The following is a 288,358-nucleotide window of genomic DNA, read 5'->3' as shown; positions in this document are numbered from 1 at the left end:
CCCCCAGTCTTCTTAATGTATACTTTTTTTATATATATATATATATATATATATATATATATATATATTTTCGTTTATAAATGTGATTAACTGAGAAAATAGCACCAAATAGATAAACCATAGTAGTTGCACTCATATGTACTAAATGGAAATAAAATAATAAAATTTGCTTCCCCCTCAGAAAAAAAGGCTATTGGTGGTCTATTCACAAAACAGTAAGGTGCTTTATCTATATATTGTGCAGGGGCAACTGCTTGCAGGGGAGACTTTCTAGAGTTGGACCTTTATAATGCATAGTGACAATAAATCAGGGAGATTATGTTTCAATGCATGGTTAACAGAGGAAACCCCCATTGTGTATGATGAAGCCCACACTAAAAATGTATAGATACATGCCTGTTTCTCATGCTTTTCACCCCTGCCACCTGCCATGGTTCAGCTGTTATTGGAGTCATCACAAAATGCTATATAGTTTAAGAAGCTAAATATAAGATGCAAGGTGATTGCTCCCTTAAAGGGAAAATCTTTCATATGCATTTCGGCTGAACACATCTCCCGCACCGAAAATAGGGGTAGACGAAGGGACAAATACATATGTGGGGATTCTGAAATTAGTGCATTACGTAAATTTAAAAGTACTTCTCATCTAGCATATGCATTAAAATACATATGGTGGAAGGAGTATCCTTTTAAATCAGGTGTAGCCAACAGGAAGCACTATAGAAAATGTAGAAAATGATGGCACGATATAATAATAATATATACCAAATGCCTATCCTTTTAAAACATTTTGTCAGATGTAGGCTGGCTTTTTTGCACGTGGGATGCATTCACACTAATGTCAACCATCAATCTTCTTGGTGCAACCATGCATTTCTTTCTGTGATCATAGTGCAGTCAGTCAACTTAGTTTCCCATGCCAATATGTTCAAGTGGTTTTTCCAAAACATAATCATTTAAAGACATCTTATTTCCATGACATAAAATGTATTCACATACAACCCCATTAAACGGTAATATAAATAATTGCTCATTACCCCAGGAGACAAAGAAAATATGTTCCATGGTCAACACAACTACAAGATATTGAATTAATCAAAACCAGAAATAGATATCTAATATAATCTAATACTTGGTTATGACTTCTTGTCTTTTGACACTGCTTGTTAATGTGATATTAGGGAGAGACTATGTGGTTATTTAACAAATCAGCGTGAAAATGTGTTGCACTGATCCACATGGAGCAGTAAGCAGTGATATTCTAACGAAATACAATTTACTTGAATGTTTGTGTTACATAAAGGTTTTTATTATAATTATTGTTGTGCCATTATTTTAGAACATGATAACCATTTTATGTCCAGTTACCGCAAAACCAGCTTTCTAATGATGAATACAAGGAGGTCTGCATAGGGTCAGAACCCCTGTTAATCACCCTACACCCTTTTGAAGCTCAGTTCACAAGGCAATGGGCTGTATTAAAGCTGCATCAGGTTTCACTGTAAAGTCTGTGTCCAAAGCAAGAGGTTATAGATAAATAAGAAGTATTAGTTGTAATGCCTCCTAGGATATCAACTATGTTCACTCTGTACATTAGACAGTAAAACATAAAATATCAAGCATGGCTTTGATGAAAATACATACTTCTAGTTTCACAAATGTATCTTCAGCCCTTCAGACCTCTGCAAGATTTTCTTAAGAGGTTGGATTGAGCCTTGTTATGTCCTGACTAGACTGAGGTCAAAGCATACGGGGAATTGGATGTCCACTAAATGACTTCAGTGGACAATAAGCTGTGTTGAACAGTAGAAATTTAGTTCAATGACCCATTTAACTACAGGAAATGGATGATTTGCGATTCAACTACCTGAGTAAACCACACATAACAAATGTGAATTCCAGACAGTGACCACTAAACCAAGCCAAATTAAAATCAATAGACATGGACTATTAAGTGATCTGGAGTACTTAAATATATAATGTGTGTACACTTACTTTATAGAGCAGATATAGCAAACATTTTTGGGCCTGAGTGTCCAATATTCTGAATGAAACCAAGTTGTAGACCTCAAAGTGCCAACACACAAGCATATACCTACACACACACATATATATATATATATATATCTGCTGGGGATAAATGCTGCAATTTGAAGAATAATCTTCAATATACTTAACCCATAGGCATCCTCAGGATTTTCCCCCCGGGGGGGGGGGGAACTATTCTCCTCACTTTTCCCCTCTCCCACCTCAATATCTCCTTATCTCATCTCAATTGCTTACTTTTGTTGGCTTGGGTTTCCTGGTGGGAGGCAAACGTTACCCATTATTGGGAAAAAATATATGACCATAGTAGTAGTAGCTAACAGACCATCATGAACCCGTGCAACATGAGAACTTTAGTTTACAGGAGTTAGGGTGGCTTCTCAGAATGTTATTGAAGGCAAAGGTAAAAAATATTTTATTGATTTAGATTTTTTTTCCTGTTCACTCACTTTACATTTTGTTCAATGATAAAAAAACTATTAACATGTCTATTTTTGAAAGCATTCTTACTTTATAGCATTTTTCAGACCTGCCTAACCATTTTACACAATTCTTTATGTATTTACGTATATAGATATATGCCAAGATAAACAGTACCTGCCAACCTGTGCAATGTATGTATGTCTAAACATCTGTGTATGTGTGTGTATCCATGTAAGTGAGTATTTGCTTGTGTGTGTGTTTATTTTTTCTGGAAGGTGAAAACAACACTGCATTACACCAGAAGTAGACACCAACATGCAGTGGCTCCAATTTGGTTTCAAGGAGAAATTGGGCCAAAAAAAGCTTGCCATGACTGCCCTATACCATTGGCTTTAGTTATTGGTTTATTATCTAACCAAATATTTTTAAAAAGCCATAAAAAAGGGTGCAAAGAACAAACTTTAACAAACAATAGTGGAATCAGTAATAACACCGCCAACAGTGATAGAGGAGGTTTAGAAAAGACCTAGAGAGGAGGTTGTTCAGAAGAATTGGTTAGCTTAAATAGACCCATAAAAATAACAAGCTTTACAATAAGATTCTATTTGGAACAATAGCTTCCTTTTGTTTGAAGGTGGAGGTCAGCGTGAGAATGCCTAGGGATAAATAATATTGAGATACTGAACAGAAGGATAGAAAGAAAGCATATATTATCTTAGGACAATAGAAGAGTTCTAATGAGTGATTATACAGACTCATAGGAGTCATTGAAACATTATAGATGTGTATTAATCATGACAATTCATGGCTTATAATTTAGAAACGATATAACCCAAATCCATACTAAAAATACACTCTAATGATCGCAGGGTATAGCAAGTGAAGAGTTAATAAGCCAATAACCTCCACCCCTCATTTTACTATTATTATTAATAATATTTTTTCCATGATAATTTCAAATTTGTGGTTGGAAGTTGAACCCATCGATACAATAGTTAACTCCTCATTGACAGATAAACCCCCCACCATCTGTCATTTGCTTTATCTCAATAATTCCATTGAGCCAGGAGTCTGCTTGTTAGATGCATAAATTAAATTAAAGTTCCCACAAACACTTTGTCTCATATTTGGCTCCTGGCCTCGTCGTCACTAATGAATCTAACATATCTGAACCACAATAATTTAAGCTTGCGAGCAGGGCCCTTTTTACCTAATGTATCAGTTTGTCTTTGTCAGTTTAATTTTGTCATATTGTTTGAATATATGTATTGTAAGAAGCGCTGCATACATTGTTGGCGCTATATCAATAAAAGACAAAAAATAATAATTATGGACCTATGTACAAAGCACAAGGTGAGAAAACGACTATCCTTTAGTAGTTGAGGGGACAGTTTACACTTATTTTGTCAGCTGAAAGTTGAATTGAGTACAAGCGGCGGTGGAGCACCCATTTTGTTGGAACAAGTAATGTACATGTATGTTAAAAATGTTAAAAGTCCATCAATGTGTGATATATTTTTTTTTTATTGTAAATGTTCAGATTTAGAAATTTATATTCGGTACATTGCCCCCCGGTCTTACCAAATGTATGTCTTTAATGTGTACCACCTTTGTATACAACCTCCTCTTAAAACACTTAGGCTTTCCAGTTTTAATCCACCTCACATCACGTAGACAGGATTTACATTTGTGCAAAGTATATAATATGACTGGTGTAGTCTTCTGGACTTATCAGAAGTTCATTCCTTTCTTCCTTTAATGGGATCATTTTTCTTTCTAGTGTATCCCTCTGTTATTTTAATTGTTGCACTCTTTCATTATTTTGTTTTCACAGTCTTACCTCTTTTTTTATCTTTGTTTCTTCTTTATAATTAAATTGTATTTTGTGATATTGACCACGTTCTTTTTTTTGTGGTCTTTCCATTTTCCATCCTCTCTTATACTCTATGCATGATGTGTGTGTGATTTCACCGCCTGCAAAACCTGTTCATTGAGTGAACTGGGCTGTAACCATGACTTGATCTTGCTGGTAATCAGCTCTATATCAATCCCCTTTGAAGCCACATCTTAGTTTGCAATATATGTTTTTCCTCACTGTGGTCAGACGCTTATTCTCACCATCATTCTGTAACAAATGTTCTCCTTTCCATCTCTAGGGCTGGCACAAAGCTGTTTTTCTACCCCATGTATTAACGGGGGCACATGTCAGGATACACCGGATGGATTTTCTTGTCACTGCCCCACACAACCACTGGCTTTCACTGGAGCAGACTGTGGAGTGGTCTATGATGCATGCACAGTATATGAATGCCCCAGAACCCACAACTGCCTCAGTACCCAAGGATATCCTCAGTACCAGTGCACCTGCAAGCCTGAACTTAACTGCTCCATTAATGCATGTGAGACTCACCCTTGTTCCCAGCCAAACTCTCAGTGTGTGGATAGTGCAGATGGCTTTCTTTGCAGTTGTAAGGATGGGTACAGTGGTCCTAACTGTGAACAAGTGGTTAGAGCATGCCCACAAAATCCTTGCCTGAATAATGGTACCTGTGTGGCAGAAGCTGGGAATTACACATGCGTATGTAAGCCTGGCTATACAGGGCAACACTGTGAGGTCGACATCAACGAATGTGCTTCAAACCCCTGCCGGAATGAAGCAATCTGTGTGGATAAAGTTAACAAGTACATCTGCTTTTGTGTACCTGGCTTCCAGGGGTACCATTGTGAAATAGACATCAATGAATGTGCATCCAAACCCTGCCTCAATAATGGCAAGTGCCTTAACATGATGGACCATTATGAGTGCGAGTGTGCAACAGGATATACAGGTGAGTCATATATATAAATTGAGGGAATCGTCAGAATCACCCTCCAAGCATTAATATCCTACCCTAAATCCTTGGCTTGCAAGATATATGACTGGACACACACACAAGCATGCTTACTCATGTTCTAAGCACTGGTAGACAGCAAGAAGCTGTGTGATGGTAATGTATGCATGGTCACTGTATGCTTAGATGTAAGATAAGGAAGTTTTACTTTGCAGAGAGGATGGTAGATAAGAGGAACAGCCTTCCAGCAGAGGTTAACACCGTGAGGGAATTTAAACATGCGTAGGATATGAATAAAGCTATCCTGAATCTAAGAAGAGACTTTGGCCCTTGGGCTGATTAAGGTCTGAGACTAGAGGAAATGGGCAGACTAGATTGCCAAATGGCCAAATTCTATGTTTCTATGTCCCATATGCAGCAGGTATTTCCGCAACTTGTGGCCTACTCCTAGTTCCTAGTAATTTTTTTATTCTTGAGATCAGCACTGAGCTCTGTCCATCCTGTTTAGGTGGAATCCTAACGTCCACAAAGTTCGTTTCTTTGGACAGAAAAAAATATTAAAGACTTTAATAAATTATGAACATTAGAATGCGATTAGAAACATCAGAAAATGGTTTTAGAAATTGTTCTTTACAATCACTTATTACATAAATAACTTTCATTATATCACAAAGTCACGTAAAAAGGCTTTAAGGCCCATCCTCTAGACACACCACCTGTAAAAAAACATCTATCTTTGGTCATCTGAAATGTGCTGTGGGCTATCTTCACCAAGATCTCTCAAACTTGAAACCAGAGACTCAATTGAATAACATGGGGCCCGAAAAGATTCTCTTTGTCTCTCGCCCTTGTGCGTCATGTGTTTCATGTTAAAGTTTATTTATTTTTAATCCAGGCCATTAATTATTTTCACCCCCAAACTGTCCTCAATCCCTCCACCAGCTCCAGCCTTGTAGATCACAGACTGGTACTAAAAGGCTGGAAATAATGGATAGTTATAAATTTGCATAGGAATTTGACGTGGATTGCTGAGGAATTTCTGTGTGATTTGTATTCATTCTTAGTTTGAAGGTCAACCTGCCATCTACTTAAAAAGCACATGGTTTCCTACAACCAGTTACGTAATTGGCTATCCAAACAACTAAAATGCATTAGTGTTTTTAGGAAAAACCGGGACAGGGATAACAGAGAAATGAGGAATGTAAAATAGAAGAGTAAAAGGTTAAGAGGCCATGCCTAATCTATCTTATAAATTGGGTATTTTATGAATGAGGAATGTATTTTACTGTTATAATGGTTATTTTAATCGCTAAAAAAAATAAAAGCCAAGGCCAAAAAAAGGCTTAGCAGTAAGTAATCTAGATGGTGGATGCAGGCCTAGCAGGGGCATAGCTAGAATATTTGGATCCAGGGCGAATCCTATATTTGAGACCCTGTATGCCGGTGTGGCACCCCTCTGATGAGTGGCACACAGGACAGATCACCCCCAAGTACGCCACTGTGTGGATGTCATCTAACATGAAATTGTATGTTTCGTGAGATATTTTGTTTTCTTTGGCAGTGTTCTTCAATGCAATTATTCAAACTAGCTCCATATTTTACTTGCCTGAACATAGGGCATTTGAATTTGGGATATAGGATTACCCCATATACCCAATACCCAGTCTGTGTATGTGGTTACCTACTCCTGGTCTAGGTAGATATGAAACAAATATACAGACTGATCCACCTACGGCGATCCTGTCCATGCGTTATTGGAAGTGATGTTGACATCCTCAATGTAGCTCTTTCGCAGGGTGTGGTTTCAAGTTGATTATGTCTCAACACAGATGGATGTCATTTAGATATTTAATATCTAAATATTATATACTGTCACATCATGCCATACAATAAATGTTCAATGCTTACCTGTGCACAATATTAGCAGCTACCACGCAGACTTACAAACTGCACAGGGAATCTGCCTAATTTCCTAGTTACTCTGTTTTGTGTCACGTGTCACTTTGATCAGAGTTTTGTGAAAAGAAGATTTATCACAACACTTGGAAGACTTGTGGAAGAGTGCAGTGAACTAATAATAGCTACAGTTCTCCAAACGCCTGCAGGAGTATTGAGATTCATAATAAAATGCTGCCATCTAATGGAAGCATTGGGTTAGTGTTGGGTGTACCTCATTTGCATTGAGGTACACCCAACACTAACCAAATGTTGTGTTGGGTGTACCTCCTCACCCTCCCTTAAAGAGGGTGCCTGATGATAATAGGAGGAATAATCAAGCAAATCCTGACAAAAGGGGATTATAGAATAATGCATATTATACTATTTTAGGAGTTCTTTAATATGCATTTTTATAATGGAAAAATAGAATTAAAATCACTTACCTTGAGTAGAAGTTGCAGCTGCACACCTCTGTCATGGTCTAATGATTCAGCAGCTAGTTGGTGGCAGGAAAAATCTCAGATTGAAATCAGTGGGAGATCTCTCCTTGCATGCACATGGGGGAATCTCAACAGACCCCGGGCTGCACATTTTCTCCTTGCCAGAGCTGGGGCTATCTGGCGGTAAGTATATCGTGCACAAGGAGATGTATTCATCTGAACAAATTCTGCAGAATCCCTCTATACATTTGCGTGGGAACGCACATATATTTAAAGGGGCTATCAGTTATCACATGTATAAAACTGCATATGATGGCCGGAGTGTCTTTTCAGATACCTTTTCCCAATGGTATACACATAAAGTATATTTTTAATAGTGACCACAACAGCACTTTCTTGGTGAATTTACTTACTTGTTATCTGGATCAAACTAGGCAACAAGCTCAGAGTGAATATATAAACTGCATTTTGCAATCTGCAGTGACATCTCAGTACTTGAATCTGAAGGGATTAATCTTGCTAAGAGTAAAGGCTGGAGATTTTTATGAATCATTGAGTGCACTGGGCTTCCCTTGCCAGGTAGAAAGGTAACACTATTTATAATACAGTGGCAAGAATCCTCAAGGTAGAAGAAGAAACTGCATTTGCAGTTAGGAACAGGGCAAGGTCAAGATACAAGCATAGGTAGCATAGGCAATATAAGTCAGAAGGTTGCGCTATGAGGCAAAAAGTGTCAGATCAGCAATATCCTGTGAGCTAAGAAAGTATATTTATTTTGCCATTTTAATCCATTATGTCCAATAAGAAATTCTTGTAAAATTACGTTTCTTCTTCCTTTGGAGGTGTCAATTGTGAAACAGAAATAGATGAATGTGCTTCCAGTCCATGTCAGAATGGTGCTCTGTGCAGAGACCACATTGGATACTTTTCCTGCGACTGTCCTGCAGGGTACGAGGGAGAGTTGTGCCAGTATGATATTGATGAGTGCCAAAGCCAGCCATGCCTGAATGGCGGAGTCTGTTTGGATGCCATAAACAGGTAAATTGAATGCTAGTGCTGCACATTCTTTTCTTTAGGGAAGGAAGTATACATTTTTGGAGATGTGCTATCTTTAATGTGATATTGTATCAGTTCATACTAAAATATTTTTTGTATACTTTTATACTATCCCAAAACAAACATCAAATTAACAGCTTCAATGGAAACAAAGTGTCCCTACCACCATGGAACCTACAGTGTATAAGAAGACAACAAACATTTTTTTCCGTAATTGCTATTTATAGGACTATTTATTTTATTGCTGTTTTTATTGCTCTTAGCGCTTTTACCTTCCTATTTTTTGTGTTTTTTTCCTATTGGTGCTTGTTTTAATATGTACAGAATGGTGAACTCCAAATTGAGGATTAGGTGATCACTGACTTTGGCTCTGAGAGACCCCACAGGGGGCCGTGATCCTCCCTGACGCAGGAAGCATCAATGTATATGTCTAAGAAGACTAGAGAAGTAGAAGTTAAAAGCATGTAACAATTTAATATACAAAATATAGCAATATCTTACATTAAAAAAACACTATGTTGCTCCAGAAGAGAGGAACAGGATAGTGCCACCAATGTGGCACCTATGTCAATGCTGTCAAAATACAAGCGCCACATATAATGCCGATTTTCACAAGGTCCCTGAGTGTGTCCTCCTCCTTGTTGTGCTTGTGTTGCACAACTAGTTGCCTGAGGAAGTCTATTGGGGCGAAACACAGTGTTTTTTAATGTGAGATATTGCTATCTTTTGTATATTAGAATTGTAGCACATTTTTAAGTTCTCCTCTGGTCTTCTCATTACATTACGTAGACATTGATGCTTCCTGCATCAGTGGTGATCACATTCTCCTGTGGGGTCTCTCAGAGCCAAAGTCAGTGAGAAGCTGGTCTGCTCACCTAAAAGTGAGTGTGTTACCAGGGAGGGGGCACTTACCTGCTTTACTATGTGTACCTTTTCTATTTTGTTCTCTACATGTGGCAATGACCAAATATTATTGAAACTTTTCAACTATTTAAACTAAGCCTATATTTAGGAAAGCCTAGTCCAAACCTGATAGTAGATCCAGTCACTCATGTCTGTCGCCTACCTTTCAGCCTTTTACATTTTTTTAGATTTTGTAAGATAATTATTTACCATGAGACTGCCATGATTAACATTTTATAATATTTTTGCCGTACATTATTTTAGTCCGTAGTATGGAGCCCAGACAGAACAAAACAGGTTCCTATCTGGTTAAGCTTTTTATAATGTACATCTGATTTGTGTTTTTTTCCTCAGGTTCCAATGTAACTGTAGTGACACTGGGTTTGTCGGAGACACGTGTGAGATTGATATTCCTGAGTGTGCGTCTAACCCCTGCCTGAACAATGCAACATGTCTGGAGGGAATCAAGAAATACAGCTGCCTCTGCTGGCCGGGTAAGGAAATGCAATCAAAACTGCGAAAAAGAATAATGAAAAGTAAACACAATGGTACTGCTACAGGGTACAACCTTGTAGCAAATGTATAGATCAGTAATTACTTAAAGCTTTTATTGTGCACTACTATGTGATCTGCTGAAAGTTATAATGGTAAGTGTGCATTCATTTTACCATTTAAAATCTCATTGTGCATGTGGAAGCGCTCATTTAGTTGTGGGTTTGCACGCACTATAGACAACATTTCCTTATAAGATCTTAGTATTTTTGACAATTACAAGCAGCTTATCTAATACAATGCATATAATTATTCTTTCAATCTCACTGTTTTGTCATATTCATTGGGCTAAATGGCTCCTGGATTATCCCCTAACACGGTAGATATGTCCATATATGTACAGCATTACAAAAATGTAAAATGACAGATCCTAACGATGTGACTTCTTTTGAATAGGATATTCTGGGGATCACTGTAATGTGGATGTGAATGAATGTGCTGAAGAGCCCTGTGAGAATGGGGCTCTGTGTCTGGAACGATCCAACCAGTCATACTATGGGTCTGAGCTGGAATTTAGGAGAGAGTTCAGCTACAGCCAAGCTGTTGGATATGTGTGCCGCTGCCAGCCAGGATTTACAGGTGAGTTGTTCATTATACCCAAACCCAGCATCCAGTGTACCATCTACAACACACAGGCATTCTTTAACAAGGGCTAACGACTACAAACTGTATAAGAACAGTACAGAGGGTTAATATTCCACCAACCATTTTCATCTTCCTGCATTGATTATAAAAATATGGTAACTTTGCTACCAGAACCATTCAAGGAAGTTTTTACTACAGTGCAAATTAAGGTGAAGAGTTTCAGTGTTGTTAACTATAATATTATCAATCTAGTACAGGTACAAGAGTAAATCACTAAATAATGTAATGATATAGGGCTCAGTACAAATGATAGATTAGGATTAGGGCAAATGTTTGCAGGAGACAAAAAAATCACATACATTGTCATAAAACCAAAAAAATGCAATATCAGATACAGCATACAGAATTGCGTTTAAAAGGTCATTTAAATAAGAAGGACTTTTCCACTAATTCTAGGTGCCATATGATGTTAATATTAGACTTGGGCAGGGGGCTCTTCGTGTTCGTCTTCGTGCTCGTCTTCGGGGAGAAAAAAATCTTCGTATTCCGCGAATATTCGCCTGTTCCTGTCTTCTCTTCGAGCGAATATTCGTGGACATTCTTCGTGTTCGGTTTTTCTTCGTTTTTGGCGGTTAAGGGGTTAATACGGGGTTAACGCGTACCGCAGCAGCTCTGGCGCCAGGAGTTTAAATGTCCGTATGAGCAACTCTATTGGTCGTCAGCAGGGGGCTCGTCTGCCAATGGTTGATGGCAGATGAGCCCCCTGCTGGCGACCAATATGGTCGCTTGTACAGACTGTTAAACTCCTGGTGCCGTAACTTACCCTGCAGATCCCAGTGCCCTCCCTGTTCTATCAGTTAAATGTCCATACGAGTGACCAATAAAGTCGCTTGTACGGACATTTAACTGATAGAATAGGGAGACCAGTGGGATCTGCCGGGTAAGTTGCAGCATTGGGGTTAACTTTTTAATTTTCATTAGGGGTTAACTTTTTTTTTTAAAGGGTTAAGGGGCCGTGCGAGTGAGCCTATTGGTCGCTTGCACGGCCCCTTAACCTACGGATTTCCGCTCCCGTTATCTAACGCAGAAATCCATAGGTTTGCTGTCAGGGGTTACAACTTACAAAGGCCGTGCGAGTGAGCCTATTGGTCACCAATTGGTTGATGCCAGAGGAGGTCCCTGTAGGCGACCAATAGGCTCATCCGCACTGCCCTGTAACCCGTGACGGCGAACCTGCGGATTTCCACTTCCGTGAACTGCCGCGATGCCGCGAAGACAAGGTAAGTTAGAAGGGGGGGAGAATGGTAGACGAAGACGAAGATGATCACGAAGATCTTCGTGGTATGTGTCTTTGTCTTCGCCTACTTTTTATCGTGTTCATTTTCATGTTCGCCCGAAGACGAATGCACAAGTCTAGTTAATATAGTCCCCACCTTTCGCAACAACTTGACCTCTAACTGATTAGGTTTAGTGGCATCACAGAAAAAAACTGCAGAGCTATTTGCAAATCTTAACATATAGAGATTTTTCTTAATATAGAGATTTTTCTTATTTTTTTTTTCATGTATATAAGTCCATGGGGCATTAGAAGGTTTATATTGGATCTGGTTCTGTTCAGTAACCAATTTATTTGTTTACAGGTGAAAACTGCTCTGTTGATATTGATGAATGTGCATCACAGCCATGTCAGAATGGGGGAACCTGTACTGACCTGATCAATGGGTTCTCGTGTCACTGCGCACCTGGATATACTGGTAGGTCAAATATACCTTTCTGCTTAATAAGTCTGTGCCATATGATGAATGACACGATATCCTACACCTGTGTTCAGCAGTTCTAAACATGGCTTTGTCTGGTGGTGCTTTGTAGAAGTATTCATGGAATCTAAATAAGTCTATTGTTTTTTGTAATTAAGGGATAAGAAAACAATATCTGTAAACCAAGATAGTTAACAGGTAACTCTCCACCTGTTATGGGAGAACATCTCCCCTGGACAACCAGCGTCGTAAAACAAATGGAGACAAGTGGAATTTGAATGATACCTTGATTGGCTAACTGAGCAAATATAGATTGCAAGCTTTCAAGACCTCTCAGGTCCCTTCATCATGCCTGAGTGCATGTGTAGGTGTTTGTATTAGCATGAATGTCTTTGTGTGTGTTAACATGAGTGTGTTAGTGTGTACATGATTGTAGCATGAGTGTGTGTGTTAAGTTACCAAGGGGTTGGCAAGGGGCTGATGGGGTCACTTGACTTGACTTGACCTACCTCTGGGCCAAAAGGTGCCAGCCCTCCCCTGATCATATCTATAACCTATTTATAACTATTCTAAAATGAAAAGGAAGAAACTACACTCAGCATGTGACATAACTGACATGATAGCTGAGATATGCATATGGGATATACCTGTAGTTAATATGCTGCAATATGAAGACGTTAAACAAGTTTAAGTAACCTTGCATGGAAATTTGCTAATAATAATTAACTAATAATATTTAATAAACATTTGGGGGATTAGCTTTGCAGAAATGCACCGATTTGAGAGGTGTTCATGGTTATTATTATCATGGTTTTTGTGGCATGTGTTAGAGGTTATGCTGTCTTGGCAAATTTTAGGATATCCTAAAAATATTTAACCTGTTTCTATGGAAAGAGAGGTTCACACATATTTAAAGGGATAGTAAATTCTTCCATTTTTTTCTAGCCAATTCCTCTAAAACTGACACTTGCATCAATCTCCCTGTATTCCAAAAATACAATGTTTTTAACTATTCATTTGGTAATTTTTAAATTGTATCTTTTTACAAGGCACACTATGTTAGCAATTTACTAATCTTCACCAACATGAGTTTGAAGATGGGGTTTGTATTCACTGGCTAGAACATGGAAGGTTAGCTGTAGTGTTCCTTTAAGCACATGATACTCTACCAGGTTAAAATTCAGATGTAAATTTCATAATAACTCTGATCAGAAGAACATTGACCAACAAACCAACGACAGTACCACTGTCCTGCCGAGGAGCAATGTAATGTTTCCATAATATATAACTATGAGTGAAGTTCATGTCACACAGTAGAGTACACGCTTTGTGAAGTATAAACCATGTAGCTGTCATGGTTGAGAAAAACTAGGCATTTCAATAATTCAATGCCAGCACTGCATGGTTCTCTTCTGAACTTTAACGTCAGCAGCTCTGGGATCTTACATCCCGCCCTAAGGCCTTTCTTTGTTGACTATTTTTTTAAGCATCACTGTTTCTGTATTTCTCCTTTCTGGTTAAAGGGTTTACTACTGAAAATTATCTATCTATCTATCTATCTATCTATCTATCTATCTATCTATCTAAATAAAAAGGAATGTAAATGCAGTCATACTTTCTTTAGCGAATTGGCGTTGCCATTTTATGAAACATATATCATCTTTATTGTGCTAATAGAACGCATCAGGCATGTAAAGGTTAAAGGGGACTTCTTGCTCCTTTCACTGCCAGGTGCAATGTGCTGCAGGTGCCTTTGCCACAAATAGATTTGGCTGCTTTACTGGAAAAAAAGACAATTAGTTGTGGGGATGTGGGAATGTGGTTGGGTCAGATGATGTGGAGGAGGCTGCCCTCTGCCTTGTTCACTGCTGTGTCAGGTTCCATCCCCCAGGTTCTCGGGAGATTAAGGAAGGTTTAGGAATGTTGTGGGAGATTGCTGCAAGCTTCTCAAGCATGGGATGGTGAATGAGCTCCAGGGCTGTGAGTCAGGCAACAAGGAGTCTAAGTAGAGCTCTTTTTATCCCTTTGCTTCCAAACAAAACTTTAATAAACTTTATCTCCTTTCCTTTTTTCTGTTTTGCATGAAATACGTGTGTACCCAATATGTATTATAGTTACCCTATACTTAAAAAAGCATAGTTAAAGCAGACAGTGGAGCGGATAGATAAAATCTTGAGAAGAGGATGAATGAGGCAGTCAGTGGGACAGCGAGAACAAAGAAAAAGGACAAAGTATCAGAGGAAGAACAATGCCATGACTGGAATGGGACAAGGGCGAGAAGAACAAACGATAAATAACAGAGGCATAGTGATAATTGAGGGAAATAAGGTTAGGAGGCAGCATCAAATATAATAAATGCAGACCGAGTGAGGCAGAACGAGGGTGCCAACAATAATTAACCATAGTTTATGGGGGAATTCACACCAGTTTGTATTAATAAATTAAAAACAAGTACCTAATTCTTTAATACAGCTACATATTAGTTGTGTATGTGTTGATGATCTGTTATCTTAGCTCAACCCACTACTCGAACATGGTGCCTGACACAGAGCAGGGCCGTATTTAAGATTATATGGGCTCTGGGCAAAGCTTTTAGCTTTATAGTGGATGGTGGACCCCCTTCTCTAGTCTCACTCATACTTGCAGCTGTCTAAATGTGATATTGAGAGGTCCCTGACACACCAGTTTTGCCACTTCTTTCCTTGATGGTGCTGTTAGTTTTGTTTATATAGGGGCATTGTGTCTGATTCAAGCACTCCATTTAAACAAGTTGCCTAATGAATTCTGTCAGGTGCTATTCACACTTAAATTCCACAGGATTGCTGGAGTAACTGAAGGATCGCCCGCTGTGTAATAACTAGTTGATGCTGGCACTGTTGCTTTAAAAGAGTGTGCAGACTGGGGTGAGCAGAAATAAGCCCTGAGTGAGCAGTATAGCCTGACAACTAAATAAAACTACTAATCTCCCCTACTTTGTCCATTAATCCCTCCCTAGTCTGCTTATTAGTTCAAATTAGGATCAGAGAAGCTTCGCACAGTAATTTAGAGAGAAATGTGCAGCAGGGTCAGTAAAAATCACACACCGTGACATCATTAAACAGTGACCTCATCATCTGTAACAAACGCACTGTGACATTCTTTAAATTCAACTTTTCATTGCCTTTTTTTCCAGCTTTAAATATTAAAAGTTATCTAAAGGCACATGCACAAAGAATATTTTTTGTACTAGGTTGAGTGAAAAATATCTTCTAATCATCTTTGGTTAGGATTTTAAAATAGCATTTAAAGTGTACAAAATGTAATAAATAAAAATCTTTCATTAAAGAACTATTGAATTTAAAAAATTACTTTTGAACCCTTTATAGAAGTTGAAGGTATGTTATCGCTGCACTGCAGCCTTTAGAATGTAGCAGAGGAAGGATTGGCAACATACAGTGTCGGGACAAGTCCCACTAAGCGGCCCAGTAATAAATTATTCCAAAACTCATTTGGTAGACTCACTCTACGCTTTCTGGTCATGTACAGCATACATACCCCAAAAATAAACTGTGAGACGAGCCAGTAAGGATCCAGTCAGACTGTAAATGCTGCCTAAAACCCTTGTTATGTCGGAAAACCACAGTGGCTACATGTGGCATTACAAGTAAAAACACAAAAATACTCGCTGACTGCTGGCTCTCCCATGGGATGTAGCCTGTACTTTTAAAGTTACAAGCTGCCTTCTCCTTGCACGCAGAATTTTCATAGGAAAATCTCTACATGGCTTCACCTGAGATCAATACGAAGGATCTTAACTCTTATTTTATGAATTAGAAATAACAGTCATCCTTACATCCTGTTTCTGTTTAAATATTATTGGAATCCCCAAAGTACTGTTGAATATACTAGTATTGTACACTATGAATAGAAGATAATAATAATCTCCATTCAACCCACCAGGAGTCATTGGTTGCCTTCAAAAGGATTTACTAAAGAAAACACTTGTACTTAAGTAAATGGACAGGGTACAAATAGAAAAGGCAAACTGGGTGAATGGGCAGGCTCTAGAGTTAATTGGCTGGGTTAATTGGGCTGGGGCTCTGGCTACCCTTGTGGGACATGCCCAGGACTGCCCACTGACAGTCGCGGTGGTCCCACTGACGTCGGTTGGTGGAACCACCAACTTGGCAGGAAACACCTCTGTTTAAATGGTAAATGGGCGGGGACTATGTTTATCACTCATCATAACTCATATTTAACTCTTATATCATTAGAGGGTGGTAGACAAATTGAACAATCTCCCAAGAGAAAGTAGAGTCTAATAGAGGAATAATGAGGGAATGCAAACATGGATGGGATAAGCATAAAGTTAAGTCCATGGACTGATTAAGATGTGAGTCTTACATCAGGAGAAAGGGGCAGACTAGGTGGGCTGAATATTGTTGTCATATTCTATGTAAATAGCAAAGCTCAGAAATGGTAAGGACTGTTTGAATTGCTTCAAAGAGATATGATAAGCATGGGAAGTTTAGATATGGCTAGGAAACTATAAAGCTGAACAGGGGCGTGCTGGGCCGGCGGCCAGCAGACGAACATTTATGGCAGCCGCAAAGTTAAAAACTAAGCGGCTGCCACCGGGACTGTCCGCCGTGCCGGTGGCGTACGTGGCGGGGGCGGTCCGCCTGGAGTGCCGCTCACTGAGGGGTGCCGGCAACTGTGGCTGTGCGCCGGGACTTGATGTCAAATCCTGGGGCACAACACTTAAGCCCCGCCCACCGTCTTCCGCGCTCTCTGCACCGGAAGGATGGGACACAGAAGAGGAAGAAGAAGAAGAAGAAGAAGAGGAAGAGGAAGAAGAAGAGGAGGAGGAAAAGTGCCAGTGCCAGAGGAAAGGTAGGAAAATATTAGTAAGTGTGTGAGAGTGCTGGGTGTTATGCTATAGTTTATGATGAATGTTTGTGAATGAGGGTTTGAGATTGCATGGAAGTGTGGGGGGATAGCATGGCATAGGGAGGCTGTCTGGGCATGATAGGAGTGTTGATTGCTGTTGAATTATTTTTTTTTGTCCAACTGTGGTGTGTTAACAATACTTTTATTAAAAGTAAATTACATACCAAAATTGGACAGAAAAATTCAATAACAGTATTAATAGATATATATGATTGCAAACAGCAATCACACGCCTATCATGCTAAGTCAGCCAGTACATGCTAGAACCTGGGCATGATAGGATTGTGATTGCTGTTAATTATATATATGTATAAATATGTATATATATATATTAATATTGTTATTGATTTATTTTTTTTGTCTAATTTTGGTGTGTTACTTTTAATAAAAAAAATGTTTTTGTTTTTGGCCAAATGAATGCAGAATTTTCAGTTTCGGTCCAGAATTTTAATTTCGGTGCATCCCTACTATGTACTAAGCCAGTCACTGAAGTGTAAGGCCTACACCACATCAATGTTTGGCTTAGTATATAGTGATAGGGGTTTTACTGCAGTATTTTCAGTGTCTGGCTAAAAGTATAGGCACACATTGACGGTGGTACAGCGTAATCCCTAAGTATATAATGTTAGCAGTTATGCTGTACCACCGTCAATGTGTGCCTCAGTATATAATGATAACAATTTTGCTGTACCCCTGTCAATGTTTGCCTAACCATAGAAACTATGCAGTTTTAAAGTGTGGGTGGGGGTGCCACATACAGGATCTGCCACAGGTGCCAAATACTCTATGTACGCCCAATGGCCATTCCTCAGCTCTTCGTCCCACGTCTTAAAAGGGGTGGGATAAAGAGCTGAGGCACGGCTATTGGGCGTCGCGGTGCGTGCACACCGGCCGCTTTAATTTCATTAGGCGCCGGTGGAGTGACTGCCGCACGACGCCCGCTTTCAATGACGCTCGCAGCCGCTTTGGTGGCGCAATGGGCCACTTGTCTAGACTTGCCCCCCAGGCCTTAGGCTGCCAGCCCTCCCCTGAAGCTGAACATGTGTGCATGAATTGCAAAAATGTCAGGGTTGGCAAAGGGGAGCTGCTCAGGTTTTTTAAGCACTCGAGTGTATAAAGTGACAGGGTCCTTAGGTGCCATTCACACTGCCTTTATCATTTGTGTGTTCCGTTTATGGATTTTTTTCCTAAAAAAAAAAATCTGTGGCTTATTCAACTCATTTGCACCTTTTCCTACTATACCCCACCTCTTCCTAGATTGTAAACTCATTTACAATAAATCAAAAACGAATTATACTATAACTGGGCTAAAGGTTGCCAGTCCAACCCCAATATAAAATATGGCAGATAAGCTGCTTATTACAAGTAAACCACTTAACAATGAACACATTGTTCCCACCATTCTCTTACCATAATTGTTTTTTTTTTCTTTTGTACACCCCTCAAAAACTATGCAAAATTATTTCCACAGAGAATATTAATAATCCACCATAAGTGTGGCTAGTAGTTAAGCAGTTAAAATGTTTCCCTGTGCCCATAGCACCCTAGAAACACATGACCGTAACTTGGCTGAGTACCACGGTTCCTTTGTGTTTTTTAGTATCAGGCTGTGCTGAGCACGGGATTAAACGCTGTCTTTTGGAAGAGACAAGCTGTGCTGTTTGCAATGTGTCTCGCTGTTCCTGGGGTGCCTTGTGTCTGCTATCTTCTGAGCTCTCTTTCAGGATGTACACCATGCAGAGCATCAGCTCAGCATGTTATTAATGCATTAGACTGCAGGAGGAAACTGATCTGTCATTTCTACCAAATATACACTCTTTATTGTAATGGAAGCCCTGAAGACAAATAGTTAAAAGGGCTGCATGACTGGGGCAGTACAGCCTGACCAAGACAGGGTTAAACTTTAAGCAGCAGGTGGTAATCAGGATGGCAGAGAGGTGAATGAGAGGTCACTGTTTTTTTGCTAAGGGTATAAATGGGCAAGACCTTAGTGAATCAGCCTCTTTCTCTCATTACCTACAGAATTTGTGTCAGACGCGCCCGCCCGTCCTGTTACTTGGTAGGTTTTTTGGGGTTCCTGTCACAGCTGTGTCCTGGCGGTGAAGGGGTGGATAAATAAAGACTCTGGCCTGGTTAATATTTTGTTTCGTTGGTAATGGGGTCACTTCAATGGCTATCCAGCAGGTGTTGGTACTTAAGTGGTTTGTACATTGGGCCCTCTGAGCTGGTGATCGGCGGCTAGGGGGTTAAAAGAACATGTGTTTTAGGGCTGGTTTGGCCGTGAGTGACAGGTTTGCCGGAGTCTTTCCCTCCATTTATGGTATGTGGGCATGTTAAAATGTACGGTTATTTATCCACTTATGTTAACTCATTTCTTGATTCATGTTAATAAAAGCTGTGGCCTTCTCAATCCAAATTAAAATTGTCCTGTGTCGTTCTTTACGGTTAATAATTACAAGGGAAGGATACTTGGACTTGCCTAAGTCATGTGATAGAACAATTCTCCCACCACTCTCACAGGAACCTACCAGTTTGTTTTATTACGCATGTAATAACATTATATATATCAGTGTTTTTATATGCATTGCTATATATTTTTTATGTATATTTAAATATTTATATGTAGTTATTATATATAATGTTTGGTGGAAACTATGCATCATAATGGGGAAGAAAACCAATTCTCCTTGAGCATAAAATACAGTGCTGTAGGTTAACATCAACAAAAATCTTTATCTGCAGACCTGGAGGCCGCCATTGTTTTCAGTCATGTGATATCTTGTGTGACACACCTGCTCAAACACCACTCTCAGCCGATTCTTTCTGGCAGTTGTAATGAATTTTGTTCATCCGTAGACTTTCATTAGTGATTTCCACCTATCCTCCTTACTTCTGGGTGATAAACACAGACTCATTATATTCATACCTGGGAACTCTCCGGGTTTGACCTGGAAATTTTCGGGTGAGCGCCGCTCCTCCAGGTCAAGACCCGAGTCCTCTGGGTGGCGGGAGCGGGGTCTTGATGTGCCCCGCTCCCCGCCCATTTTTTCTTTAAATGGGAGCGTTTCCCGCTGCCGTCAGGGGGAACTGCCCCCGACGTCAGCGGGAACTCCCATTAACGTTAGTGGGACCGGCCACCGACATCACCGGGACCGCCCATCGATGTCAGCCGGACCGCCCGCTGACGTCAGTGTGCAGTCCTGGCCACGTCCTATTATATTAAAACTAGAATTGTTTTGTAAAGAAAACAGCTCATTATTTCTGAAAAAGTATCTGATCTGATACTGTAATAAAAAGTATTGGGAGTTCCCTTTTAATGTGGTAGTTATCACTAGTTTTGGATTTGTTTCAGTGATAAGTAACGTTATGCATATTCACTGAATTCGGCAATGCATATACATATTCTTCACTTCATCTCTTTTCACCTTGGAGCTGATGAAAAACCCAGAAGTGGCCATATATATATATATAACTTTTTCTCTTTTTGGAGATCATTTTTATGGTGGTGTAGGTAATTGTACAGAGAAATAATAACAATGCATGGAGATAAATAAATAATCTGAGTCAAAACATCATTGCAGTACAAACCAGCATAGAAAGTCTACGAAACCAAATGTTTAGCATTTATTCCCAAGAAGCAAAAAAGCAAGGCTTAAGCGAACATGTTCACGTATTTTCTGTCTACATTTTTTTGTAAGTATAATGATAAACTAAATACGCTTTCATTGTTCTGTCCATTTTTATATATGTTTTTATGTTGGTGCAGTTATGGCTGGGCATTTTTGTGTAATATGTTTTGTTTTTTATTTGTGATAGAAATATTGCAGCTGAACGCCTTTCAGTGTTGTGATTTTACAGAGATCCCAAGCTTTTCATTTTAATTCGTATCCGCAGAATACCGTGCACAATGCTTTAATAATAAAGAAGTTATTACATGGGTGTTTGTAGTGGGACAGAGCAGAAAAGCATCCCATGAGTCAGCAGCGACAGAAGACAGCTGTGAGCTTGCACTGGGAACGGATTAGATATGTTGCTCAGTTCTCTTGCCGGATACAAATCCAATCTCTTTTTGCCTGACTGGCACGAGGAGGAGAGATTGTTCTGCGCTCCATGCTGCGCCCATCGCTGCCGGTCTTCTGCTTCTCTCTTCCCCAAATGCCTGTGGTCACACCATGAGCAGAATAACTGCCACAGTCATTTGGATTGCGATCTGTCTGCTCACAGGTAAATAATGTTTATTCAGAAGTCAAGCTCGTCGCTTAGCATTGAATGCCCTGATAAACTTTCCTATCTTACTGTGGGAAATGGAAGTTGTGCTGCTAGAGGACAGGGTGGCTCGGGCTTATTTTTTTATTCTCTTTTTTCTTTTTTTTTTTTTTTACTATAGTGTCTAATTATTAGGAATTTGCAAATATTGTTTTTCATTCTACCCTCAACTACCTACTTCTAAACCATATCTAAATATTTTAAGGTATAAAATGTTGCGCTTGATTTTCTTGATTACTTGTGTGTTCCTTAATACGTTGTACATTTGGTTTTGTAGTAAGTGATTTTGTTTTTCTATTTTAGATTAAGCTCAAAACCTAGATGACTTGTTTAGGCAAAACTTTGCAGTCAGGGTGGTTGATTCTTAGAATAGCTTCCCATGAGAGGTGGCAGACGCAGACTTATTAAGGAATTCTTTCTATAGACATAAGGATGCCCAGAATAAGAAGGCCAAGTGTCTAATAGGGTCTGAGTGTTTTATAACATGTCGGAAAATGACATACTTTGCTGAACATATCGTTCTTGTCGGCTGTCAAATTCTTTTGTAAATGTTGGCTATATAATTACTGCTACATGTCTGTTCAACCTGTTCATAAATAGCGCTATCGTAGCAAAGGCTTTAGGGGTTGCCATATCGAGAACAAGTGATATAAAACATATGGCTAACTGAATTTCTGTTGGCAGGTACGGTGCGATGTAAGTGTGTTTACTTTTAATAAGGGAAGTGAGATTCCTCTGCATTACTAAATGTTGTATTCTGACTCCTGAATTGTGTTGATGTAGAGATATTCTTGCTGAGAATGACAACTGTTGAGTGGTTGGCCTGTCCCACTAAATAATCATTCTTGGTGTGGGCATCCCGATTTGTAAAATCATCGGCTTTAGTTGGTTACAAGTCAAAACTGCTTATGCTGAACATAAACTATAGACCATATTTATCAGACTTGTTCATTCTAAAAAAAAAAAAAAATGAAAAATGTGAATATTTACAACATTTTTCATTATCGAGTGCGAATCAGTCAAGACAAATGAAAAAGTTTAGATAAGCTGAGAAGGAGGGGGTTAAAAAAAAAATCTTAATAAAGTTACTACTGGGAGTTGAGCGCACAACTACAGAGATCTCAATATAACAAATATTGTCTAGCTTTATTTTTTGAATCCCTAATTTCCTTTCCCACTTGTTCACCTGACCCCCCCAGCTGCAGGGAGAATGCATTATGAGCATGTCATTGCACAATAGTAGTGTTTGCGCATGTGCAGAGACCCGGCACTACAGTGCTTTTGAGCAGGATTTCACAAGAAGACCCAGAAACAAATGTATTCTTTAGAGAATAGATTCTTTTAAGTGTTCCCTAAAATAACGCAGTAACTGTTTTAAGAAATTAAATGTATTTAAGTTGACAGGATAAAAGTAAATACAAGTTATGAGGAATACATTTATGGCTTAACGTATCAAAAACGGCATCACAGTATAAGAAGTTATAAGGATAAAGAAAGATCGGTACATCTGAGGCTGGAAGTGCCGAGACTTGAGAATGTTGAGGAGGATTGCATTAGACGGACAATGGCAAGGAGTGTAGACACAGAGATATGGATTATCTAGAATGATAATGTACAGCTGGCTACTGGAAATGGGATGAATTACAGATTGGAGTTAACTATTGTCAAGGTGACACAAACAACATATAGGAGGATACCATGTGTGGCATAATATGGCAGCAGAGAATGCAAAGGGTTTGTTGTTGGCATGCATGGTATCTTAACTTCGTTCCTCTAAAGCACTTGATGGTTGCTTACCCTTCCAGCCAATTTAGACCAAGGTTTGTCTAGACATAATCTTTAGCTTTATATATCCAGAGAATGGATGGTGTGAGGTGGATAGAAATAACTAAAACTCTCGGAGAAGCAGGAGCATAAAATGATCTGGTTTTCCAGTAACGATCATCATTTAGTTATTATGTATTAAGTATTATGGAAGTTACAATCTTGGAACAGCCACCAATACCGGGCTCCAGCTACTTAGTTGCCACAATTATTCAAACCCAGTGCTCTATACATTAACCGCGCTGCTAGTTATTTATTTTAATATTTATCCTGTATGTTAGGAATAACAGGCACTCCCCCAGCTCTTGTTAAATTACCGCATTTATGGACTTCTTCCATCGCTGAGCAGATTTCATGCTGACCGAGGATCATGGGAATTGCAGTCCCACAACAACTAAAGAGATACTAGCAGGCTTCCCCTGCTTGCCTGGAGGGCTTTTGCGAATCGTGGTAAAATTCCACAGCCACACGTACATATTATTCTTCGGCTTTTTTGATTTGAGATCTGCTTCTGATTATTGCCCCCCTGTTATTATTCTATTCCAAACAAACTCCTGTTTTCATTAAAGTTGGATTAATTCTTTATTTGAACAGAGTTTACTTTTGCCGCTAGTATAGATCAGAGGGAAATAAGCATTCCCACTTGTTCGAAAATCCTCTTGACTCGGTTTTGATATGTCCTGCTGCCCGCACATCCCCCTCCATAATCTTACTTACACATCACACAGATTTGTCGCATTTCCTGGCTAGCGTGAATTTAATTTCTTGTTTTTCTGGCGCACAGATCAGTTTAAACCCCGATTCGTTTGCCACATGTCATGTTTATCGGATTATCAAGGTAATCCGCCCAAGGCACACGCGAAGCTCCTTATTACGGGACAGATTGTTTGGTAAAATATCAATAAGACGTGGAGTGAGGGATGCTTCATTAGCTGATATTTTCATAAAACAGTCTCATGGCCAATTTATTGAATCAAACCCTGGTAGGGTTTTCTTTACATGTATAATCCGATTTCATAAATGTAAACATCTGTGAGGCTTCCTGATCGAGTAAGGATCCCATAATTACTCATTACTAATGTTGAGGTCTAAAGAGGGTGCAAGCGTGTGTTCCTGGTTGGAAATGTTAATTATAAATGTCCTAAACAGATTTTTTATTAGCCTGATCAGCATCCAACCAAAAATGAGTGGGTCAGAGCTCTTTAAACCATTAATGCAGAGTCAGTTGGCTGCAGTTTATGAGGGGGGTGCATACTTTGATATTTGTAGAGCCCTAAAAGAAACCAAGAAAATAAAACCAGAATGTCAGATGTTGCTGCAAAATGAAGTGGAGATACTCTCACCCCTCCAGGAATTTAGTTTCGTTGATGAGGATGACATTCGGACTAAATCACTGATGGAGGCTTACATTTAGATGTGCTTGTATCATTTGGAGATAGCAATTTAACCCATGGACTATTTTCTAACAGGTGTTGTGAAATGTTACTGTCCCATCCCAGATGTGTGTGTGTGTGTGTGTGTGTGTATGTATTATGTATGTATATATATATATATATATATATATATATATATATACTATACATATATAATGTTGATTCATAAAAATTTGGTGCCATGCCACCCACCCAGTGTAGTGAACAACCATGAACATGCGCTGCAGACAGATAGGTAAGCTGCGCATATTTTCAGGAGTGGAGCAGAAGGGTTTTAGAAGTAGATTTTTTTTTTAATACAAAAATATGAGAGAACAAATATAGAAATATAGAAAGAAAAAACAAAAACAAAAACTGAGATGCAGAAAAGGTATGAGCTGTAGAAAGAAGCAAAATAGAAAATAGGATGATTAATGGTATAATAAAGATAGAAAATAAAGGGGGAAATAAGTCAGAAAGATAGAGGCAACAAATGCAAGAGAACCAAAAAAGAGTCAGGAAAAAAGAGATAAAAAGGGAATGCAAGAGTGGCAAAGAAAGGGGACTAAAAGGAGGGAAAGAGCATGGAGAGTATGGCTGCAAGATGAGGATAACGGGGGGTCAGGAACAGACTGAGTATTTAAATCTGCTCCGGCACTTTAAGGCCAGAAGCTGAAAAATGGCGTGCGTGTTTTTGCAGGGCAGAATCAGCATCACGAGCCACAACAGAGGTACATGGTACACACCGCTTGCCTGGTTTGCCCATTAGCCCAGTCAGGGCCTGCTCGTGGTAAACTGGGAAACGCTTTGCTGTTTGAAAGTTTGGCAGGTATGGTTCACCAAGTCTATTTACTGTATGTGACTTTGGGACCAGTGGATAGCTATATAGTTGAGAATACCTTATTTTATATTTTCACACCAGGGTGCCAAATGGATATGGATGCCAAACAAATACTTGTGGCAGGTATGCGTTTAGAAAGAAAGAATCATGAATCGTGCCTGCCGCTTTCATTTCCTCTAATGCTATTCCCGTTCCCCTGTTTATTCTTTGGTTGGCAGTGTTTATGCCTACATAACAAACTGTTTTGCTCTGCCACTTACTGAAATTAAGATATCCGCTACCTATTTTGATACAGTGGTACTTTACATTAGTAAATTACATTTTTAGTTTTTTTGTATCTCGACATATAGACACTATAGAATAATAATAACACTAATAATACTACTAATAATAAAAGAGGTGATATGAACACAAAAAACAAGGCTTTAGGAACATCTACCTTAGTTTTCTACCAAATCCAACAAGTACCCTTAGATACCTTTTAGATCCGGCATCCTCACACCAACTTGTGTGTTTGGATTGCTACCCAGTTGACATTTTTTTATAGTCAAATTATTGTTTAGTTATTTTTCCTTGAAAATGATGTTAATATTTTATCTTTAGTTACCCTTCCTGGCAAGACTTGCTGCTATAATTCCACAGAAAAAAACATTTCCGGTCACCAATAGAAGTGTACCCAAATTGTCGATGATACTTTATGATTATTTGTCAACAATTATTTTGGCCCACTGGGCCACCAATATTTCAGCTGTTTACGATGCAGAAAATAGCTGCACAGAAGAGTTTTTTTATCTGCTAAAATATGCTATAGCAGAAATGTCATGGACCCATAAACTTATTTAGGAAGGAGAAAAAATATAAACATAAAAAAAACAGTTTTAAATGCCCATATTAATATGCTAGTAATTTCACTCTAAATAAAATATTTATATGGTTTCATAAAACTACCTATAAGCAAGTTCTTTGTAATTAGCTGTTAATAGGATTTTGGTTTAAATGCTTGTTTTCTTCCCTTTTCCTTCTCAAAGTTGTATATTTAATCACTAGTTTTTATTTTTTATTTTTTTTTTAATCCTAATGTCTGTTAAGCCATGAAAGGTTTGGATTTGATTTTGGTTCAGGTGAAGAAAACTAATAAAAAAAAATAATAACCATACATTGATACTTTAGTGAATGTTTTTTGGAAAATCGACAGATCCGCTTTAAGACGACTGTATGTTTGTTTTTCTGTATATCACCCCGTTATGTTTTTGATATCGTTAACAAGAAAATTCCTTATTTACAATGTATTTCTCAAAATACAATCTATTTCTCAGTGCATTTATGGTGTAATTGTGCTTACCAAAATGAAAAAAGGGAAGATTAATTTGCTGGTTTCAACCCTCCTTAAAACTCTCCATAAAAAAATATGCAGAGCATTATGGATCTTTATTCATTCTATTAAAGGAAAATGCATAAATAAGGTTAGGTGGAATATATATATACATATATATATATATATATACACTTTACATTGTAGTAGAGTGGCATTTCTTCAATGTTGTCACATAAAAAGATATAATAAAATATTTACAAAAATGTGAGGGGTGTACTCACTTTTGTGAGATACTGTATATATAACCTATATACTCTATATACCCTATATACCATATATAAAATCAAAGAAATGTAACAAGTAACCTTGCTTTTTGCTTGTGTTTTCATAGGTGTAGGGTGCAACATTGACATTGATGAGTGTGAAATGAACCCATGTGAAAATGGGGCGAGCTGCAAGGATGGTGTTGCCGATTATTTTTGCATATGCCCAGAACCTGCCGAGGATGAAATAATGTGGGGAGGTAAAAACTGCTCTGTGAAGCTGGAAGGGTGTGAGGATCACAGCTGCAAAAACCAAGCTTTCTGCATCCCAACGTATGAAGACAATGTCCATAGTTATATCTGCCAATGTCAACATGGATTCTATGGGGAGGACTGTTCTATCCCCACAACGTTCTCCTTTACATCAAGCGGATACATTATGTATGATCTGCAAATCACTAACAGGACCAAGAGGTATGCTGAGGGCACCAAGAACCAAGTAAGCGTGCGATTCAGAACAACATTACCAGACATGATCCTTGTGTACCGTGGTAATGAAGACAACTATCTAATTCTTGAGCTCCATAATGGACTGTTACATGCTCTGTTCAGGAGAAACAGTAACTTAACTCATTTGACATTTCATGATCACAGAGTAGATGATGGTTATTGGCATAAAGCAGAGGTGTTAATAGATGATTATATGCATCTTATTATTCACAATGAAAGTTGCAGCAAAGCTCTTTGTTCCGTAACACAACCCATCAGTGCTGAGTACGATTCAGAGCTCCCAGAATCTTTAAACAAGGTCTACGTTGGGGGACTTGCTCAAGAGTCCCTGCTTAATAACAGTTTGAGTTTACAGAATTTCACTGGCTGTTTGGAGGACCTGGAGATTGACTTCAGGGTTCAGCTGCCCCAGAATTTTAAGAGTGATGCTTCATTTGAGGTGGAGATTGGGTGCAATAAAACTGAGTGGTGCCATCCCAACCCATGCCACAATGAGGGACTTTGCATTGATCTGTGGACCAACTTCAGATGTGACTGCCTCAGACCATATGAGGGTCCCACGTGTATGTACGGTAAGGATTCCTCCACCAATAGATTATGATTTATCAAGATTAGACTCCAGACATTTCCTTTCTTGTTAAATATGTGGCTCTGTTATACACATCACCAACGGATTCTCATTTAATGCGGTTAAAAAAATGTTTTTATTGTTTGGGGATTTAAAAAAAAAAAAGATAAATATTGAACTTATTTGAGTACCTAAACTTTTATCAAAGGATCCACCTAAGCAGAGAAAACTGTACAATAGCATTGATTATTGTTTTGTATGTAAGTATCATCATAAATCAGGCAATGCTTAATTAAATTTACCTTTTTATAGTTTATTTGTGTACTTTCAATTTTGTGAAATATATTCATCAGAGCAAGTTAGAAAAGTAGGGAAATGTTTTGCAAGAGGGATTTTTTAATCCTATTCACAGGGGCTACTTTAAAAATCAGATTTACAATATTCATCTGGGGTTTGCCAAGTTTACAAAGGAATTGCTTGGACTCCTTGCTAATTTACTGGAGCATTTCTGGAAGTGGCACAACCCATATAAATCGGTGGGGACAAAAACTTGTGGGAGATGGAAAGTGTTAAGATTGAGCCGGTGGTTACTCTTCCACAACCAATGAGTTGTTCCATTTTGCTCTAACATACTCCTGACCTTCTACTAGACTCTGGGATTAGGGAGCTGTATGTTTGTCTATGTATTGATGTGTATTTTGTTTGTTGTACAGTAGAGGGCTTTCCACACTTTTTCACTTCATTGGTAGCATACTTAATCTATGCCTGGCTACGTATTGAGATTTACCTGCAAGCATCTGAAATGTGTATGTTCTGCACTGATAAGATCAAACAAAACAGCTGTAAATAAACTCTCTGTGCTGATGTCAAATAAATTATCCAGCAAATGCAAATGTAGGAGCCCATAAAACAGTGGGTAAGGTTTAAAAAAATAACGTACATTGTGTCTTTATATGCCCGTCTAGAATTTTTACATTGCATTACACATCAAGGAAGAATAGTTGAATCTACGAAGGATAGATATCAGATGTGATCTATATATATAAATATATATGTGGAGAGATTATGTCGGTTCCTCTGCATTGAAAGTTCTTCTTGTTCTCTTCTTTGTTTTTGCCCAGAACACATACCAGGAACATTTTTCAGAGAAGGAACTCCAAGCTATGCCAACTTCACCGTCATTGAGAACCTAGGGTACAATTTCAGCGTCTCAGCTTTTATTAGAACACTTAAACTAGATGGCCTCTTGTTGCACATCAGTAATGGTACCATGAATTACTTCAAGGCCTACCTGCAGAATGGTTGGCTTCATATAGCATCTCCATCTGTGCCCACTCTGGTCTTCAATAAAAACATCACTGATGGCAGGAAGTACATGTTAAATATTTCTGTGAGTGAAGGACTTGTCACAATCAAACATCTGGAGGTTGAGACACAATTAGGGCGGCTGCCTTCAGTGTCCGTTGAACGAGGAGATGTCATTTACGTTGGAGGATTGCCCCCAGGATTAAATACAAATCAACAAGTTGGATACTTTAAAGGATGTCTTCAAGATGTGAGACTGAACAACCACCGCTTGGAATTCTTCAGACTTGAAATGAATAACACCGATGTGGATGGGATCTCCTATCCTGGGAATATCATTAATGTGACCCAGGATTGTGTGTCCGATAATACGTGTGAAGTGAGTATACATTAAACAAAAAATACAAACTCGTATAGTAAAACATGGTAGACTTGCGGGGTTTTCGTTTGAACCGATGTATGAGATTTGAAGATATTGGGTTTAGAAATAAGACTTTTTTTTTGGTTTTCCATATTCCAAATTTAAGTGTAATGTTTGTTGTGCAATCTCATTATCTTTCTATTTGCACATATTTTAATAATATAACGTGTACATTTTCTAGAACATTAAAAATAAAATAAGGTAAAAAATAAGCATTGTATCAAGCTCCTCTGCTAGGCTAAGTCAAGGTATCTTATGATTAAATTTAGATTGAACCTTCATTTTCCTCCTCTGAATACATCATCCAAGGGCCCTATGTACCGATACTATATATGATCTTATAGGTGCATAGAATATGACTGTTTTACCTTATGAAAAAAATGTACCGTATTTGCTCGATTATAAGACGACCCTGATTATAAGACGACCCCCCAAATCTTAATATTAATTTAGGAAAAAAAGAAAAAGCCTGAATATAAGACGACCCTATAGGAAAAAAGTTTTACCAGTAAATGTTAATTCATTTAAACACTTTTTTTAATAAAAGCTATGCTTGAGAAAAATATTTTGGTTTTATTTCCTTCTATTTTCCAACCTGTCCCCCAGTTATGCACATCTGCCCCAGAAGTGCCTTATACCCCCTATATGCCACTGTGCCCCATGATATGCCTTTTAACCCTCTAAATGCCACAGTGCCCCATAATATGCCTTTTAACCCTATATGCCACTGTGCCCCATGATATGCCTTTTAACCCTATATGCCACTCTGGCACTTAGAGGGTTAAAAGGCATATTATGGGGAAGAGTGGCATATAGGGAGGTTTAAGGCATTTCAGGAGGCAGAGTGGCATTAAAGGGGTTAAAAGGCATTTCACAGAGCACTCTGCCTCCAGAAATGCCTCAAACCCACATTTAACACTCCCCCTCCCTCCTCCAAACTTACCGGTGCTTCTGAGTTGGGGGGGCGCATAACACAGGAGGGTCCAGGTCCCCTGCATCTGAGCCCCAGGTGCTTAGTCCGGGCAGCATGTAGAGCTCCACGCGAATCGCGTAGAGCTCTAAGCACCGGGGACTCAGAAGCACCGGTACGTTGGAGGGGGCATAACACAGGAGGATGCAGGTCCCCTGCATCCTCCTGTGTTATGCCCCCCCCCCTCCAACTTACCGGTGCTTCTGAGTCCCCGGTGCTTAGTCCGGGCAGCGTTTAGAGCTCTACGCGATTGTATCGTGTAGAGCGTAGAGCTCTACACGATACAATCGCGTAGAGCTCTACACGCAGCCCGGACTAAGCACCGGGGACTCAGATGCACCGGTAAGTTGGGTCGGGGGTTAACACAGGAGGATCCAGGTCCCCTGCATCTGGGTCCCCAGTGCTTAGTCCGGGAAGCGTGTAGAGCTCTACGCGATTGTATCGCGTAGAGCTCTACACGCAGCCCGGACTAAGCACCGGGGACTCAGAAGCACCGGTAAATTGGGGGGGGGGGGGGGGATTAACACAGGAGGATCCAGGTCCTCTGCATCGCTGCGGGGGATCTGAATCTTAGTCTCATAATCAGACCTATTTGAGGTCTGATTATAAGACGACCCTGATTATAAGACGAGGGGTATTTTTCAGAGCATTTGCTCTGGAAAAAACCTCGTCTTATAATCGAGCAAATACGGTACTTTGTGAAAAGTTGGCAAAATGCCATACCAGTTAAGTCTTACCCTGTTAATATCCCTTTCCTGATCACTGAGATGTTTAAGATGGTTGCTCCTAGTGGTAAACACATAAAGTGAGTTCCTATTGCACAAATTTGCCTTTTAAAGGGACACTCCAATTAAGAAGTTTGTTGGCACTTTTATATGCATTCTTTACCAGTAAGAAACAAAAATTAAAAAATGCACTTAACTTTAAAAAAAAAGCAACAGCAGCTCCAGAGCTGTAGCCTACCACCCCTTCGCCTTCCTCATTTCCCACTGGTTTTGACTGCCTAATGCAGCCAATCGCTGGCAGCAAAGAGCTTCCTTTGGAAGGAAGACCATACCCCCCTCTGTCCTTTTTCCTTCCCTGATGTCCCTCCAGCTGTATATCCAAAAATGTAAACAGCAGGAAAAATATTTATAATTTAAATTATATTTATAAACTACATTATTTTTTTAATGCCTTGTCAATAGGTCACAAATTCAGGTAATTTCAACCGTGCTACGTAATCCCCTAAAACAAGTTTCTTTTTATGCAGTTTTTTTTTTAAGATATGTTTATTTACCATGCTAAACACCAAATGCTAAATTTTGGAAAGTTGTCAGATCCCCTATCATTTGAATGCTTTGGTATATATATATATATATATATATATATATATATATATATATATATATAAAATCTTCTATTGTTTATTATGTTTTTAGCTAGGATTTATTCTAATTGTCTTTTTTGGCTAAACAAATGCCCCTTTCTAAGCAGCAAATGGCAATCATGAGATTACTGCTCTATTAACCAAAAGGCACTGTGGCCAAAAGGCAGATTAAAACCATTAGAAAGTACATTTTGCTGAATTAAGAAGCTGGAAACAAATGATGTTTTCTTAGCATATAACAGATAATTGGATTCTGCCACAAATGCACAAGGAGGTTTGTTGTGGTCGTGGCCTGTTTTATGCAAAATTATGCTAATATTTAAATACACAATTTAGACAAAACACATCTAACAATACAACAATAAATTTGATTCAGGAATACAGTTAAATTATGTAAAGACGAATACCAACAGATGTTATGATGTATAATGATATACTTTATTAATACCTCTAGCGGTAAAAACAATATATCGAAAAAGGTTACCATAACAAAGTTACAGACAGTCAACAATTATATTCTAATAACATTGTAATAACATATGTACTTAACTTCAGAGAGTATCAGCATATCAAATGACTCCTTTGGTGTTCAGTTTCCAAAATGGCTCTAGATACCAGGATCATATAGAAGACTTTAAAGGATTCTTTCAGTAGTTGTTTCCTAATTCTTAGTTACAATACTAGGCACGTAACTAGTCCTAGCTTCTTGGCACTTAACTAGCCCAAGATGGAAGAGCAGCTTTCTATTTCATACTTTTCTCTGGCAAACTTTTACAGCTCCCTTAGCTTCTGCCATGCTGCTTCCTTCCTGTCCTTCCAGTCTCCTCTGCTCCTCCCCCTTCTTCCTGGAGTTCCTGATATCCCATTGTTCTTGGTATAGCCCACATGGCTTTTCATGTAGGTAGCCATTATCTATGGTCTTAGATAAACAATAGATGTACACATCACTCACTCTATAGTGCTACCTGGTGGTAGAGGTAATGCACTTCTTAAACAATAGAAGTATAAACAATAGAACTAATTGATATTGTAATATATGCCACAGTTAGGGGAGTGGTTTATCCAAAGGGAGATACAGATGTTGCGTCTGTGAGGTGAATCACTAATAATGGACGATGCAATCCATGTCCACAACATTCCACCTCTTGATTCACATCATATAGCAATAATACATAAATGTATCTCTCCAGAAAATAATCCCCCCACCATGGCACTCATTTCACAGATATCTTGTACAACATATAAAAAACATAACAGTTATAATAACCCTAAATGTTATTCCCAAAAGATTGCCCAACTGAATCTTTCCCTCGTGTGACACTCCTTTTGATCTTGATCGATCTTGATCCTGTCAAGACAGCAATTCCAATAAAATCCCTGGAAGTGGAACTCCATGCTCCCTGCTGCGTGAAGTGTCTTATCCTCAATAGAAAGCCAGGATCTCTTAAAAAGGACACCAATCTGCTAGAGAGAAAATAAGACACGGTGAAGCATCACACTTATCATTGCACTACAAATCATGCACAACAGTACATTTGCTGCCTTCCTGACTAAAGCCTAGTCCTCCATCTTCCTAGAACAGCATTATCCCTCGGTCATCCTTATACTACCAGGGCTGATTTGGATATCCAAATGGATTTCTAATCCAATTCAGTTCCCGGGGTTCTGAAAACAATACAACCCTCTTCCACAAAGCAAACATCAATGTTTCATTTCTTTACATCAACCCCTCATGTTTCATACTCTGACATCCTATTTTGTAGTCAGTACTTTACTAAAGAATAACGGTTGCAAACCCTTTCCCACTCTCTATCACTACTGGGGACAGTACTCGAATGAGCTCTCCTAAAAACTCTTTGCACCACTCTACCATCCTAGTAGCTTTAGGTGGTAGGCAAGGGACCACTATATGCTTAGTGGTAATTGGATAATACAAAAGTCCATATATGCAAACGTTCATCTCTTTTGGTTCTTCCTTGAATTCTTTTAACAGTCTCTTCTTGCTGGATCCACAACAAGCCACAACTCTTCTGGCAATTCAATCCACCTCTAGGTCTTCAGTCTCCACAGCTGAACTGCCTAATCTGCCCATCTTTTTTTTCTTTAGGGCTACTTTGTGCGGCCACCCTCTTCATGAGGAATCAACTACTCATTCTCTTTCTCTGAGTAAATTCACATGTTCTGTGAGCCATTTTTTAACAGGTTTGCAGCTGCAGGAGTACGGAATTACAATGTACTCTGTGACTGGCAACCTTGCTCGATGTTTCTTCTTTGTATCTTTATAATCTGCCACTGTTAATTGTTCTTGCATTATGCTCAAATATACTCAGTCCACTGTGTCTTGATGCACTACCTGTATGTATACAATTTCTTCTTCCAGGCAGAGCCAACTTGTTTGTTCACCACTGGTGCAATGAGAATTAAAGAGAGCATTCGCTTATTCAATCCCAGCCTGCCACGTGTCTGCCTGTTTACATATACATTCATCTGCATTGACTTACTCTGAACCGCAGCACTCACTAATGGTGCTGCTGCATCCACATCCAGATCGTCAGCAGTCAACCCAGAGTCATCCGACTTTTAAAACAGGCAAGACAAACGTGTTAATAGAGCTGTCAGCTGGTCGAATATCTACCTCTTTTCTGTCCTCCAGGCTGTCGGTTCTGCACATGGCAAACCGGCATGGCTGAGGAAGAAACATTTACAGGTTTTACATGTTCCCTTAAGTGGTTTTTACTAGGGACGCACGAAAACAAACACCACTCACTAATAGTTTCCGTACTGTCCCGTTTCATATGATTAACCCCTGACTTCTGACTTGCAAATTTGGAAAGAGTTAAAACACCTGCAGGCACTTCAATTGTCAAAGGGCTGTCCTGCAACACCTCTTTAGTTTCTGCCCCCCTTATCCATACCCCATTCTGTTTCCTTGCCTTATCCCTCCCCCCAGCAACCTGTTGGCACCGATCTCTAGTTGATACTGTTGCCACATTTACCACTGGGAGCACACCATCTTGTAATAATGGGGAGGTCATGGCCCTGTTAATCGTCCTGCCATCTTTATCATTAGGTAGGGGTGGCTCTTCTAAATATACATTGGTATGTATGTTTAAATGTGGAGAAGTCTTTCTCAGTGACCCACTAATACTACGAGGGTTGTAAGCAACTTTCTGTACCTGCCTAAGCCTTCTCACTACCGATTTCCACTTTTTAAACATCTCTGCAGTAGAAATACCATTTATCTCTTCTCTGGGTACACCATTCTGTAACAAGTCATGCCACATTTGCCTTCTAGTCATCCTACTCGGATTCCCATCCGACTTTTGTGCTGAAAATTGCACTCTAGCCTTTTCTGATTTATAAACCCTCTTAGTGTCCTTGGTTTCCATGTTTAACTCTTCTATCTCAGCCAATAGGGTGGTTACATGGTGTATTTTTCTATTGTTTCCCATTCCATAGAGCAGAGATAGCAGGGGAACTTTTAGATATGGCGGTGCAGTCTTTAGAAGCTTTGACCGCATGCTAGCTGTAAAATCCTCCATATCAGGGCCTTCCCAATTACCCTTGTTCAATCCTGCAACACAACCCATAATCCTTACATGATTTATGGCGTCTTTAATTGTTACCCATGGGGTCGATGGCTCAATATCTGAGTGTGATGGATAAAATTGTAATAAAGCATGGCGAACCATGTCTACCAATGAAAAGTTCCCCCTAATCTCTCTCACCCTCCGTAATGCCTGCATGAGCTGCAGATTCAGTGTCAGCTGCCCCATACTTATGGCTTCCCTTGCACTCAACAGCACACTGTCAGCTCCTCCATCCCACATGCGTAGTAACCACTCGCCCACATTTTCACCCACTTGCTGTTTATGTGTCTTAGCCAGCTCAATGAGCTCCATATGTGTGTAACTCTTTACCACTTCCTTCATCTCATCACGTGCACCATTTCTCCTTTTCTGCTGTTGTATAATGATAGGACAGGCCTGTCGTCGGTCCAGTTCATTATCATCTTCAGAAAAGGACACATAAGCATCATCGGATGACCGGAGAGTCTCTGCAGGATCCCATGTGGGATCTGCCACCATTGCTTGCACCTTACTTACAGGCTCTAGTTTTCTACATCTCTGCAACCTCCTGTGCTTGATCTTTCTTACCATTAAGTTAGTACATTTCTCTTCTAGAGCAGCCAAATGGCACGCATTACTAAGCATACATTCTTTGGTCATAACTAAAGAATCTTTGACTTCCTGCAACTCTGTCTTCAATGCTTCATTTCTCTGCACCTCACGGCTAAGGGCCTGCACAACTATCCAGCCTGTGGTGGCAGCGGCTTTCCGCTCTTTCTTGGAGTAAACTCCTAGGTCTAAACGTAATGCCTGCACACCAAGTTCAGTACCAGCATCAGGATAGACTGGAGCTGCATATTTTATGAGTTCCTCAGCAATGGCTTTCCAACTACCAAATTCTGCCCATACAGGAATTGTTCCATATTTGGATCGTTCTTGCCCTGCTACAGCTGCTTTCTGTTTGAGTGTTCTGAACATCTTTACACACTATTACAAGCGAGTTCTATGCACTAGACTCTCTACTGTAATATAGGGGTTATGCACTAGAGTTTAAACACACAAACACATGGCTTTAGAGCACTAGAGCGTAAACATACAAATCTGTAACTTTATGCGATAAATGCACAGTAAATACACGGTATTCTCATTAATAGTCTTTACTGTATCCTGCCGACTACGCCAATTGTTGTGGTCGTGGCCTGTTTTATGCAAAATTATGCTAATATTTAAATACACAATTTAGACAAAACACATCTAACAATACAACAATAAATTTGATTCAGGAATACAGTTAAATTATGTAAAGACGAATACCAACAGATGTTATGATGTATAATGATATACTTTATTAATACCTCTAGCGGTAAAAACAATATATCGAAAAAGGTTACCATAACAAAGTTACAGACAGTCAACAATTATATTCTAATAACATTGTAATAACATATGTACTTAACTTCAGAGAGTATCAGCATATCAAATGACTCCTTTGGTGTTCAGTTTCCAAAATGGCTCTAGATACCAGGATCATATAGAAGACTTTAAAGGATTCTTTCAGTAGTTGTTTCCTAATTCTTAGTTACAATACTAGGCACGTAACTAGTCCTAGCTTCTTGGCACTTAACTAGCCCAAGATGGAAGAGCAGCTTTCTATTTCATACTTTTCTCTGGCAAACTTTTACAGCTCCCTTAGCTTCTGCCATGCTGCTTCCTTCCTGTCCTTCCAGTCTCCTCTGCTCCTCCCCCTTCTTCCTGGAGTTCCTGATATCCCATTGTTCTTGGTATAGCCCACATGGCTTTTCATGTAGGTAGCCATTATCTATGGTCTTAGATAAACAATAGATGTACACATCACTCACTCTATAGTGCTACCTGGTGGTAGAGGTAATGCACTTCTTAAACAATAGAAGTATAAACAATAGAACTAATTGATATTGTAATATATGCCACAGTTAGGGGAGTGGTTTATCCAAAGGGAGATACAGATGTTGCGTCTGTGAGGTGAATCACTAATAATGGACGATGCAATCCATGTCCACAACAAGGTTGATAACCTATTTACTTCCCCACGCTTTCCTGCCCATATTTTCATCCACAATAGAAATGTAGTGATGTGTGATATGATAAGGCGGAGATCCTTCCCAGATATAAAGCTTATTAATTAATTCTGATTTATAAGGACTCTTTTGAATGCATAATACGGTATATCCAGTTTAGCAAGGTATTTTGGAATGTGACAAAAAAAATGAACAGCAACCTTTTGTATACCAATACAATAATTCATATTGATTTCTTAGATGGTGCATATTGTTTTGTGATGGCATGATTTATAAACAGGTACATATATCATATCTGTTTTGTTTCAATATGGAATGTGCACTACACCATATACATGGAATATATATTATGGCGTTATAAGGACAATAAGGGAATGGTAATGTGAGTTCTGTTAACACAGCCTAGCCCCTGCAGAAATGAAGGTGTTTGCACGGTTACATGGAATGACTTCAACTGTAGCTGTCCAGCCAACTTTACTGGGAGAACCTGCGAGGAGCCTGTGTGGTGTCAACGAAGTCCTTGCCCTTCAGAGTCCACCTGCCTGGATGTATCAGGAGGATACGTGTGTATGGAGATTTCATTATTACTGACTGTAGACCAGCTTATATTACTGTGGTTTTCTTTCTTTGAGGATTAGTGTAGGAGATCAGGGACCTTAGTTAACACCTCTTTTCATTTACGCAGCTTTTCCATAATCCTTATCTTTTTTTGCTTCCCTGGCCACAGAAAACCTTACATTCTTATACAATGAGACATGCTTCTTGTTAGTATTTACTTAAAAATGATTACGTTAAGATGAGACTTTCACGATGTTGCTCTAGTCCTGTTGCAAAGAGACTTTCATAGTCCCTTTAGATAGAGAGAGAATGTATCTCAAGATAATCTATTATAATTCTATTGTTGTATTTCCAGGTCTTTCTAATGCAACATTTGTAGAAGATGCGGTGGTATTCTCTACAAACATCTCAACAGAACAGCAGTTTACATCCGTGTCCTTGGATTTTCGAACCAGAGACAGAAATGCTGTCTTGTTGCAAGCATCAAAAAGTGTGGACTCCATAGTCATCAAAATCAAAGACGGTCGTCTACTTGTTACCCTGCAGAGTGGAAACAGCATTGAAGGCGTCCAGTTTGATGGAAAGATAGACGTCTCTGATGCCCTTTGGCACAGAGTTGTAATAACAATGAAAGATCCTTCAGAGGTGCATTCTCAGTGGGTGATACAGCTTGATAATGCCATCAACATGACTCTCCAGGGCAGTGCTGGCAGCTTGTCTTTTCTGAAGGAGAACGCATCAGTTGTATTGGCTGAAAATTACACTGGGTGTCTTGGAAAGGTAAACATTGGAGGCATTTACCTGCCATTTGCAAGCCACTCCTTTCCACAACAATTTATTAAGAGAAGTTCTGGTGCACTTGTCCTGGGGTGCAGAGGAGCTGATGTATGCAGTGAAAACCCCTGTCAACACAATGGACGGTGTCAGGATATCTTTAATGCCTTCAGCTGTGTCTGCCCGATGGGCTGGGAAGGGCTGCAGTGTGAAGTCAACATTGATGACTGCAAATCCAACCCCTGTATCCACGGCACGTGTGAAGACCTGGTGGCTAATTATCAGTGCAAGTGTTTCTTGGGATATACAGGCAGAAAATGTGAATCTGATGTGGATGACTGTGAACACCACCAGTGTCAGAATGGGGGTTCTTGTTTGGATGGTGTTAACAACTATACCTGCAAATGCACATCCAACTATGCTGGGCCTCACTGTCAGTAAGTGCAACTTTTACTAGCTTTACAGTTTGAACCATGATGTGTGTGATCTTGGATGGCCAGAGTAGTTATTCAACAACTCCCATAAACAATAACAACTGTATAGTCATAAAGAAGGTCCTCACTTCAATACATTGTAATTCCTGACCGCTGTATGACTCAACCCTCTCTAAAATCAATGTACTTTTTCACCGTTGCATTTTATATACACAGTTGTGAACTTGTATCTTGCAGGAACAATGGATTCTCTAGTTCCCTGCTTCTAAAGAGAAAAGGCACAAACCCAGCACTCCTTTCACTAACTGATTGATCCTACAGTCTAACAGCGGTTGTTTTTGAGTAACTAGTTTGTGAATGCGTTCTTAATACTCCTTATTCCTCGTTTTTCTGTAAGACTGCAGTTTGCAAATGTGCTCAGTGTTAATGTAATTCAGTGTATTTGTGACATTTGCCTTTCTATGGCCATGATGTAACTTGCAGACATTATAATTAGATTTTTTTTCACAGATGGCCTTACCCTCCCAAGCAGTGCAATAAAAATGTCACGTGTCTGAATGAGGGCATATGTAACAGTGGTGTTTGGGGAGCTAATTGTACTTGTAGACCAGGCTTTAAAGGAAGGAGGTAAGTGTCGTCGTTAAAGCAGGACTGGTTGAGCTACACTGTAGGCTCCCCAATATTAAATCTCTTTGACAATGTAGTGATAGAGTTTGCTAGAGATTTCAACATTTCAGGTCCCTGATATCACTCGAGATTGTGACGGTCCAAGCCCAGTGTGCTTCACTGTGCATTATGAAGGGCTTGCCTGACCCTGCATAATGAAAAGTAAATAGGTATATAAAGGAAACCCTCCTTGTTTTAAGCAGTGGTGAACTAGGCAGTATTTGACAGAATAGAGACATATCCACTAAACCAGGCTTTTTTTTTTTTAACTCTTTGTCTTCACTATGAATTATAAAGGATTAACCTATGTGTGTTTCTCCTGTAAGGGCTAAGCTGGCCCTACACAATGAGATATTTTATAAATGTTTCCATGTAATATATATATATATAATCACTGTATATATTGTATATGCCTCTGTTTTTCTCATTTTTTTTGTTTCTGCATCTCCCTTAGGTGTGAAGTGAATATCAATGACTGTGAGTCAAACCCGTGTCTTAATGGGGGAACCTGCCAAGATTCAGTAAACAATTTCAAGTGTATCTGTATTTCCAATTATAGTGGTGTGCGCTGTGAGGTAGGCAGCAGTCTCAGCACTGGTAAAAGTTTTAAATCGTGTGCGTTTGTAAATTAAATAAGAGAAGCTCTGAAATGTAAACGGCCTTTATAGTGCAAGTGTAGAGGGATAACAATAGGAGAAAAAAACTCGATGGCCCTGTTTTCAGTTTATGACTTCACATGTGGCACAGCATACAGTAAAAACAATGTATTGCACACAGTGATGTCACAGTTTAACGCATGTTTTCTTGGTGATATTTGCATGGTATTCAGACATCACAGTGTATGTTTACACTGTTAACACAGTTTAGGTATCGCTTTCAGATCAAACTCCTACTTCTTTCAGTACTGAACTTGCATGCTTATTTTTTAAAAATATCACTAAATTCTGAATACATGAATGTATTAACCCATTAATTAGATTTTCTCATTTTGTGAACTCTTGTTAGGTGCAACTAGCATATATGTTTCCATTAATTTCATAAATGGACAGTCATTTCTAATGGTGGAACAGATACATTTTTAGTGAAGAAAAGGACATTATTTTCCTTATCTCTATTCCAATAAGGCAGAGTTAAAGGCAGAGTTAAAATTGAACAATATTAAATGACATCGACAGAGGTAAAGACATACTGGAAGAGGGTCCTGCTTTTGTAAGCTTGAAATCATTAGGAGGTTGAGGGGGAATAACACAGAGAGGTGTGGAGAACAGATGGTTTCTCTCCAGGCTGCAGATTTAGGGTATTAGGTGGGTAGATTGTAAGATAAAATAATAAGTATGGGAGTGTCTGGCAGAATACAGTATGCAATTCTGGAGAATAGGTACAGCACAGGTAAGATCCTGGATACAGAAGTGATTGAGATTGAAAAGAGACACAAGTCATGGGTATAGTAAACAGGGCAGTTAAGAGTATTTCACGATAAAAGCAGATATATGGGGGTTTAAATTTAATTCTTGAGTATATTATGAGCATTGACACGAGAAAATAAAATACATTTCTGACGCTTTGCACATCACAACCTTTCTTCAGATAGGCAGAACAGGTAGCAAAAATTCTCTGAAAATCTCATTTCAAACCCCCAGAAAATTAAGAGCATGGTATTCGTTCAGAGATTGCCTCCCTGTACACAAACCTGTTGTGTTTGGAGTTACTAGGCTTCTGTCTACTTAATAGAGACCAAGAGATTACCATGTATTTTTCATTCACGCAACCAGGAACTTGCTGGAGCTCCAGAGGATTGTTGTCCTTTGATCTCCATGCGTTGGAGGAGATGTAATACTAAAGCTTGCCCCCTCTCCCCATATATATCACCTCTGTCATCCATAAATTGCCCTGTATATTAGTGTAGCTCAGTATTTGTAAATGCCTGCAGTTTTTTTTCTTTTCATCTCCTTATACTGAGTTTTCTTTGCTGTTGCTTTTGTTGGCCCTTTGCATGTCTATTAACACTCTTAAGTTTGCATGGTCTATGTAACACTGTGTATGTTTTGTGTACTCTTTGTGTGTCATCATTTGGATATATATACATTTGATAGATAGATAGATAGATAGATAGATAGATAGATAGATAGATGAGAAAAAAAAATCATTTGCTTGCTATGGTGATTGACTCACATGTAGATATTTGCCCTAAGACAGCTCTTTATAAACATGACCCAATGTCTAACTGATCACTGGTAGTGTATATGTTTTAATTGTTGTTTAAAGTAATGGCATGAGTCCAAATACTTTATATGCAATAGCATTAAACACTAAAACATGGAGCCCTTAGAAAAAAGTCAGCACAAGGTCATCTTGTTCAGGAAACAAGAAAAGCTGTAAAGAACAAACAGTAACAGACTGAAGAGTAAGGACACATCTTACTATTGTCAGACCCGCATCAACTCACCTTTGGATGGTGCTTTCTACTACACACTACCAAAGGACTCTTCCATAACCAACAATATAAACTCTACCTATGTGGCTCAATTCTGCTTCACAAGACTGGACTGAGTTTGGAAATTACATAAAATTCTATCGCTTTCTTCCACAAAGAACACTGAGGTTCAGAAGTGCATGTTTCTGAGCTCTTGCATGCCGTGTTTTATATGGGCTTCTCAAGCATTTCTCTAAAGGCTTCAAGATGCTGATACTCTTATATTCTTTTTGCGTTTCAATACATGTGCATGTCTTCACGGGGGATACTGTTTTTCTATTAGAGGGGGTGAGCTGCTTATGGCTTGAGATATTCAAGCTGAATGAAACTTCAGAGCTTTATGAGACGCCAGTTTGTATGTCGCATAGTGGATGTAATCAATAAATGGCGCTTGGGAGCGTAGGTTGCCTAAAATTACATATGCAAGCTACGGACAAGGGTGACAGTGACAAGAGACATATTTATCGATTGTTCTTGGCACCATTTGCTCCTTATGTTAAGGTTCATTATATATATATATATATATATATATTCCAAGGGAATGCTGAAATTTAAGTCACTTTAATGTGTAACTGTTCCATTTCACTGGATGCTTTTTAAGGGAGGTAGGTCTCACTATTTCCTATTCATTTCTTGCAGAAAGACATTGCGGTCTCTATCTTCCCCTTCCCACTCCTTGGAGTTGCTGTCCCTGTTCTATGTGGGGGGGTGCTTCTCCTTGTAATAATAATCATTTTCATGGTGCTGACAGCGAGGAAGAGGCGGCAGTCAGAAGGAACCTACAGTCCAAGCCAGCAGGAGGTTGCAGGTGCGCGTCTAGAAATGGACAGTGTCCTTAAAGTACCCCCTGAGGAGCGTTTGATATGAGCCAAGAGGACAAGTAGAAGATTCATCTCAAATTCTGATTCTGCAGTGCAAAATCAAGAAGGCCGGAAAAGGACCTTTGTAACATAATTTAAGCAGGTTGCCTCTTCTCAGGTTACCAATTTCCTGTGAAGGGAATTAAATGATATTGGAGGATTACACTGCGAAGCATCATTCTAAAGATTCCTCAGAAGTGCAATTTCTTCTCTCAAGTTCTCCTGCAAAACACAGGTCAGGATGTTGCCATGTGAAATAAATCTCACGTTTTCTTGCACTGAGATTAGACTGGATATGTGGACCCTCTTTCTTGTATATATACCGGTTCATGCAACCAGTTGATTAAATCGAAGCTAATTGTCTGTTTTCCTAAACCACATGCTCCCTCTGTCCAGTAAAACAGCCTTGATGTTCAGGATGGGAAAGGTAGAGAACCCAGCACACCCTTTTGTGTCCCGGCTACTTTCCATGTAGAAGTTCACTGATTAGGAATCTGAACCTAATGTTTAAAGAACAAGCAAACTCAGAACAAAGTCGAACACGTGGAGAAGTCAGATGAAACTCTCCTTTGGTTGCTGCGGACTGTATTGGATAGGAGTAAACAGGACAACCATATTATCCTGTGTGATGCTTTCATCGATTTTGTGCCTTAAATTCATAATGACTCTATTCTGCATGATAACTGTTTCTCCTATTATACTGAATATATGTAGCACAGCGAAACAAAACAATAAGTTACATTTGCTAAGATGTGAAAAGCTTTAGAGTTAAAATAGCTGTTATTCTACAGAGTACCATTATGTAGCAGATGACTAGGGTTTGGAGATTAAGAAGGTATTAGGCTGTTTGGTAAATCTATGTAATGCATTGCAGTTCCTATCTGCTTTTAAGGGGTCAATGAAGAAGTTGTCCAAAACACTGATTTTCTCCAGCCCTCTGACCAAAACTGCCTTAAATATCCGCCAGTCATTCACCATTGAATTAGTGCCTTTTAAAGCGTGGGTAGCCGGCTCTGGCTAACACATTGCATTACCACTGTCAATATATATATATATATATATATATATATATATATATATATATATATATATATATATATACACAGACATTTCTCCCTTCCTAGTAAGATGCGGTTACACTGGATTTATGTTACTGATGACGGGGATAGACAGGGATAGTCCACTAAGCCACAGAAGTGGATGTTTGCCTGTAAACGGCATCCGGCATTGCTATGGGTCTTCGTTTATCAACAGCAATAGTGAAAACACTGTTTTCTGCCATTTTATTGTCAAAAGCTGGTTTTACACCCTTTTGACATTGAACAGGTAAAGCACTGATAGATTATATACAATTTGTACAAATGTACTATGTGTATATAGCGCATTGCAAAAGAAAGGCAGCGGCTCTGTCCCCAAATGCCATATTAATAAACATATGCCAAAAGCAACAGCAAATGAACAAACTCAAATAATTCAAGTTGCATTTAGTATGGTCGTCTTCTTGGGTCTGTATAAGAACGCGTCCGTTTTTTTCTGTCTTTACACTGGGTACATGCATATTTATTTGTGACACTTATACAGATATGATTGTGAATCCACGTTTTGTGTTATGTTAATAGTGATTTGTGAATGCTTTGCTTTAACGTTACAGATAAACAATAACACGCCCCTACGAAAATATTTATGGAGTAAATATTGATTTAAGAAATTATTTGTGGGCAGTCCAGTTCATTTATGTCATTCATCAAAGTCACTGGAAAAAGCACCATCACCAAAGCAACTGTGTTTAACCAATCGTTTCCTTCTAGTGACATGGGACAAAAGTTATACTTACTAGAGAGAGGGAGTCCTCCAGTTCTACTGTCCTTGGTGCTAGTTTTGCTCCCCAGCCTTAATATTTCCTTCTAGATGCCCTTATTTCTCATACTTAACATCCACTGCTCCATTTTATACAGAAACCACGTTTGTCCCGTGAAAGAAAATCACCCACACTGGTTGGGTCAGCTATAGGAACAGGGATGCTGTTTATTCTGCTGGCCGTCATCACCGCTATAATGGTGACTATGCGGAAAAAGAGAGCTACACAGGGGACCTACAGTCCTAGTCGACAAGAAAAAGATGGCGCTCGAGTGGAGATGTGGAATGTGTTAAAACTGCCTCCCACGGAAAGACTCATCTGATGGTGTTAAAAAGGATTCAGCATCCTGCAACACATCTACATGTATAGGACACGTGTTTGGACAGGTTCACCATACCTGTATGGTCAAATTGTACTCAATTTTAAAATCTCCACAGAGGAGGTACGGTGTCCATGGCCCGAGAGAGCATACCAGGCTCAGTGGCTCTGAGTGAACATGCAATTGGAGAATAACTGGGGAAATCAAGACAGCCTGGACCGATAAAGAAGTCAGGTGTATTAACTGTGTAAAGCTAACAGACAGGTTGGGACTATGTGACGGCAACTATTCTTAACCATTTGTAACCGGCAACAAAAGAGAAAGTGTTTACTAGTGGCATAGATCTGTTATCATGCCTCTGTAAACCCAGTACAGACCAGGATACTCAATACAAGGATTCACAATACAAGAATGGGTTAATGCAATTAAAGCTGCCCTGTGATATTTTCCAAATTGTACATTTTACAGTTCAATGTACTAAATAAAAGATTTTTCCAGAATAAAATAATGAAAATATGTGTATGACAAACCCATCCCATATGCATTATGACTAGGAGTAGCCATCTTTACCCTCTGTTCCTAGGATGAATATTCACCCCCATTGGGTTATTTCTCTACACATAGCTAAGTGGCTGATTCCCCTCAAACAGTTGCCACAGGGACTGCATGAACATTTAAAGAGACCACTCAGCTATCAAACGCATTCAATTGCATTTGATGGTTGACTTAATGCAAAGTAACCAAACCAACTGTATGAGATACAAAAAATTGATACAGAAAGACCTGAGAGTACAGAAAGCATAATTCAGCCACTGATGGTGGGACAGACTAACCTTAACAGTGAGTTTTCGAAGAGTTCAAACAAAATCAAACAGCACAGCTGCGTGAGAATTACTATCCGGGACATCTACAAAGTCTAGGCGAGAAGAAAAGATATGACAAAGGATCCATACAACTTACATAATAGAGTATTTATCAATACTGCAGCATAGTAGATGCCGAGTTATCGTTTGTCATATCAGCATTACATGTTACTATGGGGCGCACCTATAACTATAAAGCTTTTTGCTCATTTGTTGCTAAATACCCCCATACATAATGAGACATTATTTCAATATTAATAACCCTGTTGAAAATACCTTCAGTTTGTTTTAAAATGGATTTAACAAAATGGGTATAACAAAAATCGGACAATATAAATTTATTTTTCTGCATTCCTTAAAGTTATCTATCTAAGAATCCCATATATTTTTGCACCTATGGCATACTTTTGCAGCAGCTTGTATACGTTTCAAAGAAATGATGTGTTAAGATTGTTTTGAATGAACCCAATTAACGTAGTTCTGTGTTAATGATTATCATCATTAATAAAACCAGGCAAAATATTATAAATTGTATGAACTTTGAGAACTCATAACAGCATATGAAGGAGGCAATAGTAACCATATATTTTATTAGAAATATAGACAACACATCTAATTATAGGATCCACCACACTTCTAGAAATGTTTATTTTATGAAAAGTATTTCTCCAAAAACTATTTTGTTGATTATTCCGAAAGGATGTTTTGTGTAACTAGGAAGATGGCAAATACATGATGGTTGTTTCCTTTTTGTGTTCCTATTATAGGGTTTCTTTTTTTTAATTTTTTTTTTTATTTTAAATATTTATTTTATTACAGGAAAAAGATATGCATTCGATTAACAATAATTGCACATAACACATATCATCATACATATTACAATACAATGATTATCCCAATATACATTCAAATGCAAAGAATGAAAAAAAGAAAAAGAATAAAAAAAAAACAAAACAAGAAAGCAGGGTGTTTCCTTACAACTTTTAGGATGCTTGGAAATTAGTCAGTTTTGTGTAACTAGAAATGTTTATTTTATGAAAAGTATTTCTCCAAAAACTATTTTGTTGATTATTCCAACAGTATGTTTTGTGTAACTAGGAAGATGGCAAATACATGATGGTTGTTTCCTTTTTGTGTTCCTATTATAGGGTTTCTATTGAATCTCTTTCTGTAAATGCGTTACATTACTGGACAATGCACACAGAGTGCGAGCTAAAACAGCCATAGCGTACAGTGCTGCGCTAACTATACATTTACTCAAGGCACAGCTGATGTGAGAGCAGAACAACGTTAATGTGGGACACAAAACCCAGAACATTTACAAATACTAATGATTACTGGAATTATAGATGCTTTCCAGTGTTGGATTGAGTTATGGCTTTATTTCAGATATGACAATAACGCTACGTTAAGGTCCATCTTAAATATGACACGAAGCATGGCCAATTTGACATTTTACACAGATCACCAGTTAAAATACAAAACGTCCACAAGGCATTAGCTGTCATCTTCTCCAGAATTGATGTGGGGATAATGACATTTTTCATACATGGATTTCTCAGGGCGCAAGGATCCTCCCAAGAGGATTACTATGTATCCATATCTTTTAGCTCTGTAAAGCTATGTTGATATAAACTGAAATCAGATAGCTGTAATGTATAGCAGGTTAACGTAAGTGCCTTAACCGTAGACTTACATGAATGTCACAGCGTCACTTAAAACACAGCTTTAGAAATGCTCACTGTACATTAGTCACCCTGAGAAGGTAAACCTGCATTCCCGTGGCCATTATGTATTGATGTATATGTTAGATCAGCCACTTACCTAAGGTTTAAAAGAGAAAATGGTCCCTCATCGTTCCGATACATTCCAAGTTCGGTGAGCACCTAACAAACCAGCCGTATTAAAACAGTTATTTAGGAAAACCACTTACCCCAGAGGGGCAGCTCCCTCCCACAAGTCTACGGAATTTCATGAGTATCAGCTAAAAGATTAACTAACAGGTATGGGGAGACGTCACTCAGTGCCTGTCCATTATTGAATGGTGTGCTGTATCTTTTGTTAACCATGATCAGATGAAAACACTGAAAAACATGGGTGCGAGCATATGGTAATTATCACAAAATTATTTTATTGACCTGTATGTTTAGATTATTTATGTGTAAATAAAATATTTTCCTATATAAGGCTGGTGTGCTTCATTCCGTTCACTTACAGAGGCGGCAAAACCATAGAAATATAAATGGAGATTAGATACAGTGTCCTCAGAGGCGTATCTACTGAAAATAGCGCCTATGGCAAGCACTGAAATTGCGCCCCTGTCCAAATATCTAAAACCCATTTACTAGCCCCTGCTGCCTATATATATATATATATATATATATATATATATATATATATATATATATATATATATATATATATATATATATATATATATATATATATATATATATATTAGTCCCTGCTGCCGATAACACACAAACCCAGATCAATTGAAATTCACTTGTGATCTCAGCACTGAAGGTATATATCAAATAAACAGAATCAGACATACAAGTCCTGTATTTGCAGGTATTCAATAATAATATATGAAACGTAGCATCGCAGGTATAGATCAACTGAATAAGACATATTAACCCTGTATTTGCAGGTACACATAAATAATGTATGGAAACATAGCATAGCAGATATGGATCTACAGAATAACACAAAAACCCAGCTTTGCAGGTAAAGATCAATTGGACTTCACATAAAAACACGGCATTAAAGGTATATTTAAAACCCCCTAAATTACAGGCATAGATCACAGGTTGCACACCCCAAAGCCAGCCCTGGCGTCAACACTGCCCACATAGAACCTGACCAGCGCCCAGATTACACACATAAAATTTGCAATCTTTGTCCCCAAATAGCCCAGCACAAGTCAACTTTGTCCCCAAACAGTCCGGCCAGTGCCATCTTTGTCCCATATACACCCTGCCTGTGCCATCTTGGTCCCCAAGGCTCAAACCTCCTGCTAGTGCCATCTTTGCCCTTCCACAATTATACATCTATGATCAGGCCCGGACTGGGACAAAAAATAGGCCCGGGCATTTAAGCCTGAGCAGCCCATATTTATTTATTTATTTATTTATTTATTTATTATTAAAGCCCACCCTTCATGTACCATCTTTGCATTTAATGATTCACACAAATCATTAACACATTCATTAATGCAGTCTCACAAATCATTCACACAATTCATCCTCACATGAATTCATTAATTGTCATACGCATTTACACAATTCATCCACACATTTATTCATTCATTCTCATACGCATTCACACTACCTCCTCTCTTCATCTTATCTGCCCCTTTTCACTATGTAACCCCCTTCCCCACTTCTCAATATGTACCACCTCTATCTATCCCCTCTCCCCCTATCTAACCCCCCTCTGCCTCTTCTCACTGCACCCCCCTCCCTCACCCTACTTACCTTGTTGCCGGAACAAGCAGCAACTGCGACCGCACCTGTGGCAGGGGAGGATTGACTTAGGGGCTGATGGAGCTGCAGCTCCAGGCCCCCACCTTAAAATAAGCCCAGTCAGGACCGGACTGACTGGTCCTCTATGGCCGCATTAACGCAGAGCCCCTTAAGCCCGCCGCAACTACCCCCTCCTAACTATCTACCCTCTCCCTCTTTGAAGTTCACTTACCTTTCAGGAGTCCTGCGGTGGGGGTGCAAGGCCTCTGCCTCCCAGCTCTGCCACTGTATGGAACAGTATAGAGTGATGGGAGTTATGATGTACTTTTAGAGCATAATTAGATCATGAAAAAGACATTGGAAATGGTACAGCATAACACCCATCACTCTCACACACTTACCAATCCACACACCTACCAATCCACACACCTACCAATCCACACGTATACACCAATCCACACGTATACACCAATCCACACATATATATATATATACCAATCCACACATATATATACACCAATCCACACATATACATACACCAATCCACACATATACATACACCAATCCACACATATACATACACCAATCCACACATATACATACACCAATCCACACATATACATACACCAATCCACACATATACACCAATCCACACATATACACCAATCCACACATATACACCAATCCACACATATACACTAATCCACACACATACCAATCCACACACATACCAATCCACACATATACCAATCCACACGTATACACCAATCCACACGTATACACCAATCCACACGTATACACCAATCCACACGTATATACCAATCCACACGTATATACCAATCCACACATATATATATATATACCAATCCACACATATATATATATATATATACCAATCCACACATATATATATATATATACCAATCCACACATATATATACACCAATCCACACATATATATATACACCAATCCACACATATACACCAATCCACACATATACACCAATCCACACATATACACTAATCCACACATATATACCAATCCACACATATACCAATCCACACACATATATACCAATCCACACATATATATACCAATCCACACATATATATACCAATCCACACACATATACACCAATCCACACATATACACCAATCCACACATATATACTAATCCACACACATACCAATCCACACATATACCAATCCACACACATATATACCAATCCACACATATATACCAATACACACATACACCAATCCACACATATATACCAATCCACACATATATACTAAGCCACACATATACCAATCTACTCTCACTGAATGTTTTCCTACCTTTCCTTTTTTTCTCCTTACAGCTCCTTTTCCTCCTCTTCTTCAGTTCTTCTGTCTTCTCTGTCTTCTTCCGGGTCAGAGGGCACGAACAGCGGTGGGCGTGGCTTCAGTGTTGTGCACCGGGATCTGACAACAAATCCCGGCGCACAGCAGCTGTTGCCGCGCGAATCACAAGGGAGCGGTATCGGAGGTCTTTAGCAGACCTCCGGCTCCCTTGAGTGATTTTAAGCCGGGTTGAACCCGGCTTAAAATCACTCAAGGGAACCGGAGGTCTGTTAAAGACCTCCGATACCGCTCCCTTGCGAGCCTGCTCCTCCAGCGGCGGACATTACTGTCCGTCTCTGGAGGGGTGCCGGGTGCCGCAAGTTGGCACCCCCTGATGAGCGGCACCCGGTGCGGACCGCCCCCCGCCGCCGCCCCCTGGAGTGTGGCGCCCTGTGCGGTCGCACACCCCAAAGGCCGGCCCTGCTCTAAGGGGCCGGGAAGCCCCCACCATGGCCGGCCTTAGGGGTCTGCGGCCGCACAGGGTTTAAATTAAAACATCGGGTTTTTGCGGCGGTTAATGCGGCCGTAGGTAGGGTAGGGGCCTGGAGCTGCAGCTCCATCAGCCCCTAAGTCAATGCGGCCTTGCCGTGGTCCGGCCCACCGGGCAAATGCCCGGTGTGCCCGATGGCCAGTCCGGGCCTGTCTATGATACACAAACACTTTTACAGTCACTCACTAATTTACACTTTAATTCAGACAACTCATCCACACATTAACTCATGCTCTCCCGCATTCACTCAATGCATCCACACATTAATGCACACTCTTTACTTATATCTACCCCCTCTCCCTTATCACTTTTTAACCCCCTCCATCCCTTATCACTTTTTAACTCCCTCCCTCCCTCATCACTTTTTAACTCCCTCCCTCATCACTTTTTAACCCTCTCCCTCATCACTTTTTAACCCCCTCCCTCCCTCATCACTTTTTAACTCCCTGCCTCATCACTTTTTAACTCCCTCCCTCCCTCATCACTTTTTAACTCCCTCCCTCCCTTATCACTTTTTAACCTCTCTCTCCCCCCCCTTCTCTCTCACCTTGAAGTCCAGCGACGGGAGGACGATGCTTCTGTCTTCCTGCACCGCTCGCTGGTGCCCGCTGCTTCACTGATGAGCGCCGTAATATGACGTCATATTTCGGCGCCCAGCAGTGAAGCAGCGGGCACCAGCGAGCGGCCTTTAAACGCTGTCTTTTTTTTTTTGATGCGGGGGAGAACGAGGGGCGCCGAGCGGTTGCTAGGCGCCCCTCTCTCTCCTCCGCATCAGTGTTTAAAAGCCGCTCGCTGGTGCCGGTATTTCATGCAGAGCGCCGCAATATGCCGGCATATTGCGGCGCTCTGCATGAAATGCCGGCACCGGGACGGGGGTAGAGGGCTCGTGGAGGAGAATGAGGGGCGCCCAGCGGTTGCTAGGCGCCCCTCTCTCTCCTCCGCATAAAAAAAAAATAAAAAAAAATGCCGGTAAGCGGCATTTAAAAGCCGCTCACCGGCGCCCCCCTTGAGATGGCGCCCATGGCACGTGCCATGGCTGCCATACCCTATATACGCCTCTGAACTGTGTCCTATGTTATAGTTAACAGTTCAGCCTGGAGCAGAACTCTATTCAGATGTTGAGTTTTGGAGTGAGGCTAATGCTTAAATTAAAAATGTAATGCAACAGAACAAATAGTTTTACGATATGTTGTTTTTAGCATGATGAAGGTTGTATAGCCTTTGGTTTGGCTTACAGTCACATAATAAAGAAGAGAGAAAGGATGTGGGGCTCATTCTGTGCAGACATATTAAGAGGCAGCTTCTTGAATACAGTTACCTGTGCAGTGATGCCATGGTATACAATGCATTACAAGTATTATTAGGAAAATGTAAGATAAAATAGACTTGAGCGCCGGCAGAAAGGTTGTTCTTTTTTGGGGGGGGGGGGTCTTTGTTTTTCGATTAAATTTGTCTGCCTCAGTCTTTTTTGCCCACAAAATTTGTCCAACATTTTCGTTTTCAGAAATCCCATTCATCTGTACGGATTGCCATGGAAACAAGAAATAAACACGTTTGAGACATGCTGTTTGGGGGGCAAATATGGCACAGCAAAGCTATTTGGGGGCACAGAAAAGATGATTGGGGCAAAGATGGCACAGACAAGCTGGGGCACTGACAAACTGGGGGCAAATATGGAACAGGCAGGCTGCTTGGGGAGCTAAGATGGCATGGGCAGTCTAGTTGCAAAGACAGCACTGGGAAGCTTTTTGGGGGTACAGATGGCACAGGTATTTTGGGGGAAAGGTGGCACTGTGGGACATGTTGCTTGTGAAGTGAGGAGGCCCCAGATAGGTTTCTAGTTGCGCCTCTGTATTAAATTGTTTGAGATAATGAAAATTATTGTTAAATATTGTATGAATATGAAGGGTGCATGCTAAGGGAAAATTATTAATATAATGGGGAAATAAAGGATGGGTTTAGAAATGATGAGGAGTTATGTCAGGGAGCATGGAAATGGAGGGGGGTGATTGTGGCGCAATATGGTGTGATAATGGAGGAGGATGGGAATGATAGGGGGAGGAATAGGAATATTGTGGTTGAGGGATAATGAATGTGGTTGGCTATTAGAAGTAATGAAGATGTTGGGGGTATGATGGTGGTCAGGGGCAGCTCTACACTAACACATACTGTACATACATACATACAGCCACTCTAACACCATAAACATATATGCATATACACATACCCACTAACATCTTACACACACTGTTACAACATAAAATTACACATACATACACACACAGCCACTCTAATACTATATACTTGCATATACGTACACACATACCACTACCATCATGCACTTACACGTAGAAACATAAAAAGATGCACGCATACTCCAACATCATACACTTACACATGCATATATTTATACATACAGACGTTCACTGACTCTGATAATCTCTGCAGTTTACATGCATCCCCCTCACTCAGCCTTCCTCTCGCATTTTTAGCTCTAATTTTTTTAGGCCTAAACTCTGAAAAACAGCCCCAGACTATTATTCCTAATCCACCAAAAAGAGTGTTTGTGATGATGTAGGTTAGTGAGAAACAGACTTTATGGGTCCAACGATTAGCAGCGTAAAGGAGGGAAAAGCCATTTCTGAGCAAGCCAAAGGGTCAATATAGGCAGCGCATGGTTGTGAACAAATGGGGAAGTTCTGGTCAAAAAAGAATTCAGTTTGAGAATAGTAGGACAGGAATTTTTTTTTTATAGGATGTGTTTGAAATGGTTGTGCTTGCATAAAGGCATAGCCTAGATACACACAGCAAATACTTCAAAGCAGAGAAAGGGAAAGAACGTGACAGCAAGGAGTGGATGCCAAGGACATGAAATGGGTAAAGATGTGACAATCTGTGTCGGAACAAACAGCACTCTCAACAATTCTATAAGAAGCCATTTAGCTGGCAGGATGAACATTACAATAGAAAATATCTTAATCCCAGATCATATGAAGAATGATACGCTTCACTTGTCAACACAAAGTTTGGGGTTTAACTTGAATTAGTTTAGTGTTGGTGCATTCTAGGTGCTCCACTGCAAAAAGGCAAGCAAAGCATTCCAGCTGCACTATCCAACATTTATTAAGCTTTGAATTTGCCATTTTGCTTGAAAGTGTCATATAATGTGATTCAAAATCATCTCCATTCAACATCAATTCTGTAAACAGTAACCACTCCAAGCTGTTACTGAATCATTTCAAAGTTTTTAATTATAATTATTATTATTTGGACAGCGCATGTGTAAGAATCTGATTAACACAGCTAATTAATTCACAACCAAAATGCCCTAAATTGGCACTGGTAATTTACTTGATTCTGAAAACTGAATCGTAATAAAAAATGTGTTGTTTACTACAACACAGCTCCAGGTAGATAAGTACCTGAAGGATTACTTGCTGGTTGCGGCATTTTATGATCTCCTGCTGGACAGGCTCTCAGTTTATACATATATACATTTGATGGCAAACAAGGTCAAGGAAATTAACAGTATGCATTAATTTATTGACCAACACATGTAAACTACCAGCAATTATTATGTTAATTAGTTAATAAACTCTTAATGACTTCAGCCTTTTCTCATTAGAACTGGTCATGCAGTGAGGAAGAACTGAAGTTCACGACCATTCACTGATTGCCATACGCCAATCAGACATCCTAAGTATCATTTAATTATGGAGGTGGAGGACATAGTGTTATATTATTTTACATAAAAGACATACATACATACAAAAAATATATATTCTTTTGCTTTTTTCAGAGTGGAAAAAATGGCAGTTTTATTAATGCAGAAATGCAAAATGATATTCTGCAATATGCATCATATTTATAATGATGAAAACAAACAAGAAGAATAAAAATGGAAACGGTAAGAGTCTAGGGAAGGGTTTATATACCACAAGAAAAACAACTATTTATTGGTGTGAATGGTGAAAGGTGGCTCACCAACCTGCGTATGGGTTGTAATTTCCGAACATATTTAGCAAAGGCCAGTAAGGCTGATGGGATAACCAGTGGCTACAGATGTTGTGAGTGAGGGTGTGTATAACGCCTGTAACATGCTGTGTGTATAACATGTAAAGGTGTGATCAGCCTTTTAATTAAAGAACAAAAAATGTAATCAAGTGAGAGCCTCCTTCCTACATAGAATGCAAGAAAATATAGAATGCTAACATACCAGAGCTTTGTACTGGCTGCCATTGTATTCAATGAGGCAGGTTGGGTAAAATTCTAGTTTGTGTGTATTCCTATATGATGTAATCCATCACTCCCCAGTCAAGGTGTAGCTGATACTTGCTTCCCATTGTAGCATATATTTCCACATAACTTAAAACAGTAAGGAAAAAACAAGTAATAGGCTATATGGACAAAAGTATTGGGACACATCTCTTAATGATTTAATTCAGGTTTCAATCAGACCCATTGCCACAAGTGCATAAAATCAAGCACCTAGGCATGAAGTCGGCATTTACAAACATTTGTTAAAAACGTGTGATTTTGGTCAGGTGTCCCAGTACTTCAGTCCATATAGTTTATACAGTGAATATTCCTACTGGTGGCCTGGGGTAGTATGGGTAGAGCCTCTTAGAAGATGTGAAGTCCAAAAGGCAGTCTCACACACACAGACAGAGGCAGTCACACATAAATAAGTAAAGTCTACTGTAAAAAAAGGCACTTTGAACTACTTCAAGCTGTTTAGCATATATATATACACATATATATATACGCAGTATTTGCTCAATTATAAGATGACCCTGCTTAAAAGACGACCCCCCAAAATTTGAAAAGCCTAAATATAAGATTATCCTATAGGAAAAAAGTTAATAAATTCACATGTAAACTTTTTTCATATTTAATAAGAACCATGATTGGAAAAAAACAGATTTTTTGGTTTAAATGCCTTATACCCTGTGACAAACCCTATAGCATGAGGGCCATACATGTCACTTTTAGGGGTCCTAAGCACAGTCCTCTAGGGCAATCAGAGTCAGGAACAGCAGTTTTGAACAAAACAGCACTTTATTTTAACCGCTTAAACCCCAAAAACCAAATCATAAAAAGAAAACCTAGCTCCCAATCAGAGCCCTCTCTAACTTAACTATGCTGGTCCAGACCGACCAGCCTAATCACCCACTACCTCAACCTCCCAGCCAGACCCAGCTACGCCAGGCTCTGGAAAACCTCCCCCAGACAGCACACAAAATGTCCAGGCAGGTATTGCCTCACTTGGCTCAGGGATGGTCTTCTTGTTCAGGGCCTCTCCTTGCCCTGGGAGCACAGGGAAACTTCCTCTTCCCCCAACAGTCTCCCTGAGTATCAGGCTCCAGGGGTTTTTTAATGTCCAGCACCTGTGCCTGATGCCAGCCCCATAGGAATCCCGTACTGGATCCTACAGACTTCTAGCCTCCTGGAAAAGCCGGCATGGATATTCCACAGAATGGGGAACGGAGCATTGGCCCACCCTGCTCTCTACTTGCTCCACCCCAGGGACCCATATGTATAATCTGCATAGCACTGTACTCAGATGCCATGCTAATCATCTCCCTGGGGTTCACCATCTCACAACCCCCTATATGCCACTCTGCCTCCAGATATGCCTTATACCCCCTATATGCCACTCTGCCTCTCTAATAAGCCACTCTGCCCCCAGATATGCATTATAACCACCTATTTACCACTCTCCCCCAGATATGCCTCTCTGCTCCCCTGATATGGCACTCTGCCTCCTGATATACTTTATGCCGCTTGATATGCCACTCTGCCCCCTTGATATGCTTTATGCCCCCCCAGATATGACACTCTTCTCCCCTAGATATAAAACTCTGTCCCTAGATATGCCACTATGCCCCCTGATATGCCACTCTGCCCCCATAGACATGCTTTTTGCCCCCTGCCTCCTGATAAGCCACTCTGCCTCCTGATATGCTTTATGCCCCCCTAGATATGCCACTCTGACCCCCCCAACTTACCAATGCACCCCTAGACTCCCTGGTGCCTAGTGGGGGCAGCCGGTGGACGTCTGCGTGATGACAACTTCTGCTGCTGCTCATCACATCCGCCGGGGCTTCAATGCCGGCGCTCCGTTATAGAAGCCTCGGCAGTAGAAATTCCCCAGCTGCCAGAGAGCTGCTGCTGTCACTTCCGCCGGGGCTTCTATGGTGGAGCACCGGAAGGTCATGTAAGGCCGCCGCTCCTTCATAGAAGCCCTGGCGGAAGTGCCGGCAGCAGCAGTTGTATGCATTGCATCCACTGGCTGCCAGAGAGGGGGATCCAGGTCCCCTGCAGCGCTGCGGGAATCTGGATCCTATCCCTGCTGTTTGCCCGCAGCAGGGCTACATGAAAAAGAAAAGAATAATAACTGCCTGGCGCCCGGAACTGCATGTCCCGGGCGTTGGGCGATATGAATTACGATAAACCCCGATTATGGGCTGCACCCGAAAAAATGCGGCCTATATTAGGGTAATTAAGAAACGGTTCGGAGGACTCTACATTTTTAAGGAAACGGTTCGCATGAACCGGTAAGAACCGGCTGAATCCCACCACTGCCTCTAATGTGCGCCACCGAAAATTCTAAAACACTACAAACCAATTGCTGCCACTGTTTCTTTAGGGAAGGCAAATAAGAAGTGGATACCTCGTAAAGTTGCCATCTATACCAAGTATATAAGAGTGCCAAGTAAAAGTCCAGTCTACCTTGTTGAATGTATTCTCTGTATCAGGTGTCTGACAAGAATCAAGAATGTGCATTCACCTCAAATTGAGATTATGTCTCACACTATTTTTTTAAATCTACCCATAGTACCTGTAAATGCTCAACTTGCTAGTAGTGGCCCTTTGTGTATTGGTAATATGTATTCATTCATATACCATTTTACCCCCTTTCAGTGACAGAGGAATAAACACCACATTATATTGAACTAGTAATTTCAAATACTGCTTTTTGGCAAGACTCAAAGACTTTTTCAGTTGTATGTCGATTCTAAATATACCGGCACTCATAATGAACACCTAGAGCTGCTGGAAGCTGGCTTTTTTTAATAAGTTATTAATGAAAGGTAATGCTGTGCGATTGCCCTTTGCCATCCAGGGACTATGAAAGCACAGAAACTATGTTTTTAATTAGCTTACAATTTATTTTACGTATCCTTGTAGCTTTCCCAAGAAATGGAGTGTGGCAGATTAGCAGATACACTGCCCTTAAAGCTATTTTACACATAGCATGAGCTTGATCTCTTCCATCTGCTTGTCTGACCATGGTCACCATTGTTTTTGCTACCTGTTGTGACTTGCATGTTTTTTTTTGTTATTCCTACAGGCATGCTGAAAACAGATGCTTTCTCACTGCAGGAAGGAAATTATCTTTAAATTAATAAACGTCATATGTGTGCTACTTCTTCCACTTTTTTTTCTCGAATTTATAGAGGTACCATCATGTCACTAAAATTCACATTGGTTTACAAATACTTTTGGATAAATGGTGTAACATATTATCATGCTGAATATAAATGGTATCTGACATTACAATTTTTTCGGAGGTTGGATATTGGTATATTTATAGCTATGAAGAGGAACAAAGAGGGAAAAAAAGAGAACTATAAGTCGCTAAGAGCCTGAATGTGTCAAGGAGTGTGATGGGTCAGCAGGACCAATCCAGGGGGAGTAAGACCGCAATGATGGTCATAAAAGACATCCCATATGTCCCAAACACAGTTGAACTGAAGCGTGTTTGTTGCCCTATGTGACATATATTCGGAAGTTCTTGTAGTAGTAAGGGAGTATAGAAAAACATGTATAGTAGGGGGTAAGGTATTTTTCCATCTTCTAGCGATACATGTTTTGGCCACCAGCTAGGAATTCTGTTGGGTCCTATTTAGGGCTTTTCATAATCGATTAGTTGGTCGATTATTTTTTTCGATTAATCAGATAAAAAAAGAATATGCAAATTTTTAGTTTATTCAAAATAATTTAATGAACAAGCTGGGTGTTAAAAACAAATAGCAGAATAAAAAAAAAATTACATTGTGTAATTTCTCTAATTGCCTTCTTATTTTAGAACTCAAACACAATATTTCTCAAACTAAAAAAGTTTTACTAGTAAATATTAATTCACATGTAAACTATTTTTTCACATTTAATAAAAACTGTGACTGAGAAAAATGCAGTTTTTATTTGCCAATCTGACCCCAGGCTTGCCACTCTGCTATGCCTTATACCCCCAGATATGTCACTTTGCCCCTCAGACCAATGTATCCCCAGACTTGCCTCCCATGCTCCAGACTCCCTGATGTCTAGTGGGGGCAGCCGGTGGGCAGCCGTCTGCGCGATGCGTGTAGACAACCTCTGCTGCTGCCTGGCACTTCCCCTGGGGCTTCTATGACGGAGCACCTGAAGGTCAACTATTCAACTATTCAATAATAAAAATCTTTGACAATGATTGTCATTATTATCGTCTTTATGAGATGCACTGTGTGTAGTTGATCAGCAGAGGTAGTAATGAATTCAGCCTTGATGCTAAGAGTTTCGCATATAGTTTAGTGTCAGTGTTCAGCAACAAGATAAGACGATAGTTAGAACACTGCATTGGTGATTTTCCGGACTTGGGGATTGCCGGGTCAGCACCAGGAGATCACAAGAGCCAAATCGGAACCCAAAATCAAGGACAAGACAAGCCGAAGGGTAGAGCAGGTATATAAAGGCAGGGCTAATATCAAGATAACATAGTTCAGCTGTTCCAAATAAATGGGTGATCCTAAGAGGGAAGGGTGGCCACTAGTTTGTCAGCCCAAAAGACTTGTTTTAGCCACATTTATGCCACTTTGGAGCCAGAGATTTTAAATGAATATTCCTTTTTGGTAGAGAATAAGCCCTTTCCTAGGAAGACGAGAAACACAGAATTTGATGGTAGATAAGAATCCAATAGCCCATCTGCTCTGCCCATTGCCTCTGGTGTAAAGACCGTGCTGTACATTTGAATTCTCTCAATGCATTAACCTCAGCCATGTCTGCTGAAACTATGTTTCACTTAGCTACCACTCTCTTAGGGAAAGAAGTTAACCTTATTTATAGTTAATCAAAAGGTCTTAAAAGGTTCAGGAGTGTTTATTTTACCGTGCCGAAATACAGTTATACCTATTTTGGTTGGCTGATCCTAATGAACATTGGGAGCTAAAAGTTGTGTGTTTTTATTTACTTTAACAAATTTGGTAATATTGTTGTTACGTATTCACACACACCACAGATCTAACGTGGGAAAATGAAGCCTTGCAAGCATGTCATATCATTGAGACACACAACTCTTATAATGAATAAACTATAGGCAGCAAATGTTTGTTGAACATATTTATTTCCTGTAATTTTTTCAACATGAAAAGTGTAATTTCACGGCATTGTAAAGTGCAACTATTTCACCGAGCTTCAAAAGAACATGATTTTTTTTTTTTTTTTTTACACACAGCATAAAAAGGTATAAATGATAGAAAAATACTTTTCTGTGAGACTGCTAACACCTTTATCACTGACATGTGCATGCACATCAACTGTACAAAGAAAATACGTGTTTAACCTCTTACACTGCTTTGACCTGGTTGCGATGTTGTAATGCTAATCCCTTAGCAGCGAGAGACAGATTATTTTAAAAAAAACGGAAATCTGAAACATGCGCATTGGTTTTCTTTTGTATACTTTTCCTGTTGCTAAAACTAGCAAATATTAAGAAAATAATAATAATAAAGAATGCTTAATTGTTTTTTTCTTGATTGCCGGGTGTGCAAATCATTGCTCTTGTATTAGAACAGTTACAATTCCATTAATGACCTTAAAATGAGTCTCCAGCAAATAAAATGGTCTAAGTAACTCAGCATGTTGCAAACTATATCTCATTAATGCAGCAATAAAATAATATAGTGCATCATTTCCATTGTGATCTAATCACCTTATAACACATAAAACAATGTGAAATCCAGTATTCTTTATCTAATCAGTATATATAACACGTTATTTTTTCCCTATAACATAAATTTAGGTTTTGAAGTGACAAACAAAAGCACTACCTGGGCATTGTGCAGTTATGTCACAAATCTTGTAACAGCAAATCCAGCCTTTACGTATATAATATTGAACAATACTTTTCTCGCATCATAGCTGCCATCGTTGAGACGTAGGATGATCACATTGGGGGAGACTGGAACAATCCAACTCTCGGGTATCACAATGCATTATTAGTGGCAAACCCCAGTGAGCTTCACCTGCAGGAGAGGCAGAGCTTGCCCTGTATCATGCATAGTTAAACTAGTGAGATGACTAAATTTAATGCATAATAAATCTTTCACTCTATCTTTGCATTGGCCCTCGCATTCAAAGGTTGCTGGTGTTTACCCTTAATAATAAAGCATAGTGAAATCAGGTGTTCAACTCTCCTTTTGAATGCTTTCTTTGGTAAATACGCCTCTTTCAGTTACTATAGTGTGTAGCCTGCAGATCTCTGTGTAACTACAATGAAATCGGTATTAGGCATAATGTAACTTGCAGTTTGAATCCACATTCACGCATCCATACACAGCTCTTACGTGCTTTCATGATTTATATGATGGATTCCAAGGTTTCTAAGACCATGCTAAACTGTCAGCAACACTCAAGGAATACACCCTTTCCTGTTTGCCTTTTGCAAGTTCATATAAAATATGGAAGATTCTATCACTGTCCTTCCACACAATGCGTGGTATTGTTACTAACTAACAGACAAGTGCATATTTATTTCCCCAAGAGCTGCTGGAAGTTGAGGAGCACCAGAGAAGCCCGTGTTGCACCAAAAGCATATTTTCCTTAATGGACATTTATTTTACTTGACAGACACAGGATGTTTAGGAATAAATGTTACTAGGGGGTTCTTGATGGGCTAAAAAGTTGAGAAACCCTGATAGAACTGGTCCCTCTGTTTTTTTTAATAAAATGTACTAATTCTCCGACATAGGCATTGTTGTGACAATCTTATTAGGAAGATGGACACAGGAAAAACACAATTTTCTGTGCAAGGCTCTATAAAAATGTGTTATTAAACGATTACAGTGGCTATTTAAACCGCAGGGCTAAAGAGAAAAGGTTTTGGACAGGTTCTGCCAGAAATGTGGCCTCTGTCAGCAGACACAAGCATCCAGGCCATGTAAAGCATTCTTTTCATATTTTTCAAGTGAAATCTGATCTTCCTTCTTCATTACATTCAATATTGCCATACACTCAAAAATGTCCTAATATGACATTGAAATGTCATACCAAATGATGTAAGCAGCTTAAAATACATTGTTTAAAAAAAAAAAAGAAAGAGGTGCATATATATATATAATAAAATACACTTAGATTCCAAAGATATGTTCTAGAGCAAGATCATGATTCAGAACTAGATAGGATACAGTACTTTGCCCAAAGAGGTACAGGCATCTCAAGAAATCACCAGCAGACTGATTTTAAGAAATCACTTTTTCGAGATAGTTTGAGACGTATTGGGTTGTGCTAAGAATTAATTGATGGTCAGCTATAGCACTATAGCCTTAAAATGTACACAAAAATAGGCAGACTATCAGTGAAGGCTAATCTTTGGCACCCAAGCTGCTATGGACTGCGGTTAACCATGATACTCTGGTAGGCATCTGGATGGTTGGGTATTGTGGAAATAAAGTCTACACTGTTTATTTTTAGGCCATTCATCTTAAACCTGCAGCCAATATTAAGAAGATATGGATAAGCGGATACATTACTTTGGCCTCTGGTATGTCAATGAATCACCTATGCAAAATTCAACTCATTTTGTATGATTAACTGCTTAGTTGAAGAATCACATTTGTCCAGATCATCAGTGCTGGTTGAATAATTACTACTTAAATTCACAAAACAGATAATACTCTATACACTTTCCATTGGGTTCAGGTAAAAAAAATGTAACTGGTAAACATGACGTACACCTACCCACAGATAATACTGCAGTCATTTCTAGATGACCTCCAAGCTCACAACACATCAATTCAGTGTGTAAATACAACAGATTTACTAACACAATATAGTGTGTGTTTTGTGTAGACTTCCTAATGTGCCTGAGCTAACTAAAGTGTAACATGCAGAGTATATCTGTACAGTGCAGAGTACACTGTAAACCCTTACAGACAGGGGGCACGCTTCTCTTATCGTTTGGTGTGTCTACCCGGGTTGGATTTCCTAAACCATTATTGTTTTACATATGAGCTGAGAGGGTAGTGCTCTGATCAGACTTTGTCCAGACTGCACCATGCTGTTCCCATCACAAAACTCTTTTTTGAGGCACATATATTGCAGCTGTAGAGATAAATGGATAAATAATATTCTACGTGTAATATACGGTTGCTACCTCCACAGGAGCCACATGTGTTTTCCAGAACCAAGAAACCCTCCAAAAGGATGACAAACTGCACTTTTCTTCTTGTCAAAACAACTTAATTCAACAATGTGCCACGTTACAGGACATTGGGCAGTGAAACCGATTTTACTAACTATGGGAACTCAATGGTCCAGTCTATTGGTTGTCACGACACATACTGGCCCAGTGAGATGCTTGTACATAGATAGATTTCTGCTTACTTTAATTTGAAGTGGTAAGTTAATCCATCCATCATTGCATGTGCCTGTAAATACTAAAGCGAGGTACGCATCACCATTGCAGAACAATAGAAAGCTGTGATGAATATTGTAGATTGTGATAAGTGTGATTTTTTTTTGTTACTACATATGAAATCTTTGCTAAACAAGCACTGTATGTAAAAGTAGATACCGCCTGGACAGGCTAACACTAAAATGCCTACCTAGGCTGCCCAAACGTCTAAGGTCTAGATAGTTATAAATCAATTCACATTTTGAAAATTAGGACGCAAACTAAACAAGAGCTTCCTGTGTATACAATACTTCTCCAAACAAATAACATGGGATATTATATTTGTGATATCAAAGCCTTTAATAGCAAACGTTAGTCTTAAGTATAGGAGCAAATGCTTGCTACCATGGTTGTTTCACGTCAATTGCTTAGGTTTCTTTAAAGCGAGATTTTCTGCTTCTCCGCATGTGACTCTTACTCAAACGTCTCCCACCGTTTCCGTAGTTGTTCAACTTTACCAGTTGCTGGCGCTACCTCGTGTTTGGTTTTGCTGATCAAATCATCAAATGGATCTCTGGTTTGTCCTGGCTTCACAGGGAGCAGAATAGGATCTGACACTTTAGAAGGTCTTGGGGGGATGGCTGGAAACTCCTTTGACTTGCCCTCCTGGGCTTTGAAAGGGGGATGTATCATAGGTAAAGTTCTATGTCCTGCAGTGACGCCAACAACAGGTGGAAAATGTGGCTGTGTTTCAGCTGTGTTGTGACCCTGCTTTATTAAAGAATTGATATTGGAGGTTGATGGTACTTGGCCAAATGGGCTCCTTCCGGGTATCATTGAAGAGTGAGGTCTCTGACCATGATAAAATCTCTGTGTTGAGAGTAAGGTATTTGGACCAAGTACAGGGCCTACTGTTGGATTGAACGTTCCCCTTGGGCCGCCCATCACAGGGATAGGCTGTTCTGTTGGTATTGACTGGGCAAATGGGTTAAGGGGATGTAGAAACGAGGGCTGTGGCTTGGTGAATCCCAGCCGATTTGTAAATGCTGCAGAAGCAAAATCATTTTGTAAAGTAGTATAAGGTTGAGTGCTTGAGCTGTGAGGGTCTTCAGAGCTCTGTACACCACTGCCTACAGGAGGATGGCTACCACTTTGCCAGTCTCCTGTTTTTAAAGGATCCAAGAGGCTCAAAAGATCTTCATTCACTCCAACCTCGGCAGACACTTTAACTGGCAGCAGCATTCCTGAAGAACTAGAGTTGGAATGCTGAAGATGTGCCTCCTCCAGCGACTGATCCCCAAAAGGTGCTGAAATACTTTGCAAAGTGAAATCACTGCTCTCCCTTGTTGGTGGTTTGCTTGCTTCATTAAGTGGTGGAACACTCTGTTGCTTAGCAGATCTGGGTGCTGGGGGAGGTGGGACGATGCCCAGCTCAGGGGTCTTTCTTCCATGTGGCCGTGGAATTGTGATGGTGTTCTGTGTGCTGCAGCATGTTCCCTCTTGTTCTACAAAACCCAAAGGACTCTCTCGATGTGACAGAGTTGCCATGCTCTCAGGGAGGGTTAATTGTCTTTCTGGTGAAACTTGGTGATATTTTGTGGGGATTGCCATATCATCATGCCCCAAGCTCCAAAGCTTGTTGTATGGATGGTTATATTTAATTGTGGGGACAATGCGACTTCTTTCATGGATACTAAGATCCATTCGCTGTAAAAATGTACAGAAATAATTCATTTTTGAGTAACCCATTACCAATAATTGTCAAGTCATTAATCACAAACCAAATCTAAGTGGTTAACAAAGTGCACACTAAGTGTTGTTGGTTTATATTGAATAACCAGTAGGTTGTGCTATAGTTGATGTATAAAATATAACACTATCACAGATAAGGATTACTAAAGACGCCATGTGCGTTTTATAGTTTGGGTAACACCAGCATGTATTTTTGCCAGGTTACCACTACAAGAACAATGAAATAAAAAAAAAAAAAACATAATAATTGCAAATCATCACCAGTTTCTCTAAGTCGTAGCTTAAAACTGATAATGTGGGTTTTAGCCTTAAATATAACTTGTGTATGATCAGGGCCCATTGCATATTTTTGCCCAAAAAGGATCTTGCATGGTTGTCTAATATTACGGACCAATACCTGGTAATCAAAGCTGAAGTTGTCGTCATTGTCTTCTTTTGGAGTCCGAAGATCTTCCAGACTTTTGGCTTGGATCAGCTGCTGTGGTTGCGAATCAACCTCTAAATTACTAAAGATGTCCTCTAGAAGACTGACATGAGTAAGATGTGTACTAGGTGGCTCCTGGCCAGTCGCCGACTCACTCTCTGGACTGATCAACTCATCTCCATCAGCATCAGATTCTTTTAAAGTTCGGTACTGTTGAGGCCTGAGAAACAAAATAAATTGACCAGATATTTTTAAAACTGATGCCAGATTATACCGACAAGTAATGTGTATAATAAAATGAAAGTGTAAAACGAATGAAAGCATAATATAAGAACAAACTCTATCCTGGAGGTACTTTGCAGAGTAGGAAAGGTCTTGGCATGAAGTGTATTATTTATATTTCACACATTTGTGTTTGTTCTACATGTTAAGACAGTGAAAGAAAAGGCTGAGGGTAGAGACCATTCAAAGGGAGCAGAGAAGATAAAGTTTTCAGAGAAGGCAGAGACAGGGTCCTCCTCCTGCAGGAATTCATCATCAGAGGAATCTTCTGAGAGGAAAACAGTATAGTGGCGTGTGGGCTTCACAACGCTAAAGAGACAGAAGAACAGAAGAAATAAAAGTTAGTTGACCTGTAGCTCAAAAATCTCCACACTGCTTAATGAAATACAGAAGCCTTATGACCAGATGCTGGAAAATAAAGAGATTACATAGGTACAATTATATTAGATCTTCTCTGCTGATTTCCAGGATGTACGTAAAATTCAAACTAATTTCAATCTCCATAACAAACATTCAAGCTGCATTGGGGAAGAGCTGTAGTAAGTTTATCAGGATCCCTGTAAGGTCCAAAATTTTTTTTTCTGCATGCTACTTGTGTTGGTCTAAATTGTCAAAATAATGAAACTGTTACATTCAAAAGAGCAGTTCATCCAGTGTCAATGTCATTTTATTACAGTGATTATATAGATGCATCACATTAAACACCAAAGAAAATACTCCTGCTGTAATGGAAGAGAACCCCTTTTGCTCAGTATGCACATTATGTAGATGGCTGTAGATATTCTGGCTACTTTCATTGAAAAGTGACAATCTGTGTTTAAATAATCTGTGTAAGTCACGGGCTACTGTGCAGCTGTATCGTAGAACAGTGACATCTTATTTATGTTGATCAGGAAAGTTTGGGGCAGAAATAAAACATACGGAGCTCTACCAACTCTTCTACAGCACGGTGAAACAAATGAGACAGTTCTATAAACTAAGGCGTAATATGTCAAACACACATCATCATTGATCGCGATCACTGCCCATAATGCATTGCTGAGGCTCCTCAAGCAGTCTCAGTGTTAGCTGTCCTTGTGTTAACACCTGCTTGTGACACCAGTGACAGCTTGCTTCGTTTTAAATACCATGTCAGACACACATCCCTGTACAGCCGCGGGAAGTGTGGAGGCTGTGCGCATTATTACAACGGCATGGGTTTATTTTTAATGAGGACGGTATGCATGGTGAGAACGCACGGACATGCCTGCCTCACATCAGCGTGGCCAGAACCAAGAAATGCTGACAAATGTAGATATTTCAAATTTAATTGACACTTAAATAAGCTTGAGATTAAACATGGGAGGGAGGATAGAAGAAAGAAAATAATGTAATTTTATGATATTTTATGGAATGAATATTTTTAACCTGGGACCACAAATGTTGCATTATGTCGAACACACACTTCAGGACAGACAGGAGTATGTTAATTTAAATACATGGGTCATCAAAACATCTGCCTACCAATCGAATATACTGCACAAAGAACTTGATCATTTACTGGTACCTACAATATATAGCCAAAGCTTTACACTAAGTCATCTGTATTGTAACACAGAAACATAGATTTCTATGGATATAGATATTTAACGGCAGATAAGAACCATTCCGCTTAACTTTAGGCTGTCCATTTTGTAGAAACCTTGGTCTTGTATTCAGAATAGCCTAAGCATGCTTAAATTCCCTTACTGGATGTAATGCATTGTATCTACAACGACACACCTCTAACAAGGTTATCTGAATGACATGAAGAAATGTTTCCTTTTGAAACATTTGTGTACGAAAGTATATACTATGTAACTTTATATTACAAATCCTTACATTTTATTACCAGGATCTATTGGATCTATTTGGATTAATGGAACCAATAATAGGAAAATTGCAAAGACTTAAAGACTATTCAGGCTTGGGTGCTCCAAGAAGGCACACAGACACACAGCTTCCAGCCAAGATGTCATTGTAGGATCCAAATAACCCAAGTATAGTTTTACGCCTCCTACTATAATCATCAGTTAACATTGCTTAAGCAGCACAGTAAGAATAGGAAATTAAATATAAAATGTTATTTTCTATAACTGAAGTCCTTGTACACCAAGATTTAGATAAGAGGATGGTCATCTGGACAATGGTAAATTGATTTTAAGACTCTGTGCTAGATTGGACACTGATCCAGTTAACTTGTTTTTTGTATTCCTTCCTGCATAGGTGTTCCCTACGTCGAGCTTTACCACCTGCTCCTCATATTGTAAGTTAAGGAGCTGTCAATCAGATGCCCTCTCACACATGATGAGGAACCCTCTCAGGACCACTATTACACCTTTCTTTGAGGGTGACAAATCTGATGTGAAACACAGGAACTATCCATTGCAGGGGGTTTTCTGAACCTTTGAAAGATAGAAGCGTGTTAGAACATGCCAGTGGATTCCCAAATGGAGTGTAATTACATTGCTAGTTCACCATGTTGTTTGGTACCCTGTGTCAGTGCATTTATCCATTCTCAATATCATAACCAAATATGACATAAATTGGTTATTGACTGATTTATATATGTGAGCACAATTTAAAAACCTGGCACTTTTTGGAGGATGAGGTGATCTGATGACACTGGAAATGATTGTTATTGACAAATTATCTCCAGTTCAGAGGAATATGTGGCCAGTATTAATAATAATAATAATAATATAAGGTCTGCTCACTTTTAATGGGAGAAAAAAATGGTTTCCTTCATAGCTTGTAGTTAAAAAAAAAAAAAATACAAAAAAAAAAAAAGTTTGTAAGAATATTTTAGATCAACAATGATAAAATAACATTCTAAAAATCATGTCACTGGTGAGAAACCATTCTCATTTATCAACCCTTCTTAGCAATTTGTGTCAGGCATAACTTAATTAGCACTAGAAGATAATGTAGGTCTTGTACAGCAGTGTAGATTGCAAACTGAAACTCTCACCACAAGGGGGCAGTAGAGCTTCATGCAGTGAAGCAGATTTCAAATCCCCTTTGCATTAAAACCATGATTACCAGTCACTATTAAGAGATTAAGCCTAACAAAAGAATATGCAGATTCTATTCTTTGTGCTGAGTGTTAGTTACTTTCAGGTTACATTGTGATCATAGAATCAAATGGGCATGGTAATGTGACAACTTGAAAACAAGAGTAAAAATACACATTATTAATACAAAGGTCTCCTCTACCTTGCTTCACTGAGCAGCAAGGAAAGCAGGAGAAGATAAATAGAGGACCAGACAGAGTATGGACAAGTTATAAAAAAGACACTGAGCCAGATAAGGTAACTCATCTGTTGCTGTATGCCGCCCTCTCTTACACTATAGGGGCAACTAACACAGGGTATTAGACACTGGCATTTCATAGCTTGGGTATTTCTTAATGTTGTGTATTTTTTATATGTTTCTTCTTAAGTAAATATCGTTGGCACGCATATAACTTGTCATTAGGAGACAATCGGCATGTGTTGTGAGATCTATTCAGTAAAGGGGTCTGCAGGATTCATAACTCCGTTATCACTATTCATTATAAATGTCAAACTGCAGTAAGCATCTCCTGAGATTACCCTTTGTAATGCATAAATGCAAAATCCCCCACACTGCCTTAATATTATGAACGTCCAAACCAGACCATCCTGCAGGTGAAGCACACTGGGGTTTGCCTCGGCATATTTGAACTATTATAAATCAGAATACTTTATCTTTGTATATCTTGAAGCCATGACGTTTAAAGAAGATACTAGAATTAATGTTCACATCTCTCAATAAACCGAACGTATATTCACTTTTGTAACAGTTTCCTTTTCCCCTCTTTTCCCAGCATTCTGTCCCTTATTCTGCTATCATGTGAAACTTGCGAGAGCAGGATATGGCCTGCTGACTTGTATACTCATTTTATAGTAAGCTATAGTTTATAGCATATTGTATCCTGGTATAATGGAACACCTTGCTTTATATTCTGATAATAAATCCGAGACTATGGGATCCTGTTTTAAGTTCTGATACTGTAAGGGAGAAAGGAAGTACTGGCCTATAACGAATATGCCCTAATACAATGGGAAGAGATTCAGGTGTGCTACACTTTATCCTAATACAACGGCAATCATCCAAAAGAGTACACAACCTGTTATACTGTATTCTTATGTCAGGGTAATCAGCAGACTTGGGCCCCAGCTAACTCTTCGTGCAATAGAGTCGCTCGTACAGACCTTTACCTCTTGGAGCGCAGAGACCATGGTCTCCCCAGGCCAAGTTCCCCCGTCAGGAGGCCCCTGCAATCCACCAATAGATACGCTTGCACGGCCCTTTAACTACTGACGGGGAACTTGGTCTGTCTCCCCGCTCCAGTTTAAGGCCTATAATCGGGCCATTACGGTATATTGATTTATACAGTTCCGTAGTACTGTACAATGGGTATGGTCGATTATCTCATATTTTCACATTCAATTAAGAGGAATGGTCTAGTTACCCACACTACAAAGAGACAAAGGATAAAGATCTGAAGTTTTCAGATCACTGTATGATCACGGCCAACAATCTTTCACCTTCACACAGTCTACAAGGAGGCTGTCTATCATTCTATTACATCAGGAAATATGGGCAGACTATATTGGCCAAATGGTTCTTATCTGCTGTCAGATTCTATGTTGACATATTATAGTTTTCTACCTTGCTTAGTTAGTGACCCAGGTTCTCCTTGTTTTTGTACACTCTTTTGCACTGCAATAGTATGGTTAATCAGCACCTCATATTAGCCTGTGTAGTGTTATCATCCACTGTGATGAGCCTGTGACCTACAGCTTTAGACCTTCCTGCGGCAGAAGCTCCCTAGGATTTGCCTTTTATGACGTATAGTAATATCAGGGAGTTAAAACGTTCAAGCCTCCTGCAGACTACCTCTTTAGTTAAGAGACCCCATAATACATTTCAGGTCACCACTCTTAATGACAAAGAATTTATAAACACAGAATGTAAACAAAAAAGGGCAATTACAATGACCTGCACAGTGTGACATTGTTTAGTTCAGAACATATTGAAAATCCATATCATTAACAGCGTTTCATAAACCTTATCTTCCAATATTATGTCTGATTGCAGAAGTGTACTGTGATCTTACAGAAATCAGTGACGGGGGGGGGGATCTCTGGCCTGTTGTATCATTATAGGTTAGAGGAGGCTTTTACCAATTGTATTGTGATAATGGAGAAGTAAGTTGGAAGAGATTGTTGCATGCCTTATTGTACGGTGATTTGTACACAGTAAGTGCTCCAGGCTCTGGTTTGCTTCATTGTATTGTAACATTACACTTACAAAGGTTGGTTAATTTGTTGTTATTTCACGTATGGTGTATGGTGAAATTGCTGTAACCAGTAAGGTGAAGTTCCGGTCTGATATTTGTTTCAACAACATTAACTAGAAATATCAGGATTTTTTAATACAAAATCTGTTGACTATGAAAAGGAATGCACTGTGACTTCATAAAGGAAAGCTGGCAGATAGAATTCTACTTACTGGTCGGGGCTGGAGATGGAGGTTCTATGACCGTCTACGACTGTGTTATTTTTGGGACGTCGAGCGACCTGAGGCCTGGGGGGACGAACCTGTAATAAGAAGATTAGCGTGGTGTTAGCGGTTACCTGTTTCTGTGACCTGTTCCAGAGATTAAAGACCAAACATTTGAATCCATTTTCACCGAACATACATTTAATTGAATCTATTTGCTGCAGGTAATTTTCTCTGAATATTCACGTATACAATGCCGTTTCATTTCAAAGCAGCCGCCATGCTGTCATTGCCCATAAGGCACTGCTTCAAGAAGGTATATTTCATAGAAGGTATAGAATGCATTTAAAGTATCTTATTAGGCATTCTTCATTAATGTGACAGTAAGGGACATCATATTGTCAATTTAAATGCTGTATTGTATGCTTTTATAGCACCTAATACTGGAACTACAAAAAAAACAGCATTAACAACTGTTTCATCTACGCCAACCATATGGTATTGGAGATTTATTCTCACAGAAGTGATATATTTTAAAAAGTACAGGCATATGGGGGTTTGCATCCTCATATTCTGTGTCTGTCTGCACACATGAGCTTTCTTTTTAGCTGTAATTGTGTGATTGTGATGGTTTCAGGGCCCTTAATATCTAGTTTAGTGTTAATATCCACTCTACTTTTAGTCTTCAAACATCTGGTATTAATAACCGTGACAAATGGAAATTAGATCAATTTTAAACAACTCTTGGGCTGGGGAAATGACAGCTAAGTGGCCCCTGCCCCCCCCCCATATATATATATACACACAAACTCGAGTGGAATCTAGTTGCACACAAACACTCCACCCAATGCAACATCCACATGCATGCATATATCTCCTTACCTTGTCTGGTGCCTGCCTTTAACCCCACTTGCCCTGATACTAGCGCTCTGTCACCCCACTGAGCTCCTGCCTCCCAGCGTGCAATGGCAAAATTTGCACCAGCCCTGTTGGAAGGATTTGGATTGGCCCGGAGGGCAAATTGCTCTGCAATTTGTAAATCGCGAGTAGTAAGATTAAATAGAAACTCTGTTTATATATTTTACTAATTTTGTCATTGTGATTTCTGAGCGCAGAGTCACTTATATTATCTGTAAATTAATATTTAATATCAGGTTTCTAAAGCGTTTCTGATGATGATGGTGGAAGTACTGCCCTAAGCTATTTCAATATTACTGGATTCAGTCCATCTAACGCCACGGATTTCCTTCGGTTCTGACAGATCTTTCACGTTTCGATTTTGAGTGATATACACTGTTTTCTGTTACCAGTTACAACTTTGAGCCTCTGGGTTAAAATGCTAGAAGACACAATGCAGTATCAGAGAACTTCAATAAATGCAATGGACGTTAAAACAGAGGAGGAGGAGGTACAAGAGGTGCAAATGGCATCTATACAACAGGAATGTAGGTCCCTACTCAAGGACTTCACGGTCCTAACAGTAAGAAATAACTCAGAATCCGAAAGAGGGGCAATTGGAGATCTAATGTGTGCATATATTGTCAGCCGTGTTTCCACCATGTGCTGCTTTCAATGTATTTTTATTCCTTTAGCTCGATTTTCAAGGTGCTCAGAGTAGGTAATACATTGTGACATTATTATACGACCTGCAATGATCCAGTAGTTTTTTGTATTGCTATGTTTGAAGATCATACAAAACACACTGAACAGCAGAATATTGCTATACATACAATATCAATACCTAATCACAAAGCCAACATTTTTGCATGTGATTTAGAAACCCGTCTAGTATGCCAGTTTTTCCTAATGTAAATACTCTAACATTAATCACTACTTGGTCTGGTCAAAGATTCAGGATAGCCATTTGCCTATCTGAAGGATTTTTAAAGTTCCATATTGTATTAAATATATATATATATATATATATATATATATATATATATATATATATATATATATCAAAATATGCTTCCTACATACAACCAGTCAGGTGGCTTCATTTCTTAACACATCATTTTGAAAGGTAGAACAGTAAGAAGACCTTGGTGTTCAAATACTGATATTCGTAAACAATAGAGTGTTACATATTGTTGAGGATAATTGTAATGAACTCCTGCCAAAAAGTTTAACATGAGGTCTTGGCACCTGATTTGCTAGAAAGCAAAAATAAATGATGGCTGGTATCATATGAGGAGCTTTCTAAAGACTAAAGCACTGAAACTAATAGCGGCTCTGTTAATTATCTCAGCGATGCGATACATTTCAGGTCTGTTTGTCTAAAAGAGGCCACACAACAAGTGCATTACGCACAAGATTAAAACATTTCCTTTTTTAGGCACAAAACAGCATTACCAGCAAAACACAGAAATACTTCAAGCGTTACTCAAACGATAAGATGCGTAGACTTAATAAGAAAAAATGATTAATTATTGTGAATTCTCGCCACAGATATTAGCCGATCGTGCACAGTTCTGCACTAATTAAAGAATGGGGCGCTTTTATTGCTTTTTTGCACTGCTGATGTCAGTTTCCTTTAAATGGTTCTGTGACATGTTTACACATCTCTCAAGCTGCCAGTGTTTTTCATTATTCTCTAAATGAAAAAAAAATCTTCTCAATGCATAAAGTGAGATTTATCCTATTTAATTTCTCTGGGCTTAATCCAAAGTTTACTGGTTAAGTCTGCACTTGAAATGCATTACTACTGCTCTATAGTGTAAGATTTCAAAGAGACATCCAGAAGTAGAATATGTTATATGGCTGGATTTTAACGGCTTTTAACACTAAAAAACATCCTATGCCTACATATTACTTTGAATCCAGAAGTCTTTCCTACCACTAACTGTGTATGCCATAGAATGGATGGCAAACATTAACAATTTAGCTGGGCAAGTTAAGTCTATTATCTTTAGTCCATCTTGCAGGCATCGTACATTCTAGTTTTACAATTCTAAAGTTGATGGATTTAAACAGACAATCTAGTTCTTACCCCCTTGTAAATGTATGGAGGGATTCAGAAGAATACCCTCACCATGTGTTTGCAGCTGGTTGACCACATCTACTGCTTCCCACTGGACACACGCAAAATAATCACCGCCAACAATCGGCAGGACGTCCAGGAAGTCCAACTAGATCCCTGCTCGCATTCGTAAAACAGGCACCTACTCTGCTGAGTGTAATACTGTAACATAATTACCAATACTGCTGAATGCCCAGACCTTCTTCAATCAAGTAAAACTGAGACACATTCAGTTTTTCCCCAGGAACGCTTAATTTTCATTTGATACAAAATCATGCTGAATAAGTGTTTCTTATTTTTAAGTATCTAAACCTTCAAGGGAAAGAATAAAACGAATGACATGCTAAGGTTTGTTGCAAAACATACTAGAGAGTGCAATTAATCTTTTGCAACAGTCCCTTTTAACGCACCACCTTATTATGAAATATTGAAATATTGCACCTAGGGCCACTGTAATGCACACAGGGGACAAAACTTCAGGACTTTCTATTCTTGTTCTAGGGGAGAGAGGGCTGTTTCCAGATCATCAGTCTGGAACCCAACAGCTGCTTAAAACCTGACACTACTGATGGGACACGATCAGCAGTCTCACACTACTCACATTACTTAGGACCCTTGCAAAACACAAGTTCTGACTGTAACAGAGCAAGCAATGATAAAGGTTAATCCGTAGACATGTCCATGCATCTGAAGCACGCAATATCTTTAACACACAATATTTTTGAGACCCCAGCTGATATGTTTAAAATCCAGATCAAAGTTAGGTCACTGGCTAAAAAAAGTTACAGTCAGGTCAAGACATTCAACTTGAGCTGTACTTTCTCAATGAAGATGCACTGTCATCGTGGAACCGTACAGTAATCAGTATCACTCATAAGTAGCAAGTTCCACATGTCCTGAAATTAATAGAACAATGTTTGACACACAATTTAATGTAGGCACACCTAACAATAATGTTATTATTATGGTTAGTAGAGTTAAGAGGGACAAGCACACAGAACACTTTCTAAAGCATTTTAAGATATATTACATTACATTTTATGTACAGAGAGGACGCAGATTCCAAGCACTATTACAATATGGGGTATGTGAAAATTACCTATAACATTAAATTAAAATGTCATGGGGCAAACAACATAAACACAAGTTAAGACATCCTGTTACAGGAGAAGGGGGCCCTTGCAAATCTTTTAACTTTAGGATATCTGTGTTCATTGATGTTAGTAAGAACTCTCGCATTACTGTGTTACCCTTGTCTAATTTCTCGTTGCCATGCTCCTCCATCTAATGCTTTGATAGACAGAAAAGTGGAGAAATGATGTGGAGGAAAGTCAGACAATGCCCAACAACATGAAGTTTAATGCTCACACTGGTATACACGTGGTGGGTTTCACATACATACATGCTGTTTAATCCAATTTGTAGATAAAATTACTAATGCTCATTAGACAAACTAAACTGTAAGATAAAGGGCTCCATAATGTTAAATAAGTGTAAGGTTTAAAAACCTAGCGATGTACACTGGCCTAGGGTGGCAGGTCCTGGGTATGGCAGTTCTTCTTGTTGGTGCTCTCCTGCTCAATGAAGTACAAGGCAGATCACTATGAACGTGTGTGCCTCGCTGGCACAGCCTCCATACCACACAATACTTGGTACCTTGTGTCCTTCTGAGGCAGAGAAATCGAATAGGACATCATACCCTTCTGCTTGGTAGGGAGAATAGAGGAGGTGGCGGTAGATGCTGGGGAGCCCTGGGTCAGTTAAAAAGGGAAAACCACTAATAGGAAGCTGGGTTGATGGTTTATGGTTAGTGGCCAGATGGTTAAGTGACAGCAATGTAAACAAATAGACCGGGAATCAGGTCTATTACAATTACAACTAACTATGACAAAACCTTGTTTCAAACCTAGCCATGCTGCCGTAAGTACTATTACCAAGAAAAAACAGAATAGGGAAGGGAGCAGAAGAGAAACAAGGTTATAAAGCAGGGACATTAAAAACCAGGCACTCTGTGAATGTCAATCTATTATCAGCTTGTTTATTGCCAGCCAGCCAACCAATAATAACAGCGTCTGGCTGAACAACACAGTATACCTTCCAGCTCTCCTTGTTTGGGAGGGACAGTCCTTCTTTTCTCTTTGAATGGTGGCTCTGCAGCCATAAAAGTCAAAATAATTTTTATAGAAACAGAAGGAAATGGATTTGTAAATTAATTTGTCTAAATATAGTGTTCTTTTTTCTATTACAATGCTCAGTCCCAAAGTCCCATAAGAAGTCTTGTTCCCAAGTTTTCTTACCAATTCCACTTAAACAAGTCTCTTTGGCCATTTGATCCACTGACCTGAGGCCAAGTACATCATGATCTGGCAGGAAGAACGACAACTGAGAAAATAGCCAAGCTTTTCTCTGCATCTCCTGTCATTACAGCCAAACACTGAAGGTAATGCTGAAAGGTGTTGCAAGCGCGGTGTATGAGAGGCGCAATGCCTAAAAAGCTCACTTGCAGCCGTTATACATTCCTCAGTCTTGGATGTTTGATACCCACAATTTGGTTGAGGGTTGGTTAATTTTGTCAGATGCTTTTATTACACGAAAAAATTCCAACAAATATTTATACACAAAATGCATCATTTTATATGGCTTGTTTGTGCACAATTCCTTTCACAGATCTGTCACATTTCATGTAATTATTTATTAATTAATTAAAATTCTGTTTATTCATCGCTGCTACTGCAGTTCTGGGTATTTTCCAGTTTTTGCTCCTGTGACATCTCTGTGAATCCCCCACTGTGTTGAATTAGACACCTCTGTGCTGGGTTTCATGTACGCTCTAAGCATTGACACATACAAAAAGGAAAACATTTAGACTTAAAGGGAAACTCCAACCAAATTGGTTTCAAAATATTGTGCGGTTTTCTACTTTTTACTCAACAATGCTTTAGACCATTAATTATTAGTTATTTTTTATGCCCTATAGCAAACTCTTTTTGGCAAGCAAAAAGATTATCTCAGTCTTAATGATCCAGTCTGACAATCTGGGGTTAATCAGTTAATGGGAGAGTTGACAGAGGAGTTGTGTTCCGGCTTCTTGACTTCACTATACATTATGATCTACCAGCTCTTGCGAGCTTCTGCTGCAGGAAGAGCTTGGCTTGACCCGGCATAATGTGTAGTTAAATCCATGAGTCTCCTCACCCATTGACATTCACACTGCAAAGTCACCCAAAATAAAATGATAAAATATTTTTCTCTGCTACACTCAATTACTGTATACAGCACTGTACTCAGTGCCATTTTATAAATTAGATTGGGCTCATCAATCATATATATGCAAAGCACGCATTGAAATTAACCCTATACACGACTCCATCCATCACACTGTGTGAAACAACTTAAACTGAAGTATTAACTCTGTTTAAAGTATTTCCCACGTTGCAAAACCCAACAGCAAAGGTCTGATACACATTGGTGTTATTCTGATTAAGCCGAGGGCAGCAGGTCCAGGAGGGCAGCAACCCCTGTGCGACTTCACTAAGTGCTGAATAGTTCTTAAGGCTCACTTGGGAAGATCTATGATCTCTCTTGAAACCTGCCCATTTATCCTGCCAAGGTCTTTGCAGTCCTCCATCATCTCAGCTTACACTAATGTGGAGCACAGGAATATCCTGGTACACTGCAGAAAGAAGCAGGGAAGAACCCCCTTGCCATGGTTGGCCCGATGGGTGACTGGGTGTGCTGCTTTGGATCAGACCTAGGGCAGCAACCAACATAAATACAACTGTTGATATAGGTCACCTTCTGTAAGTCTGATAGCGGGTGCTGGGTGGAGGAAAATAGTTAGAACCAAATACGAATAAGGACAGTGTTCTGCTCACACTTGAGCAGAAGACGAATACGGTTCAAACTAGTGTGTAGCCTCATCATAAAATAAACTGGATATATATGATTGATGTGTCAGCCGTGCAACATTAATTCATCAAATGAAGGACAACATGGTGACGTGTGGATCTTTTTTTTCCGGTCCACACACCCCAGGTACCCATAACAGGCAGAGCTCCTTCCATATAATGGAGTGACTAGTGAACAATGTTGAAAGTTTATGAGGCCTGCTAGGTAATGAAGGGGAGAGGGGCTGGGGCAATAGAGTTTATGTATAAAGAACGATTCCATTGCAGAAAAATCTCTCTTTCAGACGATTCATGTTAGTTAGAGGCAGCATTCAACAAACAAAGGCAATTACTTTCTGTTTAATAAACACAGTTGTAGTGCAACAGACCCTTATACACAATCCCAACCCTACAAACCAGTGTAAATGTTTAAAGATGCTTAGTATTAAAGTTTAGGGTGTAAGATAAACATCAGCGGGTGACAGCTGAATAATACATGGAGAAAAATCTGCATAAGGATGCAGAATTACGGAAACATATTTTAATTGTGACAGATCCCTTATTCTTGCACCCTCTAGGATATTTTACCATCATATGTAAAAATTTCAACCTAAACCCCGTTATAATTTTCAGAAATGACCGAAAAGGGTTATGTTTTAACGATTCAACCCACATTAACATATTTAACTAATGTCATTGTCTGAGACAAGTTCTAAGGTGTGTATCCGGCACATGTTCTTCACAGCCTGTGCCATCACTGACAGCCCACACATTCCTATACGATATCCCCCCACATAAAACAGAATCTGCAAGAATATTTTCACTTTGAAGATTTGGCGATTGACACGTTCAGAATTTTAAATTTTCTGCCCTGTTGGGACACTTTTGATTCACGTATCTCTACCTGCAGCGGATTCACATATATGACAGACCGCATGCAGCAAATCCTTACTTTGCAGCTTGAGATATAAAGACAACATGCAGAGTTAGCCAATAAGTGACTCAAAGAGCCATAGTTTTATCTTTTAGTCAGATCAAAAATCTAGAACTATGAGCAAAAATGAGTTGGAAAAACTTGCATTTTCTCCCCAGAAAGAAAGACAAATTTACACATGCAGACAGATCTACATATAAGTAGCAGGTAGCTACTCACCCTTGCTCAAGAGAGCAATCAATTTATAGTTGGTTTAATAGATTGCAGGATTTGGATAATTGCAAATCAAGCCATATTGGTTTTATTTAATTTCTCTAGACCTTGGAGGATTGGCTATGGGCAATCCAGTAATGGCAGTAACGCCAGTAGTAGCAACAGCAACGTGCCAACATTTAGGAACCCATCAGGTACAGGGTGAAAGCTGATATGGTTTATAAATACTATGTTTACAAGGGGAGAAGTCAGTAAAATAAATGGCTATACTATTGAGCTTCAGATACACAGTAAAAAAAACAAAAAAACAACTTGATGGGTTTTAAGGCAGCTTTATAAATAGGGTCTCTATGAAGCACCCCATTCATAAGACATATCATCTTAAACTGAATTCAATTGTACCTTTTGTGTAATGATATATTCTTTCCCCAAAGTGTCTCCCTGCACAGAAGAACATTCTGTACCTGCCCTGCTGATGTTAAGATAATATATACTAATTAATATTAGTCAAAATGTACTCCTGTTTGCAATATCGGCAGATAAAACCTGCATTTAATCGTAGTGCTGTGAGTAACAAAATTATTTTCAGAATCATAATTTCATCTCTAAAGAGTTGTAATATCTCCGGGTGACCCGAGTTTTCAGCAGACCTCGGCTCCATAAGAATGACATACAGTTCCGTTATCTAGTCTTTGGCTAGTTGGTGAGTAGCTATTTAATAAACACAGAGTAACATAGCAAAGAAAACACTGCACATTAATCTAACAATCCCAGTGATCAGAACGTCACTCAGACATGATACCAAACAAGACAGATTGTGCCTAGATATACCAAGCAGAGAGAAATGCAAGTTTCATGGGAAGAGTTTTAAGACGTCAGGTTTTAGAAATCAAATTTCATTTTTGCTCTTGCATTAAGAGACAGCCTAAACTAAAAAGGTTTATTAGACTACTGAAAGCGAGTCAGGCAAAGTTAATAGAGTGAGGAGTGCAGACTCGCATCTACTCACGGGTACAGTGGCGCGTCGGATCCTTGGAGGAGGAGGTCGAGGTGGTGGGATCTTTTCCTGCTGTATTAAAGTGGAAACTGACATATCAGTCAATAGTCAATACCAAAAACACACTATAACATACCGTCTTACATTTATTTCTGCAGCCCATGGGAGCTCAAATAGCTCCAAAATGTTTGCATTTCATCCATCTGTTGTAACATGGGGACCTGTGTGAATGGATTGGTATGTTACATGAAGTACATGTTCAGAAATGTAATCCTACTATCCATTATCACCATAAAAACCCGCACCGAACTGGTCCTACTTGTGATCATGAGCAATGGTAAAAAAATAAAATACAAACTATAGGGAAGCACACAACCCGAAAAGCACAAAAGGCATACACATTCAAGTTCCCTGGTTGCTGCTAGAACAACGACCAACAAGTACACAAAACAAAGCAGAACACCTGAGGCATACATTTTGTGAATGGCCATATATTGCTTAGCCCCCCACAACATCAAAGTCTCCCATGTTTTTTATGGCTATTTTGCTTATCAAGGAGCTAAATCAGTGGGACAGCATTTTTTACCCAAGTGAGAGTCTCCAACAATTGAAAGCATTCTTTGGCCACAATTAACGAGGCACCTGTGTGGGGCTCCTCAACCCTGAGGTTTGGTCAAAACTTGCAAATATGCATATCACAAAAAATAAAAGTAAATAAATCTGCTATGGGACTGAGACGTCTAAGGTTAATCATATTGCTACATAATATCAGGTGGTTAGTGTTTTCTTTATGAGAAGAATGACTATTTGTTCTCACGCAGGCTCCAATATGCTAGAAGTCCCCTTCCATAAAATGCGGGTGGGATTTGGCATTATTATTGCACACTCACCGCTGCTTTAGCATAATGATCAACATGTTTCTATAATGTGAAACACTTTTAAATAAATCATGATAAAAAAATAAATCATAACAAACTACAATAAATAACAGAACTATCAATACATTCTATTTTTGGATTTATCGTAACCTGTCATTAGGCTACTTTTCTGCCCTTGTTTAAGCAGACTTTGGATTGTGCCTTAAAGTATTCATTATTAAGACCCTTCTAGTTTTTCTCACATGGACTAGCGTTTACTATTTGCTTGATGATACATATTGATACACCCATTCAAAATAATATCATGTTTTGGTCATTCATTGAGTTGCGTTGCTATATCCCAATGAAGATGACTAAAATGGTCCAGGTATTATGAACTATCTGATAAGCTATTTTTACCTTAATATTGTCACAAAACCTGTCTCAGGTTTGAAAGCAATGTTTCCTCCAAAGCAGAGGCCACAATGCAACTTTTTTTTGCTGCCTTTGGCATAAACGTTTGTCAATGCCTTTGTCCTTGGCACAGGTCGGTCATCATCAGTGAGTGGAAAGCTGAAGATTTTTATTGTTAACCAATTTATTAGAAGATACGTGTCAAAATCACTGCAAATTGGCAGTGAAGCTGTTAATCTCTCTCTCTGTGGTATCATCTAAACATGGAGGTGGAAGCATTGGGATGACGCCAGCCTAGAAATCTGTGTCTGGCATGGGAAACTTTGGAACGTTTCACTCATCCCACTTTGAGCTAGGAGACAAAAACATGATCATATGGTTTCTATCACAGGTTTTGAAATGTGCAGAGACAGAAGAGTGGGACGCTCTTCCTCCCGATACAGGATGCTCACAGATGTGCCAGACAGTAAGAGACACACTGACTACAGACCGTACCTGGACACTCTGCGTGGCAAATTAAACAAAAAATGTACTTATGTACTGTTCTCAAATCAAAAGATATACGTACACTAAAAGGTAGATCGCTTTTTATTTGATTTGTACTATTTCCAGACCCGTCGCTTTTACCACTTTTAGAATAGCTCAATTTATTCATGAAAACTAGATATAGTGTGTTCATAATACTAAACAATAAAACATACTGCAGGGAAGCTAACATGTAACAAAAGTAGCATACCACATCAATTTTAAATTCTGAGGCTAGCACCCATCTTCTCGTATCAGCAAATACTGCCCAGACCCATCTGCAATCAGTAACTTCACAATAAGGGAGGAACAACCTAATGGGGGGGTAAGTATGTATAATTATTGTAGGGAGGTTAATTGAAAGCCACCTTCAAATTTAACGACGAAGTACCAAGAGACATCTCAGTCGGTCTTCCAGGCAAAACTCACTGAAGTTGGGCCCTTCACTATAGATTTGTGAGTTGAACTATTTAATCTAGCCTCATCTCCAAGCGAATAAACTCCATATCAGTGTAATAGTTAGCTTTAACAAATGGGTAGAATAAGACTAAGATTAACAGATTTTAGAGGGGGTTTCTAGGGATGACTGACATCAAAGAAATGATAAACTCAAGTGGCAAATAAATCCAGGAAAGGAACTCAAAATAAAATGAAGTGCCAGGGTGTAATCTATTAAATCCACATCAGTGGAGTGTAACCGATAGGCCAAAGCTAAAATAGCAATAGTAAAAAGACATAACAGACATATAAAGAAGAAACCTTTTCCTGAGAAAAGCGTTACAGTTTTCAGTTGACGTTGGCATTCAGTGAGAATGCTGTGAAGATAAACATGCGTTATCGTTTTGCTGGATGCTGACCACTTGGAGCTCAAAGGCTCGTTTTAATTGCAAATATCAGCAACGTTGAGATTTACCTATCCCACATATGTCCTTCAGCTACTCCAAGGACACGAGATAGCCCTGAGAAGTAATGTTTCAAACACAGATAATCCTTGCCTTAAGCCAATTTTTCCAATAGAAAGTTTTCATGCGCTCTCTACGGGCTGAACATAAGCTCGTCCATAGCCAGGGCAGGATCCCCTGTGGGATGAAAAGGCTGCAGCATATTCTGAAAATGAAACATGCAAATCTGATAAGCTCGGGATCATTCATGCAAGCTAGCTTCCATTTAACCCTTTCACTGCCTCCAAATAAGATACACTGTAGGCTTTTTTCAGAGTCTATTCAGTTCCCTCTATTATTGCCATCATTAAATTTAATTCTAATTTCTTTCCATTCATTGTCTTTATTTTTTCCTTTCATTTCTTTCCATTCCTTCACTCATTTGTTTTCTCTCGTCACATCAGTAATTAGCTTTTTAAAAATCTTCATTTGACTTAATCATCCAAACTGTCTGATTCTGCATCAAAAGCACTTTGTATAGCCCGTGGCTACATTGGTTCTATAGGTTAAATACCAGGAAGGGGTGGCAGTGATACAGCAAATGCCGACGCTGCCCTTTTATGTAGATGTTCTTCAAAAAATGTAAAAGTTTGAAGTGATGAGTTTTGCCCCTTCCGATCTTTTAGATCTACGATAACGCATCCTATAGTTGCTGCAATTTGGAGAAAGCAAATATTATTTACAAAAGAAGCATCTGATTTGCAGTTAATTTGTTGATGCAGCAAAACACGTTGTTTCTGAAAGGTCAAAAGGGGAACTCATGCTGAAAAATCATCTTAATTAGTGCTCATATATGAACGGTTACACAAAGTGGGAGGGAACGGTCAGACAATGAAATAAATAAAATATTTTTTTGAGGATCAGTTTATAGAGCTATCTCTGTATGAGACTGAAAAGCAGAGGGTTCTGAATCCATTTAGTATGAGCTGACACATACCCTAAATATATTATTATCCTGGCTTTCTTGGAGATAGTAGAAGACTTCTGACGGTTCTACCAAAGAGCAAATAAATGTTTTACTGTGCAAAAAATTATTTTTTACATTTGGTAAACTGGTTTTAATGGGGTCTGCAGATTATTGTAGATGACCAAGGAACTTGCAAGGTGGCAAACAGTGGGGTACACATGAGTGGAAAGATACTGGGGTACAGGAGAATGGATGAGAAAGGGGAAACGAGACAGACTGGAACAATGAAAGAGAGCAAGAAAACAGACTAAAGAAAGGGCAACAACTACAAAAAGGGGATGGGCGCAATGGAGTTAAGGAAAAGGAGAGAGAGGGAAAGTACTGAAGGGAGATGGAAGAGTAGAGTGAAAGTGGAGCGGGGAAACTGCTGCTTATAGTTAAAAGTGAATCTATGCATATACAGTAGAAGGGTTATTCACAAAACAATGACTATACCCGGGAACACTCCAGTTTTGCCATGGGCACTCTGGGTATGGCATCTAAACTGCCTGACGGCTCCATAATGCTATACAAAAACAGAGATGGGTGTGACTTGCACAGTGTGTTACTAAAACAATTCCATCAAACTTGATCAACTTAAATCAGATATGTCAAGAACACGCAGTCCATCTTAAGAAAATAATTCAAGTGCTACCATAAACTTAACACATAGTACAAGTCTAATCACTCGTAATTAAAACATCATTTATGGTTGTCAGTGCTAAATGTATGCAAAGGTTACTTTCTTCCTCTGGGAAAGATCTTTCTAAGTAGGCATTTACCAGAGTGTTTTGCTGGAAATCCAACCCATATTAATTATATTAGCTGCCTCCTAATAGTAACATAAAAAGTACTGCAGAAAGTACTTCATAATGGGGTCTAATTGTATAAAGAAAGGTGATCTGTCCATAATAAAGCATTTCCTTTTTTACTACGTTATAGCACTGCAAATAAGGAAAAACATACCCACGATGCATTGTTTACTCTGCGACATGTAACAGAGCCTAAGGGGTCAGCACAAACGTTATACCTACTGCTACAATCCTATAAAACAACTATTCCTTCCACATGTTTAAAGCAAACTATCTTGTTAAGAACCCGCGGGACTGAACCAGCTTACAGTCCATCGAAAAATTTCACAGTACAGCATGTAGCATTTTCACACCAGCGAAAACAGAAAAACTAAATGTTTTTGTATGTGTGAAATAGCAGTTGGTGCCCAAGAGACTTTTAGGCTCTCTTCCTAATGGTTAATTCTCATTAATAGCTTTTTTTTTATTTTTTTACAGAAAATATTCAAAACAGATGCCTTTGCAGCATATTAAAGGTGTGACTTCACCCACATTCTTATCTGTTCTTCAAAATAATACAGAACAGATAATGGCATTAAGCCAAAAAGCTACAAAAAATCATTTGAGAGAAGCTTTGGAGGTGTCAAAGCATCCAGTAAAATCTAGCTACGCATAGACAACCTTTCGCCTAAATAGTTTACATTTATTGACAATCAATCATGAGGTTAGTTATACACTATAATATTTAGTGTCAGTACCCTGGCGTATTTACAATAACTGCACAACGAATATGCAAGAGCATCATCATTCAAAGTAGCAAGGTATCCACAAAGATTTCTGTGAAATCACGCTTGAATGGATAGTTGGAACGAAGACTCTTACATGATAAATTAACCAACAATTTGTATATCCTTCAGAAAAAAGATAAGAAAGTACAACATTTTTACTTGGTGCACGATGAACCCTTTCAATGGCTGCTATGATAAGAGCACTCTTCCTACTTTACACCAGAATAACTGAATAACTAAGCACATCGAAAGGTAGAGAGGGCACTGATCAATTGAGCTTCCAACCTAGAAGATACATAACCACTAACCTCAGAGTGACAATGGCACGCAACCAGTACAGAGATCAAAGTACACGATTTCTGTAGAAATAATGTTTTCTTCATAAAAGCTGAATTAATATGCAATCAAAGTTGCAAATTGCTGCTAAATAAGGTAAAGTCTGTGCTCATAGAGATGAGCTTGTATACAGGCAACGTCAGTATACAAAGATCAATTAGAAGGAAGAAGCCAAAAAGGCAAAGCATCTACTCTAGGTCGGATACGGGTTTCAAAGAATCGGACTAAACTGGTATCAGGTACCATTTATCAAGATGATGGTCTCAAAGCGGAATCTAAATAAAATGCTGCCAACAACCATACACATAAAACCTTGATAATATAAAACTCTGTGATGGCTAGTGACTGAACAGCGCAAGACACTCTATTCTCACATTTTCAAGGGGTTTCTCTTACTTTAACCATTTACTCTACATGTTGCTCATATCTATTTGGCAATGAAAGGTCTGTGATCATCTGTCCTCAATAGTATTCTGGAAATAAAGAAATAAATTAGTAATTGGTGAAAGGAAAGGCACAATTTAAGTCTCACTATCATCAATACCAATGTTCAAAAAAAGTTTCTAGTGGAGGGTTAGAGATAGAGCAAAGATATGGGCCATATTAGTCTCTACACTGCCTTATTACTGGTCATAAACTATAGTAACCCCTTTAAATATAAGGAGCTTTTTTGTCATTTTTATCTTTGATTTCCCTTTTCCATGTTTAGTGTATCCACAAATTATACATTGTTAAGGACAGATGGGGCTTTCTTTTTTACCATTTTTTGTATACGCTGTCATTTACTATGAATTAAACATAAAAAACAGCAAAAAAAATAGAGAAAATGTTTGCAATTTTACTCAGGTCCCACTGATAAAAAAGCCCTGATTTATGTTCAACAATAATACAAGAATTATACACCACATGGATAGGTTTTTTACTTTATAAGGGAAGAATGCTCCATTACATGCTACACTTTTTATGTAAAAAAGGTTGAAGGTTTTTTTAAGGCATATTTGTAGTGGGAGGGGCACAAGTTGGTCGGGCACCTATTTTTCCAATTTCTTCCATTTATTTATTTTTTACTGGAGATGCAGTATTTCTTGGGAAACTCTTTCTCCCATTTCTCCAATCTTTTGGATGGCCATTGCTACTGATTACTTAGTGATCAGCAAGTAGGACTTCTGATTACATAGTGAAAGAGTAGGGCTTCTTTGCCCTACATTGCTGGTTGCAGTACCTGTGATAAACATGCATGAAGAGCTCATCAGCGCATTCAGAAGGGTCTGGACAGACCCTCTGGGAACCTTTTTTGTATGTGATATGGAAGTTTGGGCATTTTATTGTTCATTAAACCTTTTTTCTGCACTGAAACTTACTCTCACAGTTTGGAGGCTACATACTTTGAGACCAGTAATTGAACACTCTCCCCAAAGAGTTTTGAACCATACATATGATATCTATCATTTTACCATCAAAACTGCATTGATCTCTTTCCACTCAGTGTATCATGATCTTATGCCCCTTAATCAGTCAGAAGGGGGCACTTTTGTGTAAAGGGGTGTATTTGCATAATTGACTAAGATATATTTAGAAGAACAATGTAACTTAATATTGTATTCCTATTTCGTATAGGGCTGCAGGACACTACACCAAGAACATTCTAAGCTGTTTGTTTCTAGCCCTAAAATATTGTGTAGATTATCAATATTTCATAATTAGAACTCAAGTGTACAGCACACCCACATAACTCACAAAAACCTGTAACATCAACATAGAATTAACAGCCAATATCATTTAAAGCTTGCACTGAAAATGCTATTGAACAACACAAGGAACAATTCTTTTCTCATTAAAAGGGTAAGATAATTATTTTTGTCATTTGTTCCACACAGTTTCACCTACCTTCTTTCCTTCCATCCCCCTTCACTGAATAACATTATAAAACATTAACATACATACATTACAAAGACACCTAAAATGGGGGGTTTGTGTAGAATACATAACAAAAACAATGAAAATGTGATTCATTTCTAAATCTTCTGAAGGAAGATTTCTCTATAAAGAATTAAGGTGTAAATCTAAAACACGATCTCACAGCAAACATAAAATAAATACGTGTGTTTTTTGTAGCATCATAATTGGTTCCTTTGTCATTTTGCTCATGTTCTTTGCATGTATGGGTCAACATGGTAATATCATATGGGAGAAGAGCAATCCATTGTCAATTTTGTTTTGCTTCATAATTTAATTGTATGCTCTAGATCAGAAGTTTTTCAGCTACTGTTTTCATAATACAACTAACTCTCTTGTACTCTAGTCATTTGTATAGCCCCAATGTTTCAGGTGCCCCAACCTTTGTTGGTGACATGGATATAGGTGGTGTGAAAGGGTTCACAATTAGTCCAGGGACAGGACACCTACCTTTCCTCCTTGCAAAGCATTGAAGCAGAACATTGCATCAGTGTGTGTCACAGACCATGTGGGAGCTATGATTGAGGTCTGTGCTACAAAAGCTCAAAGCTCAATCGATTTCATTGCTCATTGGTTCGGTCACTGGAGATCCACTGACTTCATTAACTAGCCCATGATCACAAGTGGGACAGCCTGGTAGCAGAGTGCCTGAAAATCAGGATCATGGAGGTTGTAGTTCATCAGTGGGCTACCTATGGTTTACATATACACTTTGTGACGTTTCCTTCAAGGTGGCAGGGAATAAGCATCGAGAATTACACTGAGTATTCATCAGTCTTTGTGAAGTTTTCACACCAGCAAATTAGCAATTTATACTCAGTGTGACACTGGATTGGCAAGCAAATATAGATCGTTCGGAGCAATTGGCTGCATTATCTGTTAATCACAGACAACTGACTGCATTCAATTTTAATCACAGTTAGATTTAAGTGTGTTTGGAAAGCAGAAAAATTTATTTTGTAGAGAAGAATGGTGTATATATATATATATATATATATATATACATACATACATATAAATACATCTACATAATATCACTGATAGAACATGGAAATGGCAAATATTTTTCAATTCAATCTATAAATGAATACAGAGAGAGTAGGTATGATATGATGCGCACCACAATAATTATACTATCTGATTTCTATACAGAAAAAAGGAAAAACAACACAGCTACAAATAAGGGGGCTACAAAGCATTTAAGACACCAGCATATTGATAAAAGGACATGAATACTGACAGTCATCGCTGCACTCTGAAAAAGCCGAATCACAGGCGAAACGCGTCAGTATGCATACGAAATTACATAAACCAACCAACAAGCATTAGCTGTTCGGTTGATGTACACAGGGACAGTTTGCATCGTTCACGCTACCACCTGAGAGACTGCTTCTGGGATGACGAACTACACAATACGTAAATCGAACTATTCTTTATAGACTATCTTTCTATATATTTTTTCCCCCGTACATGTATTTATTCATTAAACATAGATTTTTCATGCTAACAAAGGGCTGAGCACAGAGGACCAAGGATGCAAAGTTCTCATTGTGTAAGTGCACCAGTTGTGGAGATCTGAGAAATCTTGCTTGTATCAGTCTGATTGAGCAGTTCTGCATTGCAGAGTCTGATTGCCCAACAGTAAAAGCTGTACCCTGAAGGACTATTGCCCCCACCCTAGGCCTGCCCTGCCCAAAAACGCCACTGGTAAATGTATACATGGCTGGTGATCATTTTTTAGATTTCTGCTACGGGAGTTGACTTTCTTACTAGTGAGTTTACTTTTAGTGTACGATTAGCTATTTCAGGAGAAGTCTGAATTGTGGACGGCTCACTGAAGCAACACCATTGTCCCTAAAGAATAACATTCTGGTAAATCAGGAGCTCTGTTGACGTAGACAGATATCTGCCTGTTAAGAGGTTAACTGTAAATCTCATTACAGGAAAGAAACAAAATGTATTTCTTCACACACAGAATGATCTCAGTCAAGGAGCATGCAACAATATAATTCTCCACGATTTTACCCAGGAAAAAATCAGGAAGCTTTATCTGATGCAGAGCGACCCAACTGTGAAGATGGTTTGGTGCCATGTACTCTCAGCTGTTAATTTGTCCTGGCATTTGTGCTTTGACTACCTGTCAGATTTATCTGCCTCTTACACTCGTGACAATAAAGATGACGTTCCTTCTTGACATACAGAGCAGCAAAGGAGCGCTGCAAACACTACACTGGGAAACGGTGAGACAGAATTCATTTCCAGTCCCATGCGACAGTTTAAAGGTACATGTGTGATTATATGACATGTACTGCAAACAATCAGGTGTCAGGATTAAGACAGAAGGTTATTTCTATAAACCCAATCTTCTCAAACACAAAACAATATCATGCCATGTATGCCGCTCTAAAAGTGATACATCCGTTCTGATCCTGGACAAAGCTATAAAATTGCATTATAAGTCTTCACATAGATCCATAAATATAACCTGTCACATTGTACCGATAAACACTGCAAATTTAAAGCATATCTCTTAATTTCCCTAATTCCCCATTTGACAGTTCCCTGCAATAAAACGATGCAATGGTTTTTACACATTAAAGTAAGCATTATAAATGAATTAATTACAACTTATGTGTATACCATAGAAGCAGACACTTTCACTTCTTGTAATTAGGATCAATTAGTTGACACATTTTGATAAGCTTATATATGATTACAGGTTACTACTGTAAGCGCAATCCCCCTCCCTGAAACATTTACAGCACTTTGAAAAGATATTTGCCCCTTCTTGATTTGTCACACTTTTATGTTTCAGATCATCAAATCCATTTTAATTTTAGACAAAGATAATCTGAGTAAACACAAAATGCAGTTTGTAAAAGATGATTTCATGTGAAAAACGAATTGCCCCATATTATTAAATTAACCAGTTAACCAAATTTAATTGATAATCGGGTTCAATTTCACCAGACACACCTAGGCATGATTACTGCCAGCCCTTTGATTTTAAACATCAATTAAATAGAATCTGTCTTGCAAATTGAAGCAGGCTACAGGTCTCAAAAAGCAGCAAGTGATGCCACGATATAAAGAAATTGATCAAAGAACAGATGACATCTATCAGTCTGGAAAGGGTTACAAAGCCTTAGGCTCTGGGGTTCCAGCGAAATATGGTAAGAGACATTGCCTACAAATGGAGAACCTTCCCAGGACTGGACAGCCTACCAAAATTCCTCCGAACGCACAAAAGTCCAACTTTTTGGTAGACATGGGTCTCGTTACATAGTTAGATAGGCTGAAAAAAGACATGCGTCCATCAAGTTCAGCCTTTCCCATATCTGTTTATTTCTTGCTGTTGATCCAACTTCTGGCTTTACATTACATCACTCCATACCAAGACAAACACTGTGGTGGTGGTAATGTGATGATCTAGGGCTGCCTTGCTGATTCAGGATCTGGGAGACTTTCTATAATTCATGGAACCATGAATTTTGCTCCAAAAAATCTCAAAGGAGAATGTCTGCCATCAGTTTGCGACCTAAATCTCACAAGCAAGTTCACCTCTGAAAGGCTCAAAAAAACCATAATGGAAGTTTTGGAGTGGCCTTGTCAAAGTCCTGACATGAATTACCGTATGTCATGTCACCGTATGTTATAAGACAACCCCCCAAAATCTGAAGGAAAAAAAGAAAAAGCCTCAATATTAGACTATAGCAGCTGAGGTTACCAGACAGGAGGATCCAGGTTCCCTGCAGCGCTGTGGGGGATCTGGATCTTAGTCTCATAGTCAGACCTCATTTGAGGTCTGATTACAAGACGACCATTTGCTCTGAAAAAACCTTGTCTTATAATCGAGCAAATACGGTAAATTAAGATGCTGTGTCATGACCTTAAAAAAGCAGTTCATGCTCGAAAACCCTCCAGTGTTGCAGAATGAAAACAATTCTGCCAAGAAGAGTGGCCAGAGTTATTGCAAATGTTTGATTGCAGTAGTTGCCACCAAGGGAGACACAACCGGTTATAAGGTTTAGGGGGTAATTACTTTCTCACGTGGGTGATATAGATATAGATAAAACAATATTTGAAAGGCTGCATTTTGTGTTTACACGCATTGTCTTTGTCTTATGTTAAAATTTATTTGAGGATCTCAAACATTTAAGTGCGACGAATAAGCAAAAATAGAAATAATCGGAAAGGGGGAAATACTTTTTCACAGCACTGTATATATTTGGAAACTAGGTGCAGGATGTTCAAGCTGTCACTGTGGAAGAAGCCAGAGCTTTCATATTAAGATATTACAATATTCACGTGTAAAACTAATTGCAGACACTTGGTGCATGAGGCCAGTGTAAAACTACGTGCTTGGTACTGTCTACTAGAAGCAATTATCTTACTGAACTACCTTTTAGCATACAGCTTGAAGACTTTTTGTTGTTGACTCAAGGTGAATGCTACACAAATATGAAAATGTTTTCCCCATTAAAAAAAACCAGAGGATCTACTTAACAGACATAGGAAAAAGATACTAAAAACTAACTGACTTTCATTTGAGAATATGGGTATTATGTATTATTTTATTTATTGCTATTTCACAGGGCTGGTTTTAGGATAATGGGGGGGAAACCTGTGTTACTTGAAATCCCAATAAACCTTTGTCTTTCTCCTGCCAGAAATGAACAAGGATGGGTGGAGATTCAAGAAGGATCGGCTCTCCAATTTGCTTAAACTGCGCTGGGCTACCCGTGTAATGTGTGCGACAGGGCTGACATGTCATAGCAAGAGGCCAGGAGGGAGCACAAGCGACATTTTTAACTCAGGGTACCAAACACGCTTGTAATGATCAGCCCTGCTGGATGTGTGTCTGCCATGGCTAGTCCTCAGTCCCAGGGACAAGAACACAGGCAGCACTTTGCTCTGTCCTATTAGGTACTTCTCACGGCCTAACGAAGAGAGCAACCGCCGGGAAATCTGGCTGTCAAATCAAATCCTCCAGGGCAGCTCCTATGCACAGCAGCAGCACCTCATTTATACAGCAGAGGTGTATTAATACAAAGATGGTGAGCACCAGGGAGTTGCTGTTGGTCATTTCTATTGCAAAGCAGGCCCAGCACTGCATGTCACTCACTAATCACACTGCTTATGGATTCGTGCAGCTGTTGTTCTAACACAAATAATAAAGGGCACATGAGGGGAAAAGAAACTCTGGCCAGCACTCCCCACGGTGCTGTGGGCTTTTAAAGTGCTGAAACAAACAAAAAATACACACAATATGTTGCCTCCACAAAACAGCCCCCCGTGTTTCCATGTGTCATGGAAATTTAGCATCAGCACAATGAATGCAAATATGGATTACAGCACTGCATAAAGAATGGATTTTACTTGATAAGAAGATTCATCCTGGAACAGCACAGAGTTACTGATCTTAATGTGCGCAGAACATTGTTTTGTTAAATTAATTGCTATATGTATTCTAATGGTCAGCAGTGATTCTCTAGCACCCTCCCATGCTGTAACCATCGCGCTCATTAATCCTGGGCAGTAACTTTAACGGTGGATCTCTCTCGTCACTAATGGTAACCATATTTACTTTATACCATGCCAGCTGATTCCATAGCTCTTATACAATATGGGAGAATGTTACTGATAATCTTCACACTCCCTATTGTAATAGGAAATCTACTGGCACTTAATAAATGTAATGGAGTATTTAAAACCAGCTGGAGGGGAAAAAACATTTACTACAACAAATCTTATGTTTATGGGGCTAGAAAAACCATGTGTGAGGGGTTCCTACAACTGATTATAAAATGGAAGACATACAGTGGCAAGAAAAAGAAGATGAACCATTTGAAATTACCAAATACATTTGTATGATGTGATCTTTACCTAAGTTACAATAATGAATAAAGTCAATATCACACAATTATTGTATTGGTTTTGTTCATATTGAACATATCATACAATCATTCACACTGTGGGTTGGAAAACGTAAGTGAACCATAGCAAATCTGGAGTCCAATGAATGAAATGGGATTGGAGGAGTGTTTTTTACTTTGTAACAATTTCCAGCTTTAAATTTCTGATTTATTTTTTTTTTGTGAGATATGGTTCACATCAGCAGATGCTTCTTGAGAATAGCAAACTCAAAATATGAGTTGTTTTGTCAAAGTGGCTCTAAGTCTACTCTTACATTTAGATGACAATTTCAAAAGTCTCTTATTATGTATGTACATAAAAGTAAATGGAGCTCTGATAAAGATATTGCACATTGAGGACTGCCCTCTTTAATGAGATGCTAGTAGAACGTAAGTAAAAGATCATACCTGGGGACTCTATGGGTTCCTCTTTCTGTAGTGTCTTTTTTCTCCTCTGTCCACTTCACTCCCACTGACCCTTTCCCTCCTCACAGACTGTTTGTCACTTGCCCCATCCCTATGCATGGCTAGCCGTGCCACTTCACAAAGCCACGGGAGCTCCAGATAGCCCACCCCAGGAGGTTCCCAGGTATGTAATTAATACACAAAGATGACTGCAGTTAAGAGAACTGTTTTGAGTCTTCTTACTTGGTCCGCAATTTCTTTTTAGTGGCCGTGCAGTGAATATACTTTGTCTATTTTTAACTGTGCTGGTTTTATATAATAATAATTTCAGCACACTTACCGTATTTGCTCTTATAAGACGACCCCCCAAAACCTGAATATTAATTTAGGAAAAAAAGAAAAAGCCTGAAGACGATCCTATAGGAAAAAAGTTTTACTAGTAAATGTTAATTCCTAAAAACTATTTCTTTAAATAAAAGCTATGAAAAATATTTCTTTTGATTTCCTTTTATTTTCCAACCTGCCCCCCCGTTATCAAGCAAAGGCTTGCCACTCTGCCCCAGAAATGCCTTATACCCCCTATATGCCACTGTGCCCCATGATATGCCTTTTAACCCTCTAAATGCCACTGTGCCCCATGATATGCCTTTTGACCCCCTATGTGCCACTCTGCCTCCAGAAATGCCTTATACCCCTATATGCCACTCTGGCATTTAGGGGGTTAAAAGGCATATTATGGGGCAGAGTAGCATATAGGGAGGTATAAGGCATTTCAGGAGGCAGAGTGGTGTATAGAGGGTTAAAAGGCATTTCTGGAGGCAGAGTGGCATTAAGGGAGTTAAAAAAGGCATTTCATAGAGCACTCTGCCTACAGAAATGCCTTATGCCCCCCATTTAACCCCCCCCCAAAAAACCCCAAAACTTACCGGTGCTTCTGATTCCCGGTGTGTTGTCCGGGCAGCAGGTAGACGTCTACGCGAATCGCGTAGACAACTTCCGCTGCAGCCGGAAGGAGGTGCGGGTTAGCAGCGGGGGTTGCAGCGTAGACGTCTACACGCTGCCCTGGCTACACTCCAGGGACTCAGAAGCACCGGTAAGTTGGGGGGGGGGGGTGACAGGAGAATCCAGGTCCCCTGCAGCGCTGCGGGGGATCTGGATCTTAGTCTCATAGTCAGACCTGTTTGAGATCTGATTATAAGACGACCCCGTCTTATAATGGAGCAAATACGGTATTTGTTCTGCTTTTTTTTTTTTACTTTACAATGTGCTACCATCCATCATATAAAAATTAGGTCAGCAAGTCAAACAATACCTGGTGCTCCTGTTTCAGAAGGCTGCACCTCTAGCGTTGGGAGACATAGCTCCTCACTAAAGTTCCTAAAGCTGATATCATGGTGATAGCAAGCAGCGTACAACATGTGATGTAGCAGCCAAGGGCAGGCAATGAGGGAATTTTTCTATTAGATACTTAAGCGGTAAGGAAAGAAAGCATTACTACAATATGATGCACAGAAGCAAGAATTAGGATTTACTGTAACCTGGACTGTTATAGCTCCTCTTTAACTGACCTATTCCCAAGCTTCTTCAGATAGGAAAATGTTAATATGGATTTTAGAACCAGAATAGAAGCAAGAGGAATTTAAAAAAGCAACAACTTGCATCCTGTGAACGCTGCATTTCTAATTAAAGGAATCTAGAGTTACTTGTGAACGTGTGTGTCTCACTTTTTTTTTTGTTTGTTTTTTTCGGGTGGCAGTTTACATCCTGCTTACTGATCTCTGTGCTGCAAATTTACAATTCTCCTTTGGCGAGTTAATTTCTTCAAACACCGCAGACAAGAATATTAAAATTACTTGCAGTACTTTGTAAAATATAAACTGTGTGCCAACAAGCATATTGGATAAATAAACTGTGTTAGCCCAGAAGAAAGGGCAGAAATAAATTCCAGGCCTGTCTTAAGGGTGCATGGACAGAGCTATATTATCCCCATTTGATATTTCCACCAGGCATGCAGATACACAGCTATACAGTGATTGACAAAAAAGCAATAATGATAGACACACAGCCGCCTAGTGATAAATATAACATTTACACTGTGGGACACACACAGGTGTGTATTAGCGTATACCACTCCAGAAGTGCTATACACATACAGACATATGTATAGTGTAGCAAGAAAAAATAAATTAAGCCTTTGGAATTACCTGTTTTTCTGCATTAATAAAAATCATAAAATATGATCTGATCTACATCTAAGTCACAAGTATAAAAAAGAAAAAATGTGCTTAAGCTAATAAAACACTAACACGACCATTTAACATTCACAGTGCTAGTGGAAAAAGCCAGTGAACCATTTAATAACTGGCCAAATCTCCTTTGGCAGCAGTAACCTCAAAGTGTTTCCGATCAGACCTGCACAACGTTCAGGAGGAATGTTAGTCCATTCTTCCATACATAACTGATTACGCTCAGCCATATTCCTACAATGTCTGGTGTAAACAGATCTCTTGAGGTCATTCCACAACATCTCTAATGGGTTAAGGTGTGGGCTCTGACTGGGCCACTCCAAAAGGCACATTTTCTATTTTTTAAGCCATTCTATAGTAGATTTACTTCAATATTTGTGGTCATTGCCGTCCTACACCACTGAGCTTCAGCTGGTGGACAGCCAACACGACATTATCATGGAAAATATCTACTGTAGATAATCTTGAGAACTCATTCTCCCCTTGATTATGGCATGCTGTCCATGCCCTTAGGCAGTAAAGCAGCCCCAAATAATGATGCTCCCTCCTCCAATACTTCACCACTGGGATGATGTTTTCATGTGGTGCCTTTTTCACACCATACATAGTTCTACATGTTCTTCATGAACAATTCAACTTTAGTTTTTTCAGTCCACATAAGATTTTCCTGATAGCGTTGTGGTGTGTCAATGTGCTCTTTGGCAAACTTCAAGCAAACAGCAAAGTTAAATTGCAGAGCACCAACTTCCTCTGTGGTGTCCTTTCTGTTGCTGTTACTCTAGGGTTCTTTTTTCACAATTCTGCGTTGTGCCCTTGGACTCATCTTGGCTGCGTGCCCACTTCTAAGGAAAGAAGCCACAGTACTAAATTGTCTACAGTTATAAACAAATTATCTAACTGTGGGCTAATGAATATGGGAAACTTTGTAACCCTTTTCCAGCTTTATGCAAATCAATAATTCTTGATTGTAGGTCTTCTGAGATTTCTTTTTTGTGAGACATGGTTCGCATCAGCAGATGCTTCTTGAGAATAGCTTTTTTAAATTTTATATATCAAAGTAGCTCTAATACACACCTCCAATCCAGTTTCATTGAGACATGGTTCGCATCAGCAGATGCTTCTTGAGAATAGCTTTTTTTTTTATTTTATATATCAAAGTAGCTCTAATACACACCTCCAATCCAGTTTCATTGATGGGGCTCAGGTTTGCTAACTCCAGACTCCAATTACCTTTTGTTGAAGTGAGTAGCCAGGGGTGGGAAGGTGAGAGAGGGAGAGAGAGAGGGGGGGGGAGAGAGAGAGGGGGGGGAGAGAGAGAGGGGGGGGAGAGAGAGGGGGGGAGAGAGAGAGGGGGGGGGAGAGAGAGAGAGGGGGAGAGAGAGAGAGAGGGGGGGGAGAGAGCGAGAGGGGGAGAGAGAGAGAGAGAGAGAGAGAGAGAGAGTGTGTAGAGCTCCATAAAGAGATCAGGTAACCTCATGTTCTAGTCTTATAGTGAATTGGGAAAATATGAGAACTCTGTGCTTCCTCATGCCCTGCAAACCAAACCCAATACATTATTTGGGAAAGTCTAAGACTTATACACGGACACATACACAAGCTATGAAACTTATCCATGGTAATATTGCAACATCACAACCCAAGACAGAGAGTGTTAACTACTGTACAAATGCCTGCCATCATTAAGTCACAAATTCTGCACAATTGAAAAAGTATTACCTAGATGAGTTCTTTGTAACTGGAGACACAAAACAGAAATGGGTGAATCATTATAGCATGCTCTTTAGTAAATCCACACCTAGGAATGTACAGAACTTGTGCGCCCTCTGGTGGACCGCCAGGGAATTCTAAATACAATCACAAACTAAGGCACAGTGCCATAAAGTCTTCCACTGGACACCATGCAGATATATAAACTGTAACATTTATACTACTACAAATTACAATACATCTACACAAACAGATTAATATATACTATATATAAAGTCTACGATGTACAGACAGATGACTGATACCATGTCACACATTGATGTTTGTGGGGGTTAAAAAGTGGGAAAAGCTACAGCTCTATTGCGCAATACGAAACTGCTTGTATCAGGCATGAACAACAGAAATTTAGCATGCTGTGTGCCACTAGCAACAGTTCCATGTCCAGGCCTTGTCTCTAGGGGTTATACCTCAGCCAACATGCATGCAGCCCAGCCTTCCCAATAATTCATGCAATTCTTATGCAATTAGTGGCCCACCAAGAACTGATAAACTGCTAGTATGTAATTTGCATTCTATTATTTGTTATATGAGCTTGTGTGTAGATTAAGGTCCTACCTTATTGGGTCTGAGGATGCCTAGTGAGCTATCCTCTAAAAAGGGTCAGGATGGATCTTTAAATATAATAGTCATATCAAATCCACAATGCTGTTTCGGACTGAATCCCTTAATATGAATTTAAACATACTGACACTCCAAACCCAAAATATATAAGTCTCTGTGTGTATATAAATATATATATATATATACTTATATATATAGATCTATATAGACCAAGTTAATAGATTTGGCTGTAACAGCTGTAGCTGATATGAACACACTGCTGTGAGTTATCATACACAACTTGTTACAGCCAGCTGTGTGCTACAGCCTGTCTGACACTGAGATTTTCATAAGGCACTGTTACAGTCAGAATTTTACAAGGAAATGAGGCTGAGATACTGAAATACAAAGCTAAAATTATACAGCTAAGATAAAAACATGCCATATCGGATAATGAGCAATATAAAGATATTTTACAGTAAACGTCATATTTCTTTACCCTCTCTGTTTGAAACCTGATCCGCTGAAGGAAATGTCTATCAAAATCTATTAAACTATTTGCTATTGTAAAAGGATCTTTTAGAACATTTCCTCTTCAATCAATCAAGAATTGAAACCTAAGCTCTAATTTTCCCACAGATCAATCAATTAGGTGGTTGCTGAAGTGGCACAGCCCCGGGGCTATTTAATATAAAGCTTTGCTTCTCGCTGTGAGCGCTGGATACCGGCTCAGTGATGGGAGCAGAGAGCAGTGGAAAAGGCATGCTATTCAAGCAGCACTAACACACATTTAGAATGGGAGAAATATTAGAAGACGCTTTCGATTTAAAAAAACCAGCCTCCTTTACTGTTTTGACTGTGAAAGGATGACATTAAGGGAAGTGTAGTGAACAAAGCTTCATACGCTGCTTAGGGCTAAGTTGAGAGTACTTCCATTTGGCTTAAAATCACAATTTAAACAAATATTTACATGCATATTCTCCAGGATAAAACAACTGCTGCTGGTCTGTCAATGCCCAGCATTACCTCTATGTCCCGCTGTTGTGACAGAAGGATTAATGGGGTTAATTGGTAATGGGACTGAGGAACTGTGATAATTTTATCAATGGCATCCACATTAGTATATAAATATATACGTGCTGAACTTACTAGAATGTTATGGTACCATACGTTGTCTTATGAGCATACATTTTTGTAAGCTGCACAAAAAATGGCTGTAAAGGAATGCACTGTACGTTGATGAAGTCCACATATTGAGATATAAAAGACTTGGCAAACAAGCATGCATTCGTTTGTAACATTAAGTAAAATCCGACCTTTCGCACTAAACCTTTGAAGTGAATTTGTCGCTTTCCCAAATCATATGTTGTATTTGATATTAACATTAATTCTTGGTAAATGTATGATCATTCATTTCAATGAAGTTATTCCTCAGCTTGGGTTGAATTTGATTGTATTGATTACAGTACATATCTTGTGCCAGACTTTAACCCTTTAAATCTGGATCTGGCCAGAGTGTCAAAGGGGAGCAGAAGTGTCTCCTGTCTGCTTTGCTTTACGAAGCAGTTCACAAAGCGCTCTCTTTATGCAGAGAGGACTCTCCTACTCTTCTGACAAAGTTGGACAGCTTTTTCTACACATTCATCCCTTTCTTCAGTTTTGTTTATGCCTGTGAACCTCCTACAAAGCTATTTTGATGTTTTTCCCATTTGTGGAGGTGTCAGTGGTCTTGGCATCTTAAGTCTAACAGCAAACTTGATGAAGTAAGAGACTAATTTTTACAATTCTTCGAGCAAAACTGTTAGAGCTTTATACAGTACACATGCTTAGGACAGTCTCTCCTTAATATAAGACGAGATCAATGACCAAATAAGGTTTGAGATTGTTATATTGATATTTTTATTATTGATAGCGGGGAGAAATGGACTGTATCTATTATTCTATTCTATTTGTACATGTTTCTCAGTCTCGTTTTGGCACAGATGACCAATAAGAATGTTCATATATAGGACATGTCTTGAATCTTACTTTCTAATATATGGTTAGGTATTCATATGATGGGTACCTTAGAAAGTTCAGATCACTACGAAAGAAAGAAGATTTTGCACCATGGCAACACATTCAGGTGCTTTATTTTTGTTGTGGAAGAACGCATACTAAAATACCGTATTATTTTATAGAAGGGGGTTGGCAACACTACACTGTCCCTTTAAAATGGGTCAATGATTATTGGGCATTTAAGTCATATTTTTACTTTCAAGGATGAGTGACGCAAACAATGTTTGCTATGTTTTACCAATAAAGCCATCTCCAGTCCTGTTAGGGAAGCATGTTAGATAGGCTATAGTGTAAGCTAAAGATGTCCAAGAAGTTCTACTGTTTTTCAAAGAAACAATGACTAGATATGAGAGAGGCTGTGGGGATTTGAAATTTCCAGCAAATATTTTTTTTTTTAAGAACTCTATTTCATTTACTATCTAACATGAAATTTGTGTGTGGCTGTTGCTAGTTTTACCCATAGCCATCTGCAACTGAACGGGGTAAACACCAAGTTCACTCTTCTAGCACTGAAAGGGTAAATCTTTTTAAAAACATGTCCAGTTAAATGCTTAACACTGTTAATATTCCAAAAGGTTCTATTGAAGATCTTTACTCAAATATATAGACCATACATATATAGAAAGCCAACTATAGAATAAGGAGTATGAAATGTGTTACGTTTACTCTTGGTGCCGTGCCTTTCTCTAGGGTTTACCCAGTGCATGTTCAGTCCTCAAACACTGAGTTGTGCGTTTTCTGTGTTTTGGTTTTTTTGGAGCGGTTTGGTATCAGCACTATGATATCTGCAAATGCCTGGTGTTAAGCTCTTCGGAAACTGTTATCATGCAATAGGATATTTAAACATCTGGTACTTGTTTCAAAGAACTCAATTGCCCAATTGTGTAGTACCTGCTCCTACCTGCCATGCCCACTCGATTATATGTGACACAAGTCAATATAATGTTTTTTGTGCCCTACAGCTCTTTGGCCCTACTTTGGCTACTTGTTTCCAGAGTTTTCCTCAGTCTGGTGATTTATGGACTGATAATACTGGTTGCTAACCTTTGCCTACCTCAACTTCTCCTCCAGCATTGTGCCACATACTACATATTGTGAGGGGCTACTTCACCCAGTTCCACTTCTGAGACCACTGCCCTGCCTGTTGAGTTAGTTTATGTGCTCCAGTAAGTCTGGGATCCTGATCAGGAGCATACTCAGTTCCTTGCTTAGATATATTTTTTTACTGCTCATCAGTGGATAGTACAAGTCAAATGCTAACCTGCTAAGGCTTTTTAAAACCACTGACACCGCTGGAACTGGTAAGGTACATGCCAGTTGGTGAAGGTAGACCAGTAAGAAGTATCAGTGTGGCCACTTCTGCAGAATTTGTCCCGAGGGATTTGCCTATTTGTCTGCTCCAGCTATTTTATATGCAGGAGATGCGTTTGGACATCTTACTGAATGTGATACATTTGCTGCTAGTCAGCCCAAGTGCAGGCTCGACAAATGCTACGTGGAAAGTGCACCCCTTCCAGCGAGTTTGCATGAAGAACACGTGTTTGGCTAAACACATTTCCATGCATTTGATATACTTAACCACTGTCATGGAGAAAGTTGTGGGGAGGGGGATGTTCACACTCCTGTACGCATGTGCAGAAAGTGCTCCTATTTCTTTGAATGCAAGAGCTTCCCTGCAACTGATAGCTGCTTCAAGTATCCTATCAGTGGCAAGAATCGTTTAGCCAAGGAAGATGGGCAGCAGCTGTAGAGCTGTAGCTTCTACATTAAGTGTTTCCCATTTTTCGAGAATTAATATCAAAGTACTCACACAATAAATATGTTAGCAGGTCTATCAGCGGTATTAAATGTTCCATTTGTTGTTTGCAATTCCTAAAAGACTGAAACATGCTACTTTAATTGTGTGCTTTGGAAGGGCACCTCAGTTGCATCTACAACTCTTAATGGTCTATGATTTTATGTTAAAAATTTATATTATAAGTTGTTTTAACACGTAAAACAATGTAAAAACGTAAAAAACGTTAAGTTTGCGTAGCCCAATTATGCGTCTGTTGAACGCGGATTTTCATCGGGCTTCTTCCTCTGTTCACTTTTATTCCGGCACAGTGGCTGGCCATTATTATTGTTCTTTGTGGGGTGACTCACAGAGGATGGTGAAGGGGGGCGAGGTAAGAAACATGACAAAGAAAGATCTCTGCATCTTCTGCTTCCCTCTGTGACCTCTGTCAAGCTTGCAGGCCTTCATAATCCTGCCACCATTGTGCAAGATCAAAATAACAAAGGAACAGTCTCCCATTATGAATAATTCTGTCTGGACAAAGTCTCCCATATTTTGAAACATTTCTCTCTGCAGTAGTGGTCTCACCTCTCACAACCTTCCAGCAGTGGAACCCAGCGTATCATTAAGTACAAAGCTGTGTACATGTCACATTGTCCTCCATCCTCTTTCTCTTTTCCAATTCAATGCTGATTTATGGACACATTTTTTTATTTTATTTTCCACACACTTTAGGGCTTAATTAAAAACTACAATAACTGAAATGTGATTTTTTTGAAGTACAACAATCTTATCTTTTTCTGTAACCATTACGCTGCCAAAACATGTTGAAACACAAGTATTCATTCTACATTATCTTCCTATATTCTATCTGAATACACAGCTCAAGGTAGCAATAAAAATAAAGACACAAAGTATAGAGGCTTCTTCACACAGCACTAAAAAAAGGGGATTTATCTGCCTGTGTGTTCATCCATTGGCATTACTACCACAGGTACAGCACCCCACCGAAGGACCATCCCTCACGTGACCTGGAGAAAAGGCAGAGGAGGTTCTCCTTTAATATACAACTCTATGACATGCCACCTTGTGTGCGGTGCTCTAGAACATGACATCATATACTGGTGTTCCAGAGGAACAGAAATATCTGCACAATCGCACAAAATTCATATCCAATGTCAATGAACAATCACTTCAACTTTTGTTAGTAAAAGAAAAAACGTTAACCATACCATGGTTACGCAAAGTTTACCCTGAAAAAATGAACATATATATAAATATACCAGTAAATGTATATCAGACCTATTAATAGTGCCCTTTAAATTGTTGATTTTACATATATTTATTTTTTGGATGTGTGTTTACATATTTGCATAGTACGTTAATTCAAACGTCAGTATTTGAAGCAGTACAAAGCTATTTGTCAGAAGTATAGTTCAGAAGGTGAGCTATGCACCAATACCTCCGCATTGCATAAAACCAGATTTACTACAATGACAGTGTTTTAACAGATAATGTTGTATGTTCAAGTGGAACTATCACATAAGAGCATGATTCTGACCTTCCAGTATTCTTAAACACATGATTTTAAAAGGCGGCCAGTTGGGAGCTCTAAACTTGGTCAGATATACAAAATAGTCATATAAAAAGTTACTTTTTTAAAGTTAAGTGAATGCATTTTTAAGCCCAAATTTGAACTGATCCTGTGCTTTCTTTACTTAAATAATTACACAAACTATTTTACCAAGCATTAAAAAACAGCATTTCTCAATGAGTATATTTATTATAATTCAGAGGAAGCATTCTTCTTGGATAGAACCATGTGAAGGTATGTGTTGTCAAGCTCACGGAGGCTGAAAATCTAAGCAGAGAGACTGCCGATAGTTTTGAACCCCAAGTCCCCATCCCCCCATCTAGTTAACCTGTCAAATAATGAAGCAGCAACCAGGACGAGGACAGCTAGCTGCCGGCACACTTACAGAAAAGCTGATTAAAAATGTTCAAGCAACAGCAGCCTGCAGACCTTTCCAGAGAAAACAAATAGAGAGTATGCAAATGTGTTTGTCACTCTGACAGCGCGTCTCAATTAAGGCATCTTACTGCTGTTGCTGGATTCAGAAGCTGCAGTCATACAGCCAGGAAAACTGCATTAGTGATACACAGGGCTTGACCTTAATCCGCATGCATGCATTTAAAAAAAATCTGTCTCTTCTACATAAACTAGCATAATGCCAGGAGATATGTAAAACAAGTGATAAAAGGAGCTCAGGACATGTCCAAGCTGCCGATTCGCACGGCTTTTGCATCTTTTAATTGCTTCCTGATTCACATGCGTAGCTACGTTTTCTGACTTTGAACACCACTGTGGCTAACAATGACATTAAAGATCATGTGTTGTCCAAATTGTCTTATGGCACTTAGAATGGTAGCATTTTAGCTCACGGTTGCCAGAGGATCTAATAATACTCTGGTGTAGGGGTGGTGACATGTTCTGAGTATACATTTCCTTTGATCAGCGTTGAAGTAAAAAAAAATAAATAAAAAAAAAAAAAAGATAATATATGTTTGTCCTGCTCCTAGCATACTTTTTGTTACATTTTAATAAGGAAAGTATAAAACAAAATAAGCAAGGATGAAAGTAAAAAAAAAAAAAAATAATAATAATAATAAAAAAATATATATATATAGACAAACATACAATCTTCACACGGCAAAGGCACTGGCAGATAAAGTAAGATAACTAATGCTTGTGATAAACTGCAGGAGAAAGTGTTTGAAATAACAGAATCAGGATTTTATTTTTGCCAGGTGAGGAAAAGTACAGAATGAAGAAGAATGAACTGCAATCTCTAAGACTTTCTAGAGAAAACTGGAATGATCTATTTTATGAATTTGTCGTTTGTATGTAGATGTTAACAATATCCTATGTTCTGCTGAGTATATTTTATTTATATTATATATTTATATTTTATATTGCTATTTTATTAATAAAATGTAATCCAAAAAATCACACAATCACTAAAGCTATTTAATGTTTGTGTAGAATGGAAGATATGGAAATAGTTTGTAAACTACATCATAAAAAGCTTATTTTACAAATAAAACTATATATATATTACAAACACAAAAAACACAAGTATATGTGCCCAAACTGGCATTTGTTTCAAACATGAAGTCATCCTACAATATTACAAGCCCGAATGTGATGTCTAAATAAATCATTTATGTGTGCTAATTATTAGGTTACAAAAATGGTAGTATGGTTTAACTAATTTAGACCACATAATCTACTTTTTTAAAAAACTAAAAATTAATCATTGTCTGAAGGATATTTGTGTGGTACAATTGCATTCATATTTCTTTAGGCTAAACCTCTGTATTTTAGCTAGATTTACAATGAGTGGCTCAGATTTTTCCACAGTCACTCTTGATTTCAATATCTCTGTAGAGTGTTTTGGCTATTAATACAACCATCTGCGCAATCTCAAAAACATTTTACCAAAGTGGACCTTGAGTTGACATTAAAAGTCACATTTGCAGCTACGTTTTGATCCGCTACATTACATGTTTTATTAACTGAAATATTGTATGGTGTAGGATTGATTACTAAACTGTGGGGGGGGACTCACTAAATCATCATCATACCTGCCCAAAATGCATTGTGATAGGCCGCCTTTCCTCTCGGCTCTTTGGGTCTTTCTTTTCTGCAGATGGTGATGGTGACATCCTAGGAAGAGGCTCTTCTGAGACTGTACATCCATTTTCAGCCATATCCTGGATGGAAAAAATATGGGGTAAAACACATTAAATAACATTTGTCAGGATGTCTAATTAAGTTGTAGATATATCAGAATCATCTGCCTTACCGACATACGGTACATACCTTCATGAACCTACATACTGACTAGTATAGAAGTGACTGCACCTTCTACATGCCAGTTTATAATTTTCTCAATTATGATTAGTTAAAAAGTATAAACAAAGGAATGTACTGACAGATCAGCAATAAAGGACTCTGGATGATACTCTAAGTTTTGTTGACCAGCTGGCTGCAAGATTTCAATGTGACCACCTCTTAACCCCTAAAGGTGGCTCAGCAACATCTTCTGAGTACAGTGATACCACCCATGCATCGGTTTGTCAGGTTGTCTGGGGGGCTAGTAGGCCACATTTAGGAGGTGCACATTTTTGGAATTTTGACATGTGGTCATCCTACCCTCATGTGTTATTTGGAACAGCTATGAAGGTGCCCAATTCAATTTACCCCATGAAAACGTAGGTTTTTTAAACAATACAACCCAGCTGTTACAGCAACACTGCTTTCTAAACCCAATTAACTCCATGACGTGCTAGGTAATGGACTTTTATGCTCAGTGGCACTGGCAAATACAAGATTTATCCTCTGATAGCCTAACATCCTAAATTTATCCGATGATAGCCGAACATCCTAAATTATACTGACCACCTTAACAACAGTTACAGACTCTCCCAAACCTAAAAGTTGGGTTTACACTTTAATTGTGAAATATATTCACCTGACATTGTCATCACTTAAAAATTACAGATCGAGCTGCAGAAAACAGCTAAAATATACAAGACTGACCCTCAACTTACCCTGAACTAAGGTTTACATGACACTGTGGTGTGTAAAGGCCATCTCAAGCATGACAGCAGTAACAAAACTGACAGAGAGTAGCTTGGCTCCCTCCATAAGATTAATCTCTTAAGTATTAACCGAAACTGACATTCTTAGTCTGCCTTTTTTTCTAATAATGAAACTGGGGGGTTGAAATTGTTACTCACACAGCAACAGTATTAAACTGCTCCCACATTTTGAAAACAATTTTCAGAATAGACCATACACAATTCCAACATGGGCATCAAACTTCAAAATGTACACATTTTCATTAATTTTATATGCATCTTTATACAACCTCTGATTTGCAAATTGTGATTTCAAGGAATACATTTTTACATAAATTGTATCTGGTGTTCCAGCAAACCTTTTATGTTATAAGACAGAGGGAATTGTGAAGCATGAACAGGATGATTACTTCTTTGTCTGCTATATCTCTTTCTTGTTATCTCACATTAGCGGGATGACATGATGCATGGATTCAGTGCACAAGATTCGGTGCCTCCCATTTCTGACCTCGGAGACATAATCAAGAGCCCGCTTGCCCCCATCCTGCTCTTGGTTTGGGTTTGAATTGCAAATGTAAAAAAAGGTCATGACCTCCAATGAAGTTGCACACAGAAGAACAGGTTCTGTTTAATACGGTGCTGGGGACAGAATGTCCCCAACTCAGTTTCAATAGTCATTGTTACTTGCTCTTGTAAGATTCCATTGAACAGATAAAAGTAGGCAAAATGTATTCTTGGAAAATTGATACAATGTCATACCTCAACTATACTTCAGAATCTGTTACCACCACCCTAAAGTAATTGTAACGATAACAAACTCTGAGAAAAAGTGACATCAGCGCTAACAAAGTTTTAATGAATAATAAAGATGGTGCTTTTACACTAACAAGTTCTTTTTCGTGTTGGATTTGCCACAGAATGTGTTGGTAATAAGTCACAAAACTACACTTTTGTACAGTGGTTCAAGCACATGTAATGGACTGAAACAATCCTGGTGTAAACTGCAAAATTCTAAGCACTAAAAATAAATAACTTTTTTATGGAACATTTATTGCAATGTTCTCTATATCTAGCCACTGCGCCCTTAATATATATATGCCCCATGTTATGGAAACTTATTTTTACTGCAACAAGTTTCATAAGAGATTAATTCCTTCCTGCTAGATTTAAATAACCATAAATATGAAACAGACATCTTAGTGGGTTCTATAGAAGAGATCTTTCACCAAGCTTGACCTAATGAGAACATAAGGCTGGGTGACTTTCTATTCGGTGCGTATTAGCAATAAATACATATTAAAGTACCTTCTGCTTCAAGCGGTTTTTCACCTCCTTAATTCCCATTTTCGCATGATCTTTAGCCTGTGGGGGATAAAGGGACAGGTTAGCATATTGCTTCTATGTTTTACATTTTGTGCGCTTGAAATGCATGTGCATAATAAACCAAACTACGTTACTAAAGGAAACTGCAATCCATGTGGCTGGCAAGTTTGCAGGGGAATAAAGTAGATTCTTCATACCAATAAACCAATTTTAGATGTTGATTCCTTCAGACAAAAGTCAGTAGGATAGCCATGGGAGAAAAGTGTGGATGGCAAGTGGAAGACTTATTTTAGTAGTTCCATGGATTTCATGATAATGCTGCATTCATTTAATTGTCATTACCATCCACAGTACTTGAAGTGACACCTGGCATTACAAATATAATCCAGGAAGGTCAAAAATCTGTAATTTTATACCAACAATATTTGTATTTGTTAGACTAGCAATGTATAACACATACACTTGACATTCATTTAATACCATAAAACTAAGCAAACAACAAGATAATACACTTACAAACTTGTAGACATTCTTCATGGCTGGATTGGCTCTAGTCTTCATAGTATTAATGATAGCCCCGCTTCCTTTCTGTTTCAAGGAACAAAAAACAGATCAGGGAGAAAATGTAGGCTTTAAACAGCTCCTATGCTTTGTTTCTCTATGTTGCTCTTTTGTCTATGTGACTAAATGCAGTATTGTATGAAAACCATTCCAATGAAATATTTAATGTAATGGTACCCCCCACATTATTATACGTATATACAGAGGAATCACTTTCAGGGTGTATTTTATTAGATATATAGAGGGGATAACAGAAATGTACCATAGAACAAATCCAATAGAGAACTGCAATATAACCCAAACATTGCTCACCTTTACTGTTGAAAGCCACTGATGATAGAGTTTATCACTGCCTGTATAGTAAAATATTAAAATGTCAAATCGCTGTAAAGTTTATAATGATACAAAAATAATTAAAGTGCATAATATGTCACATGAATATTTATACATGAATATAACACGATGTGCACTTTTTTATTTCAATTTTAAAAAGGTCTCATTTAAAGTTTTATATCAACGTAAATCCATCATGCGCCGTACTGCAATTGCATGTAAACATAGCCTAATGTGGCCTTTAATTGCATTGGTGATCCCGGAGCTGCAATGCATAGTGACGTCATTTCCATGATAATAGACCCTAAAATCGAAATGGTCAATCAACATGGGTTACCATTGTGCCTACCTGCATATTCACCCATATTAATCTCTTCTTCAAACACATCACTGAATCCATTTCCTGTATTTAACAAGTCGAGACGTCCATCTATAAACTAAAATAAAGACGGGTCAAAATACAGTCTTGTATATCAATCCTCCTATTTTGAGTTCAAGCATTTAAAACAGGATACCTGTTTAAAGAGCTGAAGCTGTATTGCGTTCTGTAAGAATGGCCGCATACTGCTGGAGCGATGGGAAACAAAGGTGTCCTCACAAAACGTGATCGGCTCCTCCTGCATTGACAAAAAAAGATAAAGGCTATATCAAAAGATTACCCTCATCCCAATCTATAAATCCTCTCAAAAGGGATGTGCCTACATATGCTGCTGTGAAAAATTCATTTGTGGAAAAGGGATAGATTAAAATTCAGAACTTCTGGAATATTTGACGAATGTTCTCTAAAGTAACTTCAAGAACATCTAGAACTGTAACTGATATAATTGTCATAACTTTAAGTGTGGCAGCTCCCTTAACAATTTCACATTTGTCGTCTTTACGTGACCTACATTTATCAAGTTAGGTATTGCTTACAAAATCAAAAACCCAACATGATAGTGAAAGCACTTTCTGAACAAAATTTAAAGTGGATCACCTGAAGTGAACAAAAATGCACAAGAATAACATTGAATACTCATTGAATAAATAAAAGTAATAGCCAACTGATTCACAGCCCTCTAAAATTATAGATTTAAATGGCTCCTTCCTCTGAGATGTGGAAAGCACTTAAGCTTTAGGTCCCCATAAGAGTTTCATAAAAATGCACCCTAAAAGGATAAAGGATCATATAGTAGTGGAAGCATCACATCAGTGACATTACTGCTTGGTTCTTGTATGTTAATTTATTTTCCAGATAAAAACACTCAGTCCTACTTGTGCTACACTTATAAATGTTTTATGAATGCCATTTTTTCTTATTCTGTGATATACCTAGTGCTCGGGGAGTAGTTGTTATTGACAAAACTGATATGAAAATGCCTGCATATATTATAATAATTTACAGCAATAGATGCTCTTCCTATGGGGGATGCTGAAAAAGGTCACATATATTTCAAAGGTTCAATAAATGGAGTAAATGCCACATGGACTTAATAACTTAATTTACACTTGTTTGGGGAATGGATATCCCTAATATATAAATAAATGCATATATATCATACATAAACATACACCCCATGCAGATTTAAGTGTAGGACACTCAAAAGCGAGTATGGATATGTGCTCCTCGGGCACCCTCGAGAGAGGTCATTACTTTCTGGGAGTGACATGCATGGCACTGCAACATTAAGTAAAAAAAATCCTGGATAGCATGTTTTTTATAATTATAAGTTCTAACTATTATTATGATAGGTGCATCCAACAAAATTCACAAATGCTAGCAGAGAAAAATAGTATTTATAAGACTAACTTAATAATGTTATTAAAAAAAATTGTAAGTCAAAGGCAAAATTATGAGCAAAGGAAAGTTCCACAAGAACCACTACCACCCAATGCTATATTTTGTTGTTTATGTCCATGCACAGCAAGGACATAAAATAGACATATGACTTTATTCCACCCATAGGACCCTTGAAATACATGCGCTTAATTGGAATACTAACCATGAACATCAGCAATAGTGAAGCAGCTGTTCTGTTCAAATATTACATGATATTGTTTTTTTGTTCTTTTTTCCCCAATTTCCAAGAAATTTCAAGAAAGGGCTGAGTTAAAAAAGTACAAATAGAGTGGTTCCCAGAAACTTTTACTTTTTTCAGCTGCTTATGTTGCAAATCCACATGGGTTGTATATTGTGTGTTATTTAGTTTATATTTCTGAGTAGTATTTGATGATCTCATTAGTCCTAGCATATATTTCTGGGCTTTAGAGATTCTAACTAATGTAAGGTGAAGAGCTTTTATTTTCAACCTCCTTTGGCTTGCTTTATTGGACCTCGTTAAAAAGTTGTTACAGCTTCCTGATGTTTTCGAGAATCTGTACAGTAGTCAAATGAAAGGCCTGTACAGCAACTTATTTCAGGCACAGCAGGGAAAACGATAGCATGCTTTGGCTGAATGGGAGTGAAACGCAAATTAGTGAGCTGGAAGAAGGCATGAGGCATCGATATTGTGAGATTAAATTGATTGGTTTAGTAAGAACAAAATATCAACAAGAAAAGTTTTGCAGTTGTGGAAATCTATTGTTTCAAAATAAAGAAGCAATAAATGTGAAAGCTCTGCTCTTCAGACCCACATCATTGGGATGACAACTAAAGAAACTTTGGAAAGTCCTTCGGTCTACAGCAGGACCTCGGAAATACTAGACAATATGTTTTCTCTCACACCTCAAAATGATTCAGCAAACCTTGTAATAGTAATATTTATCTTAAAGGAACCATAAAAAACTGGCTTAAATTCTTGCCTACAGTCTTCTCACTGTTCTGGTCAGCAGAGTAGATTGTTCACAGTACAGGTGCCAGCAGCATCCATAACGCGCTAGGTTTTTTTTATGCCGCCTTTAAGATAAAGTCTGTGCAAACATAACTTGTAATACACATAAGGTTTCCTTAATTTTCTTCTGGGATGGAAAAAATATTTCCTGCCGCTTTAGTGCAAAACTCAAATGTTTTTGCCAATCGTGAAAGCTACTAGAAAGCTTGTAGCAACATGGAAGTTATTAGCTTTGTAAAGTCACACACGCTAAAAGTAACGGCCATCTCTTCACACGTTAAGGCTTGACAACACGGCTTGTAAGACTTTTAACCCCTTAATGACAAAGTGAAAATGCATTGTTTTCAATGGGTTTAGGGACCGCCCATTGTCGTTAAGGGGTTAAATAATAACCATCTGGTGTGGATTTTAATTTTGTGCCTACCAATATACAGGACTGCCATTAAGTAGAAACATTATTGACATTTTAACTATACATATTTAATGCTGATGCAGCACTTCTTTAGGAGCAGGTGTGAAAGTCACAGAGCTATTGTGGCCTGCATGAGAATCCAACACGTTATGTTCATGTTTTCTAGAAAGAGAAACCTTAAGAGATTGTGGATCTATGACATTCTGTCAAATTTTTGGGTTGTTTGTGACCATCAAGGACTGTATTGGTCAGTTCATTCTTAAAAGTAATATGATTATTTAAAGTTGTACTGAATGGTTCCAACAGTCTTCCACCAGCAGATGTTGGCACAATGTCATAGAAAAAAACATTTGTACTAAAAGATACTAGACGCAGGGGAGCAATGTAGGTTTCTAATAAAGAGCTGCCCTAATGAAAGCTGAGAGAGATGCAGGATTTACGAGAGGAAAATGAAAACAAGGAATGTGTAAATGAATGCCAAAACAAACGGCTGTAAAATGCTTCTAACGATGAGTGAGAGAAGGCAAAGAAGCCCACCCATCACTAGTTCCAGTTAGTTAAAATTCACTGTCCTTTTTGAATTTCACCTGATATGATATGGGAAGGCTATACAGTATATGATGGCAGGAAGTTTGTTTGAATTGAATAATTCCCTTTGCTACAACATAGTAGCATATACATATATTACTGGGGACCTGGGCAAAATGCAGTTTTAGAGATATTCAGAATTATGTTGTATGCTTCTATATTCTGTGATTTTATACCGTTATCAGCTTGTGTAGAACATAATTTTGATGTCTTCTATCGTTATTTCATGTTTATTTATTGTGCAATATTACATGAAAAACAATGCATTATTACATGAAAAACAATGCATTTTTAACTTAAAGAGAACGTGCATATGAATGGTATGGTGTTATTTTTGCAAGCTAGTTTCCGAACAGGAGATGTGTTCAGCTGTGTCACTTCCAGTCTGCTCCAGCTCTGGCTTGGGGGACTTGATTGGGACCCCTTGTGCTCATGTGTGGAAAGTGCACCAATTAATTTCAGAGGGGCCGTTTTCTTGCAACTGATTGGCTGCTTTAAGCAGTGGCAAGCAATGTTGAACTAAAGAGGAGGAGGGCAGCTACAAGCTGGCAATAAGTGGCAAGAATCATCGGACCACGGAGGAGGAGGCATTTACCTCAGGTAAGCACTTTTTTATGTTTTGGAAGGAAGCCAGCAAAAGTATTAAAAAAACAGTTGGGGTGTCACATAAATCAATACACAAAGGGGGTGTATGGCTGGGGGCAATACACTTGGGTATATTAACCAGTACAAAAGGGGGCATTAAAACAAAAGGAAGGGGGGCTGGCTGAGGACATCACATAAATCAATACACGAGGGTGTGGGGGGCACAAATACACATGGGGAAATATACAGGGGTGTGGGGGGAATACATTTAAACTAAAGTTGCAAGGGGGGAAACACACAAACAAACCAGTGTGGGAAGCATTTTTTATGCTTTGTGTAGATTAACCTGTACTGATGCGGGTGTTGGTGTGGCAGAGCCTGTCCTACTGTGTCTGTTTGGGTGTCGATGTGGCAGAGCCTGTCCTGGTGTGTGTGTGTTTGGGTGTCGGTGTGGCAGAGCCTGTCCTACTGTGTCTGTTTGGGGGTTCGATGTGGCAGAGCCTGTCCTGGTGTGTGTGTGTTTGGGTGTCGGTGTGGCAGAGCCTGTCCATGTGTGTGTGTGTGTGTTTGGGTGTCGGTGTGGCAGAGCCTGTCCTGGTATGTGTGTGTTTGGTGTGTTGGTGTGGCAAAGCCTGTGCTGGTGTGTGTGTTTGGGGGTCGGTGTGGCAGAGCCTGTCCTGGTGTGTGTGTGTGTGTGTGTGTTTGGGGGTCGGTGTGGCACAACCTGTCCTGGTGTGTATTTAGTCATCTGTTTCCTGGCACTTTACTTACTGTAGAGATTAATTGAACTAGTTATTTTTTACTTATCCAGAGATAAAATTCCCCTCTGAATTTGTAGTCACTTCAGAGGACAAGACTTTCTAGGTACATAATCAGTGAGAGGAAATTAAAGGATTTGTGTTATTTACTCTATTTCAATCTGCATATTTTATTAAAAAGGATTAGTGGCACTAAATTGTGGCTTCAGGCATCCCATGTATGATGACTTTTTTTCAGTGTACTGATGAACTCCCAATACCATTACATTACATCAATATGCGTTAGAAAATCAGGAAAAGATGGGCATAGATGGTGGGTTGATTCGGTGGCGCAACAGACCACTTGACTAGACTTGCCCCCAGGCCTTAGGCTGCCAGCCCTCCCCTAGGTACAACAAAAAGTCACCACCTGCCACTGCCTGCTATACAATCAATTACTTCGCGGGCTTGTCGAGACTGTCCGACTACTGTAAAACTTATGTGCGCATCGCATTGCGGAGTGGACGCAGCGCTGCATGGGTAGGCTGTGTCTTCAATAAAGTTTTCCACACTGTTTTTTTCTTTTTGGTGGCAGCCGCGAGGAAAGAAGACAGGCAGCCAGGGAAGGAGCAGCTTTACTTTACAAGTTTTATATTTAAACACAGCCAGGTATGGAGTGCTGTGGAGTATTATAAATAATAATAAATATATCAATAATAATAATGAAATAATAAATATATTAATAATAATAATGGAAGTAAAATGCACAATAAATGTAATGCACTTGAATCAAACCCAAAACATCCCACCCTCGGTCCGTGGAAAAATTGTCTTCCCCAAAACCGGTCCCTGGTGCTAAAAAGGTTGGGGACCGGTGCTCTAGAGTATAGAGTAGTAAAGTAGATTGAGGTGAGCCAGCAGAGTCTGAGTGAGAATTTGAGTGACCCAAGAACCCAGGCTAGGGACATAATTGGTGTGTGTCTATGTGCAGACACACTGTGGGGATTAGCATGTGACAATTATATATATATAAACCAGGAGAAGAAAGGTGAAGCAACAGTGGTCATCTGTATCCTTTGTGTGTTCATAGGGGGAACAAGGATATACATTTTATATATGACATATACATAATGCACACTTTAAAAATATTTTTTAACACACTGAATTAAAAAGATAATTTTAATACCTAAATTGATTTCTCTACTGGAAAAATAGATATATAAAAGAAAGAAAAAGTGAAATCTCCCACATTTTCTGTCATTATGAAATGCTAGAGGGGGACTGCGGGCTGCATTGGAAACACTGATTTTCTCTTCATAAAATCCTTTCTGTACTCTTGCCATAAATGTGGAACAAGCAAAAGATTTGATCATGAAAATCGATTTTTCAGGAGCAGAGGTAGCGCCATCATGTAAGAAGATTAGGGAGCTGTGTAGCCCTCTCAGGAGTTTAAGGGAGTCCTTCAGAGGATGGGGAAGAAGTGATGTATTACTGTCTTTAATTGTGCTTTGTGATGTATAATTGTTTTTTTTTGTTGTTGTTGTTGCATGTTGTTACAAGACTACACTACTTTCCATACTTTGTATATAATGATACTAAAGGAATACAAACCATTGATTTTAAAAAGGGGATATTTTTTCGACACAGTGTCTTAAAAACCTAGAGACAGATGCCCCTCTGCACCGAGGACCAATTTAGGAACCTGAAGCATGCGGAGAGTCAGCAGAATTGCGAGAACAATTTATAGAAACCCATAAGTAGAAATCAAATACAACAGGTGCAGCCTTTGTTTAGTTGAAAATGATAAAGTGTGAGCCTACCATATAATATGCATAAATATTAATGATATAATATTTCGTTTTCTACATGTATCATATAATAACCATTCCTTGGATAAATCACATCTGAGAAAGTGGCAACAAACTTCTTACGACTGCAAATCCCACACAACCTCAGGGGTCACTATTTTTTGGAGGCATATTCTTTGCCAAATTCATATCCCAAAATCACAAAAGAAAAATACACCCAAGAAAGAGAATACGCAATCACTTAACCCACTCAGTGCTGAAATGAAATCCTCAAAGAGGTAAATGGTGCTTTCATCTGGTCTCTTGTGTGCTTTCATAAGCAGTCTGATGCATCAGACAAAAGGCGGAGAAACAAAATCCACTATTTGTGTACTTCCACATCAAATATTACTTTTTTTTCTATAACTGAAAGGTTATTTTCTTGTACATGCTGGCTTTGGTGTAACCATTTTTTCAGATCTTTCAGACTATTATCGCTTTTCAGATTTAATCCCCTACTGAAGTGCATAAAATTAGCACTCTTTTTAGTTCAGATCGTGGCTCTCTGCCCTTTAATCCATTTTGTGGCTCCCTACCCTGTGTTCTCTCTGTCTGCAATCTGACCCTTTTCTCACCCATTCACCCAGTTTTCACACTTACACATCCACCATGGTTTTTTCCTTCACCTCCCTTCCATGCATAATCCACACATTTCCATTTTTAGCTTAATTGTATCATTTTTGTACTTCCTGGCATTTTATTTTTTTTAAGAGGTGGTGTATTCAGGCTTACTATAGTTAAGATATTCCTTGCAACATCCGCCCCCATCTTATACCATCAGTCTGATCGCTGTAAAAATCAGTAAACAATTTAAAAAAGACGAACATTAGCCTTTGTTTTCTGAGATCTAAATAATATATGACATTTGAAAGAAATTATAAATAGGAAGCAGTACAATATGTTTTAAAAACTACCTATGGTTGTCAAACGAAATCGTCAATGTGGGTAAAATCAAGATTATACTTTCCTCATTTTAATCTAATTTAAATTTATTTCCCCCCTCATCCAATCTTATTTTACCACCTAATTTGTAAATTTACCTTGAACTAACCAGGTTTCCCACAACTTAACATAAAAGTAATAGGGTTAATATTCCTGCCTCTATATGGTCAAAGAAATAGTATATCATATTAACATGAATCTGGTTGAACGAATCAGTTGTTACTTTGGCTCAAGTCTGTGGCCCCATGCCAGAACGCATTGTGTAATCAGCATTATGTGCTATACGTTGCACCAAGCATAAACAGCCTGGGAATGTAATTTATAACAAACACCTTTGTATAGGGGAATCAAACACAATCAATTAGCAATTTTACTCTCTAGGAATCCAAACCAATAGATACTGTGAGTATCCAATGCAGTGAAGCAAAATTGCATCCAGGGAACCTAACTTATTGTGTTTTGAAGCTAAATTTAGCACCAAATGATGTTGTGATGCTGGAACCAAAACCCAATTAAGAGCTGTATATGACCCAATAAGTACCAGAAAGCTACCCACATTTACATGTGAATTAATATTTACTAATAAAACTTTTTTTTCTTATAGAGTAGTCTTATATTCAGGCTTTTTCTTTTTTTTCTAAATTAATATTCAAATTCTGGTCATCTTATAATCAAGCAAATATGGTAATCTAAGTAGAAGATAAGTAACCTCATGCTTTGTAAATCTTTCTAATAAGAAGGTGTTTAATCAGTAATGAAGAACATCTTTTTTGTGATTTCATGATCAGTATTTTTTATTTTTTTTTATATCTGAGCAAAATCCGGTGGAAATAAAAATACTGTCAAAAAACTTGTATTTGGGAGATTGTACTCTAGCCACTAAACCGTGCCATAATGAAAACTGTTTTTATTTTATTTTTTATTTTTTCGTTTATATAACTCCGCTGCATTTTGCAGAGCTGTACAATTAGTAACAGGCTACAAAAAGCATGATATAACAGAACCAATATAGTGATCAACATTTTTAACTGTATCTCAATCTTTCGTCGTCATAAACCAGAAGGCAAAACATAACGCAGTAGCAGTCCGCGTCATGAACCGCTGAATGGGCCAAACATAAATTTATTGAGCACACCATAGAGGCACACAGGTTTATTTACAATGTTCACATGCTGTAATACCCTAGAACAGTAACACGTGGAATTTGAATCTATCATGAAGTCTTGTGTTTTTAAATCATTTTCACCAGCAGTGGGATTTCAAACTGTTAAATGTTACTTACAATTACTTACAATGTACAAATAAGCTGGTTCTAAAAATAACTATGTTACTCCTAATTTAATTCTGAACCTGTATGTCATGCACAAAGGCATCTACTTGGTTTTACATACAAGGACAAACAGACACAGCCGTGACTGTGTCCTGTTGTCAATAAAAAAACTTTTTTTTACTAGTATCACTTTAAAAATGAATTTTCAAAAAGATTGTGCTGCGCAGCATCCTTAATACAATACATGGCAGGATATGAGTGCTGGGGGATGATCTCTCTTGTAACTGGCCCATTGTACAGTGGGACACCGGGTGACTTGATCGCCCAACAGGGCAACCTGCCCCCCAATTTTGTAACAGGGGTAATGCTAGGCCTTGGCAACCTAGGCCAGGATAGGTGACTGGGTATAACCACTTAAAATAACTCGTTTTTTTCTCTGGGAAGTTCTGAAAAAAGCACAGTGGTCTTTTACGACACTTGCAATGGCAAGCAGCTGGCTTCATAGCTTATACATGACTGCACATTTATTTCCTGCATTCCCATGTTTTTTAATCTTTATTTAGTTACTATTTCATAACACTGTTAATTTATATAGTAAAATATATTTTCCTAAAAGCATTATTTGCAAAACTGAGTTTTTAATTGTTTTGGGGTTTTTTTTTAACAAAAACGTAATTTTATTATTAATAAAATATTTGAATGGAACAGAATATTTTAACTACAGGTTTGTTAACAAATAGATCAAATATGTATTGGCTTAAAGTAGAATGCATATGATATGCTAGGTGCTCCTGTTCTGATAGTCAGAAATATATATATATATAGACTGAGTCTCTGCGTGCGTGAGACAGTTGCATTTTTAGAAGAGGTGTCTAATTAGACAACACGTGAAAACCAGCATCTGGCTCTGTGCTCGACATTCACACCGCACCTCCAGTTGTCGTGGAGACCATCACATGACCAGCTCGGAGCTGAAACTCTGGGGTTTAGGTCCAGATGCACTCTTAACATAATCTGACAGAGACCAGATGGGCAGCTTGTTTGTAGGGCCAGAAAATGCCAAGTTCACTGCCCTCCAGAGCACAGTGCCCTTGCCCATCATTTCCATGCTTGTCTTCCCTAACAATACTGCGCCTTGTCTCCGGAGGGCCCTGTGTGAAGCTGGGGGCTGCTTCCCATCACAAACCTCAGAATATTACAATGGTTCATGATTCTGTTATACTAACTAACCTCTTCCCTTGGGGTATTCCACTATTAACCCCAACCATGCTTTTTTAATAAGTTTCATGGATCAAATATATTTTGCTTAAGTCCGTCAGCCATTTCATTAACAGGAAGTGCCTTGATGGGCCCATTTGTAATAAATGACTTAACTTTCTGTAAAGGGTATTGCAGGTAACAGCAGACACTACTCACCGTACAGACATCTGCCGGAAGATTTGTGCCATTTCATCATAACCATATACAAGTATAGCAATGTACAGCGATGTATACTCACTTGTGTTATATATTTCGAGCTATATTTTTACTGCTAAAAACAAACAGTTTCCCCTTCTCATTTTAATTAGCCTTCATTGCCTCTGATAATAGACGCAGTAGGCATCGATGAGGCCCTCATACAGAAAATCTATGGTATTTGCTTGATTATAAGACAAGCCTTTTTTTTCTTTTTAGAAAAAAATAATCTGAAAAACCAATCTCGCCTAATAACCGAGGCTGCCTTTTATTCAAACGTCAGATCCGCAGCACCGCCGACTAATCCTAGGGGCTTGTCACTCACACTCTCTCATGGTCTCATTCACTTTCTCTCACACACTCTCTCAATGTCTCCCTATCGTCTCTGCCAGCCACTTCCGCGTCCCTGTCTCCTATTCCACAACTCTGCTCCTTCTCTTGCCTCTTCTTGTTCTTCTCTCTTATTTCTTCATCTGCTTCTCCTCAGTATCAGGGAATAAGGCAGGGAGACAGGGGCACGCAAACGGTCGGTGGAGACGGTAGGAAGACATTGACAGACAGCATGAGAGTGTGTGAATGAGAGTTTTACAGAGAGAGAGTCAATGAGCGTTATATATATAGAGAGAGAGAGTGTGTGAATGAGTGTTATATATATAGAGAGAGTGAATGAGAGTGTTATAGAGAGACAGAGTGAATGTGAGAGAGTGTTATAGAGAGTGTTATAGCGAGAGAAGTTGGGGTTTTTTTTTCCTCTCGCTGGCCTGACTGCATGTGAAAGGATGACTTAAGAGTAGTGTGAAAACCTTACATACATCTCAAATTCATTCCCATGACACACATAAGAGTTTTAGACCAAATGTATTATGCCAGGTCTTGCTACTTTATGTTAGGTATTCACTGTTCTTTGTGAATGTTAAAACTTGGCACAAGAGATTTTTCCTGTATTATATAGCTAATTAGACCAGGATGCATAGTCACTAAATTAAAAGTGAGTTGAAAATTACAGTTCTATGATCATGATACTGAAAGTACCCCTGATATCTGGACAGTATGATGGCAATATGCAGCAACTTTATATTTTGCTTATTTTGTATGTGGGCAGGTGTTTTTAATATACAAAATGATACTTATTAATTATTGATTTACTGTAACTGCACGCATCACAGATAAGTCTTTGGTATTCAGTGGTAAGTCAAAGGAAATATCTATTTATTGAACAGATGAACCTCCGATACTGGCTTTCTAAGCAAATGGTACATGATCTAGGGATTGAGTGCTTCATAAAATAGGAAATCCAATTTTGCATATAAGAGTTTTGCAATTAAATGTTTTTTTGTACTACATTAACATCATGTTAGACAAATGTTATTTTTGTTATTGTGCTTTACTGTGAGATTTTAAGATCACATTTAAGGTAACATGCACAAAAGAGGAGAGGTCTCACAGGGCTTTCAAGGAGTTAAGATCTTCTAACACTGCCATTGTAAACAAGGCTAGTTTCAGCTCAGCATCTCTCAGGCAACAGGAGTCATAAGGATTTGCAGGTTTGAGACATTAATTAATGGTTTCAGAAGACTCTACCTGAGTGAGGTATTTCTGCTCTATATTCTAAGAAGAGAGCCCTCTCTATGGAGAGCAGGAGAGCTCATTAATGAGGCTAATTAGGTGTAAAGGGGGTAGATTCTGGCATCAGCTGTGTCTTGTAGGAGCTAATCATTAAACTCAGTAATCTCCTACATATAACAGCCACTGAGAGGCTCCTGGGCGATGTTGCTGAGAATTTCTTGAGCACCTGAGTGCTGAAACAAATCACAAAATTCCCTTAAAGCTGCAGTGGCTCTAAGTCAGCATTTAGTAAAGAGGCCAAGAACGAGAGTCAATTTCAAGACTAGAAATCAGAGTAAGCAGCCTAAAGAGCAAAAGTATATAACTTTTCTGTTCCCTTCTAACACAGTACACAAGCCCAACCCTGGCTCATTAGAAGTATTACATACAACGAGGTAAAAAAACTGTAAACAGATTTACTTACAACTCTTATAACTTGTGTGGATGATGGGAATTGCCCTAATACATCAGAATAACACACAAGAAGAACATTTAATAAACATATAAAAGCACTATGGACCTGTCAAGCTAAAACAAAAGACTTAAGTTAACAGCGTAGCAAAAATCACCATGTTCTCTGTAGCATTTCTTACATAATTTGGTGGGCTACATATTGAAGTCTTCTCCTTAGAGGGAAGTTTAAACTTTATCCCTAACCTTGGCATTTAACATATCAGGCAAAAGCCTCAGATGTAAATATATATATATTTCCAGGGTACTGAATAAGCCTTTCAGCAGTAGGTTAATTAAATGAGGGAATTAACCCCTTAACGTCCATTGGCGGGTCAGGCACGTCATGCAAAACGGTCACTTAATGACCTATGACGTGCCTGACACGTCATGAGACTTAAACAAGCTCAACGATCACTTTCTAAGCTTAAACGGTGTAATGCCTCGATGTCGAGGCATTCGGCAAACCTGAGATCGGCATTATGGGCCATGTCTGGCCCCTCCCCGGGGCGTCAACATCTGCCATACATTGTATGGTGGCGGACGCCCATTTTAAAAGCGGTGTCGCTGGAATGCCTCGATCAGGAGGCATTTAGCGACACCAAACACTTACCCCAGGACGGGCTGTGACCACTCCGGAGAGCAGTCACAGCCGCCACTGCCAGTGATCTTCGCCATCCGCAAGATGGCGGCCGCCCGGTAAAAAAAATAATAGTTGAAAAAGTTCACTAGATGTTCTCCAGACCCTCTAGAGAACTCTGGCTCCACTTGCAGGTTGAATACAGGTACTGCATTCAACCATGCAAGTCAATGGAGCCCAGCTTTCTAATCACTATGTGATTAGTAAAATATAAAAAAAAATAAAAAATAAAAAAAAGGAAAAAAAGAAAAAGCTTAAAAAAAACATGATTATTATGCATCAGAGGAACTATCCAGTTCCAGCAAAATGTAAAAAGTCCCAAAAGAATAAAATAAATAAAAGTTTATTATTTATGAGCAAGTGCTAAAATTAGCGCTGTATCTTCCCAAAAATCCTGACATGGAAAAATTTAAATAAAAGTATTTCAAATACCCAAGGGGTGTCTAATTTAAAAAAATGAATGGTTTGATGGGGTAAATTGGAGTAGCCGGGCTCAAAGATAGGGCATAGGCACAAACTGACCGAAATAGGGGGGGGAAAAGCGCACTTCCAAAATGTGGCATTTTAACCCCAAACACAAGACAAACCCATACATGTGACTGTACTCGGGAGATGTTCCTGAACACATATTAGGGTGTTGTTTGATAGTGATGTATACCTGGAGCTATACATTTATACCCAAAGTACAATTTGTGTGAAAAAAATACCAAAAAAATACTACCACAAAGTGTGGCAAACGCTGGTGGTAGAATCTGATGCATGGAAAGGGTTAAATACTACCATTTTAAGTACCTTGGGGTGTCTAGTTTTCCAAAATATATGGTTTGATGGGGTAAATTGTAGTGGCTGGGCTCAAAGATAGAGCATAGGCACAGACTGACCAAAATAGGGAAAAAGCGCACTTCCCAAATGTGGCCTTTTAACCCCAAACAGCAGTCAAACCCATGCATGGGTGGTATCACTGTACTCGAGAGATGTTGTTGAACACATATTAGCGTGTTGTTTGATAGTGATGTATACCCAAAGTACAATTTGTGTAAAAAAAATACCAAAAAAATACTACCACAAAGTGTGGCAAAGGCTGGTGGTAGAATCTCATGCATGGAGAGGGTTAAAATACTAGCATTTGAAATACCTTGGGGTGTCTAGTTTTCAAAAATATATGGTATGATGGGGTAGATTGAATTAGACGGCTTCAAAGATGGTCCTATTAGGACATGGGGGCAGAATGACCAGATCTAAAAGTTCCAAGTTAAAAAATTTGCACTTCCTAAATGTGGCGTTTTACCTCCCAAACAACCCGACAAACCCATGCATTCTGACTGTACTCGGGAGATGTTGCTAAACACATATTGGGGTGTTGTTTGAAAGTGATGTATACCAGGAGCTGTAAATCCATACCTGAAGAGCAATTTTAGCGATACAAAACACAAAATAAATTACTATCACAAAGTTTGACAAAGACTGGTGGTAGAATTAGTGCATGGAAAGAGTTAAAATCCTAGCATTTGAAATACCTTGGGGTGTCTAGTTTTAAAAAATATATGATTTGATGGGGTAAATTGCATTGGCTGGCTTCAAAGATACCTGAAATGGCACATGGGAAGAATTACCAGATTTGGGAAAAATGGTTTTGAAATAGCAAAACGCTACTTGTACTTAATGCTCCATAACATGCAGAAAAAAGCAAAAAAACATAAAAACATTGGGTATTTCTAAACTCAGTACAAATAGTAGCATATATTTAGTAGGTTTTTTCATTAGCTTTTTTGGATGAGTAAAAGATTTTTGGGGTAAAAGTCAGAAAATGTGGGGGGGGGTTTAAATTTTTTTTTTATGGGAAATTAGATAATATGATTAAAACAATGGAATCTGAAGAAAGCCCTTCTTGTCCTGAAAAAAACACATATAATTTGTGTGGGTTCACTAAACGAGTGAGGAGAAAATTACATCTAAACACGAACACCGCAAAAGTGTTAAAACAGCCTCGGTCCCAATGGCACAAAAGCTAAAACACAGCCTGGCCCTTAAGGGGTTAAAGCATGCATTTACTAGAGCCGAGGCCATCCTGAACATAACCCAAAGTGGCCAACAATTAAGCAAGATGTAATGTCTTATGAGATATACAAAATATGAGCAAACTAGATTTATCAAATTGTTTTTACCCATCTTCAAATGTAGTGTTTCTATGTGTTTGAGCACTGCTCTGTGTTTTTGTTTTGTTAGAAAAGGTAAGATGGAAAAAAGAAAGGGAACAAAATATATAACTGTTGAGAAGCTCTAACAAAGTTGCTCCTGTCTCTGAAACTCACATATATCTGGTCCTATGGAATTTCAGTACAATATACTAACTTCCTTGTAGCCACAATTCTACAACAAAGACAAAATCCTAATTCCATATAGATCCTTACACCAGCTCACCCAGTCGCTGCATATATATATTGCTACTTAAAACTGCCCTATAGCTCCATATACCTTTTCTGAAATGTTATATAAAATAATGCAAGTCTTTGATAACCTTTCACCCCTATCTCTCCATAAAACAATGTTTCCTATAAACTACGTGGTATGTTATTAAGCCTCACACTTTTCATGGCAATGTGGGCCCTATAACTTTCTAGGAAACCCCTTTCCTTACTGATCTCAGTGCCCCATATGTCAATATCCCAAGGTTTTCTTCCCCACTGCCAAAGTCCAAATATTCTTCCCCTCCTTCCATCTCTGTCAGGGACAAAGGGTAGCTGCTGGGACTATATGGAATGGCTGGAAACCAACAACAGCCCTTGTTGCCCTGCCTTAAAGATGGCCCTATTTTCTTTTCTTTTGATAGGGACGTTTTATGTAGAGAAGGCGATTATGATGTTTCACAAACACATCCTTAAGTGCTGATCCACCAGCTAATAAGCTGTTTGGTAGACTAATGGGTATCCTAATGTTCACTCACCCCCTGTTATACTACAGTACACCTAGACATAAGTCATACAATATATTATGTAAAAGCTTCTGGCAATGTATGAGCTGTGGCTGCGCTAAATTGTTGGAGCTAATTAGTGCCTGCAGGACAAAACACCAGCCATTCTCAGTTGACGCCAGCACCGTTTATGTGCCAGGAAATGGCACATTTTCTCTCAGGAGGTGGCTTTGTACAGACGAAAATGGTTACACTGTCTACAAATATGATTTCTGAGAACTTATTTAGCTTCTGGTGTCTGAGGTTAACACATAGCCCATAAAGCACAATACGCAGACACAGGACTAGAATAAGCGGTGTTATAATTGTTTACTTATAAAGAACCATATCCTACTGATGATATCAAGACATTGATTTCACAATTTGCAAAGTTCAATGTAGTTTGGTTTGTGGGGATACAAAGTGCCTAATTTTGCGCCTTTTTTTTTAAACGCACATTGGAGTCCGTTTTGCATGGACCTAAGTAATTTTCTCTGTCACACAAAAGCGACACAGGAACCTTAAAAAAAATAAAAAAAAGGATCACACGGGATATTCCATTGATCGAGTTTCTGGTGGACTTAATTTTTAACGCTTGTATATGCACTTTGTGCATGGACTAACAGTGAGTGCTATAATTGCTTTCACTGAAGATATTGCACCATTTTCAGTTTTGTTTTTTTAGATTGTATATGAAGATTTATTAAAGGAATTTTTACAACATACTTTGATGGGCCTGAAGCATCCTATCCGTTTGTGAGTGCAATCACATCATCACTTATTTAATTTGAATTTATACTCTTTACGCTATATTTGTTTGTTTTTTCCCTTACATGTACCTGCGCCCCAAGCATTTGCTCATTTGTATTTTTACACCCTGAGGAAGAGTGTCTTTTGGGCTGCTGCGGTCAGTAGGGATGTATCACATAATTTTATTATTTTATTATTTTAATTTAAAACACTGAGAACACGAGAATTAGGCACATTACACTTTTCTACAGCATTATGCACCTTTTTATAATGAATACTGCAAAAGAGAAGCGAAGAGAAGTCAGGGAAGTCCTGGTGGATGCTTCCAATGGATCGCTGCATTTTATAAACACTACAAATACTAATCAGTTATACTGGATACGATATTAATCACTGCTGTCCCAATATGTTTTTGGTAGCATAATTCAAAGTTACATTCTTAAACAGCTATGGGCCACAGGAAAGAACTTGTGCTCTACGAGAGACCCCCGACATCTAGATGTATGTACAGTTTAGGTCCTGCATGTTCATTAACTCCTCAGGAAAAGTTAAAACATATGTATTGAGAGAACAATGACATTCAATAACAAGTTTAAATCCGTTCAACAAGATATCAGAATGTTTGTAGACGAGGTCCTTGTTTGTAGATAAAGGCCCTCAAGTGTCACAGGCTATAAAGCAGGTTATGGAGTTTTCTTTTAAAAAAAAAACATGAAAAGGAAAGAAAAACCTTCTAGACTTGTCTAGGTTTGGGGCAGAGCTGCCGGAGTTCCTGAGAATAGACCCCCTTTAGTGTTTCAGACAAGTGCTCTATTGTTCTTTATCAGTGTACAAGACTCATTCGAGTAATTAGCTGTCAAAGAGGGCCCTGAAAGCAGCTTAATGCTGTCCGCTCCAATCATTTTAATGAAATGCAATTCACTCAGATGTCCTGGATGCATATCTGTAATTGCATTAAGTAAAGAGGCTGGGGACATCAGGATCAAACTTCAGTCTCTGAACACTGTGCTACGATCAAACGCGTTAATCCATTAGTTTTTCACGACCTGACAGCCAATTAATAGTACAGCATTTCAGATATCATGGAAAGAGCTGATAGTCCTGACATTTTTTTATTATTATTGCTAATATTATTTAGTGTCGAGGAAAAAAATGTTTGTTTTAAAAGGTGACACCATTGTTTGCTAGAGAATGTGTGCGATTTCTTTAATGCCATGCAGCTTTTGGTGTCAACTGGTGACACTTTAACCCCATTTCCATTATTAAAGAAAGAAGGAGGGCTTTTTAATAAATACATATGGATTTCAGTCCACTGTGTGCTGTCCCAACGGATAGTATAAGGGTTAATGTCTATGAACGTGATCCCAAACAAGAGTTTTAATTTTTCTTTTCTGCTGTAACTTGTCTTGAGTATTGCAGAATTACATAATTCATAATGCTGTTGCTTGTTACATATACCTTAACTGAGATAATGTTTGCTATTCCACTGTAACCGAATATATCCAATTCCAGCACATTTGCCTTCTCTACAATAAATATGAGCATTTGATTCCAATCCGGGAGATATAGCACTTTCAGTTTCCATGGGAAAGTTGTACTTGTATTCTCAAAAAAGAGAAAAGCCGGCAAGGAGAGATGCGAGAATCCAGAAGAAAAAAAGTAGGAGGAGGTGCGCGACAGACACTGCCAACAGACATAAGAGTAGTCAGCAATAAGGGGAAACTATGGATTAGAACAAAACTTTAAAGTGCAATTGTTATGGAAATACCGCCTTAAGTATAACAACGAGAGGGCTTCTTCCACTCACATGTTCTGGGTACATGTGATGCCCAAACTTGTTAAGGTTGTTTTCCAAGTATAGAAATAAAACAACGTGGAGAGAAAATAAAGTCATTAAGGTTTTTGGGCTTTTCAGAAAAAGATGTAAAGTTGCATAAACGCATGGAGATTAAAGGAAGCGTAAACATGATAGGTTGGGATACTATCAAGTAGATTTGTTGGAGATATTTAGCTATGTAACATACAGACTCCTCCTTCAACGACAAAATATTCTAACAGAAAATGTCTATAACAGGACTGCACAACTCCAGTTCTTGAGGGCCACAAACAGGGTATAATTTGGTTGTGTATCCCTGCTTGAACTAAAAAATTAATTAAATTACAGTTTAAGAATACCCAAAGTTCCTTGAAGACTAGAGCTGTGTAGCCCTTGACTACAAATAGGCAAGGAGAGTTAAAAAAACCAACAAAAAAACCCCACATGTATGTGTTACGTTTAACCCCTTAACGACCAATGTGTCACGTCATTGTCATTAAGCTTAGAAAGCGATCCAAGCTTATTTTCTCACTATAGTCTTTAATGAGTCAGATCTCATTAACGACTGTACCAAAAATATCGTAATATCTTACTTAACATATTAATATGCTTTTTACATCTTTGCATACTATCTACATTATATTGACATTTTAAATCATTGTTTAGCTACAAACAATTTTTTTTTTTTTAAATCTGAATGATTGTGTTGCATTTCCGAAGTATTGCTGAAGTTGCAAAAAAGAAGAAGGTGCTGAGAACCGAGATGTACACCTGCTGAGAGCGCTAGGGCATTAAGGATAAACAGATATACATGAATGGACATGGATTAATAGCACACAAAAAAACCACATTTTGTTAGTGAACAGAAATGCTGATATTTTTGCATGGGAAAAACCCACTATTTTAAATAAGGTGTTGGGTGTGCAAGTAATTATACCATAATACCTGCTAGATATCTATAGATCTCAAGGTCCTTACATTCACATGACCTAATATCAAATCAATTACTTGCTAGTTTGGGGCTTTTTCACATCAAAACATAGTTAAGGATGCCGTTATGGCAAAACTGTTCCAAGTAATGAGACAATACCTCTAGATCCCTTATACCTTGCTTCCATTGACTGCATGTAAAGTATTCAACAGTAATACTTTTTTGTATCAGATAAATCTCCTTTGAGTTGAAATGCATGTATAATGGGCAAATTGGCTTATTTATTTTAATGTTTTATTTTAACATTTCCAACGAAAAAAAAAACAACGGGAGGAAAAGTGAACACAAAACGAAAAAAGAAAAGAAAAAAGAGAGCAGCACTCCCTTGTTTGTTTTTGATGACAAAACAGCTAATCAAATTCTCAAACCCCAGAAAAAGGATTAAGTGGCAGCAAATTCAGCTGAGTTTAGTTTGCCATTTTAGTTTATGGGAATTAATTCTGCACTTCCTCCCGTCTCTCCTCACAAAGATTTCCAATTATAAAAGTACATCTTAACCTAATTATGAAATACACTTTGATAAAGCAGGGGAGCGAGCGGCATGGTCAACCTATGGGAACATGCCCCCTGGATAAGAGGATACACACAGATTTCAGGTCAGTGGTGACTTTGAGATTTGATAAAATTTAATTAGACTTGGGCACAGTAAATGATGCCAGGAGTGTGGACTTTGTAGCTAAGAGGCACTTCTACTGTATTTACTATTTAATGACTGAATCTGCTTTCTTTGGTCACTTAGAGAACACTTATTTGGGCATAATCATGCAGATTCTACAGTTAGTATTTGTACTGAATGCATCTGACCCTAAAACATATTTGGGAATCTGCTTACTAAATAAATACAACCTCTGTATAAAAACTATAGGTACTATAAAGTCCTTGGAGTTTTACCATTGCCCTTACTTTAGCATCTATGTCACAAGTTTCTATGACTTTGATATATGCAGGGTGCAGTCTGGATTTTGAAGAATTCACAGAGATTGTATACATTTTTGTGTTATTTTTAAAATACTGCTTGTCGATATGTAGATAGATGCAATGAGGTTTTATAAGTTATATGCTCTTATGTGGTTCAAAATTAACAAATGATGTCCACTGTACAAAACACAGCAGCCAAAATAAAATACACCTTTGCCAAGACACAGAGTCACTTTTGGATTTCTTAATCATGGTTACATGCGCTCTCTCATTTGCATAGCCTTGTATATCCTTGTTTTAGACACAGCCTTTGGGTTTAGCACAGGGTTGGAAGAACGTGAGCCTGTCCCACCTATGTGAAAACTATTTTTATATCAGGTAAGGAATCAAAAAGAGAAATACCTTGTGACCTTGTGTGCATGTCTCAGTCTTAGACATGTCCATATTGGCATAAGTGCATTTTATTTAATTCTCTGGGTTTTATATAAGCATGCAATCAAAAGACAAAGTGCAAACTGTTTTATGTTATTTATTATTCCACACTTGTGTGTTTTTTGTGCAAAATGAAATAACACCTGGTGGTGGCAACTTTTTAAAATTAATTTTTTTATAAATCCTAAATACATAATCTACTTTTTAATGTGGTACAGGATCCAATGGTTCCTCTTACAGGGAATAATAATTTTATACTTTTATTAATTATATTTTGGAGTAGCAAATTCATTTTACATATTCCCACTGTATTTGTACCGTTTTTATTTTTCAATAAATCAAATACCAATTTGTTTCTGTAGGAACGACTACTGGAAATATTTGCTTGCTAGTTGGATATACTCATATCCTTATTTTTTGTTGACTTTCAAAAGCATCAAAATAGCTCAGAGTTAAAACATCAATTTATGGACGCCTAAATTCTCGGTATACCACCATCACTTGGGAGGATTACAAAAACCACAAACCCACAGGACCTTGTTAAACCAATCGTTTCCTATCCTGCCGTTAGATCACATCATAAGTACACCTGATAGTCTTATGCTTAAGCTCCCAAGAGTACAGGTAACAAGTCATTAACTGACAAACCTTAACTGGACTCTCCCCTCGCACACAGACAGATGGGCCAACGGAAGCCAACATAATCACCTTGATAATCCCTACAAATTGCTTCAGAGATCAGCTGGTCCAGATTCATGTTACTTCAATAATTACAGAGATCAGACAGGTGTCAATGGATCAAATTTAACCTAAAAAATCTTGAGGTGTAAGTCACCTTTTTAAATTTTAGAATACATTTTTTTTTTTTACACCGGTCATCTATACCATTGTGTATTAATTTCTAAAAAAATTAAATTCTAATCTGTTAATGAGTCTCTTTCCCACTGTAAAATTCCTAATAGTTAAGCCCATGGTAAAGATCGGAACTTATTTTTTGTTTTTGATGAAGAAGTGATTTAAAGGCCACTGCTCTCCAATGAAGGCCTCTCATCTTTTGACTAGTAAGGTAGGATGTTCCCGGTTCAGCTGGTGTAGAAGCTGTTCTATTACATAATGGTGTTAGCGTGATATACTGGTCATTTTAAGTTTGTCTGGTCTTGCTTTGGATGAAAAGTATTTGTTTCTCAAATCCCTATAGTGTGCGTTGTACTACTCCCTTGGAAATATTAAAGATAACTGGATTTTTGGACCTGGGAAAGTTTTCAGCTCTAAATAGAACAGCTTGTCCTCATATTGGTTCACTATCCTCCCTTTCACATGATTACAAAGTGTGCGCCAAGGTATTTTCAAAGGCCCAACATGAGCACTGGTACACGTACAAGCAGGACAATACCAACAGAATTTATATCAGGCATAATTGTTAAAAGGCAAATACAACTCAAATGTGTGCTGGGATGTCTCTCCTTTAAAGTGTGACATCCTTTGTATTTCTTCACAGCAGCTTAGAAAATTCACAAGCAAATGGCCTGTGAAGATGATATTCATATGAATGGAAACTTCACATAAAAATTTAACACAAATTAAAAAAAAACTGATTTGTGTCGGTGTTAAATAATGTACACATGAATAATAAGTATCAACTGATTAGAATATTTTACTACTTTATAATAAATGAGCAAATAAAACCAGTTGGTGATGGCAGACTCTGACTTTTGAACCCTAATATATATATATGTGTGTGTGTGTCTTTTAGTGAGAATCTAAAGCCATAAGCATATTGTATTAGTCTTACAAAACATTGTACTGCATGTCTCTGTCGCATCGCTACAAACACTTTCTCTCGTAACACTTACTAAGCCAATATTCTGCTTGAAAATTAATAGGACTTATTTCTTTCTGTGTTTCAAAAACAATGGACAGCAGTGAAGCCCATGGCACAGCTTAGAAAAACATCATTCTACTTAATGAGGTATTAAAAAAGTATAATCTTTCATTAACTTAACTGAACTCCCTTTAAGGCAACAATATGCTCCCTCTCTGTTAGGACAAAGAGGGATAAAAAAAAATCTGTATTTTAATTGGGGTTAGCCACAAGGCTAGTTGGCTTCAAATGCTTTGTTTACCAACTTCATGGATAAAACAATGACAATGATAATCATGACAATAATAATATGATAAAAGAAGTTGACTGTAGAAACTAAATTCTCAAAAAATAAAACAAAATAATTCCACAATTTACTACAGCCGTATTATAAAACTCTTGTTAATTACCAAATAAAAAATGGAAAAAAACTTCCACCATAGAAAATGTACTGAATAAAAAAATGGGAATAAGCAATTTTATTAAAAAACCCCTTGTATTATATTTATATTATATATATATTATTATATATTATATTACTTTGGATCATTTGTGTGTATATTATCTCACCTACATAGTAAAGTCTTTGGGATTAGGGGATTTTTCAATTGGTCTTTTCACTATGAGGTCCTATATAATCAATGCATATTCCTTATATTGATATGCAACATTTCTGGCTAGACTGGACTTCATTTTTCACGTAGGATGCCTGCTAACAAGACTGGATTTCAAGCAGATTACTTAGCTGTAACACATAACAGTTACTCACTAGGCAAGCCAAACATTTCTCCAAGAAATGTAACAGACAGTAATATCACATATCACCTTGTACAGGACGCATTGTTCTGACCACTGATGGATCTTTCATGGCTGTGCTTTGGTTGTATGGGATATCTGCCACGTTTCAGAATAAAGCTAAAGCACAAACCCAATCCAGTCTAACCCCAGTGGCTGAGGAAGCTTCTCCATTAACACTCTTGTGAAAAACATTCATAACTATTCATAGCTTTTCATTGTTAGTTGGCAGTTAGAACTATGAACAACAAGAAATACAAGGGCTGTAGGATGACCCATGACAGCTTGATGGGAGCAAAACCCACTTAAACATCACTCTTCCGTTTCCAAAATTCAAACAGTTCGACATTACAGCATGCATGACAAAAGGGAGACGAAGACTAACAAAAGCTTTGAAGAAAAGCCCTATAAAGTGATTTTGTGTATCATTTTGGAATCCATACATACTATGAGATCAGCCTCTGCTCTCCAAAGTTAGGGGCCACATCTAACAGTCCTCATCTCAACTTTGTCTTCAGGGGATAAGCAAATATCACACTTTTTAGCCAGATTTTGTGCTATAATATATTTGTGATATATAACACTTCAAATAGAAGCTGGGATATCAAAATAGCAAAGTTGCTTTCATAAATTTTATCAACACAGAAGATCATTTTCCAATCCTGTTTTAAAGTATGCCAGTAAATTAGGTGAACATGAAAGATATCAGGAAGCATGATAGTATATTGTACCGGACACTGATTCTGTAGAGGAAGGCTATGAAGGAAGAGGGGATCTAAAGACAACCTAACATATGGGAAAAATAAAAACGTGCACTTCTTAAAGGCTGTTTAGTTTCTATTAACCAATTCCCTATCTTATATTCATAATAAAGGCTATACATCCTTGAGAATATACCAAAACACAAATGCTTGACTATACAATTTCATACCTCACCAGGGGCATAACTAGAAACCACAGGGCCCTGGTGCGAAAAATTTCCACGGGCCCCCCAACTTCAACAGCTGGTCTGTGCCATCATTGCCCCCACACAAATGGCCTGTGCTTTCTTTTCCCCTTACCCCCTTTCAACATATGTAAACACACTTACACACTTACTCACACTCACTAACACACACACACCATCTCACCCCACTTACACACAACAGTCCTGGTTTCTGCAGGATAGTCCCGATTTCCAGGCACTATCCCCCTGTCCAGGTTAGCAGCCCAAATGTCTCCCTTTTGCAAGCTGCCCTTCCACTTCAGGGGACCCCCTTCCCACATCTTGCTGCACCCCAATATACAGGTGTCTTGATTTCAAATGTTTAGGGGTTCTCAAAGTTAAATAAAATTTTGATTAAGCTTTATCTAAAGACAGTCCATCCTCATCATACAGACATGACCAATGTGAATGTTACAGCAAGTGAGCAGCATTCACACCTTACACAATTTTGTGTCATGTTGGGGAAAAAATAGTAGACAACCTATTATTAAACATCTAGATTGTATTAAACAAAAAAATATATATTTAAGCTTCAGTTTGGTTTTTTTAATAGGCATTGACTGATACTCTTTTCTCAGTAGGGCACTGTTGTACATCTGTTCACATATTGACCAAAATAATTATAATTGTTGTCCACCTCAACATTTTAAAAACAGACTGGAGCCCAAATACAATGCTGAATCTATTTCCAATTCAAAAGTGTTAATCCCACTGCTCTCAACACCTAGGTGACTGGTATATCGTACGATCAATCCAGTGAAACCTAAAGTCTGCGTATACATTTAATGTATGCTAAATGTTAATATTAATATTAGTTCATATATACAAGATTTAGTTTAAATGTATTTATTGAAAACAGTATTTATAAAATTGTGCATACTAATGTACTAGACCTATTCCTATTTGCTGGCAGGAATGGCTTAAGTATTATTAAGAAAATAGTCATGAAGACATCAAAATCTAGGACTACATGGGAGTATATATATATATATATATATATATATATATATATATATATATATATATATATATATATATATATATATATACACACACTTACTGGTCCCTTTATTAGGTGCACCTTGCTAGTACCGGGTAGGACCCCCTTCTGCTGCCTTAATTCTTCGTGCCATACTTTCTGTAAGGTGCTGGAAACATTCCTCAGAGATTTTGGTCCACACAGACATGATGGCATCACGCGGTTGCTGCAGATTTGTCCGCTGCACGTCCATGATGCTAATCTCCCGGATCCCAAAGGTGATCTATTAGATCTGGTAACTGTGGAAGCCATTGGAGTACAGTGAACTCTTTGTCATGTTCAAGAAACCAGTTTGAGATGATGTGAGCTTTGTGACATGGTGCATTATCCTGCTGGAAGTAGCCAACAGAAGATGGGTACACTGTGGTCATAAAGGGATGGACATGGTCAGCAACAATCCTCAGGTAGGCTGTCGCATTTAATGGATGCTCAATTTGTACTAAGGGGCCCAAAGTGTTCCAAGAAAATGTCCCCCACACCATTACACCACCACCAGCAGCCTGAACAGTCTTGATACAAGGCAGGATGGATCCATGCTTTCATGTTGTTTACGCCAAAGTCTGACTCTGCCATCTGAAGACTCGCAAGACTCATCAGACCAGGCAACGTTCTTCCAGTCTTCCATTGTCCAATTTAGGTGAGCCTGTGCGAATTGTTTCCAGTTTCCTGTTCTTAGCTGACAGTAGTGGCACCCGGTGTGGTCTTCTGCTGCTGTAACCCATCTGCTTCAAGGTTCGACGAGTTGTGCATTCAGAGATGGCATTCTGCATACCTTGGTTGCAACGAGTGGTTATTTGAGCTACTGTTGCCTTTCTGTCATCTCGAACCAGTCTGCCCATTCTCCTCTGGACCATCTTCTGTAAACCCTAGAGGTGGCTATGCGTGGAAATCCCAGTAGATAAGCATTTTCTGAAATACTTAGACCAGCCCATCTGCCACCAACAACCATGCCATGTTCAAAGTCACTTAAATTCCCTTTCTTGTCTTGACCATATCTACATGCCTAAATACATTGAGTTGCTGCCATGTGATTAGCTATTTGTGTTAACAAGCAATTAACCGGGTGTACCTAATAAAGTGGCCAGTGTGTGTGTGTATATAGATAGATAGATAGATAGATAGATAGGACACCCCCCCACACACATGTGTGTATATAAAGTACATGGGTACAACAGGATAATAATAATAGATGGACATACAAAAAATTAGGCAACAAAGACTGGCAACTTTTACATCTCATAATGAGAAAAAAATCCAATCCCTCGGTCTGGCCTTGCCTTTAGTGTATCAAATGTTGTCAACGGATTTGATTTCCAGACCTTTTGTGCTAGCTCCTGAAATTCCCTTTGAGAATTGTTATTTTTGCTATGTTTGGATTGCTGAATAGGGGATGATGCTCTAAATAATGTCATATTTAACATATTTGGCATAAAGACTGTCAATGTTTAGATATGAGGGACAGTTCCTGGATATAAGTATGGGATTGTCCTTGATAACATCATTTGACATCAAATAAGTTGATGTGTTTGTGTGTGCAGTTTCCTCATGAATACAGCAGTCCTTTCCTCATAGTTTGATTGTTATGTGTCTGTTGCTTCTTGGAGACTGAAGCGCTTTTATCGTTTAAATGTTTAGGTTACACGTTCTTTTCTTTTGACTTTCATTCTCCATGGAATATTTACTACAGGGAGATTCAACCAATGCTCAAAAATAGATATGCGACAGTCTTGTTGAGGAAAGCTTTGAGGCATTGACGTGTATAAAACACAGCTGACATCTCTCTTACATTTTAATGTGCTAGAAAGAGGCTAAAGGACATGCTTGTTTACTGAAATAATAATCAGCCAAGATACTAAAACAAGATCCGAGCACGTATTTAGTAGTAATACCTGCTAGAAGCGCATTATTAGCAAGAGATCAAGGTCACAGCCCTGAATACTGTACCTGCAATTCAATGTCAGCCCTAAGAAACATCGCTGGATAAAAGTGTTTATTGAAAGGAAATTAAAAGCAATATTATATGGGCTCATTGAACAAAAACTGAACGCAGATTTATTTTACAAATTTATTCATGAGCTCTTAGGCTGTTCCACGAACACTACTGCTATGCATTTCAGAGGTTCATGGAACAAAAGCTGAACAAAATGAGCATTTAGCCACAAACTCTTGCCTCCCCACAAACCCCCTCAAAATACCAATACAGTCAAGCGTACAGTCAATATTGTAGCATTGATGTAGTAATTAATATCAAAAAAGCCTGGACAGCATAAACTGCATACTGCATCTATGTCTTCTCTTCAAATTGAAAACACAATGAATTCAAAATCTTCTCATCAACACATCAGAGCTGGACAAACACACCCTCAGCGGACTTTGCCAAAAATAAGCGCTACTCACTTAAAATCCCATAGGAACTACACATTTTTCTTTAAGGGTTGCATACAGTGCTGTATACAGTAATGTAGATCATCACTGACAAAAAAAAAATAGTTTTTTCCCCCCATTTTGTTCCAATAAACTTCCTTTATCTACAGACCTGGAGAGTGTCACTGGTGCCAGTCGCGATATTTTGAGTGACTTTCTCAGCACAATCAAGACACTTACTTGATTCATTATGGCAGAGGTAGTGAAGCCTGTACCTCCACACATTGATTAGTCAATGCCTGTCTCTGGAGGAATAAGACTTAGTCCTTCTATTGTTTATCACAAGACAGTATTATAAAAAGTCAGGGTGTTCATCTAGTAGATTGGGCTAAGGTAACAGCTAGAACAAATACACTCATCACATTATGTACAAACATATATTTTAGAAAAGTCAGCTTTGCCAGTTCTGTCCCTGAACGAATGGCGAAGTGAAAGAGTTAAAACCTCAACTGTCCTGCCAATAAACCTTCAAAATCAAGCACAATGTAAACTGTATCTTGGTGCGCGTTTATTAAAATAAGATAAACGCAGTACCTAAGTTATAGCGCACGGTGATCCACTGATGTCGATAAAAAGCAGTGACAAGTACAGAATTTTTATGTAATACATATATATAAATACATATATATACAAACACATGCAAAGAGCGCGTACGCCAAGCATGTATCTGATTTTTCACTTTAATATTCCTTCAAATGGCAGAATTTTGGAAAATAAATTAACACCCACAAACATAAGCCAACAATTCTTACATCCAAATGAAAGTATCAAGGACATGAGAATAACAAGCCTCAAAGGAAAATGCAGGACAAGGAAAGATAAATAAATATATCTATTACATGAGAGCTCAAACTAATGACACAATATGATGTATTAAAGTCAGGATTTAATTGGGGAATGGTACTTTGCCTCATTATGACACACAAAAAAAAAATGTCAGTTTGCATATGTATTTTTTGTGCTAATACATCATGCAGGAGGTCTGCAGAGAATAATCACACATTCTATCGAGCCTATCAATCAGCAGGCTCCCAGACTTCTAACACCTACTCCCTCATATATGTGTCTTTGTTTCCACTGCCTTTTTCCAGCTCAATTTGCATTACATTTGCCTAGCACTGTTTCATGTCTTGTACTTCCTATAAAAATATCATTGCTGATAATTAAAGTTTATAAAAAATAAAGGTATGCCATTTTTTTCTAAAAACTTTAATATATAAAAACAATATCTTTATAACTTCTGAGTACATGGACATACTACCCTGAAACTTAACATTCTTATTTTGCATTAAGCTTAACATGAAAATGTCTGAATATAATCAAAACTATAAAATCAATAATATATACTCATGTGATGTCATCATATAACACCTGAGTGGTAGAGATTGTAAAAAACTGAATAAATATAACCAAGACGTCACATGTAATATAGAGAAACGGTAGTTTATTTCATTTTACATTTCTGTAGAATATGATGGGGATACATACAGTCCTGTGAAAAAGTATTAAGCCCCTTAATGCAACTTAAATTATGTTTTGATGTATTAAAGTAAAATACTTACGTGGCCCTATTTGAGTAATCGTCCCCTTAGTTACTAAGGCAATAACACCAGTCAGACCCAGGCATGAAGACTGTCAGCCCTGTTGAATCTAAACATTGATTAAAAAAAACCCTTCCTGATTTCTTCTATTTTTGCCTATTTGTCACATTTAACTATTCCAGATCATCCAAGTAATGTTAATATGAAACAAAGACAATGTGAGTAAACACAAAATGCAGCTTCTAAATGATCGCTACATTTATTGAAGGTAAAGAGTTCATCAAAACCTATATATAACCAGGTAAGGTTAGGCTGCTTTTACACATGAAATCATCATTTATAAAACGGCATTTTGTATTTTCTGAGATTGTTGTGCTCTAATTTTAACCCTTTCCACACTAAGGTTTTTTAGTTCCCTATACACTGTACATTTTTGTCATTTTACCATATGTTGGTTTAAGCAAGATACCCCTTTTTGTGTTGTATGTATCCACACAAATTATATGCCTTTTTTCCCCAGATCATTTTAAACAATAGAAGCCTGTTAAAATAAGACTTTTTTTTTTTATTTATAAACCTTGTTTCTCACTCTCTTCCTTGCACTGATAGCACTTGCATTGCTGATCTCATTTTGTGTGATAAGCCAGCAGGGGGTGCTCTGCTGAGTCTCTCCTGTCCTCCAGTGACTCCAGGGAATGGCGATCGCGCTTTTCTTATTTAACATTGTACTGGCGCTTGCTACACATAATCGGAGGGCAGGAGGCCATAGATGCTGGCAATAAACAGCCTTAACTACTGTGCACCGGCAGGAAGACGCCCTGCCACTGTGGAAAAAGCAGGACTTACAGATACGTCATAAAGGTAATCTTGTAATGTCTTATTGTGGAACTGTACATCTATAGGGTAATGAAGGAGTTAAAACTAGTTTGATGATCTGAAACACTTCAGTGTGACAAATATGCAGGAAGGGGTAAATACTTTTTCACAGCACTGTAGCTTTGTTATTTTAGCTCAATCTACTCAAAACACACTCAGACTCCTTATTCTACTGCCTGGTCGAAAATAGAATGACTCAATGGTAATCGCCCAGCCTAACACCTTGACTAATGAAAGTCTACGGAAGAACAGACTTCATTAGCATTGTCATGAAGTATTAGCTCAATGTGGTGTTGCAGCAGAGAAAGTCACTCAAGATATAACATGACTGAAAACAATGGAAGTCTGCAGGAAAACCAAATTTTTGTCAATGCCAATCTATACTGATGTATACAGCTTTATTTACCCATGGTTTGTATATTATGCAGGTGAACGCTCAGGCATGATGGTGAATATACCTTTCCTTGTGTTTTCCTGAAGGCCATAAAGATGGAGAGAGCTTTGATATTATGCGTAAAGATACTATTTTGTTTAACCCCTTAAGGACAATGGGCAGTCCCTATACACATTGAAAACAATGTATTTCGAGCCCGTACATGTACGGGCTTTGTCATTAAGGGGTTAATACATACCTATAACTAAGTCCACAAGTAGATACAATACTGGAGGACATTTGACTTAATTTAAAAATAGTTTTAGAGTCTGCTTTACAGGCATTATATCACAATAGCATAATTGTTTTATGCCTGTTTTTCATCTTTCAATTCAAGCTAATGCACCTAAACCATATTAGAAGTGTAGGATTATCTGGTGTTGTTGTAATATAACATAACAAACATAACAAAACTGGTGCATAAAACATACACTATAAAGAACATTTTACAGACCGGTAGAGACGAGGGACAAATGACAAGATATTAAAAGGTACCATGAATCTATAAGAAAAAAAACAAATATCCTTGCACATAATGAGTCAGTAAAAAAAGCCCATTTGTTCTCATTTGGTTCGTGGGGAATCAGTGTATTGCTGCTAACACTGTGGAGGTAGAAAACGAGACTAATGAGCTTTGGCTGTTGGGATGACAGAGAGCAGAAACTGGATGCCTTGTAGAGAATTTTTACACTGGATCACTTACAGCGGCATCCTGGGCAGTGACACTGTGACACTGTGAACTACAGGGAACCTTCGTTTGTATGCTTGGTACCAGAAATCTGCCATCACATTATAGTCATAAGATCTAGAAGAAGCCATGTTCTGTAAAGAGAACAGTAAGCACATGGAATAGAATGACACACAAAACACCATAAGGGAAGCATTCTTCAATCCAAGGAACACATACAAAGGGGAGGCTTTACCTGCAAAACAGGTATCACTGTTCTGTGGTGTGACATGCATAAATTACCTCCATCGGTCAAATGACCTTGAAGCGGTGAGCAGGGAATCTAGCATCTACCAACACTTTACACTGCTAAAATGAGATGCCTGTTTGAATTATGCCTGTATTATGTGGACACCGGTGGTCAGATGTGTGCATGTCCAACCGAGTTCATTGAGCCCATCTCTAAATACTATTGCAGCGATAGCAGCTGGTGCAATACAGTTTGAAAGTAATTAGGTGTCCATTCCTATAATGATTTTGTAAAATAACAATGGCCAGCATGTGACTGATACAGTGCTTGCAAAAGTATTCACCACCCTTGGCACTTTTCCTATTTTGTTGCATTACAATCTGGAATTAAAATAGATTTTTATTTGTATGTCATGTAATGGGCATAAACCAAATAGGTGAAGTGAAATGAAGAAAATAACTTACAAAAAAAAACCAATTATCTTCAGAAGTCACAGAATTAATTAGTCCACCTCTGTGCAATGTGTCACATGATCTGTCACATGATCTCAGTATATATACACCTGTTCTGAACGGCCCCAGAGTCTGCAACAGCACTGAGCAAGGGGCACCACCAAGCAAGAATCACCATGAAGACCAAGAAGCTCTTCAAACAGGTCAGGGGAAAAAATTTGAAGAAAAATAAAGGTTAGGTTATAAAAGAATATCTAAAACGTTGAATATCCCACGGAGCACCATTAAATCCATTATAAAAAAAAAAAAAGAAAAAGCACCACTACAACCCTGCCAAGAGAGGGCCATTCGTCAAAACTCACGGACCAGGCCAGGAGGGGCATTAATCAGAGAGGCAACAAGGAGACCAAAGATAACTCTGAAGGGGCTGCAAAACCTCCACAGCAGAGACTGGAGTACCAGTCCTTCACAGGGCTGGGCATGTTTTGTCAATATGCACTCACCGGGCCCATGCCCATATACATCAGATATATAAATCAGTTCATTTTCCCTCATTACATTATCATACGGTTTATATGAGATATACATGCAGATTGGTGTCAGACTCTCTATTTTAAAGTGTGTGTCAATAGTCAGGCACTTCATGTACATCCATCTTTGTGAATACATTTTAAGGATAATGTAGAAAGCATCCTACTATAATCCAAGTCCCCAATGCTGAATGTGGGTTTGGCACCATAAGGTCCAGTCCTTCTTAGAATTTCCCAAATGTTAAGCTGTTGTATCAGTTTCAGTGATCTTCCCCAGATACAGTGTTTCTAGTCGGTTTGAAGTAGAAGCTATAAATGGTCTTCATCAGCAAGGTATAAAGACCTTTCAGTTCAATGAAGTTAGTCGAGAGGGTAGACAAATATCTGCCCATTCACTGACTACAGACACACTGCTGTTAAATAATGTTATTTTCTAACTTATATATACTTTATATAAGTAGACCAAGAAAGCTTTAATATTAATTTGGTATGTTAATGATGGATGTTGTTCATGTGGCATCAGTATGTGTGCAGAGAGTACAAAGCATAAAGAAGAGAAGCACACTCTTGCACTGCTTGACCATTTTTCCTCCTTTTCTAAGATTAACCCCTTAAGGACAATGGGTGGTCCCTAAACCCATTGAAAACAATGCATTTTGAGCCCATACATGTACGGGCTTTGTCATTAAGGGGTTAACATTGGATGTCCATATTATGTACCAAGATCAGCAGGACAGGGTATTGCAAGGATAAAATATAACCAAGTCCTATTCCCAAGGTAAAGAGAACACAGCTGAGGCTAAAACAAGTTCATATCAAATGTCATTTCAGAATAAGACGTGGCTAACCTGGAAGTTACTGTAAGCAAGGAAATTAACCACTTAATTCTATACCAATGCTACATTTGCGCAAGAAATTGATTACCAAAATGAATCATGCGCATTTGCCCCAAGTGTGGATATTGATTGTGAGCATCTAAGAATCATTGGGGTACAACAGTTTAGCTACAAAATAAGGTTGGAACAATATCTAACTTAACTGTATATACCTCTTTCTGAAAGGAAAAAAGGACATTCCGTGCCATAAACTACCATAACTACATGTTCAGTCCACAAAGTGTTCAATACTTCAGAGCATTTTTTAGAGCTAAAAGTGTGCCTAGATATAGATATGGGTAATTATACTTCATACATTGTATTCCCAAGCAAAAGAAAAAAAAAAACTGCAGAAATCCAAAAGCATATCTAGAAGTTCTACGTTCTTTAGTCACCGTCCAGAAACCATCATCAATTAACATTTGTACCTAACCAAATGTTCCTAGAACAAAATTACATTTATATATATATATATATATATATATTTAAACCAACTTCAGAGAGGAGCGCCTCGAAAAAAAAAAAAGAGTACTACTGTAACCACTAGATGCCACTCTTGGAGAGAAGATAAAGGAATGCCAACTATATAGAGGATATACTCGTCTTTGTATTTTGCTTTCAACTATTTATAAAACAATAATACTTTTGAAACAGCTATGCAATTAACATTTATCCATTTTGCTGCTTAAACATTCAGAGAAATTTCCATTTTCCTATTTACAAATGGGTCAACACACAAAAAAATAATTTAATCTCAACATGCATAACATTTTCTCCTATAAAAAGTATCATAAAATTGTAGCCTCCTACTCAAAATAATCAACAGAATAAGAGTCATGTTTAATAAGTAATTTTAAATCTGTTATATAATTTAAAGATAAACTAAGGGTTACATTAACCAAGCAAAAAAAATAAAAAAATAAATATATATATATATATATATATATATATATATATATATAACTATTTTACATCAATATTTAAATAATGCAATAATATTTAAAAAAATATTTGGCACAAAAAAATTACGTCTTTTCTTTAAAATGAAAACTAAACTGATTAAAGTAAATATAACATTTTGTATAGGAAACTAAAAAAATAAATCTGTGTTTAATGCATTATACAAAACAACATAACAGCGGCATATTGGATCTGTGTGTGTGTGTGTGTATATAAACTAAAACACAAAATGCAGTTTTTTCTTGTATAAAAGAAAAAAAGCTTTTAAAACCTGGCCCTATGTTAAATATGGCCCTATGTGAAAAAGTAATAGACCCCACAGAACTAATTCAAACAATTACTGCCAGCCCTGTTAAATCTAAACATCAATTAAAATGAACCTGCCTTGGAAAATGAAGGAGGCTATAAGGTCTCAAAAAGCATGCCATGATGCCACCATCTAAAGAAATTCAAGAACAGGTGAGAAACAAGGTCACTGACATCCATCTGTCTGGAAGGGGTTGCAAAGCCATTTCTAAGGCTCTGGGGTTCCAGCGAACCATGATATCTACAAATAGAAAGCTTGGAACAGTGAAGAACCTCTCTAGGAGTGGCCGGCTTGCCAAAATTCCTCCAAGAATGCATCCAGGAGGTCACAAAAGAACCCAGACTAACATGCAAAAAACTTTCCTCAGTTAAGGTCGGTTTTCATGATTCCACAATAAGAAAGAGACTGCAAAAATGGCATCCAAGGGAGATTTGCAGAAATCCACTGCTGACCAAAAAAGAGCACAAAGGCTCATCTCACATTTGCCAAAAACATCGTGACGACCCCCATGACTTTTGGGATAATATTCTGTGGATTTATAGGTCAAAAGGGAGATTGTCATACGTGCTAGTATTTTAGTATGTTTATTAAATTATATAGTATTACATTATTTCATATACAATTTTAGATTTTATTATATATTATTATACATGCACCAAGCACATTTAAAGTTATATGTGAGACATGTAGACTAATGCCACAAACTGACGATGATGAAATCTGCAAAAAATGTTAAAAAGTGTAGTGGGAGTTACTAAATACAATTCTAAATGATTATTTCATCATTTGAGCATGGTTTACTTAGAGATTTTATTACAAAAATAGAAACAGAGGTTATATATATATATATATATATATATATATATATATATATATATATATATATATATATATATATAAGAACTACCATTGCTATCCTGTGTTTTTAGTACAAGTGCACAAAAAAATCCTGATTGGAGTCCTTTCTCCAGAGGCCTATCCCTTACCAGCCTAGACTGGCCATCCTAAACTTAATCTTCCCTGACAGACCCAGTTAAGATGAGCTCTAACAAACCTCCACCAGACCTACTGGATAGTCAAAACCTGGCATGGACTTTTCAGATGAGATGGGGAATGCAGCACTGGCCCACCCAGGTCTGCAATTGCTCCACCACACAAACCTACATTTATGATTTATACAGCTCCTAGGCCCAAAATCCAAACATAAAATGTCGCTGGTGCTTACAATGTTTATGTTTATATACATATATATATATATATATATATATATATATATATATATATATATATATATATATATTGCGTAGGGTTACAAATTCATGATGTTTGTGTTTCAGACTGATTTAATACATTTTAAGAATGGAGAGAAAAATGGAACATGAGATTCAGTATTGATAAATATACAATAAATCATTTTTATGGTAAAAGTACACATGCTAATCAGAAGCTAAGGTGGAAAATAAACACTTTACAAAGATCTGGGGTACTATGGACCCCAAACTAAGTAATCACGTGTAATGTCAAGAAGCAGTTGCAAAGGCTAATAAATTACTAGCATCTTTTAAAATGCTATCAATGTAAGATCTAAAACTGTGATTACATTTCTATACAAAGCATTAGTTAGGCTTCATTTAAAATATGTTTGCTTGAACTAGAAAGAACACAAGGAAGACCTACAAGATTAAAAACAGCAATAGGAGATTTTAGCTACAAGGATTTCTTCCCTGTAAGAAAGAGTTGACCAAGGGGGTCTCTTTACACAATGTACTAATAAATGTAACATCTGTATGAGGCCTATGAAAACGGGAAATTGTCACCCCAGAGACCGAGCAGATAACAAGAGACCATTTCATTAGAATTAGATTAGTCATGGTTCCACAGAAGTCTATTTTCACTGTAAGGACTCAAAAGCTTTGGAATTCACTACCTATGGAAATGTAAGATTAGATTGCTGTTTGCAAGAAACGGTAAATAGTGATACATGTAGTAATTTACAAAGTGTTGATCCAGGGATTAGTTAGACTGACCTTGGAGCCATGAAGAAATGTTCCTCCCTTATAAGCAAAAATCAACATGCAGCTAAACTGATCTGGATTAATTATATTAGGGCTATCGTAGAAACACTGATTTTGATCGACATGTCTTTTTCAGTCCTATTATGTAATGTTCCTTCTTTGTAAAACCAACTAAAGGTCTAGATAAAATAAGGCCAAGGAGGTAAAAAGAACCTGTGTGTATCAGATTCCTACTGAAACCCAATAAGATGTTTGCACAAGACATGAATACAATTTGCTCTTTGGCTTCATCACTTCAAGAATAAAACAAGAACATAAATGGCTAGGTTACTATTGCGAGACTCACTCTTCTATTTTTGAACAATATTTACTAATGGTTCAAGGATAGAAAAAACTACAAAACTCACAACTTGCTGTATCTTGTCTCAGACAACACAACATTTAAGTGATTTCTGCTCCAGTTACCTTTCCTAAAGTCCTAAGGTACAACAAAGTCAGTAGACTGATAGAAACAACCTGCAAAGTGTTAATAATATAGATTTTTGAAGGCATGCAGTAAAGAGCGTATCCATCGCACCCATTAATTCCAATGTCATCAGAAGAAAAGTATGTGATGCAGGGTCATATATACATTTTGCATGGGTCATATATACAAAAGCATGGATTTGTAGAATCTATGGTATATTAATGTTTCATTACTCAAGGAATATATATTCTATAAATTATGTTAAGAGACATGAGTGACTTTTAAAGTCTTAAACCCCCAAGTATTAAATTATGGAATGAGATGAAAATTCTTTTAAGCAAAAAGGATAAACAAAATGCCCCAGATGCATTCAGTGTGCAACGTTCCATAGGGTCCAACTTCAAACAATACAGACTGAAGGCAGTTCTCAGTTTGCACTTGGACATCCTGTACAGCATCCATGATATCCATGACCATACCAGGGCTGAATATATCATGTCATGGGCGTCTTCATGTTATGGTTAATTTTCTATTTTGTGAAATATACATATACGCTTCTCTTTAACCCCTTAAGGACCAGGCTGTGTTTTACCTTTTGTACCATTGGGACCGAGGCTGTTTTAACACTTTTGCGGTGTTTGTGTTTAGATGTAATTTTCTCTTCACTCATTTAGTGAACCCACACAAATTATATGTTGTTTTTTTCAGGACAAGAAGGGCTTTCTTCAGATACCATTGTTGTAATCATATTATCTAATTTCCCATAAAAAAAATAATAAAATATGATGAAAAATGTAAAAAAACCCCACATTTTCTGACTTTTACCCCAAAAATCTTTTACTCATCCAAAAAAGCTAATGAAAAAACCTACTAAATATATTCTACTATTTGTCCTGAGTTTAGAAATACCCAATGTTTTTATGTTTTTTTGCTTTTTTCTGCACGTTATGGAGCATTAAGTACAGGTAGCGTTTTGTTAATTCAAAACCATTTTTTCCAAATCTGGTAATTCTTCCCCCCATGTGCCATTTCGGGTATCTTTGAAGCCGGCCAATGCAATTTACCCCATCAAATCATATATTTTGGAAAACTAGACACCCTAAGGTATTTCAAATGCTAGTATTTTAACCCTTTCCATGCATGAGATTCTACCACCAGCCTTTGCCACACTTTGTGTTAGCATTTTTTTGGTATTTTTTTTTACACAAATTGTACTTTGGGTATACATTTATAGCTCCAGGTATACGTCACTATCAAACAACACCCTAATATGTGTTCAATAACATCTCCCGAGTTCAGTGATACCCCACATGTATGGGTTTGTCTGGTGTTTGAGGTTAAAATGCCACATTTTGGAAGTGCGCTTTTTTCCCCCCCATTTCGGTCAGTCTGTGCCTATGCCCTATCTTTGAGCCCGGCCACTCCAATTTACCCCATCAAACCATTCATTGTTTTAAATTAGACACCCCTTGGGTATTTGAAATGCTTTTATTTAAATTTTTCCACGTCAGGATTTTTGGGAAGATACAGCGCTAATTTTAGCACTTGCTCATAATAATAAACTTTATTTTTTTATTTTATTTATTTTACTCTTTTTGGACTTTTTTTTTTTACATTTTGCTGGAACTGGATAGTTCCTCTAAAGCATAATAATTTTTAAATGTTACCATGTTTTTTTTAAGCTTTTTCTTTTTTTCCTTTTTTTTTTTTAATTTTTTTATTTATTTTTAAATATTTTACTAATCACATAGTGATTAGAAAGCTGGGCTCCATTGACTTGTATGGTTGAATGCAGTACCTGTATTCAACCTGCAAGTGGAGCCAGAGTTCTCTAGAGGGTCTGGAGACTGTCTAGCGAACTTTTTCAACTTTATTATTTTTTTTCATCTTGCGGATGGTGAAGACTGCGTGCAGCTGCGGCTGTGACCGCTCTCCGGAGCGGTCACAGTCCATCAAGAGGTAAGTGTTTGGTGTCGCTGGATGCCTCCTGATCGAGGCATTCCAGCGACACCATTGATGTTTAGGAGGTGATCGTTGATCGCCTCCTAAACGCTTTTAAAACGGGCGTCCGCCGCCATACAGTGTATGGCGGCTGTTGACGCCCCGGGGAGGGGCCAGACATGGCCCATCATGCCGATCTCGGTGTTGCTGAATGCCTCGACATCGAGGCATTACAGCAACACCGTTTAAGCTTAGAAAGTGATCATTGATCACTTTCTAAGCTTGTTTAAGTCTGATGACGTGTCAGGCACGTCATAGGTCGTTAAGTGACCGTTTTGCATGACGTGCCTGACCCGGCAATGGACGTTAAGGGGTTAAGCATACAGTACAGAGCTGTATACAGTAATGTAGTTTAGCATCAAAACAAAATGTTTTTATCATATTTTGTTCCAATAAACTATTTGTCTGCAGACCTGGATACTGCCATAGTTGTCAGTCATGTGATATTTGGAAGGACTTTCTATGCTCAAAGATAACGCTGAGATGGTTCTATGATGGGCTAAGATAACATAACATAACTAGGACACATACAAATGATCCACATACAGCTATCTGTAAAACATTGGACATTCACATGTAATGTCACTGTTAACTCTATTCTCCAGTCACTGTAATTTTACTATGAAATCTTATGGGGCTCTATAAATAAAATGTAATGTGCCAAACTGATATTTACAGCTACTGGTTAAGATTTAAAGGTTTGTCATGTCCATACCCTAAACAGCTCCAAGCAGACACCTAGGCTACAGGATGGCTGACCTTCTGAAAGAGTTATGCATAATGAGCAAGCTCTGGGCATTCTTGTGCCTGTATTTCTCTGTTGGGATAAAGCATTTGTCTCTATGCTTCTAGTGGGTCCTTGGCATAGATCTGTGCCAGGGAGCTTGCTTTCACTTCGTGCCCACCGGCTGTACTCTAATGCTAAATACATTCTGGCTCCAGACCTTGAATAACATCTCACAGATGCCAACAACCTGTTTTTCCGAATACAAATTAAGCCTGAGTGGCAGAAAGTATCTTTTTCTACTCGACTGTTTTTAATACGCGTTTGCAATGCTAGAAAGCCAAAAAAGTAGAATCTGCATCTAGTCATATTCCATATACATAAGTATGTGTGTGCACACGCATATACACTGCTCAAAATAATAAAAGGGAACGCTTAAACAACACAATGTATCTCGAAGTCAATCACACTTCTGTGAAATCACACTGTCCACTCAGGAAGCAAAACCGATGGACAATCAATTTCACATGCTGTTGTGCAAATGGAACAGACAACAGGTGGAAATTATAGGCAATTAGCAAGACACCTCCAATAAAGGAGTGGTTCTGCAGGTGGTGACCACAGACCACTTCTCAGTTCCTATGCTTCCTGACTGATGTTTTGGTCACTTTTGAATGCTGGCGGTGCTTTCACTCTAGTGGTAGCATGAGACGGAGTCTACAACCCACACAAGTGGCTCAGGTAGTGCAGCTCATCCAGGGTGGCACATCAATGCGAGCTGGGGCAAGAAGGTTTGCTGTGTCTGTCAGCGTAGTGTCCAGAGCATGGAGGCGCTACCAGGAGACAGGCCAGTACATCAGGAGACGTGGAGGAGGCCATAGGAGGGCAACAACCCAGCAGCAGGACCGCTACCTCCGCCTTTGTGCAAGGAGGAGCAGGAGGAGCACTGCCAGAGCCCTGCAAAATGACCTCCAGGAGGCCACAAATGTGCACGTGTCCACTCAAACGGTGAGAAACAGACTCCATGAGGGTGGTATGAGGGCCCGACGTCCACAGGTGAGGGTTGTGCTTACAGCCCAACACCGTGCAGGACGTTTGGCATTTGCCAGTGAACACCAGGATTGGCATATTCGCCACTGGCGCCCTGTGCTCTTCACGGATGAAAGCAGGTTCACACTGAGCACATGTGACAGACGGGACAGAGTCTGGAGACGCCGTGGAGAACAAGTATTGAGACCCCTGACCATGACACCGATAGGGACTTTTATGACATTGCATTCTAAATACATAGACATTAATATGTAGTGACCCCCCCCCTTGCAGCTATAACAGCTTCCACTCTTCTGAAATCCTTTCCACAATATTTTGGATAGTTTCTGTGGGGGTTTTTGCCCATTCTTCCAGGAGATCATTTGTAAGGGCAGTCACCGGTGTTGGATGAGAAGGCCTGGCTCACAATCTCTGTTCCAGTTCATTCCAAAGCTGTTTAATGGGGTTGAGATACAGGCTCTGTGTGGGCCAGACAAGTTTTCCACCCCAAACTCATCCTACCATGTCTTTATGGACCTTGCTTAGTGAACTGGGGCACAGTCATGCTGGAATAGAAAAGACTTTCCTCAAACTGTTCCAGCAAAGTTATAGTATAGTACAAAATGTATTGGTAAGCTGGAGCATTAAGATTTCCCTTCACTGGAAGGGTCCTAGTTCAACCACTGAAAACACTGAAACTTTACAATTGGCACAATGTAGTCAGGCAGGTAACATTTACTTTATGTAGTCTTCCGCTTTGTGGCTAAGCTGTTGCTGATCCTGAACCCTTTCCAATAATACCACTTACAGTTGAATATCTAGGAGGGATTACATTTCACAAACTGATTTATTGCAAAGGTGGCATCCTATCACATTACCACACTTGAATTCACTGAGCTCTTCATAACGACCCATGGGAAGTAAAACCAGCCCTGGAAATAATTTAATACCAGCACCGTATTTCATGGCACCATTTGTGGTCACAATACACATGTCTAGATCTGGCATCAATATTTTTTGTTTACAATAAAGAGAAACTATGCATTTAAAAATTATATTTCAAAAACAAATTACTCATTAAAACACGTAGTTCCTAATATCACTATGGCTCATGGCATCATGTATTGGGTTGAAAACAACTGAAAGAGCCCCGTATAGTTTGTATAATGAGAAAAAAACATCCTAATATGAAACTAGTCATTTTCAAATTTGTTTAAATAAATTACTGAAAAAGTTATTTAAACAAGAGAAATAATTTTCACAGCAGGTGTTAAACATTGCAAATAAACTTGCAGTTCTCCTAAAACAATTTAGAGCTAAAAATGTAAGGCTGAGGGAGGGGATGTGTGTGAGCTGCATGGATTATCTGAACGTGTAGCTGTGTGTGCATGTACGTTCAAGTGTATGGTATAAGCATGTGTGTGCGTGTGTGTGTGTGTGTGTGTGTGTGTATATAAGTGTCTGATGTTATAGTACTGTGTAAGTATATGTAAGCGTATGGTGTTAGAGTGGCTAATAGTCAGTATGTATCTGTAATTGTATGTTTATGTGTATGTTGTATTAGCACATGTATGCATGTATGCATGAAAATTGCCCTGCTGACTTCACAAGCAAATTATCCCACAGTGCCACCTTTGTACCCAAGCATTTGTCCGTGCCACCTTTGCACCCAAAACAGCTTGTCTGTGCTACCTTTGCCCCCAAAGCAGCTTGTCTGTGCCATCTTTGCAAACAAGCAGCTTGCCCGTGCCTTCATAGCCCCAAACATGTCAGGGCCATCTATGCCACAAACAGCTTGTCAGTACCCCCAAAACTGTCTGTGCCATCTTTGCTAAACAGCTTGGCAGTCCCCCTTAACAGCCTACCCCACAAACACCTACACAAACACACATTCACGCTCGCATACACATTAATGTTAACACACAATCATACATACATTCACATGTACTCATCATTGTTTTAAGTAATTTGAAAGTATACATGTCTTGTGATTATATTTTGCAAGAAAGATAACCTTTATGGGTTCTTCTATGTATTCTTAATGTTGTTTTTAGTTTTTTTTTTACATAGGTGTGTCTGTTCACTTAATTGTGGGTGTGTTTATCCACTTATGGGATGGTGTTTTTTGTATAAATTGGCATTTGTGTTGCCAATGGTCCTGATGAAGGCTCTCTGTAGGAGACCGAAATATCGATATGACCTAAACTAATAATGTCTATGGTCGAGGATCAAGTAAATGTATGGATTAGTGGGCAAGTAAATTTATGGATTAGAGTGTGCCTAACATTCTTGGGACATATATATATATATATATATATATATATATATACACACACACACTGTACATATATATATATATATATATATATACACTGTAATTTAAGCACTGTCTTGGAACACAGGAAATTGAGAGAGAAAGAGAGAGAGTTGTTGCGCTAAATAGCTTTCTATACTTTGCACCTTAAACAAGATGTTTGACATTCACCTGCTCTGTGCTGGAGTGCAAGCGTCAGCAGCTATTGAAGTAATTGCTTAAATTACTAAATGTTTATAGAGTATTCTGTGCAAATGTCTCCAATAGTTGTTGAAATCTAAAAACTAAACTACTATGTATGCACAGATAATGAAATAATGGCTCTTACAATTACAAGTTTTGAGATGTGTATCCTAGGTTACAAAATAAAGTGATTTGGAACACCGCTGTATACACATTTGTTAAAAAAGTAAAGTTAAAGATGGCGTGTGCCACTTTTGGAGTGATACAATCACAAACATATAACATGTTTTTCTTGTGTAGGTTTTCTTAAGGAATGTGTAAAATGATTATTAGATTTGTGCAGAGCTGAGTTTGACTTTGGTGATGATCAGCTTTTGTTTGATACAGTACCATCAAATACTACAAATACTACACATTGGAGAGTAACTAATTTGGCAGCTTTCACAGAGAATGAGAAGTACAGAAACGCTTGTCTTTCTCTGTTAATCTGTTTGCATTATTCTGGCCTCTTGGAGTACTTCTGCAAAAGGACCCACGGCATGCCCTCCACAGGAGCCAACCTCTCTGTATTCCTCAGGACAGGGTGTGCGTAGAAGTGCTTCATGAGGCATGGATAACTCAGTGGATGGCAGGGAGAAGTGGACCAAGAATTAAGACAGAAGAAGAGAAGAACAAGAAGAGGCGAACAAGAAGAGGCATGGTCTCCAACATCTGTTATATCTGTATGTGTCTGTTTTGTATATGTTAACTTCACATGTTTAAAGTGTACAGCGCTGCAGAATATGATGGTATTCATTAAATACAGAATAAAAATATATTAACGTAATATATAATTTTGCAGAAACACATTACATACATCCATTCTCACAGATCTGGCTGCTGTTCTGCTGCTGCGACATATATAACATGTTTGTTGTGCCCGTTCTCCCTCTCCCATATTGTGTACATATAATAATGAATTTAAAACATTGTGGATTCAATGAAGAATGTACCTGGCATTTTATAATTTTCATTAAACAGAGTTTGGGCACCTGCAAGTTGGTAATTAGATACTGCACACCATCTTCAGTGATCCAGAAAGAGATGTTGTAATTACCGTATTGGCTCGACTATAGGCCGCACCCGAATATAGGCCCCACCCTAGAAGTTAGGTGCTTTTGTAAAGAAAAAAATTTCTGCCCCCCTATTGCTGCCACTCTATCCCCCCCGAGATATGCTGCCACTCTATCCCCCCCCCCAAGATATGCTGCCACTCTATCCACCCCCCCGCCAGACTTACCCGTGCAGACTCCACGGGGTCTTGAGGGGCCGGCGGGGGACATCTACGCATAACGCGTATTCAACTTCCGGTGCCTTCAGGGAATCTTCAACAATCAAGGAATCAATCTTCAAGGAAGATTGTTAACGTACATCGCGCAGACGTTCACCGGCTGTGGCGATGCGAGCATAAACAACCTCCGCTGCCGGCACGTCTGCACGATGTGCTTTAACAATCTCCCTTGCCGGGACTCCCCCAGTGGGAATTCCCGGCAAGGGAGATTGTTAAAGCACATTGTGCAGACGTGCTGGCAGCGGAGGCTGTTTAAGCGTATCGCCGCTGTCGTTGAACGTCTGCGCGATGCGCTTATACAACCTCCCATGCCGGCACTCCCCCCCCCCTTGGAAAGTGCCGGCAGGGGAGGCTGTCTGAGCGTATCGGAGAGTAGGATGCAGGTCCCCTGCACCTCAGCGGGGGGTTTTGTATCCTAACCCTGCTGCCTGCCCGGCGCCCAGAACTGCATGTCCCGGGCGTCGGGCGCTAGACCCCGAATATAGGCCGCACCCCCGCTTTAAAAACTTAAAGTGGGGGAAAAAAGTGTGGCCTATATTCGGGCAAATACGGTATTTTACAGGAAAAGTACTATTAGTAACTTTAGTATATTACACCAATAGTTCTTCTAAATAAATTATATTACAATGATTTTGCATTATGGTGGAACTGTGTCAACCAACTTCAAACCAACTGTCTGCACTAGTATAAGCAGCAGTTAAAGGGAAAAAAAAGGCTAAAATCTGCAGCTTATTTAGCACAGAGTCGTCACAAGTAGGGGAAAGAAGAAATATTCTATCCATATATGTAACAGAGGAATACAGTACAGACAATATCTCAGTATATTATTTTTCAGACACAGCTTTAAATATGTAGAGCTTCACACATTATGCCATTTCAGACCTAACAGTCAAACTAGCTGCTCTGGAAGAACATTTCTTCTCTGCGGAAATGCCAGCGTTATTCTCTTAACTATTGTGTTTTACACATAAGTCATTGAATAATCTCCCCATTTGCTACATGAGAATAACTGAAATGTTCAACAACACTAGGCTAAAAGTTTGAATTCTTAATAATAATATAGTATGGTAACTAGCAGTGTTGCAGTAGGTGCTGCTCATCCGGCCATATCTCATTATACCTCATGGTGCATCCTAACAGATGGCACTGAATTATTCTCAATGCATTTAAAAAATATAATAATATAAAATATAATAAGTTTCAAAGATGTTTTCTTTAAGCACACAACTCTGAAATATTAAGTTCTTCAGTTGTTATGGGTAAAATTATTTTCTGCATCACCTGAGCATCATCTCAAGAACTACATTTTTTCCAGAGTGTCGAGTATCAAGTCCAATTGTATGCAAGAAAGAAAAAAACCAAAAAACATTTTACTCACTGGCTCAATCTTTAGTGCACTTCTGTAGCTCCCAAACAAAGATGCCTGAGCCTTCAGGAAAGCTCGTGCCACTCCATCGCCGGTAGTTGTGGACATTTTTCGGAGTCGATTCTTTAATGCGGATACCTGAAATGTTAACCATTTGCATTAAGCTCACTTCATCAAATGTAAAAACATATTCTTTGATAACCTGATTTACCCGAGTCACTAGATTATGGATAAGAACTCCTGACCCCAACCATTCTAGTTTTCTAATTTAGCACCAACCTTCTTTTAAAATACATTTTACAAGGTGCTTTACATAGATGCTTCAGGTATGCACAACTACATGAAGCAGGACTGCACCCTTTAGCTTGTCTGATTTCAGTTTTGGTCCCTGGGTTGAGTAAGTCCTTGCAATACACTTTGAAACAGTTGTTACCTAAAATAATTACCATTAGGTCCTGCGTGCGCAAAAAAAGCAAAAAATGGAGAAGAAGCATACTGGACAAATGAATTAAAACAAGATGCTATTTGTGTAGGATGGAGTTGAGTAATCGGTACTCTAACTACTTTGCTTAAAACAAACTTTAATATATAGAGTAATCATATGACTCGAGTTCTTGTCTGAGGAACACTCTATGCATATTTTTAAAGAAAGCTTTCTGTTGCTGTGTAATTGCTTTTTGAAGAAAAAGTGAAAGAAAAAGATGTGTGTATAGTTTACACATTTATTTATAACAGTTGTTTTACAGTTTATACTATAATAAAGCCGAGATACAAAAAAAGGCAGCTGTATTAGACATACAGTAACAGTACTAATTTAAATATAACGATCAGGGTACAAGAGGTATGCATACGGAAAGGAGGCCACTGCCCTGTACAGCTGACAGTTTAGTTGGTAGAGAGAGAGTGAGGATGTACAAATACAACCAGGAGGAGGCGGAATGTACAATTAACAAGTGTTCTGATGTATATTAAATTAAGGTTTCTATGTTGGAAAATGGGTGTTTCTTTAGTTTGCATTTTAAAATTGTGGAACAGCTGATATAGGGAGTTCCAGAGGTGGGAAACAGCAGGGAGAAAGCCCAAGATGGATCAGTATATGTAAAATTGCAAAGAGAGACAGCCACAATGCATGAGGCATAGAGGGCATGAAGTTATATGGCAGGATGAGAGCTAAAGAGCCTTGAAGGTTATCCACTGCTAGGAAGCCAGATTTTATTGTAGGCATAAATGGCATTCTAAAGTATTCAGATGGCTGAAATTATTGGAATTTTAATAAAAAGACAGGAGGCGAGTATTTACCAACCTTCCCTCCCCTGGTTTGGATGTGGGTTTTGTCTGCATGTGGGCTGTCTTCGGCCTGCGGTTTATATATTGCCTTATTATGGTTGGTTGTCAGTGTGTCTCTGTTTTCTTTACTAGTTGCCTCAGCAAGTTCTTCATTGAGTTTGAGGTCATTTCATGATCCAGTTTGCCAGAGTTTCGTTCAGATGGGCTTGTGTTCCTGGTTGGCATCCTGTTCCAGTGGTGCTGTCGGTTTGCGTTCGGAAAGAGGAAGATGAGGGGGATGTTGGGGTTTATATACTCCTATGCTGTTCTGTGATTGCGGTTCTCACAATTTTTTTTAACATTTTTTTTGCTGCTAGTCAGTGAGAGTAAAGGAAGTAATGCAAATACTTGCCTCCTGTTTTTTTTAAATTCCAATTATTCTGACATCAAGGCTAGAAAAATGTCTAATTGTAAGGCATACAACATATTTTTTTGGATGAAAGTGAGGGTGTGGGGAGATAGATTTGGGTTGACATCAAGATGAGTTAAGGCCAAAGAAGTGTGCAGGTTGCCCAAGGGAAAGGGTCAACAATTTCTCTCCATGTTACAGTGATCTATCAATCTCATGGCCCTACTCCCCAATTCTTTTATCACTTTGCTGCATGACTCTCCAACTTTCTTTCCTCCAACATGCCTACATTAATCTTAGGGGACTAACTACTTTTGCTCTCCTCCTCCTTCGCACTCTCACAATGGACTACCTCCCCCATGCACCATGATGGTCATCAAATTGACCTAGTGTTCTCTCACCTTTGTTCGACACCTTAGTTTTCCAACTCTCTCTTATTATTTTATTATTATTATTTATTGTTTTATCTAGCGCCATCAAATTCTGTAATGCTGTACAATCGGTAGACAGGACAAAACAAGTAGTATGTTACATAATTTGACTTACAGAGACAACAGGTGAGGAGGGCGCTGCTCAAACGAGTTTACAATCTAGAGGGATTTAGGGTGTATTTACACAATAGGTAAAAGTGCCGTTGTTAGGGATGGACCAGCCACACTAGTAAAAGTATTGCAGGAGAGGGATTAGGAAAGGTGAGCTAACACTCTGCAGCTTACAGATACACTCTGGCCACTTCTCTTAAGTATCTCCACCTCCTCCTGCCCTGATGCACCTACAGCTCAGTATAACCATACACTAGCCTTAGTCCTAGATAGATATGGTTGCTCCTGTAACTCTGCACCTCGTCCATAGCATGCCACACAGATCTGTCTCCTCCAAAGTTGTTCACGTACTGCTGAGCTTTTGTGGAGGAAGGCTTGTTCACTACAGCCTTCAAATCCCCGCACCTTCACATCCCTTACCATCCCATGCTACCTCAACCCTAACAAACAAAATCTCTCTTTTTCCTCCGGTGTATTCCCATCCAAACATGCCGTCCTATCCTAAAGAAAAGTTACATTGATCCCACATCAAACTATGGTCCACTTTCCCTTCTCCCTTTAGCATCAAAACTGCTGGAACAATCAACTTGTAAATTTAAATATTTTCCTCAGTTCAAACTCTACCCAAGGGTAGATGGGTAGATAGTACGTATCTATACACACCCTCTGCAATCTGATTTTCATCCACACCATTCAACCGTGACCACACTCACTAAAATTACTAATGATCTCCTAGCAGCAAAAACAAAAGGCCACTTCTCACTACTCATGGACCTCTCTGCAGCCTTTGACACGGTTGACCACCCTCTCTTCCTACAAACCCTCCATGCTCATGGCATCCATGACACAGCTCTTCCTTGGCTCAAACCTTACCTCTCTGTTCATACTTTTAGTATCAAACCTTTGATCACAGAGATTCACACCATCAGGATAACGCAAGATATTTTGTCAGTTAATTCACTGTTCAGTCATAATTAATTTAAGCCATTAAGGGAATTTGGATTTATTTCCACCCAAAATGGTTTGAAATATCAGTTAAAAGCATTTCATATCAGATATTCAAAGCAGTCTATAACCATTAGTTTCAAAAGGAATATACAGAAAATTAAGGCATGTTAACTTCTGCTACATACAGCAAAACACAGTATTGTAATTATGTAGTAATACAAACATAAGAATATCACGAAAAGAAAAACTGCACTGTTTTAATATGTTAGCTTTGTCTAACTTGGTGAAATGTCTGTGCACTGTTATGCTACGCAACTGTTCGAAAGCCACACCAGTCAGAAATACAACACAGGACGGTAATCAGATATGCCGTGTAGAATATTTAGAAATACCTTGTATTTAATTACATTGAGAGAAAGACAAGGAAAACTCGTATTCAAGATGTAATCCTCATTACAGCCTTTTTAAATGACCAAGGAAACAAATGCCGAGTGTTCAGACATGCATAACTAAAGTTATGATGATTTTTAATAATTAAAATCACCACTATCAGCACATAAAACTCTGAGTTGAAAATAACAATATCAATAGTGGCACCATGACATTTCCATCCTTTGAAATACATCAACTAAGCCACTTTCCTTTGGGCTCTTCAAAGCCCCAGTTCTACCACCTGTGTATTATTAGGCACTTAACCTTCGAGGCCTCTCTCTTTCATTGTCGAGGTATGTAATTACTCCATATTCACAAAGCTACACTCTTCCGGGGGAATGTATACAACTCTTAATGATCTAATTACCATTTACACAAAAGGTGAATGCTTACTCATTGAAACTGAGCAAATATCAACTGGACACCTCCTCACACATGCAAATTTAAAACCACTGGTGCGTTAAGATCCATTTTCAGATTTCTATATTTGTGAAGGTAATTTTTCGTTTGTGTCTGTACAATTCCATTGTTTTAAATAAAATTACTACTTTAATATGTACTTGATGGTCTATTTCAATGATGTTAATGAGAAAAAATTAGCATTATTTTGAGTATAGATTCTTATACACATTTAAAATGTAAAACAAATGTGAGACAAAGAGTCCTGATTTGTCAGGAACTGCTGCTTATTGCAATCAAGGCTTGATTCATTGTGCCATGGATCCTCCATTATACACTCCCTGGCCACTTTATTAGGTACATCTTGTTAGTACCGGGTTGGACCCCCTTTTGCCTTCAGAACGGCCTTCATTCTTCGTGCCATACTTTCTACAAGGTGCTGGAAACATTGCTTAGAGATTTTGGTCTATATGGACACAATGGCATCATGCAGTTGCTGCAGATTTGTCAGCTGCACATCCATGATGCAAATCCCCCGTTCCACCGCATCCCAAAGGTGCTCTATTGGATTGAGATCTGGTGACTGTGGAGGCCATTGGAGTACAGCGAACTCATTGTAATGTTCAAGAAACCAGTTTGACATGATGTGAGCTTTGTCATATGCTGCATTATCCTGCTGGAAAATCCCAGTAGATCAGCAGTTTCTGAAACACTCAGACCAGCCCGTCTGCCACCAACAACCATGCCATGCTCAAAGTCACTTTCTTCCCCATTCTGATGCTCAGTTTGAACTTCAGCAAGTTTGAGCACATCTACATGCCTAAATGCACTGAGTCGCTGCCATGTGATTGGCTGATTAGCTATTTGTGTTAACAAGCAACTGAATAGGTGTGTCTAATAAAGTGGCCAGTGAGTGTATATGCTAAAAACAAACATTGATCGATGCATAATCTTCAAACAGGGCATTGGAGTCTGCAGGCATTACAGGTAAGAACGTCTGATTAATTTTCTAACCACCTCCAGTCACAGAAAATAATTAGTCCCTATAAAAAGGTTGCATGAATTTCAACAGTTAACTATTGCATACTTCACTGCATGATTTTACTATAATATCTTTACTACATATCTTAGAGGGAACAATTTTAGTTTTAAGAATAACTATTTTACACTGTACAACGACCATGACCAATGCAAAATCCACCCTTTTCACATAATTTGTGAAATCTCCTATTTTAGGTAATACTCCTACATATATATTTAGATTATGCTAAGGATTTAAACAGAGATAAAACCAAAAAAAAGCTCTCTGGTTCAAAGATATGGATTATATTAAGAAAAAATGGACACAAAGCAGTAGCTCTCCAAATATTTTCCTTAATGCTTAATAAATATAATTGCTGTTAAAAAAAATAATAACTGGGTGCATGTGCATTGTATACTGCACATGTGAACAGGGAGAGATGGAATATTTATATTAAACATGTATGTACTTTTACATTTTGACTAAGTGGAACAGCAACACTGTTAAAATCACACCTCTTTCTCCCTTTTAACACATTTCCTTCCAATCCCTAAATCGCTAAAGTCTGCATCTGACACCTTCAAGTAGTGTGCTTTACGGTGTTAATCCCCTTACCACTCATCAACACTAGCCGCCACCTGCAGTGGGCCTGTCCTATCTACAGCCTCGGCTCCCTTTTCTCCCCTACTACTTATGTTATTGGCTGTAATGACTGTTTATGGACCAAAATCAATATAGTTGGCTGTCAGACAAAATAAAACCACAGTTTTACAGACAGATTGCTGCCCGGCCAAATTCTTAAAGCAGGGTTCACAGGTTTGCTTTGTACTTGATTACAAAACAAACTTTTTATGCTAGGCATGGTATTTTGCATTTTTTTGGCTCATTTGTGGTAAGGTTCTGAAATCAAGTGAAAAAATTTCAACTAAATACGTTTGTCTCGGTCTTACCCTGTCAATATATTATTACATGACTAATGGTAGAATCCTGCACCAAATTCTCTGTGGGGCTCCCGATAAGCACTGGGTCTAAAATGCAACAGCACAGCCAGACATTCAGCTTGGCATCGTGGGATCTGACCCCTCCAGAAGCAGATGAAGAGCCGAAGGTTGACTGTCAATGTTGCAAATGATTAAACAAATACTGCAATTTTTTTTTTACTCTTCAAACTCACATTTTGTATACTTTAAAGAGTTCTTAAACTTTTGTTTATATGCAAGGTAGCTTCTTGAATACTTTTCAGATTTATCTTCCCTCACTACACTTTTCAAGTTATTTTGGCAAACCATCCCTTTAAAATACAACAAGAGATGCATACTCTAAAAGCATATCAATTCAGATTTTGAGGGGCTGCTGAAATGACCGACATGTACATACTACAAAGGAAGGAATCAGTGCACACCCAGCAAATACTTTTTAAAATCCCCTGCCACATAAATATTAGGGAATCTGTCACACTATGTGGCCATATGCTGATTAGCCCAACACTCGGCGAGTCCTATCTAATCTTAACAGAATAATTGCTTTTAAACAGGATTTGCTTGCCGTGTGCTGATTCTTTGCTTTTTTGTCAACCATTCACATTGTTGGTATCATTGTGACAGCTTTACTCTGATGCAGTATATACTTATAGCATCCCTTGTGAAAACGTGAGACATGATTATTATGGTATCATCTCATTTATAGGATAGCATGTAAACTGTATTAGAACACATTAACACAACATGAAGACAAGACACAAAAGTGAGGGTAACTCAGCTCTAAATAATATCTGCATAAGACCTACGTTTTTACATTGGCTAACAAAGCCCTAACAAGGAAAATCCACATGAACATTCTACTGGTTTCTTTACTGAGACCTCTGGAATTCGGATTTACCGCATTTGCTCGAACATAAGACAAGGTTCTTTTCATGTGACACTCTGAAAAAATTTATATATTTTAAAGGTCATCTTATAATCCGGTCTGACTATAACACTAAAATCCAGATCCCCTGCAGCGCTGCAGGGGACCCGGATCCCCCTCTTTGGCAGCCGGTGAACGTCTGCGCAATGCGTGCAGACAACCGCCATTGCTGCCCCACACTTCCACCACGGCTTCTATGCCAGAGCGCCGGCGTGACATAACCTTTGGATGCTCAGTCATAAAAGCCCCCCAGACATCCACCAGATGCCCCCACTAAACACCAGGGAGTCTGGAGCACTGGGGAAGTCTGGGGATGCATTGGTAAGTCTGAGGTGGCAGAGTGGCATATAGGGGGTAGAAGGCATATCTAGCGGGCAGAGTGGAAAGCTTGGGGGCAGATGTGCATAATTGGGGGGTCAGGTTGACAAATAAAAAGAAAAAAATCATAGTTTTTATTATATATGAAAAAATTGTTTACATGAATATTAATATTTAATAGAAAAACCTTTTCTTATAGGGTAGTCTTATATTCAGGCTTTTACTTTTTTTCCTAAATTAATATTCAAATTGGGGGGGTCATCTTATAATCGAGCAAAATACAGTATAGGTCTTTACAATGAAGATCCCTATGACTGCAAACATATTTTTTTCTTTTTTTTTGCTTTAAATGTCAGAAAAAGGGTTATATTTTATTTGAATAATACAAAGTCAAATAGAAAAGAAGAATGCTTCACCTCTATACACTAACTGTCTTGGAAAAACATTGCTTCTGATCACAAACTTATATTAATTTGTTAGAAAATGCTGTTTCAGCACCTCCCTACAAATGCAATTAGTAAAACTAATTATTATTTCAACAGTGCAAGGAGTCTTTAATTAACAGGTCTAAATCCATCTACACTAAGATTCTAAGGCCATATCAGGAGCCAACAAGATTGTGTGGGCATAAATATAAAATACACAAAGCAAACAAAGTACCATCTATTATTCAGCTTCCGATTCGGTTAATTCCAAAAGCGTGCGCTAAAAACGCTTTTAGTCTCACTGGGAGAAAAGGCGATATATAAATACTAGTTATATATATATAAGATAACCTTTAAGACACTTAAATAAGCCTAAACAATAGTAAACAGGATCACAGTTTACGAATCAAGAAAATCAGTGAGATTTAGAATATTACCAAGAAGCTATTGTAAATGTTGAGATTGTATACATTTTATTTCTATAGCATGAGTATTCTTCATACATACTGTTATGAACACATTGAAAGAAACATTTTAATGTCTCTGACAGCACAACTTAGGAGTGTGAGTACATTAATATGCATTCATTAAAAATTAAAACGTATAAATAATAGCAGTTAAGAAGCAGGAAGAAGCTGCAGCTATCCGCCTCCTCTATTCTTGCCACTGATTTGCTGCTTGAAATTAGCGTCTCATTAGACTTAATGCAACATTCACCAAGCCAGCGCTGGAGTGGACTTTTGGTAGATATATCCCATGCAAGGAGCATGGAAATCAGCTGGTGGTTGGGAAGCTTGAGGAACTTCCCTGTGAATTTGAAAAAGGGAAAACCACAAATTTAAAGGGACCTCCCAGCCATCATATGCATTAAAGTGCATATGATTTGTTGCAGTGTCCCATTAATAATATGAGGTGCTAAGTGAGGAATGAGGATAATGACCATGGTTCTTAGATGAGATTTTTGAAACTGCAATGTTTTTATTTTTCCTCAACAGATTAGAAAACCATCTGTATCTGATTTTAAACAGGAAGTCTTCTTTGTAATGTAAGTTAATTTTGACAAAAGATGGTTTTACAACAAATTGTTCCGATAAACTTCTTTTGTCTACAGACCTGGAGGAGGCCGTTGTCAGTCAAGGGATATTTTGGATGACTTTCCCTGCTCAACAGTGGCTTAACTACAGGGGTCGCAACTGTGACAGGGCTTATTCATTTGTTCCTGTCTCCTCGTGCTCCTTCAAAATTGTTCAGAAAGGGCTCTTCTGACACGACCGGGCCGGTCCAGGTCGGAAGTGCCCTTTTTAAACAATTTTGAACTGTCCCCGGGAGACATGAACGCAGCGGGGTGCGGTTACATCACATGACCCTGCAATCACACTAGGCTGGTAAGAAGGTGCAGGTGGGAGGTGTATATGTTTGGAACTATGTAAGCATGAATGCCTGTGTATAAGTGTATGTGAGCATGAATGTCTATGTATGAGAATATGCGATCATGGATGTCCATGTATAAGTATGTGAGCATGAATGTATTTGTAAGGGTATGTAAAATGTCTGACCATGGATGTCTATGTATAAGTGCCTGAGCATGAATGTCTAAGTATAAGTGCCTGAGCATGAATGTCTGTGTATACGTGTGTTTGCGCATGAATGTCTGATTCTACATACCGTATTTGCTCGATTATAAGACGAGGTTTTTTTCAGAGCAAATGCTCTGAAAAATACCCCTCGTCTTCTAATCGGGGTCGTCTTCTAATCAGACCTCAAACAGAGGTCTGATTATGAGACTAAGATCCAGTTCCCCCGCACCGCTGCAGGGGACCTGGATCCTCCTGTCCCCCCCCCCATTTAACACCCCCCCACACACACTTACCAGTGCTTCCTGCTGTACTGCCGGGGCAGCGGGTTGACGTCTACGCGATCCGCATACACAACGTCCGCTGCAGCCGGAAGGAGGTGTGGCTAGCAGCGGGGGTTGTCTGCGTCCATCGCGCATACCTTCCCCAAATGTCAGAGATCAGAGTTCACTGCGGGGAATTCTGATCTCTGACAGCCGGGGAAGGTATGCGCGACGGACGCAGACAAACCCCCGCTGCCAACTCCACCTCCTTCCGGCTGCAGCGGAAGGAGACGTCAACCCGCTGCACCGGCAATACAGCAGGAAATTGGAAGCACCGGTAAGTGTATGCGTGCGCGTGTGCGTGTTAAATGGGGGCATAGGGCATTTCTGGAATGCCTTATACCACTATATGCCACTCTGGCACTTAGGGGGTTACAAGGCATATTATGGGGCAGAGTGGCATATAGGGAGGTATAAGGCATTTCAGGAGGCAGAGTGGCGTTAAGGGGGCATTTAATAGAGCACTCTGCCTCCTGAAATGCCTTATACCTCCCTATATGCCACTCTGCCCCATAATATGCCTTGTAACCCCCTAAATGCCAGAGTGGCATATAGGGGTATAAGGCATTTCTGGAGGCAGAGTGGCAGATAGGGGGTCAAAAGGAATACCATGGGGCACAGTGGCATATAGAGGGTTAAAAGGCATATCATGGGCCACAGTGCCATATTGGTGTGGCAAGCCTGGGGGCACATGTGCGTAACTGGGGGACAGGTTGGAAAAAAATATTTTTCTCAATCATAGCTTTTATTTTTTTTCCAAAACTGTTTATTCAAGCACAGCGTATACATTAGTAAAACATTTGAGTTCAACATGAAGTAAATGTATCGACAGTCCAGAATGGATAGATCTGATAACAGTAAAGGTAAAGTCACATCTAATTGGTGTCGCATTGGAGTTACAGAGTATGCGGGGTCAACCCAGCCAAGGCATCATATCATGTATACAAAGAATGCGCAGTGAACTCAAATCTGCAGCATAACTCATTGTAGAGATAAGACTATACACTTTTTTTTTGTGTTTTTGAGAAAATAACAAAAATTAACAAAGACAAGAAATGAAATGAAAAATAACAGTAAACGAAAGAGACCGAGACCAGGAGAAGTATATGCAAGTACCACGCTTCGTCCGACCAAGGGGCCAAGCAACAAAAGCCATTGTATCGCATGTAGATTATGATTCACAACATAGCGATGGAAGACAAGACATATACACCATTAGTTAGGTAGAGGTTAATGCCCGCGAACAAAACCATACAGTATGCTGAAAGACCATAGTAACTTGACGTTGCAGTTTTGATGGCAGGGTGAGTATGTACGGTTCCCACATCTCATAAAATTTCTCACCACGTCCCTCTTTATCGCGTAGGACCATAGTCCATTCCAGAAACATGGCAATCATAGCTTTTATTAAAAAAAATAGTTTACATGAATTAACATTTACTGGTAAAACTTTTTTCCTTTAGGGTCGTCTTATATTCAGGCTTTTTCTTTTTTTCCTAAGTTAATATTCAGATTTTGGGGGGTTGTCTTATAATCAGGGTCATCTTATAATCGAGCAAATGCGGTATATTATTGAGAATTTAATTTATTGAGATTTAACACTGCAAGAGTTGGTTACATGTAAAAGATCCATCTATAATTATTCTAAACCAACCGGTTTTTGGAAGTCTTGCAAAAGATTTCCATAGGAAAATTTAAGCTGAGATTTCTCCATCAATTAGTGGGATTGTTTTGGAAATATTTGGTTTAATCATTAAGTTCATGGAAGCTGAGAGAAAGAAAAAACATTTGACTGATTGGCCTTGATAGCATCTTATTAAACTAAAAATTTTTAATTCTGACAAAGCCAATGCGAACTGTGCTAAAAAAAATTAAAGGAACAGGGTGGTAAATAGATGTATTTGAGCTCAATAGCTAAAATGCAAACACAAGTTTATAAAGGGTGCATTACTAAGTTGAATTTAGAATGAACTGGAATCGCTGCATTATACAGAGTGAGGAGCGTAAAGATAAGATTTCAGCAATAAATGCATAATGTGAACAACAGAGTGAGTCAGAACATTGCTGGAGGCTTGAGGAAAGGTATGGAACAATATAAATGTGCCATAACTAAACATGTATTAATGGGCATAAAAGAAACATCAATGTTAACCCTTACATGGTGGGCACATGACGTCCATATGAGGGTGAACTTACTAAAGTAAAATTATTTATCAGAATCCTCTGCTAACATCTTTTTCGTTTGATTTGGCATCTTTTGTTTCTTGCGAACCAACAATATATGCTTCATGGGGGCACCTGTTTGTTTTCTTAGCATGCGCCACAGGATTTTAACACACACAGTGATATTATCTTAAGCATGTAACAAATCACTTAGTCTGTTTTGTGTTAAAATTGATTACAAAGTGTTATGTGTCATGGCAGTTTTTTCCCTGTGTTTTCTATAGAAATTAATTTGACTAACGACAACAAATTAAGTTTTATTCAAACCTGCAGTTATATGTCAAGTTTTAAAAGTAAGGCTGCACTATTTAACTTTCAGATAGGGAGGACTGTGTAGCATTTCCAAGGTTCAGCTCGTGTCAAGACGGTTTAAAACAATGATACAAAACTAGGGGCAGACAAGTTAAAGCACTTACAAGATAAATACACTAGGGAACCCTCTAAATGAAGTGGTCCAGAGACTATTTAAATATTAACCCTGTACCAATCCATCACAAAGGTTCTTTTCAGTGACAATGCAGTGTAACCTGTATTCAAGAAGGGATTTCAACTGCGATATAGCAGTGATAAAAGCCCCAACTTGGTTGCTCACACATAGTTAAATTAGAGTGGAATATATTAGTTGTATCAAGTTAGCTTCAGACAGGTGGACCATCCAACTCACATGAAAGTTGATAATAAATCTCTGATTGAATCATTGTTATTCCAGCTACATATAAGTTATGTTGTATTGTGGATCTCTAATACAGAGCTATAAGCCATTGTTGTTGTGTAGTGTTCAAACACTAAAAGGAGGGTGGAATAGCGGGTGGTAGAACACACAGCACAGGTATGAAAGCAGCTACTATGGTGATAGCAATGTAATTACTAAACTGGAGTCAATAAAGTAGATTTACACAGTTGTTGCTGTTTTGCAAAATGCAATGATTCATAAAAACTGGCTATTGAATCTATTTCTATTAATGTTCAAAAGTCCATAAAAGATGAACTAGAAGTGGGTTGATAGCTAAAGAATGCATTTAACAAAAATACTGAAACTTAGCGCATCTGTAACTAACCTAACTCCACAACATATTCAGATCCATCGTAAAAATATAATTTAATCAGGTCAAAGGAGGCTCCATGGATTTACTGTATATCCATCACACTGTAATATCCTAATATATATTTGTTTATACCAGTATAATAATGTACATCATAATTGTGAAAACGGTCATTAAAAAATAGTCTCAATTATTTCACCAAGTCCAGTCACTTATAATTCACTTAATTTATTCACTTGTTTTGTTGAAGAAAAAAAAAGTAAAAAAAAAGCCCAAAGTAAAAAGGCCACTAGCCAATGATATATTTGCCATTAAAATAATGAAGCACAATTCACACTTTGCTGGGAAGACAAATCTAATACAGATGGAGTTAAACTGAACAGAAAAATTTAAGAAGCAAAAGCATTGTTGTTTACTTTTAGACATCATCATTAAGTAGGTAACCAAATTGCATTTAGACATCCTAAAAAGGACAGCTCATTACACGGTTATACTATTGAAATAAATACATTTCTTTTGTGTCTACGGCTGTTAGCCACTGGACGTACAGAAGATAATTTCTAACCAAACAGCTAATATACATAAAGCGTGGCCCGGAAAGTGTAGTTTTAAGGAAATTCTGGCAGTTTGGGATTAAAAGGTCACATTTAAACTATCACCATATTTCAAAACGCAATCTGTGCATTGCAGCATAATGAAATGGTTCACTAAAGGTGCGAGTGAAAATACTTTTAATTAGGTCCAAAGCTTTTCAGTTGTCAGCATGAATAAACCAAGATACATTTTCTTGCAAACACTACAAAATAAGAAAAAAAAAATGAAAAAAGAGGCAACCTTTAAAATAAACGAGATTTACAAATCAGAAACATGAGAAGAAGCTCTCATTTTTCATTGCAGATGTTCTCTTACAGAATATAACATATCAGCAAATCTAGCTGCTCTGTTCACACACATAAAAAACAGGCTTCACCTTACAGAGCGTTAACCAGATTAAAAAAAAACATTAAACAGCTAAACGAAAGAATGATTATTATTTCCAACGAACCTTTCTTTCCCCAAGTTATTATCTACCTGCATGTTGTCAAGTGACGCAGCAGTGAATTTTGTTGCTTTCAGCAGGAATGAGTTAATTATTATTTTGCTGGTAAAGAGGACTCAGTAAAGCATGAAATATTTAATGTGAAGGGAAAATATATGCAAAACTTAAGTTATGCATAATTAGGTGTGTGTGCTGAGTGTTGCCTTGTGCCTATTATAGACGATCAACAGGTTTTTTCCAGAAAGAGGCTAATTAAAACAAAATGTCCTGCCTTGGAGGTAGAAAAGGGATTTAGGGGTAACATTAAGATATGTTGGGGTTTTTATTTCTTCACATAAATAGCTGTAAGTGCATAGAACAGACTTCCAGCAGTGATACCATTTTCAGGTAGGAGAATGATATGATATGATATGATATGATATATCTTCAGCTGGTTCTTATAAACTGGTTCTAATTGACCTATTTATAAAGTACCCAGACACGGCTGGCTCTATTTACGCTTGGGAACAGGTATCTCTGAAATATTCTCTGATACATTTTCCAAACTCCTTTTGGCCCTACTCTTAGAATATTTTGTTAATGTTTCCAATCACATGATTTTGCAACCCTACATGACAGCTTGAACCACATCACCTATTATTCTCCCTTGGGACAACTTCCCTCTGGAAGTTTTATTTGAAAATGATCTTCTAGCTTGTTCATCCAGTTCTAGTGTAATTTAATGGCAAGACAATCTACAAATGGTTCTAGATCATAGGAATTATTTTAATTTGGAGAACTTTTTAAACAATGTGTTTAAATCATAAATAGAAGGACATCAAAACTCACAGTTTTGGTATTATACTCCCTACCAGATATTCAGCATGCTCATTTTCTCATTGGTGATGAAAACAATACCAACTAATAACAACTAATACATTTCACACTAGCTACTAATAATAATAACCAGGGTTCCCATATATTTGTACATGTAGGGACTTTCAAAATCTGTAACCTTTGGTAGGAAGAGTTGATTCGGTTGAGCTTATAGCTACGGTATCCCTTTGAGCTCAACTATTCCAGCATGCCCCAGTGCACAGTCATGCTGAAATAAGAAAGAGCCCTCTCAAACTGTTCCCAGTGGGAAGCATGGCATTGTCCAAGATGTCTTGGTATGCTGAAGCATTAAGATTTTACTGCACTGGGCCTAGCCCAAACCCTAATTTCAATCATTAAGAGGTGTATCCCAATACTTTTGTCCATATAATGGTGCATAAAGTAAGGTCCATAAGGACATGGATGAATACGTTTGGTGTGGAAGAACCTGTCTGGCCCACACAGAGCCCTGGCCTTAACTCCATTGAACACCTTTTGGGATGGACAGGAATGGAAATTGCGAGCCAGGCTTTCTCATCCAACGTCAGTGCCCGACTTCACAAATGCTTTACTGAATAGACAGAAATCCCCACAGAAACACTCCAAAATCTTGTCTTCCCAGCAGAGTGGTGGCTGCTATAGCTAAAAGGGGGGCCAACTCCATATTAACGCCCATAAAACGGGACGTGCTACAACTCCATATAAGTGATGGTTAGGTCTCCACATACTTTTGGTCCTATATTATGTTTGTTATTATTATTATTAATAATATTATTACCTTTTATTTATTAAGCATCAACAAATTACACCACACCGTGCAATTTGAATGGGGTAGTTAGCACATATATATCATACATTAAAACACACACACACACAACAGGAGTTGAGAACTTTATAGAAATATATTTGATAAACCAGCTGAAAAAAAGTGAAAAAAAAGAGACATAACATCCTGAAACATTACAACTCTTATGTATACTTCACTTGAAATACAAAAAAAGTTCTGGTTATAAGAAATTATTTATTCAATCAATACATCGAACAGAAACTGCATTTAATCAGCCAGTTGCAGCTGTATTGCTCCGATATCTACAAGTCCAAAGTGCCTTAAAGGTAAAATGTGGCATTTTTTAGTAGTCCAGAGAAATACTCGCAAGACATCGGCACTAATAAAAAGGAACACTTACTGTTATAAAAGTAAAGTCATAGTAAATAATGGAAGGAAGGAAGTCTCTTAAACATTTATTACATTCCAAAGCCTGAAGTTTCCTTCTGGTTTATGGTGGAATATCTTGTGATGTTGTACAGTGTGCATGCTATACATTCTTTAATGAAGGCCTATAAAACCTAATAAAAACCACAATTGTTGACAAATTATATAAACATACAAGGTATGGGGAGGGTGGTTTATGAATTACAGTCTCGGCAGACACTAGCCCAAGGCTAGAAGACTGTAGCTAATGTTAACGTCTTCTCTACCAGTAACATAATATATTGTTTCATTGGCATGAAACAAAAGATTATATAATAACTTTATTAAATTAATATGAAACAGATGAAGCTTGATAATAAACATAATTAGGATAAAACGCTGGTCTGGATAAAGATTGTTTTAAGATGTTTCTTATATAGTATGATAAATATGTTTAACTGATATTGCCAAATGTGATAATGGAGTTTGCCATTCTCAGATTTTATCATTAAATAATGGTGCAACAAAAGGCAGGAATAAAAAAAAACAAATTTCAGACCATTATGACAATGAGACAAGGACACAATTATTCAATTTCCCATGAAGAAGATATCATAAAGGTAAAATGCAAAGGATGCTTTGTTAAATAATTCCACTGTGTTACCCAGACTTCTAGCACCCAAATACTTTAGTGTGCAACAAAGAATCTGCAAAAGAGAAGAATTTTAGGCTATAACTAAATTCTAACTAATCCTAGTAAGACAGAACACGGTTAATTTGGGAGATGGTCAAGCTGCGATCCAGAAACTACTGGTATTATTGTATAGTTTTTTAATCTGTTGATACTATTTTCATGTTTATTTTACAACAGAGTGCAACATGACTTTACCACAGATATAACCAGACTTGTGGCTCCTGATAGCATAACAGAACAACCAAACAGAATCAAAATCATCTGAAGGTCTTAATTTAATAAAGAGAGATAAGATATTACTGTCTATAACTACAGTATTAGAACTGAGCAGGAAGAAAGATATCCATTGCCAAAAGCATTTATGTGCAGCATCTATACAGAACCTTACACTGCTTCAATAAAGCTATCAGAACAGAGCTCATCTTTCAGATCACAGCCTCTCCATTACTTGGGCCTTTAACTTGAAAATTGAACATATTGTCTCCCTATAAATTACCCATTTAACTTAAGCCCTTGAGTAACTTGTGAACTTGTGATCCTCACAACAACCAGCTTGTCTTTCATTTCCTTTTTTACTTTTTTATTGCCCCAAAAGAGGATTATTGGTGTAAGAGTGGATTCCTTGAAGGGCCTGTTACTGACACCACATCTGTTTTTGGGAGGTGAGCACCCGTCACTGTCTGCTTCTGTTTATTCAGCCTAACACATACTTAATGGTGACCTAGGAAGCGGAAGGTGCTCTGAACACAGAGTGAGTGGTGAATATGACAAAGAAGCTCCAAAAAACCCTAACATCTGATCTAACCCTACATCATACTATATAAAAGATTTTTCAAGAACTTAGCAAGAACAAGAACAATTCTTTTTCATTCATCAACCCCTTCATGACAATGGCTGATTTTATTTTTTGTACCCTTTGTGACAATGGCTGTTTTAGCATTTCTGCGGTGCTCGTGTTTAGCTGTAATTTTCTTCTTTCCATTAACCGAACCGAAAGGCATTTTAATAATATGACTCCCGGCCCGGTCACAACAGGGTTAATTAGTTAAGTATATGTCTTGTGACTTAGGTGTCAATATGTACAGACCACTGTACTGAATAGATAAGGAAACACCCAAGCTCATAAGAACCAAATGGCGAAGGACCTCTGTTAAGGGTGCGTGGCCAACATCATAAGATGGAGGGCTAGCCTGTGTCACAGAACAGAAGCCACCTAGAGATACCACCATGACCTAAAGACACTTGTCCCAGGAGGATTCTGGAAAGTCCCCACGAGGGCTATAAAAACCTAAGGCCACAACCACAAAAACTTTGAAACCTCGCCTGTGGTGTTTGCAAGAATGTGCACGAGCAGCCCAGGACGGAGCCAGGGATCCTTGCGTCCAAGACAAGTGGCTCTTCAAAAAGACTGTTCTGAGGGGATTCTCAGTCCCTGCTGAGTTGCGAGTTAATCAGCCAGAGGAGTGATAACTGTATTGACATTTAACACTATAGCACTGATTGCTGTGATATTGATTGATTGCTTAAGTCCTTTTACACACTCATATAAGTTTACACACATAACTATTTTCTATCTGCTGTAGTAAGAGTTCTATATTAAAGTTTTGCTTGATCAAATTGCTGTCATTCCGTATCCTCATTGATTGGGCAAAACACTGAACCCATACAAGTTAGATTTTTTTTCTCAGGACAAGAAGGGCAAGAAGTCTACTATTTTAGAAATACCCAATTTTTATGGTTTTTTGCTTTCTTCTGCAATAATGCATAGTGCAATAATTACTAGTAGCATTTGCTATTTCAAAACCATTTTTTCCAAATCAGGAATTTCAGGTGTGAATTACAGCTCCTGGTATGTCATTGTCAAACAACACCCCAATATGTGTTCAGCAACATCTCCTGAGTACAGTGATAGGTTTGTTTTGTTGTTTGGGGGATAAAAGGTCACATTTGGGAGGTGCCCTTTTTTTTTTTTACATTTTACCTACGCGTTATTTGTCACATCTTTGAAACCAGCCAATTCAATTTACCCCATGAAACCATATATTATTGAAAACTTGGCACCCGAGGTTATTTCAACTACTGGTATTTTAACTTTTCATGGCAGGATTTTTTGTAAAGATATAGTGCCAATTTTAGGATATGTTCATAAAATTGTTGTTTGGGGGATAAAAAGTCACATTTGGGAGGCGCACTTTTTTTTTTCCATTTTACCATGTGGTCAAATATTGACAAAGGCTGGTAGTAGAATTAGTGCCTGGAGAATTAGTGCCTGGAAATACCAGTATTTGAAATACCTCAGGGTATATGGTTTGATGTGGTAAATTGAATTGGCCAGCTTTATAGATCTATTTTTCAAAAATATATGGTTTGATGGGTAAATTGAACTGACTGGCTTAAAAGATATCCCAAATAGCACATGGGGGTAAACAGTTTTGGGGAAAAAATGGTTTTGAAATTGCAATATGCTACTTGTACTTATTGCTGTTTAACTTGCAAAAAAAGATAAAAACATCGGATATTTCTAAACTCAGGACAAATAGTAGAATCTTTTAAGCATTATCTTTTCATTAGCTTTTGTAGATTTTTCAAATAATTTTTCTTCAATTTTTTTCAAATAAAACAAGTTTTTTTTTATTTTAAATTACAATATTTTATATATATATATTTTTAGTAAATTACCGTATTTGCTCGATTATAAGACGAGGTTTTTTTCAGAGCAAATGCTCTGAAAAATACCCCTCGTCTTATAATCGGGGTTGTCTTAAAATCAGACCTCAAATAGGTCTGACTATGAGACGACTAAGATCCAGATCCCCCGCACCTGCAGGGGACCTGGATCCTCCTGTCTCCCCCCACTTACCGGTACTTCTGAGTCCCCGGTGTGTAGCTGGGGCAGCATGTAGATGTCTACGCGATTCGCGTAGACAACTTCCGCTGCAGCAGGAAGGAGGTGTGGCTAGCAGCAGGGGTTGTCTGCGTCCATCGCGCAGACCTTCCCCGGCTGTCAGAGATCAGAGTTCCCCGCACCGGTGCGGACGCAGACAACCCCCGCTGCTAGCCACGCCTCCTTCCGGCTGCAGCGTAAGTGCGTGGGATCTACACGCTGCCCCGGCTACATGACAGGGAAGTCAGAAGAGAAGCACCGGTAAGTTGGGGGGGGGCCGGGGGAGTGTTAAATGGGGGGCATAAGGCATTTCTGGAGGCAGAGTGCTCTGTGAAATGCCTTTTAACCCCCTTAATGCCACTCTGCCTCCAGAAATGCCCTTTTAACCCTCTATACGCCACTCTGCCTCCTGAATGCCTTAAACCTCCCTATATGCCACTCTTTCCCATAATATGCTTTTTAACCCTCTAAATGCCAGAGTGGCATATAGGGGTATAATGCATTTCTGGAGGCAGAGTGGCACATAGGGGGTCAAAAGGCATATCATGGGGCACAGTGGCATATAGGGTTAAAAGGCATATCATGGGGCACAGTGGCATATAGGGGGTATAAGGCATTTCTGGGGCAGATGTGCATAACTGGGGGGCAGGTTGGAAAATAGAAGGAAATAAAACCAAAATATTTTTCTCAATCATAAATTTTATTATAAAAAAAATAGTTTAGATGAATTAACATTTACTTTTTTCCTATAGGGTCGTCTTATATTCAGGCTTTTTCTTTTTTTCCTAAATTAATATTTAGATTTGGGGGGTCGTCTTATAATCAGGGTCGTCTTATAATCGAGCAAATACGGTAGATATGCTCAAAATAATGGTCTAGAGAAAGCCCTTCCTGTCCTGAAAAAGAAAATATAACTTGTGTGGGTTAAGTAAATGAAAGAAAATTACAGCTAAACACAAGCACAACAGAAATGTTAAAACAGCCATCGCCTGGTCCTTAAGGGGTTAAAAGACCCTCAAGTGAAACAGACCACAGCTACCACAACAGCTTAAAGAATGTAACATGGAAATAACCAGAAAAAAAGTAGAGCAAAATGTCTCCACAACAGTGACACACTCATACTTTACATAAAAACTCAATATTTTAGGTAAATGAACAAGTATCTTTTTTATTTCTGCATAAAAGCCCAATAACCCTTTTGACAGCCAACATGCTATAATACATTAATTTCTTACTATATATATCAGCATTCATATTGATTGACCAAGCACTACTATAGAAAATTATTATCCAGTGAAGCTCCTTGTCAATAATGCATGGATGGCAAATTTCTAGGGGAACTGAGATTATTTTAAAATAAATCTTATCACAGTGTCAGAATTAAATCAGGAGGTATAGTTTACATTAGCATCTTGCATGTTCAATTAAAAAGCTGCACATTTATTGAACCACTTCTAGTCCACAAAAACATGAGAGGGGCTATCATGGAAATATGTATAATACATAAAACCAAAAAACAAAGGTGCATCTCAAAGGAAGGAGGTCATAGTTAAAAAAAAACAAACTTGTGGGTCAGGGATGAATGGTGGATGGTGGACTTAGAGGAAGAAGGATAAGTGCTTTCCAGTAGACAAAGTAAAGGTTAATACATTCAGGCGATTTAAGTATGAATGAGAGAGGCAAACGTATGAACATAAGATATGGCCAAATAGGTGTTAGAACTAGGAAAATCTTGAAATGCATACTAGATAGAACAAATGCCTCTTGTCTGTTTTCATATATTTGTCTAATTAAACTACAGGCTGCCGTTATTTAAACATGCTGTTAAACATAGGACAAATTCTTTAGGGTTTTTTTTTCCCCCCAATCCATAATGAGCTTTCATTAAAAACCTAAAGGCTGGTATTTCACTTGAAAGTGATTGGAAAAGGACTTTTGGCCCATACATTCAGTAATCCAGTTAAAGGTTTAGTGGGAAATGTAGCTGTTAAGACTGTCTATTTGGTAAATACAAGATTAAATGTCACCTTTGCTTTGGATAGCTTTATTCTGCTATGTTAACGCCCTTGTGTTTTTTTTCTCTCAAAAAGGACAATATGTTGAAAGGTCTAAATGCCTAGTAAAAACATTGCTTCCTCCGCTATATGTTCTAATAGTCAAATACAATGGCTCTTAGACTAATAGTCTATGTTTACAAAAACATTTTTAAAACAATGAACATTAACCCCTTAAGGAAAATGGGCGGTCCGTAAACCCATTAAAACAATGCATTTTGAGCCCGTACATGTACGGGCTTTGTCATTAAGGGGTTAAAGCAATGGGAATAGGTAAGAAAGACAGAAATATGTAGCCCTGATAATAAATCAGATACACAAACATGTGCCTATGATTTTTCTCCATAGAGGGCAATCGCTTCCTTTCGTAAATCAAATTAAAGCTGTAGACAGTTATTCCATTATCCTGTGACTGGGACGTTTCCCCAGAGGTGTAACAAGAACTGTTCTTCACAGGGGGTTACACAAACCTTCCTAGACCTCTGGCCCTTCTAACAGAACAGCGCATAACTAACAGGTTATAAGGCACTGAACGGCACCTCTGTTAAAAGGTTTTGTTATCTTGGGAAACTGTCATTCTAGGGAAAGCACAGCTGGAAACAGTTCAAGTAAATTTACAGTAACACCACCGACAATAATAGATAGATGATAGAGAGAATAAAATCAGTATCAGACTTAAACTGTAGGCTCATATTTATCTTAATGCGGCTTTTTTTTGTCTAGTTCAAAACATGGCAGTGTCGTGGGTGTTGTGCTAACTATAGTCAGTGTATAATGTGTTTAGAGAAACATGTGTATACTTGTAAAGGTTTATGCTATATTTTCAAATTGCTAAATTTAACCATAGATTTATATGTTATGGGGGAAAAAATTATATTTGCTATATTTCTCCCCAAAGGCCAATGAATTTTCATAGGCCTTCTATACATTTTCTCCACAGCTAAGCTTTTCTTTGTAGAGCGTGATGTATACAACAAGGACCACAAACAGGTCAGGAATCCTTGCCTGAATCTAAGTAGTTTAACTCTTTTTAACTTAGATGCCTGTACTCAAGCTATGATATCCAAACACTGTGGTGTGTCTGTGGCCCTGGAGTCATGCACTCTGAGATAGAGGTTGGCTAACTACAGAGATTCTAGCAGGGAAAAGGTTAATAACTAAAAAGACACTATGAAAACATCTATTACACGATCAAAGTTTGCTTGGATGTCTGTCCTATACAAAATAAATCTTATTTAGATGAGAAGAATAGAGTCATACTCTGTAGCGCTGGATTTGCGGTATACTCTGCCTTTCAAGTCAGGGAGAGTTAAATAAATGTAAGTAATGAGCAAATGTCTTTGCTAAAGGATAAATTAATCTGGAACAACAGATGATGAGTCAGAATAAAAACAGCAAACTACCGCCCTCAAAGTGTGTTACAGATCAAAGAGCTTGGTTACCTTCACCAGTCTGTATATTCTGGAGCCCATGTTCTCGGTCTTTGATCTATTAATTAAGAGTACTTCAGTAGCAGGTGGCATCGATACAATCACAAGCAAAACTGTTCCAACTTTGTCTTACCAAATAAAAAGCATTTAACCAACAACATCATTCATCCCATTAGCTGGAGTACATTAGGAGTTGAATAGAGTACCTGCCTGCACAGAGCACAATAAAGAGGCATAGGACATAGGAGTATGATTGATACTGAGTTATTCTACACAATTTGCCTGGGAAATTGGGCGATAATAAAAGGACACTGAAGAAAAAGAACTTTGCTGTTACAAGGGATGCTAGTGCTACTTACATATGGCTTTATGGAAAAGCTTTACATATATATACATATATATATATATATATATATATATATATATATTTATTTTTTGTTAAGCAATATAAATATGTATATAATACATAAAAAATGTAACATCAGAGTAAGATTTTATCTACATCCCTAACTGATTTTTTTCTTTATCTGTATGATCTTTAATTCTATGTATTTTTCCGTAAGAATGATTAGACCTCACCATGGTTCTTGCTTTAATATACTATTCATAGTATAGGAAATGAGACATCAGGGATGAGACAGAAGATATATACTATGTCAATTATTTTTATGAGGCAACAATGTGATAACCCATGGGACAAAAATATTCAATTTATAATACTGACCACTTCGCTGGGCAGGTTCTGTAGGTCATCAAATGGCGTTTCAAGGGTATTAGTGTCCACATTCAAAACCACAACATCTTCCAGGTTCATTATTTTCACTTTCTGAAAACAGCAAGTAAGCAATGGTTATAAGGGTACATACAATCATGGTAGTGCAAGAATGGCCAACAGATGCAGATCTTCTAATTCTAACAATGAGATAGAGTGAAGTCATACTCACAAATGAACGTCCAAGTCTAAATCATAAACACCATGTATAATAATAGAGGTATTTTCCATTGCCAAGACCTATAGCTTCCATAACTGTCCAACACAGAATGTACTTTTATTATGAGCTTTTCTGGCCATAAAACTTTCCAGAATTAATTCCATATTAGTAATACCTGACTTTATATTAAGTGATATAAATTTTGTAGGTTTAGAAACATTTTTTTTTTATTTGGTTCAAAGTAAAGAAATAATAAATTCCATAAGCTTTGCTGCATAAGATCCATTGTAGGCATTTCTTAACTAGTCCAGTATGTCATTTATTCGATTCAAAATAAATTCATGAAAAGCAAGTGCACATGAGTAACAAAGCCCTTGCATCTCTTGTCTAATGAAAATAACTGGTATGATGTCTTTGGGAAAAACATGATCTATAGTCATTTTTGTTGTGGTCACTTAATTTTACTGTATATTTTTTTGTGTGTTGTGGGGGAATGTTGTTCACACATGTCCAGCATCTGAACACTGCTGCCAAATCACTAGTGATAATGCTCTGAATTGTGCAAAAAGTAATTTTAAACTTTGAGTAAGGTTACACTCTACAGATCTTTTGTACTGTGTATCCAAAGCAGGGAATTAAAAAGACCACTCTGGTAAAGAACATTTGTGAGGTCAGGCACAGATGTTGGACGAGAAGGGCTGGCTTACAATCGTCATTCCAATTCATCCCAAAGGTGTTCAGTGTACCATGTCCTTATGTACCTTTCTATGCACACAAAGGCACAGTCATGTTGGAACAGGAAAGGACCTTCCCCAAATTGATGCCACAAAGTTGGCACCATACAATTGTCTAAAGTCTCTTTGTATGCTGCAGCATACGTTACCCTTCAGTGGAAGTAAGGGGCCCAAAAAAGCCTGAACCCTGAAAAACAACCCTAGATCATTTCCCCCCTCCACTATATTTTACAGTAGGCACTATGCATCCGCCAAATTCAGATTCATCGACCAGATTACCAGTCAGAGAAACTGATTCATCACTCCACAGAACACATTTCCACTTCTCAAAAGTCCAGTAGCAGTGTGCTTTACACCACTTCAGCTGACGTTTGGCACTGCAAAGTGATCTTCGGCTTGTGTGCAGCGGTTCCACCATGGAAACCCAATGATGAGGCTCCAGACACACAGCGCTTGTGAAGATGTTACTTTCATAAGCAGTCTGGAACTATGTAGTGAGTGACGCAATAGTGATTCTTATTGAAAAATATTGGAAGGGGCCATCTTCTTAACTTGCCTGTTTTTATAACAATAGATTTTAGTTATGGAAAAGTTAATTGCTCTTGTGCTTCATATGGTCGATATCGTTTTCTTAAGAGATTAGATTTGCAAATTAACTCCCCTCCCTTTCAGTTACCCCCATTTGCTCTTGGTTACTATATATTTTTTTTGCAAACCTGGATTGTCAACAGGCATTTCTACTATGCTGTTAATGTGTACTCAGAACCAGGTTAATATATGTACTGTTGTAAAAGAAACAAAAAATAACGTCATAAAATGCAGTATTTCTAGTCACAGGCTTTTCAAACCCTGCTACATAAAAACTATAATTCTAAATAGGTGAATACATTTCATATTGATAGGTGAAACTAAATCATTGTAAAGTAGTTTTCTGCTTAAGAATAAACATGTAAAAACACATTTATTATTTTGCATGTATGTTATGAAGATTAATAACGCATAAAGTACTATTTACATATTAACATTTTAATGGCTCCATTGCTCTTAATATCTAACCATAAAGAAATCTGTTATGGAACAAAGCCTTAAACTCCAAAATTGTGACAATAGCCTATATGAATCAAAAAAGTACAGAGGGAATTGTCTGACTTGTATATGAATAAGTACATTTTATCCAGATGTCCCTGAGAGGAACTTGAAGAAAAAAATGTGCAAATTGCCAGGAAGGCTTCAATTACTGAGCTAGCTTTTGTGAAATACGGGCAACTAAAGTCTCCACATTCATGGGAGAACTGAAACAAAATGCAACCATCTGCCCTCCCTCCACAATTCAAGCGACATTCAAGCGTTTAAAAGTGTGTGTCATTTAAATAGCTAGTTTATAAATGACTATGACTTGTAGTAATAAGTAGTGTGTGTGTGTATATCTCACCAACACAATTTATCAAATTCGTCTCGGTCTGGCATTTAACGTTGAAGATTATATAATTCTAACACACGGATTCAGAAAACAAAAAGCCCTCAAACTTTTTTTCCCCCCTTAAATAATATTTTTACAGTTGGGTACAGTTGGAGAAAGTCTTGACTTAATTTCATCTCAAGGAAAAAGAAAGAATTATTTAAAATGTGATTACAAAATTAAATAAAAATATGATTGTATTCCTTTGCTCACAGTGACTTGTTCTTCCCATGATTTTATCATTAACATAACTCATAGAATGTGGATCTTAACTAACAATAAATTATTTTCTAAACATCTTAATGTTGACTGCACTCCACGAGGCACATTTGACTATTTCAGAAGCAGGGAAAGGAGAGAACAGTCACAAGTAGTAGATGCATTACTCAGATCCACTATTCCCCAATGTACAGGTTAAATGGAACAATCCTTTAATCTTGAGGAAGCAAGAGGTAAGTGATACTAAATTCACTGTCTCACTGGGAAACTCTTGAGAAAAACTTAAAACCAACACACAGATTCCAAAAGACCTTGATGGTGTTGCTAAAGCATCTCAAATTGCACATGTTGCCTTGAAATATCTATTTATCTAGAGAGAGAGTTTGTAAAGGGGCCTCAGCTTCCAAATGCACGTTAATTCAGCAAAGTCTAACAGATCTAAAGCAAATACTTCCTCCTGGCCAATTTAACAGAAACAAATTCAGTTGATCTTTATGATCCATAACTCAATGTGTTCGGCACTTCCCACTCCAGATATCCCACCAAGTAAGTTTAGTAGTTACCATTTCACAAATGAATTGAGAGATAATGCTGATGAACCAATGAAATGTTTTCCACAGCTATGCAACTAAAGAGTAAATATCTCTTAAGGTTAGTATTTGATGTAGATTTTATATAGGTCTCTGAAAAATCTAGGCTCCAGAACAAAGAAAAGGGATTATAACAATGTACACATGCTCCTGTTTTCTATTTCATTGTAATCTTTGATTAACCTTAGCCATGAGAGTGTTGCTTCATAGAAATAAAACGGCTTGGGGGTGATCCTTTGCTTTAGTTAAGTTAATAAGTAATAGGTAACTGTACTGCAGGTAACTGCTCCTTTAATTACTGTGAGGAGTAAACACCAGCAAGAACAGTAAAGTTGCTATTTTTGTAAAGCTTTCTAATATCAGAGAGTTAGAACATTCCACATCTATAAATTCCTAGATTAGCAATTACACTGTAAAACACTAGAAAATGAGCTGTGTTTTACCATATTGAGAAATTTGTTCTAAATACATAAAATTTCATATACTATCCAGTATGCCCCTTTTACTTACCGTCTGACATTATCTGCAACATAAGGTTCCGATAAACCCTCTGACATACTAACTGCTAGGAAATCCCAGGGACTTGATTCAGTTTGCTCTAGTACACAATATCTGAGCAGGTAAAAAGGAAACAGCCCAGCAATACTTGGCATGAACCTATGAACACTTACTTTAAAGGGGTATTTTAGGTAGATCATTCACCTTCACCTTGCATATCTAAGTTAACATATGTAATCCATCCACTCTATGTATATACCCACCTCATTTCCTATTATTTAAAAATGGATAATTACCTCCCCCAATTAGGCCATCCTCATCTTATTGTTAAGTAATTCTCCCTCTTCTGTGGTAGCTGATTTGTTTTGAATAAGTAGAGGCAGAAGGTAGTTTTAAATAAATGAATTTAGGTATATTATATGATGGCGCCAATTTGCCTTTAAACCCAATTACTAGTGGGAAATGTAAATGAAAAAAAACCATCAGCTTTAATACTAAAAATAAAATATTAGCATTTAATCGAAGAGTCACTCATACACGTGACATCGGCAATCACACAACATACAGTTTTGTTTTGCAGGTCCACAACCTGCTTCTCACTGCATCAAATCAGATCACAGGTGGGGTTTGTGGCCTTCGTATAATCTAGAAGCTGAATCTGTTTTCTAAATTGTATTCACCTTTGTTAAGCAGCTGTTTTTCAACAATTATTATCCTTATTAATGAGTAGACAGCAGGGTAACTTTCCATAAAGAATGCAACGGGTCCGGTCTTTCACTAAGCCAATTGTGCCAGTGTTTGTCACTGTTTAGCTTGCTGTATTATACAAGCAAGTATGTATAACCCATACAACCTAGGGTCAGGGAAAATGCTACCCGTCAGCATGCCCCTAAAAGAAATTTGGTCCTCAACCTAAAGGGATTTTAGTGAAATTCAGCACTAGTAGACAGCAACATGGACTGCTACCCACAATCCTTTAAAATACATTTTTAATTTTTATTGAGGAAGATGGTATTGGCTATTTTTTGTATGATTTTTTTGTACCTCCAGATCCTCCAAAACACTAAAAACAATCTTGTAAAAGAATACAAAGCTCATCTGAAATCAGTAATGAATGCCAATGTTTTCTCCTGGGACTTGAAAGTACAGAGGTGTGCAAAAAAAAAAAAAAAAGGTTGTTTACCGCAGGGTGAATACACAAAAATATACTGCATTTAAAAAGAAAAACTTTTAAAAAATAGCAAAATATTATGATCAGAGCCAGTTTTGGCTGAGCGTAACATCAATGTGTTTGGCAGAAGCAGGAAAAGCTAGCATATAAAATTTTATTATTTCATTGGCAGGCTGAAAGTGGGGAAGACTTAATGAAATCCCTCTTAGATTTACAATCTGAAAAAGCGATTGAACAGACAGATGTGGTTAAGCCTGATCTGGCCTCTGACCTTCCCACCCTTTGATCCAAGCACAGCAGGTGGGCTGTTGTTTCCCCCCTCTGTGAATCTTCCGCTGGCTCCCCAAACTTCATTTGCACTCAGCGCAGGTGACTGAGATTCTTATCTTAAGCAGCTGCCCCAATCTGAGTGATACATAAGGAATGCGAGGACATAGATTTCCTAATGTGAAGACCAAAAAATGTCACAGTCATCGCTACAATAAACTCTTTCAAAACAGGAACGGCCCTTTTGCAGACAAAATCCCGCTGTCCCTTTTTTGTCTCCTATTTCTTTTAGAAAAGCATGTTTGCTGGATTTGGGTGTATCAGTGTCCTTTACCCCAAAATGCCACAATAGTGTGTACAGAACCGTCATAAAATTGACTCACAATAAATAAAATTAGATTATTTTTTCTGAATGCCTTCAGTAACCAGTAACCTGTTCCCATCAATAAGTTATAAAATCACATACAATTATTGGTTTAGCCTTACCCTAAGTCCTGCCTCTAATCACATGCCCTAGGGATTGTTGGGATGTATGACATTGTTTTGAAGGGAGTGAGTAAAAAAAACAATTAAAAAACAGGGGGTAGGCATATATTTTGCAACAATAATAGATTGCTGTTATAGATTTTTACTTAAAGACTATGTATTTGAGTCATAAGAGTACATCACTTTTTTAATACCTATTTTGCAATGACGAGATCTATAGAGCTCAATACAGCTGGCTCAGGCTCGTGTAACACTATTCTGCGCTCAAAAGTTGTTCAAATAAGGGGGCTGATGTAACCATCGTTAAAAAAATTAAAAAGTGGCATACTTTGTATCCTTGTGTGCGTGCCTCAGTCTGAGCCATGTCATTATTATTTTGCTCATTTTCCCGCAGGCCATAAAATGGACAGACTAGCTGACCAGAACTGTTCTCATGGTCTAACTCAAGCAGTATTTTGAAGAAAAATATTTTAATGAACTTCTGAGATCTGCATTACTCAAACACTGTCTGATGTAAGTCTGTGGATATTAGGTATTATATTTAAAAAAAATATGCAATATACAGTCCTTACACAATGTGTTGCTAATCAATAAGGTAAAATGGATACAGTTCTGAAAATCTCATTCTTTATTGATAGTTTTTGACACAGTGGTTTGCTAAATAACGAATAACAGGGTGCTTCTGGTTTTTTCAACAAGCGTTCTGTAAAATTAATTTAAAAAGGTAGAGGTAGAAACAGAAGATAATTAATTATCAAGTGGTAGAATCCATGATGACCAAAAAATATGTCCAATTAAAGAAAATGTAATGTAAACAACTGCTTATTTATATAAATTTAACACAACATGTGAAATTTGCCATTTTTGTGATACTCCATTTACAAAGTGTTGGAAAGACAGGAATCTAAATTAATCATGTATTACTTACAAGAAATGCTCTTACATAATCTAATATGTAAAAAGGCTGTTCATAGGTCTTACTTAGATAAAGCCTATATCAGGTAAAATGTATCCAGATAAAATGTGAGTCTTGTGCACTATTAACGATATCGGAGGATTGATAAATAAAGGCAGTGCTTTTTTAATGGGATCAAAGAAGTAATGCGGAAACATATTCTGATCTGTAACAAATACTACAATCTGCTGTGGCATAGTACTCTCTTTGGAACATACCAGTTAACACCTGGATATATTAATTATGTAGAATTATGCCAATTTGTATGACACAGGCAGGACACTGCATAGGTCAAATAAAAAGCAACCCAATATGCTTCTACATTATGACAATGGCACTCTACGTTTATCTTATAACTGCTACTACCAGGGAGGCGATTAGGTTTCTAGTGCTAAACCATGCATTTTTTAAATTAACATACAGAAAATGCATTGGTCCAAGATACATTAAATTTAATAATACAATTTTGGCAACTGCCATAATTTCTGAAAACTATGAACCTCTACTGAAAATATTTGTTCTTTTATTACTATATAATAATAATTGCAGTACAGCCTTCTAACTAATGCTCCCTTTTGATTTCTGAGTATTGAGGAAAGTACATTTGGACATTTTTCAAATATACATTATTCATAGCCATGTTGAAGGAAATCTGTAGCTGTACTTGTCTAACAGTAAGGAATCAATAACCACAAGTTACAGAATCTAGACAGAACATATTTGAAGAAAAACAAAGAACAAATTACCAGCGCTCAAATCCAAACCTGCAAATAAATACATTAAATAAATATGAGGCTGTAGTACTGTATTTTAGCCAAAGCACAAAAGTTAAGATGCCAAGTCAAGGCACCCCCATGGGGGGGGGGGGCAAACACGTGTTACCTAGCTAATAGAAAATGGCTGGACTTACAGACCAGGCAAATACCTGTGTCAAAAATTAAGACAAGCAAAAACAGTGCTACTCAGCGTAAACATTTTTTGTGACCAAGTGATTATATGTGATCAGAAATGAGATACACAAAATCAGCAACTTAGCTAGCTTAAAAGGGCTGAACTTCTAGTCCAAAAGAATATGTTTGATAACAAGGAAAAAAATATATGCCTCATCCGTTATTGACAGAGTTGAAACAAAAAAAATAGGTTTACTGTATATTCTGCAACTTACATCTTTTAGCTTGTCAAGGACAGCACAGTATACACTTAATACTATAGTTTACAGCCTAAATGCAATATTTTGCATGTATTAACACTAAAATGCAGCTGCCACACTCTTTTCCCATTCAACTATTTTAGGATCCAACATTTTTTTGTGAGCTTTAAAAGAAGTTGGGATACAAAATTAAAACAATGATATATAATGTCTGCTTTTAATTCCAATTTACGGGGTTATTGGTGAAATTTAACCAGTTATCAAAGGAGAAGAGGTTAGCAGCTCTTAAATATGTGCAAATACATACTTAAATAGACAAGAGTCTGTTACACTTTGACCAAAGCACACACGTTATGTCATGGCACCTGATGGGAACTCTGCTACAAGTGGGTTTTATATGCTTATTTGAAGCTATATTTACTGGAATGATTCCAAATTATTATCCTTGTATTTGTCTACAGTGTTTGAACTAACTCTAAAAACGATAGCACCAGAAGACACATAAGGAAGGGCCACATATAAATTTAAAACAAAGGTATGATCATTTTATATCATAATTCATTTACTACCATTTCAGAATGCAGCGCTGAGACGTCTCCCAACACTGCTGTAGAGGGTTCTGAGACCCCATAACCGAGCTACTTAGGTAAACAAGCCTGAATCTACTAATAAAAAGGTAAGAAGAGTAAACTTCTGTCAGATGAAGCATCTGCTGTTGGGGGACGTCATTGGGGAAGTGTGATTTTGGGGAAGCTCAGGTAGAAATCATATCAAGGGGGCGGGGCTCACAGCAGAGTTCCTCGTGACAGGGAGAAGATCGTCACGTCGGAGGAGAGCAGGAAAAAAAGAAAAGCAAAAATAAGTATTTTTTTTTTTAAAAGCTACAGCTCACAGAGATAAAAATTAAGGAAGCACAATATGTAGAGTTGGGTGTACTTTAGTGTACTTTAAAATGTATGTATTTTGTATATGATACAAAGATCTACAACAAAGTAGATAATTCTTGGTAGAACAAACCAATTGGTTAAGGATTTAAAGAAATAAAAAAATGGAGCAGCCAAAACAAGTGACAAAATTAGACAACAGAAAAGGGTGGCGTGCTGCAGCATCTCCTAACATACGTGAGGGGTTTTTTTGTTTGTTGTTTTTTTACAACCAACAAAATAATTTCTCACTGGTGGCGATGCATGGGGCACTGAAGTTTTGTTAGAATATATGAATGTTAGAGGGAGGTATGGGAGATACCATTTAATTTGATGAGATCTACAGAAACCTCTCACTGGTGACCCCAAATCACCTTTGCCCCGACATTTCATTTAGGGAGGGGTGTTTAAGAGTTCATCTGAGGGCAAGGTTCTGAGTTCAGAGATGCACTTTGGAAGCATGGTTTTTTTTCCCCACAAGAAAGAAGAATTGTTCATGGGAGCCATAATCAATTAAGCATTCAGCATGGCAGTAAGTTAATACAAATATCTACTTTATTTTGATACATGTATTATTCTCTAACCCTTGGGTCCAAAGATTAGCACTTGATCATCTTGGATATGGTGACAACATACTGCTTCCATTCAACAAACTTCTAAGTCACATTGCTTTTGCACAAAGCTATCACAAAGGAAAAATGTTTTTTTCTAACGTTGGTTAATGTCCAATTCAAAAGCTGACCAGAATGGTCTAAAGATATGTCCATATTTCATTGGCTACCTTATTTGCATAGGCCTGCTACATAGCTTTGAAAATATCACAGGGCCTGTAGGGACTGATTACATGTATTTTTGACTTGTATAGCTAAATTGCAGTGCAGTTTAAGAATCACAGGCTGAAATCGGCAGAAAAGGACACAATGAAAAATACATACAGAAGAAATGCTATTTTCTTTAAAAGCAATGTGTGCTTTAACCTTCTGCTTAAGCATATTCAGAGCTTAATATTTCATAGGCAGCAAAGCACTTTGAAATGGTCTCAAGATTTTATTTACTGTAATGTTCTGTTACTTTGTTATGACAGGTTCCTAACATTCTATGTGTCGGTGTACATGCTTCAAGAAGATTAACTATAGAGAAAAACATGATACACCCCCATGAGTTTTAAAACCAGACTATGCATGGAATGCAGTCTTGATCCTGAGTCAGAAAATAGGACTAGACAGCTACCTGACAGCAGATGGTGATGTGGGTATTGATTAATCCTTTTTGTGACCAATCTGATTTTTCATGTTTCATCTATGCTTAGACAGTGCTGACTTACACATGTGTGTGGCCATAAATATTTATATATTATCAATCAAAGCATTGAGAGTGATTATATCCAAAGCCAAAATTTGAGCCTATACTTCACAAGAGGTAGTATAAGTATACTTATATAAGCACAAGGGAATCGGTCAGATAAATACTCCTGACCATGCGTGATATAGGAGTCAACAACAATTTAAAATATTTGACCACTGAACTGGCAAATATGAAAATGAAATCTTTCAATTAAAGGCCTTTCCCAATATGAATGTGACTACATAGCAACTAAATTGCATATGGGTCCTGTTGATGTTACATGGGGTATATGGCATGGACATCATTTTTTCTCTTAATCTCTTTGCTTGCATGTCCCCTACTAACCATTGCTTATACTGTGACTGGGGAGTCCAGCTCCAGGCATGACGTACATCAAATACACCAGGATTTTAAGGATCCTGTAAACACACTGCTCAGTACGAGACAATAGTAATAATTGTATAACCCCATTTCTTCAGAGATTTTCTTCAGGAACAGTAAATCATTATAATAAACGCACTTTATAGTAAAATGTATAAATGGTGCAAACATGCTACTTAATCAAAATAAGTAAAGTCTTACTTTACTCACCGTTTCTGCATACCCAGCAGTGGTACCATTACTATATAGAATGCATAACGTGGCTCTCTACCCTGTGAGCATTTTAAGTGTGTACCACTATACAGAAAAGTCCTAAAAACTACCTTTTATCATCACACTTAGCAAAACATTCAATGTCCACAGCTGTGGAAGGTAAGTACCATTTGTGTGATGTATTGTAACATCATTACAATAGTATTCTCACTACTCAACATCATGAGCTACGCTACCTTGCGTGTTTTGTGAATAAGGATAGTCAGACCACAGACATTTAAGCTTTATTTTAAACATCTTTTCTGTGTTCCTAGGAATCAATACGTATTTGATATCGCTATAGTGCAGGGGCGTCCAACCTGCGGCCCTCCAGCTGCTGCAGGACTACATCTCCCATAATGCTGTGGCTGATAGGGGAGTATGGGAGATGTAGTCCTGCCACAGCTGGAGGGCCGCAGGTTGGACAGCCCTGCTATAGTGGGTTGTTTCAAACCCCTTCTACTGTCATTTTAAATAAATGTGTTTTGGGGAAAATCTGGAACCTCGAACTCGTAATCAGACCCAAACTCGTGTTTTGTGTAGTGATATATGATTTGGATATGATGTGTTTTTAATAATTTTGCCAGTATAGATGAAAAGTGTTACAGTGTTAAAACTTTAAAATCTCCCTCCAGTATCTCTATGCCGGCACATGAGAAGCTTTGAAATTAAGGGGTTGCAATGAAAACCTGATAATAAAAACACTTGTCAAGGTTCCTATTCTGATTTGCAGGAACATCAGTAAAAATAATATAGTTTGGTAACCCCCACAGTAAAGACCTGTCTCCAACATAATGTAAAGCAACTTTAGATTAACTTTGGACACCAATACCAAGCGATTTATAGTCTATTTATTTTTAATGGAAATATATATTTTTTATATCAGTACTTGCACTGAAATTGAGAACATTAAAATGTTTTGGACTTGTAAAACCATCAGAAAGTGCAACACGGCTGGCTGGGAAAAGAAGCCGATGATCTGTTATATAGTTCCCTTATTTAAGTATGCTAGTTCAGCCGAGAGCTGACAGACACAAAGCTTTTAACATCTGAGAACACAATACCAAGTAAACTATTGTAATTGTGTGACTGAGGTTTCCCTTTCTCCACACATAACTCTGCAAATTAGACTTTATTTACCAGTAAATGGCAGATCAAATAGCTCATTGAGATTTTTTATATATAAAAAAGGAGAAAGTAAATTTATCTAAGAGCTAAATTGGATGCTCTCTGATGTACAAAAATATGTCTATAAAAGCATACAGAGAGGACATGCACACTTTCTTCTTTGTAATCCATACACAAACAATTACTTGGGGGAAAAATGTCCATTTGCAAACCTAAGCAACATGAGTGAACAGTCTTCAAAGTGATTAGTAGAAGAGGTTTTTAGCATGGTAGCTAGGTATGGAACAAAATATCCTGTAGCTGTCTTTTATAATCTGTGTTTATGCTCTAACACATATTTCTATTTTTTTGTGTTATGGTAACTTGTTTAAAAAAAAAAAAAAAAAAACCTTTTATAAATAGAAAAACCTTAAAGCATTACTTTTCGTTGCTGTTTTATAATCTGTATCAGTTTGAGACTGCATTGATTTGTGCACAATTTATTCACTACAGCACTAATATTTAGAAAAATCTGTGGCTTTGTTCAGGTGGCCATATAGCACCTTTCAGTGGCAGTGTATTAAACATGTCGGCAGCTTGACAGAACGGTAGCATCCAATTCAGAACTCGTCATAGCTAAGGAATGAGCCTTCTTGGGCTGATGGACGCATTTCAGAAACAATTCTGTAATATCTGAGCTGCATGAGAATTAAAGGTAGATGAAACCGATTTAAACTCACTGATTTATAAGGGGTCAACACCTGCGTCTTCTGCAAGCGTTCCCCACTAAATGCATATTTACTTCTTCAAATAAATCTTATCATTTGAACTATGCATTATGTAAGGCAACACAAGAAACTGGACTTCAGTTCACTCTGCTGCAAATATGTTTAGTTGTACAAACTAAAAAAAAGATTACAGAACACTTCAAATACAACTTCTATGAACACTTTGACATCATTATTATAAGTGTGAAATACTTTCAATGCAGGTATCATAGCTTGGATGTACTGAGTTTCCGAGAAGCAGCCGAGAAAGGAGCAGGAGAAGCCAGGCCTACCCTACCACCACCCATGTCTGGATATAGTCATCCGCTGGAACACCACCCTGAACATGATGGAGCGGATCCTACAGAAGCAGCAGGCTCTTCACTCCATGTCCTCTGAGAAGAGCAATGGGTGTCCAACCCATTGGGGCAGATGGTGGAGGTCCTGAAGCCATTTAGAGATGGGGCCAAGGACTTTAGCCAGAGCACTGCTGCGTTGGGCAAATTCATCCCCTTACTTACCTACCTTGAACAACACATGCATGACTTACAAAGAGAGTTTTTTCCTGGTGAAAGATTATAAATGGAGGTTGGGAAGCTGAAAGGTGGCATGCAAGCCATCATGGACACCCTAGAGTACATGTTGGCCTGAGTGACCCAAGGGTTAAGGGCAAGTGGGAATAACATCCTTGTGCATGAGATGCAACACAAAAGGGCATGCTAAGCAGAGAGGTGCAGAAGTTGGAAATGGGAATTCGGAGCAGCAGGGGCCCTTCATACTTTGTTGGGTGCTAGTACCACCCAATCAATTGCTTCCACATCCACCCACGAGGGTTTTCTCTGTGACAGCTAACATACTCGCCGTGCACAGGTCTAGTTATTATTACCCAATTGATGGTACTCATTTATCAAACCTCGGAAAGCTGAAGAGCAAAGTTGACCCTGCAGTTTAAACAAGTTCTGCGGTCAGGGCATTTACCAACTGAGCTTTTTCACCAGCACTTTTATAGAAGAAGGCAAGTTCTGCTAGACACTAATCTGCCTTTTCAGCGAGATGGCATGTATATCCTTATCCTACTATTCATACAATGTACTGGTGGCAATGTTAAGTTGCACACAGGCTTTGTAGCCAGATGCTAATAAACACCAGGGCACCAATTACGACCCAAACCAATTACAATCCAACAATACACTTCATTATAATATGTTAAAGTTCATTTATTATGTAGCTGGGCACTAACAAAATGAACATTTTCCTTTATTGACTATTACTTTAAATCTACCAAATATATGCGCAAATAATGCATAGTTAAATGTTTGCTGCACGTTCACAAACAGCAGGGAGTGGATGCAAATTGGGTCACTTTTGCACACCTTCCAAATTAGCTAATTCACAGTGTTCACGGATTTGAAACTTCAAACTATAGTCTGATCTTATTGTAAATCTCATAGAGCAAAGTACCCTTGATAGATACAGAGGGAAGAAACCTTACTTACTAAAACAAATATATACACCCAAGAGCAGAAAATTTCAGCCCATCTAGTCTGCCCATTGTTTCTGATGTAACCCCTATCGGTCTTTGGTCAGGACCTATAGTAAGAAAAGCTTTATGTCTATCCTATACCATAGCTGAAGTTAGCTTTCACATTAATAAATATATTTAAAAACAAAATTGGACATATAATAATAAAATAGCCAGGAATATCGTTGCTACTGACAATACAGTACAGTAAGGACAATAAAGGTATAGAATTCACTGCTAAGGGAGGTGGTGTTATCAAACACATGAGATGGCTGGTACCTAGATGAAGGGGTCTAGATATTTTTTTTTTAGAAAGGCATGACATACAGGGCCATAAATAGAATAACATCAATATTTTAAAGCTTCTCGATCCAAGGAGAAATCAGATTGCCTTCTGGAGTCAAGAAGAAATTTCCCCCCTGATTCGATTCAGAATTCAAAGTATCTTAATTAGTGAGGTTTGCCTTCTTTTGGATTAAAAGTAGAAAGGTTAGGTAGACGTGTTGAACTTGATGAATTTAGGGTTCTTTTCAACCTTATTTACTATGTAACGTGGTATGCACTGCATTCATGCCTCTGTAAAAAGCAGGATGCTTAGACTGTTTGAAGTGTATCCTGGTTGACATTTACCAACAAAATCATGTGAATCTTTGTATGCTCTAGGCGACATCAAACAAATAATTAAATAAAACTCCGTGTCTGTAATGCAAGATTCAGAAATGTCTTTTTTCACGGTTGCACCCTTTATAATGCCTACACAGAGGTCCCAAGTCTCCCGGATATGCAATTGTTTCTCCAGTCTCCCTGATGCATGCTCTCTCTCAATGTCTCCATACCAATGTCTCCGCCGAGTGCTTCCGTTTCTCTGACTCCTATTCAGCAGCGCCGCCTCTTCTTGTTCTTCTTTCTTCGTCCATTCCCCTATATCATCTCCGTTAACCAGGCCTCCTGGAGTGCTTCCTCAAAAGGGAGGAGCCTCTGTGCACAAAGGGGGCGCACAGCGGCACCAAATTCCACACCCCCCTACCAATCCCCCTAAAGCCCATTTTCCGATCTTGGGACCTCTGCCTACATAACATATACAAATGCCTCTTAACCCCTTCGAGACAAAGGCTGATTTTACTTTTTGTACCCTTTGTGACAATGGCCTTTTTAACATTTCTGCGCTGCTTGTGTTTAGCTGTAATTTTCTTCTTTCCCGTTTACTGAACCCACACACATTAGATATTGTTTTTTTCAGGACAAGAAGGGCTTTCTTTAGATGACATTGTTTTGATTGTATCATATTATTTACTATTAAAAAAATTATAAAATATGGTGAAAAATTTAGAAAAAAATGACTGTTTCTAACTTTTAGTTGAAAAATCTTTTACTCATCTATAAAAGGTAATGAAAAAACCTGCTAAATAGATTCTACTATTTGTCCTGAGTTTAGAAATACCCAATGTTTTTATGTTTTTTTGCTTTTTTCTACCCATTATGGGGCAATAAGTACAGGTAGCGTTTTGCTATTTCAAAGCCATTTTTTCCAAATCTGGTAATTCTTCCCCCCATGTGCCATTTCGGGTATCTTTGAACCCGGCCAATGCAATTTACCCCATCAAGTCATATATTTTTGAAAACTAGACAGCCCAGGGTATTCCAAATGCTAGTATTTTAACTCTTTCCATGCACCATATCTACCACCAGTCTTTGTCAAACTTTATGGTAGTCATTTTTTTGCATTTGTTTTGTCATACACATTTTACTTCAGGTATGAATTAAAATGTTCTAGTTTATGTCACTATCACAAAACACCCCAATATGTGTTCAGCAACATCTCCTGAGCGCAGCGATACCCCACATGAATGATTTTGCCTGGCTGTTTGGGGGCAAAAGGGCCACATTTGGGGCATGCGCATTTTTCAATGTTGAACTTTGGCATTTGGGGATCCACTGCCCATGCCCTATTTGGTACATCTTTGAGCCGAGCCATTTTAGTGTGCCCAATAAACCCATATATTTTTGAAAACTAGACACCCCAGGGTATTTCAAATGCTAGTATTTTAACTCTTTCCATGCACCATATCTACCACCAGTCTTTGTCAAACTTTGTGGTAGTCATTTTTTTGCATTTGGTTTTCCACACACATTTTAATTCAGGTATGAATTAAAATGTTCTCGTATATGTCACTATCACAAAACACCCCAATATGTGTTCAGCAACATCTCCTGAGTACAGCGATACCTCACATGAATGATTTTGCCTGGCTGTTTTGGGGCAAAAGGGCCACATTTGGGGCATGCGCTTTTTTCAATGTTGAACTTTGGCATTTGGGATCCACTGCCCATGCCCTATTTGGTACATCTTTGAGCCAGGCCATTTCAGTGTGCCCAACAAAACCATATATTTTTCAAAACTAGACACCACAGGGTATTTTAAATGCTGGTATTTTAACTCTTTGCATGCACATATTTTACCACCAGCATTTTTTCAAAGTTTGCAGTAATATTTTTGTGTGTGTATTTTTCCCACACACACCTACTTTATGTATGAATTTACAGCTCCTGGTATATGCCGCTGTCACACGACACCCCATAATGTGTTCAGCAACATCTCCTGAGTGCAGTGATATCCCACATGCATGGGTGTGTCATTTTTTGGGGGAACTAAAAGGCCACATTTGGTACGTGTGCATTTTTCTAATTGGAAATTAGATGTGTGGCCATCCTTCCCCCCGTGTTAATTGGGACGTTGTTGAACCTGGCCCATTCAATTTACCCCATCAAATCATACATTTTTTAAAAGTAGACACCCCACGGGCATTTAATATGCCAGTATTTTAACTCTTTCCATGCGAGAATTGTTTTAAGCTAATATGCTAATTTTAGGACTTGCTCACAAAAATATATTTTTTATATATATATATATTTTTTTTTTATTATTATTTTTTTTAAAAAATTTAACATTTTTTTTCAACTTGGAGGTTCCCCTGATAGTGACATCAGTGGGAAATGATTTTTACATTTTACTGTTTTTTACTATTTTTTTCTAATTATTATTAATTTTATTTTATTTTTTAATTTATTTTTACTAATCACACTGTGATTAGAAAGCTGGGCTCCATTGACTTGCATGGTGAATGCAGTACCTGTATTCAACCTGCAAGTGGAGCCAAAGTTCTCTAGATGGTCTGGACCATCTAGCGAACTTTTAAAATTTGTGGTTCCTGTTACAGGACGGCGGCCATCTTCCTTGATGGCGAAGATTGCCGGCAGCTGCGGCTGTGACCGCTCTCCGGAGCGGTCACAGCCCATCAAAAGGTTAGTGTTTGGTGTCGCTGGATGCCTCCTGATCGAGGCATTCCAGCGACACCATTTAAGTTTAGGAGGCGATCGTCGATCGCCTCCTAAACGCTTTTAAAACGGGCGTCCGCCGCCATACAAAGTATGGCGGATGTTGACGCCCCGTGGAGGGGCCAGAGATGGCCCCTTCGTGCCGATCGCGGCGTTGCTGAATGCCTCGAGGTCGAGGCATTCAGCAACGCTTTTTGGGTGCAGAAAGCGATAGTAGATCGCTTTCTGCACCCGTTTAAAGACGTGCCGGTCCTGGCACGTCAATTGTCGTAAAGCACATGCTTTTCCGTGCCGTGCCAGGACCGGCAATTGTCATTAAGGGGTTAAAGATGAAATAAAAAATATGATTAGGTTCTGCATTAATTAGGCCTGATGACTTTTCAGCGTATTTACACACCTTATATACTATTTATGAATGCCCTGCCCAGAAAACGTGAACGTGCAGTGGAGAATTCAACTTGTAGTTAAGAGATACAATATGGAGTGAGGGCAGATATCTTAATCCTTTGTGTGTTTACAACAGCAATCGAGTTGTGTGTTTTTTTGTTGTTTTTTTAAATAGTAGGGAGGAGCGGCAAATGGAGAGTGCAAGATCTTCATAATGAGCAGAATAATTCTTATCTGTGCAGAAATTTCATTGGCCTTTATTAACTCATAAATAGCAGACGGCTTTTTGAGGAATGGATGCTGTGGCAACCTGCTGTGATCAAACACAGGAAATAATCAAGCCATGCTTCTGCAGTGCACGTAAACGGAGCCACGTCTTGGTCCTAATATCTGACAGGGAGCAAGCAGAGTACGCTCCAGGCTTTTCATCAAATTCCCAGAGATGCAGAACAAGTAATATAATCTGGCTTTAGTGACAGAGCTAGTGTGCTGCTGACGGATTAGCTCCCAAATTATAAAGGAATAGCACAATACTTTCTCTACACTAATCAGTTGTGTCAGTTTCAGTATGCCTAACACCATAAAAATAAAATAATGACTTCTGCCACGTATCGGCTGGTATAGCTTACCTCTGTCTGTGAATCTGCGCATCTGTGCCGCAGAGTGCATAGGGAATGGTTTATAATGCACGTTTAACAGATTAAAAAAAAAATAGGTCTGGCAATGAAAAGAAAAGGTTAGTCCTTCTCAGCACCTTCCATACAGAAGGATCGAATACCTCAAGTCTGCATAGCTGTTTGACACCAAGAATGAACGTTATAACATTGCTGTGGAATATTTCCCACGGAGAAATCAAAGAGTAAACATTACAAGCTGGTTGCATATTCAAAATATCTGTTCAGGTCTTAAAACAAATATTAACATACTTAGGAAACTTTTAGGAAGATAGTGAAGATCTTTTAATGGAACAGTTCTGATGTTGTTTTTCCAAAAAAGAAACCTACCTCCATTAGGCTTGAGTGTATTCCTATGAGGTAGGGCATGGGAGCACTGTTGGGAAACAAGAGAGACAAAAAGTGCATCAGCATTAAGCATAATAAATCCAAATCCTGCTTTGTTGGAAAAGCTAAAAATGGATTTATATGCAACAAACGGGAGTTTCAACATACCAACATCATCTTAGCAAAAATCACGTTAAAAAGAACCCTCCTCCCATCTGTCTATTTGTTTTGCTCTATGCACCTGAAAAACTGAACTGTTAGCAAAATGGCATTCAAGCAATGCATAGTAGTTATAAAGGTAAAATACATAACCTTCAATATATAATACATAAAACCAAAAGGGGTATAGTCATTAAACTTGGAATTCCAGTGTCAGTTTAACATATGAAAGTCAGTGAGATGACCTGAGAAATGTCCCGACATTAATTATGTATTATCAGCTGAGCACTTATTACAGAAGAAAGGTGCTATAACGTCATAAGCATAAGTTGATGAACTGAAAAATTCAACTCTTCTGCAAACTCCTGATTTAGTGAACAGTGTGTTTATTAAATTATCAGTATGCAGATGAGTTGAACGTTTGAAGCTATATTTTTTTTAAATCAACTCCATAAGGCTTTATCACCTTAAATGCAACATGTCAATATTTATATCATGTTACACAAAACATTAATTTAATCACAGACAAAACAGTTTATACTGGCTATATAGCAATTTAGAGTTCTTAAAACTGGAAAAATCTCTCTGCACACAATTAGTTCCCTTTTAACACAATTAAACATAAAATTAAATATAGTATATCATGTCAATGGGGATTTTCCACATGTGTAAAGTGATTGTGTTGATATTACATTATTACAGTATTACTGTATAATTTCACACTCTTCGCTCAATCGGTCAACTGAAGTCCCTATGACCAAGGCTCCTCAAACCCTGGTCATAGGGTGCCGGGTCGCCATGGTGACCAGAAATCACTCCCTGGCACCCAGGGCCAGCCTGCTTTGTTTCAGAGCTCAGCACAGGTAAATGGAATGGGACTTATCTTCCAAAGCTCTGAATTACTGGGAAGTATCCATCTTCACCAGGTCTACATGCTCATTGTGCTAGCTCTTATTTCATGTAGCCAAATCGTTCCCCTTACAAAGTCATGGTGACTCCGCTGGGGTTTCTTTATTCATTTTTATTGCTGTGTTTATATTGTTTGACTATTTATAAACATTTTTATTCATTTATTTTTGAAGAGGTGAAAACACTGTTCCTCTAGCTCTTCACTTTGATCCTCTCCCCAGCTTAACTAAATATGATTAGAAACAGGACTCTATCGTTGCTGGATGCAATAGTGGTGAGCAATCTTGGGGGTCATCAGAGGTCACAGAAGGGTATTGATAGACCCTCTTGGAACTATTTTATTTTAATCGTTGTTTCCGTCGGCAGAGGACGCCTGAAAGGAAGTTTGAGTATTCTCTATTATTTACCTCAGGCTATCTAATGACAGTTTGATCTCCAGTTTCCCGGAGGGGAAATGTCCTTGCTGCCGCAAAAACCATTGGAAACATAGTCAGATTCTACATTTCTATAAGTTTCCGTAAATCGAAAAAAAGCAAGATTTAAAATAACACTACTAATTATTATTCAGATGTATGCATTTCGCTGCCACCAAACTTCACAGCCAATGTCTTCATATACTTGGAAAAATGTCCAGAATGGGAAGGTCTTGACAGTTGTCATTTCTGGCAGATATCTCTTAAACAGAAGGGGCAACATTTTTACAACATTGACAATGGGTCTCCTGCAATTAAAGAGTTTGTTAGAATTTTTTTTTGATAGGATGGCTTTCATTAGCTATTTCTTTTCCAACAGTATCACCACATCTTCCCGGAGAGCAAACACTTCCCCCAAGACCTTAAGGTCATCTCATAGTGGGACTGGTGCAAGAAAACTTCAAAGGAACATAATTTAACCACGTTAACCAACAATAAGGAAACAATTTAAATCTAATGCAATATTCTCTCTGGCTTGAAATGTCAAGAGAACCGAAAACCATCCAAAAACAGTACTAGCACTTTTCGATATATATTTTGCTTTCCGCATACCTTTGGATCAGATTAATAAGTCAATAACACTGCAGAAAAATAATGCTTTAGGATACAGCCTATTTAAGGTGCGATCTCCCAACTTTCAGAAGCTTTTATAGAAATGTTTTAACCAATATATTTTTAACACATTTATATTTATTAAAAAAAACAAAAACACAACATTTAATACCATTGTAAGGATACATAGTGAAGTTGTGTGACACAAGATGACAAAGACGGTCAAATCCAATTCTTGTCCTGGTGTTATCGCCCTTCTTTTTATCCCATTCTTAGACACAATGCAGAGTTAAAGTGGAAATGTATCATTGGTAAGTGCCACAATGACATAACACATTAGATTGTAATTTTTTGTTTTTTATAAGACACTTGTTTCATGATTTGTTCCATGATTGTAAGGCTAAGTTTCAGCCCAAAAATTCTTAAAGTTAACTATTTCTGCTTTTTTTTTTTTTGTTCTAAATAATGATTAAACAAATCTGTTCCTAATTAACAAGTTTTGGTTGCATGGCTGCTTTAGTGGTAGAAAATAATAGAACCACAAAAGTCTTCAGAAAAGAAATGCCTGAACTGATGGAACTTGGGGGTGTTCGAAAAAGCAAGGATACAGGACAGAATCCAACTACCTATTAATCTGTCCAAAGCACAGGCTGTCACATAGAATCTAAAAACTAAAATCTGAGAAATTTAATTAACAGTACCATGTCCATCTTTATGTGATCTGCAGCTAATCAAGAGATGGACAGGAAAGAATAATGTGTTTAATTAGAATGTCACAAGTGGTGAAATCAGCTGTTGACAAATGAGATTCTGTATTCCATGAAAACTAAAACTCAGAACTGAAGGTTTTAAGATAGATATTTCTGATAAAGAGGACTGCGTTTACATTTAGTGCTGTATATTCAATTTGGCTGAACTTGATCATTTCTACATTGACCTTTACAAGGAAAAATACAGTAGCTAGCATCAGCTGTAACTCGCGACATGAAGTACACATTCAAACAGGGCACACATTCATAAATAAAAACACGTGAATTGTTGCAAACTTTTAAATCTGGGTTCCTAAATGCACTAAACAAAAACAAATTATATTATAAAATATATATATAAATATATATATTTATTTTTTTATATTTATATACACATATTTACACTCTGGTAGCTCACGAGCCACTGACAGCACAGGAACCGTTACAAGCATGCATTACCACAGGTCTCCAGACTTCTGATCAGGGTTATGACACAGGACTTGAATTTATGAAGTCACATCTGAAAGTATGATGCTTATCCAGCCTGTAACGTAACTCTTACACCCTGTGCTGCAATCCCTAGCCTGCTGATCTGTATTACTGACTGCAGCCTGGGTACTTCTGCTTGCAGCCAGTGTGTGCAGATGACCTATTTCTGAACTCACCTCCAATTAATTTGTTTTTAGTGAGTAGATGCCAGTATCTCCATAAAGAAAACATTTCATAGCTATTCCATACAGCACTGGGCAAAACTTTTAGGCAGGTGTGGAAAAAAATTATTTATCATTCAACAAAATTTAAAGTGAGTGAACAGAAGAAAAAAACTAAATCAAATCAATATTTGGTGTGACCGCCTTTTGCCTTTAAAACAACATCCATTCTTCTAGGTTCAAAAAGTCATGGATTTTGTAGGCATATAGATGATGTATGATTAAACAATCATTAACTGAAACAGAAAGAGCTGTGCAGGAGTAATAAAACTGGGTGAGGGACAACCACGTTTACTTACAAGATGAGGATGATGATGTTTAATGTCAAATGTCACACACTATGGCAAAACTGAGCAGAGCAACAAGCCACAAGGTAGTTATACTGCATCAGCAAGGTCTCTCACAAGCAGACATTTCAAGGCAGACAGGGGTTTTCAGATGTTCTGTTCAAGCCCTTTTGAAGAACCATGAAGAAATGAGCAATGTTGAGGATGTAGACACAGTGGCCAACCAAGGAAACAGCATCATGCTTATTTCCCTTCACAATGAAAAGATAGCAGCAGTGCCATTAATGATACCCTGGCACATCCATCTACTGCCCAGAGAAGCCCAGTCAGAAATGGTCTTTATGGAAGACATGGGGTTAAAAGAGCCATACCTCCAATGTGGAAACAAGACCAACTATTCAGGAAAACACAAGAACCGGGGTGATATCAGGTGATCTGGACTCATGAGTCAAAATCCGAGATATTAAGCTATAGCAGAAGGCAGTTTATTCACTTAAGGGCTGGAGAGTGATACAAGAATGTGTGTTTTCAGGTAACAGTAAAGGGTCATTGGAAGTTTGGGGCAGCATTTCTGCAAACAAGGTTGGGGATTTGGTCAGAATTGTCTCCACAATACTATGAACTACAGGGATCATCCATCATACATTGCCATCGGAGAGGCATCTGATTGGACCCACATTTATTCTGTAACATGACAATGAAGTCAAACATACAACATAACTAATTAACAACTATCTTTAGTGTAAAGAGGAACAGGGAGTCCTGGAAGCTATGGTATGGCCCCCACAGAGCCCTGATCTGAACATCGAATCTGTCTGGGAATACACTTTGAGAGAAACCAACGAGGCTGCCTAAATCCACAGAAGAATTGTGTTTAGTTCTCCAAGATGTCTGGAAAAAAAAAGTCTGTTTTCCAGAAAAAAGGATGGTCGCACCAAATACAGATTTGATTTAGACATTTCTTCTGTTCAGCATTTATTTTATACCTGCCTACCTGTCTGTGCATGTACATTATATATATATATATATATATATATATATACATATATATATATATATATATACATATATATATATATATATATATATATATATATATACACAATGCTTCCGTCGTTTCACTGTCAGATGACAGCAGGCTATGATGAATTCTGCTAAAAGTGTTAATTATTGCGAACCATGGGATACACAGGTGAGACTTAAAAATATGTAATGGAAATTCCTTTTATTATTATTTAATGAATGATTCGAAGTAGGGGTGAGGAACACTTTTTTCACAGGAAGAAAAAAAAATCCAAGAAAAGTACAGGAGTTATACATTTTGCACAATAGAAGAATATGATGCTTTTCTCAGGTCCCTGACCCCAAAAGTGACCCACAAAGACTCGGTACATCTCCGAGACACGGCGCCCTGAAAACACCCAACAAATGTGAGAGATTCTATTCATTTCAATAAAAGCGGACATGAAACAGATGAAGAGCCGCATTTTAAAGAAACGTGAAATAGGTTTTTAAAATAGATCAGAGGCCCAGAGAAGCCATGCAAAGCTTGGGAGAAATCCGGCGAGGGCACCAAGGAAACCAGAGTGTATGGAACCGTTCACAATGCTCTTGTGTCAGAAACGTATTCTTCACCCATGTATCAGAAGGAAGGATCTGAATACAGTGTCATGGCTGTTTAATTCTTGCCGTTCCCTTTGACAGATTATATAACAATACAAGCTATACATTTCTTGTAAAGTAGAAAGAAACATCTACAGGTTTTTGTAAAAAGAATCTACATTGGCCATACAAATTACACGATCAGTGAACATTACGGAGAGTATTATACTATATGTGTGCGATGGTTCCAAAACATCTGAACCAACCTAATGCATTAATAAGTTACTGTAATGTGAACAATTTTTCTGAGGTTTTTTTTTTTAATTTTATTTTTTTTACACAATGCAGTACATTGTAATGATCAAAAAATTACTACCAAAGTTTGAGCTAGAAATTTTGTCTCTGAAATCGTCTTCCACTCTAATGGAATAAACCCCGTTATCTGGCCGACTCCTTAAATTCAAACATATCAATGTTTTCCCTTTTTCTCCAGGAACCACTGTAAAAGATCTATTTACTAACTCAAACCTCTCAATGAAAACAAATTGAGGTAAATTTCATTATGAAGCAGAACTTGACATCTGCGAAATATCTGTGAAAGTTCTGGGAAGATCTACATGTCTCAATCTGTGCTTCCTGGCATTGAATAGGTTAAGCCAGTTTTATCTTTAAATTACAACTTGTTCAGCGCTGTGTTTGTGTTTATGCATACTTAGTGGAGACATTAAAAAGAAAGAAACTAATTCTAAGCAGACCCACAAAGTCCATGGGTCAAACAGTACTTTTTAAGGAGAAATAGCAAATGATAGCTTCAGATGTTGAAGCTAACATAGGCCCTAAAGGAAATATATTGGCAGCTGTAGAACAAGAATTTTATATTCTTGAAACCGTGTGGCATTTCTTCAACCACCAATATTAAAGAAAAATTACAGATAAGAATCTATGCTAATAACTATCACATCTATTCTAAGCCCATCTACCTAGTAGCAAAAAACCTTAGAAGCTGCGATGGATGTCAAGCCAGCAGGGATAACTAGCATTTTAAGTGAAGTGCTAGGAGCCTGAAACATTTAAATTTGAAGGAGGTTTGTTCCCCCATGGATGATTTAAATGTTAAGTACATCCCCGAGTCGCAGATACACAAAATGGAACCTGAAAACTATTATCTCCGGTCGAAATGAACCTTCAATTTACTTACTGCACAGGAAGGGCAGATTCACTTCATTTTCACTGCCAGCAGGTTATCCTTTCTCTGTATAATAGGCTTCGCATGTGTAATTAACACATAAAGGCTGCTGCTGCCAGCTTTGCTTCAGGTGCATGCTGGTAGGAGTTTTCAGGACAACGGTGTGGGCTGCAATAGCTTTTTACATGGGGATTGAAGATTAGCTATTCATTGACTGCCTGACAAAGACATGTTAAGAGGGGCGAAGGCCAGGCCCTGCTGTTGGGAGCACAGGTGTGGACAAAGCAAATATGTGGGTCATGTGGCCCACAAAATAACGAAATGGATAGTTGGGACGGCATCAATAGACTCCGACAGACTGTGTTTTATCGAGTGTGTTTGAAGAAGGAAACAGCTACACCAAATCGCTAGTAAAAAAAAGTATGATTTTGAAACCTGCAATTATCAGGATGGCTCTAATTGTGCTTTTAAAAAAACAACTGATTATCTTTTTCAGGGCTTGATCTTTAATTAGGTTGTAATCGCACACATGGTAATTATCTGATACATCTATTTAACACCAATTTATTTACCATTCATTTAGTTGCGGTACTCAGTGGTACTCATTTTGTGTTTGACTGCGAGAGAGAGAAGTGAAGGAGCTGCAGGAAGAGGAGGGTTGTTTGCTCCGCAAGACACTTAGCTGTAACAAGGCCATTTTACAACAAGTATCATGTCTTTTACCAAATCTAGAAGAGTTAAATACTTGAGAATATACACCGTGCACCTCTAAGCTTATTTGGTTTTGTTTGAGACCACACCATGCCAATCTAGTATGCTGTTCTCTCAGACTGACGCACCCAAGGATTTGTCTTGTTAAACACATAACTCCTCCTGCAGCTCACGGAAAGAATCCGTCGAGGCTATGGATACTAAAGTCTACATTACATAGTTTGCATCAGTTTTCTAGAAACATAAACAAACATGCAAGTTATGAGTTAAAACATGCAGAGATGACATGATAGAAGATAAAATAATACAGAAGAGCTAAGAATCCCATAGAGCAGCTGTACATGTACTAAGTAAAAGTAAATATAATATGCAACACTGTTAAAATTAAGCTAAACAAGTAGTAGTAATTAACAAACCCTTCTCAATGGTTCTCAGCAGTATCCCTTTCCTTGTAAGAAGAATATATTTTGCTTTATAGGGCCAGAGACCTCAATTTGACATTACATCTGATGAAACCTTAGAGGTCTTAAAAAGCTTACCTAATATCTATCAACAAAAAACACAATGTACATTTTTTTTTTTTGCTTATTCACATTCATAACGTTGATATTCTATTAACAATCATTTGCAATAATACTTTCATAATAAATTACTTAGTTAGCTATCAAGGGGTCACAGTCGTGTAAAAATGCCTGAAAACACGTTTTTTACCATTATGGTAAGGTGTCTATAGAATGAGAATACAACATATTTATGATAAAATGAAAAGGAGTTAAGCGATTTCTGGTGGACCTGACACACACACACGGTAATGCTAGAGAACTAAAGTTCATTGAATGACTAACAACTTTCATTGTATTCCCCACAGTACTTCATTCATAAGACACTTCTATTTAGAAAAAATATATATATATATATTTTAGCGATTTTTCATTTCCTCACATTGCCCTTTCCACCACACCCAATGATACATGACATGAAGCAAAACCTGTGGCTGTGTTGACACTGTCACCTGATAATTTTGTTAAAAACATCTTAGGCAAAGAGCATAATTTTTTTCATACTTTTAAATGCCTAGTCTGTTCAGATGACACGTATGTGCTTTTTTCATTATCCTACTACTATGTCAAAAATATTTCTATACACAGCCTTGAGTGGCAGCCCTTCGTGAGAACATTTGTAACCAATCTGTTGTATTATATTCAAGAGAATAGAACTTTATTATTTAAAGACAGATGCTGACTTGAAAAGAACCCAGTATTTTAGTACTTAGTATTTTAGAGTACATAATGTGTATGTAATGTGTACATGATACTGTTATGTTAGAGATTTTTACTTCATTTCTTTGATACACTCTGTATTATATTCTACTTTTTTTTAACTGAGAAGGCAACCGGGCATTTATCTTTAACAAGTACATTATTGCAGTAATTTACTGTATGCAAATCAGCCTTATTTTACAAATAAGACAGGGAAGTTTACGTTAAATGCCTCACCCACCTTAGGCAGCCGCTAGCAGCAAAAACGGCCATACAACACAACTAGTCAGTTTATAACTAGAAGCCACAGACCGGTTATAAAGCTTGTTTAACGTGGAGAACCTCAATGGCTTATTGAATTGCCTTACTGATTTATTACCGTTTTGTTTTCGTCTCACACCCTGAAATAATAACTGAACTTTACAAAACTATTACTATTCTGTCATAAATTGCTACAGTCCTACAACTGATTATCTACTCTCACCCTCAAACATTAAAAAGGACAGTCCAGCCATCATGTACAATTTAGACAGCTGAAGGGCCCCTTTAAATTCGCTTTGTAGGCTTTAAAACTAGCTACAGCTTGAGCTTGTTTTTCATAATTCGTAACTGTTTCGGAGACTATCTAATGGTTACAGGCACCCACCTGCTTCCACCAAAAAAAGAAGGAAAAAATCACGGTATACACATACGGTGTATTTCTATTACATATACAGTGACAAGAAAAGTGAGTTAATCCTTTGGAATTTCCAGCATTTATGTATAAATTAGTCTTAACATATGATATGATCCCCATCCAAGTTACAATAATGAACACATACAATCTTTTTTAACTAATAACACAAATTATTGTATTGTTCTTGTCCATAATGAAGACATAATTAAAACATTCACAGTTTAGGTTGAAAAAAGTTGGTGACCCCTAGGCTAATCACCTCAACAAAAGCTAACTGTAGTCAGGAGTTAGCAAACCTGCAGTCCAATCAATGAAACAAGATTGCAGGTGTGTTTTAGAGCTACTTTGACATAAAAAATCTACTCAAACATTATGAGTTTGCTTTTTTCAAGAAGCATCTGCTAATGTAAATCATACCTCACAAAAAATAAATTTCAGAAGACCTACAATCAAGAATTATTGATTTGCATAAAGCTGGAAAGGGTTACAAAGTAATCTCAAAGAGTTTACAAATGCATTAGTCCATAGCTAGACAAACTGTTTCTAAATGGTAACTATTAAGTACCGTGGCTAGCCTCTCTGTGGACGCCGAGCCAAGATGATTCCAAGGGCATAACGAAGAATGCTCAATGAAGTAAAAAGGAGCCCTAGAGTAATAGCTAAAGGCTTGACTGAATCATTGGAACTGGTTAACATTTCTGTTGATGAGTCTACCATATGCAAAACAAGCATGGGGTCCATGGCAGGACACGGCAGAAGAAGCTGCTGCTTTGTGGGTCGTAACGCTGCAGGATGATGACCAGAAACATTGAAGTAAATCTACTAGTTTAACTATAATATGCCTTTTGAAGGGGCCAGTCAGAGCCCAGACCTTAATCCAATAAAGATGCTGTGGAATGACTTCAAGAGAGCGATTAGTTGATCAGATCACATTTTGTGAACAGTTGCAATAAACCAGGCAATTCCAAAAAGTTAACTTACTTTGTCTATATGATGCTTTATTACACCGTTTAATTTACTGCACTAAACTGTTAGATACAGAACGTGAAAGATCTGCTCCAAAAGGGACGAATAAGGAAACTTAAGAACTAGGGATGCACCGATATATATCGGTGGCCGAAATACATAAGCCGAAAAGGGCATTATCGGCAAAATGCTGGAAAAAAAAAAATGTCCGAAAATAATCGTCCGCAGGGGCTGGGCTGCTAACTTGTTTGTTGCTCTCACAGTGTGCGAGCATGGTCTCTTGTACCGGGCAGGAAAAGCAGGAACTCAGCGGAGTCATGTGAATGCACATCAATGACTCTGCCCCCTTCCTTCTTCCCCAGGGGGCGGGGCTAGAGAAGTTGCTCGCACAGCCGGGACCCTGCAGTTGTCTGCGAGTGAGAGATCTGCAGTTCAGGTAAGGGGGTGGGGTAGGATGTATGAGCAAGTATGCGTGATTAAGGGAATGAATGAATATATGAATGTTTGTAAATGAGTGTGTGTTAGCATGGATTGCGTAAGTGTGGGAGGATAGCATGGCATAGGGAGCCTGTAATCACACTGCTATCGTGCCCAGGTTCATTGCTGTTGGTCCAATTTTGGTGTGTCAACCACACTTTTATTAAAAGTAACCCACCAGAATTGGACAGAAAAAACAACAATATATATATATATATATATATATATATATATATATAAAATTAACAGCAATCACACTCCTATCATGCCAAGTCAGCCAGTACATGCTGGAATCTGGGTATGCCTGGGCATGATAGGAGTTAATCATATATATATTAATATTAATGTTATTGATTTTTTTGTCTAATTTTGGTGGGTTACTTACTTTTAATAAAAGTGTGGCTATTAAAAAAAAAAAAAAAAAAAAAAGGTTGGGGGTTATTTTTGGTTTTAAGTGAATCCTGAAATTTCGGTTTTGCTCCCGAATTTTCATTTCGGTGCATCCCTATTAAGAACTAGACACAGGAAGTGTAACATTAATTCCATTTAAAATCATTGAAGGGATAATGTAGGTTACCGAAGATGATGGTTTATTGCAACAAAAGCATCAGTTACCAGTTATGTAAAATGTTGGTAGACATATAACACAATATAAACTGACACGGAGGGGTTTTACATTACGGTGTATAAAGTATTTATAATTGGAGTCAGTTTAAATTATAGAGCTATGGTGGCTGGTTGCAGGTTCACATGACTGATTCTATTAACTCCTTGACTTACAGGGTGACCATTATAAGGTCTTCCCGCATCAGCTGCGTTACAAAATATATACTAAAAATAGTTACCGTCTTGCATTTGTCTTGAAACATAGATTTCTGGGGTATTTCTCAGTAGGTGCATACATCCTATAAAACAAGCACTGGGTAACTATGCCTACTGAAATACCCTTCTTGAGTGCTTATTTAATAATTGTGGAAGTTATTTGACTGAACTGCCCAAATGACACTCGGGTCCAGAAAATTAAAAGGGGGGGGGGGCTGAGAACTTGAATGCATCTCCAGATTGTAAGCAGGGACCTCTTTACCTAATATATCTGTTCATCTTAGTTTGTCAATACTAGTTTTGTCATACACTTTGAATATATATATATATTAATATAAAAATATAAAAAAATATATATATATTGGCAACAGGGTCTAATATTTATATATATTGGCAGCAGAGGCTAATATTAAAGAATTGAAAACTAACTGCCAGTTCCACTGTTATTTTGAAATCATATTTCAATCATGGTCTTTACTTCAAAGAGATAAGTACATATTATGTAGTTAAAAATGCATGTCTAACTCGTGTGTGTATATATATATATATATATATATATATATATATATATATATATATATATATATAGATATATATAAATATATATCTATATATAGATATATATATATATATTAGGGCTGCAACTAATGATTATTTTAATAATCGATTAGTTGGCCGATTATTTTTTCGATTAATCGATTAATCAGATAAAAAAATGCAATTTTTTAAAATTTTAAATAATGTAATAAAAAACGTACAATTTACACTTTCATCTCTTTATTGGAATGGCCTCTCTCTATTCACGTTCTTATTTTACTGACATAATAATAAAAGCTACAAGAACCCAAACACAGTGTTCCTTAAACTAGGTTTTAATACAAAGTTATTAGTAAATATTAATATATAAGCCTTGTTTATATTTTCTTTTATTTACCAAACTGCCCCTAGTTATGCACATCTGACCCCCAGCTTGCCACTCTGCCCCCATATATACCTTATACCTCTTATATGCCAGATTCCACTGTGCCCCCTGATATGCCTTATACTCCTTATATGCCAGTGATATGCAACTGAGCCCCCTGATATACCTTTTACCCCCAGATATGTTTTATGCCCCCCTGATATGCCTAATATCGATATGCTTTATACCCCTATATGCCCTGAAATTCATAATACCCCCCCATACACCACTATAACTCACCCATACACCAATCTGACTCCTCCCCCTCCCATACACCACTCTGGCTCCCCCCCTCCCATACACCACTTTGGCTCCTCCCCTCCCATACATCACTCTGGCTCCTCCCGCTCCCATACATCACTTTGCCTCCTCCCCCTCCCATACTCCACTCTGCCTCCTCCCCCCTCCCATACGCCACTCTGCCTCCTGTCAGCAACGGAGGTTCACAAGACACCATGGAGCCGGGTAGAGAGGCAGAGGGGCGTATAGGAGGGGGAGGAGCCAGAGTGGTGTATGGGGAGGGTGGCTCCCATACACCCCTCTGACTCCTCCCCCCTCCCATACATCGCTCTGCCTCTCTACCCGGCTCCGTTGCTGACAGGCACTTTCACTGCAGCTTCATAGAAGCCTCAGCGTAAGTGAAGGGCAGTAACGGAGGCTGTCTGTGCGATGCAGACCCCCACCGGCTGACAGAGAGGATGATGACGTTACTGCCCTACACTTACGCTGAGGCTTCTATGAAGCTGCAGTGAAAGTGCCTGTCAGCAACGGAGGTTCACAAAGTGCCAGGGAGTCGGGAGAGAGGCAGAGCAGTGTATGGGAGGGGGAGGAGTCAGAGGGGTGTATGGGAGGGGGGAGAGAGACGGAAGTGAAAGACCGGCCGACAGCGAGGGGAATCCAGGTCCCTTGCAGCGTTGCGGGGGATCTGGATTCTAGTGTTATAATATATATATATAATTTTATAATTGCCCCCCCCGCCTACTTTGGTCCCTGTCCCCCCATGAGCCCCCTAAATATGAAAGCTGGAGACGCCACTGTCATGAATAGGTGTGCTTTAAACCCTATTATGATGGCATGGAACTTCACGTCTTCAGTAGTTGCGTGCACATTCATGCACAGTACTACCCAATGCTTTTCAGTGCAGAGGACTGCCTCGGAGTCTCATGAGATTACGAGTGAATGCAAGACTCCTTATATGTATGGAAGATTTTTGGTGATAAGGATTTATTTTAACCCCTTAAGGAAAATGGCTTGTGTACAATACAGGGTTTAGCCATTTTCATGTTATTACTATTACTGCAAATACTGCGTACCCACATAAATTATATATTGTTCATTTAAGCACAAGTAGGGCTTACTTTTGAGAAGCAATGCACAATTTACAGAGATCTACTCTGGGGTCTTTTAGGGCGCAAGGGATCTTTGTTAGCACTGGGGATGCCCCCCCTCCCTATAGAGACAGCAACTAAATCCTGTTTAATACTATATGCCCTGTTTCTTCCAAAAGCACCGGTCTGAGTTCAAATTGGAGCTGGCCTCAGCAGTGTGACCTAGCGATAGTATTGAGGCAGCTTAGGCTCCGTGAACCTGCAGGGGGGGTGTATGTGTTACTGCTTATGTGTGTTTATGTGTAAGTGTGTGTGTTAGTTTGGGTGTAGGGGGGCTTACCTTTACATACCCCCTGTGCTGTCATATATATATATATGTTCTTCATTGTAGTAACTGCCTGACACTAAATTGGCAGTATTTTTATACTGAAGATATTTTCTGTACAGAGCAAACTAGTTAAACCAGGCTATGAGAAGCAACATCTTAGCCACAATTTATAAGCTAAAAGGGACTGAAGAACTTGCAGGATGAAATAAATATTTCTTGTATGAAATCTCTCCCATTTGTTATGCTGGAAACTAAAGCCAAAATGATAATGCTGGCATCTACTGCCTTGAGAATTTGCAATTACTGGACTGACACTCAACTGGGCAAACTGGCAAGTTTATTAAATATCATGTGCAGTCTGTGAATGCATCCCAAGGGAAGCTTGAGGCATCCATGTCGGACACTGATGAATGAGTGTTTAGATCTGTGTGGCGGAGTGGTAATCACTCTCTATTAGTTCAGAGGTAACTCAAGGCTCAGGATGGCAGCAGAAGCTAGGAAATCATTAAGGGTTTTGGATGCTGTAAAATCATGTAACTGTATTGCACCAATCCTAGTGTACTCTGCATAAGCAGACATAATATATAGTGTCCGTCTTAAATGTAGATTCAAGTATACACAGAGAACTTTTACTGTTAATCACACCATAAGCTTCAATGAAAAAACGGTTGGACATCCCATACCCTCTCATGTGTTACGATTCAAATGTAACTTGAAACATCTTCAGCTATCAAATACAGAGGGAATAAATAGGGCTGTGGTGGAATGCCTGTCCACAGCGATGCAAAGCTGGAAATTCAAGGTTTAAACTGATCAATACCATGCAGAACCCGAGTGTGGGTGAACCAGGGAGGAACATCTCCTTTTCATAACTCTGCAAAGCTGGAAGGGAACTGCCAAGTATAACTTCTCCATGCTGAGGGAAGATGAGTGCCGGTACAAGCTAAATTGTACTGATGTAACAGATACTTGATTTGTGAGCAATTTATAAAAGTTACCTGGTGTAGCCTAAGGGATGTATCAATTGTATCATCTAGGAGTCTACAGATGCGAATAAGATGGAAGAACAATCTTTTACTATGTTGCACTAGAACGGGTTTTTTTTTATTGCTCTCATATACTGAGAATTATCCTTACATCTCCGACATGGTGATTAACATATATATAACATCCCCTGGCAGAGTGTAAAACGCAATACGAAATAACTTTATGCCAGGCAGTAACAGGTTAAAGAGTGTTGTCTTATGGAAGGTACCGGCAACTGCTGTTATAAACAAACGGTAAAAAGCGCTGATTACTCGAAGCAAACATCTGCTGATCGAGCCATTTTTGTTGGGGTTTTTTTTAATTTTATTTAAAGAGGGACTATCACGTACAAGGTCTTATTAAAATGGCATTTTTTTAAACCTGGTTTATTTAGGGCCATCTTGCCTTAGTAAAGCAAATTTCAATGCAAGCTGTGGCAAAATCTGCCTCATTCATTTACTCTCGTGAACTGTCTTCTCATCTAGTTCTTTTTAAAAAACAACAACAAGATGCAAATAAACAGGCAACACGACAGAACAGGGAGATCATTGTTCCTAGTTGTTAACACATAAGGTGGGTTTCTGATATATATTGCGGATTTTAAAATATACAGAATTATACAATGTAGGACTAAGAAAGTGACAGACTCTCTTTAAGTTGGATTTCACTGGGGGGGGGGGTCCAACAGAATATAACATCCAGCACTTATACACTGAAAGCAACATGTGTTATAATATCCACCCTGAATCTACTAAAACTCGGGGCATCAGAACGTACGTACGTATAAAATATAGACGAATCACCACTATAAAAATAATGCATTTCTGTTCATTAGGAGCTCATGTGAAACAAAATAGTAAATGTGCACACACTCCGAACAAATGCATCTGAATTTCAAAAGGAAACTGAATAGAAATATAAGGAAAATTACTGGGGATTAAGTAATAAAACTAAAGGGAAAAAGTAATTGGGTTTCCAAGCAAACATTTTTATCTCATGCAGCATCATTAGTGTGAACCTTAAAAGCACAAATAGAGCAGTGGGAGAACCTTGCACTGTTTCCCACACAACCCACTGAGAAGCTTCCTTAGTACTTAATTATAAAACGTGAAGAGGCATCCGCTCGCGCAGGACAGAGCGCAGTGCGGACTCTCTGACTACAGACTAAGGAGCCACAGGCTCAATAATTCCTGCAGCGTCTGTTTGGCTTAAGTGTCGCGTCTCTGTTACATCTTTGCAATTTTCTTTACCAATTAAACTCATTAAATGCACACACAATTACACGCACTGCTCACCAAAAACTCACACAACTTAGTCATTTTAAGGATCCATACAACTCTCACATATTACAATTACTTCAAAAGTAAACCCCTACCCAACCATGAGGTGCCATGAACTCTGTTTGAAAAATGGTAAGCCCAAAAAACTGTTAGTCTATAAGAAAACTTCATTCTTTTGACATAAGCAGTCCTTGTGTGTCTACAGTCAGGCTTTACCTGGGAATTGCAGATAAAAAGATAGGTAGGAAAATAAAGTAGAGAAATTCTAGCAAAAATGAATAGCGATGTTTTATATTCATTCGTAATACTTAACACTATGTAATGATTTTTAAAGGTGATATGACTATAAGAAACAATACTAATGATAGAGTCCTTTTTTCAGTATTTTACTAAGATGATGGTTACATAGTTATATAGGCTGAAAAAAGACATGCGTCCATCAAGTTCAGCCTTTCCTATATCTGTTAATTTGTTGCTGTTGTTTCAAAAGAATGAGATGATGAATGAATGAGAAGAGCAGCCCAACTCACCAGCAGTAGTCCAGTAGGTGTGGAGGAAGAACTGGAATGTAAACGTGTTGCCAATACATTGGAAACAGCATTGCAGATGATCCGTGAATGCATGCAGTCAGCTGTAGGGTTACACAAAATAAAATATTACTAAGTTTATTATAATAAAGAGGCAGAAATGAAAACCCACACATTACTGAACTATATTCCACAAACATATAAATGCTTTCACTCAATATCACATGAAGTGAAAAATGTTTAATAGTGATAATTGGCCTGCAAAATAAATGCCACCCTTTAAACATATTTATACAAAGGGGTTCACAGATATGTTTTTCACCAAACTTCAATCAAGGCTGGTCTAACACGAGGTGTCAGCTAAAGTGCAAAACTGCCACCAGGCTGCCTCTTGTGCAAGAATAAGCCGTACTGGCTGGTTTCACAAGATCGCCTCTTCTCACATATCCTACCTGTGTAGCAGGGTTTACCACCAATCACACATGTAACTAAATCTTTCAACTGGCCAAGATCTCAAACTGTGTTTTAACCCCTTAAGGACCGGGCTCATTTTTCGTTTTGTACCCTGTGGGACCGAGGCTGTTTTAATACTTTTGTGGTGCTTGTGTTCAGCTGTAATTTTCTCCTCACCCATTTAGTGAACCCACATAAGTTATATATTGGTTTTTTCAGGACAAGATGGGCTTTTTTCAGATACCATTATTTTGATCGTATCATCTTATTTACTATAAAAAAAATAAAAAAAACATGGTGAAAAATTGAAAAAAAACACATTTTATGACTTTTATTTGAAAAATCTTTTACTCACCTAAAAAAGCAAGTAAAAAAACTAGCTAAATAGATTCTACTACTTGTCCTGAGTTTAGAAATATCCAATGTTTTTATGTTTTTTTGCTGTTTTTTGTAAGTTATAGGGCAATAAGTACAAGCAGCATTTTATGATTTCCAAATCTTTTTTACAAATCTGGTCATTCTGCCTCCATCTCCTCTTTGGAACATCTTTGAAGCCGGTTAACTCAATTTAACCCATTCAAACCATATATTTTTGAAAACTAGACACCCCAGGGTATTCCAAATGCTGTTATTTTAACCCTTTCCATGCACCAATTATACAACTACACTTTGTAATAGTAATTTTTTTTTATTTTTTTTCACACAAATTGTACTTTAGTTATAGATATACAGGTCCTGGTATATGCCACTGTCAAACACCCCAACGTGTGTTCAGGAACATCTCCTGAGTGCAGTGATACCCGACATGCATGGATTTGTCGTGTTGTTTGAGATTTAAAATGCCACATTTGGGAAGTGCTTTTATTTTAACTCTTTGTTGAGATTTTTGAGAAATTTTAGCACTTGCTCAAAATAATAAACTATTTTTTTATTTTAGTTTTTTAATACTTTTTTTTTTTTTTATATTTTTTTTACACATTTTGCTGGATGGTTCATCTAGTGACATCACTGCATAATTATTTTTAAATGTTAGCACTTTTAAATTTTTTTTCCATATTTTTTTTTTTTTTGAATATTTTACTAATCACATTGTGATTAGAAAGCTGGGCTCCATTGACTTGCATGGTTGAATGCAGTACCTGTATTCAACCTGCAAGTGGAGCCAGAGGTCTCTAGACCATCTAGCAAACTTTAAAGACTTGTTTGTTTCTTTTACAGGGCGGCCGCCATCTTGTTGATGGCGAAGAACACCGGCAGCTGCGGCTGTGACCGCTCTCCGGAGCGGTCACAGCCCACCCAGAGGTAAGTGTTTGGTGTCGCTGGATGCCTCCTGATCGAGGCATTCCAGCGACACCATTTAAGTTTAGGAGGCGATCGTTGATCGCCTCCTAAACGCTTTTAAAACGGACGTCCGGACGTACAATGTATGGCGGCTGTTGACGCCTCGGGGAGGGGCCAGACATGGCCCCCGATGCCGATCTCGGCGTTACTGAATGCCTCGACATTACAGTAACGCCGTTTAAGCGAAGAAAGTGATCGTTGATCACTTTCTAAGCTTATTTTACTTTTTGATGGTTCAGGACCGTCAAAGGTCATTTAGTGACCTTCATGTCATGACGGTCCTGAACCGGCAAAGGTCGCGAAGGGGTTAAAAGAAATGTGTCCTGAAATGGAATCAGAGTATTATCTGCACATTTAAATGTACTGTAGCACATTCATAAAATTGTGTTCAAATACTTTTTGTTTAGGTTCTTAGCTAATCACATGATCTTTTTAGTCTACTATAAATATATTCTATAGAGGTCAATAATAATAGCCATATATACAGTCAGCCACATATATTGTATGAATGTGTATATACGCATGCACATACTCAGCATTGACCTCAGCAGCTCTGTCCTAGTTTAGGTTCCCACCGCTGCTATCCTAGATTGTTCCTTTCAAATCCACCTTGAACGTTCTGCACCATGCAAGTATTAGAGTCTCAAAATCCACATATGCAACCCTGACACACACACACACATATATATATATATATATATATATATATATACATACACATATATATATTTACACATATATATACATAAGTGTCCACTAAAAGTAAACTAAAATAATTCAAGTTTAAGTACAAAACTATGTTTTACACAAAGTTGTATCCATACATTACTGCACAAAATCTTAGGCTTAATGTAAAAGGTAAATACTTAACATTTGCATTTAATTCCCATACCTAATGAAATATCCTTTTTGTACTGAATCAGACCTCTTGGATTAGCAATGCTGGAACAACACAATGCACGGATAAAAACTTTGAGAATAAACAATACGAGGATCAAAAACACTGCTCAATCACGTCAACCATCTTCAAACCTGTCAAGAATGGAAGGTAGGGGAACCTAAGGCGCAACTACTGGGGATCTCACATGCGTTAGCAGAGAAACTCTAATAGAATGCTAGATTTCTCTCAGATTTCTTGTATGGCTCTGAAGTATAATTTAATCGGATGTAACATCATCATCTTTGTACTCCCTTCCATCAAGATAAAGCAAACAATAGCTCTGAAAAAGTATTAAAGGGAGCCAGTTTTTTTTATCCCGCTGGAAAACTAATTCATGACATCAGTTTCAGGAAGGGTGCGTTGCTTGCCTGATTTTCTTGCATCTCTGATGGATCAGTAAAATGACAAATTAAGCAAACAGTTTATGTCTGTGTGTTTACTTGCTCACAATAGAAGAAGCTGGGACTGTGCTGGCTTGGGAAGCTTCCAGTTACAAGGTCTTGCCTTCTGCTGAGCACAGTTTGAGTTAAAATAACGCAGCTTGTTCTTCCTGATGGAACACGCAGAGCTTGGTGCACATGCTCCGTCACTGGCATCTTACCAGCACTTACAGCCTCTTGCATACAATCTTTGTGTACAATACAGTCTTGGGGACCTATTTATCACAACAGGGGCAAAACATCTATTTAGTTTATTTGGACAACAATAGATTTTTGGAGGACCACTTTGACAAGATAAGCAGGTGGTAAGACATGACTATATTTTGAATGCTAGGTAGTGGATGATAAACCAAGGAATAATGAATAGATAAAACAACAATTTTTATAAATCACATGGTTCAGCCAGGCTGTTTGAAAGACAGAAGTATTTCTAAAGTACCTTTGTTAAATGGTGACGTAAGACTTTTAAACAAAGAATAAAAATAACCAGAATGTGGGTGCAAAGATCTGGTTACCCAAGTAGCCAGATGTGATAACACTGTACACATATGATTTCCTTCATCTATTAAAGAAACTATTCAACTTTCACAAACATTAACTGCACTCTCTAGTATACTAAACAAAGCTAAATGAGTGACAGTTTCTATGGGAACAATGTATCGTTTCTGCTTTTGTGTAAGGCAGTTTTTAAAGGTGGAACGGCCCATTATTTTCTGAGGGGAAGGGGTGGATCTAGATTCAGGATGAAAAGAAATGTAAATCCAGATTGTACACTATCCATTTTTTACCAGTACTAGCACCTTCTCTATGTTTTTATACCAAAACCATCCATGAGGAACTCTTTTGTGTTGTATAGCGAACAGTGAACACTGTGGGGAAGCACAGATTAAACATACAGCACTACAGCGTACAGCTTGGTCCAGATGTTTCTTCTCAGATAAGGACCACTTGACCCATCAAACATCTCAATCCTGACTGCTGTACAACCTCACACTACTGCTTTTGACGTGCCTACGTTTAGGGTTTTCACTAGGAGGCTGCTTGGTGTTTCTGCTTACAATAAGCACACAATACGCATTTGGAGCCAGATCACTCTATAGAGGGGGAAAAAAATACGACTAAATTCCTCTTTAATCTTCCTGCTCTACAAACGGGCAAAATCTGCAAAATTACAGGTTTCTTAATAATCAGTCATTTGTAGATTTAAAGCCCTAAGACACTATTCATTTTTCATTCAGCCAGATGACATATTGTTTGGTGTTTAAGACACAACATTCAAAACATTATGAATGGATTCTGCCAAAAGTTGTCTGTGTGAGTCAACTTGAAAAGCATTAATTACCTCGCTGAATAGAGGTTAGATTCCTCTGCTGCAGGAAGCACTAGGAATCACGTAGCTACACGACATACCGAGATTAAATGTAACAAGGAGGTAAACAGTAGCTTCTCATGTAACCCTTACATACAGAGGACTTCTCTAGTCTTGTAACATGTATGTTTCATGTATTATAATCTTTTTTTTTCATTCTCCTTAAACATGTTTGTTTTGTTTCTCTTCAAGAGATGTGACGTTTACACTGCTTATATTTTAAAATAAGGTTAGCGGACATGATGGAGGCTTGAATTCAGGCTGCCATCAATTGTTTTTTGGATAGACAATAGAAAGATCAGAGATACGGAATGAACCTTCCCTTGCACCGTTCTCTGACTGATATAAATGCAGATTTCGCTGCTCCTTTCATCTGCGTTTCATAGGAGAACAATATATACAGCAGAGATGTCTCATTCACTTCAAAATGTAAAAGGTGAGATGACAGGTATCATCGGTGCTGTACAAAAGATGTTCAAAGATTTCAAGATTGAAAATAACACATAATAATATCAGTTCGCCATCCTACTAAAGCAGTAACTTAGGTGTGGACTTATATTACAATAGAAATACTTGCTATTGACAAATCTCCAATAATTTATGTACATTCTCAACAACAAGAGGAAGCTTTACAGGAATGATAATGTTTGAAAATGAAACCACCTTTTCCCATCTCTGCTTACCTCTTAAACTAGAAACAAAAGGGGAAAAAGTACACTAAACTATAAAGCCATGTTTGTTAAAACAAAGCCAGTGCTGTTCAGATGCTAAGTTTCGATCAATCAATAATTGGTTGCTATGGGATGTTTTATTGTGATTTTTTTTTCAAATATATTGTTTTGCAATTAGATCCAAACAATGAGGTCAGATTCAATAGACAGTTAGGCCAACACTGAAGTGTTTGACTTGTGGGAACAGCCAAGTTTGCCCTCCACACTCCGCAGTTAATGTGAGAATATACCTTTTATCAGTAGCAAAATGATTTGGGGGTTTTCAAGGGTAAATAAGACAAAATAGCTAGTGTGAGGGCTTACAGGAACAGTGAACATGTTTTATTAATTGTCCTTTAATCAGAATACAGTACCTTAAAATGAAACTTTATGTTCAGTATTTGTATCAGTAATCAAAAAGTAAAAAATATCAACTAAAATGAAAATCCTTATATTTCAGCATTTCTATTAAGGTTTATGACAGATGACTGAGTTAGCTCAAGAAAACTCCAAGATGAAATGTTTCACTAAAATCTTTCAAAGGGGATCTTGCCAGGGTTACCCTCATGCTGACGAGTGCCACTGAAATGCATAGAGCTTTTCCTTAAGTTGAGCTTGAGTGTCTATGCCCAGTGCAATCAACAGGGGCTAAACTTATGACAACTCACACGAGCCAGCAGCAAAATGTTATTTATTTTATGTCATTGAGAGTATGTGGGATGCAGAAATCACGACGGATTCAGGTGTTAAAAGAATGTGACTTAAGGCCATTTTCATAAAGCGGTCTAGAAGTTGGATTCCTTCTAAATTACTGAATTCAGCCAAATGACTGCTAGTGAGAAATCACTGCAGAGTAGTGAACTTCATATTAGCTAATCTAGAGAACATGAGCTTGACTTAAGTTTACACCTTGGTATATTTTTTTTTTCTAAGACACGAAGTCTATTAGAAAGTGTGGATGCTGAGTTTCTAAGGTAAAGGATAGAAATTAAAGCAAGTTCTCGCTGTGCTGATGAAACTAGATCTCCACCAGAACAGCAACCCTTCCAGACAGTTTTGTTTGATAAGATGGGAGCTTAATGCCACTTAGGATCCATCAAGCATCTGACAGATAAAAGATGCTGAAGACCCAAAAGTGCTATTTCCTTCAAAATGGTAGCACATCAATAACATAAAAAATCCAGCTTTATTCTGTTCAAAGTTCAGAGCTCTGCATTTCAAGATTTACCAGTCGATAAGATCGTGAGTTTCCATCTCCGGGAAAAGGAGTGATTTCTTGTTCTTTGAGCTGTTAATGTGTATTGACTGTTTTCCTTTTTGGATGGCAGAACAGAGGCTGATTAACTAAAACATGCTTTTATTCTGATATGAAGCACTAAATACTTGACTAGGTTTCACAAATTGAAACCTGTTTCCCTGCTTGAATTTCTCGTCCTGTTCGCTTGGATCAAGGGTCATACATTTGTGATGTACTTGGTAGGAAACATTGATTTCTTCCTTTAAATTCATTGGTATAGAACACATAACCATCTATACGTCTTATGTATGTAAATGCCAAGAGTAGGCATTTCAAATATGGCAGATCTATAAAAAAAATCTCCAACCATTTCATAGATACAATACAGAACAACAAAACAATAAAATACGGTTGTAGAAATGTAGAGCATTTTGAAAAACAGCGTATTTTCAGTTTTATAGGGAAACAGGCCAACAGGTGCTTTTATATATATATCTGCTGCTATTATATTCAAAACAATAATGAGCGTAGTGGTTTGGATGGTCCACTAATTTCACGTTAATTTTTCCTATCACATTGCCTAGCCAGGAACACGAAGACAAGCACTATGAAACAGACACAGTATGGCGATTATTTGCCAAATATACAAAGGTGTTCGGGAAGCTAACCCACTGAGTTGACTTGGGATGTCAAGAAGATCAGTAAAGTATTGCCTGACTGAGTAATAGAGTAGCAGCTCCTCCACTTAGATGCAGGTGGTGGAGAGACAAGAAAAAATAAGTATATTCCAATGCTTGCTGTAAAACACATTGGAGTCCATGCAAAAATGAATCGCAATATGCATTTCACTGGGATGGGGTCTGAGTGGGGAAGCAGTTTCCATTTTCTGAAAAGGTAAGAAGGCCAGTTCCTGTAACTGCATGGGAAAGCGAACTCCTGGCAGAACACATGATCATGATATAAATAGATTTGCTATCATATTGGTATATATATATAGATATATATAGATATATATATATATATATATATATATATATATAACGATACCAAATTTAACATTATTCTAAACCATGGGAAGGAGTGACTGGTATTTTGTTAATATTTCATTCACATCCAGGGTACTGGACGCCAGCTGGAATAATTGTTAATTATGTGTTAATTTGCTATCTCCCTGTATCCATAATGTTCCAATAAATTATATTAAATTATGTTATACTGCTTGCTCCTACATGACTGAGAATGTGGTACGGGACATTCGCACATCTCAGTACAGGGGGTAGAACTATGATTATCAAGAACATCCACTTTGCAAGTATGGCTTTTGTTCAGTTAATGTACCACACAGATAACACCAAACACTCCTCTCAGACTAATCTCCAGCCATGACCCAGGGTAGCATACTTAGAAAAACGATTTCTCAGAGATTTATCTGCGCGCTGCCATATTTATCAGCAGACACACGCTGAAACACAAGTAGTCTCTCAATGGGCAAATATCCCTGTAAAAAAAGCTAAGTCCAGAAATCACATATACATGGCTAATAATCCGTTTCTAAAACCATATTTATTTAGAAAACGACTCTGTTTTCTTTTATGTTTAGACTCATCTACCTTTACAACAGACACAGCCGAGATTCAACTGTGTACTGGATCTGATTTACCCCGCATGTAAATAGCTAAAACAACTTAGGTTGTTCAAATCTATCAAGACATTTATGATCTAGTCAGCTCTCCAAATAAATATTGTCCTCTATATAATACAATCATGTTGGTCTGTTTAACAAGCTCATTATCACACCTCTTAGTTTCTCCTTCTAGATTTTAGCATTTTAATTGAGTTTTGATTTTCACTTATCATTTTTAGTAAGGACTTTTAATATTCAGTCATCTTTGCCGAAGGTACATGGGGCATTAGACTGCCCTTTACTAAAAAAATTAAAATCCACTGTCTCTGCAGACACCGGGCTTAGCGCTCTCTAAAGTTTTACCACTTTACCCATTTCCTCCATCACGCAGCTATACGAACATCCATCAATTTACTAATAGTGTCCAAACTCACTCACACTCGGTCCATCAAGATTCTCTATCAGCTTACCTCTCACCCACTTATTTTTGTCAATTAGCCTCACTTAATCACTTGGAGGGGCCAGATAAACACACAAACCCATTTGTTATTATGTTTGTACTTTGTTAAATTTAAAGCAGATCTGTCACGTTTCCCAAATCCTACATTTGACGGTTCTGTACAGCAAATAAACCTATACTATGGGGTTCACGTATTAAAATAAGCAATATATACTTTTTAAAATACTTCCTAATATTTGTGACATGGGGAAGTGTATGTTTAGTCCCCGTTCTTAGGGTTATCCATTTCCCATCATATTATCTCTTATCTTTTGTTACCAACAGTTGCCATCTAAGTTGCTTGTAGTTGTTGGTTGTTATGAGAGGAATGATAAGAAGGGACACAACCTTAAGATGGACAATCGATTAGATTAAGCTGGTTTTGCCACAGGATTCCGGTGATCTCAGATGAGAGTATACCTTTAAGAATATTTAGTAGTTTAGTGTTTACTAAAACAATACACAGCTTTCACTGCTCAAAACGAATGGTGTTAAGAGCTCTTAGCAATGTAGGAAATGGAGACCAATTATTATGGGCCTCAAATGTACATTGTGGCAGGTGTTACGTAATGACTGCGTTAGAGGCTATATGTAGTGATCATTATTTCCTAAACAATCGGTAGGTCAAAGGAGGGGCATTTTATCTGACCACCCTACATATTCATTATGAAAGTTTCCTTTATGAGAAGAGTGAGCTGGAACAATGTGCAGTTAAATATTTGCAGAACTCTTGCTGAGTAAATTATGCATAGCACAGGGACAGCCCGTCATTTTCCCGAGTGGGACTCCCATTAATTTAATCAGAATGTGGCACACAAAAAAACAGGAACACCGAGGGGCGGTGGGCTGCTGCTTCTCCTAAAGGTACTTTTTCCCTCCAGGTACATAACGCACTTTTAAATACATACATAAAGTATAATTGTCACATGTAATAAACTTACCGTGCTGAGTTTGCTGCAACAAATGAGGATCCTGCGTTCATACAACATACTGGCATACAGGTGCAGCATATTATTCACATCTACGGCCACAAAGTATTCTGTCAGGTTTCTCTGTGGGACAATAAGTCATACAATTATTTGACACTCATTTACACGGACAGTCATATCGAATGTAATTGTAGTGCAGCTGCAGTCATATCAATAGAAGAATGCAACAAGGTTTACTGCAGAAATGAAAGTACGTGCAATTGGCGTTCTCTAAAACTATTTGCTCTCCTTGCTTCCAAATATGTTCCCTTATTTACTTAACCATTTCTCCCATGTATCTGCCTATCAATATTGTCCGGTTTGTCCTTCTCTCTATTCTTGATGTCCCTTAACCTCTCCCACTCCTCAACCCTTCGCTCCCACTTGTTACTCCTTAACCCTTCCCTTTAACCTTTCACATTCCTGCTTCATTTCCAAACAATATATCTGTTGCTTATATAATTTATAACAGATTGTATATTTTACAAGGGCTAGGGACGGAGGCTTGCTCTGCGGCTTCACTAGCTGGCACAGATCTGCACCCCCATGCGTACCTGATGATCCCAACAAGTCAGAGATGTGGGGGTATACATTAAATATTTAAATACATTAAATATAAGAATGTGATTTAGACTAAGGCTTTCTTTTTTCATATGAGAGATACTAATATGGAGCAGCTGTCTTCCAAAAACCTCTAAGATCACTAGGTCACTACACACCTAGTGACAAAAATCGTCCCTTTCTTTTCTTCAGTGGAATGAATAGCAATATCAATAATACATATAAAAAATAATAGCAGATGTAGTACTAGACAGGCATGAAGGCATCACAAAGGCACTGGGCATCATTTTTTTTAAGGTAAGGCATCCAAACATCACCAAGATGATAGCAACAGAGAGTGTAAGATACATAACACCAAGAAGACAAGACGTTTATGGCATGTTTCACTGATAACGTCCCGCCATCTGCTATCAATCTTTAGCAGACTGCACGCTATTTTGGCACACAAAGGGTTACAGGCAGACTTGTATTCTCAAGGGAATGGGGACCAGGATACCTGCTTCTGGCAGGGTTGTGTAAAGTCTTCTATAAACACCACATTTACTGCAGACTATAAAAGAGCAAGAGTCTGATGTTAAAGAGGTGTTTCACTTGGACGGAGAACGCAGAGCGCTTGTTCCAGATAAAGGCCAAACTCTATCCTTTCTCACTTCATAGTCCTTAAAAAAACTTCCAGGTGCGATGACGTTTTATGGAAATATAAGAGAATGTAATTGAGCTTTCTGAAACATATTTATGGCAAGTGTTAAAATCCAGAAGAATGCTTGCATATCCACGTGTATGTATAAGCCCAGAGAGTTATATGTGTGTAAATGTGTGCATACTTATACGCTACCCTCAATAAGCATATAGAGTTTCACAAGAACTGGTTAACTGCAAAAACAGTATCAAAAGATTTGGCACAAGAATAACCAGTGGATGACAATAAAAAAACAAACAAAAAAAAACCCATGATATCAAGTGAATCGAATAGCACATAAGCATAAGTACACATACATGTAAACGATTAAACATCAATGAAGTGTTCTGCAAGATGACCAGAGGTGGCGCTATCACATTAGTAGATTAAGCAGCTGCCTAGGTCCTCTGTTCGTGTGAGGGTCGCAGTCAGGGGATGTGGGAGGGTTGAGACAAAGATTTATGAAACCTTATACCGCTATGATGTCATAAAAATTTTAAAATGATTATCAATAGCATTGCATTACTTAGTGTTTCCGAATTACTCTTTATGTCGTTTGTGGTATATAGTTGGGGTCCCCCTAAACTTTTTTGTTTAGGTTCCCTGATGATTAAAACTATGTTTTTTATTCTTTTGAATCTTGGATTTATTTTATAGGACAATTTAAAAACAAGATGTCTATTAACATCTTAGAAACACGAGGGAGTTCTTTAGAAATAGTGGTGAATGCAGAGCAGATCACAGGAAACACAGGGTTATGAAGTGTGTGTCTGGTGTCGTCATAACAAACACTTCGGAGCTCCTTGAGTTAACGTGATATTATTGCTTCTTTCTAGAGGTAATCGTTCCCATTTTCCAATCATAAAAGTAATAACCCAAAAGCTCTCCTTGTAAAACCTAAAGACTGGAAAATATAGACATAACTTGGTTCATATGATCATTTAATCTCCAATGAGCTGCAGAAGTGAAGTTGATGCTGATTGCCGGCTCGAGATTTTTTTTATTGCCTGGAGACAACTTATAGTAATTATAACGGGTTGTACAGGTTTCATACATTCGGCTCTGCTGTCAGTCTGGCAATTAAAAGGTTAATGGTGGCACACATCAGCAGCCACCGAACCCTGTTCCTAAACTCTACCTAACAAACACACTGACTATGGGAATTTTGTACTTAAATAATTCATTTGTTCGATACGATGTAATGGGAGAAAATATTGAAACACGCAGGTTTGTCCATTTCTTGACATTATATGCAATGATTTGTTACCAACCTCAAACTAATAATTTTCAAGACATACAGAAGGCACTAAATGTACAAATAAAACCTGTTAAACTTTAAGGATTAGGAGTTTTATGAGTGAGTGGCATCTGGGGTAGATCTGAATTTCAAAACAGCGAGGGAAATGGATAAAACATTACTTCAATGGGGAACTTTTTTGTCACTCAATCCTACGCTGAATTAGAAATGTGGTGTTTGTGATAGGGAGAAACATTCAGTGTGTTTTGCAAAAAGCACTCCAGCAATCCAGAGGAAAAGCTTTCCAAAAATCACCACTAACAGAAGCCTGTTAATTATGATGCCGGCTAATGTTGTTGTAGTGTGATTACTGCATGCAGAACCATTAGGCGGGAGAAATAAAACACACTTACACCACTGCTGAAAACACTTAAACCACCTTAAAATGTAGTAATTATTTAAACGGTTTGATTTTATGCTGCACGCTGCAGGTCAGCTATCACAAACCCATTAATATTTATGACAGGTTATCGCCTGTATTTATCTACATTAAAACGCCTACATGAATGCTAATATGTACGTGACACAAAGAAAAAAAATACCTCATGTACCTTATATAGAACATGGGGAGAAACTCAAATATATTGTGTGTGAGCGTATATATATATATGTGTATATATAGCTTTTTTTATTATTATTGGGACTTGCAAATATTTTAGTAAAGGCCTCAAACGTCAATCTTTATACGCACATCAATAAATGTATTTTAATAAAAATTGATGATATGTAACTGGTATATAACACGATGTTTAGACTCTTTTGTGATTCTTTATCTGTTAAGGGAGAAAAAAGATACCACTGTGTAAATGTGTGGCCTTTTTAATCAGGAATAACCCAGAATTCAGATTACTGAGGCAGAACCCCCAGAAATGCATATTCACAATACAAGGGATAAGATATATGTACATTAGAAATTGATAAATATCAAATGTAAGGAAAAATTGTCAGGCACATCTTAAAAATGTGTCGCGCTAACGGCGTCCGGGGACTGTGTATAAGGAATATGAAACGATTTATCAGGTGGGCAAAATAATGATTTATTAAAGAAATAATATAATTTAATTAATTAAATCTTAATCAATGCGCAGGTATATTATATACATAAACAATAGAGAAACGCTGTTGTTAAGGTTAAACAGAGGAGAAGTCTACACAGAACCACCCTAAACTCAATGTTCTCAGTTATTTGCGACTTGCAAGCCGGAGCAGCCATTATCTATTTGGGATGCCAGGCAAAAAGAGCCCCTTATCTTGGTTATGAAGATAAATGGAGGCCTTGAGCAACTGACCTTTCCAATCTTGAAGTTCTTCTAAATAAATACATAAACTATGCAGATCAAGTCGCCATGTGATCAAATCCAAGGCAACAAAATCATACTCACATTCTCTGGTATACTGGGCAGTTCTCGAGGATCAGGCACTGTGAAGTATGAATGCTGAAGAGAGAGGGGGAAAAAAAAACAACAGGAAAATGTTTTGGTTAGTAGAAAGAAAAAAGTATTCTGAAAGGAGACTGCAAAGGGGACGTGTTTGAGCGAAGTAAAAAGAAAAGCATGAAGCAGACAGAGGAGAGAGCCAAATAAAGGATGAGCTCTCTGACCACAAACACTTTTCAAAGACATCACACACATGAAAGGAAAAGGAAACTTTTCTTTGCCTTGCTGGCTTATAAAATATATGTGCAGCGAGATCGCAAGCCAGATTCATCCACCAAGACACATTGCAAATCCTGTTGCACTGCGACATCACTTGACTTTATGAGAGCATCTGTAAAGTGATAGCACACGCAAAATATCATAGACTTGAGTGGCAAGACATCCCACATTTCTTTCCAAACCAACATTAACCGTAAAAAAAATAATAATCTGGTATGCATGTTTTTTAGTCTCTGAATTGTGAAATTTTGGATACATTTATTATTTCAGTTCAAATTTTATAAAATCAGATGAAGCAACACACAGACATTATATATATATATAGCACGCAAATAAAGTTGATGCATTCAGCGGGTCTTCTTTTTATAAAGTTTATTGGCTTAGTGAAGGTCCAACTTTTCGGCTCCCAATTAGCCTTTCTCCTTGAGAGCCAAAACGTTGGACCTTCACTAAGCCAATAAACTTTATAAAAAGAAGACCCGCTGAGTGCATCAACTTTGCATGCTGTATACACTTTTTGGATTGTTAGCACCCGGGCATATTACAACTGAGTGCGTTACAAATTATATATTTTGTTTATATATATATATATATAAGACAATTTACATTTTAAAAAACCAAATAATTAACCTACATTCCTTTCCTATATTTTTGTATATAGTCATAATGTTAAAGAAGCATAAGCAAATATCTTTTATAATAAATCTCATCTTATGTTAGTGAGCATAACTACTATAAGTCTACAAAAAACAATTATTTTAAGGCTAGAGGAGAAAAACAATACAAATGTGGAAAAGATAATTCCGTCAAGAAAAGGCATGATGCAAGCATAACCTCCAGCAATTGCTTTTCTTGGATTGACAGGTAGCAATGGGATTTAGAGATGACATTGCGTCACACACAAAAAATATTGGATACAGTTTACAGGGAAGGAAAGTGGCAGGTCTATGCCCCCAGTAATGCTGAGACTCTGAATAGCTAATGTGCCGGAAGAGACCCAAAGTAGAATAGTCCTTGAGCGGCATCTTTGATATCTTATCTTCTGCCTGACTGCTTGTGTAACACTGGAGGCTGTAATGTCTGTCAGCATGTCTGCAAACCACTGGTCTAGAGAGAAGCCAAGGTATGCCAGCAGACCAGCGGGCAGAAAGACAACTAGTCCTGCAGGTCACAGAGAGCATCAGGATATTCCTGCGACACAGGACCATGATGCTCACTGCCAGCTGGTGACTTCTCAACAGCAAACAACTGCAACCTGTCAACTGAATGCACACAAGGGACTGATGCACATAAACTGTTCTGGGCTTATAACAACACAGGCAAATCTACAGCGACAACCAGGAAAGTTCTTTGATCCTATGGATTTTTTCATGTGGCATTATGCCAGTCAACAAACAGATATGCTTAAAAAGTTTTACTTTCACTAATGAGTGAATTTTTTATTTTTTTGCGTGCAGAAAATAGGATTAGCTATTTCTGCTTCCTACCAACTTAAGAAGTTGTGTTCGCCAAGTTTCTTCCTTTCTTTCCTAATAGTGTCCCCTGTTCCTTAACCAACTGTCTACCAGAAATGTAAAATTATCAGGCTCTATTGCCAAACGTTTTCTGATGAAGTGAAGCCACATCCCTCCTGGAGTAGAGGAGAAGGATCCTGTACCAACCCTTTAGTCAAACATAGTTCCTTTGAGATATCTGAGTGGTCAGAAGCAAACAATGAAAGTTCTTTCACAATGCACAGTGAGAACATAAACCGCATCAGAACACGCAAGTTCGAAACCCCCCACCTCTGCCTTTGCACTAGTAGCTGATAAAGCAAAAAAAGTGATAATAAGAACATTGACCACAACAACATCTTCAATGCTGATAAGAGTCCTAGGAAAGAAAGCAACTAATGGAAGACCAGTTCCACAACAGACTTCAACCTCTCTTTAGAACCATGGGAGATAGTGAAAGAGCTGTTCTGGTGTGCATTTTAACTCCTGTTGCTCTTGTTATACGGCAGTGCTTTTTTTTCAAAGCTTGTTAGGTTTGTTCTGGAGCTGCTGACTCTTTGACAATGTATCTCCCATGGGGTGGGTAGAGGGCAAATGGTTGGGTTATAGTTAGTATGTCTCATATTCTCACCAGGCTCAGATGGACTGAGGTTCCAGGCTCTGGAATCGGAAGTCTATAAAGAGTGTCGAGAAGTTCATTGCGCTGGTTATCCTACAAAAGATGGATGGCAATAAATATGTTAATTAATCATAAATCATACATTATTTTCAAAACATTTTGTTACTATGTCCCACCAGTATGGATTGATAACATATCAATAATATGCATGTTTCACCAAATGACAAAGTACTTGCCCTGCCCCAAATGGACTAAAAGCATGCCCTATACGATTTTGTCACAAGCTTGTAAACTTTCACACCTTGTACCTTCACTACTTTTACCGAAACGATGAAACAGCCCAACGCTCTCAGTTTGTTTCATTAGATCATTCTGTTTATGTATCACGTGCTCACATGAAGTACGCTGCTAAAATACTGTCACACAGGAGTAAAAGCTAGTATAGTGCGGGGAAAAAGTAGCGCAAGTCAATACAAAAAAAAACATTATCGCATTTCTTTGGCTTACAGTACTTTGGTTGTAACAAAGTACATATGACATGGAGAAAGCCGTCCAACCAGATCTCTGAGGGCCCACTACTAGAGTTCTACAATTATTTTAATTAACATGTAATTAATCAGTTAAGGTTCTGAATTATTTGAATCAAAGTAGGCTGATTAACTGCATGTTAATTAAAGAAATCTAAAACGCTGCCAGGGCCAAGAGCTCTCAAAGGGTTGGTCGGAATGCTGAGCTAATTCTAGGCTAATGGCTCATAAAATCTTGCTCACATTAATAAATACAAAGTATCTCCTCTTTATATATGTATTATATATATATATATATATATATTTGGAAACAGTTTTTTTATGTGGGTTCTTCTAATACTACCAAAAACAAACCAGTTTCCCTGTTTTTTTTATAAAACACATTGCTTTCTAATTATCTTCTGCAACATAGTTTCACAGCCAGCTATTGTTGGTCCATGGTATCCTGTATTAACAAACCAAGTTCTAGAACAATACTAACCCTTAAGAGGACTAGTACCCAACAAAGAAATCTTTTTGTAAGAGCCCCATAGCTCCTAGTGAGGTCACGGAGAGGCAAATAAAAAAAAAAAAAAACTTGCAGAAATACCTGGCTCTTCGAGGAATATTCCGCCAAAATGTTAAGGAGTTTGTAAAATACTTCAAACCATGGGAGGTAGCTGGAGACAAACAGACAGACAGAAGAACAATTAATCTTACTGTTAATATAGGTATCTAGAAAAGCACTCAACATTCTTCACATGCATGCTGTCAGAGAACAACCTTAGCGTGCTTCCAGGGTATCACATGCGAAAGCGGTGAAATTTAACTAAACATACAAGGAAAGCACAACTGAACAACAGCCCGGTTTCATCCTTTGGAAGAGAATAATATAACTGAAAGCAAAATGACTTGCACTGCGTGGTACCATGTGAAACATTTAGGAAATCATTCTAAAATGAACAATTAATATCTTCTGGCATGGTTTCTTTACAGGGGGGGGGTATAGGTAGAATTAGAAGACCGTATGTGAGTAAATTTTAAATACATACAAAAAAGCTACCAAAAATAAATGACAATACAGCACTTTCATCTGCTTTAAGTAATTATGTGGCATAGCAAAAAGTCAACACATTTTCCCCTTTGGTAAACCGCGTACATAGATCTATTTGTAAGAAAATACGATACTTTTCCTTTGATGTAGATTTAAGATGTAAAGCACACAAAAATAATAAACCTTTTTTCTGCTGCTTTCTCTCCGCATAGTATGTTGCATATTACAAAGTGTTACTTTTTCACATGGAATCCACCCAAAGTGTGAAATAGCCAGAGAGGCGCCCTGTGGCCCCACTCACTCACTCACCGATCCAAAGTACAAAGAGTGGATTCTCTGATAGAGCCGGATAGGTTTGAAAGCATTTACATGATAGGACTTTGTTCTGCCAACTGTAAGGCGATCCATGCCCCCATGGTTAGTAACTGTGCAGCTTGCAGTAATAAATGAAGTGAGATGTAATTTACGTGACAGATGAGTGAGCGGCACTAATGTATGTCTAAAGCCTGCGAGTACTACTGTAAAATTTAAGTAGCTTATCAAAATATACTGATAAGCAACTTAACTTTTCATGTTATATGACAGCATTATCACTTCTGCTAATACATTTCAATCAGTCGGAGCTGCCGCTCACTGGATATTACGAGAGTGGAAAACGATTACCAGTTTAAACAACGTTGATGTAGCGGGACTGTGTAAACAATCGGAGGGGATTAGGCTGCAGAAAGGTCCTTTTCCTATAAACAAACTTCCCGGGATTGAAGCCACTGAAAGAGCACCGAGAAATCTTCCCTGTAAAAAGAACTCTGAGAGGGAGATTAAGGACCTTTTTGTAAACAGAGGGATTACACGACCCTTATCAGTGGAAGCTCCTTCTAGTTAGCAGAAAAGTGAGAGAACAAGGGCCAGTGTGCAGAAAAGAAAACGAGTACTTCTCAGAGCCTGGAAAATGTCTTCAAACATATTTCTCCAGTCGGCAAAAGTAGATTTTAATTGTTCCGCTAGGTTTTGGACTTTTTTAAGTCCTCTATTCTTCTATAGCCTATTGCTTATTATTGAATCATTATTCACATTTTACATTCATGGAACTGAGAATTTCTTTTCGCGTTGAACGTTAAGATTTAAAACAGTTATATTTTTTAACAAATGGAGAGGCTGAATTTTCTCACGCAAAGATCATTTTCATAACGGTTTAAAGTGACTAGTAAGAACTACACATTCAACAGATCAACAGAACACGGAGATTACATTATATAACCAAAACAAATTCTATATCATATATATATATAAATATATGTGAATACATATATAACGTATATACCTTATATACAGTATATATTGTATATTCTGATGAAGATTAAGAGGGGACATAACTTTCCAGAAACCCAGAGAGGAAGGGAGATCAGTGTGCCTCAGTCTTGCCAACCTTCCAAGACAGATACACGGCCGCTATGTTTATCTTTTGAAAAGGAGTGGGGTACGGCTCTCTTGTCACTGTTCCAGAATTGAATTTTTTTGTTTACATAACTCTGACTATCTTTTTAGAGAAAAAAATTACATTTTATTATCTTTACCATTACCATAAACTTTTAGTCATGTTTTATATTAACAAATCCAAAATCATTTTTGGTTCAGTTTAGAAGATGTTTGAATTATTTTATATCTAAACCCATTGTTGTTTTTAACAACTAATAATCTTGCTCTTTCTACACTGCTCTAATATGTTCTGCTTTATGTTTGAAATGAGTGCAATGATTTGTCTCGTTTCAGCGTATTCAGGCCATGGTTTTAAAATTGTCTGTTTTTTTTCTTAACCATTAGCCAGAAATGTCAGGTTTACTTTAATGTGAAAACGTTGGCTCCTATGAGCTCCTGCTCCTGCTTATCAACGTATTATATATCCGCGCACATTTATTTGCATAAATAAAATATATTCTTTTAAACATCTTACATTGGTTACATAAATAACCAAGATCACATAAAAAGTATTGGTAAAGCCTCGTGACACATACTATAGACGGCTGGATAAATGGATGGCTGAATAGATAGATAGATAGATAGATAGATAGATAGATAGATAGATAAATAGATAGATAGATGCAATATACTATCAGTGGCCAGGGGGCATTTCATCATTAGTGTTTGCATGGAGGAGCACACACTGCATAGTCGAGGGCAGTTTATGTAATCCACATGCAGTGTAGATGTGTTGCTGGGATCCGGGGAAGCATTAATCCTGGCTATTCACTGAATATATTGCACACTCCATGTCTCCGCGCAGCCTGCCAAGTGTTGGGAGTGCGGCGCAGTGCTCAGGTTAGGTCTAATGATGGCACTGTTGAGGTGCGTCAGGCAAAGTTCCCAATACCAGAATTTGCACCGCATCCAACAGTAAGGAAAGGACTGGGTTTAATGCCGTCTCATTAACCTCCCGATGACCAGAATTGTCTATGCTAAGAAATATACTAAAGTGGAATATTCAACGAGAAATACAAAAAAAAAACCCCGAGGCTGAAGTAAAGTATGTTTTAAAACATGCTGTTTCCTATAATCCATGTTTTTTCTTATCTATGTACTGATAAATGAGATATCTGCAGAAAACTAGAACCTGAATCAAATAACCTACAGTAAGACGCTCTGCAGTTATTTTCTTCCAAAATCGTTACGTGGACGTTCCTTGGGTTTTTCTGTGAGTTACAATCTCCAATTGCACCCTGCAAGTTGACTTCATTTAAACAATAAAACAGTACGTACGTCAACAGCAGCCAAATTCTGTGTCCGGACGCCAGTGTCCCATTCATGGGGGAAATATCTTATAAAGTAGTTTACGTGGGTCAAAACATAATAGTCTAACGTCATCACTACTCCAACTTGATTTGAATAATCATGTAATCTGTGGATCCTGTACGTGTATATAATATATCTATATACACATATATACCTAAAATATTACACATCAGCATTATAATGTTCTCCAGTTATAGTTTATGTTAAATTACGTATGACAGGGTCTGTTGAAGTCCTGGAAACTGTTGTTATTCTGTGAATTACAAAAAAGATAAGTGCTTTGCAGACAGGGCACTCCTCTGCCGATGTCATTGTAAAAGTATGCAAGTTTTATCACTTCTGAATGACGAACTTTCAGTAAAAGGCGAGCAGACCTTGAGCCTGTTTTTAAAACCAAAAACACTCTGTACCTCTTCCAACATTAGCCGCTCCGCTAGTAGCCCCGCTGGGCAATTTATAGCTTATGACTAGCATATATTTAATTTGTAACCAAAAACTTCCCCTTCCTGTTAGCTACCTTAGAACTTCTGATTAACTCTTGTTTTTACAGGTCAGAGGTTAAGCAAAGGAAGGGAAGGAGTGAATGCTGAGAATGGCCAGAGCCAAATCTCCCTGTGCCCTGTGCAAGAAACATTAAAAAATAAGCAATAGGCTAAAGACCGCTCAAGACAGTCGAAGTTCAAAGGATCAGGGCAACATAAATCATCCCAGCAAAAAGTAAACAGCCAAGGGAGCCCGGCAGCCCGCCTTACACTGTGATCTGCTTGGCTCCTAGTAATAGCAATCAGACTTTCTAATGGAAAATTACACCTTTACGGTTAAAGAATCAAAAAAATAATAAAAACTGCATAAAAGACAGAAAGGGTAGTAGATATGTGGAATGACCTTCCAGTGGAAGTAGTCCAGGAGAACATTGTAAAGGAAAGCTAAGGAGATTTTTGTGACAGATATTTTTAAGTGGCAAAAGAGCAAAATCAAAATGGTAGTAGCACAAACACCAATCTAAACATAAACATCAATCTAGCTATGAAACAAACAAATAATTACATTTGTTTGTAGTTTCTATCTTACAGGAATGTGAGAATAAAAACGTTATACCTCAAGAACATGCATGTACAATATACGGCTTTTTGTCAAGTAGATGCAACAAGTGTGCTACCCAATTATCAACTTCTATATGTAAAAGGGGTTGTTTTTTTTTTAGGACTGCCTGTTAATTCTTTACATATGATCCTTCACTTGGCCTGGAACTGCTCCAAACATGTGCTTTGTGCCTATACAGATTTTTAGAAGAAGAAAAATAGGGAAGAGGGGAAACCAATGATAGCAGCCATGGAAGAAGGTGTCCACCGTCTAACACAGAGACTAAGAATTTCAGCCAGTAGTGGCCACAGGGCATATTCATTACCTGTAAGCTCTTCAAAGTATTTTACCATAAGTCCGACATAAAGAATATGAAACAGCCATATATTTATTTTCTTTGACAATATACATTTTCTGTTTGTTCGAAGCATTCAAATGTTTTGTTTCCGGGGTCAGGTGGTCTAAACTAAACTCCTTTACTTTATTCCCCCATTCAACCCATTTAGGACTCACACCCTAGTCCATCCAATTGACTTCTAGCCATTCTAAGCAGGAAGTCATCTTCACCTTCGTCTAACTGGTTTATTAATAATGGTACAATATGCTGCAGCCAACTCCTATCATGACAACACTAGCCGTATCTCAAGAAAAACTTAAAGAAGTAATTTAGATTGTCAATTAAAGCTACATATAGCTTAAAACTGGAAGGGAATGGACACAAAATTATACAAAGAAAATACAGGACTACATAAAGCAGCTGTTGGTGTGTCATAATGGGCCAACATGGCACATGCTAAATCATACAGAGTGACAGAATAGTTTGAGTGAATATCCAGCATGGTAGCCAAAGCGGACATCGTGTCTTAAAGAAGAGGCATTGAGGCTCAGACCACCCATTGAGTGGGGTTTCTAGGAATGACACACAGGCATTTGTGTTTAACTGCTAGTTGTACAATGTCTCCATCCCCAAACATAACTGTTATTAAATTGACAGTTTAAGACACCTGAAAGATATTTTCATGGCATAAATGGCCACATAAGACTCCAAAAACATTTAAACTGTATCCCATTTACCCCTGGTAGCATGCGGCATGGATTGCATAAGCAATCTACATGAACCCCTGACAAGTAGAAGACGGCTGCATTCCCTTTAATTTTGACAAACTCATAAATGTCAACTCAGAGAGCTGATCAGAACAGTCTGATATAATGTACAACGCAAAGAAAATGTAGGAACGCAACACACGTAAGCTCATTAAAACCCTGAAACCTACGAATGCCAAGTATTAACACTTTGACGCTGGAATGGTAACACACACCTCATTACTAACACCCACACAAGCATAGAAACTCAAATATCAACACACAACTTTTCACACACAAATGTTGGAGTTGACGTTGAAATATACTAATTTAAACACTGGTAAATACAAACAGAGGTAAAAAAAAGGCAACTGACACATCTGCACACAACAAAATATACCAGGATCTTCTGGACTACTACATACCCAAAGGCAACGGTGGAAAACTGATAAACTTACCCAAAGAAGTACAAATGAGAGGCTTCAATTGACAACCTTTCAGTAATTCATAACATTTCAATGTTTCAACTCGTCAAATAGTAACAGTAACCAAATCGTTCAAATATAACACAAGCTATGGGTAGGTTTCATAAGCAATTTTAGTTCTCATTTCGGTGGATGCTCTTCTTGTCCTACCATTTATTGGAAATCATGAACCAAAGCACAGCCAAACACGGCTAACCAGGAGTTGGTGCTCATTGTGGGCCAACATATCGCTTAAAGTAGAGGATATGAAAGTGTTTGCTGTCAGTTTCTCAGCTTATTAATGTTCTGACTCTCTGAGGCATGGCCTCTGAAGTGTGTGGCTCTTCTACGTCTCATTCGCCATGCCCCTCTGAGACTTGGAGATTTACTCCAATATGTACATTAAAACCAACATAAAAACTCTGAAACGCTACCATAACCCACCAAAATGAAAAGGCATAAGAATATAACTTGTCCTTAGGCATAGAGACCCCAAACACATGCCAGCATGCAGATGGAAGTGTGCACCAAGCCGACCTGGAAGGTGATTTATATAGCTGTCCTGATAGAGGTGAGTGTACCAATGATACCTCACTCTCCCTCTGAACAGGGCTGTCAGCATTTTTATATATTTTTAATAATATTTAGACTCTCTCAAAGATGGAAACTTTATTTCAAAGAGGGAATTAAAGCATAGAATAAAAAAACAGGACATAAATGTGTCAGCAGCCTTTTTTTCCAGCTGCTTGTCAATGAATGAGTCTTTCAAGCTGAAACGCCAAATAATTCCATATGCTTTTCTGGCTCGGTTTTGCTGTGTGTTATTGTTCTAAGTGAAATAATTGAACGAGACTTAAACCTTGAGGATTTAGTATGTTATAATAGTGTAAAAGATTGCAGCAGTAATGAGAAATATAAAATCTGTCATTACACAAACATACAGGAGCTAACGATTTATCTTTAATAAAAGCTTCAGCTTAACTTTTATTGGCAGCACTATTTTATAAATAAACTAATTTTTCACAGAGTCGCTTTTTCACAGAAGCTGCAGACAATTAAATGGATAAGCAAAAAAAAAAAATCACTAAACGGAGCAGTAATGTTTGTTGGCGGAAGCAAAGAAACCTGACAACTGTCAACTGTATAACACAATCACTACTATATTTAAACATTAGCATTTGCAGCAATGTCAAAATATATATATATTTTTGGTGCATCCATAAAATAGAAATTGGGATACAGTGGAAGGATTTCTGTTGTTTCAAAGATAATTTTCTATATAGCCACTGATGACAAAAATACTACATTCCTGAAGTCTTGAATGTATGTAGCACCAACTCATTCTGAATCGCTACATACCACATGGCACAAGACACATATGCCAGGATCGTGTTCACAAAAGCTTACAATCTAGTAGGAAGGAATACAATATTGCTGTATTATAGTTCTATTACCAGTGGTTATGGAATATATTTTCAAAACAAACGTCTTCCTTTTATATCGTTGTTCTTCAATATTTTGGTGTAATTCTTCAGCATTATTGGGAAACAGTATTTATAATCAGCTAATTGTAAGTGATTCAGATAACCTCCCATTGATTGTAATTGTTTTATTGTCTAGAATTTAGCTAACATTTAGAAAATGGCTTTGGGGTGATTTAGCCTATTATTGGATGCCCTTTTTCTGTGACAAACTGAATATTGTTGTTGCTGACATTTGATGATGCAGCTGCACTTTAATTTGGATTAAAGGTATTGGTATTAAGTCGTCCAGTTTGTGAGTCAAAAGTCTTTTCACATACAATTAAGGCTATGCATAACTGAAGGTTCTGTTCATTGTATGAAGCTGTGTGTTTTGAAAACTGTTTGTGTTCTAAAACTGTCTTGAAAAACCATTGTTTGTGACAGTAGATGAAGTAAGCCAATCATGGACTGGATACCACACGACGTTAACAGCCAGGAAGAAAACCAAAGACAAGGTCTGACTGGCTGCTTCTCAACAGCAGCAGGAAGAACAGAACTTAACACATTGAACACATGCAGATGAGGTCTGCATCCACTCTAACAACAGCCGATGATGATGATGACGATAACGATATATATATGCTTGGCGGAGAGGCAGTGCCAGTATACTACTCGTACGCCACTGACATCGCCTTCTGCAGGACTCGCATAACAAAAAGTGTTCAGGGTTCACTCAATATCTTTTGAGTGCTGACATTCTCAACAAATCTGGAAATGTTTAAAGAGACGCAACACTTACCCTGCTTAACCAGGCATTTCATTATTACACATCTGTCAAGCATTCACTGATTCTGCCTCTGCCATACCATGCCAATTGAGTTGGAGACCACTGATCTACCTTGCGTGTGTATATGAATAAATATATATATATATATATATATATATATATATATATATATATATATACACACACACACACATATATATAATATATATATTAACACATACTGTACATATTCATAGGTTTTGGGTGAGGTGGTTTGGCTTTCAAGAACATAAGCTGAGCATGTCAATAAGATCAATAACATAATTATGTGAACAAAACGTAGTTTAAGTATTTGGGATCTCATTAGAATGCATTCATTTACACATTGTTGATATTTGTACCGCATATTGGAACACTAGTAGCTGTCTCACATAATAAAATGTAGGTAGCTGTTGAAAATATCTGTGTTTTCATACTGAAATTATTTTTTGAGAATAGTAATTTATGGAACATTTCCCACATAAGACCCGCAGGTCAAGCTAGTACTTTATGTAACCACAGTAAGTTGGAGCATTTTAACGCGTTCTCCGCTATAGGATATAGGATAGTTGTTCCATACAGTTTATGTAATTATCCAGTAACATATATCATGATCTATTACCCGCATAAGCACTATTTGGTAAACACGGGCCACCACTTTGCCACAGTTCAGCTAGTTATACGCATTATAAAACAGGCATCACATGCCTACACTCTAATTAAAACTTAGCTTGCTAACGAGTCAGCTACCTTCATTGGTACTGAAGGCTAAGGATGTAGGGGGTAAGAACAGGGCATAAAATATGCCAAACCTGATTGCTACTGAGAGCAGATGTTTCATTTCTAGTTATGAAGGAATCCTAATGAATTGGGGAGCTTTATAATAAATAGATATTTTTTCCTTTGAAATGCTGAGATCCACCATTAGAAGCCCTTTTGATATATTTTTTAAAAAGCTCATTAGACTGAGGATATGATGTATGCTGTAGTAAATCACTGTGGCTATCTCTGCCGTACCAAGCACTCAAGGTCAGGTATGCAAAAGAGATGGGCACAGAAGCCACTCCTGCAAGATCTTGCAAAAAAAGAAAAGTTAAGAGTGACTTCCAGATGTAAAGACCTTGAAAGAAGAATGCCGGGGTGTCATGGCCATCGCCGTACCAAGGTGTGTTTGGGTTCATGGACACAAACTTGTAGCTATTTACTTGTCTTAATGAACAGAATAAAGAAAATGTGTGCATAATATTACACCTAAACACTATTTAAGGTGCTTTAAATGGAATGTATATTGTTGATACAGAATCTATTTTAATGACTGAATTCACTTGTTTGTTGTAGCTGCAACAGTAGAATTGAAATGTACCTAGGACAGACAATGGCTTGTTCTAAAATAGAATGGTGCCAATGAGCAAATATGGCTTTTTATGACAGAAGAATGGGCAGACTCCATGGGCCAAAAGTTTCTTATCGGCTGTCAAAATCTCAATTTCTTTTGTTAATGGGAACAGATGCTCAGAAGAAAGGAAATATGAAGTGAAGACATACGGGCATGTTGTTGCAATATTTTATTTACAATATGCTTTAACTGGAGCTTCAGACGTCTCTGGGATGAATGCATAACATTAAATTTAGCATTCGTTTTTAATTTAGTAAATCTAGGATACAAAATATGAACTTTTGCATACATTAGTAAAAGAAGTAGAATGCAGAAACTCTTGCCCATCCTGACAGAATAAGCAAATGTTGCGAAGAAAAAGACACATTTTTAACACAAAGCAACATTATTTTGTTTGCTTAAAAATGGCCTGGCAACAGATAAATACTGAAGTCTTTGGACCCAGTTGAACAACAGAATACTTGGTGTACATACGCCGATCAGCCATAACATTAGGAGCACTGACAGGTGAAGTGAAGAACACGGATAATCTTGTTATCATGGCGCCTGTCAGTGGGTGGGATATATTAGGCAGCAAAACATTTGTCCACAAAGTTAATGTGTTAGATGCAGGAAAAATGGGCAAGAGTAAGGATCATCAAATTGTGATGGGTCAGACCATTTCCAAAACAGCAGCTCTTGTGCGGTCTGCAGCGTTCAGTACCTATAAAAAGTGGTCCAAGGAAGTAAAAGCGGTGAATCGGCAACAGGGTCATGGGCGGCCAACGCTCATTGTGCAACCTGAGTGGTCAGATCCAGCAGACGAGCTCATGTAGCTCAAATTGCTGAAAAAGTTAATGCTGGTTCTAATAAAAAAAAGGTGTCAGAACACACAGTGCATTGTAGTTTGTTGCCCATGCTGACCCCGGTCCACTGCCGACAGCACCTATAATGGGCAAGTGAGCATAAGAACTGGACCTCAGACCAATGGAAGAAGGTGGTCTGGTTTGATGAATAATGTTTTTTTTAACATCACTTGGATGGTCGGGTACGTGTGCTTCTCTCACCTGAAGAACACATGGTACCAGGATGCATCCATGGAGGCCCCACCTCGCATTTTACAAAACTTAAAGGATCTGCTGCTAACCTTTTGGTGCCAGATACCACAGCACACCTTCAGAGGTCTAGTGGAGTCCATGCCTCGACAAGTCAGGGCTGTTTTGGCAAAAAAAAAAAAGGAACTACACAATATTGGGCAAGTGGTCATGATGTTATGGCTGATCGGTGTATGTAAGAAATTCCCCGTATTGTTTTTTTATGTCAGGTTATGATTGAGAGATTTTAACAGCTACCAAATAAGTGTATAATTAAACACTCAGCACAGTTTTACAAAGTATGTAAAGTGTGTTAACCTTCATTAACAGGTATGTTCTGTGGGGAGACAAAATCCTGAATATGCAATCAGGTTAAGAGGACCAGTGTGAAGAATGTTAACAGTTTGCGAGGAACAGAGCAGAGGTCTTAAAAAAAAAAAAAAAAAAGATTGCTTCTGCATTTTGTTCCTTATTTATAGTATTAAATGTTTATCTATTGTTCTTAAGCTTTCTCAAACTACACAAAATACTTTGGCCTTTGAAGGGTCATTACCTATTCCTGCTAAACCTTAACTATAAAATATACAAAACTGCCTACCTTGGACAGTAAAAAAAAGTAAGAGAGATTTCTACCAGATGCAAAAACCTTGACAGATAAATGCCGGGTGCCACGACCATCGCTGTACCAAGGTGTATCACTGGTTCATGGACACAACCCTGTATCTATTTCCTTGTCATCAGCAACAGAATAAAGAAAATGTGCGGATAATATGACCCAAAAACACTATTGAACATGTTTTGATTTAATAATTTATGTTACTAATTGCACAAGACAACATAGTTCGGATTTTGTACCACCAATGATTTTCCATTTAACATCCTGCATAAGTTTCTTGCCAATGAACTTTTATAATGTGTTGTAAGGTAATAGAGAATAAGTAGCACTCCTGTATACATGTTCTTTTTATTGAACTCACTGGTATCTCTGAAGTGCACAATACGTTGTTTAGATTCATTTTAATTGCCTTTATGTAAATGTAAAATATGTTTTTGAGTTCTGCTAAATTGTTTTATGAATGTTGTATTATATATGCGATATATGGCAGTGGAAAAAAATTTGCCATTACAAGGCAAAAAATTTTTTTAAGGAGAAACTATTTTAATACAAAATAAAAAGTAATACTCAGTGTTCACTACAAAGACTTGAAACGGAGATCTATCATAAAAATCAAAATTACGGATAACATTCAGAGAATATGCCCCAAAACCTTAAAGTCATTACGTATGCACGTCTCATTAAACTACTATTATTATCAAAACATTCTTTTGTTGTTTAGCACTTCTCTCAGCTGGGCTCTTAGACATTTCAAATATTTCTTCTGATTACATATATTCAATCAAAATATTCAGAAAAACTGCACGTCATCTAACTCCCTTTTGTTTCTACATCAAGTTTCAGTTCTATGCTGTGTTATTGTGGCACAAAACCCGGGCCCGCAGAGGGCGTTGTGCTGCAGCGCTGACCATATAGCTTCTTCTACAGGTAAGCGATAAAAGGTTGTTGGTGGGGCTACACTGGAGCATTGAAGTCCCCAATACTAAACATATCACCTCACTGTTCACACTCACTGTACATTATGTATACTTTGTTTCTGGTGCCACTGAATTAGAATGAGTTCTTTTCTAGTTAACAGCAGAAAAAACTCAAAAGCTAAATGTGTGTTTAGGCAAGAAACAATGCTGCCTCTAGCATTACAGTACATCTCATGTGGGACCCTATCATAAAGTTTGTCTGTCAACTAAAAAGTAAGGGTGTTTGTATATTATTATTATTCTTTATTTCTAAAGCGCCGACAGATTCCGCAGCGCTGTACAAGGTAGAAAGGTTACAGATAATGTCAGGTACAATACAACAATTGACATACAGACACAAGAGGAATGAGGGACCCTGTTCCTGAAGGAACTTACAATATCAGTCTTGGGTGGCATTTAAAAACTTTCAGTGATGTTTAATACAATTTGTATTTTTGGAAATAGTCTAACTCTACTTTTATAGTTAACCGCATTAATATTTATTGTTATTAACAGCCTGAAGCTAAAATCATGGGCATATACTTAGTTTAAAAACAGATGCAAGGTGCATGTGAAAAACTGTGGGTTTGTTATAATAGATAGATGTTTATTAATAGAGGTAATTTCAGCAGTGTTTGCTGTGAATACCAATGCATAAATAGGGAAATTCCTTAATTGTGAATTTGCAATAATACATAATTGCTAGTTCATATAGCAAGGGAAAGGGTAAATGCAGTGTAAGTATTGTGGTCAAGCATTGGTGTGAATGCCAGTCACACTACCTCTTGTTTAAATCAGACCCTAGCACACACCAACTTTCAAGACACAAATGGTTTTGAATCCCTCTTGAATATATTTAGGAAATCCTGATCAAAAGAAATGCAAGCTATGAACGTTCTTCTTGTGTTTAGAATATAACAAGCACCGGTGATTGTTTTAACCTCTTAATCACAAAGCACTGCAGACAGACTGGCAATGGATGTGTTAAAGGTTCAATCAGAAGCGTTCTGCATCCATAACCAGCTGCTGACATTTCCACACCCCCATATCTCACTCACTGTGCAGCATTCAAACACCACATGCTCTTCAATGCCTGCTTAATTTCCTTAAAAGATTGCAAAAAAGGCTTTTAAAAGAATCCTTCCCCGGCAGCTATTTAACTGCGCTCAGAAGGGAGGAGATGTATAAAAAGGCATCGCTATAGGAGATAGAAAGGGAGCAATTTTTTTTAGTACCAAAGGGGAAAAATAAATAAAAATAAAATATAAAATGTTTTAATCATGCATAGATTTCAGTGCTGGCAGTTTATATGTCTTGCTATTTAAAGGCCTCTTGTTAAGCTTATTTGGAAACTGCCTTTATTTTAACCTGAATATACTAGGTTGTTCAAGACATGTATAGGGTACACCCTTGTTACTGTAATACGTGATGTGCCCAAGCAACATGAAAACATTGAGATAAAAGGCGCATATTAAAATATTTCTTTAATCCACCTATAATGGATAATTAAATTATAACAGTAAACCATTATTTTCATATATTATACATGAATAAAAGGCATTTATGGTAGTTCACAAGGCTACTTTAAGTGTTTCAGTTATTACATTTATTATAACAATTATTATTAGAATTTGCTTCTGTAATTGGCATAGGTGGCAGGCATTCTATTAGGTTAAATTTGAATAATAATTTATTGTGCTAGGACACATTATAGCTGGCAGTAGGATGGATGAGGATTATAGGATTTGATGTTTCACAAAAGTTGAAGTGCTTGAGTTAACTGTGTTCTATATGTGATCTAGAATAATCCAGATAACTATTATGCATACAAAATGCTACATTTTAGCTTTCCAAAACCTAAGAAAATACAGAGTAAAAGGTGCATTATACATAAAAGGATATAAATCCAAAATAGTATGTAGTATGCAAAACAAAAAAATACATACTGCTATGTATATATGCAACGTGTACTTTATACAGGGTAATTACTACAATAGGTGGGCACACAAGGTTAACAAAATGGCACTTTCAATGTCACATACAGTTAAACATTTTAATTAGAATTCCTACCATCTTAGCAGTCAACTAAGCCTACATTCACTTACAAAAAGGAAGACATTTCATGTATAGATGTAATCCAACTCATTCCTTATTAAAATAATATGTATAATAATATAAATAAATTATGGGGTCACTTAGAAATTTCTTTTTTTCTGTGACTGCGTTTAGCTGTATTTTTCTTTTCTCTCATTTAACGTACCCACGCATATCATACATTTTTTTTTAGAAGACAAGAAGGGCTGTCTTTAGATACTATTATTTTCATAATATTATCTAACTTACTATAAAAATATTTACGGTGAAAAATGTAAAAAACAAATACATTCAGACTTCTATTTGAGAAATGTTTTACTCATATACAAAAGCCAATAGAAAAATCTGCTACATAAATTCTAAAATTTGTCCTAAATTTAGAAATTCACAATGTTTTATGTTTTTTCCCCAATTTATATGGCAATAAGCTTGTGTATTGTGTAAGTGTATTGCTATTTCAAAAAATTTTTTCCAAATCTGGTAATATAGTACTCATGTCCTATTTGGGATATTTTTGAGGGCTAATTCAATTTGTTCCCTTAGACCCTTTTTTTTTTAAACTAGAAACTCCCGGGTATTTCATATGGTTGTATTGTAACACTGTCCATGACTTCATTCTACCACCAGCCTTTGTCAAGGTTTGTGGTAGAAATTTGTGTAAAGATATTTTACAAAAAAATATTTTAACTCATTCATTCACCCATTGCTGTATTTTGAGACAAAAAAAGTTTGTACATTATAAACATATGCAATATACAATATAGGTGTGTATTAATATCTATATTAAGGCTGCATTATATTCTACAACACATCCTACATGTTGTAGTTCCAGTAGTCTGTGCTTCTCTGAATATGACTTCACCCACTCCAACTCCGTACATATCTTACTATGATCCCTCTGCACAATATATCATGTACCCACCTTCACCTTGTTATTCCCTAATAACTTACATGTAGGCAATATTTCTCGTATAAGAAATATAACAGCTTTGCAAATCACATCTGACTGATTACGGCAGGCACTATATTTCCACTGCAAAGAATATCAGTGACTGTGATTAAAGGTGCAGTGCCTATTGCTCTAGCATGTCATGTAATAACAATAATACAGATTTTTCATTTAGTGACACATCTCTTAATTATTGAATTCAGGAGTTTCAATCAGACCCATTGCCACAGGTTTTTGCCCATTCATCCAGTAGAGTATTTATGAGGCTTGGCTAGCAATCTTCGTTCTAGTTCATCCCAAAGGTGTTTGATTGTGGTTGATGTCTTTATGGACCTTGCTTTGTGCATTAGGGCACAGTCATGTTGGAATAGAATAGGGCCTTCCCCAAACCGATCCCACAAAGTTGGAAGCATAGCATTGTCCAAAATGTCTTTGTATGGTTGAGCATTAGGCTTTCCCTTCAATGGAAGTAAGGGGCCCAACCCCCCAAAAAAACATACCATTATCCCTCCTCCACCAACATTTACAGTTGGCACAATGCAGTTAGGCAGGTAATGTTCTCCTGGCATCCGCCAAACCCAGACAATTAGAGATGTGAGGCTTGCATGCAGCTGCTCAGCCATGGAAACCCATTCCATGAAGCTCCCGTCGCACAGTGTTTGTGCCTGATATTAATGCCAGTAGAAGTTTGGAACTCTTCAGCTACAGAATGATCAGAGAGATAGTAACTTTTACGCACCATGCGCCTCAGCACTCTGTGACCCTGCTCTGCAACCTTATGTGGTCTTCCGCTTCTTCACTGCTGTTCCTAAGCACTTCTACTTTCCAATAATACCACTTACAGTTGACCGTGGTATATCTAGCAGGGATGAAATATCTAGAAGGCAGTATCCTATCATAGTACCAAGCTTGCATTCACTGAGATCTTCAGAACAACCTATTTTTGTCACAAATGTTTGTAAAGGCAGACTACATGGCTCAGTGCTTGATTTTACACACCTGTGGCAATGGGTCTGATTGAAACACCTGAATTCAATAACTAAAAGGTATGTCCAAATACTTTTTTCTTTACAGTGTATATATTTATTTATAGAGTATTTGCCCTACTGGTCTGTAATGTATTGTAGAATTTAAAGAATTTCCTGAAAAAATAATAGCAATACAAATATGACACAGTTAATAAGATTCTACGCTCTGAGAAATAATAATGAGTATGTTCCAGTGACATACTCAGTTATATGACTCAGATATTGGGTACACTAAATGATTAGTTTATATAGTTACTAACATGTAACTGCAAGTGATTAATACTAATAGTCTCAGTATATGATCTCTACTATGAGAATACGCTGCGAGTTTGGCATATGTACACTGCACACAAAAATTAAATGTCATATAAACCTAAAGGTTTAATGCACAGGAGCTGTATTGATAGCTGTCCATTCCCTGTAACGCTACATTTCAACATCAACAAAAAGATGGATTAAACAACATAATGTCTCACCTCCTGTATGGTTTGCAGTAGGCAGACTCCCTACATTAGATCTAATGGGAGCTAAGAGTGGGGTCACATGAAAAACATTCAGCTTTAGAGCAGACCAAAAATCTATAAAATAAGTAATTTACTAGTAAAAGTTCTCTTGCTGGAACATTATGTGGCATCATTTTCAGCATTAGTGAAATAAAGGATCAAGAAAAGCTGTTTGCTTGAGAGCAAAGAAATGCTGTCATTCTGAGTGCATCAATACGAGGCCCGCAGAGCTCCTACTTGGTAGCTCAGCCCTCTTAAATAATGAATTGTTAAGAGCCCCTTATTATGAGATTTCCATTAAAAACAAGTGACAAAAAGCTTTACGTTCACATATGTGAAATACAGACTAACAAGTGCAAGAATAAATGGGAAAGTCTGATACTGCAATCACTGGCTCTGACAAGAGGCCCTCACCTTCCTGACTTCAGAAATAATACAGACAGCATGTATTGTATGGTAATCTTAGACCATTGTTACCAGACTGCTATTCATCATCTTTTGTGGCAGATTCTAGAACACCATTAACACCTGGGCTTTTTTCCTTCCACTTTAGCTACCATAAATAAGATGCTGTATCCTGCAATGAGCCGATTTTTGTTTTTGGGGGGAGGGGATAACACTTGCACTGCTTACACCGGTTGGGGTTCTACTCAAACTATTCTCAAAGTTAATTTAGTAATAAAATAAACAAAATTAGAAGCTAGGATTTGGGACCTAAAGGTTATTGTGACTAAGCATAAAATCATAAATTTAAAACACAGAATCAACTCAAAGGTCAGGAGAAAGGTATAAGCAGGTGGATTATCTCAAAAAGATTTAAAGGTGAGCAGATAATGTAATAAAGCATACGGAAAAGCAAGAAGAATGCTAGATTGAACAGAAGTGATCAATGGTAAAAGCTCATTTAAAATACTTTGTCCAGTTCTGGGGGCCCCTCTCATTTATGATTGTTTTATGGTGTATCATAGCGAAGTAGATTAATAATTATATATATATATATATATATATATATATATGTCCTGATGAAAGTCAGCAATGACTGAAACGTCGACTTGACTTTGAATAAAGAGAAGTTGTTACCTTGAAGACCTGGAGTGGTGACCATCCTTTGAGAGTGCTTTGTATGGAAACTGCTGGTTACTAGCACCAGGCTTGGAATATTTGGAATGGTGTGCAATGGACTTTGTGAGTAAATTATATATATATATATATATATATATATATATATATATACACACACACACACTGTATTGGCCTGATTATAGGCTGCACCCTTATAGTTTGGTGCTATTTTAAAGAAAAATGTATTTTTAAAGAAAAACTAAACAGTGGAATGGTATTTTAACATTTTTGGCATCTATTATGCAGTTAGTCCTGTTTTTGACAGGACATGTTATATACAAAGAGAAATTTGGAAAACCAATAGCCATTTCAACCCCTTCAGGACCGACTTTTTTTTTTTTTATATTTAAATTCCGTGCTGGTGATTCGCTTCAAAGCGATCACGTGCACGGAATTGAGGGGGAGTGGCTGGTACAGATCACTGGGGACACCCAGCGGTCTGTAGCAGCCGCCCCTCGCGATCCCAGCGTTCATAGCGACGCTGGATCGCGCATCATCAATGACGTACCTGGTACGTCCCGGTCTGCCGGTGACCTTTGACCAGTAAGTACCAGGTACGTCCCGGTCTTGAAGGGGTTAAGGTCCCCCCTCAATTCATAATGCACCTTATTTATAGATATGCTACTCTGCCACCCAGATATGCCTTATAGCCCCTATATGCCACTGCCAACCAGATATGTCATATACCCCCTATATGCCACTCTGCCCCCCAACTGTTTAGTTTTAAGTTTCCAAGCAAACTAAATGTAAAAAAACAATAGTTTTGAAACAGGATTGCACACCTTATGTTACATGGCCTATAACACATATTTCCAAAATCAGTACTTTTCCCTGAATTGTTACATTTTGGTGTTATTGTCTGTCAACTTAACTAATTTACTTTGGATTTACATACAATAATATTTTTCTATTTCTTAATAAATTAAATTACTCATATTAAATGTTAAATATGGAATCAAACCACAACTTTATCTCTCCATATGGGTACACCATTCACAGAAAAGGGGAATAATTGTAACACATAGCGGCAATGCCAAATAGTACAAAAGTACAAAAAAAAAACCTGATTGTGAAGGGGTTAAAAAAAGACAGACTAGATGGATCAATATGCTCTTGCACACCCTCACAGACCTATATATCTATGGTGTTCACAAGGAAAACTAGTGTAGAATACATTCATTTATTCTCACAGTCCTAATATTATATTGAGAGACCTGGGATACAGCTGATTCATCATAAAGCATTATTCTCAGAACAATAATCAAGGTTAAAAGCACTTCTAAGCTTAATATTAGCTAAAAGTTGCCTTCCTATATGAATTACAAGTGAATTACAATACAGTACCAGCACTGCCTCTGGAAAACTCCTAGATCATCAATGTGTGGAATGCAGAGAGCACTCAAGTATTGTATCTTCATTCTTCATAGATTAAAAAAAAAAATATATAACCTCAAAATATTAAGTAGCATCTGAACTACAAGCACGGTGGGCTAACGTTAATCACCTGTGATACACGTGGCATAAGCATTGCATTATGGGATATATCGCTGGTATGGTTCCAAAGAGTCTCACTTGAAAGAAATGTTATTGCGTGTTTTAGACACATCATTTTGGAGTTTGGAAAAGAAGCTTGTAAAAAAACAAAAACATTCTTCCTTTTGTGTTTTATTGATTCCGAGGTAAAATGTTTTTACTGTCAATACAATAGTATCTCTTATTGATCTAAAGACAGCTCGCCGAGTTACTGAGCGAATAACTTCTCTTAATGAGTACAATGTATTTTATAACTCTTATATCCATTGATATAACTTTATGAAAGTCAAACTACACTACACAACATGTTAAGCAAAAATAGTAATCACTACAAACACTATTTACAATAATTGAGTTATTACTAATAATGTGAATAATATTAATGGTGACATATTAGCAAAATAAGGCATCATAAAACTAAACTATAAATAACTATAATATATATATACAAAAAATACTATTGGAAGTTGTTCAAAGTACAGAAAACTTGCCACTTCTGTAATACACAGGAAAATGTTTAGAAGTATCTAGGGACAAAATCACTGCAAGCTAATCAAAAAGCGAAGGCAGGAATAATGTTCTGGAAGCAACACGTAGTGTCTGCAAGTCCATCAAAGCAAAACCAAGCCCAAGTGTCATCAGGACATCACTGCAACGTATCATGGAAATGGATAGTCTGTGAAGCTGCTTGTGTTTCTGTCTAAAGAAAACCCAAGGGTTAAATCACCGCAGCGAGAGGGGAAATGTCTTTTACTGCAAGTCCTAGAACAATGTTTCAAAGCAGTTTCCCATCACACTCCTCATAACTCAAACCTCAACTCAGGTCTGTCATTGCAGAGCAGATGGAAAATATTAAGGTAAAAGGGCCGACTGGATGGGTCAGCCTTCCGTCTCTGCCAAAAGGCCTCATGCTAACTACAAGCAGATTTGCAGGCGGCCTTTCTGCTCTGTTACAATCTGAGATCTGGCACATCCTTTGCCCCGACTACCAGCAGGAGGGCAGGAGGCCAGCTGAGCACGGCTACTGTGCCAAACAGACTGTGCAAGGCCTTCCTGCTTGAATGCTTCTACAGAAAGACCGAAAGTCCATGGCCCCTTTTGTAAACAACTCCTTGTACTTCAGGCTGCAACTGTGCCAAACCATCCTGAAGGGTCAGCGTCAAAAGGTGGCACAACTTAATCCCTCAACAAGCGAGGAGGGAGCAGAGTGGGTCTGAAGAGTTCAAGAAAGGGAGGTATAACCACTGGACGTCAAGATGGCTTCACTTGCTATGTGCTCAACAACAAGCTAAAACTGAGAGGTAAGCATTTTTAGCATTGCTGGCACCCTCTCTGATGCCACTCTCCGACAGCAATCAGCAGCATGGGAGCAGAAGAATAAAATGCATATTAACAGTGAAAAACGATTCTAAACTGGCCATTCCTGTTAAATTGTATGCATTTGCAGCTAGGGACCATATGGTAACCTGGGGTTTCTCTGTTGTTAAGTGCATTGGTTTGCCTTACAGAAAATGTACATGAAGTTTGTTTTTAACTAACAATTCAAAAACGTGAAGACTTACAGATGCTTTTTCAAAAATATAATTATGTTAGAAGCAGTATTAAGAAAGAAGGAAAACATTTAGTATAACTTGCAGGCAGCAATCCAAGGATCCCAGAATTCATCGTGATATTGGTATTCTCAGCACCACCAGAACCTCTTTTTATTAGAAAGAAAATCACAGCTATTGAAGAATGCCAGGCATACCGATGTGTTAAATTCACACATAAACAATGTTTCTGGATTTCAGGATTTCACCCGTGCCGTACCCCTTCTGTGGAATTCCGTTCATCGTTTCGACAGGTACTCCCTCGTACGCAACTTTCAAAAGCTTTCTGAAAACCCACCTTTTTTGGGAAGTGTACATCCTTTCCTCCTAACACTCTCAGCCATCATCCTAATCACGCCATCCGAACGATCAACAACCTCTCCTATTGTTTCACTTCCCCATCAACCACAGACTAGATTATAAGCCTGCAAGAGCTGGGCCCTCTTCTCCTTTTGCACCAGTTTGTCATTGTGTGTGACTTTAAATTATCCCACTGTAACAGCGCTACGGAAACTGCTGGCGCTATATAAATAATTGTCATGTAATGTTATATATCTGGATCTCTATACCACTTTTTACATAGAACTGAGTATTATGTAAACATAAGTCATTTCAATTTCATAACAATTTCACAAAAATATCAAGTTTGAAATAAACAGGTAAAAACATTCATTGACTTGTCTAACATAAAAAAACAATAAAAAGTGAGATAGTTTAAATAGTAATTAAATTAAAAAATTAATACTTTGAGGCATTTGTAGATTTGTAGTATATGACAATTACAACACATTTTTATTCAGGCATCTCCATATCAATTGCAATATTTGCACATTTTAAATGTGTGTGTGTGTGTGATGACAGAGGAAACGATTTTCTTTTCTAAAAGCATCCAAGAAGAGGACCATCTTTACTACGTTGCAAACACAAAGCAGAGCAGTAATTTTATCATGTGCTAAGTAGCAGCCGGCTTCCCTCCAGTAAGCCAGTGAAGCTTTATTGAGAGGATGCTAAATGTTTCTATACCAAGTAATCCATATATATAGTTTTACAAAGAGCCACAGAAAGTTAGTAGCTGAACACTACTGTTTCAGCACCTCATTTTAACTTACAGAACAAGAGAGAGCTGACAAGGAGGGCAACTGCGCCCTGAGCTACTTTAATTTCAGGATTTTGTGCAACTTCCTGAAGTCTTTTCACATCTTTTACTTGCAATTCTACATACAATTAGAGTGTCTGGGGTAAAGGCTGCATTTACATCATAGATGGATCCTTTCTAGACTTTTTTTTTTTTATAGTTTGTTGAACATGTCAACAACAGAACCCACCTTACCATATAGAGAAAAAAAGACACTAATCTGTAGGGGGCATATCCCACAGCCCACTAACTGTACAGGACACTGGAGAGACAGGGACTCCTGGGTACCTCTGCAGACTGACCATAAGCAGGTGAGTTAAAAAGCAGCTGGGTAAATTAGGATTACAGAATATCTTGTTTTATTTCACATGCAAAATATTAATGCAGTATTTATTAAATGTTATGTACTAATATATGCATATTTACAAAAGGGAGATACAAATCTGCTGCATGCCACAGTTACTATTGGTCATATAAATATGGGAGATGATATGTTTGGGTTTTGTACACAGGAGTTGTACAAAATCATGTATATGTCATCATATATGATATGTATATGTCATCATATATGATATGATATGTATATGTCATCATTGAAACTCCCTGGAGCCTCACAATCAAGGAGACTGAAGATGGCAAGGAGAGGCCGTGAAGAAAGGGCAAGGCTTGGAGCTAGGCTTTATTTTTATAATTTGTTTTTGCAAATAAATGTCACAGTTTACTACAATATTACTGTTTCTGAGACTTATCATATATATACACACACATACAGTGATGTATCTTGGCTAAGCAGCACCCCAGCTACCCACCAATTAAGAATTATATGAAAGGGTACAAAGTAAAGTCATATTTTGATGTCTGCAAAGCAATGTCTGGCAGAGATCATATCAGTAGCTATCATTTATCATTCACTTAATTTCATTCTTAGTTTCTTCTGCATGTATATTTACACAATTAAGAAAATTCCGAATATCGAAATAATGAAATGTGGTGAACTAAAATTATTATACAATTATTCAATGCATGTTACCTAATTCCTGCAGACATATACCTTATATTCTCATACAACTTTTAAATATCACCTTACAAGCCACATTTGGGGTTTGTAGGGTTTGGTAAGTGGTCTTTTTGTTGCTGACTTGACCATTGTGTTGGTTGCCATGGTGATGCAACCACTTCTAGATGGTTTTAGGCAGGTATGAAAAATGCTGTAAATTATTGAAATTCTTTCCAAAATAGACATTAATGGTTTAACTTTTATTGTTTAAAAAATGCAAAGTATGTGAACAGAAGAAAAATCTAAAAGAAATCAAATATTTGGCGTGACTACCCAAGGTACACTTGCACAATTCAGGCATTTTGTAGGCATATAGATTGGTGCATAATTAAGCAATTATACCAAATGGGTGCTAATGATCATCAATTTAATACATAGGTTGAAACACAACCATAAACGGAAATAGCCGTGTAGAAGGAATAAAACTGGACGAAGAACAGCCAAACTCAACAAGGTCAGATTGCTGAAGATAGTATAATGTTAAAAGTCATAAACCACGGCAAGGCTGAGCACAGCAACAAGGCATATGGTAGTTATACTGTATCAAGGTTTCTCCCAATTTGAAGGCAGACAGAGGTTTCCAGATGTTCTGTCCAAGCTCTTTTGAAAAAGCACAAACGGGCAATGTAGATGCAGTTGTCAGCCAAGGAAACCTAGTGGAGCAGATGAAAGACACATCATGCTTACTTCCCTTTGCAATTTTCAGTCCAGCAGGCCACCAGCTAAGAACTGGCAGAAAACAGTGGGATCCTGGTACACTCATCTACTGTTCGGAGGAGTCTGGTCAGAAGTGGTCTTCATGGATGACTTGCAGCCAAAATGCCATACCTCTGACATGGAAACAAGGCAAAGGCAGCAAATACTCTGGATTGATGAGTCAAATTTTTTGGCAGTAGCAGAAGACAGCTTGTTCACCGAAGGGCTGGTAACAGTTAAACATGGTGGTGATTCCTTGACTGTTCGGGGCTGCATTTCTGCAAATGGAGTTGGGGATTTAGTCAGAATTAACGGTCCCCTTAATGCTGAGAAATGCAGGCAGATACTTATCCGTCACGCAATACAATCGGGGAGGAATCTGATTGGCCCCAAATGTATTCTGCAGCATGACAACTGCCCCAAATATACAGCCAAAGTCATTAAGAACTATCTTCAGTGTAAAGAGGAACAAGGAGTCCTGGAAGTGATGGTATGGCTCCCACATAGCTGGTTAGTTCTTCAAGATGTTTTGAACAATCTACCTGCCAAGTTCCTTAAAAAACTGTGTGCAAGTGTACCTAGAAGAATTGATGCTGTTTTGAAGGCAAAGGGAGGTCACACCAGAAAACTGATTTAGATTTTTCTTCTGTTCACTCGCTTTGTATTTTGTAAGATCATTAAAATAAACTATTAACACGTTTGTTTTTTAAGGCATTCTTATGTTACAGTATTTTTTCTTTCCTACCTAAATCCTTTGCACAGTAGTGTGTGTACAGAGCCGGCCTTAGGTGTTCTGGCGCCCTGTGCGGACTACTCCTCTGGCGGCCCCCCATCCCAAAAAAAAGAAAGGAATAAAAACTTGTAACAAAACTCCCCCTTCTCACTATCTATCCCCCTGTATCACTATCTACCACCTCTGCCCCTTCTCACTGACCCCCCCCCCTGCCCCTTCCCCTTACTTACCTTGTTGAGTCCAGCGGTGGGAGCGGGAGGCATCCGTCTTCCCGTGGTGCGCGCTTCACAGCTGAGCGCCGGAATACTCTGGCGCTCAGCATAAAACGCGGCACCGCGATGGAGTCATGGAGAGTGAGGGGGGGCGACAAGCGGTTGCTGAAAACTTCACAAGCGACCACTCGGCGCCCCTGCCCGGGACATAAATGAAAACATTGTTTTTTTTTTCATTGTTTTAACTTTATTTAACATCCTCCATGTTAAATAAAGTTAAAAAAAAACTTTATTTAACATGGAGGATGTTAAATAAAGTAAAAAAAAAACAAAACAAAAAAACCCCCGATGTTTTAATTTAGGTGCAGAGGGTGGCGGCAGTGGACCCCGCGGCGGCGGCTTCGGACCCCGTGGCGGCGCCCCCTGGAGTGTGGGGCCCAAAGGCCGGCCCTGTGTGTGTGTATATATATAAATATCCACTTTGCACTAATATAAAACCTTAGAAGCAGCAGTGAAAACGCCTTAATTTTCCAAAAACAATGATCTTGAATAACAGGATGTTTACAAAAAATAAGAGATTGTAAAACTTATGCTTCGTAAGTAAAAAAAAGAAATATAAGGAATTGGATTTCATTATTTAACACAAACTCTAACAAAATATAATATTTATTCAGAATGTCTCGATCTTAATCTCTAATATCTGTAGAACCTAATAGTTTGTTAAGTATTGTTAAAGCCTTGTCTCTACCTGCTTTATGCATGTTGCCTAATTTAACCCTTTATGGATGAAAATGACAGGACACTGTTTTTAAGAGGGTAAGGAAATGCTTTTATAAAAGCCACATATCTTCCATTCCCACTAGACTATGGGGAAAATGATTGTGTGTATGTTTTATTTCTGGCAGATGGAACTGGTTAAACACAAGAACGTTTTGAAAGTTAAAGGTATCACAATTACTGTGTGTTAAGGTTCTTCAGTGTGCACACAAACACTGGTACTCAGGTCCTTAAGCTGCTTCTCTTCTATGCATCAATGCCCTGCCAGTTGGCAACCCCAAGCCAGGAAGCTGTCAGTGTCAATTGAGCTGAGGCTATGTGGTTCTCACTGGTGAAGGGGCGTCCTCTGTTTCAAAAGCATGGGAAAAAAGGCTCTGTACTCCTTCCATAGGAGCTGGCGACTTCCACTGACTGCCGTTCGAAAGAACTGTGAATCGGCTTTAACAAAGGCTTTCTGTGGCTGAGTTCTGGCTAGGACCCATGTCAACAGATTCCAAGGTCGCAGGTCACACTAACTAACATCTATTCCCAGCAGAGCCTGCTCTCAGAGCAGGCTGGAAGTAGTACAAATTTGGAATTTTTGTCTAATCCCCCGAGATATTCCTGATCCTTCCACATGTTTCTGCTCAATTAGAAACAATTCTCACTTTGCACCACGTGAGAGGCCTCATCGGACACTGTGTTCAATGAAAAGAAAGTATCCTATCAGCCAGAAGCAGAGCGGTACACAGTCAATTATGTTTTGTCTGTGTTTGCAAAAAATAAGTGTACATATACATGTATGTAGAATTTAGACAGAATATTATGTACATAGATTATATGTATACATAGTTAACAATCTCAACGTATAACAGTATGACTGATGCATACAGCTTAATAATGTAGCTTTCAAAAGTATTGGTATAAGAAGATTACAATGTGTGATGAATCAAAGTATATCATTTGGGGCTTCCATTAATTCCCAGGGTCACATTTATAGTTTGCTTGAGAAATGCTCCACAGACCTTCATAGGTTTACATGCCAGAAGCATGTTGAGTACTCCTACTGCTGTTGATACCTCAATGTTCATGTTCTCATGCAAACAGACCCTGCATGCAGCAGAGCCAGTGCTGGAGCCGACTGGAGGCGACTACATCACATGCAAGGAGATGCAGTTGGCATCTTCTGCAGGGCATTTAGCTAGGGGTGGGGAAAGGGGCAAAACCATCATAAAAGTGCTTATGATGGCTGAAGTGTCCCTTTAAGTATTAACATAAGATGATCTACTATTTTGTAGGTGAGAGCCATGAGCTGCGTGCAAAGGTCTGTTTGGAACCCAGTGTGTGTCTGTGTAAATGCTTCCTATTGATTTCAACAGAAGCCATTTCCTGCTGCTAATTGGCTGTTTAAGCTGTCTATCAGTGACATGAATATTCCAACTGATTATCTTTTATTTATATAGAGCCAACTATTCACGCAGCTTTTCATACAATACATATATTCAAGGGGTATGACCAGACTAGAATTGACAGACTATGACAAACCGATACATTAGGAGGAGAAAGCCCTGCTTGCAAGCTTACAATCTTGAGGGAATGGGGTGACAAACATTAGACACAGAGAAAGGGTGAGAGGTAGTGTGGGGTGGTATCAGTGACAGGGAAGTTCTAGCAACTAAGCTTTCATGCTTCTCTAAAGAAGTGAGTTTTGAGATGTTTCTTAAATGTTGGAAGGGAGGTTGAAAGCTGAAAGTTCTGTGGAAGTAGGTATGGGGCAGCATGAGTGCAGTCTTGTAGACAGGAAAAGGAAGTGGTGATACGTGAGGAGGAGAGCCTTCGTCCATGGAAAAAACAAAGATTGAGTAGGGGAGTATTTGTTTATGAAGGCAGAAATGTATAGATGAGCAGTGTCATGGAGGGCCTTATATGTTAAAAAGGATTTCAAACTTCATTCTTAAGGTAATAAGGAGCCAGTGGAGGATTTCACAGAGTGGGGAAGCAGAAGAAGAGCGGTGTGCGAGGAAGATAAGCCTAACAGCAGCATCTAGAGTAGACCGCAGAGGAGAGAGTCGAGACAGTAGAATGCCAACCAGAAGAGTGTTGCAATCGTCAAGATGGGAAATGATAAGGGAATGAACAAGAGTTTTTGTGAATTCTTGGGTGAGGAACGGGCGGATGAGAGAGATGTTTTTTTTAGATGTAAGCGGCTGGATCTGGCCAGAGACTGAATGTGAGGGATGAAGGAGAGAAATCAGGAGAAGACAGGTAGATTTGGGTATCATTGCATATAGATGATACTGGAGGCCAAATTAGTTGATTAGTTTGCCAAGAGATGAAGTATAAAGAGAGAACAGCCATGGACTGATCCTTGGGGGACGCCAACCGAAAGTGGAAGAGGTAATGATCTTGCCAGGGAAGCTGACAGAGAAGGAACAATTAGACAGATATAAGGAGATCCAGGAGAGAGCTGTATCTCAAAAGCCTGTAGAAGAAACCGTGTGAAGAAGAAGAAGGTGGTGATTGACCATATTAAAAGCAGCAGAGAGATTTCATAGGAATGACCTTACGGCCACTAAATGACAGTTTAGGCAGCCAGATTTTTCACCCTTGCTGTAAATTCTTTACCAGGTGTTTTAATTTATTTTTGTTTTGGAAAATTGCATATTGAATTACTCAGAGTATTGTCATGTTCAAAATTACTGTTTATATTGCACCTATCATAACTGTTCATAAGATATACAATTCTGATAAGGGTGACATTCCAACATAGTATTAGAATTTGTGTTGTATATATATGGAAAATAACATTACCAATTGATTTGAAATGTGTTGTATTACTGACTCTTCATTTGTTCTTAGTCGTCACTATAATAATGTCAAATGGCAACACATCGAAGGCATTTGCTTAACACGAATACAGTGTAACCTGTCTGAATTGGTATCTGAAAAGCATTCTCACATAAAGATATTGTAAAGTAAATTGCAAGTGATTCACTGTCCCTGTCCCACAGTTACCTGAGCAGAAGTTCTTATTGAAATTCAGAGGCTGGTTCTGGTTGGGTTCTGTCATTAAACGCAGGCCAAAAAGTAGCAGAAAGGTTTATAAGCATCAGGTGCATTTTATCCTTGTGTCTACATTCAGGATTTAATTTTTCCCAGCCAGGATCAAGGAAAAGGGAAGGTCCAACTATATCTACAGAGTGCTTGTCACTTGACAAGAGACTTGTCATTCTCCACCCACATGGTAAATGCCACAAAAGAAACAAGAGCATTGGATACAATCTGTTCATTTTTGTGTTTAGGTGTATAGCAATTATTCCACCTTTGGGATCTTCGACTATTGTTACTTTTCAGGCATTTCAGTAAAGTTACACATTAATGGTTTTGGTTTACCAAAGTACTAAGAACCGTATTTTCCGGCGTATAAGACGACTGGGCGTATAAGACGACCCCCAACTTTTCCAGTTAAAATATAGAGTTTGGGCTATACTCGCCGTATAAGACTACCCCTCTACCCAGTATACAACAACCAGCCAATAACGGCAAGCGATGTACCTTACCGGTGATTGGCTGGTTGTTGTATACAAAGCCTGCTTGGATTGGGTGGGTCAGCTCTCCCTAACATATGCATGTCCACACACACACATGTATAGACATACACTTCCTTCACACACCCCTTCCTTTACACACATATACACGTACACACCAGCTTACAAACACATATACACATACACTGCCCATACACAGACATATACATACATACACTGCCCTCACACACAAACATATATATATATATATATATATATATATATATATATATATACACACACATACTAACATACGCCTGTCCATACATACACATTTATACACTGCCCTCACCACATTTTATATATATATATATATATATATATATACACACACCAGCTTACAAACACACAAATATCTACACTGCTCTTACACACACCTGACCATACACATACACTGACCATCTCACACCAACATATATACACATACACTGCACTTACACCCCTTTCTCCCCATCTCTTACCTTTCTCATCTTCTATCTTCCATCCAGTTGAGGAAACGTGAGGTCTGTCCTTTCAGACCTCTGCTTTACTGCTCCCTCATAGCCGGCGCGTACTGATTAGGGAGTACGGAAGCCGAAGTCTGAAGTGCCAGACCTCGAGCTCCCTAATGTCAGGCGCCCACTGATCAGGGATAGTTGGGGAGATCACGATCTTGCATCTACCTCGGCGCGGCCCTGAAGACCGGCCCAGGGGAGGTGGCTTCTCCGCTCGCCCCTCCCCTAGAGATTCGTGATTCTCCAGTCCGGCTTAGTAATTTTCAGTACCCGGCGTATAAGACGACCCGCGACTTTTGATTAGATTTTCACGGGTTAAAAAGTCGTGTTATACGCCGGAAAATATAGTAACTGAACTAGCAAAAGGTAGCACTGGTGTGGGAGCATCAGGACAAGAGCCAAGAGAGAATACAGTTTTGCCAGTGCTACAACACGACCATCCTTTGTTGCCTATGCTTATAAACAGAGCAAAGAAGGCTAGACTGCCCAGTATATCACATACTAAAACGGGTGGTAAGTGAATAACTGCACAGGCAATCTTGTGCCCCCTGTTTGTAGACGGAAAAATATTTAATTGTGATAATAATGTCACCTCTACGCTTCATAATGCAATTAAAGTATTAAGCATTGATTAATCCAGAGTTTATTTTTTTTTACAAAAGGTCAACAACTTATAAAGTTACAGACATAGCTTTACAAAATCTTTGTTCAACACAACCGGTGATTTCCTTGGCAGCTCTTAAATCTTTTTAAACAATTTTTGCAGTATCAGCAAATACAAGTAATTACTTCTTCTTTAATCTTTACTGCAACAAAAAAGGCTTGATTAAAAAGAAAGGCTCACTCGCGAATATGCTCCCTAATTTCTATAGTATTTCAGAGAAAAATATATCCGAAACGGAAGACAAAGCCCTCTGGATTCTGCAGTTAATGAGATACAATCGTGTTCACCTCTCACTTATGTTTACAGCTAAATCCTGATGAGTTGTAAATATAGTTTCCTCTTTTTTTCAAGAATCTAAGATAGCGATGAATAGTTCAGCGTCTTATAAGGCATTGGGAGGTAAATGCTCCATAGTCAATGTATATGAGCAGAGATATGAGCACATCCATACTCGTAGCCAATGACTTGCTGATCTGTGCTAGTATCAGCTGCATCAGGGAAGCCAGCATGGTCACTGTAATAACCCGTACAGGTTATGTAATAACTATGTGCACAGGGTCATGTAACATACATGATCCCACGGTAGAATCACGGCAGCTCCCGGCTCCTGTGTTGTGTGGCTGCCATCTACATGAAATTAGTTGAGCCCCGCATTAAAACACAGATGGCTTCAAAACAGGAAGGAATCCGTATAAAGAGGTAAAATAAATAGGTCTTTGAATCACGGCAGAATTTGCTAACAACTTTTTAGATATGTTCATTTTTTTTAGATATATAGACACATATCGGGAGGATTAAGCATCACACACGTGCAACTGATATTAATTAATGGAGAACAAGGGGTCTTTTTAAAAAGAAGGGGGGTTGGAGGGGCAAGTAGGGGATGGACGAATGGTCATTGAACATGGGGAGTTGGGGTAGAGACTGAAGGCGGGAGGGGATGATTTTTTTTCTCTTTAGGAATACACACTAATAGGGACTCTTACCGCACAATGAAAATAAGGTAAAAATTAACATCTTTATAACATGTAACAGTCATCAATCTATTAAGGTTCTAAATCACCTATCCCTTAAATTCTCATGAGATGTTAACTTTTTAATAAATCAACAACTCAAAGATCCCATGCAACAATGCACTAGTTTGCCGAGCCAAATGATTTTCCAAATGTTTTCATGGCTTAAAGATACATTTTATCTAATCATGTACCCGATAGAAGTATCAAAACGTTTCTATCCGATAGAAATGAGACGGAAGAGCACCAAGATGCATATTTAAAATCAGATTAGTATATGTCAGGGGCATCCAACATGCGGCCCGCAAGACCTCGAGATGTGGCCCGCGGAAGATCGGCAGCCAGGGCACCCGATCTTACGCGGGCCGCACCTCGAGCCCTGCTACTTACCTGTGGGAGGGTCTGCTGTACTGCATAGAGGAAGCGGAACCTAGCAGAGTTCACGTGACATCACATGACTCTGCTCCAGTCCTGCTTCCTCTGTTCAGTACCAGAGAACGCAGAGGGAGGCCGCGCCCTCTGCTGAAGTCTGTGAGCGGCATCGAGGAGCTGCAGTGCAGGTAAGGGGGTGGGGAGGGTGTTTGAATGAGTATGCGTGATTGAGGGAATGAATCTGTGAATGAATGAGTATATGAATGAATGAGTGTGTGTGTGATAGCATGGATGTGTAAGTGTTGGAACCTAGGCATGATGGGACTGTGATTGCTGTTAGCAATCACACTCCTATCATGCCAAGTCAGCCAGTACATGCTGAAACCTAGCTAGCTGCCCCCTTGTGTATTGATGCTGCCAGCAGTATGGGGTCTGCACATCACTTACAGCCACCCTGTACCAGCATGTACTGGCTGACTTGGCATGATAGGAGTGTGATTGCTAACAGCAATCACAGTCCCATCATGCCTAGGTTCCAGCATTTACTGGTTGCCTGGGTATGATAGGAGTGTGATTGCTGTTAGCAATCACACTCCTATCATGCCAAGTCATATTGCTATTTTTTTTGGTCCAATTGTGGTGTGTTACCTACTTTTATTAAAAATGTGAGTTTTTATTATTATTTTTAAAGGTGGGGGGTCATTTTCGGTTTTGGCTAAGTGAACCGTGAATGTTTTGGTCCAGAATTTTAATTTTGGTGCATCCCTAGAATAAATAGAAGTATTTCATTTTTAATTATCCTGAATTTGCAGTCACAAACCTTTCTAGGCCCAGAAATCAGTAAGAGGAAAAGTAAAGGTTTTGTGTCATTTACTTTATTTTAATCTGCATATTTTATTAAAGGTCATATTTTCTCACAGTAAAAAATGAGTGCGGCCCTCACACGTATACAATTCTGATGAAGTGGCCCACTGCAGAAAAAACTTGGACACCCCTGGTATATGTGATTTAGATGGCAGCCCCACAGTGTGTGTCTGGTATCTCCCCATTCCCTCTGCATAAGGAAAATGGATATAGCCGTATTGGTCTAAGAGAAGATAGAGAGAGTCTTTATACATATTCTCAATAACATATAACTAAAGTCACATATGCTTTTAGGACCTCAAAGGTCTCTTTCTTGGATGGAACCATCTGAGGAAGAGACCTCTGAGGACCAGAAAGGTTATGTGACTTTATATATAATATTAATTTTTACGTCACCCCAACAAACAACTTCAACTAAAGACTATTTCCCCTAAGAAAGTGTAGATGGAGTTAACACTGCATTTGACTCACTTGGCTCGAGTAATAATATATATCATCGATATATCTGCCACAAGCTTCCTGTGTGCATAATGCATCCAACAGTTCTGCTGTGACCCTCATATTTTCTTACACATGAGATTGTGTACCACCACAGCCCTGCATCCTCGCACTGACAAGCAGTTCAAGGTTCTGTAAACCTTCATGACAACTCACAAACTGCAGCAGCCTCACATCCCTCCAAAACCAGGATCTTCTTCAACTTAAATATACAAACTTTTGCTATGAGATAAGTTCTGACAGCCGCAGATAAAGACACTCGCAGCTGAGACAGTTCTGGCTACTTCCTCCACACGTCACAAACTATACAGAGTTATGGTCAAGAGAGGGGTTTAGGATTGGCGACAAATGAAAAGGGCAAATCGGTCTGAAAACAATACAGGATGTGAGTTATCACAGCTACATACCATATGTGCATGACAGGACATTAAGGGCACAAGGCAAAATAAAAGTAAAATGACCAGAATAAAAAGTGCATACAATACTTATAGTTATATAAGTCAAAGATGAACAATCAAGTTCAACCTGTTGATCCAGAAGAAAGGATCAGTATTGCCTATGCTAAAATTAAGCTGTAGGAAAGCAGACATTCTTTTTTTGAGATTAGTATATATATATATATATATATATATATATATATATATATATATATATATATATATATATATATATATATATATACTAAATCAACCAAAACCAGTTTCTAAGTCCATGATGGCTTAATTATACACTGGAACTCAAGTGAAGGGCTTTAAAAGCAAGAGTCGGAGTCAGGATTTTAAAATGAATCCTGAAGCACACAGCGATGGGTGTAGAAGATAAGTCTTGCACCAGCATTCATGGTGGATTGTAGAGGAGTGAGATGGGTTAGAGGGTTAGACCAGCTAATGCTTTGTTGCAACGGTCAAGGCGGGATGAAATGAGGCCATGGACAAGAGCCTTGGTGTAATCTTGTGTTAGGAAGGAACAAATGCGGGCAATGTTTTTAAGATAGACACAGCAGTTATTTGAGACAGACTGAATGTGGTGGAAAATGAGAGGTCAGAATCAAGGGTGACACCAAGGCAGTGAGCGTGAGGGGACTTTAAGGGAAATTGAGGAAGGACTAATGTATGTTTTTATTAGTCTCTTATTTCTTCATTGCTTATGTGCTCCTACCACTCCATATTCTTGATCTCTATGACCTCTAATCTTTCATTTAGTCTCAATTTCAGGTCATAATTGTGAATCAGTTAAACCCACACAGCAATAAAACCAAGAGAGTTGCTAAAGCAGCATCACACCATGACAATAAATAAAATGTAGCACTGCACATATTGACATGTCCCACACAGACAAACCTTACCTTAAGATACAAAAGCAGCTTTTAGCTCCTGAAGATAACCGACAGAAGCCAAATCTCTGTTTGCTGTCAATGTCAGTCAGCACAAATGTAAAGTTCTGCCCAACTTGGCTGGCCGAGAGACTGAAAATTACAGGAAAAAGTTATGTAAAAATGCATTTTACTCAATGCTTCCTTAACAAGGGGACACATCAAAGTGAATCAATACACGTTGTATTACAGATCTTAAATGCTACAACAGGTATTCTAGCAGCACTTCTGTGAGTAAATAAGAAATTAAGTGCAAAGAAGTCATATATAGAAGCAGTATTAAAGCGTAAAGGTTATTAAAACACGACATGAGTATGATTTCAAGGGCACATGAAAACTGACATCCATAAATCACACTCTCCAAATTTTAAGGAAATATATAGATTAAGTTATGTTTGTATATGAAGTTTTCTGTTTAAAAGCATTTAACGTATAAATCAACACTGTAAGCTGTATGGGAACCCACAATGGACTGCTATTAATTGCTACATGTGGTGCAATCAATGAAATGCAGTAAAGCATTCATCATTATGTTCCCCCCAACCCAGCCACATAGGAAATTTCCAATAAGGATATAATTTTAACTAGATAAGGACTAGCAAGTTTGCTACCCCAAAGTATGAAGTATGGTTAGCATACATTGATCGGACCTTAAAGAGAAACTTCCACCACTTTTTATTGCTAGTATCAAAATTAAAAATATGAAAAATGGTTCTAGTTCTTTCATAATATAATGTTTTCAGTCCACTGTAAAAAAAAAATAAAATAAAAAAAAAAAGGCTCAGAGTTACCCAGCTGGACACGCTAATGAAAGTCTTTGGAGGAAAGGAAAACAAAAGCTTTAGTGCTATGTGGATAGATCTCCAAGTAAGCTTGAGGTGGTACACATAGTGGTTACAGAGTTATATATTTGACCTGTAGTCTTAAATGCACATTTCAGCCATGCACTTCAAGCCATTTAAAGGGGCGATTTAGTAATCATATGATACCCAAGCGGTCTCTTTATATTTCCTTGTTGTTCTGCAGAACCTCCTCAGATGTATTTGCCCCTTTGCCCATCACCCAGACATGATACACATACCGCCGGTCGGATTCAGGACTGGCTGGGGGAACGATAAGTGCACACAAGCAGAACGTGCTCCCAGTTATTGCCTGCCACTTTCTACCTGCTTCAATGTAAGTACTTTATTTTATTTTTGGGGATAGAACAGTAACAATGCCAGAAGTAATCATTCAACACAGATCCAAATTTTTTTTTAATTTACTACTGAATACGTACACTGTGAATTCTGTTATTTGGATTTTTACATTTAAATTTCCCTCGTACTTTCCTTATATTGTAAATAATCCTTTTCTACACGACTATTATAAATCATCTGAGGCTATCTTTGTAGATCTTTTTAACATGGGATTTTCCTTATTTATTAAAATGGTTACAGTTTAGCTCTTAGGGGCCTAAAAATGGCACCTCAAAATGTTTCTAGGCACCTAAAATAGCTTTTATTCCTTTTTGTAACTGCAGACAGAAAAGGTTCTAAAGGTATACATTTAGATAAAGACATATATAGTTGGGCGAGTAAAAGTCAATTATTCAAGAGTAATGCTTTGGTGGGCCCAGTTCATCTCAAGATAGAGATTCTGTACACAATATATTTCCTCATATAGGAAAACACAGTTATTGCCCGAGTTTTCAAAAACAAAAAAGCCAAATGCTACCTGTCCATGCAGAACGGGAAACAAAACTTGGCGACAGTCTGAAGGACGTCCTGTGAAGAGAAAAAGAGGCATCAGTGCAAATGACGGATCTCTCATATCTGCATTAGATATTACTACAGTATACTACCCCCTATAAAGATAAAAGGCAAGTTTATATAAGAAATCAAAGGGATTCTAAGAAAACACATAAAATTAAGTTTAAAAAAACAACATTAAGGCCAATGGTTCGATTCTACTGAACATCTCGAGTCTTGACCTGACTAATATGGTCCAAAGTGCCTTGATCTTTTCACTAAGAGAAGCAATTAAAACAGGAAGTTCCTGGCAAAGAAAAGCTTAATAATGTAGCGGTGGGATATACTGAAAGAATCTCCCATTTCAGAAACCACCAGGACCTGCTAATCTACCACCTCTGTTACAAACACCGAAGACACAATGGAAACAATGTTAAAGGAAAGGATTGTTGAACATCTGAAGTCACATGGGTTTCAAGATCAAAAACAACATGGGTTTTCCTCAGGAAGATCATGCCAAACAAATCTTATTGATTTCTTTGATTGGGTGACTAAAGTAATTGATCAAGGTGGTGCAGTAGACGTTGCGTATTTAGATTTCAGTAAGGCCTTTGACACTGTGCCACATAGAAGACTTATAAATAAACTGCAATCTCTGGGTTTAGATCCCAATGTTGTTGAATGGATTAAGGAGTGGCTGAGTGACAGACAACAGAGGGTTGTAGTGAATGGCGTATATTCAGAACAAGGTCTTGTTACCAGTGGAATACCTCAGGGATCTGTACTTGGACCCATTCTCTTTAATATTTTTATTAGTAATATTGCAGATGATCTTGATGGAATGGTATGTCTATTTGCTGACGATACAAAAATTTGCAACAGGGTTGATGTTCCTGGAGGAAGAAGCCAAATGGCAAACAATCTAGGTAAACTGGAAAAATGGTCAGAACTGTGGCAATTGGCATTTAATGTAGATAAATGCAAAGTAATGCACCTGGGGCATAAAAACCCAAGGGCAGAGTATAGAATATTTCATACTGTCCTAACCTCAACGTGTGAGGAAAGGGATTTAGGGGTAATTATTTCTGAGGATTTAAAGGTAGGCAGACAATACAGTAGAGCAGCAGGTAATGCTAGCAGAATGCTTGGTTGTATAGCGAGAGGTATTAGCAGTTGAAAGCGGGAAGTGCTCATGCCATTGTACAGAGCCTCACTGGTAAGACCTCACTTGGAGTATTGTGTACAGTACTGGAGACCGTATCTCCAGAAGGATATAGAAATGTTGGAGAAAGTGCAGAGAAGGGCTACAAAAATGGTTCATTGGTTACAAGATAAACCCTACCAGGACAGGTTAAAGGATCTTAACCTATATAGCCTGGAATAAAGACGTGACAGGGGGGATATGATAGAAACATTTAAATACTTAAAGGGAATCAACAAGGTAAAGGAAGATTGTTTATTTAAAAGGAGAAATACTACCACAACAAGAGGACACAACCATAAACTAGAGGGGCAAAGGTTTAATGGTAACATCAGAAAATATTACTTTACGGAAAGGGTAGTGGACACATGGAATAGCCTTCCAGCAGAAGTGGTAGATGTTAATACAGTAAAGTCATTTAAGCAAGCATGGGATAGGCATAAGGCCAAGCTAGATATAGGATAAGGGCAAGTACTAAAGGAAAGGACTCAGAGGTTGGGCAGACTGGATGGGCCTACTGGTTCTTATCTGCCGTCACTTTCTATGTTTCTATGACATACACTCAGGAATTAATCAGAGGATAGGTTGAGAACGCAGACAGTGAGAGGCCAAAGGAGAAATCTGCATAGAGATCACTCCTTCAGGGACAACCGGAGCATATGGGGTGCGGGAAAGTGAAATCGTCCCCTTCCAGCTGCCAGCTCCAGTGTCTGTTACCTAGAAACCAGGGCCCTGGGAATGTACCCACACGTCACTAGAGCAATGTGTCACACACCGGGCAAAATGACAAAACAGCTTCCGATATCAGAAAAATCTTCCGATACCATTTATTTTATTAATAGCAGCTTTTTGGAACAAAAAAAAAGCGAGAACCTAAAAAAGACTCATTCACACATGAGTGACAATATACACAAATTAACAGTTTTAAAAAGCACAAGTTTTCTTTTCAATCAGGGCTGGTACCTTCTGGCCTGAAGGTAGCTAAAGCCATCAGCCCCCGGTCCCCCATAACTAATATACACACTCGCACATACATACACCGTGTAACACACACACTCACTTTAGCACAGCCAATCATTCACTTACTTCTTTACCTTGTTCTGGGGGGGGGGTAATAGATGTTCACACACAGAGCTAGCAGCTGTGCTTTTACTGTAGGGTCACATAACATTGTATCACGTGACACTACAGCGTTCCTGCCTCTGTCCAAGTTGGACCGGCCCTGTTTGAAGACTTTTGGACTGACCCTAGTACTTTAGAATTTATTCTAATCAGGTTTTTTCCTGTTCGCCTAATAAACACACACGTTGACACACAGAATCTGCTGTAGAAACCTCAATACAGCTTGTTTTATATTCAAGATTGCCTTGTGTGTATCCCATACATGTTTAAATTATCTTAGTGCATTCACGTTTACCACATAAGCTGGAAACTGATCCACTTATTTACCACCCTCTTAGGTGACATAAAATACATTACATTGAAGCATCTGACCCTCTAGTTTAAACTACCATTTTTTCTATAAGTGTTTTTCCTATTGAAACATTTCTCTTGAGAAATATACTTCCCTCTTAAAAATCTTCATATAATTTTGCTAGTATAACTTTAGTTTGAGGGCCACAAAGCTTCTTAAAAATGTTGGAAGCAGAAACTATGATGAAAGAACATACAGAATAGAGTATATTTTCATTGTAAAAAATAAAGGGAGATGGCGTTTCGTACACAAAGTTTCAGATTATGACCCAAAAGAATCCGGTACCACAGCTGGCATTCTTATTCCGAATTACAAAGACACAGGAATTGCCTCCGCTTACTACGGTGTTCTGTAATTAATACCAAATGTTAATAAACCGTTACTAAATGTCCATGTGGTATAATCATGTCAGACTGGTTGTCTATTCTTTAAGCAGGGCTGGCTGAACAGCAGGTTATAACCAGATAATTATTTATTCTCGAGTGGGTGGGGGGGAAATGCAAATAATGCTGATCAAAGCTGAACCAAGACACGCCTAGAGCAAAGTAGGGCCTGTATAATAAATTAAACATCAGCTTGCACCGGGATCTCTTTTCTAGTTGCAAATAATGAATTATCAATGGTAAGCGAACTGATGCTTCTCACTTCATTTATTGTCAAACTGCCTCTATTGTTCCCAAAACAAGCAATATCAATCTAATAAACAGCTTGATGAAGCAGAAACGATTAAGATTCAAAGCACATTTCACCATATTAACCTTTCCTGGTTCCAATATTTACAAAGCATGGTAAGCCTAGTAACTATTAATGTTACGTTGAACCTCAACTTACTAAGACTGACCTGCCCTGACTTCCCCACTTATTATTTATCAATGGGGATAAACTATCTCATAAATTGTCCTCCCACTACATATGCCTGTTTGCTTGGTTGGGGTAAGTGCACAGGCTGCATGTACTTAGTGAAAGGAATGACTGTGTAATCAGCCAGATGTTTAGCTTCACATGCCTCAACCAGGCCACCAAGCCTGCTCTTGACAACATCCAATCTTCACTGCTCCTTATCTGTATTTTCTACAACTTTCCTCCCTGATAGCTGCTGGAATAAAACTCCTCTTTCCCTTTACCATGATAGAGGCTAAATGACCAAGATGTGTAGCCCAAATGTAGAATGATGAAAGAAGAGTTGGGATGGCCCTGTATTATGTATAGTTAAATAAGATTTCGGCAACGTCTCTTTGCGCACTGAATTATGCAATATAATGAGCCAGGTCAGCCCCTTATTGCGGGGGAAACCCGCAAGTGTTGGTCCTTCATAATGAATAACAAAGTGAGGAAGTTAAAACCCCAACACTACTGCAAACCAGCTTGAAAACTCTCACTTTAGTGAATAAATCCCTTTGTGTCTTACGGCACTGGGTGTAAATCAGGCATCTGGGTGTTACTGACCCTCTGTGTGACACAGCTGAGCTTAAGCCGGAATATGTTTAAATCAGGCATCCACTTAGAGAGAAAAAAGCTGTGATCTCTGCCCTGATTATAGGAAAATGAAATAAAGCACTGGAGGTTCCCTTCGATATTATAGTATTTAAAATGTTAATAAGCGGGAACGTCTGCTTCATGAGGTCCATATGACACACGACGTCTGATCACTGAACTTCTGTCTCATTTACTACAGAAGCTGTAACCAACAAGCACAACTTAATCAATGAGTGTCAGTGTTATTGCCAATAACCTGTGTCTTAAATATATTGAGTGGGGACAGATTTAGTTCAGCTACATCAAGCCTTCCAAATGTCAGGCGTGATTTGATTATAGGACGGCTGCAACCTTGGGACAAGAAGGCAGGTGGCAACCGTCCCAACACATCGGTGACATGGGGAGATCTATCCCCTTGGGACTTAGCTTGAATGCTGCACTTTACATTGATACATTTGATATTGATTCTTTTGTTCATTAAAAGCAATTTTCTGATATAAAAACTCCAACTTACAAGAAAAAAATCTCTATAAGGAAGAAATTGACCATTGCAGATAGACAGTACCGCCAAAGAACACTTTAAAAAATTGGTATTAATAAACAAATGTAACAGTAGTTATGAGAACGGAACATTGTAGGAAGCAAATCTCAACAGGTGTGCCCCAGTAAGCTGCTACTGCTATAGGTTAATTTTTTTAATAAACACATCCAGGCAACTTAGTTCTGCATTACTTCATTAGAAACTTAAGATATAATAGGTGGAAAACATTATTCAGGAAGGTGGTGGCCAGACTGAGGCCAATTTTCAAGAAATACAGATATAAAAATTTGCACAGCGTAGCTCTAGGATATATGATAAAAAAATTTGAAAATTAGTTTTCATGAATTACTTTTCTATTCACTAAGCTGACAGTAGACAAGAGAGTCAAGCTACTTGACAGCACTAAATCATGCATTATACAGGGCCATTTTGGCACTTCTTCCTGGAGAAACGTGGCAGTTCTTGCCATAACAAGTAATAAAATAAAAGGGTTCAATCCACAACCTTCCCTTTAGTGAATAAACTCCATTGATTTACACATGGTCAATTATTCACTGTGATGACAGGTGCTGAATCAAAGGTTATGGAGAATCTTGGAACATAGAGATTTCATACAAAGCTAAGTATTAAGATCAGCGGTGGGCATGGCTTCTAAAAACAAAGCAAAAGGCAAAACATCTTCAGTATTTAAAGGAAACTCTCCCTCTACATTATTCTTGCCTTTACCGCAGCACAGTTGAGAGTTTAGCAAAGCAGCTGTGGAAAAAGGGACAGATATCGAAGCTAAAAATGCATGTAGGTTTTGACAACCAAGCATCTTCTGACAATTATATCCAAAGAAAATGCAATTAAGTTGACCAAGCAAGCAGCCCAGCAGATTTAATGTCAGCGAAAAGATGATCGCTCTTGCAGCTAATCTAACAAGCTGTTTTCTCAATGAGAAAGTTTAAAGCCACAAAGACATTGTGCAGTTCCCCCAATTTCTGTCATCGGTGATACAAGTATCAGGGAGAGGGATTTAAGAAACAATCTGATTAAAACAGTCAGGTCTAACTTTAAACCCCACTGGGGCAAAACAACGCAAGGCCTGTTTCTGATTCCTTAGATCGTTGGAAATTCACAGCCAAGAGCCCCCAATGTCTCAGTCTCAATCTGAAGGGTACTTGGTTGAGGGTCTTTCAGCTGAAAGGCATGGTTGAGATTTCAATGGTGAAAGGTGCTGACTTTCTTTTTGAAAACCACTAATATAATTTGTATCATATTTACCCATAATGTTTTCTCATAGTTGTCTTTTTAACAAGCAAGGTTTCAATAACTTGTCTTTACAAGCCTTGGCCACCTATTAGCCGTTTCTCAAACATCCACCTAACCTCTATCAACCCATCCACCTGAACCTCTACTCTTCTGAAGCTACAACAGCTTTACAGACTAAGACACACATAACATTAGGTAAACCATGCCATACCTGCAAGGCTTACAATAAGGTGAAGTTTCTCTCACCTCAAATTCTTCAAAAGGATGCTTTGCTACTTCCCAATTTTAACTTCTGGATGCAGTAAAAAAAAAACTCTTCTGTTTTTCTGCCTCATTTTGCAATGATGTTGCAAATGTTCTCATATAAATGTTTTCAATTAAAGCAACTACTGTAGCCCAAGGATTATCCCCTGGGAACAGATTTCTATCAACTTAATGTTTAAGAAGTAAACTTAAGAGCCCCTGTCTAGTCTGCTTTTTGGTATGGCCCATCACATACTTTGGTATGCAGCACATCACATACTTTTTGTGCTAATGCAGAAGTCTTGTGAAAAGAGGCTTACCCGTGCCAGTGCTGTTCTAAACTCACACACAATATCTGGCGGAGACAGCAAAGGGGATTTTAACATTCACAGGCATAAAGCTATACTAAATATTAAAATAAGATCAAGAACTATATATCTAGTCCAATCCTCTTGCACTCTGTCTATAAATGCCCAGGTGCTACTGCTGCCGATTATATAGAAATTCACAAAATGAGTACACTTCTTGGTCTTTTTCCTCAGTGCAGCGATTTCCCTCTCTACAACCAGAGGTATGAAGATGGAGGGAGCTGTACAGAAGAAAAAAATACCTATGAGGGCACTCATTTTGTGGAGATATAGATTACTATATATATATATATATATATATATATATATATATATATATATATATATATATATATATATACACACACACATTATATATATATATATATATATATGTTTTGTGCAAGCGTACCTAAAGGAATTGATGCGGTTTTGAACCCAAAGGTTGGTCACATCAAATATTGATTTGATTTCTATTTGTTATTTGATCATTCACTTTGCATTTTGTTAAATGATAAAAATATTAGCATGTCTAATTTTGCAAGCATTCTTTCTTTTACACAATTGGCTAACACGTTTGAACAGTACTTTATATATTTATATATATATATATATATATATATATATATATATATATATATATATATACACACACACACAGTATTTTTGTTCTGTGACTTTTTTTTTTTTATCTCTGGGAACCAGACAGCCAAACCTAAAAGGCTTCGTTTTTTGTGCTGTTAATTGGGACCTGCAGTAATGAGGAAAATGTCTTGTATTCATCAGTAGGAGTAGGAGGACTGAAAGCACAATGACAAATGCTGTTCATGAACACTGGCATAGCTCTTTGGACAAGACACCCTACAACTAGCCCTGCTGTAATGAATTATGCCTTACTCTGCCAGACGATATATAGGATCATCAGGGGGACATCCATGTCACATAATATGATATAAAAAGGCATTTAAAAACTTTAAAAGCCTCTCAAAGTTTATATCATCAGTAAAGCATCAACTGGGGTTTAACGCACTACCCTCAAAATCATTTGCCATGCCCAAATTCCATTTAAGAAAAAGACTTAATTGTGCAAATGATTCCACACTTTCTGCTTTTAGTCTTAGTTTCTGTGAATGCATATATATATTGAAGAATACTAAGCTTATGTGTAACTACATTTTTTGCTGCGCCTGGCTTCTAAACTGAATTCCCAAATAAATCTGTTTCTTGCGGCTCAGCCATCTTTTTAAAAGTAGAACTTAAAAGGGTTGTTAGGTTCAGCTGTCCACTTGCTACCCCTTCTTTGCATGTGTTTTCAACCACAAACCTATAAGGGGATACTAAGGTATAATATATATATATATATATATATATATATATACACATATATACATACATACATTCACACACACACAATGTTTGGTTATTTCTCACACCAATGTTAAATTTACAATATAACATTTCAACAATGATTATCCTACATGTGATTAAAATTAACATTTTTGTACAACATTTTTGATTGCACATTTATTGTTCAGTTCAAGGACATTTTTCTATCTCACTTTAATTATATACTGCAAGTGGAAAACGCATAAAGTCAAAGCAAGTTACATAGTTAGGCAGCTAGGTGACATTTATGTTTCATTTCCGAAGTGAGAGTAAATGTTACAAAAAAAAGTGATATTTTTATATATTTTTTATTTTCGTTGTCCCTGCCCGAGTAAGAACTGAGCAGCCAGCTACCGGACATCCCGTTTAGAGGTTGAACCTATTGAGCTGAGAATGCTGCTTGAGCGCACAGGCATTTTCATGCACGTGAGCACAAGAGTGCATTTACACCGTATACACATCCTCCCCAGTGTTTGCAACCCCGTGAGGCTAGGCTCAACCCTGAACTCGCTGGCACTGACTTATGTGATGCAGGCTAGTACTTTGACATAGTGGTGGGCTAAGCAATATTTGGCCATGTAGTGTGACGGAATGCCCAATATTTATGCGTTAAATAGGTGGTTTTTTTAATGGTATTCACTGGGCAACACTTTCACGTAAGCCTTGACTGCTTAGCATGCCAGAATATGAAAGCATTAAAAAGAATGGAGGGATTTGGGTACTTTAATATTTAAGAAAAAGTAACAACCAAAACATTTAAAAGCGTATCACTTAAAGTAATCATTTGTCTGTTCTTATGTTACAGAGATACAATTGCTAAATACATTGCTTGGCACACAATTTTTGCATAAAAATAATAAAAAAATACCCTGCTTGAAAATGTACTTGTAATTATCATACGTGCTTGTGATCTGGGCTTATTCTGTATGTTTGAGGGCGCACATGGCCTGTTGGTGGAATGCTCTTTACTGTACACTGGGTGTATGAGGCTGGCATTAATACACGCAAAGCATTACAGAAGCCTATAGAACACTGAAACTCATTCCAGCGCAACATTAAAACAGACAATATGAAAAGAAATCCTTGCCCTGGGGAGCTTACAATATAAATATTTATATTTTTTTTCTCAAATCCTTGAATCACTGCAGCAGCATGAAAAGCAGCATGCGTTGCATATTCCATATGTCACATAATATTGTTTTTTTTGTTGCTGCTTCTACTTAGAATATTAACTAAATGGTTAAAAACTATCTTACCAGTGCTCACTACAACAGATGAGAGTAAGATAAATATTCCATATGCCCTAAAAGACTAGGTTTCTTCTCTATAATATTAACATGGGAATGAAAGAAAGAGGTGGGCAAAGACAAAAAAGAGGGGGAAAATGAAAAGCAGCAGCAGCAGCAGCAGCTAGGGGGGGAGGAAAGCCTGTAAATAGAAAAAAGTTTCCTTTAAAAAAAAATAAAATCTTCTTAATTTAAATAATAAAGAACCATAATTCAATTGGTTTACGGTATAATAATATCCCGACTCCTGAGGGCACCGGACTAGAGTACGATTTTAATTACAGCATCCCAGCTGAGAACGCCCATATCCTACATTCACACCCAGTTAAATTATATATTTTTTGCGTACCTGGTGCTTGAAATAGACAAGGCCTGATTTAGGAGGCGATAACATTAGTTCCAACAATGGGCCAGTGGGGAATTGTCGTACACTTTGTGCCGAATAAATAAATAAAAATTAAAATAAGCTTGCAGTCACAGTCCTCCCCTTTGGGATCTTATTGCTTGTCAGGCCGAAATCCTTATTGATTTGTTCCATGTGTATTAAAAAGTGCTTTATCTTAGCCAGTCTATCATTAACCACTGCGATGCCAAAGGGGAAGCAAGTCTTACAGAAAAGCAGACTAATTAGTTTTCTTTGAGGTTAATCTGGGAAAAGGAAAATGGCAGAATTATCCTCAAACACAGCAGGAATTAACTAGCTCCCCAGTGGTCAAAAATATTTTGTACATATTTACTAAATGCTCATAGATGCATTTAACCCTTTAACCCACCTCTCCCCCAAATCAAGTTAGATTCTCTTAAACGCTTTAACAATATTAATTAATTATGCAATTTCTTTGATATACCTTGTATGTCATTGTAAGTGAAAAAGAAATCATTAAAAGTCTTGTTTTAAAAGTGGTATGTACACAGGAAGGCAGGATTTCACAAATCTCTGATAATGCTAAAATCTTGGTTAATGCTAAAAATGTAAACGGCTCTCCCATAACGATATATTGGTGATTGTGCCAATAGATATCAAACAATTAGTAAGAACCAGACCTACTTTTCAGTGGCAGGTTATGGTAATCAAAATATGTGTTTCTAAGAAAAAAATGCTGCTGAATAAAGTGCGCATGTCAGCTATTGATCCGTGGCCATGTGTTGTAAGATCACACCAGAAGGTCACAAAAACAGCATTAACACCCCTATACATGAAGAGTTACTGCATTTATTTGGGAGGATTCTGAGGTTTCTCATCTAGTATCTTGTTTTCACATTACATAGTTTTCATATAATTGGAACAAATCTTCTGTTGGACAATGATGCAAATTCTTCAAAGGATCTGCAGATGCCTGAACATGGCATTGATCGTGGTCTATCTTCAGTTTGGCGTCATATCTTGCAATGCGTGCTGGTGCTTCTTTCATAAACTATGCAAAGTATGAGAGAGGCTTTCATGAAAAAGCCTGCACACAATTGTTGGTTAACTGAATAGCTTTAAATATAGTTCATAAGGAACCCTTATCAAGCAAAGATATGGTGAAACGTCATAATGTGCACATATAGTGGTCTACTTTCAGAGAATTCTTTATGCATCAGAACTCTGCTGACACAAAGGAAAGCACTGATAAGTTACCATAGAAACCGGAAATGCTTCTTCAAATTTCTGTGTTAAGGAACCAGTAAATGGGAAATCTGCTAAGGTATATTTGTTTAAAATATTAGAGAGTGCAAATAATGTTTGTCTAACTGGAACAGAACCTTTTAACTCCCCTATACTAAGATGCCTTTGGGAACACCTAACAATGAATGTTGCAGAAAAGCAACAGGGATAGGATTCACGCTTGCATTTTTAAATTACAAAATTACATCATCATGAAAGAAACTTCATAAAATACTAGCCACGTAATCTATAATGGTGGGACAGTTTAAAAGTGGCAATTGCAATAATTATATGAACTCTTTTACTAATTAAGTAGCTGTTTTGGATTCTTTTATGTAGTAGATTCATGATATTAGTAATCATTTAGAGCACATCCTTTTGACATTATAGCTGTGATGTTAGAATGTAGTATATCGCACATAACGGAATGACACAGCAAGAAGTTTGTTAACTTGGAATCAGGTGGTTAAATAAAGAAAGAAAGAAAGAAAGAAAGAAAACTGCTTTAAAGGGAATGGGGCTTAAGATGCCATGAATTGTAAAATTAGATGAGGCAAACAATATTTCCCCATTTACTAATGAATGGCCAGCCACCCAAATCATAATATGTGAAAATGAAGAGAATGCACAGGGACAACAAATCCAACTGAGAAAAAGACTGATCGGTTCAGAAGGGAGAACAATTAATGTAAATCTTTCCCAAACACTCACAAACAAACATTTATTTAGCTTTTCAAATGGTGGTTTCATTTCAATGAGGGAGGGTGGAGGGAACGAGGAAAGGAGAGGAAAGAGAGGGACAGCTTAGAGATTGCATAAATATTCAGAAGAAAGATTATAGGATTCATGTTAGCTGGTCTTAGATTTCTCCAAAGTCCACACAGAATAGTACCGAACAAAACTAACGAGAGGTAGAGCAGATGTCAAACAATAGCGGGGTCCCATTCACCCTCTCTCGCTTGGATGTGCTTAAGCTTTTTTGTGGCATGCACACAATATGGTCAGGTCATTCAAGAGATCCCCTACATACTGTGTATTGTGGCTGCAGACCTATAAGCTGAACTGCTGTCAGCCATCCAAAAGTTCCCCATGAAAAGGCATTATGCAAATTCCACCTCTCGTCCCCTTTCTTTCAAGGGAGGGATGGGAGGTGCATGGCCCCTCCAGTCTGCTGCTTTGGAAATCCTTGCCTTGATTTCTGTATGGTTTTGGTTTGCCTTAGGGCCATGCTGCTTGTTTTGACAGCGCATCCCCCTAGATAGTTGGGATTAGTGGAGCTTGTTTAGATAAACTTAAAAATCAAGGCCTACTCTAGGTAGACAGCTAGATGTAGCTGCTGAGTTTCCAGCTGCCTGTCTCTTTCATCCCAAAAGGATGGCAGATTCACATGAGCCTTCACTGCCACAGGCTATGTCACAGACACAAGTAAGAAATTAAAGGCTGTTAAAGAGAAAGCTTGGAAGTTTTAATGCTAAAATAAGGAACCTGTTCTTCACAGTTTATATGAGCTAAAATAAGAGGGCAGGAAAGACGCAGTATAAAACCTTCAGATGTGACCATCAATAGCGATAGCAGATCAAAATTAAAAAATAATTACAAAGCTGAAGGAGTTAAAAAAAAACGTGATTTTTAATTCTACAGAGTACATATCCAGCACTTATGTGTTGATTTTTGTATTTTGCCACAAGTACTGGTACATTGACACATTTAGCCATTCTTAAAGATTGTAATATGCAATCAGTTTGGACAGCATTCATTTACCTTCTATTTGTCTAATATGCAATGAAAATTGTTTACTTTTTGAAGTCCCTTGATGGATAAAAGGGGAAATTTGACAATATTTGCTTTATTAAATTGCTGCATCAAAAGACAAACATTATCAGTACTTTCCTCTCATACCCATCCCCAATTAAAAGTAATACATGCTGTGGAATTCTAATCAAATCAAGTTTATTGATAAATGCTAAATATTAATGATCCATTTTGTTCCCAATTTACTTGGAATGTTAGTCCTGTACAAATCATATCAGTTCTATATAACTGTTATACTGATGAGCATATTGTCTAAACTGAATAAATGTTAGTCAGTCTGATATAGGTCCTTACAGAGGATCTGCTGTCACGTAGACAGATGCGTGGTACACTAATAAAAGAAATCACATGCTACCAAATGTATCCTCGGTACCTTACGTATTTAGCAATACATGCTCCTCTCTGTCATATTTATACATATCTAAAATGGTATAATGTGCACAGCAATTACTGTATAGATATGAATAAAACACATTTTCTTCCAAATTTAGTGATTGTAAAACTAATATTCAAGTAATCATCATATAATTTTTTTATTTTAGGATTTTATGATCGGGGTGACAGATTTGGGCCAATACAGAACACTGAATAAGCCATGAAGAAGATGGCAGGGGGACTAACGTTAAACTCTGTTGGTAGATACTGTAGTGTTCAACTTTAACAATTATTGTTTTGCCAGGAGCATCTGTCATGTGACACAAAAGCAGGCACTGATAGGTTGCTGCCATGGAAACTGAAAAGGCTTCTTAAAAGTTTTTGTATTTTTTTTTTTTTACATGATTAAACATTCAAAAGAAAATACTAAAATGACACCTTCTAAGGCTTGTTTGTAACTGAACACAATAGAGAGTGTAGTTAATGTATTTTCTAAGTGGAGCAGCACCTTTAACTTAGGAGACTTTTTGTCATCACGGCACCCACCTTCCCACCCTTGGCTTTACACATTTGAATATACATAAAGTACGTATGGAAGCAGAGATAAGGCTCTAGGCAGCAAAACACTTTGTCCTACGCACAAGAAACATTTAAAAAGTTCAAACCCCTGAATCATTAAGAAAACCTGCAAAGAGTAAAAATAATTAAATTATTAACCCCTTAAGGACTGGGGTGTTTTTTCTTTTTGTACCCTTCGTGACTAAGGCTGTTGGCATTTTTGCCCTGCCTGTGTTTAGCCATCATTTCCTTCTCTCCCGTTTAGTGTACCCACACAAGTTAGGCTTTCTTTAGATACCATATCATCTAATTTCCTATAAAAATAATAAAATAGTGAAAAAAACCACTAAGATTTTTTGAAAAATATTTCACTCCTCTACAAAAGCTAATAAGTACAAGTAGAGTTTTGCTATTCCAAAACCTTTTCCCCCAAAACTAGTAATCCAGTCCCCATGTCCTATTTGAAAAATCTTTGAAGCAAGCCTATTCAAACCACATTTTTGAAAACCAGACAGCCCAGGGCATTTCAAATGCAAATACTTTAACTCTTTCCATGCACTTTCTACCACCAGCCTTTGTCGAAATTTGTGATAGCAATTTGTGTTTTTTGTTCACCCACATTACATCTTAAGTATGAATGTACAGCTCTTGGTATATGTCACTGTCAAACCTCCCCCCCAATGTGTTTAGCAACATCTCCTGAATACAGTGATACCACCCATGCATGGTTTTGTTGGGTAGTTTGGGAGGTAAAAGGCCATATTTTGGAGATGCACATTTTTTTCTCATTTTGACATCTGGTCAGTCTGGGCTCATGTCCTATCTGGGACATCTTTGAATGCAATTGTACAGTACAAAATGCACTAAAAACCCATTGAAGTATTCATTATACAGGGTCAACTCAACACTTCTTGCTGGTGAAGATTGCCAGTATTGGCCCTTCGTAATTAATAATGCAGTGAGGAGGTTGAATCCAAAACTCTCCTTCCAACTATCCCTTTAGTGAACATGAGACATGTCATGCTTTAAGCACTGATGTAGGGCTGAAACAACGAATCGATAAAATCGATAATCGATAACGGAAATCGTTGTCGACGATTTCCGTTATCGATTAATCGAGTGATCGATTCGTTGTTGGAGCACTCGGCTCCTTTTACTTACCTCCGCGAGCGTTCCCCGCTTCCGCTGCACTCTCCGCCTTCTTTTAGTTGCGTGTGGCTCCGTTCGCACAGAGCGGTTCGCTCTGTGCGAGTGGCTCCGTTCGCACAGAGCGGTTCGCTCTGTGCGAGTGGCTCCGTTCGCACAGAGCGGTTCGCTCCGTGCGAGTGGCTCCCTTCGCACAGAGCGATTCGCTCTGTGCGAGTGGCTCCATTCGCACAGAGCGGTTCGCTCTGTGCGAGTGGCTCCATTCGCACAGAGCGATTCGCGGGGGTGGGGTTTCAGGGGATGCAGGGCAGAGTGGGGGTGGGGGGGCAGGCCAGGGTAGGAGACTGAGTGCAGGGCAGAGTGGGGGTGGGGATGCAGGGCAGGGTGTGAGTGTGGGGGCAGGGCAGGAGACTGGGTGCAGGGCAGAGTGGGGGTGGGGGTGCAGGGCAGAGTTGGAGACTGGGTGCAGGGCAGAGTTGGAGACTGGGTGCAGGGCAGAGTGGGTGCAGGGTGTGAGTGTGGGTGCAGGGCAGAGTGGGTGCAGGGTGTGAGTGTGGGGGCAGGGCAGAATGTGGGGGCAGGGCTGGGTGCAGGGCAGAGTTGGAGACTGGGTGCAGGGGCACAGTGCAAAGTGCTGGGTGCAAAGTGCCAGGGCTGGGTGCAAAGTGCCAGGGTGCAAAGTGCTGGGTGCAAAGTGCCAGGGCTGGGTGCAAAGTGCTGGGTGCACAGTGCCAGGGCTGGGGCAAAGTGCTGAGTGCTGGGTGCAAAGTGCCGGGTGCAAAGTGCCAGGGCTGGGTGCAAAGTGCCAGGGCTGGGTGCAAAGTGCCAGGGCTGGGTGCAAAGTTCTGGGTGCAAAGTGCCAGGGCTGGGTGCAAAGTTCTGGGTGCAAAGTGCCAGGGCTGGGGCAAAGTGCTGAGTGCAAAGTGCCAGGGGTGGGGCAAAGTGCTGGGTGCAAAGTGCCAGGGCTGGGTGCAAAGTGCTGGGTGCAAAGTGCTGGGTGCAAAGTGCTGGGTGCAAAGTGCCAGGGCTGGGGCAAAGTTTCTTGAACAGTAATAGTCCACCTCTTTTCAGAATGTTTGGGGTTATTTTGTTTCATAAATATTGTGTTTGGGTTTTTGTACTTTGAACATATTGTTTTTTTATTACATCATAACAAAATAAAAATGTTAATGTAAATTTTAAGTTGTTTTTTAACATTCAGTTCATTAAATTTTAAATAAACACAAAATTTGCATATTGTTTTTTTTATCCGATTAATCGAAAAAATAATCGGCCAACTAATCGATTATTAAAATAATCGTTAGTTGCAGCCCTACACTGATGGTGATGTGTGCGTCAGGGAGATTGGAAGACCCCACTAGACATGTTACAGAAACAATTGAAATCTATGTGGCTGCGGCACAGACCTTAAATACATCTCCCACTTGGCCATCCCATGACCTACAAAAGCAGTGTGCAAGGATGTGACAATTACAAACATGTGTGAGATGGCTACAAAATACAAATTATTTTTTAATATATTGTCCTGCACCAGTCCCGTCTCCAATCCCACCCCAAGCCTGCCACAAACCACGTCCCCAAAGATACATCGGGTCAGCCTCCAGAAACGTTGAGGCTGTGGCACAATCATCTGCAAAACGTAGAACAAGAAAAAGCGGCACATCCTCTTTTCTGGGAGACTTGACGTCAGGTTTATGATAACACTATTACATGTAATAAAAACACAAATGTATGAAATCATACTATACATCCCAGAAGCACGTTTGAGTTTATTTACATTCCTAGAATTTACACACTATGGCTTTGTATGGTTTATTTTTAAATTATTTAACTCAAATATCAATATTTGAATCATTGAGAGAAATAGTTTTTTTTTTAAATGTACAGGATTAATATTCTAACAAAGTTTGGTAATAACAAAAGTAACTCGGTGGTGTTAAATACTGTGCATTATATGATGGCTGTAATAACCACAGAAAATTGGCCTGGAACTTGTCCAACATAATGACACAGTAATCCAGTGAGCAGTTGCCAAGATGCTTGTTGTTATTGTTGGAATTACTTTTCTGGGCCCATGAGATTAAATGTATATTTACCATTAAAAAAAATATTAGACTATAAATCAGCAATGCAAAAAAACACTTATATGGGTTAATAATAAATCACATGGTACCTTTTTAAAAACATATTTGCATTAAAAAAAATGTACACTACCTACAGCTTAGGATATAGTGTTATTGCATGCAGCATGCCCTGATTCTTTCACTTATAGTTGCCAGGAAGCCCAAAGATCAGACATATTTCAAATATCAGCTGTTGAGTAAATCTCCCAATTGTCAGGTCAGCCAGAAGATTGTCACGCACAATGCCCACAATTGAGAAAGGGGAGCAGAAAGGGTATCAACGGGCAGAGGGCCCAGTCATGACAACACCCAATATTGTGAGAGGAGCCACATATGACATTGGTTGGTACATATGCTGACTGACTGTTCATTTTACACCCTCAGTTTGTAAATTGGACACCAGGAGCCAACAAGGTATCTCTCATTAAGTGTGGCAGTGCAGCTTGGTGTCAGTTGATCTGTTGTGAGATGAGTTGACCAGCACGCAGGAAAAATAATATCTGATTCCTGTTAATTTGCAGAAATTAGTTATTGCAATTCCCCCACTAATAATGAACCTCTAAGTAAAAGGAAAAAGTACATCAAATGTATACAATTTCATTACATTAAATGTAAAACAGACTAATATGCCTCTAAATTCAATCAATCTCAATCAGAATGTTGATGTGAAAAGGAAATGAAGGGGCTGCTTTACACCAAGAGTTAGATGGCTCTACCTGTGAGGCTACAATCAAGTTGTATGGCACTTTCAAAGTTCCTACTTAGAATGGTGGGATTATACATGCCCTGCTGATACGCTTACAGACATGACAATTATCTAGATAGATCTTAACTTAAATATAGCTCACATAAAACATAATTGCTATTTTTACCGTTAAAGGATCTTGTTGAATAAAATAAATTGACTGGCGGCTATTCTTTTGCAACTTTTGCAGTGGCCAATAAATTTTTTTTACAGAAAAAAGCAAAGCACACCTAAAAAGCTTAAACATGACGAATTTGGGGCAATTGTGAAGTAATGAATGTGTACAAACCACAGAGCAAAGAAGGAACATGCGCCCAGGAGACACATGATGCAAATGCTATGTAAAAAGAAAAAGAATCTCACCTATAATTATTGGGAAT

At 38.2% G+C, this 288,358-nt stretch overlaps 2 protein-coding genes across 2 annotated transcripts; one reads left to right on the top strand and one right to left on the bottom strand.

Moving 5' to 3' along the window:
* The first annotated feature begins 3,806 nt into the window (after positions 1-3,806).
* Positions 3,807-43,922, top strand: LOC149287607 (protein crumbs homolog 2-like). Its single transcript, XM_089492647.1, has 13 exons — positions 3,807-3,822; positions 4,626-5,297; positions 8,521-8,716; positions 9,992-10,131; positions 10,586-10,768; positions 12,415-12,528; positions 27,510-28,463; positions 29,581-30,143; positions 38,552-38,717; positions 39,064-39,919; positions 40,427-40,543; positions 41,037-41,161; positions 43,699-43,922. Exons 1-13 carry the CDS (start codon positions 3,807-3,809, stop codon positions 43,920-43,922), a joined length of 4,326 nt encoding a protein of 1,441 aa, XP_089348773.1.
* Positions 43,923-65,421: 21,499 nt separating this feature from the next.
* LOC149287606 (DENN domain-containing protein 1A-like) lies at positions 65,422-270,408 on the bottom strand (the record flags this gene model as incomplete). Its single annotated transcript, XM_089492645.1, has 21 exons — positions 65,422-66,654; positions 67,097-67,343; positions 67,586-67,714; positions 72,962-73,050; positions 82,015-82,074; positions 107,910-108,038; positions 110,214-110,270; positions 110,748-110,819; positions 111,105-111,145; positions 111,475-111,562; positions 111,641-111,742; positions 157,759-157,884; positions 181,447-181,548; positions 200,207-200,252; positions 217,195-217,295; positions 226,746-226,856; positions 230,692-230,745; positions 233,089-233,169; positions 234,193-234,262; positions 268,607-268,726; positions 270,350-270,408. Coding segments are annotated over 21 exons (3,117 nt in total), but the record flags the coding sequence as incomplete, so codon positions are not given.
* Positions 270,409-288,358: the final 17,950 nt, after the last annotated feature.

The sequence above is a fragment of the Sceloporus occidentalis genome, unplaced genomic scaffold (assembly GCF_023333645.1).
Source record: "Sceloporus occidentalis isolate IW3139 unplaced genomic scaffold, rSceOcc1.0.p SCAF_58, whole genome shotgun sequence".
NCBI lineage: Eukaryota > Metazoa > Chordata > Lepidosauria > Squamata > Phrynosomatidae > Sceloporus > Sceloporus occidentalis.
Note: the sequence above shows the minus strand (reverse complement) of the source record. Positions and strands in the feature narration are given on the sequence as shown.

Excerpts from the sequence above, each read along its gene's own strand:
- LOC149287607 (XM_089492647.1), top strand. Across the intron at positions 8,717-9,991 it reads TGTTTGGATGCCATAAACAG|GTTCCAATGTAACTGTAGTG; the intron begins GTAAATTGAATG and ends TTTTTTCCTCAG. Across the intron at positions 10,769-12,414 it reads CTGCCAGCCAGGATTTACAG|GTGAAAACTGCTCTGTTGAT; the intron begins GTGAGTTGTTCA and ends ATTTGTTTACAG.